Source organism: Neopsephotus bourkii, unplaced genomic scaffold, assembly GCF_033783945.1.
Source record: "Neopsephotus bourkii isolate Nb327-2 ecotype Australia unplaced genomic scaffold, CSIRO-AGI_Nbou_v1 NB_1036, whole genome shotgun sequence".
Classification (NCBI taxonomy): Eukaryota; Metazoa; Chordata; class Aves; order Psittaciformes; family Psittacidae; genus Neopsephotus; species Neopsephotus bourkii.
The window spans coordinates 2207370-2428576 of NW_026901525.1; the positions used below are offsets into that span (position 1 = coordinate 2207370).

The 221207-nt window shown below is 42.9% G+C and overlaps 3 protein-coding genes and 2 long non-coding RNA genes across 6 annotated transcripts; all 5 read left to right on the forward strand.

Annotated features, from left to right (window-relative positions):
• Positions 1 to 379: 379 nt before the first annotated feature.
• On the forward strand, positions 380 to 2381 carry GJA9 (gap junction protein alpha 9). Its single transcript, XM_061360736.1, has one exon. It carries the CDS (start codon positions 442 to 444, stop codon positions 2002 to 2004), a length of 1563 nt encoding a protein of 520 aa, XP_061216720.1. The 5' UTR covers positions 380 to 441; the 3' UTR covers positions 2005 to 2381.
• A 2648-nt stretch (positions 2382 to 5029) lies between these two features.
• On the forward strand, positions 5030 to 10663 carry MYCBP (MYC binding protein). Its single transcript, XM_061360738.1, has 5 exons — positions 5030 to 5148; positions 5361 to 5433; positions 6972 to 7020; positions 8283 to 8412; positions 10570 to 10663. The coding sequence occupies exons 1-5, from the start codon at positions 5134 to 5136 to the stop codon at positions 10612 to 10614; spliced, it is 312 nt and encodes a 103-aa protein (XP_061216722.1). The 5' UTR covers positions 5030 to 5133; the 3' UTR covers positions 10615 to 10663.
• Positions 10664 to 12467: 1804 nt separating this feature from the next.
• RRAGC (Ras related GTP binding C) lies at positions 12468 to 22616 on the forward strand. The gene is made up of 7 exons (XM_061360737.1): positions 12468 to 12747; positions 15160 to 15363; positions 16064 to 16263; positions 17099 to 17213; positions 18069 to 18211; positions 19576 to 19724; positions 20580 to 22616. Exons 1-7 carry the CDS (start codon positions 12481 to 12483, stop codon positions 20729 to 20731), a joined length of 1230 nt encoding a protein of 409 aa, XP_061216721.1. The 5' UTR covers positions 12468 to 12480; the 3' UTR covers positions 20732 to 22616.
• Positions 22617 to 24237: 1621 nt separating this feature from the next.
• LOC133216204 (uncharacterized) lies at positions 24238 to 157554 on the forward strand. The gene is made up of 4 exons (XR_009726575.1): positions 24238 to 24563; positions 140247 to 140390; positions 155505 to 155701; positions 156960 to 157554. It is a non-coding gene; the product is annotated as an uncharacterized LOC133216204 (long non-coding RNA).
• A 41630-nt stretch (positions 157555 to 199184) lies between these two features.
• On the forward strand, positions 199185 to 210954 carry LOC133216205 (uncharacterized). 2 transcript variants are annotated; one of them, XR_009726577.1, is made up of 4 exons: positions 199185 to 199821; positions 207180 to 207256; positions 207807 to 208042; positions 210922 to 210954. It is a non-coding gene; the product is annotated as an uncharacterized LOC133216205 (long non-coding RNA). The 2 variants fall into 2 exon arrangements; XR_009726576.1 differs by lacking the exon at positions 199185 to 199821 and having other exon boundaries at positions 206660 to 207256.
• Positions 210955 to 221207: the final 10253 nt, after the last annotated feature.

Genomic DNA, 221207 nt, shown 5'->3' on the forward strand with positions numbered 1-221207 from the left:
TTGAGTTCTTTTGTATAACCAATTTTTGCTGCAGAGCGTCATTGGACATCACTGTAACTTCAGCTGTGATGTGGGGCTTGGAACATCTGATAAAGAGGACTGGGAGATACCTTCAGAAGTGTCCTAAGTAGAAACATGCTGTTCTGATGCTGCTGTTGGAGCAAACATACTGCATAATGCTCTTAAAATCCAACAACAATTCAGGCATCCTGATGCAGACTGAGGGTGCTTAATACTTCATAGTGCTGAGGTTATCAGGATGTCTTTTACTGATACATCAGACATGTGTGGATGATGCATTTCTCTGTCTTGTAAATGGGAGACAATATCACCCAGATTCTCAGTGAGCAGTGGGTCATGCACTGTTAAGAAAGGAGTCCAGCTTCAATGTTTGATACTTTTTTCTCTCATATGTTTTAGTGTTAAGATGGCAGAATAACCATGGGAGACTGGAATTTCCTTGGTGGCATTTTAGAGGAGGTCCACATTCATTCCACTATTATTGGAAAGATTTGGCTAACAATCCTCTTCATATTTCGAATGCTTGTCCTTGGAGTGGCAACTGAGGATGTTTGGAATGATGAACAATCTGAATTTATATGCAATACTGAGCAACCTGGTTGCAGGAATGTGTGCTATGATGAGGCCTTTCCCATCTCTCTCATAAGGTATTGGGTCTTGCAAGTTATATTTGTGTCTTCCCCTTCCTTGGTATATATGGGACATGCCTTATACAGACTAAGAGCCTTGGAGAAAGAGAGGCAAAAGAAGAAAGCTCAGGTAAGGGTGGAACTCGAAAGCACTGAACTAGAAATGACTGAGAATAGGAAAAGGCTGGAGAGAGAACTCCGGCAGTTGGATCAAAGAAAGCTGAACAAAGCACCCCTGAGAGGCTCTTTGCTCTGCACTTACGTGATACATATTGTCACAAGATCTGCAGTGGAAGTCGGGTTTATGATTGGGCAGTATCTTCTTTATGGCTTTCATCTAGATCCCCTTTATAAATGTCAGAGAGATCCTTGTCCAAACACAGTTGACTGCTTTGTGTCCAGACCAACAGAAAAGACAGTGTTCATCTTATTCATGCAATCGATAGCAACCGTATCATTGCTTCTAAATATCCTAGAAATTATCCATCTGGGATTCCGAAAGATCAAAATGGGACTTTGTGGGCAGAGTAAAACCAAGGATGACCCTGAACATTTCTGCATAAACAAATCTAAGAAGTACTCTGTGATACCACATTCTTCTTTGGGAATATCCACCACCCCTCAAAAAACTCTTCCTTCTGCGCTTAGTGGCTATACCTTCTTAATGGAAAAGCAAGCTGGGACGGCTGTCTACCCACTTCTAAATGCTCCTCCCATGTTTCAGCCTGTGCAAAACAACCGTACAGAAAGCAGCAGCAATTACACTCATTGCAATAAGGGCATCAAGTCACCAAAGAAGAGGCCAGCTACAAATGCTTTAGGCAATCAGACTCAAAATACCAGCACCAATAATAATGAAGGCTTGCTTGGAGAGCTTGGGAAAGAAGCACATGATGTGCAAAAAGAAGCTGAAAAGAAACATTTCCTTGTTGTTACTCAGAATGCAGCTCTAGCTTCAAGCATGTGCTTGGGAAGCTGTGCTGAAACGCCATCTCAAACTTCACTACAACCCCACGCAACTTTTCCTGTTACTGGTTTCAGAAGACAACACGGAACCAGTTCATCTTGGAACTGCTCAGCAGTGGCTGAGAGTGCAGAAGCTTCTACAAACTCTCTTCCAAAGAACGGCAACAGAAGGCAAAGCACTATCAGTGCAGACAAAGCCCAAGCTCCTTGCAATGCTGATGTAAAGAAGTGTAGCCGACCAGACACTCCTGACTCTACAGGGGAGGTGAGCTCAGGGTCTAAACAAAGTAGAACCTGTGACAGCCCTAAGCCTTTCTCTCTGTCTAGACGAGTGTCCATGTCAAGCAGTGCCAGCAGCAGGCGAGCACCCACTGATCTGCAGATATAGCACCAGTTAACCCTCAGTCACACCAGTCAGTGCTGGGTAATTACTGACCATTGAGACACAAGCAGGACCTATATGTAAGAGTAGCTAAATTACTGAGCTTCAAACAGTTGTTTCACATAGCTAGAAAAGCACTTTGGATCTTAGCTAAGTAACTTTTAAACAGGCTCTTTACTTCCTTTGTAATGAAAAGGTGGCTTAGACCTCAGCAAATAAACTTACACACTATCCTTCCAGATCAAAAGGGAAACACACATCATGTAGTCCACATATTAGGAAAAGTCAGACCTAAAATCACAGCTAATACTATTTAAACTGAATAAAACTAGAAGACAAAATTTACAGTCTAATAATGTATTTTACAAAGACCAGTAAATGAAATGAGGCTAAAGACAGCACTGGTGCTCTCAGGAGAAATTCATTATCAGTAAATATAGTTCTGCTTAATCTCTCTGAGAATTCACACAGGCATTTGAGCACTGTCTGAAAGCAGGATGTCAAATGTATTCCTGTTTGAACTCTGGTAAATACAAAAAGAACAAAGCATTTGATACATGTATCACTAATTCACGGCCACCACAGTATACTTTTTTCAGTGTATCACCATTGACTTCCTCGGCAGGAAAAGCAGAGTGAATCTCTGTTAACATTAAATACACTATTACAGTTTCCAAGCACCCTAAATTCCAAGGGAGTTACAAGCTTTAACTGTGAGATTTTGCATACAACTAGTAAGTTGTCTTTTTCTTTAATCAGCAAACAAGTTATTGGAATTTATCAATGAGAAATTTTGGATTTCACCAACCAGAGTTACTATGCGGAACAAATGGTAATACCTTCCTACTTTCAGTTACTATGTCAAAAAACATATAAAAGCTTTATCAAACTGTAGAATTACTTCTTTTTTTTGTCTGTTCCCTAAATTCTGCAAGCTTTTAAATTGAAGAACGCTTGTAATTGTTTAGAAAGAGTTTTTTATGGGGGTAATAGAACAAATAAAGGACATTCATCCACTTGCTGCTCCAGGCAAGTTCCATGGAATGGATGGAAAGACAAACAAAATACTGTGTTACATTTGTATTTGATAGGTCTACGAATGAAATACATTTACTTGAGTGGCTCAGCACTGACAGACTGCAAGTCCTTAGCGAGGTGGCACATCTGGGATGCAGCAGCGTGTACCTGTGTGGCTTTTGACTTACTGTACGTGTACTGGAAAGATAATATGTGAGATGTAGCATCATGATATTATGGCATCATTAAATTCTTAATGTGTGTTATCATTATGTGATATAAATATGTGTTATCATTAAGCTTATGAGCCAGCCATGGTTTAGATTGGCCAAAGGCTGTACAGTATTAGGGCAAAAAAGGAGCCAGGAAACCTGGAATTCTGTTTTGCTTGCAGCAGCATTAATTTGGCTCTGTCTACACAGAAACACACATTAATACTATTAAAGTTATTTGCTGGTTTTTTTTTCTGCAGCTATTCTCACCTCTAGTGTTGCTCTATGTTTAATCATAAATAGACCTATATAATTCTGCTACACTGTAAAATTTAACACTGCACAATACACAGCAATGTATTATACAATGTGTATATATATGTGTAGTGTGATTTAGCTGAGTTAATCCTACTACTGTGGCTTTAATTCTTGCACTCCTCAATGTGTAAGTTTCTTCAGGTGATTTCTGTGGTAATGCATGTTTGGCATTTAATGTCTCTGTAATAAAAAGCCTTGTATTTAATGCACTCTGCTCCTGCTGTCTAATAATAAAGAAGTAGCATTCAGATGCTCACCTATGGGATGTGACATTTGCATTTCTGATGGTTGAAGACAAGATACAAAATAATTTGTTTTTCAAATCAGAGGATTTTTATGCACTGTTTTTGTGGACATGGGTCAGTCAATCTATTTCATCACAGCACCTTCCCAACAGAAAAATTAATGATGACTTAATTACAGCAAAGACTGCAGACACTGCAGGAACAGTGTGCAGAAAAAGTCTGAAAGGACCCTAACATTACAAGATTATTCCATTGGTTCTTTTTCTTTCTATTTTTATAGCAAACTGATTTGACTGGTCAGTAAATACCACAGTGTTTCACAAAAATAAACCGGTATAACTGCTTCCATTTTTATAACAGGCAGAGGTTAAAGACTTTCTTTTTGATGCAAAGTGTTGCCACATAAAACTTTCAGGAGCCCCTTGGGAAGGCAACTCTGCAGCTGCAGCAACTTTCTACTCTGCACATTGTTCAGTGAGGTCCAGTTACTACCCAGGCCCCGAGTTATCTGACCTGAAAGCCGAAAGCTGAGATCCCGGGCGGCACTTCACTGCTCAGGGACATGGTGAATGCTCAGACATCCCATCTCCCCGTGGTCTGGATGACTGCTGTTGTGGTGATGTACACCACAAACGGGCTTTGCCGTGGTGATAACGGTGTCTGGCTTGATGAACGCCATCACCTGGAGAAACAAGACTTTGTATAAGCAATACAGCACTTACTGACTTGCTTTGAGCTTGGAAGAAGAGCTAAATGACTGATCTGCAGTAGAAGGTGCTGAAGACAAAACAAGGACTAGAAAAGCAGGAAGTCAAGAAGCCATAGTGGTGATTGGGTTAAAGGGCATGGTGCCTGGGGGAGATGGCAACCACTGACTCAACCCAGGACCATGCACCTCCCCATGCTAATTTACATGGCAAGCAAGTACAATTTACCCATTGGAAGACAGAATTAATGATATATGTGGTAACTTCTGACCAGTGAAAGGCAATTCTTTATCCTCTGAAACATATATAACCTGATGCATGCAGGGCTCAGACGCGCTAGCTTTGGGGGGCTGCCGCTTGGCAGACGATGAACCACCTCAGCCCTGTGCCTACCGGCGGGTAACGATCCCGCTGCGGGGACAACACCGGCGCTGCCCGGCTGAGGCGACACCCGGAACCGGGCCCAGGAACGCGGGGCCGGCGGGGGAAAAGGGCCCGGTGCGGTCTCGGCCTGGCCGGAGGTGTTGCCGCGGGCGTTGCGGCCGTTCGGTCGCTATGGTAACCGCGGGGACGCGCCTGGCGCCGTAAAACCACAGGGCGCAGGCGCGGGGCCGCGCAGGCGCGTTGAGGGGGTCGATGGCGCATTACAAGGTAGGAGCGGAGCGAGCCTTTGGGGATGGCGTGGCCCAGTCCCGCCGCCAGCGCGGGGGAAGGGGCTCGGCCGCGGGATGGCAGCGGCCCGGCCCTCCGCGACCCCTCCGCGGCGGTGAAGGGGGAGCCGGGCGGGCCCAAGGAGCCGCCTTCGTTAGCTGAGGTGCGGGGGGAAGCGCCGCCGCGCTGACCGTGTGGGCGTCCTCCCTCAGGCCGAGGACTCCAAGCGGGAGCAGTTCCGCCGGTACCTGGAGAAGGCGGGGGTGCTGGACGCGCTCACCAAGGGTAAGTCCGCGGCCTGCGCCCGCCGGTTCCCTTCCCCGCGGCGGTGGGGGGGCGGCCCTCGGGCTCTTCCCCTCCTCCGGGCGCGCTTTCCCCCTCGCTGGGTCCGGCCTGGGGAGCCGAGGCCCCTGCTGGGGTACATAGGTTCATGGTGTGCGGGTCGGTCGGTTGCTAAGAAGCGCATGTAGAACGGGAAGGCGCCTCCTTCCCTCTTACGGGGTGTGTTGGAGACCTCTTGTCCGGCCCAGGTGCTTTTCTGTACTCGCTTTCGGGCACAGCTGCATTGTTTAGAGGCTGTTATTCAGCCATAGAGCTCCAGACAAAGGAAATCCTTGAGGTGAAATAACAGCAAAGATGCTCTTAAAAACACTTTGCTTAGAAAGAGCCATTCTTGACTGGAGTTTAGTGCTTCTCCTGAAGCTACTGAACCTGTGAGAGTGACCCCATAGCACAGTGGGGAAATGATGGTGCCAAACTTGATGCCTGTTTTGGCTTTCTGTATGGCGTAGTGTCTTAAATCCTTCTGAAGCCTTTTTGAGAGCCTTGCAATAGTACGTGGAGGAAAGTAATAATATTCTTTGCTTGGAAAGAGCACTATTTAAAGAGAAAGCAGTAGATTTAGGATCTTAAGTGAATAGGTGCCACAATAAGACTCTCTGTCTGGTGTGTGGGTGCTATTTGATTTATCACAATACTGCACAGCCTGTGGGATGGCAAAATGAGGTCTTCCAAGCAGTGGGGTATCTTAATCTTGTTTTTCACTGAAGTGCTTGGCGTAAAACCAACTTGGCTGTGCAGTTCGGACATCTGAAACTGGGAGGAGGCATCTAAGTATTGATGAAAGCAGATGTTTTCTATAGCCACGTGTGCCCCTGTGGGGAGGAGGAAGTGGTTATGTATGGGACTTTGACTATTCAGGAATACTCAGAAGATTCAAAAGCCCATAAAAGTTCAGAACTTGGACTGAGTTTTCCAGATACGGAGTTGGTGGGTGGCTGGCTGTGCTGGTTTTAGTCAAACTGTTAGGGTACTGCTGCTTGTGTCTGACCTCCGTCCATAAACATTCAGTGTCACAAGCATCAACAGCAGCCATTTAGTTTTGTAGCTGTAGGTGGTCAATGGAGGTTTGCTTTTACGCTGAAAGCTGTGGAAGTGCTGATGATGTCCTGTGTTTCAAAGCTTCAGTGGAAGTAATGGTTTATGATAAGGAGAGTCCCAAGACTTAAAACTGCTGATGAAAGCCAATCCTATGGTTGTGTGTGGACTATATAAAAATTGCCCAGGCTGTTTTATGCTAGAATAGCCAAAAACTGTGGTCAGGAGATCAATACAACTTGTGTCCTGCTGTCACTGGGTGAGATGCTCTGTTCCCTCCTGTACAGCAGATGTGTTTACATCAAAGTATATAGGTGAAAATCTTGTTACTTAGGACAATGTGAATGTGGCATTGCAGCTTGTGTGCCTTTTGACTGTTGGTACATAGTTTGAAAACTTAGAGTTGCATGGAATTGTTGCAATTGTTGAATATTTTCTATTTGCAGTGTTGGTAGCCTTATATGAAGAGCCAGAGAAACCAAATAGTGCACTGGAGTATCCTTTTTCTCTTCCACTGACTGTTCATAGAGGCTTCAGACCCAACAGCGGTACTGCTTCTGACCCATAGGTGAGCTGGAGAGGCTCCTTTAGAAACTTACATGGGGAATGTGGCTTTTCTGGCTGCATTTTAGCTGGTAACTGCATTCTTCCAAGCTAACAGGAAGTCTGACAGGATGCAAGAGAAGTGTGTCTATCAGTGTGTCAGCAACTATAAAGCTAAGTTAGAGACCTGTTGTGCTTTAAGCCCAGCTGGTAACTCAGAACCATGCAGCTGCTTGCTCACTCCCCTCCTTCTTCCTCCCCCTGTTCCTGGAGGGATGGGGAGAATGGAAAGAATGTAACTCCCACGGGTTGAGATAAGAACAGTCCGGTAACTAAGGTATAACACAAACAACTACTGCTGCCACCAATAATAATGATAGGGGAAATAACAAGGGGAGAGAATACAATTGCTCAGCACCTGCCCATTGATACCCAGCCCAACCTGAGCAGTGATCTGGGCCTTTTGGGTAACTCCCTGCAGTTTCTATGCTGGGCATGATGTGCTGTGGTATGGAATATCCCTTTGGCCAGTTTGGATCAGGTGTCCTGTCTCTGCTTCCCCTCCTCCCTGGCAGAGCATGAGACTGAAAAGTCCTTGATTGGGGTAAACATTAGTAAGCAACATCTAAAAACATTGGTGGTATCAGCGTTCTTCCCAGACTAAATAAAAAACACAGCACTGCACCAGCTACTAAGGAGGAAAATGACTGCTACAGTGGAACCCAATACAAGACGGTTACAGACTTAGACCTGCAGCATTAGATTTGAGTAATCGCAGTATCTGTGGCTTATGAAGTTGGCTGCTGCTTTGTTTTTTAATTAATGCAAGAGGGGGGAAAATGTAATATTTTTGGTTTCTTGCTGGTTTTAAGCAGCTGCCCTTTTTTTGGCTGCTGCTTCTGGTTTTTGGTATTCCTTTTAACTCTTCAGAACTTCTCCATTTTAGAGAGGAAGAGAAGAGGCTGGTGCAGTAAAACATGAGAATTTCCCCTGTGTATGCTGATGTCTTGTTTTCTTTTTCTTTAAGGAATAATACTAATGAACTTGACAAACTCCCTTATTTTTGCACCTTCATTCTGTAGGATGAAAACCACTGTAGTAACTTTCAGTGTTTTAATGCAATTTTGGTCATGTGTATTGCAGCATTAACTTCATAAGTATTAAAATATGGTTATGTTATCTAACTGAATAAACACTTAACATCTAAATATCAGCTTTCTGAAGCATCATCTGGGAGCTTTAGCTCCTGAGAATCCAGAAATAGAGACACTTCGCTTGGAAGTGGCAGAGATGAAAGAGAAATATGAAGCTGTGTTGGAAGAAAATAAAAACCTGAAAGCCAAGGTACAAGTCTACTTGGTGTCCCTCAGTAGTTCATCACACCACAAGAAGAGTACTTTGATACTTCTACTCACTTCCTTCTATTAGAGTAGCTGATGAGTGTTGCATTGTGGAGGCTGAGGAAGGCTGATACATGTTGTAGTACAGATTATCTTTTATGGGATGATGCTTATATTCTCTAACATAGAACAGTATTGCAAAACTAGGGATTTTATTACTTGGTGGAAGTCTGTATTAAGGCTAATCCCATGTCTTTGTTCAGTCCTGTGTGGATGTGTTTAAGTTGTGGCAGCATGAGCTACATAATATCAGACAAGTGTCTTGAAAAAGAAGCTAATGTATCTATCATAAAGGCTTTCAAAAGACAAACTGAAGGAGGAATATTCCATGTTAGCTTGTATGGCGTTGCACAGACTTGCCTGTGTCAGGATGTCACCAGTGGAGGCACTTGTATCCATGTGGAACACTCATTTCCACTCTTCAGCTAAACCAACCTGGTGGTCCTCTGGCTGCAACTACACTGGCTCTCAAGTGTTAACTGAGGCAGAGCCCTTCTATAATGGGTCCCCAGTCTGGCTGAAAGGGCTCTGAACAACTTCCCCTTAGGAGAGGGCACTGACTGTAAACCTAACAACACTGAAGAAGGAGACCTTTGAGAACCTTAAACTAGTAGCTTATGTGCTGCTGCAGGTTTCCATGTGTTCTGGTGTTTAGGGACCTTAACTGTGGGAGAAGGGAATATTGGGCATTACCGCTCTGCATTTCTCATCTGGAGTGCCCTCTTGCTGTCTCCTTGTAATTCTCCTCCCTCTGATACCCATTTTGAGTCCTTAAAGCTCCATTTGTTATTTATTACTAAAAAATATGGCAAAGAGCAGGATTTTAGGGGGAGTAGCAATAGATCAGTAATTCACTTGGTGTAACTGACTTTAAAGCAACCCATAGTAAGTAGTCACATGAAACCAGAGTAACCTGGATTGTTGTTTAAAGGAATCGTTTAACAAAGTCAAAACTTGTTGCAGGAAAGCCTCTTTGTGTAATCATGGGTTTACTTGTGCTTTCACCTTCTTCAGCCTTCAAATGATAACTCTTACTGTACGTGTTCCAGTATTTGTGTTTGGCTTTCCCTTTCTTTCCCTTACCATCTTCTGCCTGTTTTTGGGACATACTGTAGAACTTTCCAGGGACAGAATGTGGGGAGAACGTTACAGTTTAGCAGTCCTCTAGCACAAAATATATGCCTTTAACTGTGCATTTAGTGGTAATTTTAATTGTGTCCAAATAGGTGGTGGTGGTCTGTGCAGATCTGTGCTTTTCCTTACATTTACTAGTCAGAATGTCAGGTATTTAGGTGGGGTAGGGGCAGGAAGGCAATAGTTAGGCCCTTTGTGGATAGGAAAACTCAGTTTGGATTGTGTACTGGCCATCTTCTGTGGTTAAATCTATGAGAATGCTATTTTATTGGTTATTGTTGGGGACAGAGGGATTGCTGTGAGTTGCCATGAGGAACATGGGGGTATTGGAATTTATGTACTTTGTTTAATTTTACCTACTCCACAATTTGCAGAAGAGGGGAAGAATCTTCATTGAGGAAACTGGACTGAGATTCAGTCCTAATGCTTGAACTGGTTTTGAAGCTTTATCTTTAGCATAACTGAGTTCAAGTAAACACCTTCATATATTATTATTTGGGAATAACTTTGCAAGTAAAGGTCATACTTTAGTGCATTATTCCCTGGCCATAGTCTCCAGAAAGCACAGTGAAAGCTGGAATGATGATAGGAAATGTTGGTTTGGGTTCTGCTGCTATGAGTGATTGTTTCAGTGAAATCAAAGCTTAGAGGGCACTGATCATCATCAGCTGCTATTTGAGATGACAAGTATTTAATGAGACCTAGAACAAGGAAGAGGGAACAAGACCTATATGTTTGAAAGGCTATTTAAACCCCCTTGTTATAACTTCATGACTATACAATGTGACAGGCTGATGTTCTGAGGGATGGGATACTTTGTTGCCTGACTTGTGTAAATATCAGGGGTGGATTAAAACGCCCAAAGTAAATGGAACGCTTCCAGAGCAGATGTATTCCTACGTGTCTGAATGCAGAAAGTGTCTCTGAAATGTTGCAGCTAACTGAACTCCTCTCTTTAAATCCACAGCTGGCTCAGTATGAACCACCTGAAGAAGAGATGCCTGGTGAATAGCAGTAGTTCCTCCTTTAATATCTTGACTTAATAAAGGGCTTCCTGAGAACTGCAGTCTTTTTTTTGTGTGTGTATGTGTGTGAACTCTGATGTCTAGCTTGTTACCTTATCATCTTAAAGAAAAGATGCAGTATTGTGAGTGTGCAGCTGCAGCAACACGACTTTAAGCAAACTGGCCAACTTTCTTGCTTTCTGTGCTTCAGGGAAGGTGGTAGTTGTGATGAATGCGTAGATAACTGAGCCTGCCAGCTTTGTGTAAACTATGCTTCGTGGTCAACAGTCCTCTTAAACTGCTGATCTCTCTCTTTGGTTTTCTTTTAACTGGAGGGGATGACATGACACAGATGGACCAGCTGTGAACTAAAGCAGGACCTCCAAGGTATGTTCCAAGTTGATGCTCAGCACTGAGGGTGGGCTTCTGCTGAAACTGATAGAATAACTAACTACTCATAGGAGCATGAAAGGAGTGAGTGGAGTTGTGCTACATGGTGGATATAGCACAATGCTGGAGGTGCAGTACCTACTGAGCTTGCACTTTAATTTGCATGAGGTGTATGTGTTTCCATGCAGTTCATGTCTCTAACCCTGGGGATTTGATCCAGATATACCTGGACAGTTCTGAACAGAATAAAATGTTGTTACTCATAATGGATGTCCTGTGTAATTAGTGGCACATGTTAAATACAATGGGGAGTTCTCTTTTCAGATTCATCTCATGTGGAAAAGAAAATAAAAATGTACCTTTTGAAGAGCTGCATTAATCTCCTAGGTACATTAAAAGCAACTGATGGCAGGAAAAATCAAAGGGAGGGGAAGGTGTGGTAGCTGTCTTATGTGTCAGATCTAGTGGCTGCTAGTTTTAACTTCTGTTTCTAGAATGGGTTTTGCAGGTTGTCTTAGAGGTGTGTGGGATGGATCAGAACTCATTCTGAAGGCAGTGTAGGAACTGAAATCAAGGGCTAACAAATGTAATGGGTGTTTACCTTACTAGTGGGCTATTATTGATTTAGAGACCAGAAGAGAGTTAAAGGAGGGGAAAATACTGTGTGAAACCTGTAAGGCAACACCCAAAAGCCCTGCCCTGAACAAACAGGAAAAAACACTCCACCTTCTGCAGCAAAGGAGAGAAGAAAGCTCACTGTAAGTTAGGACATACAATGAGTTGTAGCATGTGGAAAGAGGGAGAGGATGATGCTGTCAAATGCTTTGTGCAGCTGCATGTGTGGTGTAGGTAACACAACTGGAGAAGGACAAACACTGCACAGGGCAAGTCCTGCCAAAGCAGCAGCAGGCAGGTAAGGTGTTGGGGGGAGGCTGTCATGGGGTGGCAAAGACTCTTTTGAGGGCTGTAGTACACATTTACACTGTTCATAACTGCATTCCCTTCTCTCTGGAAACAGCTGAGTCGTGTGAACCTTCACTTATGACTGGAATGACTTAACAAATACTTGTTGCAGCCTCAGACCAGCTGCCTGCTCGTACAGATGGTGACTGTAGAGAGCTAATGACTGTTTAATGAGCATGAAGCCCCTTGTTTCACAGAGGGGGGTGTCCCTGCAGCAGCCCCTCTGCCCGCGCTAAATGTGTGTCTACCCCGGAGGCGGGGCTGGCCGCGCCATGGGAGGAGCCCTCCCGCCCCGCAGGGGGCGCCAAGGACCGCCCTCCCCGCCCGGGCCCCGCCTCGCCCGCTCACGTGCGGACGCGCCGTCAGGTGACTCGGGTCGTCTGACCGGAGCCATCCTACCTTGCTGCTTCGCTGAGCCAATCAGCGCCGCGGAGCTCGGTGCCAGCCAATCCGCGGTGAGCTGTGTGGTGTCGGGGTGGGTTGACGGCGCAGAGGCGGTGCCGGGCCGGGCGCTGGCGGACATGGCGCTGCAGTTCGGCGGGGCGGGTGCGGCGGGAGCGGCGGAGGAGCCGCCGTTGGTGGGGGGGAGCTTCGGGGCCGCGGACTCCTTCCCCAAGGACTTCGGCTACGGGGAGGAGGAGGAGGAGGCGGAGCTGGAGGGAGGCCCAGGGCCCGGTGGGCCCGGCGGCGGCGCGGGAGGGCCCGGCGGCGGCGCGGGCGGGGCGGACTCCAAGCCGCGGATCCTGCTGATGGGGCTGCGGCGCAGCGGGAAGTCCTCCATCCAGAAGGTGAGGGGCACCGGCGGCTCCCCGCCCCGCCTGCCGCGCTGCCTCTCCGGCGCCGAGCTCTTTCTCCTTTCTGCGTTGCTGTTGAGGCGATTTCTGCTTTTTAACGTGGGCGAATGTGGCCAAGTTGGAGCCAGGAGAGGCTCTGGCTTAAAGACGCGTTTTTCCCCAGGACGGACACCGATCGGCAGCTCTAGAGAAAAGGGTTGTGTAGCGTAGGTCGTAGCCTTTGTAAGTTCTTCACTTTTAACACTTCAGAAATAAAAGTGATGTGTGCGGTTCAGGTGCGTGTTTAGCGCTTCAAGAGACTTGAGCTGTTGTTTTGCCTTTTGGTCCTTTGAAAGAGACTTCTGCTTTCGCATCAGCAGAGGCAGCTTATGGTTTCCTTCAGTACGGTAGACTGAGCAGAGAGTCACTGAGAGAGGAGGAAATAAAACAGTTTCAGTGCCTTAGATTTGTTGGTAGCTGTGTGAAGTTGTGTTTCTTAATAAAAAGAAGACAAAACTGACTGTTTTCATTTGTGATGTAGCTCAAGGCAAATGTAGTGCTGAGAATGATCCTTGCTCCTCAATGCACGCTTTGGATTTGCAGTCCCTATTATGAAGGTTTAAGGTGACTGTTTTTTAGGGAAGGGGTTACTAGTGCACTGAGGTGGTTCTCAAGCTCCAGGCTTAGGGACCTCAAGCTTTTTTCAAATGCAAGTGTGGAACCTTCAGATTTCTACACAGGTTTTATGCAGAGGAGCCTTTTTTGGACGTTGCAGTGTAGCAGGTCTGCTACACTACTGCTTTTAGCAGTCTCATGCAGCCGACTTGGCACTCCATAGACTGTACCAGACTGATGGGTTCTAAACTGATCTGCAGACCTGCATCTTCTGCTGTGGGCTTTTCTGTCTTCAGACAAAGTTTACAAGAAGTACTGCATCTCTTAGTATTTTTCTCAGCAGACTGGGCTGTTGTTGCTTTTCAGTCTTTCCAGTTATTCCCTGTAATTTAGGCCTAATGCCTGCACTGTATGTTCAAATGCAGTGGCTGCACTGATACTATTTTTCTAAGTCTTTAGTTACGTGAACAGCACCAATTGTAGACCAGCAGCAAAAGCAGAGATCTTCCTGTATTATTCACAGTTGAGAAATGTGAACCCTAAAAGAGAGAGAGAGGGGAAGATTGAGGTGAGACATTAGGCACAAGTTCTTCCCTGTGAGGGTGCTGAGGCGCTGGCACAGGGTGCCCAGAGAAGCTGTGGCTACCCCATCCCTGCCAGTGTTCAAGGCCAGGTTGGACACAGGGGCTTGGAGCAAGCTGCTCCAGTGGAAGGGGTCCCTGCTTGTGGCAGGCGTTGGAGCTGGATGAACTTTAAGCTCTTTCCCTAACCCAAACCAGTCTGGGATTCTATGAAACATTAGCCTTGAGGAACTGAATATTTTTCCCTTACCTTAAAAATGTAGGCTGACGTCCTGCTTTGAATCTCACCAAGCAATCCATTAGCTGTGCTGGGGGTGGAGTGGTTTGTCTTGAAGTTTTTTGACAGTAATTGTTGCACTAGAGCTCTTTAACGGGTGACTTCTGTAACAGTGGAAAACATTAAAATAAGTAAGTTACCAAGCACGATATGGGGAACGTCTTTCTTTTTGCAGCCCTGGTGTTTGAACACCTTACACTTGTAGTAACTATTATAATATAAAGTTGAGTTGCTTGAGCACAAGGATTGCTGTTGACCCCACAGCAGGCTGGGGGGATATATACTAGTTGTGTTTGTTCAGGGAAGGGCTAAAATCACAGTGGGGCTTTTTGAGTAGTAGCAGCGAGTGTGTTTTTCACCAGTGCAGCTGTAGTGTTTATCAACTGGAGTGCAAGCTTTCATCCTTTCTTTAGGGTGCTTGAAAGGAGAGGGTCAGCAAACATAACTCAGTTGTTAACAGACCCAGCTATTTGGGTCTCTAAAACTGAGATGTTAGTTTTGTACACTTCTATTGTAGTTTAGGATCAGGCTGATTATATTGTGTTGTAATGCTTGACACCAGACTAAAAGCAAAGGTTCCTTTAGGAATTACCTTTCCTCTCCAGTCTTAAAGCTCACAGTTGCTGCATTAACATGGTGGTTTTGCATTACATCTGAATTTGGCTGATACAGATTAATTGGAAAGTCCTGTGTTAGACCTGCAAGGATGAAACAGTAACTGGGGGGTGTGTCTGAGCAGCACTGTTATTTAGCCTTGTGAAAAGGTTTAACTCTGGTTGCTTGGTTCTGGTCCAGGGGAAGTTATTGCCTCAGCTGATACAGAAAGTTCTTTACCAAAAAGCAAATGTACACTTTAGAATGAATCAACCTCTTTATAAGATTCAAGTCACAGGACTTCCACGGGTCTCTTCTAACATTCTAAAGTCAAGACTATTATTTGTGTTCTTTTACCAGGTGGTGTTTCACAAAATGTCTCCAAATGAAACTCTGTTCTTGGAAAGTACCAACAAGATCTACAAAGATGATATTTCTAACAGTTCATTTGTGAATTTCCAAATATGGGATTTTCCTGGACAGATGGACTTTTTTGATCCCACATTTGATTATGAGATGATCTTCAGAGGAACTGGTGCTCTAATATATGTTATTGATGCCCAGGTAAATGCAAATCACTGAGAATCACAAGGGAATTTCCTTTTGCTTTGTGTGAGAGAGGAATGGAGAAGCCAGTAATTTGTATTTTTATCTAAGTTTAAGACATCTGTTATGTATGAAAGGATGCATTGGGAATCTGACTTTGGGTGTGTGGTTTTATCTCTGTGAAGTGACTGGAACATACACGCTGGTGGAGAGAGTGGGAAGGGGCGAGTGCCTTGGGCTTCTCCTTCTACAGTAATAAAGAGAACCTGCTGTGCTAGATGGTCTGACTTAGCCCTTCCCTCTGCTGTTGACTGCTGTGGAGTTCATTTAATAGCAGCACACTTCTGGCCTCAATTTCAAGTCCTGGTACTGTTTGGTATCTGGTAGCTTCTAATGAACTTAGGTAATTGTACCATGGGAGATTACCTGGTTGGTAGGACCATCCTGGGGATCGCCTTTTGCTGGAGTTGAAGTGTAACCTGCCCTTTTGCTCTGAAGCCTATTTGTGTAGCTGAGCTTTGTGTAGCTAATGCCACTTAATGTACATAACAGAACCTAAGCTACTTGGATTTCTGACACTCCAGAATATTCTACTCTCCCACACTTCTGTTTAGTTACAGAAGGGAACTTCTTGCACTGAATATTTTGTCCGGGTGCAGAATGGAATAGTTATTGGAGATAAGCCTTGTCATTCATTCCTGCCAAAACTGATTTACAGGATGACTACATGGAAGCTTTAACAAGACTCCACATTACAGTTTCAAAAGCGTACAAGGTCAACCCAGAAATGAACTTTGAAGTTTTTATTCATAAAGTTGATGGTTTATCAGATGACCATAAAATAGAAACTCAGAGGGATATTCATCAGAGGGCAAATGATGACCTTACGGATGCTGGGCTTGAAAAGCTTCACCTTAGGTGAGTTAAAGGTTCTGGCATGTGTGATTCTACTGCTGCTGATGTACATACAGATGAAGGTCTTTTTGATGAGCTACTGGATAGGCTGGAGCAAGGCCTGTTAGTTTCTTAATACTGCACAAACTCTTGTTATAAAATACACTGCTGAATTTATTGGCCAAGCCTCAGCTGTTGGGCTGACTGAAATAATGCAGGCTACTGGATCGCATTCCAATCAGTGGATTTATTCATCAACTCGCCAGTAATTCAAGGGCCTTTTGCATACTTTTAATTCAGCGTAACAGGCTGAATTTGTACATGTGGCCTGGAGGGGGCAGGGAAGGGAGAGGGGAAGCTGCCTGCCCTCTGATCTGGCTGGCACTGACTTTTGTTTGGGTTTAAAAGTTTAGTCCCTTACTTGATGTTTGGCTCACTTTCAAGGTGTCTTCTACCAGCACCTTTTAAAAGGAGCTATCTGTTCTCTGGTTTTACTGCTATTTTGATTCTCTTGGGGCTTTTATCGGTGAACAAAGTAGAAGACCAGAACAGGACGTGAAGAAATCTAGTCAATCATTTGCCTTGTGATAAGCATTCTGTAGGTTAAGCCTATTGTGAAGCATATTCAAATCTTTCTGTCTGTACTCCAATCTCCCAGGGACAGGGGAAATCTGTTTGATGTTTACAGTAGTTGCTCAGCAATGAGGTTCTTGGTGCAGTGGCCACATATATCTGTGATAAAGGCATCTCAGCTAAATCATCAGGCCTGAATGTTAGAAAACATAGCTTTAACGTTTCTGTCACAGTTCTGAAATACTCTTGGATCTTTGTTCTTTTTTAATCCTTTTCCCTCCCTCAGCTTTTATTTGACCAGTATCTATGATCATTCAATATTTGAAGCCTTCAGTAAAGTGGTACAGAAGCTTATTCCACAACTGCCAACGCTGGAAAATCTACTAAATATCTTTATATCAGTAAGTGTTAATCTAACAGAACTTGGGGTAAATATAGGGAACGGTAAAGTGAGCCCCTCTGTGCTCTGCTATCCCAGTTTCCTGTATCAGAAGCTCCTTCCCACAGTTAAATTGTACTGGTCTGTGCTTTGCATGGGTTTCTCTAAATACTGCCAAAGAACAGGCTGGCTGTTTAGAACTGTTGCCTGGAAGTTTTCTGCCAGCACGGTATACTCATTAGTCTGCTAAGGCACTTAGTAGTCTAACTCAGATGTACTTGACAAGACTCGTCATAATACAGACTTGGCCTTGAACTAAATTATTTCATGTGGCCCATGAGACTTTTGCCCCTTTTCTGTTAACGTTTGCGTTTCATATAGAATTTGTGACATAGAAACTTGCTGCTGTATACTTCAAATAAAACATCACTCTAGAGACAAGGCTGCAGTAGCCTGTCTCGTTTAAGTTATGTCTGTGAGGCTGTTGCAGGCATGTGGACAACATGATAAAACCCAGTTGTGATAAAGGGGAGCTGTGTGGGTGAGATGTGCTGCTCCACACTACTGCATAATGCTTTTTTTTTCCTGTATTGGTAAAGGACTGTCTGTAATAACCTAATAATAAACTAAAAAGAATTCTATCAGAGTCCCCAGTTTTATTTTTGTCAACTAGAAGGTGATGTTGATATGTGCTATAGCAACAAGTATACTGTATGTATTAACTATATGCTCTAACTATAGATTCTGTCTTAAGCCTCTTAGTTATGTTTAAACCATTTTCTGCTCTTAAGAATGTGAAAGTGTTTAAATTCTACTTGAGATGTTAATAATGTAGTTATTTTAAAAAAATTAATTCAAATTCTTTCTCTTTCTGAAGAATTCAGGCATTGAAAAGGCTTTTCTCTTCGATGTAGTCAGCAAAATCTACATCGCAACAGACAGTTCCCCTGTGGACATGCAGTCATATGAGTTGTGCTGTGACATGATTGATGTAGTGATAGATGTTTCCTGTATATATGGGTAAGTGATGAACACCCCTTGGAAAAAAAAGTCCTTAGAAGTTGTAGAATAGGCTGCACACTGCACAAGTGGTGCTGGCTTTGTCCTCCAGCAGGGTGCTATTGAGTGTTCTCTACAGCACACTGGTTCTGTAACTAACTAGAATAAAGCCAAATAATTTGGCAGCTGGATCCAGCATTTGTACTCCGTTTCCCTCTACTCCTGGTTTTAGACAGCCATCTGACACTTGCAAGACAAGTGTTTAATATAAAGTGTGCATACTGCTGTGTGTCATTTGGCATGGTGGATGTAAGGCTGTTAATACCTGCACGTAACTGGGGCCAGTAGCATGCTGTACCTCCAAAGTGTAACTTACACTCAGTGTGGCTTTGAGATGAGGTGCTGTTTTGTGAGGTCAACTCATTTCTTGCTGCCTGTCTCTTGAGGGGTGCATAGTGCTTGTTTCTCACTATTTACCATTGAATTCTACTTCACAGTGGATTTCTGAAGTGGCTCTGGAGAAGCAGTAGCTTATTTTAGGATTGTGGTTGTAGCCTGGAAAATACAATGCTGCCAAGAAATACCACAACACTTAATAGGCTGTCTGCTGATGGTCAGTCCAGGGTTGTGTAACTGTTTGGTTTGGGTTGTTTTGCTTTTTTTCAGGAGTGAGTGCTTAGAAGTAGCTTATCATACATCGTTTTGCTTTACAGTATTTAATTAGTAACTTGCAGATAGAAAGCAGCATCCTAATCTTTTCTTGTAAATGCAGGTTGCTTTAGCTTAAGACCAAACAATGTCCTGCTCCTTGTTACCCTCCTGCCTCAGCCTCACGAAGGAAACCTTTGTAGTAATTTGCCAGAAGTAATTTTGCTGAGATGTCTCTCTATTGACATTTCTACATAGAAGTCCTGCATTAGAGTCTTCAGACTAATTGCTTGATACCTTTACTGTGGCACTGTAAAGTTGGTGAGATAGTGAGTGAGTAGCAGTGACTCTGGTTTGACGGTAAACTACGCCATAGTTTTTGTTGTATATAATGTACTATATACTACCTCTGTTAAGAATGCTCAGTTATAAGCTCAGTATCCCCTAAACATCCATAGCTCTTTAGTTTGATAACAAAATAGTAAATGCTGATAGCTTGCTCTTAACTGCTCAGCTAGTACAGTGTCTGGTGAAGGCCTCTACTCTGTTTAGGTCTAGCTTTCCAGAGAAACTTAAGGTGTGATAATGGTCTTACTTAAGATCTGCACTGCAAGTTCTTCACTTGCTCACTATTCAGTATGAGCAATATTCTTTTAACTCCATTTAACAGGTACTAACATACTAGATATTATATTAACATACCAGATTATGTATTTTGTTAACTTATTCTTTCTTAGGTTAAAGGAAGATGGCACTGGAAGTGCTTATGATAAAGAATCAATGGCAATTATCAAGCTCAATAACACAACAGTCCTGTACTTAAAGGAAGTAACAAAGTTTTTGGCATTAGTTTGCATTCTTAGAGAAGAGAGTTTTGAGCGCAAAGGTAAGGACTTCCCCCCATTCCATGGCTTTTATCTAATGTTTTTAGCAACTATAAAATACATTAATATGACTTTGTAAGTCACCTTCATTTTTGTGTAACTAAATATGTTTAATTTCTTCTGGGAGGTATTTTCTCTTTTCCTAGAGATAGGTAGAGAGAGATATTATTTTTATTCTCATGAGTCACTGTTCTTCTGTTGAAGTGACTTGTGTAGCTAATGTGGCCTGTATCACTACCATCTGCTATGGTACCTAACTGTATAGTTAGTTGGACCTGTAGGAGATGATGGTGCAAGTGGTCTTGCGTATGTTACAGGGTAGAAATGACAGTGTAATTTCAAAGTATGATTTGAATCATGTCAGTCCTTCCCTTGGTATTTTAAAAAGAGAAAAAGAGGATCTGTTCTTTTAATAACTGTACTGTATTTGATCTCAATGTTTTCCTCATTGTAGTTAAGATGTGTATCGATGTCATAAAGTGCAAGATAACATTTAAGTGATGGTTGTGCTGTCCTGGTTGTTTTTAGGGGGTAGTCTTCTGTTGTCCCCTCACCTGCTTTTTTTTTATTTATTTAATTTATTTATTTAATTATGATGATATAATTATTATTTTATTTATTTAATTATGAATATACTCCTTGCATCCCAAATGAGTACCTTTTGATAAAACTGAGACAGTCTAAATAAATACTGGCATCAGTCAAACTTTGTTAATGTGCTGAATCCAAGTTCATATTAAAATAAGTAGCAAAATAGCTGGTGGTTAAATGAAACATGCTCCTTTTGAAAGTGTTGAGTACGTAAATGTGCCAAGCTCAGCACAGCTTTTCCTCTCCCCTCTTTTCCTTCTTGACAGGTCTGATAGACTACAATTTTCATTGCTTCCGCAAAGCCATTCATGAAGTCTTTGAGGTAGGTGTTGCCTCCCACAGAATCTGCAACCATCAGTCAAGCGCCTCAAATATGAAAGCAGTGACTCACAATGGCACACCCAGGAACGCCGTCTAGAGGAAAGGCCCTGGATAGACTTGTCAGCTCTTCACTCCAAATTTTTGTGGAACAAGAGAAGAGTAGTCTGAAAGCCTGAAGTAATGTTTCACAGGAGAAGAGTGGTGCGAACTGTGGAGCAGCAGCTTGTAACTCATGTTGGACAACTGCAACTACTGTAAAAATACTTTGAGGCCAGTGGAGTGAGAAATGCCGGTTTGAAACCAGCTTTATTGCAAGAGCAGTGGGTTTTCAGTTTGGAGTCCTGTTTTATAACAGTCTGACTGGTTGCCAGGTCAAATCAAAACTTACAAAGGAATGAATTTTGGGTGAAACACTGAATGGTCACTTGCTCAACTGTTTTTTTTCCTTTTTTTTTAGATTAATCTATAAAACATCCACTTTTGCTTAAGTTTACCCTTTTGTCATGAACAACAAAAGTGGTGGCATTATTTAGGCTTGTGAAACTCAAGCTTTTTGTTTGGTGGGGCTGGTCTCACAAATCATTCCATAAAATAATTCTTGTTCTTACTGATGTGCTCAGAGTATCCTCATGGATTCTGTACTCGTTCAGTGGATGCAAGGTAGAGCTCTGTTCTAGTGATTCTGTGGTGGTTTGGAGAGCTGACCTGGAGCTTCATTTTAAGAGATCGTGATACTTTGCTTTCAGACCACGCTTCTTGGTATGTCCCCTTTGAAGGAAGGGAAGTATTAAAAGCAGAAATAAACGACCTGCTCTCTTCTGCAAAAACATAGATGTTATAAATCTGTGTGATTAATCCTATTCACAAAACAACTGCATGGCTAACTAAACTGGAATGTCTGCCATCCGTTGGAGTAAAGCAACCACTTTCAGCTATTCCCAAGTGGAAAAATTATAAAGTTAATGGCTTGTGATGGTGGATCTGTCTCTACCCTCACTGATAACCAAGACAATTCCTAGGAAAATGTCTGAGGGCATTATCCTTGCATGGCAATTAAATTTCAGTGTACCACAACCTACTAATAATACTGGACCTTGAAAGTGTGTTGATTCCATACTGTGGCAAACACCTTGTTTGTCGCCATGCAATCCAAATAGAATAGTGGTTTGGGTTTTTTTTCCTGATTTTGTGAATGCTGGCTTTCATACTATGGGAAGTATATCTGAATTCTTTTAATCTAATTTATTGGTATCGGTATTATTACTGCAGATGTCATACTGTACATGAGCCTTGCTACGCAGTAAGCTCAGCTACTGGCCCGTAAAGATCTCGCCTCTTTTTACCTGTCCCTGTGTGTGTATCGGTGTTGCAAAGCCACTGGACCAACTGACTATATCAAGTGCCACTATAAAAGTTTCTGCAAGAAGATCTGTACCTGTAAGCAGTCTCTGCAACTGATGTATTTATGTGGTCACAAATAACCACGGGATTGCTTCTGTGCTTAGAGAATGGATTTTCATCAAAATATGTAAAAAAAGAATATACATGCATTAACATTAGGTTGTATGCACATGCTGTGTAAATGTTTTTCCTTTGTTTTAAAGATGTTGTACGATACTAAATACATAAAGGATCTGCTCCCAGAGTTACTAGGAGACTTGGGAATTCAAGTGCTCTCCTTCAAGTCTCTTAGTAGCAGTTGTGGTTCTGAACTGAGGCTGAGCCCCTTTTTGGTAACGGAACAGCAGGGTTTTTTTTAAGGAAGTGCTGTGGGCTTGTAAGATCAGGTTTTGTGGCTTGCAAGCCCCATCCCAGTGTTCTGGTACTCAAGGTGAGAGGAAGTAACTGGCAAGATCCCAGGAAGGAAGAAATCATTCCCATTTGTGCAGTGAGTTTTCCATGTTCGAAGTACACGTGTATGTTCCTTTCTTTGTCTTCACTCTCTACCTGATTTTGTGCTAATAAAATGAAAAAAGGTGAAACTGTTGCACTTGTTTCTATCCAAGGGGGAGACACTTCAGCAGCAGGCTACAGGGCCTTGTATGCTTAAGCAAACTTTATAAAGCTGTGTAATGTTCACGGTATTTTTAAAGTTAAATACTGCCTTGCTGTATGAGGCTTCAGTCAACCTAAGCTTTCTGCTCAGTGAGAGCTGGCCTCAAACTCAATACTCAGTTTTTAGAGACTGACTTTAAAGGCACATATTATTTTCATTATTGCCAGCACAATACTAGCTTTAAAAGTTCAGTTTGTTTCTACTAAACAGCCCGGTATCTGTTGAGTTTCCTAGAACCAGTTGTAAGGTCCTTCCTAACACTAATGCATTTAAGTCATGCTGCTATTTAAGCAGTGTCACTTAACCTGTTGCTGCTTTAGTGACAAAGCAGTTTTTGGCTTCTGCTGAAATCTGCTGCTGGGAAGGGAGGGGAACGGTGGGAATTGTGCTTTATTTCACCTGTTTTCCCTTCCTGTGCTGGGACAAGGTAAGGCAACATCACAATCTTGCTAATAAAAGGACTTAAATTATAAAAGGAAACCATCAACTATTGCTTCACTTTCCTGCCTGTTTTTCCTTCTGAACCAGCGGTGGTACAGATGCTCTGCTGTCTTCTGCAAACAAATCAGAACTGATGCTGCTAAGGAGGAAAAGGTGCAGAAAGGGGGAAAGGGAATAAAACCCTTTGAGGAACTTAAATCCTTTAAATGATAAATAAGATTGTCAAGGAATAAATTAGATCTTGAAGGGATAAATGAGCTCTTCAGTGGATAAATAAGATCTAGAATGGATAAATAAGATATTTAAGGACTAAATAAGATCTCTGACTGCGGTACTCCCTTCTGTGGTACCTCTCAAAGCACCAGCTGGTTGCTGATCTTTGGGCTGGGTTTCCAGTTCCATGTTGTAGGAGTGAGGAGAAAAGGAGGGAAAAGCCAAGCCTGGGCTGAGGGGCAGAGCAATACAAGATGGTGTCTGCCTGCTGCCCTGCATCACCGAGTCAACTAGGCTGGAAAAGACCTTGAAGTTCTTTAAGCCTAACTTTAAACCAAGGCCACCACAAACCATGGCACTGAGGCCTCGTCTCCAAGGTGTGTGAACACTTGCAGGGACGGTGATTTCAGCACTTCCCTGAGCACCCTTTCGGTGCCGGTTTTAACCCGCCCGTCCCCTCAGCTCTCCCTCCCCTCAGCCCTCCCCAGCGGTCGCGCATTACCGGATCACCCACAGCTCCCCTGACGGGCTGTCGCGGCGGGGTCTCACCTTCATGCAGCAGAAGGGGTGCCCGAGGGCAGGGTTCTTCCTCCTTTTCGCCCTCCGCAGAACCTCGTCCACTCGCTGAGGAGCCGCTGGCCGAGCCCGCCTGACGCGCCCAGGCAGCAGGGGGCGCCTCATGGCGCTGACGGCACCTGCCGCCGGGCTTCCGGCCGGGTTTCCCGTCCGCTGCCGTTGTTCTCCACCGGCGGCGATGGCGGCCGCGCTTTACCTCAGCTCACCTCACACCTCACCTCAACGCACCTGAGGGGAAACGCGCTCCCGTGTCACCGTCCGCGGGCCTGGCGCGGTCCTCCGGTCAGGGTAGGTACCTCCTGGCACCCCTGTGAGCCCTTTCTCATGGAGATCTCTCAGAGGTGTTGCGTTCCCTCAAGCGCGGAGCTGATGCTTTTCAGCTCCCGGCCCCTGCTCGCGGTAGATGGCACTCTGGTAACACGCCTGCGATAATTATTTTTTTTACTTTTGTTTCCCGAAGTCGTTTTACTCACTGTCTGTCTTAGGGCTTACCTGGGACAAGAGCACATCCACTCGGTGCTGGGACGAGTCCAGAGGGGTTTGCAGCTTGTCCTTGAAGACTGAGAAAACTTTTAGCACAGAGCAGTTGAGGAAAAGCTTCTTTAAATTTCCTGCCTTGTTGAGTGCTGTGGCTGTATCCCAGGTAAAGCGTTTTCTGTTTTCTTTCTTTACGTTTCCACTCACTCCTGCTACTGTGCATGTCACAGAAATGGTGACACAGAATGTTTTCGGTTTGAAGGGACCTTAAAGATCTTCTAGTTCCAGCAGCCTGCCATGGGCCACGAGGCCATCTTCTGCCTTCCTTTCCTATCCCCACTATCTTCTGCCTTTCTAGCACAGGTTCCTACCCTGACCGTTGGAAATGGGTAGCAGGAGAGAAGTAGCCTTTAAAAAGGACTCTTAGAGGTGTTTTTTCTGAATGCTGGAGTTCTTTTTGAGTAAATTTGGTAAAATTATATTGTCTGGGTAAATAGCATTTTGCTTCCAGTTGGTTTGTTCAAGTGCAAAGTAAATATGCAGAGTAAAAGTGCAAGGTTTTCCTTCAAGATCCATCATGTTAGGATTTTTTTCCTTTGTGTTATGATCAGTATTTTTCCATGTCTAGAACTGTTAACTCTATTTCCTTATTTCCAGTATGACCGTTCATCTTGGTTTTGCAACTGTATTGATACCTTTTTAATGTCAAAGAAGGGGTACAGAGATGATGGAGAAAGCTGTTCCTGATAGTGGCTGATGGTATCATGAGAGAGTGACATCGTGGGCGCTCCAGAGTACGTGCTAAGGAAGAAAAGTCTTCTCTGAGAAGGTGACGCAGTACATGGAACAGGTTACCCAGAGAATTATGGGTCTCCATCCTCATAGTTTTGAGCTTCAGGTAGGAAAAGCTGGGGCTGATCTCATCTAGCTTTGACAGAGGGCTTGGATTTGATGATATTCAGGTGCTTCTTACGTCAAACAGGTCTGTGAATGCTGAAGATATTTGTAGCTCTGCAAGCTGTAGAGTATAAGCAACCAATAAAAATATTCTGTTTTGCTCTGATGTTTGTTTTGAAAGCTTTGACTTCTCTGGGCATAAGCAGCCACTTTTTGTTGATGTTATTCACCTAGATGATTGTGTTTAGGGTGAAATATTAGTTAAAGAATTATTAACAATGTTATATTTTCAGCATGAAAAGAAATGTCACTGGAACAGCAAGTAAGACGTGCTTTTTAAAAAGTCAAGTTTCATTATTTCACGAAGGTGTATGAAACTGATGTGGCCTATTGTGTACAAGGGGGTTGTCAAAATGTACAGGGGGGTTGTCAAAATGTACAGGGGGGTTGTCAAAATGTACAGGGGGGTACTGCTTAAGTCATAGCTGGTTTAACGAGCTCAGCAGATGTCTTATCAGACAAATACCAGAACAAAACCTCCTAGTGAGGAGAATGGGGGTTGTACAAGGAGTACTGCTTAAATCATGGCTGGCTTGACAAACCCAGCAGTTGCCTTATCAGACAGCACTAAGATAAGGCTTCCTAGCGAAGGGAATAGCTCATTAAACCAGCTAGACATGGACCAGACCCATCCAGCTCCTAAAGAGCATGCGTGAGGACCAGAGGTAAAAAGTTCAAGCCTGAGGAAGACTCGTTTACTTCATCTTGAAGACCCCTACCCACAAGAGGAAGACTACTTACTTCATCTGAAGACCCCTGCCCAAGACCAGCAGGAGGCACTGCGCATGCGTGGAGCGCCTTTTAGCTCATTATAATACGAAGCGGGGATAGAATATGAATATGTATAGGCGTATTGTGCGACCTAATACCTATGTATGACTTTACAGGATAAATGTAAAAGGAAAACGGCACTGAGGTACGCATGCCTTTTGGAGGACCAATCCCCCGTGCGTCTTCAGCTGAATAAAGCATACCTACTTTACAACTTTAACCAAGTTGTGGAGTCTATTCCGCTATCAGTGTAGATCAATATGCCATCCTTTAACAGTTGAGTTTAAAATCTGCTGTGAAGTGAAGCAATAGATCTTATATTGGATATAAGCTACTTTTATGTTAATTCCCTGGTTTTGTGTCACTGAGGGGCAAATAAGCCTTCCAGCTCCAGTCACAACTCATTATGTCAGGCACTTACTGTACCTCCTCAGCTATGCAATTCATATGCAACAAAAAACATGACAGCATTTTTAGCTACTTTATTATACTACTAATTTCTTGGCTTCTTGAACAAAATATGTTTTATATCTTCAAGCAGAGTGGCGTAGTTTGAGTCTGTAACATTGATTGTGCCTGCCTGGGAATGGTTTTAATGGTATTTTGGGAATGTAAATAAAGGTACTACTGTTTTATTTTTCATTGCTGCTGTGACAGCATTGATCCCAGAAAGAAAAAGTTAGCTGTATCAGATAAGAAAAACCCCAAACAAGCTCCCAAATAAACCCCTAAATATTTAGTGATAATATAAATTGCTCGGCTTGTCTTTCACTTTAATGAACAAAAAATACAACACCTTAGTCCTTTGTGTGGTATGAATATTGTTTACTGGGCTGAGAATTTCAGTGCATCATTTAGAAAACATTTCTCTTGGTGTATTCTTGAACTCTACCATTATGAAGGGTTCATAGGTGTGTTAGGGGGAGACTTCCAGGTTACTTTCTTAGAGTTATTAATTGTACATTATTTCTACATTACATCTAAGGGGTATCCTGAAAACATGTTCATATGGACTTAGGATCCTAGACAAATCCGATTTGAGTAAATCGGAAGCAGACTTTAAAACAAACCTTTGTTCTGTGTTATAGGTGAAAATACAACAAAATGCATGCAACAAACCCCACCAAAATACAATAAAATACAAACTGCAGTATTGCATACAAAGCATGCACAGTAATAAGTCAGTAAAAGTCCTTACTTTCTTGTCCATTCACCTGGGCTTAAATTTGTCCCAGGCACAACAGGTGCAGCTTGTTAACCACCTCTTGAGGGAAATGACTGACACCACTTTCTGAGTGAGCCGTTTGTCTTTCTATTAATGCAAGTGAGGCAGGTTTTCATTTCCTCCTGCTGTTTTAAGAGATGAGTGTCTTCAAAAGTTCTAGCTTGGATTATAAGAGAACCTACTATATGGGAATATATTTTCTGTCTTTATTTCTTGTTTCAATTTCATTACCTAAGAGACTTTTTGCAGCATAACCACAGAATTCTGTAGAAGTACATTCACAGCTAGTGTTTGTAAATCAATCCAATCTAAGTCAGACCAAATCTCTCAAGTTTTCTGTAGTTTGTTGTAGGGAAAATGGGTTCAGGGCTGATGAAACCTGAAGATTGGTTTGCTGCTTTCTGTCTTTTACTGATGGTGAAAATATGATGGTGGGTCATATTCTTCAGATCACTGAGGCTCCAGTCAGTGGGTGCTGCTGGGTATTTAGGTTTTCCAACCTAAGACTTGCTAATTAGGTTTGTGAGCAACTGATTTGTCTTTGGTAGCAGGGAATATGACCATATTTACTAACTCCATGGGCATAATGGAAGACAAAAGTATCTTCTGACTGCCCTCATCCTTTCTGTCCTTTATTTGTGTGTTACATTAGAAGATGCCATTTACCTTCCTGCTTTTTACCTTAAGATGTCGCTTTTTTCAGCCATCAGCTGGGTAATTCAGAACTAATTATCCTGATTTACCTCTCTGACACCTGGTGAGGCAAGTGAGAGGAGCAGCTGGGGACCACTCTGAAGGAAAAGGACCAATTAAAATAAATCTGTATTTAAACAGGAGGTTAGAAAAACGCTGGAGGCTATGGCTGAGGCATTTGAAGAGGGGAGTGTTTGCTAGATCCAGACTGAAGAATCTGAATTGTGACTTTCCCAGAAGCTGTTTTTCTTTTCAGGGCAAAATAGCAGATATTTCAAATGCAGGAGGAGGGCTCAGACTCAGGAGAGAAACTTTTTTTTTTTCTTTTTTTTTTCTTTTTTTTTTTTTTCTTTTTTTCTCCATCTAGACCTAGAGTTTATTCAGCCTTTTCTATGGGTTTGCATGGTTACTTCTAGTAACTATAAATACCTAAATTTACACATTTCACTTTCATAATGGAATCTTCTCTGAAGTCCGTTGCTTCCTAAGGTAGGACTTGCTTTGACTAAAAAGTGGTAAATGTGTAAGTTAGGTGGCTGTTAATTATTTAATGTTGTGTTTTTCTTTCCTACTTTGAGAGAAGCTGTGCCACTCTGGCTGCATCTCACTTTTCACTTGGAGTTTTCACAACTGTTTTTGTTGTTAATACTGTGTCCATCCCCTTCTCTCCCCCCCCCACCCCCCCCAATATCTTTCAACTGCTTACTCTTTAGCAGGAATCTGTAAGAGAAAAGCAAAGAGGAAATATTTGTGCTGATAAGCTTATGTAATTGTAGTGTGAGAGACTGATAATTTTGATTACCGTTGAAAGCAGGAAAAACATCTCACTTCCACTCTTCAAAAATTCTGTGAGCCTGTATGCACCACACTTCCAGTGTCCTGAGGCTGTTAGCTAGAGCTCACTGGGTTAAAAACATGCTCCATGTGATAGTGATTGTTCAGAGCTGTCTTCTGAGCTGTTGCAGTCACTTCCCAGGTTTGAAATCTCATTTGAAGATCAACCAGGTGCTGAGCCAGACAGCTTTTGACCTGGAAGGTGATCTGATATGCAGTTTTCCCTCCACCCTTTCCCTGTTTGTTTTTTGGGGGTTTGGTTGTGGTGGTTTTCTTAAATACTATTTTTTAATAACCTAGATGGTCTTCATAACAAATCCTGGTGTTAATGTCTTTTGGAAAATGACACTCTGTAGAGCAGGGAATGTGTTACCATTTTAAACTACCATGTGATGAACAGGAATGTTACCTTTGCGGGATGATCTAAATGTTAGACAATTATCGTAAGACAGTGTCTTGGGCTGAGCTTGTAATTTTGGTTGATGGTACAGGATTTTTTTTAAATACTCTTCAAAGATTGCTGAAAGATTAAGAAAAAACCCTGAATCCCAAACCATTAAAAGTCAAACAGAAAAAGCCCTAAAATCATTGTGTTTAAAATGGAAAAAATTATTAAAAAAAAATTAAGAACAGGAAACATCCGTCTTGTCATCCAGGTACAAGGATGTACCCTTTACCAGACTGGCTGCTGAGGGCATGACTCTGCAGCAACCTTCCATTAGCTGATAGATCAAAAAACTCCCTCTTATGGCTCCTGAGAGAGTTTAACTTCTTCCCATTAAAAATGAATAATAAAATTGAAGCTTTCATCCTAATGGGGTTAGAAAAAGGTGTTTTAGTTTTTATAGCTATACCAGTGATTACAAAGCCAGTTGAAACCATTGCAAAACTAAGGAAGAGGTCATCATTGGAAGAACAGTGTAAAAAGTCTTTAAAGAACTTATTTGGATTTAATTCAAAGATTACTACTAGCTGGTGCCAGTAAGTGGCCTGCCCGCATGTCATGTTGGATATGAATCAAAAGGAATGTGTGAAATGACTCGGGCTCAGCCAGGAATCTTGGGCATGAGGTGCTTCAGTGTGAAGTCTTCTGTAGACTTCCTAAATTGGTATACAGTAGAATTAAATGTTCCTCCACATCCCATGTACACCCCCAATTCCTGACCTTCCCCAACTCAAGAGCTTTACTCCATGGTGTGGGAATGGCAAGAGATATGAGAGAATTTTATATGCATTTGTCCCTGTACAGTGAATGACCTGTCAAGTACCCCAGTAGCTTGAGAGCTGGCCTGAAGTGGTCACAGTGGAATTACCAAGTTAGGATTAACGAGATCTCTGATAGTGCAGAAACTGAGACCTAAAAAAAGGCAATTGGTCTAGACAGAGAAAAGCATTGCTGATCATTTGTTTCACACTTCAATCTTCTCTCTGTCCAGTCTGGATCAAAACTATAGAAAGATTTTTCTTGTACCTCCTTCAAATGATAATTTGGTGGTTCTTCACATTTTGTCTTCTTTTCTCCATGTGTAACATTTGTTTCAAAACAGCTATGCTAATAGAAGTACATTAGGCTTTCCCAGTGCTAGGAACTGATCTGAATAAGCAGTAAGAATTATCCAGAATCCTTTCCCACTGGGCTATAATCCCCCAGTTTATCAAATTCTCTGATGAACCAAGAAGTAACTGCTTATACTGATGCTCCACTCAGACTTCTGTTGACTTACTGTGAAGGTTTACAGCCTACTAGTTATGAACTGCTATAGGCATTGGTAACCATAAATGCTGTATTTATGATACTATAGTAAGGGAGCTTATTGCTAGTTAGTTGCCTTTTTGTGCTGATTAGTTCTGCATCAGACCCAGTTGGTACAGGAGAAGCAAATGAGTAATACAATAATATATTTAAGAAGCTGGACAGAACTGACATTTTTATCTGTTGTTATGGATCACTGCTTTTAATTTTTTAGACTTCTGTGCCATGTAGTGGAAATCATTGCGCTTTCATAAAAATATGTACTTTATAAGTTATCATCTTAAAAGGAGGGAACTATCACTTTTGGGGTTCAGGGTTATCGATTAAGTGAGTTATGTTGAAATACAAAATGAAAATAACCCCCCTACTGGGTACAGTAATGTGGATTCTTTTCACTTAGACTCACATCTCTTTGGACTGTGTCTTTTCTGGCTTACAGCGAGTGAATTGGCCATTCAGTGTTCCCTAGTGATGTAAATAGAGTTTATTTTTCTTCCCCTCTAGATGGCTGTCTTGCTCTCTTGTAAAGAAACTGTTACACAAAGAGAGTCCAGTAAAGCTGTAAGGGAGAAAGTTTCTTTAAATAGTCACAGTTTTTACATGTTTGCATATTTGTAATGCACTTTGCATTCAAAGTGTTCATGAGCAAAAATGTTGATATGTGACTGTATCATTGAAAACCTGCTGTGAACAACTGGGAGCTGATGTTTTCTGCTACTGGGCAGGAGGAGAATAAGTACTAACTTGTTTCAAGGAATTGAAAATATTTCCTAATATGTTTTTCATTATTTCAAAACCCTGCTAATTTATCGTGGGAAGAAAAATTCTCTCATGGTTCTAACAGGTATTTTTCCATGTACTTAATTCTGAGGAATTTTGCTTAATTCATTTATCTTAAAAACTTCTTTAAGTCTTTTGACTGTGTAAATCATACAGTAATTGTCAAACAACAGCTTCATAAAATCCAGTCTTCAGGAACTCTGAAGATAACTCCATCAGTGGTGTGGAGTAAAAACTTCCTGAGGTTTTCAGCTCTTCATCGGTAATAAAACTAAAGTTTTTGTTTCTTGAAGTTCTTCATTTATTAGGTAGAGCTGTTCAGTACAGGGAGGAGCAGGTCCAATGTTTGCTATTCAGTTGGCATTTATCTCTCTTTGTAAGTGAACCAACCTAGTATCTGACCTTAATATTTGCTGTGTTTTAAGTACAGAGAGGCAGAAGGATCCTTTTTAGTTTTCTGAATTGTGATGAAAGCATTTAATTTTTACAGAATTTCCTTTGTTTTTCTACATGTCTTTACATACATACATTTTTTCGGTAAGTGGCACCCTGAACAAGTGGTGCTGTCCTTTTGTCTGCAGCAGTGATCCTGGGGTGTTTAGAAACAACTGTCTACTTAATTGCTTTTAAAGCTATTTGTTAAGGGATGATAACTTCTATGCTTTAGCATTGATTAAAATAATTGCTTTCTGGAAAAGACTCATCTAATAAGCTAATGCTTCTGAAGGGCTGATGTTAAGATTATTAAACATCCTTGTACTGTCATGAAGAAAGATGGCAGCTTCCTTAAGTGACAATTAGCGCAGCCTGATAGAAATTTTGGTTAGGAGGTGACTAGCTTAATCTGCCTCTCTTGCATACAGCAGGTCATAATGTGATAGATATGCAGTTATGCTTACTCCATGATTAAGGATGGATCACATTTGAAAATCATGATGTAAAGCATTCAGTGATCTTATCAGTCATTCCTAACAACTCCTGTGTCATGCAGACTTTTTATGAAAAAGAGCAAAGTAATTGGTATCCGTCACATGCACTTGTGTTAAGAATCACGATGTCCGTGACAGTACTGCGCTTTAATAGAGTCTGTCAACTTGGCTTAGCCTGGAATGGCTCAGAGCACATCACTCTTAAAGAATACATGAATCTATTAGTGGAGAAGTTAAGTGTAATTGTACATGAAATTGTACCACAGACCTTTCTTAGGGACAAAAAGTTAAATACAGAGGAAATCCAGTGCAATTAGGTCACGCTATTGCTCAAGTAATAGGGTGAAGATAAATGGTCAGTTCACTTGAAGAAAATGAGAAGCAAAATAAGAGTCTTTTGAGATTACAAAAAAACCCATCATGAGGTTTACATTTGACTTTATTGTTTGTTTTTGTAGACTTTTCAAGGCTCCTTAATTTAAGTATATTTCCAACCAAGTGAATGCTTTGGTAACAATCTTAATAAGCTTCAAAACTTGCATTTGTTTTGAGTTTTAGAAGTGCACAGTCACCTGAAATATTCGTTACTGAAACAAATGAGAAAACTCAAGGAGCAGGAGAAAGGTTTAGTCATTGTGCAGCAGTGTTTGTATGGGAATGATGCATCAGCGGTAGTGACAGTGACAGCGGTCATGTTTGACGATAGAGGAGGATCCTGCTTACTTCCTTTAGCCCACACCATGTGCTGCTAGTGTGAAAGTATGCTTGCTATCTAAGTGAAGAAAAAATGGAAATGTCATGGGTGCAGGAGTACCTATAGTTTAATGGCTTTTTTGGTGGCCTGCACCCCCAGCAGCAGATTGAAGGAGGGGATTCTCCCCTTCTGCTCTGCTTGTATGAGACCCCTTCTGCAGTCATGTGTCCAGCTTTAGGGCCCCAAACACAAGAGGGATGGGGAGCTGTTGGAGCAAGTCCAGAGGAGGCCACAGAGATGCTCTGAGGGCTGGAGCAGCTCTGCTCTGGAAACAGGCTGAGAGAGCTGGGCTTGTTCAGCCTGGAGAAGAGAAGCTTCTGGGGAGACCTTAGAGCAGCTCCAGTGCCTAAAGGGGCTACAAGAAACCTGGAGAGGCGCTTTGGACAAGGGTCTGTAAGGACAGAACAAGGGGGAATGGCTTTATCCTGCCAGAGGGGAGATTGAGATGAGCTCTTAGGCAGGAGTTCTTCCCTGTGAGGGTGGTCAGGTGGTGGCACAGGATGCCCAGAGAAGCTGTGGCTGCCCCATCCCTGCAGTGTTCAAGGCCAGGTTGGATGGGGCTTGGAGCAAGCTGCTCTAGTGGAAGGTGTCCCTGCCTGTGGCAGGGGGTTGGAATAGGATGAGCTGTTGATCCCAACAGATGATCCCAACTCAAGATTCTGTAACTGCAGTTTATGTAGCTATACCTGAATTTTCTATAAACCAGTTCACTTGGGCGCTGCTGACATTGTGACAGTGGAGTGGGGCTGCAGTTAGAAAAGTTTAGAAAATACAAATGTATTGGGAAAATGCTAATATCCATCTCAACTATGCAGTTGGAAGTCAGCTTAAGTAAGCTTGATTGATTTGAAGGTAGCTATATCCCAAGGAAAGATGCATGATTAAAACACCTGAGGTTTCCAATCATGTAAAATTAGGGAAGATGTGAGGTTGTGCTGTCATATTGAGTGTTTCTGTAGTGCTGCTGTTCTCTGATGACATAGGAATACTTCTTGAGGTCATTGCTAGCTTTTTTTTATTAATCCGAGATGCTAAATTGGAGCTAAACAAGTGAGTCACCACTTTTCTTTTTAATTTCACATAATACCATTTATGAATGGGAAGCGTGTAAAATATTTTACCTTTCTTGCTTGGAAGGAGGATGTCTATTTATGAGGATGTAATAGGAGACTGTATCTAATCTTATTCTTCTGCATAATACTCTTCCTTATCTTAAGTTTTATGACTACCTCACACCAGAAGGTTATACACATGAGCATATGGCTTCTGTCCTGGTGGTAGCACTAAGTACTCTCACTGAAATGCACCAAGCATTTAGAGAAAGGAAAAGGAATACAAAAGAACAAATAAAAAAAGCAAAAAAAGCTGTAAAATGATAATGAGGCAGCACGCAGCCCCTCTCAGCAAGCGGCTCACCAGAGCAGAAGTGTGGCCTCAGTCACGGCACTGTGACTCATTATTAGAATCCTTTGCCTAAAGGCTTGGAGCAGTGATGCAGGAGAACTTCACGCTGCGAAGCTGATAGCTCCTTGGAGTGACTGGGAGACTAATCAGGCAGCCGCGGCTGCTGAGGGCTCGCGCTTGTTTCCTGACAGACGTATTCAGAATCAAACGTTAAGACTCTGGGTTTCGTGCATTTCTGTGAGGGCACAAAACATCCCCAGCTTATTCGGTGTGAAATGTTGTTGTTGTTAACGATAAAAAAACTTATTATCATTATTACCAGCATCAGTTCTCTGGGGAGTAAGAAAATGTCCTTCTGGAACTGCTGCAACTCTGACATTCAGTTCTGTAAAATATTTCTCTGACTTGGACAGGGCAGGACGTTAATTTTCAACATCAGAATAATATTTGCCTATTACCCTAGGAAGAGCATTACTAGAATGAATATTCTTCTGGTGCTGCTCTCCATTATTATAGTGACAGCACTGGAATTACATTATTAGCCTAATCCTAAACATTTTCTACCTTGTGCTCATTTTCTGGTCCTTACTGGTTCAGCACCTTTGTGTAAAATGTCTGCCACACAGCTCTTCTGTAGTGATCCAGGTGTTCATCCTTGGTCACCTCATAACATTTCAGATTCTTTATTGTAGTATTTAAAAGCCTGTTGCAGTTTGAATAGCATTCAGATTTCTTTGTGTTCTTAACTGTGTTGTGGGTTCGTAGCTGTATATCTGTATCTGTAACTGCTCATAGAGATAGCAAAATTTGAAGTTAAATGGAAGCATAGGAGGCCTACAGGAAGGGCAGATCAAAGCCTGAGAAAGCCAAAAAGGCAGGTTGCACAGTTCCCATCTCTTGCGTCTTATGGCAGAACAGAATATGCTGTCAGTTTTCCAGTGTTGAGAAGGTTCTTTATTTTGACACGGAGAGTTCAGTCTTAAGCATCTCATTTTCACTGTACCATAGAAAGGAAATACCCAGTGCCCAAATCTGGGATCCACAACAGTGTGCTTATGGAATTGCTTTAACCAGAAAATAGAAAATGCCAAAGAAAGCAATGGGCTCATGACTGCACTGTAAGGACACAGATGCCTTACTTCATTAAAGAGCCAAGGCAAGTTAGTCTTCTTTTCATACAGAATACAGCAAGGAGAAGTTTCATTTCTATCTGGTATCGATAGGCAGGAATTCAAGTGCCTTAAGAATTTGCTCAGTGGAAACAGATACACAGGGAATTCAGGTACCTGTCAGACCTGACTGGCTCTGAATAGCCAGAGTATAGAGCATTCAGGAATTAGGCTGTGAGATCCCACTTGTAAATCTGTTGCTGAATGGTTCTTCTTGAGTTTTACAATTCCTTTTTTTTGTGTGTGAAGGTCTGAGAGGAGAACATGTGATTCTTTATGCCGATGTATATGACCAAACTAATAAAACTTACTTGTGCTCACAGTGATGGTAAGAACAGCAATTGTGGTTCTGGGGATTTTTATTGTCTTGCTTAGAAACGTGAACTGTCGAGATTCAGAAGATGGTTTTCTAAACCAAGTGGTCACAACATATGCTTTTGTCATTTCATTTCCTCCATTGATTATATTTGAAATGTATTGAATCTAGGAATGGTTTGAAGAAAAGCACTGTAGGTTGAGATGTGATTAAACTGGAGATGGTATAAAGGGGGGAGTGTTTGATGCTTTAGTTTGCCTCCTCTAGCTGAAATGAATTTGAATGTAGGATAAACTTACACCCTCATTCGTTCCTGTGACAACCTACTTGACATAAACAGGAGTTACACAGAACTATAAATGTGATCTCCTTGTAGCTGGGTTTAGATAGAGTTTAAAATCTGCACAAAATGAAGACCTACATTTGGATGCATTTTTCTGAATTTCTGCCATTGCATTATAACTCTCTGGAAGCAAATGGACTGCACATGCCCATTCAGATACATACAAGTGTGAACCTTAAGTATTTAAAATAGTATTGGATAATAATTTTAATGGTATGGAGGTTGGAAGATACTGTTTTGTCTGTGTGTACTTTGTTTTGTTTGATAATTTTATCATGCTTTGACTTATCAGGTCATTATAGCTGGCTAAAAAGTATTTGTGGGTCTGGGCTTATTGACTGATAAATAGTAAATTCCAAGCTGGATGCCAAGGATTTGCAGCTCACAACACATATGCTGGAGAAATTGATGGAAAATTTTAAATTGCAGGATTTTGACTTAAAATGCTTTAAGGAATTGCCTCTGCTTCAGATGTAGTGAAGCCCCTGGTTGGTATGGTGCAAATGTCATGTTGGCAGCACCAGGTAAAAGCACTTATTGGAACATTTTGTTCAGCATGGAATAGTTGCAAATTGTGCCATAAATACAGTTTAAAACCTGGATTAATACAAATATAGAGAAACTGTAATTCTGTGTAAGTTGGGAATACAAACTTGCCAAGTGCAGTGTTTTCTAGGTAAATACTGTGAGGCTGCTGTCAGACCTTGTGTTGTGGTGCTGATCACTGGGGCAAATTCTTGTATCTTACTAATATTTTGGTTACTTGATAGAGTCTGATCACTGCTGACTACAGCAGGTAGATGAGAAATTGTTCTTTATCTGCATGTTATTATCAGGCACACCTACATTGATTTTGTTGGTTTGGTTTGGATTTTCTAATCACTAAGTGAACAGTATAGGCAACATAATTATGATCTGTGCTGTTCTCCTTTTCAATGTTGTTTGTTTCCTGAAGGATTGCAGTGCATGTTGTTCATTGTTACTGAGTTCTTATAGTAGGAGGTATGGCAAATGCACCGTTTCCTGCAGTCTCTTCACTGTATTCCCTCACTGAATTTTCTATTCAGCCTTTCTAAAGAATTCCTTGTTTCATCTCTTAAAAATAAACTTTATAAAAGATGGTTTAAATGTCTTTACAGTGCATCTCTTAAGGTTCTAAATGGCCAAAGCATTATTTAGGTCTGACTCCTCTCCTATTTATTGCTTCGGGCAAATAATTTGAGTGAAAATAGGAATGCCTTAGTGAAGTGCAATACTCTGAAAGAACATTAGCTCTTAATTTTAAATATATTCTGAATACAGGTAGAATGTGAGCCTTGTTTAACATAATATTCCAGTTTAGTTGTTGTATAACAGAATAAGAAATCCCAGAGGAATTTTGTTAGCAAGGTAAAATAGAATCACATACACTCCTTATTATTGCAAAAGTTTCCTTAATCACATTGTTTAAACTTTTCAATACACTGTAATGCTTATTAGTGGATTTTCATTTTCAGCTCTCAGATAATTCCTTTTCCTAACTGTGGATAAATAGTACTCTCAATACTTTGGGTTTAGTTATAGATGATTTATATATGACCAGACAGCTGATATAATAAAGAAGTATTGTGTTTTCCACTGTGCTGAACTTAGAGGTTCAAATGTGTTAATGCAATTGATTTGATTTGTAATATTTTATAGAAGCTTCTTCAACTAAAATACTGTTAGAGATTCTTGTTGTCAAAGGTTATGAAAGGAAATTAAATGTACTTTAAGCTGTAATGACAGCAGATGGTCAGGGTCTAAACCAGAGGAAATAGAAAAGGTCTCTTTTTGTTCCTATTTCCCAGTGAAAACTTTACATTAACAGAAGTCCTTATATTAGAGACACTGAAATGTATTTTCTTTTAAATGGGCATGTGTGAGGGAATAAATGAAGATTTTCCAACATCTGCAATATCAGTTTGCTCTGCAGGTTCTAATGATGATTCTCCTTTTTGGCTCTTTTCCTTGCATTTGTTTAGCAAGGAAATGACAAACACTTGGATCTGTGTTTGAGCTGGAAGTACTCCTAAGTAGTCTGTCCTTTTCTTTCCATGAGGGCCCTTATACATGACGATGAAATTAGTTCTCAGAGTCTTTTAATAATCAGAAACACTGAGTTCTGCAAGTCTGTTGTAGTGGTGAGGTTCTTTTCTGTCTTTGTTATCCCTTTTAAATGGGAACACCAGAGAACTCACGATACACTTGCTTTGATTAATTGATGCAAATGGCAATAATAGCATAATTTGCCTTTGTATTCCCTACTCTTACATGCACCCAGTTAGTGCTTTTATTTGTTTTTCCCCCCAGTATTGCAATGGAAGTTTAAATTGTGTCTGGAGCCTCCTGGGTTTACAGGATTTTAGGTACTTAAGTCATTGCGATTTCTTTTATATCATAAAGTCTGTATAATAAATGTTCTTTATCAACCTTGGGATACTGCACTGGGTTTGGCCAAGTAGAATTTCTAGATGAATATCAAGTGTATTCCTTGAAAATATATACATATGGAGAATATGTTTTTCTTGCAGAAGATATTCTTCAATTCTTGATTCTTTTCCTTTAGTGAGTGTGGCCAATGTTGTTGCATGGAATTTTAATAGAAGTACCATAATTTCAAGATAGAAAATACAGGGAAACCTAGGATCAGTCTGAAATTACTGAGGATAATTTCTAGTCTTTTTTTTCTGGACAATGGAAGAGAAAGGGGTGATCCTTCCTGTCTGGTCTGCATCCTTTTACCTTACTGGTATAAATTGCCATTAAAAGAAGTTGCCTTCTTTCAGAGTATTTTGAGGTAATGATGTTTTAGTAAATGACAAGGGGCAACTTATCATGTGGAAATTGGAGTTACTTGGCTTTTATTTAGGTTCTTTTTATTCCCCTTGCTTAAAACTTGGATGACTGGTGTTTCCATGCTCCTCCAGCTTCAAAATGCTTAGAGCAAATGAGTGACCGCTGCATTTGAAGGCAGAGTGTGTCCTTCCTGCCAGCTTCAAACTGTGCCATCAGTGGCTAAAATAGAATTCTGCTGGAATACTGAGTCACGAGGGCTGACCCAGCAGAGTGCTCTGCCTGTGACACATAATGAAAGGTTGAACTGGCTGTCTCTGAGGTGGCGTAGCAGATCAAATCACAGAGGATCAGGCGGAGATATGTTGCCTTGCTCTGAGTGACAGAAGTTAATAATTAGTGACAATGATTGACAGATACACTCCATCTGCCGCTCTGACGCCTGGGAGCAGTTATTCCACAACTGTCTGCAGGCACAATGAACTCCTCTGGGAGAGAAAGATGGGCTGTGATTGACAGCTGCCTCCGAGAGAGACAGACCACTGACAGCAAAGTCACTGTCAGCAAAAGTGTTGAAGTCTCCCCCTGTTCCCTGGAAGTTTCACGAGCTGTATACATTTATTCTCTTTCATTTAGCATGTCAGGTGGGGGTTTAAATCCATTACTAGCCAGCGTTTGCTTAACTGCCTGGTTTTCTCCAGTGGTGGTGTAGAGCTTCCACATGCAGTGAGACGACTTCACCTATCTTTGGCTGAAAGCAATAGTGTGCCTCAGCATACTGACATAACTGCGTCTAATTAATCTGGCTGTTGCGAAAGAAGAAATCTTGTTTACTTTCTCTGCATGTTGATATTTTGAATGTTCATCTAACAAAATGCTACATTTTTCATACTTCAAAATGCAGAAAAAATATTTGGAAAGACTTTGTAATTTAACTTCAGTCATGTTGTGTTATCCCATCAGATTGGCAATATTACAGCAGAAATCTGGCTGGGTTTGGACAGAGATTGTAATCTGTAGTTTCTAGATTTTAATAACAGGCATAGCAAACTCGTAACTGATTCATAATGTAAAACCAATAAAGTCAGCCCAAATTTAGCCTGAATTCTGTAGGGTAGAAACATGTAAGAAGATGTAGCATTCTAAACATATGTATTTCATCACTTTAATTATAGATTATTTGTTCTATGAAAGTAATTGCAAACTGCATTAAGCTTTCTTTGGTCTCATTTCTTAGCATGATGCTAGCAGCCTTCAATAGTTGGGAAGATTTAAGAGTATAATACTTCTAGATTGTTTTTCTTTTTTTTTTTTTTAATGTGTTGGTTATGTCTGAGCAGTCGAATACCTTCATTTTAAAGGAATGCAGTAATATGAAGTCCTCAGAATGTTAAGCAGGCACATCTTCAACAGATGAAGAGTGTACAAGTTGTTTATTATTGATCATTTCTTCTTTCCTTAGTGTAAATGCTTGGCTTAAATTTTCATTTCAAGATTATATAATCTGGTTTTTTTTACCTAGGACTAAATATTGTCGTTGCTGGACTTTCTTAGCAGGTGTTGACATCTGAGATACATGTAGGTGTGATGATACTGCATTGTAAGGGAAGATTCTAGCTGATATTTAGTGACACAAAACAAAACATAAAGTATCACGAAACTATCAAATAAGGTTTATATGTAAATGAAAATGTCACAATTTCCAGTTTCCCAAATAACAACAATCTCTTGGTGTCAGTTCTACATCAGGCTCAAGTAAGAGAAGGTAATCCTCAACTGTTAAGATTTTTGTTAGTAGCACCAGAACGCAGGAACACTCTGAAGTGCCACAGCAGTCTGGAAAAGGTACCTGATGATACAAACTTTCCTCTGTTTGAAACTACAGCTTGGTTGTCAGTTTTGGAGGACTGTAAAACCTTGAAAACCTTGATGATGAGAAAGGGTATCATTGCCTTCCTGTCTTGTTTCTGGAGCTTTTGATATTCTCTGGCTTTCTGCAAGAGAAAGAGGTTTATCACAGAAGTATGGTTAGAAGGTAGACTGAGCTGGAGAATGGCAAAGACTTTTAACACCCAGCTGCATATTGGTATGACTAGAGGTAGCATGAGATACTAATAGGTGAAATCCTGTCACATCAGACATTTAAAACAAATTACATGAAGAATTCAGGAATTTGGCAGTTGTGAGACAATACAGTTGTCAATAGGCAGAACAAGATTTATAGTGTCTTCTAAGGCGAACCCAATGTATTTTTTACAGGGAGTAAATAGTAATTTGTAATTATTAGTTTTTAGTAATAGAGCAATCACAAATCTATAGAGTAGAAGTAGTGAAGAGTGGTATCAACCCCTCTCAAGAGCACAGATAGAGCTGTGAACTCTTGATACAGGCTGTAAAAGGGGATGTCTTGTTCTCTGGCACAAACCACCCTTTGTGTAATTTTTTTGGTGTTGCCATCAGGTGGTAATTATACAATTTGTGTTGTTAAAAGCTAAAAAATTCTGACTTAGATTTCTTTTATGTTAAATTCTCTTCATGGGAAACTCATAACCACAGTGTCAAAGAATAAATGAACACTAAGTGGGACTGTAAAATGACTTCATTGTCAGTGTTGAATTTAAGCATAATGGCAGCGTTCCAGCAAGCCAAGTGTTCTGGATGCAAATGGAAAAGAAACTCAGTTTTATTCCGTTTTGCTTCATTTGTATTAGTTTCTTAATATCTCAGTCAGTAAACACACCACATTTCCTACTGATATGCTCAAGAAAAGCAGCCACTCAGTTTGCCAGGAAATGCTACCCTTCCAGTTCTGGAGAATAGTCCTTGACAGTCTGCTTCCCTTCCCATTCATTACTTAGGGAGAATTTCCTAGTTAATTTATGCTACTACAAAAAAAACCAAGTTCAACACCTGAAGTTATTGCAGTTATTCCAAAGTCTTATATGAAAAAGTTCTTATGCAATGCAATGGTGTAATATTGGGAAACTAAAGCAAATCTGTTGTCTGTATTTTAAGGGAGAATCACGTTACTCTTCCATTAAACAAAAACTATGTTGATTTTCCAGAATGTTACATTTTTGACTGTCAGTGGTCAGGTTGTGTGTCTTTTTGCATTTCAAGTCTTCCCTTGATTCACAGTTAGAATTAAAGATCTGGAAAGAACAAGGCCAGCTGAGAGGTGTCTCAATCAAGCTGAGAGACAGAGACTACAACTTGGAGTCTGAAGCTTTGGGCTTTTTGGACACATTCTTTCAGTCTGAGGCTTCATTTGCAAAGTTCAGTGTCCGTGCCTGTTAGCAGGAAAGTCAAGTCTTGTTGAGTGTTTGCTAGCACAGCAGGAGGGACATCATCTGTCTTTGTGTGGGGCTGCTGTCGTTTCAGCTGACATGTACAAGAAGCAGCATGCCTTGCAGAAATAAGTGTGTGATAACTATACAGTGAACAAAATATTCTGAAGGCATTAGGAAACCGAACATATCTCACTGTGTTATGCTTCATCTTCACGATTCAAAATGACACGTTTTTAGAAGTTCAACAGTCATAACAGAATACATGTGTCTGGCCCTGTGAACGTGACCCTTTAAAAACCTTTCAGTTTTATGAACTGCTTTGCAAAACAGACCTCTGGAGAGATGGTTTTTAGGGAGGGGGGGGAATCTAATCTGCTGAAGTGTGATTAGAAAGAAGCTTCCCCCATGCTGTAGTTAACTGACAAGTTAATGAATGAAGATGTATCAGCTGAGATAATCTTTTTTTCTATCTTCATGATTTCCTTTCTTTGTTCACACCATCCCTTCTAGTGTGTGCTACCTCCGCATTACTGTTTCTGGGTTGATGTCCTCACCAACAAGATGTGCCTAGCTGTAATGGTTGTCTCAGCAGCAGCAGCCTGCTGTGAAGCTGTTCTTCAGTTGCTGGCCATTGACTCAGTAATGTTCATTACCTCAGTGCTACTCTCCCCTCAGAGTGTTATGACTTCCCATTATAGAATAATTAACCCTTTTGACCAGTATACTGAGATCACCTCAAGTGCTACACAGAAGCCCTGCAGGGATGTGGGAAAACAGATGCTACCAGTACTTTATTGTTTAATTATGATTACCCATGTTTTTGCACTCAGGAGACTTGTCCATCTTGGCAGTACATCTCCCGCCCGTTCAGTCAACAGAACATGAAATAACATCTCTGTGTTCCTTTTGCAATGCAGTACTGGGTTACCTTCCAATAGGAGAAAGAGATAACTTAGTGACACATTACTTTTGCAGAAATCTCTCTGGCTTAAATCATGACACGCTTATATGGGCACTACATTAGATCTTTATGCTTCGAAGAGAAAGTCTCAGCTACTGAGCTTTCAGTTGTGGTTGTGCAATTTATCTGGAAGTGAAACAGATAATTCACAATATGTCATTAAGTTTTGGTTAAGAGATGTTAAAAGTAAATTCAGGAATTCAGCAGTATCCCAGCAGTTAGTGCTTTTGCTTATCTTGATAGCTGGAGAATGAATGGTGGTTAAATAGTTCTAGGGACAGATGCTGCAGTGTACAAGTATCCTCAATTTATTATTTGTTGTATGCTTATTGTTATAAATAATTTCTGAGGATTTTTGGCAACTCTCAACAATAAAATTGTTTCTGACCCAGGGTAGATTTTCTTCAAATGCTTTTGTCTGAGAAAAGTATGTGTTTGTATAATAAAATCAATTGTGAAATCTGTAGCCTCTATCTCAGGAAGGGAAATAAAGAGCACTTTCAAACTAATGTTTTTTATTTGATCAGGATGAGAGTAAAAGCAGAAGCATTTATTTATCCAGACAGTTGAATAAGGAATGCCTATTAAAATCCCTTACATGTTCAGGTAGGACATGTGAGATTTTTCTTAGAGATGAAAGGCGTGGAGCCTGCACCAAAGCTGCTCCAATTGAAAATGAAGCTTCACATGAATCACATCAAAGACCCCTCTTCTGTTGTCAGCTGCTCTGTGCAGGGGAAGTTCGGCTCATTAGAGGCAAGAGAAGCTCTTTACATAAGCCCAGTCTGATTTATAGCCTACACTGGCTGCCATGTTTATACCACCTTGAGCTTTCCTGCCACAGGAGAGCACTTTGGCTACCATGTGATAGCTCCTTTGAGGTGTGTTTCTTGCTAAAGGTTGCCTGGGATTGTCCTTGTTCACTTCGCAGTCACTTTTCTTCTCTAATTAGGTGTTTACAGATAGAGCAGCATTTAGTAAGTTGAGATGTAAACCAACATAATTCTGTCTGCAAAATTAGCTTCACAGTCAGGTTGATTAAGCTGTACGGTGTGGGAAGCATTGTACTGCACTAGGAAATCCTTGCTCTTGGGGGACTTTCAGGCTTCTGATCATTAGGCCAATGTTTGTCTAACTGCCGGCGATGTTTTTATAGGAACTGTATGAAAGTTATTGTGGTGTAATTATTATAGAACCTATTGTTAGTGTGAGAAATTCTGAGGGCAGAATGTTTATACATGAAAAATATTCCTGGTCTCGGAAATACAAATCTACATTGCAGCTTATGGTGTTGGTTTTGGTCATTGTTGTGTTTCTGGTTGGTTTTGTCCCTTGAACTCTCCAGGGTCCAGCTGTCAAAGGGAAGTGCATGGCTCCATTGTTCTTCATTAGTGTAGCAATGCAGGCTAGAAATCTGGAGCCAGCCGAAATTGTTCTGCATGGTCTTCACAATAAGTTGTCAGATCTGAAAGCTCAAGTACTATGGCAGCATATAAATAAGAGCTTAATTCTGTGTGAGTACATAAAATACAAATCTCAGTGTCTAGAAAACATCATGCACATGAGAAATAATTGTGTTTGGGTCGATTGTTTCCCAGACCTTTGAGTCTGCTGTTGTTGCTCACGTGTGGTCATTTTGATGGGCTTTAGGAAGAACTGAAATCTGATTGATTTGGAATGAATTTCTTTTCTATGTTGTTGATTTGTACCATCAACAGTAATGTTCCCAAGAGAATTGCTTAGTTATGTGAACTAGCCACTTGTTAACAAGCTCACAAGCCTCTTGAAGATACAAGCATCCCCGTTCTGTTGTTCATAACAGACAAGCCTTGTGTTGTGTAGCAGGCCCATTTCCTGATATGTTGGTTGAACCTCTATAATATCTGGGTGTTAGGCTTCTATTTTAAGAACTAGTTTTAGCTGTGGATTTGATGATGTTCCTGCCTGCTGAAGCTGCTGACCTTGCACAAGCAGGATCCCTTTCTGTCTGGTAACTGGAGCTTGTATCTGGCATTTTAATGAGAAACACTGTGCCCACGGTGATGGCTGGAGCCTGCTGACAGCAGCCTTTTGGCAGCCTTTTCTCTCACCATTCTGTTCGAAGCCTGTTGGAAGAGCAGCTTCCTAATTTATTTTCTTCACAATTTTCTTTGAATTCTTTCCTGGTTTGCAGAATCTGCAGTGACCTTTGCAATTAAAATGATAGATGCAGTAAAAATGCAAACCCTAACTTTGCTATAAACTGCATACTTTGGTTATCAGTTGTCAATCCCACTTAACTTGATCAGAATTTCAAATAGGGAGGCCATGGGCCTATTAAATAGATTGAGCTGATTTTGGGGTGGGGGGGGGTGGGGTTGAAGGGACTCTTTGGCTGGACCAAATAATTGATGCTCATTAGCTTCATTGAAACTCTTTCTCTTCAAGACCACTCTACTGCAATATGACCTGCAGGTTTCAAGTTGACTGTAGTTTGTTCGTAATTCTAAAGCTATCTTATAGTATAACACTTGCCTTTTCATAGTTGAAACTTCCTAAGAAAGAATTGAAATATTTGAAATATTCTGTGCTTCCAGATTTCTGCTTTTGCTGTGCAGATATTGTAGTTCTGGTTTACTGGCTTGAAACCCAGAATAGGAGGCTTTATTAATGCAAAAAAGAACTCTTTTCATCAGCCCTTTTAAGAAAGAAGAGCCACGAGGTGCCTCCGTATGGTTCCTGTTTCATTTGCAGGGTGTTGGCCCTGCTTCGTTCAGTGTAAACTCTAATGCAAAGGTTGTGGAGATTAAATAAGACATTTAAAAATGATAATGGTGCAGATAAGATAGCAGGGCCATGTCACATTGTTACAATCTAAAATTTGTTACTAATGAATGAATCAAGAACTGTGTTGGTTAGAAGATAGAGGTCTGTGACCTGCCTTTGACTTGATTAACTGAGAGCGAGGTGGTAATTTCCAAATTGATGGGACTGGTGTTTAATTTCTTCCAATGCTTTGTTTATAATGAACTTGTAACTCTTAGAATAGCCATTTTAATCAGCCCGATCTGAAAATCTCCTACTGTACTTTTCCAACCAGCATTTCAAATGTTGGTACTTGTGCTGTAAGAAAATATCTATTTGAATTTGGCACTTGTGGACCTACTCGTAATGCTGTTGAATTAATGGAAACTTTGCCTGATACCAGAACGAAGCAGCAAGGCCAGGAAAAAACATTCTAAGCTTAAATTCAGAGGGCTTAGTACTGGCAGGCAGGAGATTTAAAAGTGATGTTCACAAAAGCATTGCCTGCAGTGTTGGCTGCTTTCTGATGACCACCAAACTTTCTGAATATGACAGAAGCAATTCATTAGAAATACGTAAGCAGTGATAACATGCAAGATATATATATAGAACTCTTTATTTTCCAACTATGTAGGTGTGAACAGTTGGATTCAGTTACCTGAATGCCAAGCCCTGGTGGAGTTTTAGGTACTGCCACCAGCAGCCAACTCTCCAGAAGGATATGGCTCTCCTCTGTCCTGTATTATGTTTGCAAATCATGTGTGGTTACCCAAGGAGTTTGTTGCATTTCTAAGTACATTATAAGATACACTTCCCTATTTATGTGCTTGGGGTAGTTGTGGAGAAGCAATGTGGCAGTTCTGAGTTGGGTGCCTCTGTGCTTCTTATTTCAGATTGGTTACATCATCTTGCCTGGTGCTTTTCTGTATTGAGAGCCTCCATCAGTGGGAAGTTGAGAGGTGCCGCTGGACCAGTTGCACGCTGTGATTCAGTAAAGGGGCTTCATATGCATTATGTGAGCTTGTGGCATTCAGGCCCTCCTCACCTCCCTCATAAGAATGCATTGACTGAAGCATGTTTGCCCTTATGGCTCTCCTGGAGGAGCCATCGCCTCACCTCTGCTCTCTCTTCAGTCACCCCTCTTTGGCTGTGAGGAAAGTTGTTAAAAAGAATGTTTCTCCCTCTGCTGTTACAACCCACTTAGTGACAGGAGAAATGTCACTCATGATGATTAACATTTTAAAGCAGTAAATCTTGAAGGTCAGTCTGAAACAGAGGACAGGGAATGCTCATGGCTTTCCTTTCCTGCCTGCCTCCCATGAGGAAATGGATTGCATGAAAGTCGTGTTGGCAGGGTAATAACAACCCCATGTTTTTCCATTGTTTTATGTCAATACAAAGAGTAGAAATTATTTTAGACACACTTCATGTGAATAGAAAATAAATAACTGTATGTCTTACAGAAATTGTGATACTTTGACTTATTCCTGTGTTCTCAGGAAACAGCTGCTGCTTAAACCTGTGCACCTTCCTCTAACAGTGTCAGATTACTCTGTAGAACTCCTTAGTTAGACTGTTGAAATGATTCAATAAACAAAGAAAACTCAGTAACACAGGAACAGGGTTTTTTTTAGTAGCAAAAGATGCCCCTTCTACAAACCCACTGTAACACAGGACTCCTCCCTCACTCTCCACCCCTCCTGGTTTCTTTCTAAGTGCATTCTGATGCCAAGTTGAAACATAAAATAGGTAGAATCAAGCAGCCACCAACGGCTATTTATATGCTAATATATATCCCCCAAGCTGAAGTAGGCACCTAAAGCCTATTGCTGCTACTAATGATGGCTATGCTTTAACCTCTGTGGAAAAAAGGAAAGTATTTTTCTGTAAGAAAACAACTCAGTTTCTTTAAGATGAAATGTAATTATCTATTATCAGATGTCCTTTAAAATTGGAAGGCCTATTTAAGCTGCTAAAAATATTGAAGCCCTAATTCCACCATAATAGCTTTTTAATTTCAGCAAATCACAGCTCTATTGTTACAGGACACTTTGCTGGAGGAATGAGGTAAGAGGTCCAGCTTAGCTTTTTCAAGAAACATTTCCCTTTCTTTTAGACATTCAATTAAATCTTTGCAATCATCTAACCTTCTGTGACACAAATTTTCACTTACTAAGAAAACAATGGCCATTAGCATCTAAAAGAATTTGTTTTAAAAAGTAGTTAAACTTTAATTGCTTCACGTATTCTCATCAGAATATTTCGTGGCTGTTGGCTTCCTCATTTACTGTTGAAAGCTGGAATTAGATTCATTTCTGTCTTCCATTATGAATACTGACTTGAATTGCTGGAAAAGTTGATGTAAACTCTTGCTGTAACTGGGCTTGAATTGATGCTGATGATCATGTCAGTGGCAGATGAAGGGTGGCAGTTTTGTGTTATAAAGTAAATTCACTTTTCTCTTTAAAATTGCTTATTTATCAATACTTTACAGTTCCAGTGCATATATGTGGGTGATAGAGTTTTATCATCCTCATTTCTGTTGGTGATTCTCTACTGTCATGAGAGTAGGTGGCTTATACAAAACTATGCTGTTGATGGGTACCTCAGAAGGCTTTTATAAAACAGTTGAGCTTTGTTTCACCTTTCCTGCTGTATGCTGCTCTTGCTTATCTTCAGAACCCCTGTTCTACAGGATCAGATGGAAAACTTTTGTGTTCTAGCTTCATTATGATGTCCAGTGTGATTAGAGAGATTTTTTTCCCCCAGTGTTCCATGATATAGGGGTTTCTGATACTGTGGAACAGTTTTATAAGCCTTGGAGCTGAGCCTTAATGGCACTTGCATTTGAATGCCAGAACAGACATCCTTCTCTCACATCAGAGAACACAATGATATATAAAGCTATTTCCCCACCTGTTTGTCTCAGCTGAATTTTGTATGGGAGTAAGATCTTTTACCTTCAGAGAGTCTGCGCTGCTTCAGCATGGAATTCTTTTTTTAATAGGTTATTTGCTCTGAGTTTTCACTTTGTGGCTTTTCACTTTTAATCAAAAGAAACTGGAAAATATTGTTTGGTTACTAATAATGCATAACGAGATTCTAAACCTCCTGCATCATGCTTAAGAACGTATTATTGTGCTTATGCAGTCAAACAAAACTCAGCTGTGTGAGATTTGTTTTCCGTACTGAGAAGTGCATTAATGAAAGCTCTTTCATTGTCAGGACTATATAGGTCATATGTAGTGCAAACACTTCTGTGTAGTTCCTGACTAATGATATTAATACCAGGAAAGGAGCAACAACAACAGCATTAGAATTGTTACATTTGAGGCAAGCTTTGCTGCCTGTGGTGGAAAACCAGCTTTGAGAATTATCTGGATGTTAAAGCTGGGGCCCTTGATGAGGTGTTCTAGCTTTATTTTCATTTAAAGAATTTTAGAAGCATAGTGGTGGAAGCTGAGCAGTGCTAACTGCATGAGTTCTTTGTTCAATAGGAGAGGGTTTGCTATTTATTTTTTGTGCATTTCTGTATTCTTGCCTTGCATTCACTTTTCACTGAGCCTTTGTAGTTTCATTTGCTCCATAGATAATCTTCTCCAAGTTAAACTTATGTTTGTTAAACACTGAACTGCATGGATTATATTCAGACTGTTGAAAGACTTCAGTATCTGTCATATTAACTGAAGTAAAATGTGCTTATACAAGCTCTTAATTTGTGTGGGTTTTATGGCAGTAGGAAAGATGAAGCCAAAGGCCCTGAGAGGAGTTAAATATGTTCCTATCAGAACTCTTTCATTATCTGGACAGTATTGTGCGTCTGTTGGGTACCAAATTAAAGGTATCTCGAAATACCTAGGTGTCTTTTGACGTATCTGGGTGAAAGAAGCCTACTTTTTATAGCCTACTGTTGCAACTTTGCAGGCTGTCTTCTGCAAAATTGCCTCTAGAGAATAATAGTGCTTTTTTTTTATTCAACAATCTGTGTTAAACTTGCAGCTGAAATCCACATCCAGTCTCTAAACAGAATACAAGGGTTCCAGCTACACAGCATGTGAAATTAGTACTGTCTTTGCAAGATAGAATAAACAGGAGACAGTGTAATACATACACAGAACAGTTATAATTCAATTAAACTCCAGTTACTGCAGCCCTGAACAGGAGAGCAGTGGCAGGCCTGGGTGGCTGTGGCTTATAGTTCTATGAGACAACCTATTTAAGGTAAATCAACTCCTACTTAAATGACTGTAATAAGCATTCACCAAGCAGCTCTACCCTGGGGGGCTCATTTATCACAGTGTAATAGAAAATTGTAATGAATAATAACATCTAGCTCTTCTGCAGGAGCTTGCGTGTATTAGGGGAAATGCAGATAATGCATCCAAGTGAAAAGATGAGCACTGTAGTATTTTGGGGTTGGTATCTTTTGTTTTTTTCCTTCCTTTACCTCTTCCCACCCCTTTAAAATCTACCTGTCTGTAATGTGTGCAGAGTGCATTCTCCTTACCTGGAGAGGTAAAAATTACTTCTCCATCATTCTGTATGTCTCTTTTCTCTGCAGTGTGCTTAGGTACTATTTACTGAATAGGAAACTGAAGTAGAGGAAACTGTTACTCTGTGAGGAATGTGGGCTTTGGTCTGAAACTCTAACAAATCTGCTAGAGCTCTAACCAAGATTTTGCAGTTGCTATTCCCCTTAGTGCTGATGGCTCATTTTCAGTGTTCTTTCTTGTGTCAGGTACCTAAACCCCCCTTTCTCTGCACTTCTCTGTAATAGAGATGACCCTGGAAATGATCTTGGTATCGTTACTAATACATGACACTAAACACTGGGAGGGTTTAAAAGGTATGTTGGAGGATCTCGGAAGCTGCCGTTAACTTGCTTGTCCAGGGATCTCCGTGGGGAGATTGAAGATTCTGGGAAGCTAAGTGCTTATCTCCAGGGCTGGGTTTTTGAAGGGCTTTTGGTTTCACATTCACAGTATAACATCCCATAGTAAGTTTGGTGCTTCTGCTTTGTCATGAGTGTAATGGACATCCCATCACCCAAGATGTGCTAATAGCATTCACATAGTTATTAGTCCATTAATAAGACCATTACAACTACTGAATAGCAGGTTATGTTTGTGAAGGAGCAGCTATCACTTGCAAGTGGCTGTTAAAGCTGAATAAGCTATTTCTGAAGTTCATAAAACACTTGTACTGGTAATACTTCAATTCTTGATGATGAATGAAAAGCATAAGCCATTAACAAGCCCTATAAAAGCTACTGACTACAGTAATACTTTCTATAAATGGAAATAGCACTTTTTAATCAAGTATTTAAGGTTATATACTCCCTAGTAAGTGCAGTTTTGTGCATTAATATTGAATCTAAATCTGTGCCGTAACAAAAGGTAAAAGTAAGAAGATAATTTCAAATGGCCAATGAAGCTATTTTCTAGGCCAAGTTATTGAAGCTAAATCAATGTAAAACTGCCTTTTAAAATTATATTTTATGTATTTTTTCCACTTTAACATAAACGGGGCCCACTGCTAACTTTTTTAGGGGGAATTTAAAGAACAAAAGTGAAATGTTAAGGAATTATTTTTATATCTTGCTCAGAGGACCAGTACTTTGAGAGAAGTTTGGAGGGTTGGAAAATCCCACATCACTGTTGGGATGTGTATTTTAGTAAAAGCAACCCTCCCTGGTGCTGCAGAGTTCCTCAGTTTTAGGAGTGAGTTACTATGAAATGATCTTTGTAATAAAATAGGCTTGGGATTATGTATGCAGAATAATACGATCAAATTATGTGGGTTTGAAAGAGTTTTAGGGTTGGGAGGTGGAATTCACTGCAGCAAACAATAGCTCCTATCACCTCTAAACCTGAGGTTTGATAGGCTGGTGCCAGTGCAGTGTGTGTGTGATGCTGGTTTGGTTGCGTTGGTTTATTTTTAAGTTGCACCTTGGTGTGTGTTTCCTAGATAATTATGTCACATGCAGATCTCTTTGAACCGTGTCTCTATTTCAACCTGCAAATCAAAAAGCCTTTGTCTCCTTAGGGGACCCTGATTTGAGTCCTGTTCTTTGTGCACATTTAACTCAGATGTGAGGGAGTTTTTACTCCCCTGATAGTGTATCATAGAAGAGTTCTGTTCTTTTATCTTCATATGTTAATGGTATCAACAGCAAATAATGGCAGGAAGTTCAGATTAGAGGTTGCTGTTTTAAATGTTACTGCTGAAGATGTGTGTCACCTACTTTAACCCCTTCTGGCACATTTGACATGTAGTTCTCTTTCTGGCTCCCCTTTTAGTATCCAAGCTTAGATCTTGTACAAGAAGAAGTGTTTTCCAGTTCCCTCTAATCTTTTCTTTTTTTATCTGGGACACCCACTAAGCGTCTGGTGCTTATTGGAATGCTTTGATTTTATATTACAGAAAGCAGGGTACTTGTTAATCAGTCTTTGACTCTATGAATGAATGTTTTGTGATTCTAAAATAACTTATTCTATAGGGAAAAGCTTTTTATTTCTGTTGACAGTGTTCCCTGAAATCTACTATGTTTTTATTCTGCCTTTGGATCTGCATTTCCTGTGTTTGAGTTGCAGGATACAAAATCCATATTGAGGCAAGCTGCAAGAATTGGGAGGTATTATTTTCTCCTGTTTACTGCAAGATTGTTAGGCAAAATTTACCAGTGCACAGAAGATGAGTTTAAGAGCTCTTTAACAAATAAGAGATCAAAATAATTGGAATGAGATTTTATTGGCAGTGCGCACACATGGATCAGCTCCAGTGATGCAGTGTGGATTTGCAGGAGGTTCAGCGCAGCTGCTAAAACTGCGCCTCTTGCAAATGATGCAGCGTAATATATTAAGAAATATAAGCAAAATCTCAGAAGCCTGAGTGCAAATGGTCTCTGTGGGCCTAGTTTGTAATGGGGAGACAATCATGGGTGCTCTAGAGTTTGGATTGCTCCACTCAAAAGGGCATCTAATGAGAGGGTGGGAGTTTAACGTGTCTTCTCAGCCCAACTCTTCCCAGAGATACAGTGGAAGGACAAGTGGTGAGGGTTGCAAGAATGAAAAACTCTGATTTTTCCATAAGGAGTATAATTGAAATAATAGTGGGACAGGTTGCCCAGAGTGCCTGTGACATCTGCATGAGTGGCTGTTAGCAAAACCCCTCTGGAAGACTGGGTGATACGATTTAACTTGGAACTTAGCTCTGCACAAAGCAGAGTTTTGAATAGGTGACCTCCTGCAGTTCCTTCCAGCCTAAGGTGTTTGAGGTTTGTTTTTTTTTTTTTGTTGGTTGGGTGTTTTTTGGTTCTTTTTTTTTTTTGGTGATTCTGTGAGCAGTAGTTTGCATTAGTTGAATTGGAGTGTATGTGTGTAAACTTTGGGAAGCTTCCTCATATCCCTGATGCTCATCTTCAATAATTTCCTAAATTCCCTTTCTAAAAAGGTGGGAATGTTGTTTCAATTTGTCTCAACTGCACCCCTAAAAGAAGGGGAGATTTTGAAAACTTAGAATAAATATAATAATAATTTAAAAACCCCAAAGAACCCTACTGTATGTGGTGATGTGGAAGCAGACAGGAGAAATGGAGGCAGGCAAAGTAAATGTTTAGATGTAAATGAGTTAAATATATTTTACAGCAAGGGATTGGAACAGACACAACTCGGAGTTAGAAGTGCCAGAATGATGTTGTTATCACAGCGTGGTGATAATGACAATTTAAAATCGGATTATCTTTGTGATGAGGGTCATTTGTTCCTAGAAGTTCCAAAAAGAAATGGCCCAGTTTAATGCTGTTGCTACTAATAAATAAGGGATTATACTGAGATTCCTTCGCCTATAAGACATTGATTTAAAGCTGCAGCTCACAGTAGTTCTCACCTTTAGTAGGGATGTGGAAGTTCAGTACTGAGATGCTTAAAAAAAAGGGGGGGGGGAACCTTTTTTGCACAGCAGCAGTGTGCATTTTAAAGGAATTTCTTACACCCCTCTCAAAATAGGTCTGATGCTGCTACTTTCTAATACAGGGATGTTTTCCCTCTTTTACAGAAGGTGATAGACTAGATTTTTCTCCCATGTTTCCCCTTTCTGTAGGGATTAGTGTGAAATGTGGCCAAGCAACAGCGAACATACAAGAAACTGCAGCAGAAACTCTTGTAATCCTGAAATAGTCCCACTAGTTGGTCATTATTTATTGAGCAGAAATAGATGAATGGAAGATGGAACTTGTTCTGCCAGCATAGGATTTGTGTTAGTGGGCCTTCTAAGATTTTTTTTTTTTAATCGAAATAAGTCTAAACAAACAGTCTCATATCATTACTTTGAAACAATAAAATACAGTTTTGATAAATTATTGTCTGTACTCAAGTGCCCCTCCAAACTTAAACCTTTTCCTTTCCCTCTCCCTACCGGATGCACGAGCTCTTGGGTCCATATATTATTCATTACAATCAAATAAGACACAGTGGTGGCTCAGTAAACTTTCTTTTCATATAAGAATTGATTTTATTGAGTAACACACACTGCAGACCCTAGCTTCCAGCAGCCAGGGCTGAAATGAGCAATTCTCTCATTGTAATAATGTGCCTCTGTCATCTCCTTATTATCAGCATGATAAAAGATGAAATATTCACAGCCGCTGCCCTCCTAACCTGATCACAGCTTGATATTTGAGCTTTGGAAATGAGTTTTATAAGCTTTAATATACTCCTTGGCGGAGTGACCCCTGAAATTAAACATTATTACAGAGCGGATATTTAAAAAGCTGGGGCCACAAATTACATCAGAATGAAAATATTAAGGAGTATTACGACTGTAGCAAGTGGGGCCTCGCTGCTGTTGGAGCTGGGAATGCCACAAAGCTCAGCATTGGTGTCAAAAACATCAGAAAAATAATAACAGCGCAGGCACCTGACTTCAGTTATTTCATACGTGGGGCTAAACTAAGTTACTGGAATGGGTTTTTTTTTCCTATAGGCTGCCTTTCCAGGAGGAAAAGGCACATTATTCTCAACTTTGTAGCGCTCTTCACAATGCCTTTAAAATGCACATTGCTGCTTTTCTGTGCAAACACCAATAAAAAAGAGTTGAGTGTAATGAAACCAAAGATTACACTTAAAAAAGAATAATAAAATAACCCAGCGTAAGTAGATGAAACATTTTGATTCCATTTCCATCGTAGCAGTGTTCTGATGGGCAGCTTTCGCCCAAAACCTGGGATGGGAGGAGCTAAAGAAGTTTCCTAAATGTGAAAAGAGAGGAATGTACAATGTCTGTTGCAGATTACAACCTACATGTTACATTGGGTGTTAATAAAGACCCAATTTTAAGTGCCTGTAAGGGTGATTCTAGCAGAAAGAAGCACATGTAAGATAGTAATTTCCTTCACTTCTTTCATGCTCCTACCTCCAGTTTACCAAAGAAATGTGTTCTGCTATTTGATTTTAAAGACAAGATAAAGTGTTTAGAAATGTAGACTTTTACAAGAGATCAGACTTGAGATTTCCATATATTCAGGTGAGATAGAAATAAATTTCCATTTTTTTTTTTAATATATATATGTTGAAATTTCTTTACATTATTGGATTATGGGATGTTGCAAAATTATTTTTTTCAGGAAAAAAAAGTCATGTGTTTAAAGAGAACCCTCACATTTGAATGCATGCAGCGTTAACTTTCCCCATGAGCATATTTATGCACTAGCTGTTGTGCAGGTTTAGAACTATGCCTGTACTATGTCACTGTATGTGAAAATTCTTGTGACTGCTAAATGAAATGTGGTGTTTCCTGCTTCAAATCCTTGCTTGATATATAGGATGGAAAAAAAAAAAAGATAAATTATAAGGAAGGGGATGAAAAATTTCGGTATGTTTTGTTAGGTTTGCTTAGATATTCATAAAGTAATGAGAAGCAATCTCACAGGAGAGATACATTCTGTATTTATAGCCATTGACTTTCTCCTGACTCCAGTGATTGTTACTCAGTCCTCTTAAGGAAACATGAGACTGAAACACAAATCCTGTGCAAGTCATGCAGTGAGATGGTGCTCGGTGTGTTCAGAAGGTGGGGTGGAGAAGGGAAAATGTTTCTTTCTATGATAGAAATGAGAGGTCAGGGTTTTTTTTTATTGCTGTTTTGTGGATTATTTTTGCTTGTTTTAAACGGAGGCCTTTTTGAGGCCTTCTGAGGCTCTTGTATTCAGTATAACTTAAATGCATGAACTGAATCCTTTTATTCTTGACTCATAATTAATGATGCCTTCAAGGCCATTATTTAATCTGTATTTACATCTTAGCTCTTTAAATCCAGCTGTCTACTGAAATATGTAGAGCTTTCAGCCTATTTATAGTTTTGAGTTAGGTACCTGTGGTAGTTTGGCCATCACCAAGTCAATGTGATTGTAATATTCTCTGCACTGATCTAGCCAAAGCTCTTGCTAAATTGAGCTCAGCAGGAGCAAGTCCACTGACCTCATAAATAGTGGAAATGATTGCAAATCGGAATTCATGTATGTTCCTGGCTCAGTGGGTAACCGTAGCCCCCACAAAGGAAGCAATCATCTCTTTCAAATTTCTGTTTGCCCTTTCCCTCAGCTATGTTTGAAGATAATATGGAGAGGGAGATCTTGCAGTGTCTGCCAGAGCTCTTCCTGGGAAGCTAAAATAAACGGCCTGTAACAGTCTTACTTAGAGGTGTGTATCTCAGGCATCACCCCTACTGCAAAGAACTTGGGGCATGGTATGTTACAGGTCCCTAACTGGGTTGGGCACTTTTTTGCATTTGTGCTTGTTTCCCTAAATGACCTTCTTATTAGAAACAAGCTTTCCTTTGCTTTTCCTCCCTATTCTGTGATCTGGATTCTTGTTAGTATTCGTAGTTTGCTACTGAAACCACAGAGATCCATCTGCAGTTCTCTTTCAGTAATATCCTACACAGTTCTCATCGTTCCAGTGGATGGTTTCTTTGTCAGTCTGCTGGAAACTGAACGTAATGACACTTTTAGTATTAATAATACAAATAGTAGGAATTCTTGCCTCAACTTCTGTACATTACTTCATGAAGCTTGTAAAACAGGAATTCAGTTCCAAGGATTCTCTTTTCCTTTGTCTCCCCGAGAATTCATATTTGTGAATTTCTGTTTGTGCCTTTATATTTGCGAATTGACTTGAGAATGGTGCCTTTAATTGGCATTTATTTCATGTTACCTTTAAGTTGATTTAATTGCATCATACTCGGACTGGGAGGATTTTACAAATGTGTAATGGAAAGAGTAAGAAAGCTTTAGTTAAACTGGAAATTTTCACATTTCTACTCATAAGGTAGCTGATTAATAGTTTATTTCCAAGGTGTCCTCATCTTAAGTCTGTCATTTCTTCTTCCTGTTTTGCTCATCTAACTCTTCTTCCCCTGCTCCCCTCCTCCCAAATGATTTAGCATGTGGATGAAACCATTTTGTATTTCAGTGTGATCGATGCTGGAGACCCCATTATGTCCAGAATCAAATGGTGTTACTGGCATATTTTATGGTTCTCTGCAAAAGTGCTGGGATATTTTAATTGCAGTCTGTCTATTAATGAGAAAGATCTATAATTTGTTGGGATGAGTGATAGATTTGACACTTTCAACCCAAGTAGTACAGTTCTTTATCTGTACTGTTAGCGAGGGGTAGAATGTACTGCATAACTAGGAAACACTACATGAAACAGTCCTGTAGGATTCCTTGTAATGATGTAAGGAAAATATTTAACCATAGAAATGTATTAATGGAAAGTTGTCTGAAATGTAATTTTAGCAGCTGGGAAAAGGAGGCTTTGAAAACATCCCTGGATCAGCATCAAACACAGTGAGAATTCCAGGTTTTAATTTCCAAATCTATTTTTATTACTGATTCTGAAATCATGGAGTGTGTTTTGTATTATGGACTGTAGCAAAATAACCCCATTTCATTATACCCCTTGTGTTTGTTAGAATATATGGTTCCATACCACCATGATTAGTGTTAGTCCTCAGCTAAATTCCAGCTGTACCTGAAGTGGATTAAACTCAGTTAAGATATCTCCAGGCATTATGGCCTTTTAGTGAGATTCCATTTCTTATGTGTGAAGGGCCAGGCACTGCTAGCAGCAGCAGAACTGGAGCGATGCCTTTGCCAAGGATACTATTTACCTGTATTTCCTGGAGATGCTGGTCCTGTCTCACCACCAAGCTCGTGGATGACGCAGTGCTGTGTTCTGGGTAGTTGTGAACAGGAATAAAGATGAAGTTTGATGTTCACTCATTTTCACACATCTGCCTCTGCATATCATTTCTGTTGGATTATGTTTGTGCCCTGGTCCTTGGATGCTTTTGCAGATGTGCCTGTGATATTTAGCTGGAGCATCCTTTGTCTTGTAAGGGAGCATAGCCTGTCTTATTACTGTGTGTCAGCAATTTGTGTGACAAGTGTCATAAAGCCAAAGCTATCTGCATGTATTATCAAATATAAACAGGGACGTTGAGTGGAGGATTTTTAAGCCTTTACAAAATGTGCTGCCACTATCCAAGTGTTTCTCAGCTACCTCAGCAGCAAAGGCTAGCAAGCATTTCCTTTCCCTGTCGTTGTAAAAGGCTCCTGGAGGTGGTGCTGCTTAGCAAACACAGTTCAAGGATGCTTATGTGCCAGTGCACTCGAGCTTAAGCAGTAGCAACACTGCTGAGATTCAGAGCAAATTCTATCAGCTTCATTATATACTGGCAGATGTTGGGGAGGGGGAGGAGGGGGGTTTTCCTTTAAAATACAGTTGGAACTGGTTAATAAAGTAAAAACTTGAACCTTTGATCCTGAGAGCAGCTTCCAGTAGCCTTCAGGCTGGTGTGTGAAGATTGCTCATTGTGGAGCTGCAGAAGGACTAACTGCTGCTTGTGGAATACGAGTAAGAAAGGCACAATTGTGTGTGTGGGGTTTGTCATGGTTTAACCCCAGTCAGGGACTAAGTACCATGCAGCTGCTCATTCCCTCCTCTCCCTTCCTGGTGGGATGGGAAGAGAATTGGAAGAAAGAAAAACCTGCAAGTTTTAGGAGCAAAAAAGCTCTTGAGAATACAAATTGTGGCATTTAAGAGGGTCTGGTTTTCAGCCTGTTAACTGTAGGCAGCTGTTGTGGTTAGGTGTAGGTGTATTCCTATAAAAATAACATGCACTTCCTAGGTGGAAATAAGCTCTAGAAATCAAATCCCTACTGACAAGTTGAAATTGTTTAATTGAACCTAATCTGTATTTATGACATTAAGCACTATAGCAGATCACGGCTGGTTTAGTCAGTGTGAGATTATTAACTGCTGAAATATCAGTCAAGAGGGCTGGTATCTGGGAATGCCTCTAATGTAAGGAAACCAATGGAAACATGGTGTTAAAATGACAGTATTAGATTAGTTGCAATTTGCACTAGAGGGAGCCAGTCTTCAGGACATGGTGCTTTAATGAAATAGAGTTCCCAGGGGGGCACATTGGAGTAGAAACTGAAACATGTAGGTGCAGAAATGTGAACGTTTAGGTGCACATTTTTTTCTGGTTCACTGCTCTTCTGTTAGAAGAGGCAGGTGAACAGTTGTTTGAGCAGTGCATGATGCCCTAATGGGAGCAGGAGTCCCGCTGTGACGGTTAGAATCCATCAGCATAGAGAACCAGCTTGATGTCATTACATCCATCTGAAATTCTCTTCCTATCTTTGTGTGGATGGCAAGGAGCTGTTAAAGTCATGCAAAGGGTATTCCCACAACTGTGAGCTGGTTGGACTGTTGCCCATCTTCACAGGTAAAGCTTGACATTATTCAGGATGCTTCCAAAAGACATTAGCATAGGCACTGGAGATGGTAGAGCATAATATTGCATTTGAGCACAACTGAAGTAGTTTTAACTGTGCTACCCTTTTATACTGTCAGTGCTGAGTTTTCTTTAATCAGATTGTCACTGTGGTGAAACTTCAGGTACTTTTAAATCATTCATCCCATACAGTGCCCCCCTAAAGAGGGCCTGCAAGAAATATGGGGAGGGGCTTTGTACAAAGGCCTGTAGGGACAGGCCAAGGGAAATGGCTTTAACCTGACAGAGGGGAGATTGAGCTGAGCTCTTAGGCAGAAGCTCTTCCCTGTGAGGGTGCTCAGGCGCTGGCACAGGGTGCCCAGAGAAGCTGTGGCTGCCCCATCCCTGGCAGTGCTCAAGGCCAGGTTGGACACAGGGGCTTGGAGCAAGCTATTCTAATGGAAGGGATCCCTGCCCGTGGCAGGGGTTGGAGCTGGATGAGCTTTAACCTCCCTTCCACCCCAAACCAGTCTGGGATTCTATGATTGTGGTGTTACCCTTAAAAGTGATTATAGGTCTGGTTGAAACGTGTTGAGCAAGAGAAGTGTCAGGAACAGTAAAACCTGTCAAACTAAATATGTAGATCTCTGGCACTCAGATCTCTATGCCACTTGTTTTTAAGAATGAGTTACAATATCACTTTAAAACCGTCTTTTAGTGTTGTGGGAATTTGTGATGCTGAGCTCGTGTTGGCAGTATGATAGCAGTGCTGATCTCTGGGGAACCCTGACTGTGTCCAAGAATTTACAGTGTACGAGAGACACGAAGCAGGATAGAAGGAAAGATCTGAAATTGAATACTTCTGTGCTCCACCAAAACCAGAACAAGAAAAGGTACCACTGAAGAATTCCCCAGTTATGACTTAAGCAACTCAAAAGTCAACTTCATATTAAATTTAGCTGTGGATTCTTGGGTGAAAGGCTAATGTGTTTGCTTCTCTAAAGGATGTCCGTTCTTTTTCTTCCATTGCTGCAAGCTGGTTCAGCTTAACTCAGGATTGTAATTGGCATATTTGGTCCTTTGGCTGGTGGAGACTTATTGCAGAAGTGACAGTAACAGCTTTCAGGGAGGATGGAGCCAGACGATGGACACAGCTGTCAGAGCCTGGTGGAGCAGAAGATGCTTTCACTCTGCAGGCATCACTTGGCCATCTTTGCAGCCAACAGGGAAGTAACCAAGGGCAAGACTGAGCCTTTAGTGATGAAAGGCAATAGTAGTACAAATTCAGGCCTTCTAGTAATGCAGAATCATTGAAAGGAGAAGATTGAAAAATGCTTGTGAAATAAAGTAACACACATGGAAATATAAGGAATTTTTTTTATTCGCAGCCTGAATTAATTCTGCGGAAAATGAAGATTGATTCTGTACCCCCCATTGTCTCACGCAGCCTGGATGTGATTGTATATCAAATTAACATGAAGGGGTTCACTTCCAAGCCCTTGCACCTCTGAAGTCTGGGATCTAGCAGTCACCTGGGTTCAGATGTTGGGTTATGGTGGGAAAACCCTCCGAAGAAAGTGACCTGGTTGTCTGTATTGCTGATAAGATTAATGGGCACTAATCAGGCAGAGGGGCCCAAGACTGCTGGTTGGTATTCAAGGATCACCTGCTCCAATGTCAGGATTGTTACGTCCTTACTAGAAGGAAGTGCAGCAGGAGGGCCAGGAGGCCTCCATGAATGGATAAGGAACTGCTGAGAAAATTTAAGAGGAAAAAAGAAGCTTCTAAAAGGTGGAAGTGACCTGGCAGACTGGGGAGAATACAGGGATATTGTCCAGGAAGCTAGAGACCAGGTGAGGAAAGTTAAGGTCCAGTTAGAATTGGGTCTGGCAAGGGATGTGAAAGATAATGGGAAAGGTTTCTATAGATATTTCACAGACAAAGGGCAGACTAGGGATAATGCGAGCTCTCTGGAAGCTAATGGGAGAACTCGCTGCCCTGGATTTGGAGAAGGCTCAGGTTCTCAATGACTTCTTTGCCTCAGTCTCCACTGGCAAGTGTTCTGGCCGCATCACTCAGGTGTTGGAAGACAAGCAGGGACTGTGAGAGTGAAGACCTCACTGTAGAAGAGGGTCTGGTTCAAGATCATCTGAAGACTGTGAATATGCACAAGTCCATGGGACCTGATAAAATCTATCCACGAGTCCTGAAGGAGCTGGTGGGTGAAGTTGCAAAGCCACTGTCCATCATATCTGAAAAATCATGGCAGTCAGGTGAAGTTCCTGATGACTGGAAAAAGGGAAGTGAAAATGAAGGGGAAAATGAAAGACCTGGGTAACTACAAGACCAGTCAGCACCTCTGTGCCTAGCAGGACCAGGGAGCAGATCCTCCAGCTAATAAATCTTCTGTCTGATGTCCTGGTGTTTGGAACACGTACTCTAAAATGGGCAGAATTGAGTTCAGGATTAGCCCGTGAGGATTCAGACTCCTGATTTGTTTCCTGAAGTGCCTGGAGGCAATAAGCAATTCAGAGTTAAGGCATATTCTGACTCCTGTTGAAGCAGCAAAGAATGCCAAAACTGTGTTGTAGGAGTGTCTGGGGAACTGGCCCAAAATAGAGGAGACCTGGATTCTGATGGTTGGTCCCTGGACTATGTATTTTCCATGAGGCGGTACCTGGTATTAGAACAAGGATGTCAGCAGGAGTGTTAACAGGAAAGCAGAGCAATGATAGACTCAGAGTTTGCATACTGATGGTGGTTTAAAAAGTCATCTCTGACTGAGACAATTTTGGTTCAAATAGAGTTGTTAGAACTGAAATTTTTCAAGGAAAATTACTGATACTCATCAAAATGTTCTGGTATTCAATGAAAGCCAGAAAGTTGCTATTTTTATTTTTATTTTATTTTTTTTATATCCACCTTTCATAGAACCAGCCTGGCTTGGGTTGGAAGGGACCTTAAAGCTCATCCAGTCCCAACCCGTACCACGGGCAGGGACACCTTCCACTGGAGCAGCTTGCTCCAAGCCCCTGTGTCCAACCTGGCCTTGAGCACTGCCAGGGATGGGGCAGCCACAGCTTCTCTGGGCACCCTGTGCCAGCGCCTCAGCACCCTCACAGGGAAGAGCTTCTGCCTAAGAGCTCAGCTCAGTCTCCCCTTTGGCAGGTTAAAGCCGTTCCCCTTGGACTGTTCCTACAGGACCCTGTCCAAAGCCCCTCTCCAGCTTTCTTGCAGGCCCTCTTTTGGTACGGGAAGACTGCTCTAAGGTCTCCCTGCAGCCTGTCAGTGTTGCCTTTTTCCCTTTTCAAAGGAAAGATGGAAAAGGAAAATCCCTTCATGCGTCTTGAATTAAAAAAAAAAATCTGCATGAAAATTTAAATGAAGCAAGGAATTCTTTTCAAAACCTGGTGAAACTTTGGGTGCTAATTAAAAGGAAGCTCCTGGTGACTTGAGACCCTCTTAAGTTTACTGTGGTGCTGCGCTAAGTTCGGGTTGAACTCAGTAGGAAAAGGGTTTTTTCAAGAGGCTTCTGCTCTACTTTGCAAGTGGAAACTTCCTTGGGCAGGGAACACAGGGTTAACAGTCAGTTGGGTGCTGTTTCCTTACAGATCTGCTGTGTCCTTGTGGAGTTTGCCTGGAGCAGTGTAGCCCTGCCAGCAATCACTCGCATCCAGTGTCAGGCTCATGATTTATAGGCCTGGTTAAGTGAAGGCCATGCTTGCTTCCAGCACAGCCATTTGTTTCAAATCTCTTTCCTTATTTCTTTTAACCACTTCAGAAGGGTATAGTTTTGGGCAGGCAAATACCTAAAACTTGCTATCTCTGGCAGGTATTTGGGATTTTTCTTTGTAAATGAGGACAAGTTTTTCACTGATCAGACCTCGAGAACAATTCAAGTGATACAAAAACAGCAGTGCAGATTCAAACAATGATCACATTTTTCTCTCTCTAATAATCTTCTCTTATGTTTAGATAGGATATTTTAACAGCAGCTCTCACTGTAACTCCATTCTGTAAATGGGGAGCTGGTTATTTTAAGGTCCTGTTGAAGCTGACCTTAGACTAATACAATCAGGAGAACTTTGTCCCTCTTTTTAGTAGCAGAGTGGTACAGGGCCCTTTTACCATCTTCTCCATAAAACCTTCATTTCCCTTGTCTTAATTTGATAATTTGCAATTAAAAAAATCATAACCAACTATATGATCGTAATACTGAATTTTCATTGCAACTATCCGTTTCACTTGGGTGACAGATGTCCCTCTGTTTTTTCTAGTGAATGATGCAGTTATTGGTTTTACCTCTAATGGACAGGAATTCTTGCCAGTTGTGGCCACCTGTAATTTGGGGTGCTCAGAGCACTAAGAATTAAAAAAACAAAGATTTCCCAACTTCCTCAGGCCATCTGATACAATGATTTGAGCCATTTGCCTTTTACCTTGTTCACATTCCGCCTGTGTTCATGGGGGAAGAGCTGATTTCCTCTTTATCTACTGGCCTTTTACAGATGTTTTTGCCCCTCCATCTTCTCTGGATTTCATGGTCCGGTTATTTCAGTTTTTCCTTGCAGATTTTGTGTTCTGTGTACATTGTTCTTGTTCCTTTCCTGTGTCTGTATTTACTTTATATGTGTGTGTGTTCACCACAAAATTAACTCAATGAACAGGCTTTATTTCTGATGTTTCAGCTAAGGCCTTACTGAAGAAAATAAGGCTTTATAAATCGACATATCCTCCTTGGGGAGGCCCAATGTTAATCTAAGTATCATTCAGTTTTTAGCTGATGTGACGTAAAGGCAAGCATGCAGCTTTATAACTTGCCATGACAGTGTGTGTACTCGTACTTGCCAGCTATGATAATGTAACAGGGAGCCTCAAACTGAATGTGCTCTCCTTGTATGTGCAACAATGAGAGAGAACTTGTTTTTGCTTGAACAGACAGCTTCCATTTCACATCCTTGTGAGTATGGTTGGAAGTACAGCTGTGGTACATGCCCTTTTGCTTGGCTAAAACATTAAAAGCCCTTCATTTTGATGAGGAGCTGGCAGTTAGCTCATTGCTTAAGTTCTAAAGCAAAAAGGGAGAGTTAATCATGGTTGTATGGGTTACTGTGTACATGTGCTTGTAGTTGCTATGCTGGCATCCTCATCTGACTTTGCCTTTTAGCTATAGTGCAAGTTTCTGTGTGGGCTCTGTCAGATCTAATATTGCCTACAAGGAGAGCTGAATTTATTATGCTACTTGTACCTCTCTTCTCATTCCTACCTGTGGTGACCTCTGTTCTCTAGGTCAGATGGCTGAATTCTTTAAAGTCTTTTATTCTTGTTTTGGACTTAAAGATATTTGAAAGTTTCTGCAGATCTTTGCTATGGAAAGCTAAAATATACTTACCTGGCTGTGGAAAGCTCTGGAAAGTTTCATGAAGAAACTCCTCTTGTGTTCCAGTAATGGAAGCATTCTTTTACCAACTTCCAGCTAGTAGAGCAGGTACTTGACTGGCTCCTATCAACTTCACTCTCCTCTGTCATCTTCAAAATCCGTGGTTTCATGGTGTACACTTTGTCCTTGGTTTGATTGTGTGACAAAGGCATCATATCCAGAGGTGTAGGATACATATTAATCTAGAGAACTCTCCTGAAGGTTGTTACATGATTTACATCTTTGATTTGAAGTCTGTGGTCAGGATCCTACTGTGCTGAATGTGTTATACATTAAGTCCTTTTGTTTAAGGAGGCAGTTCCTGGCTTAGAGAGCTTATTATCTAAAAGGAAGATGAAGGAGAGCAGTTCAGTAAAACACAGTGTTAGGGAGGTAGAGGGGATGAGCTGCTTAGAATGGCAAGTTGTTCCTTCTGACTAAACCTAAGACCACTTCCTGGATTTCTTTTCATCCCATAGCACCTTCAGGTAAGCAACACTCCTTGTGATCAAAGATTGGTTTCCCCTGCCAGCATCCTGCCTAAATGGCTTCTAGAATGATTTAAAGAGAAAATTCCAGTCGCTGAAGCTTAAAATTAGAAAGTTACCAAATTTGAAGAACACTTTGACAGGACTTGCCTCGAGAGAGAAATTACCACAAGTTACAGCAAAAATGTCCACTTGTCGCCGCTTCGAGCATAGCAAGTCTCTGACAAGTCTCAGTGTGTTGACTGGTTTTACCTCTGAAGCTCTATATGGATGAGTATATGTAACAGCAAGCAAATCATCTAGTTTTGAGCTTTAAACAGGATCACCGGGACTGTAACCACATCATCTGTGTTACCAAACCTTCCTTTCAATCTAGGATTTTACGGCCACAGCTTTAAATTTATCTTTGGTACCCTCTCTGAGTAAGAGGGAGTCTGACACACAGCCATTTGCAAAGCTGTCCCTGTTCTATGTGTTCTTTACCTGTCTGCTGTTTCCTGCTGACCTTGTTGTGAATTCAGTTTAGAATTTCCACATTTATCTGCACTGTATTTCCTCACCTTTTGCCCTGGCTTTTTCTGCTGTGAAGAATTATAAGCCATCTTGAAGTCCAAGTACATTATGTCTGTTAGTCTGTCCCATCAGTTCTTATTGTGACTTTTTCCCAGACATTAATCAGATTTGTTCAGCATGACCTACTATCTCCTGATTTCCCGTTGTACCTCTCCCTTTGCATGTGTCCCTTTATCATTTATGTCACTTACATCCCTGTTGTAATGACTGCTTCCAACATACAAACCCATTTGCCGTCAGTGTTAGTCACCTTTGCTTCCCTTCTGTTTTCTGTACTGCTGCTAATGCTTTTTCCTCTGCTATGCTAATTTTTGTATTTGCTACTACTCCATCTGTGTTACTTATTCCATCTCAAGCCCAGCATAGATTAAGTGAATAGGATGTGAGTTCATTCTGAATATATTTGTCTTTTTTTGAAGTAGGAGGAGTTCAGTCTCTCTGTATAACATATGTGGTCCATCAAGATACTTTAAATGTCCTGACAGGCAATGACAATAAGGAAACCCACGACCTGCTAGTTAAACATAGGCATTCCCTAAGACAGCATGAATACTTAAGAGATATTTTGGTTCAGAGTTAGAAAGTTGTTTTTTAATCCAGGGGTTCTTTTAGTTTATGGGAGAGGTAAAGGGAGGAGAGTTGCACAGGAAGCCTATTTCTCTGCAATTGTCCTGGTCAGACACTGCCTGTTTATCTTACACTGATGTCATTTTCTGTCTCCTCATTTACTAGCATTCCATGAATAAGAGATGATGTGAAAGAAGTCACCATAATAGTGACCATTCTGAAGGAAATCCTCATCAGTTCTTCCATTGCCTGCACCAGTATTTGCTAGACAAAATAACAGAGAGTTGAAAAGTTGCTTTTTTTGGCTACTGAGTGCTAAATGCAGATCCGGTTTGACAGCAATTGCCTACTCATTTGTACCATCAGTGGTGATGCTTTGTTGCTCATTTATATAGGGTTGCTTTGTAAGAAGATGCATTTAACAGAAAATCAGTAGTCATCTACTCAGAGCTTATTTGTAGTGTATTTGTCAACTGTTCTCGGGTGGATGAGTACAGAGAGATGCGGAATCTGGGGAACTTCCCCCTCTGAGGCATTGGCTCATCAATTTCAAAACTTCCCTTGAACGTACAGGAAACCATCCGTGGTAACGCAGGGTCTTCAGGACCTGTCAAATGGTGTCCTGAATATAAGTAGGACATGGAGCTGTTGGCGCAAGTCCAGAGGAGGCCAGGAGGATGATCAGGGGGCTGGAGCACCTCCTATATGAACACAGGCTGAGAACATGGGGGCTGTTGAGCCTGCAGAAGAGAAGCTGTGTGGAGACCTCAGAGCAGCTTCCAGTGTCTGAAGGGGGCTACAAGGATGCTGGAGAGGGACTCTTCATTAGGGACTGTAGTGATAGGACAAGGGGTGATGGGTTCAAACTGAAACAGGGGAAGTTTAGACTGGATATAAGGAAGAAGTTCTTTACTGTGAGGGTGCTGAGGCATAGATTGCTTCTCTGGCACAGGTTGCCCAAAGAAGTGGTGAATGTTCCATCCCTGGCACTGTTCAAGGCCAGGCTGGACAGAGCCTTGGGCAACATGATCTGGGGTGAGGCATCCCTGCCCATGGCAGGGGGTTGGAACTGGGTTATTTTAAGGTCCCTTCCAGCCCTAACTATTCTATGATTCTATCATAGAATCAGAGCATTTCCTAGAAAGCTCATCTGGGAACTTCATAGAAGCCAGAGCAGGTTGTGGACCAGTTGCTGTGTATGAAGCCCCTCTCTCTTTTTAAACAAAGGAAAAAAAGTAAAGGAAAAAGTAAAAAGGGCAAAGTGAGTGATGGAAGCCCAAGGTAGGATTGTTAACCTGGCTGACAGCAACATGGATTGCCTTGGAGAAAACAAGGCTTTGATTTCCCTCTCCGCTTTGAGGGACAGAATATTTGCCACAGATGTTATGCAAAAGTAAATTAGAAAATAGGGTTGTAATAAGAATCCAATATTAAGGTTCCAATTCCCATTATAAATCAAATTAAAATCTGAGAATATTTCCTCAGTTAAAGAACGTGGCACAAATGTTATAATGATGCTGTCTCCTTCAGTCAAGAGTCATTTCTCTTTGGGGAATGGCAGATAAACAGTGATGGTGGAGGAGATAATGCTACCTGAACTGGGGACTGACAGCATCTGGCTCAAAATCTACCATAGAATTATAGAATGGTTTGTGTTGGAAAGCACCTTAAGATCATCCAGTTCCAACCTTGTGCCACGGGCAGAGACGCCTCACACTAGACCATGTTGCCCACAGACAGCTCTGTACAACCTGGCCTTAAACACTGCCAGGGATGGAGCATTTACCACTTCTTTGGGCAACCTGTTCCAGTGCTTCAGCACCCTCAGAGTAAAGAACTTCTTCCCTGTATCTAACCTGAACTTCCCCTGTTTCAGTTTGAACCTGTTACCCCTCGTCCTATCACCACAGTCCCTGTTGAAGAGCCCCTCTCCAGCATCCTTGTAGCCCCCTTCAGACACTGGAAGCTGCTCTGCGGTCTCCATGCAGCTTCTCTTCTCCAGGCTCAACAGCCCCCATGTTCTCAGCCTGTGTTCATATAGGAGGTTCTCCAGCCCCCTGATCATCCTCCTGGCCTCCTCTGGACTCCAACACATTTTGGTCCTTTCTCCTGGAACAGGTTTGATTTACCATTTGCTCCAGGTTGTTGGTGAGTCCATAAGCTGCAGACAAGTAAGGACAGTTTGCTGCCAGAGTTGGAGCTGCCTTTTGAGTGTTTCTCTTTTTGATCTACTGTATTTACAGTTAGTGCTATTTTCAAAGTTCTCTCTAGCAAGCCCTTTGCATAGGGGTTCTATGGTCTCGTGGATTTTGGTGGTGTTCTTTTCTCACTGCTTTATGTCAAACTAGCAAGATGTTTCTCCAGCGTCTTGGTTAATCTGAGCTGGAATACATTTTTCTCCCTAAAAATGCCACTGGAGGAAAGACAATTGATTGTTGGATAATTCCTGTCAGGAGAATTCAGTCTGTTTCACTTCTTCCTATTGCAAGGTAATTTAAAAGTCAAACCAACAGGTAAAAATAAATCATAGCTCCAGTGATTCTGCGTATTTAAACTCAGTATTTTTGTCTGCTTGATCAGTAAGAATGCTGATAGAAGGGTTTGGATTTGGGGTTTTTCTGCCTTGCTTGAGTATTTTATTAGAGGGGTTAAAAAAAGAGTGAAAAGAGTGCGTCTCTGTAATTTTTCTCTACCACAGGTACTAGGAAAGAAGAGCTAAATGACGGAAATAGTGAAGTCCAGAAGTCTTGGATGTGCAGCAGTGAATACTGTGTGTGAAACAGTTCAGACTTTTAAGCAAGCAAAATAAACACGCATTTTCAGATTGCAGTTATAAATCTAGAAGGCAAAGTTGAGTTGTTTGTTTGTTATCCTCTCAGTACAGGACAAGTAGTGCTGCAAGAAAAGCCCAATTGAAGTTGACAGATCGGAGGAGGTGATGGGAAATGGTTTAGAGGAGGTTCCTTTGGCCACAGTTTCTATAGGAATATGTGCAGAACCGGGGAGTTAACTGCAAAAGATTTTGCCTCAAAACCATGTCTAATTTCATTTTTAAAACCCTTCCAGTGGAGGTGAAACTGTCTTGTATCTGTGTAGTGTTTAACCCCAGGAGGGTTTCATAACAGACATCAAAATAGATGAGTTGTGACAGACACTTCCTGAAGTCTGCAGTAGCCATTCACACTCGGGGACCCAGTGACCATCACCACTGCAGGGAGCTTCACGTATCTCTCTCCAGGTGTAGGATACGTTTGGTGCCAGTGATAAGAATGGACTGTTATGCAAACTTCTTGCACCTTCTCATGCAGGTTGATGCTCCTTGTATTTGTTGATTTACTGTAGGGGTTGGTCCTTTCCATGTTGCCTTTTTCATCACATCTTATTAAAAAAGTGGATTTTTTTGCCAGAATGTTGCCTAATTCTGTACTTTGGCTTCTTACCTCAGCTGGTAGGAGTGGGTGTTTGCCTTCCTTTTTGCAATATTTCCATTCTCTTACATGTATTTTCTTTCTTCATTGTCCTTCAGTGGTCAGTTCAATAAGCAGCAGTAACTTTGTCTTTTCCCCATTGTTGTCACTTCTGTTTCCAAGGAATTTCAGTCCCTGTTCATGAGGTGATTAATGAACAATCCAACAACTCTTTTACAATTCCAGAAGCGTTCCTTGGTTGCTGTAGTGTGTTGCTGCTGTGTAAGATCTCATGCTTTTTAAACTCATGTCAGGTGCCTGTGAATTTTATTATTCCAGACACTGCCTGGCAATCACCATGACATTCCCATGCTAAGATCCATGTCCCACTGCAGTTATGAATAATGAAGTTGCTGTGATTCTTTTCCATTGGTTGTTAAAATAGCTGTTGTTAGTATTATGATGCCAGATCATGTTTCTGCGTAACTGTGGATTACAGACAGGACAGTGCTTTCATAAGGTTGTTAAAGACAGTCTTTCTTTCACTGTTTTATTGGAGCTCTCCTGTGACAGGTACTAGTGCATATTCTTTCTTCTAGGTGTTTTTCTCATGCTCTTTTTTTATGTCTTTCACCACCAGATTTTCTGCTTTCCTTTCTCCACCTCTCCTTCAGTGCTGTCTTTCATTCTATTGAGTATCAGGTCTTTTCTGAGAAGCTGGTGGATCCTGTACCTGAGGAAGACAGTGCAACTTGTATTTAAAGGCTGAAGGATGAAATGCATTGCTGATCTGAACTGGGCTGCGAGGGCTGGAGCAGCTCTGCTCTGGATGCAGGCTGAGAGAGTGGGGCTGGTTCAGCCTGGAGAAGAGAAGGCTCCTTAAGGGGAGACCTTAGAGCAGCTCCGGTGCCTAAAGGGGCTGCAGGAAAGCTGGAGAGGGGCTTGGGACAAGGGCCTGTAGGGACAGGGCAAGGGGAATGGCTTGAACCTGCCAGAGGGGAGACTGAGCTGAGCTCTTAGGCAGAAGCTCTTCCCTGTGAGGGTGCTGAGGCGCTGGCACAGGGTGCCCAGAGAAGCTGTGGCTGCCCCATCCCTGGCAGTGCTCAAGGCCAGGTTGGACACAGGGGCTTGGAGCAAGCTGCTCCAGTGGAAGGGGTCCCTGCCCGTGGCAGGGGATGGAGCTGGAGGAGCTTTAAGGTCCCTTCAACCCAATCCAGTCTGGGGTTCTGTGAAAGAATTCTGGAAGACTTTACGTGCTGCACTTTGATGGACTGTTAATGTCAGAGTTGTCAAAGCAGTTACCGAGGTGCCCAAGCTGTCAGCAAATGGTGCTTGACCTGTGCAGCAAACTGTGTGAAGTTAAGTCACCCTTTTCTCCACAACCTGGACAGGATTTGGTATGTGAGCCTGAAATCACCTTCTCAGAGATGTTCAGTTCTGCAGTTGGCACCTTCCTGTTCAGTGACAACTTCTTTTTCCTCTCTCTTCAGAGCTAACGCAGTATTATTAGTTTCGTGTGATGGGGCCCACTTAATATGCAGTGGAGAAACAGAACTACAAAGAATAGAAGATAAAGTGAGAATGTTGAATATTTATTTTTCATGGTTGGAGGGTATTTTTCCTGTGATTCATTTATTCATATTAGCTTTATATTGTAACTCCTTTTTAGACAACGAAGGAACATAACAAATTACACCAGTTCTGTGACCTTTCCACAGGAAAAACAACTTTCTAAGGCTCTGTGAGATCTAGTATTTGGTGAAGGTACTTAGGAACGCTTATTTGGAGATTGTGGTTCTTTTTCCACTAACAGAGAATCATATATTGTAGAGGTTGGTAGGTTTGATTAAGGTTCAGTAGGTTTTGGAGTGAATGGCATTCTTGTGTGCATGAGTTTGTTTTGCACTGAGACCAGCCAGGAAGCCCAGCTTCCTTCAGCAGTCCCTACATGATCAGTTAGTTTTAGGATAGTTCTTTGAGGACCGGTAATATTTTCTGGTTGCACTACCTTAAGAGATGTCTCTTGCTTTGACATAGGTAAACCGTTTCCCTCCCTGAGGTTATTTCACTCTAAGGTCAATTGAAGTGCTACAGTAATGGTCTTTAAGGAAAATCTTCCTGTATTAATTTTCTGGATGCCTTCTCTGTCTGGAAGAAGTCTGCATCAGAGTGCACCTATCTGTCTTTCCAGTTTGTCAGCCGCTGCAGATCTGACCACCATATAGAAAGGGTTTTTCCTGTGTATTTTCAAACCTATTTATGCTTTCCTTTCATAGATTACTTGCTGTCTTCTCTGTTTCCAGTGAGCAGTTTGCTGTGACAGAGCCCTTTTCTCCAGTTCAGCATGAGATTGATTACTCTGGGTGTTCTGGGGACTGCTTGTGTCTGCAGGCATAAATTCTGCTCTGCATTTTCTCATGCTGCTGCTGCTGGCACTGTGCTGCAGTGGTAAGTAATAGCGTAGGGCAGGGCTTGGCATGTCATGCATGCACCGTATGTCACAACAAATGGCTTTCCAAACGCCACTGATACAAGCCACAAGGCAGAATCTTTGCTTGGTGAAATTTCTTCCTAGTAAAGGAAACCTGGCCATAGTGCCTGGGCTGAAATACAAATCATCAGGCTACCAATTGCTGTTGTATCCCTAAAGAAGTCAGAATAAAATCAGTGGGTGCCCCATTTGGATAGACACATTTCTACTGGAGTTCCCAGGTTTAGTGTAGAATAGGCAAGCTGGGTGTTTGGATGTCCAAAAGGGATAAGGGAGCACCCACATCACCCAGATGTGAAAATCAATCACTGTTGTACAAAGTTCTTGGTCTTTTGCCAACAGTGTGTTTTGTTAACCAACCTTTGTATTTTTTACCTCATTTCTAGCTGGATGGCAATAGAGTGGCAAGTAAGGAATATCCTTTCTGTTTTGCCTTGTATGGGAACAGACTAGCAACTGATAAATCCTATGAACCTCTTAGGTAGCTACTGTGGGTGACGGTAACAGAACATTTCATGTTGGACAGTTGCATCTGGACACACAGATTCTCCTTGCAGGGCTTACAACAATACCCTTGAAAATAGTCTGTGTTTGGCTGTCACTGTGCATTAGAGAGAGAGAACAGACATTTTCAGCTCTATTTTTGTTATTTTTATAACTCACAGTGGTTTCATTGCCATCTTGCAAGCTGAGCTGGTGCTGTTTGGTTCTGTTCACTGACTGGTGACAGAGCTGCAGCTGCTTGTTTTCTACATGTAACTCTTTCCTTGCTGCTAGGACAGAAGTTATTCCAGCCCACGATGGGAGAGCAGCTCCGAATATCTTTTAGTCCAGTAAAGCACTGTCTTTGCAAAGATCTTTGCTGTGAATTTTGAGTAGTAAATTAAATGAAATGAGAGGTTTGAGTCTGATCATAGAGTCAGTCAGTCTAAGCTCAGAAAAAAAGGAGTGTGGCAAGAAGCAGGAACTCTCTTTCATGAAACCGCCTTTAATCTGAAGACCAGCTGGCTTCTCATAATGTTGTTTGAAGTAGAGGCTCCATCTAAAGCTTTCCCCTCTTCCTCTGTCCACATTGTCTCATTTCAGGGTGTAGAAAGGAGCTGATGAACTCGGCATCATGAGAATGTTTTTGGGAAACCAAAAGCTTACACCAGTTTCTAGAACAGCTTCTTAGCTGCGTCTGTCAGTGGTAGATGGTTTTTTGTAAGGAGAGGACACTGAAGATCATGCAGGTCTTGCTGTCATGTGCTGCTGGTCATAGGAACTGGTGGACCTGATTTTGAGTCCAGCACATGATACAGGACAGATCTCTCAAGTTTTTTTTTGCTGGACACCCATTCCTAATGTGGTTAATTCTATTGTAAATAGCGCAGTTGTTGCTGTTCCATGACTTTGCTACTAAACATAGATAGCCTATTTCTTATGTCCTGAAAGGAAACACCACTGTTGCTCTGGGAGGAGCTTCTGTTGCTTTCTGATCACTTTACCATTTTTATTCAGTTGGTGGTGTTCATGTGGCACCCTCGATCACATTTACTTTGTTCTGTTTCCCCTAGTCTTCGCAGTGCCTTGCCTCTCCTCATACTCCTCAGTTTCCTTGTGCAAGGGGAAAGCAGCAGGGTACACCCAGGAGTAAAAAGCTTACATTTGCTTCTGGAAAACCCTCACAATCATATAGATTTCTTTCTCATCAAAGAGATTTTGTCTTTGCCTCCTGCTTAGGTTTAAAGTTTTCAGCCTTTCTGTGAAGATTGCTTGGGAAGAGACAGAACATTATAAATTGTAGCTAAAAATACAGATTTTTTTGTAACTGTCATAATAACATTTGGGCTAATTGATTCTCAGTAGAATAATGACATCCAGTATGTAGTGAGAAATATTCATGAAGGAATCTGTGAAAACCTAGATGTGCCTTACTCCCCTAAATCAGATAATTCATTAGAGTCTTCTACTGAAGTAGAATTAAAAATAAGCCATCATTAGAGATTCTTTCCAGTCTGATTTGAGGACAGTTGGAATTCCTTTGTCAGTGAATTCAGATTTGGCAGAACTCCCATTCCACCAGTTTGGGGTTTTTTTCTGCATATGTCCTGGGAGAAGGCCAGAGGAATTCAGAGAATACAGAGGAAAGGCAGAATGGCAGCACAAGGGAAGAGTAACAAAAAGAAAGCTGAGGTATTTGAGCTGAGCTCTTAGGCAGAAGCTCTTCCCTGTGAGGGTGCTGAGGCGCTGGCACAGGGTGCCCAGAGAAGCTGTGGCTGCCCCATCCCTGGCAGTGCTCAAGGCCAGGTTGGACACAGGGGCTTGGAGCAAGCTGCTCCAGTGGAAGGGGTCCCTGCCTGTGGCAGGGGTTGGGACTGGATGAGCTTTAAGGTCCCTTCAGCCCAAACCAGGCTGTGATTCTGTGATCTCTTACAGTGTGACCCTGAGAACCAGCAAAGTGATTTGTAAAGGGGGTGATTGGGACTACCCAAATCTCCTCAGCCACCATATAGGGGCACTTTCTTCCCTGAAGTCGGGGCTGTGCTTGCTGATAGACAAAGCTAAAAGTGTAACAGGGGAGGTCCAGGGAGAAGTGGAAACTTTAAAGGGAGGTTGAAGGTAATGAAGTTAATTTTGTCTGATGGACTGTTTCTTTGCTCTGACAATCCCAAAGATTGCAAGAGCTTGTTTGCTTGCTTCTTGGAGAGAGAGCTACAATTCTGACTCCCCAGAAAGCCTGCTGTCCTGTGAACTCAGAGGCTCTGCATTAATTCACTTCATAATGCAACTGGGGGTAAATGCTGCGTGGTTTTTTTTCCTGAGGAACTGAAGTATTTCATGTTCTTGCTGCAGTCAGTGGTAGCAGTGCCCCTTAATGATGAGAACTTAAGCATTGCTGCCCATAGCAAAAATGTCAAACATGTCTTCATAGGATCCTGCTGGTTTTAGTGAGTGTGTGTAACGTAGCACTGAGCAGGGTTGCAGCCACTGCTGTCTGTCTGACACTCTTGCGTTGTTGTTGCTAAGGCTGTGGTGGTGTCTCCTTGCGCTGACTGTGTGCCAGACATCTGCTGACTGCGGCTCGGGTATTTCACCCACTGAGCTGAAGAGGGTTGGGATCACTGGGGCATGATCAGGAGCACTTGACAACCACAAGGTCTCAGCGGGGGGACTGTGGAATGTAGGCCAAGGCAGCCGTAAAGCCCGTCATGTTGTTATAGTTTCATTTGCTTAAGCCTGCACCCAGGCAGTTGCCTGAACTCCGGGCTTTCTTTATTTTTACTGTTCTTCAGAGAAACTTTAGTTTGTGAGAATGGTAACTGGCAGCAGGCACAGTGTGTGCAGAGGAGGAGGCAGAGGGCATTCATGTGGAAACAGCCCATCTCAGCTCTTTGTCATATCCATCAGGTGAGAGAACAAGAGGGAGGTCTCTTCATACTGTGCTTTTTAGCTGAGCTCTGTAACTAAATCTCTATGAAACCTTCATCAGCCTTTTGGATTTCTAAGTTGCTGGTACATCAGATGCTTTGGCGGTTGTTCTGGAGGAATCAAAAAAGGATTTGTATACTCAGAAGTGGCTTATACTATTCTTCATATGTGAAAACTGCTATTCATAATGATGGGAAATTCTCAGTGTTGCTTTGAAAGTACAGATTTAATAGTTTACTTTTTAATACTTACGACAGGGAGAAGCAGGTGCATAAAGATACGTCTTGGAACTAAACCTAATTACTGGTGGATTAGTGTGTTCAGTATGTAATGCAGACTTTTACAGTGTGGCCTCAGGTAAACTCAGGTGAGTTCCTATGGCATGCTACGTCTGCTGCTAAAATGACAGCTAACTCCTTTCCCCATGTGCTATGCATTTGGCTTTAGCAGGCGTTATAAGTTGCTAAAAATCATTGAAGAATAAAATAAACCTACGTTGCAAATGAAGCAACAGCCTGATGTTTAATGGGGAGTCTAGACAGGTTTGCAGTAGCATATTTTCCATTTTAAGCATGCAGTGATCTGGGCACTGAGAAGCTGCCACTGTGAGTCAAGGCTGAAACAGAATTTATGTCATTTATTAAAATTCTTGATCTTGCAGAAGGGAACTTTACTGCAACTCCAGTGCATGTGTCTGCAGGGATTTATGGTTTTATTTAATACCTAAAGAGAAAAGAGGGAGGGGGAATTCATAATGGGCTGCCTACAGAGTAGGAATCCTTGTAGTCTAGGCAAAAGGATGGGCTGCTCCTTCGTTTTACTTTCATCTCAGAATCTCAGATGGGTAGCTGTTACAACTGCGATTAAAGAATTAAACTTGATGCACATTCTGAGCTGGGGAAAGCCTTGTACTTAAAGAGGCCAGAAAATCATCAGGGCTCCTAAACAGAAATGTTGCTGCTTCCCTCCCTGAATGAAGTGCTGGCAGGTAGCGCCTAACCCGAGTTCCTTCTCTCTCAGCTCTTGAATGTTTTGGCATCAAAGCTTTTGCCTGCCAGCATGGCTGTGCTGCTGAGGTACCTGCACTTATCCATGTCTGTAGGTGCTTTGCCTCCCTACTGTGGGTAGCTGTTGGTACCAGGCCACATTGGAGCAGAGCTTCCCAGCTGCTTCCACTGCTGTGTCACTGAGCATGGGCTTGAGCTGTTGTTTGGCCAGTGCATCAATGAATGCTGTGTTGATCACACTTCTGGAACATCAGTAAAGCAGCATCCTTCTCACTATGTGAGTAGAAACCCTTTGAGAGCTTGGCATTTCTGGCATGCAGGAGGGCAGCCAGCCTGTGTGATTCAGCTCAGCTGTTCTTTTACAAGGGTTCACAGGCTTGGAAATGGTCCTCGCTAATGTATGTCAACACTGATGAGCTGGCAGTGATTTTGATTATGCTGCGTTGAGGTGCTTATTATGAGTAAATAACAGACATCTCCAGTAACTATAATTAGCTTTTGCACCATAATAAGTAAAGAAAAGCCTTTAATTTCCAAAGCATGCAATAATCCGATTTGATTCATGCAAATCATGCTTTCTGGAGCCAAATAATTTTGCTTGATTCATCTTGTGACTACTTCCTTCATCCACCATGGGCACATTTACATGCCACTTATTGCACCCCATCCCTGTGGAGGGCAGGGCTTTAGGATTTAGTTAATGTTTCATTCCATTACATTTCTGAGGTCACTGCGAGTGTGTCTGCAGTCTCTGCCTGGGTATGTTGACTCAGTGCCAAACTCTGCAGCTCTTGGCTCAGTGGTGCTGCTTTGTCAAACTGCCCATTTTTGAGCAAATGACCCATCTTCCACATGCCTTTATGCTTTATGAGCAGAGACAAGTTCTTTCCATTATTGGTCTTTGTCCAATTCTTCCCTGTCATCCCTGTCTGAATTGGAGCTCTTGTCTGCTCTTCTACTCTGGGACTGCTCTGTACCACCAGCTGCTGAGAAGCTCCCCTGGCATTTTGCTTCAGGGCTGAAAGCTGCATCTGCACCCTCAAGAGAAACAGTTACTGTCAGTGGGAGGTTTCCTTTTCTCTGAGACACCAGGGATGCTTTGCTCATAATGTAGGATACACATGCTAGTAACTTCTGTTTAAGTGTCATGCACCTAATCACTGAAAGTATGTCTTGCTCCTAACCTAGCACACTGCTTTGTAGTATCTGGAAGAGTAGTGTGTATGTATAGGTGAGCAGTGCAAATGGTGCTGACCTATCTAACTCTTGAAGTACTCCCTGCCAGGTAAAGAAGGTTTGAAAATCTTTTTCATCTTTCATTTATTGCAAAACCCCACGGTTTTGGAATACTATCTTGGAATCATAGAATGCATCTCAGTCCCCTCTTCTAAATTAAAGATATTTACATAGAGGAGCAAGGATTTTCAGACTCTAACTGCATGCACTGGTTAAACGTGTGAGCTGTGGTCAGGATGTGGAGCATGAACTTGAACCAGCATCTCAATACTCTTCTCTAATTTCACTCCTAATGGGTGGGATTCAAACTAAGCAAGAAATGAGCTGGTGACAGTCCAGCTCTGTGTCAGCATGCAGTAAAATCAAATGTTTAACAGTCTGATGATTATTCCAGAGATGCAAAGTTTAAATGAGATGATAAAGCTCAGGGAAGGTGCTCTCGTAGAACACAAAAGCTTGTTTTAGCTGTTTGTGTGGCTGTAATAGCCAAGCATGTGTGGTAAGGAAGTGCTATGAGAACATAGAGTAGACTTACATGATCAGAGAGTATTAACTTCTCTTGACCTACTAAGAAATGAGCTCTGCAGTTGCGTTACTTCTTGCTGGGCTGTTGTAGCTCAGTCAGCTGAAGGGATAATGCTGAGGAACGGGTTTGCTGTTGAGCTCCCAACACTGCAGAATTCCATGTGGAGACTGCAGCAGAGTGCTCGCTTTCCGGGGGCATCACACTGAGGAAACGTGGAACTGATACACAAACTAATTTGCCTTTAAACAGGGGAGTAATGATGGTTTTCCGGATGCGCACAGGAGGTTAGTGTGTAACTCGTCACTGGGTGTCACTGTTACACCACAGGAATCTGGGTGAAAGTGGATTTCTCTGCCCTCGAATTACAAAGCTCTAAAGGCAGATGTTGTGAAGTGCAAGTGGCAGAGGAGGAGGGTTGGCAGGACTGTGGAACCCATTGCTCGTAAGGAATACACTAAAAGGGGGTTTGCATCGTCTGCCAGCAGTGCTTCTAAAGAACCTGATGTTTCTTGATGTGCCCATATTTGAACTCTGATACTAAACAGAAGTGATACTCTGTGTGCTTTTCACAGGGTAGGGGGTGGTGGAGAGCTGCTTCCTGTTCTTTGTATGTATCTGGATTCAAAAGAATCTAAACAACATTCAAATTGTACAAGGTACAACTGAAAGGGGTTGCTGGAGGACATCTTACCCATTCCCTTGCCTCTAGTAGGTCATTTCTGTATTAAACTACCCCTGACTAATGTGTTTTGAAACCCAGCACTGATGGGCAGTGTTCTTGGTGATCTCTTCCAGTTCTTAACTCCTCTCACAGAGTTTTCTTAACAGCAAACCTTGATATCGTTTCCTGGAATTTAGTTGTTTTATTCCACCTCCTAGGAACTGAGAATTAAAGCTTCCTTTCAGCTTTGCTTCAGCCTCTGAAGGGGTTGTTTTAGGGGGGTTGAGGTATGTTTTAAGCTTTCATTCAAGCTACCCATCAAATGTCCATCAGGAATTTCACGGGAGTTTACAAGACTGACCATGGCACCTTCACAAGCAAACCAATATTCCACAGTTCTTACAAAGTAAGAACCATGCCCACTATTAAAGTGGTGATTTTTGTATTTTATTAAAGACAGTGGGAATCAAAGCCATTCAAAAATATTTATTTAATATTTAAAAAATGTGGCTGGTGCTTCCAGTTTGACTGGATTCTTTCATCGCTTTCATTCAGACAAGACAAAACTCCCTGTGGTTCTAAATATTTGACTATGGTTTTCCTCTTTTGTTTCAGATTGAGGCATTTTTCCATGTCCTGTAATGTAGTGTGTACTGGGAGAGGGAGGGAGGAAGAGTTCTTCAACAACTGCGTAGAGCATCTTGTAATGCAGAATATCAGCATTTCATTGTAGGAGTCAGCATATCAGTTCACACAATCCCAGGTTGGAAGGCACCTCAAGGATCAGCTGCTCCAATCTTCCAAAGCAAAACATGAGCCAGGCTAGATGTGTCAGCACACTGTCCTCCTCTTAAGTGTTCAGTGTTGAGGAGTCCACTATTTCCCTGGGGAGATGATTCCAATGGCTGATTTTGAGGTGGCTGAAGGGATTTTAACCACTTGCAAACTGTAAACATTTAAACATTCAACAGTTTCCAGGGATTGATTTTTGTGCCAAGAGGTCAAACCTGCTTAGTTGAGCTGCTGATGTCATCATACATTTAGCTACATTTACCTTTTCCTTAAGGTCAGTGGAACAAGGTATTTGAGGGTCACCTGCTGGAAGGGTGCTGGTTGGACAGGATTGATGAGGCTGGTGCTGTGATGGTCAAGTAATTGCCCATAACACTTGTTGAAAACCTTCTAGTTAATTAAATGCAACGTTGATTGTCAGTCTAAATGGCCATGAGGTCTTAGTTCTTCCTCCTTAATCATCCCACATTTATCAGCACTGGGTGACTCAGGCTCCAAAGATTTCCTACTTTATTGAGGAAAACTGGAATTATTTTCTCAGGAAAGGGGCTCAACACCAGCATTCCTGTCATTCCATTGACAGCTGATGCTTTCTTCACCAGCGTCTTAACTTGACCTCATTAGTTTTTGCATCCAACTCCCTTAAACACAGAAGGTTTTATTTCAGTAGAAGCCAATCATGGTAATTACCTCTGATCACTTTTGCATATTCATAAGCCATTGCCTGGTTTATGGGCAGCAAAAATAAACACCACATCTTTTTAATAATTTTAAGTGGGTCACTTTCAGGACTGTATCTGCTTTAAATAAATTATTGTATGGTTAAGGGCCATGGGCAAAAGCTTTGTATTAGTCATGTGATAGTCTGGGTTTTGGGTTGTTATTTAGGGACAGCAATATTTGTTTATGAAATCACTGCCAACCCACTGTGTTAAAGAAATCTATATCCCAACCCACTGTGTTAAAGGTAGGATAGTCTATGTTATCTGGTTTGTGGGAATCCTGCATCCTGTGGGTAGGGAAGAAGCCATTTTTACATGGAAATGCCATAATTAGCAGTTTGAGATTCCCAAACTGCACAGAAAGCAAATCACACTGTGGGATATAATCATATGGTGTTTTAGACTGTTGTCACAGCACTACCTAAGTTGTGTCGGTCTCTGCTAGTGTTTCCTAATATACTTTAATGGTGTTTCTTGCCTGTAACGTTTAAAGTATCCATGGTGTGTGCATTGCAGTGGAAAGGCTGGTGTAAAGACAAGGTTTCTACCTGGAGGAGTTTACTCTGACTGGCATTTCAGCCATGTTGCCACTGAGGGGATGACACAAGGCTTTGTGGCACTTGGAAGTGCCAAGCCTAGCTCCTTGGCCTTGGGTATGTACCCAAACCAGTGCACCCCAGCCTCTGAGCCTACAGGGATCTTCAGACAGCTCAGGTAGGGTTTATCCCAACTGAAGAGGAGAGCGCAAGCTTTTCCTCTTGTGGTGCAATTGTCCCTTGGTTGGTATGTCCTAACATACCTGAATGTTTCCAAGCTCAGTTACCTCTGGAAAATACAGAGCAATCCTTGTGTGTGTACTTGGTCTGTTCCACTAGACTAGATACAGAGCTGGACTGATGGACAAATTAATGCTTTCAGCTTCTGCTCAATGTATGTGAATTAGAAGTACAAAAGGCATGTTAGAAACTAATAATTTTAACTCTATTCCATTGCTAAAAGCTACTACTAATAAATCAAAATAGTAATGTGGCCTAACACATGCAAGAATAAAACAACAGGCAGATGAGGGACTGTACAGCAAAATAGTTGCTTTAATTAAGAATTGAGGAAGACCAAGAGCATTACTCCAGTTTTGATGGATTCAGTTCTGCAGGGGAGTCACATAAAGCATATTTATATCCATTTCCACTTAACCTCGTACACTATTGATACAGTATTGAACATCTAAAAATCAGTATTATGGAAACTGAAATATTCATTTGCAAAGGGTGAAGCATCCAGCTCATTTCAGGGTCTAATGCAAACATGCTTTTTAGTTACTGTAAGGTATTATTTTGCAAGCCTCCAGTCACAGACATTCCAAATCCCTATGGAAGGAGCTGTTGTAATCAATTAGTAGTGTGATTAACAGTCTCTTCATTGATCAGAATGTAGTAAATACCTCACCTACATACTGCCCTGGGACCTGGGCAAACCTCACTTAAAAGGGGGGACTTTGTAGGCTTCAGGCAGCTTTGGATAATCCTGGTTTTCCTGTGTTGAAGTGTAGGAGCAGTATGTGAGCAATTGACTCTTGTGTTGGTTTGCAAATACCTGTCTCTGCTCGGTTCTCATTAGCTGAAAAATCTTACTGTATCTGTGGATTCTTTTGCTGACAAAAATGAAGTAGAATTAGCAATTTGACTGTGGTACCACATGGTCTTGACAAAAATTATTTCTCTTGTTTTTCTGTAGAAATGATTGAGGTTTTCTTAAGGATAAAATACATCTCATATGATGCTGATGTCAGTCATGGGGCAGTCTGACGTTTCTCTTTGACTCCTGGCTTACCGTCTTCATTAACTCCATATTTTAGTGTTATAATTTCATATTGACTCCAGGGAGTCTCAAAAACCAAGGCAGTATTGTTTGTATTTATTGTATTTCACATAAAGTCATAAACATTTTCCTTTATGTAAATCAATATTCACTTACGGTGGGGAATTATATAGAAGGAGCTGAATGCAGCTGTCAGGCAGAATTAGGTAATTTTACTCTGAACATTATTTACCATATAATAGAAAAATTATTCAGTGATGATTTGTTAGTATAGAACAGATTGTTGTTATTCATACAGAAAGGAATCTTGCAGAGGAAAGCCAACATTTGCAGTTAGTGATACTCTCCACGTGCTTTTCTCTCAAATGCTGTTGTAATCCATTATTAATACTGACAATTGGCTTTATTTTGTGTAGTATTTAAAGCCCCCAAAGTCTTCCAATTAAAAAAGGAACAATCATGTAAATTTGAAAGTCAAGACAAAGGCCAAAATTTGTGAGATTAGGCCCAAAGCAACTCTTCTAAAGTCCTGTGTTCAGTTCTTACTCCATTTCCTGACTCCATCTTCAGAAAGCAGCTTGTGCCATCTGGAATGTAGGGGAATTCAGTAGGATGGCTGTGTCTGCTGCTTCTCAAATACACGCTTTGGGGGAGGGTGTTGAGGTTTTGTTTGTTGATTTGTTTTTCCTCACAATGATGATGGTTCAATGTTTTGCCATAGCTTTGCAGAGGATCCCAGTGCTGCTTTGGTAGGTGTATGCAGAAAGGGGTGTGTGAATATAATGAAAGAAAAGAGTGAGACTTGACAGTTCCAACAGAGAGGTTTTGAAATCACATTGGGAGTGTTTACATAACTGCTGAAAAGGGGCTTTTTCCCTGTACCTGTTTACACTCTTTACTTTGGAAATTCTTGAAGCAATCAGCCCTTGGAGAGCCCTTACCAAGCCCTTGGTTGCTGAGGAGCAAAGCCCTGGTAGTGAATCATGGGGAAAACATTCCATAACAAACTGGGCTCTTAATGAGGGTCACTCCTGCCTTTGCAGTGGCTACAAGGAAGGGGACAGGGGGGAGAGATGCTGTTATATTGTACAACTGTTGGAGAGACACAATAGTGGAGGGAAGAGGCAGACACCGGCCCTTTGTGTGCAAATTTCCCACCAGAGCTGAGCAACTTCTTTTTATTATGATTTTTTTTTTCCTCCAATTTAATGAAGTGGGGTTGGAGTCCAGCTCTGGCCTAACAGGCACTTCTTCATGAATGAAAGATTTGTCTCTGGCAGCGAGGCAAAGCTCGGAACAATGTCAACAGCAATTACCACAGCTCCGGCTGCTTTAACAGCTCCCAGGAGCGGGAGGCTGCGGGGAGGGAGAGCAGTGCAGTGTGTCAGGCTGGCAGAGGGGTTTGGGGGATTGTCTTTGCCTGTCTTCCAGCAAACTTGTCATCCCTGCACCCGAGAGTTTAACCAAGGCTCGGCCTCTCGTGGCAAGGATTTGTCTAAAGATGCTAAAGCAGTCAGGGAGCTTTCTGGCAAATGGAACAACAGTTGATTTGAGCTGTAGGGATCTGTGGTATAAGAAGTAGTGATGTTTGTTTGGTTGGGGTATGGGGGTGCAATCGGTTATCCCAGAAGTGAAAGTAAATTTACTCAAATTGACTGGGATGCATCACTGAAAGTTACAGTGATCCTGTTTATGAATCCACTGGTCTTTCTTCATTTGTATTAATTTGAATGTAATTAAACGGGGACCTAATCAGTGTTTTCTCTATATTTTGCTTTGTTTTTATGAGGTACCCATTGCTTTTCTTTGTCTTTCTCTTTGGAAGACTGAACTTCCTAGCACTGAGAAAGTTTTCATTTGATAAATAGTTGAAAACAAGCATTTAACCCATGATTTCCTGTGATAGAGGAAACCCAGCAGCATTAATCCTACAGTTTCCACGTGCTCTGCTGCCTGTATCCTGAGAAAACGTTGTTGTTCAGTTGGTACTCTATAGGATACTCATGTATTTTACTGCATATTCAGCATGAAGTGGTGAAGTCCATCGGAATTTGTGACAGCATGGTCAGTGCTCAGCAGCCAGTGTGCTCCACTTACACTTCACAGTTTATACTTGTGGACACACTGGGGGGGCTGATTGAATTTAGTGTAGACATGTTTATGTAATGGCAAAAGATTAAACTTGTGACCACTTTGAACAAGGAATTAAAAGGAACGGGAGCACAGTTTACTAAAGTAACCATTGCTGAAGTAATTAGTTATGATTTATGATGTTATTTGAGCTCACATCTATAACTATCTCCTAATCCTTTCCAGAGTCCTTCAGAATATTGTGGTCTTCTGATGAAGGATTTGTTGAGAAACTCAGAAACCATCAGTGTAAGTTCCTGGTTTCCCTGCCTGCCAGTGGCCATAATTACAGCTGAGTGAATAATTCAGAGCAAATAATTTGTCTGACAAATTTCTTTGCATCTCATGAAAAACCCATGAGTAGTTCACAGGCTCTTCACATTAGTTTGCTGTTCCTATTTATTTATTTGCACTGGCACAGCTTTTATTGGCTGTGTGGGTCACATGGTGGGGTTTGCCCTTTCTTCTTGTTCTGTAACGTTTTTGCTTGGTTATGCATTCATATTAAATACTGAGCGGCTGAGGTCTGTGTGTGGAGCAGCTCTTTAGAGCTTCAGCACTTACACATCCTATTTCTTAGATGCTCTTTTCAAATACACACATTTGTCTCCTCAGGTCTTTGTTGCCTTTTCTGGTCTCCTCATGGTCCACAGTGTATTGCTGAACTTCCTGTTGTTTCCATCTGGATGTGCTGTGTATCTGTGTGTGTTAGTTAATGAGGTTCTGCTCTGGTTCTGAGGAGCTCAACCCCAGGACTGCTCTGAATGTCCTAGAGGAACTCCACATTCTTTTTGACAGCTCCTTAAGAAGACAGATCTAGTCTAGTATGTAATTAATGCTGGTGATTCCACCCTGATGTCTTTACTCCTATAATGTGCATCTCTGACTGAGAAGGAGATAATGGACAATCATGTAAGAAAATCCTTGATTGTGGCTTGATTGAGCTTGTGAGAGCTGTAGACAGCTGGTGTTGTCATGGTTTCCAAGCCATTTAACTTAGGACATTTTTGTGTAGATGTTAGCTAGGCATCCAGAAACTTGTGATTTGGATTATGGCTATCCCCTCTTTGAATGTCAGATCAGGTTTATCTTCATAGTAAAAAATCACAACCAGTTTTCATATTAGAAGCCATAAAGCCCATATTGTCCTCCATCAAATTTGCAAACCAGGGGACTTCTGGGTGAAGAAAAAAATTGAGCCATTCACCATAAGCAGCAGATCTGCAGCTTTTAGCAATATATATGGGTAAACAATTCCCAGGTTTATCAGCTTTTAGTCACCAGATCAATAATTAATTGCAATTAAAAATAAGAATCCCATTCATTACTCTGGGATCAGTAACAGTGTGCTGAAAATTCCCAACCTCAGTACCTCAACCCTGGCTGAATCAGTCACAGACTGGGTTGGGTTGTAAGGGGCCTTTAAAGCTTTTCCACAGGCCATGCAATTAAGGTTTAAAGGAACACCACATCAGACAGATACTTGTACTCCCTTAACACCTTCTGGAGTGTTTAGCCATACAACCCCATCTATACAGAGATCACAAGTGCCAGAGGTGTGTCTCTCCTGCTTGCTGGGCTGTTTTAATACTGCTTCCTCTGTGGAGCAAGCTTTCTGCTCCTGTACAGGAGAGTGCTGTTTTCCCAACTGTTTTCAGGGTTTTGCTGGGCATCAGGTAGCGCCTTGCTCTCGGGATTGCTGTTTTCAGTCCTTGGAAAAACCCAGAAATCTCTTTCTGAATCTTGATAAACTTCATCCAAGATACAGGGGTGCTTTCAAGGTCCAGCTTTAGTCTATTGGTGAGCACAGACATCAGCACAGTTCTGCAAATGATTTTTTTCCAGCAGTGATTTGTCTCTTTAGGACCAGCAGAGGGAGCACAATAATAAAAGTAATTGAATTTATGGATCTTTTCTACTAGTCTATAGCTTAAGAATCTAAAAGTCTTCTTCAGCTACGTCCATTTTACTGGTAAGTGAAATGTGGGGCGAGGTGGGGGAGCATATGTCCAGGAAGCAGAAAAGCTAAAGCTAAAGTTCAAAACAAGGAATAGCCTTCCTTGTGTTCTGTAGTTGCCATTGAAAATACACAAATAAAGAAGAATATTTTGTGCTGGAATACTGGATCACCTAATGCAGCTGCTCAAGTAATTTAGTAGCTTGTAGGATCCTTGTTAAATCATGACAGCAATGCAATTCTTACTGACTTAAACACATACCTTACTCAGTTAATCATTTTATGTGGCTCCCAGTAGGTTCAAGGAAAATCAGGTAACATGCACATCCTTTGTTGGGAGGAGGCCTTTCAGTTATACATACATATAGACCACAGTGAAGATTGAGTCTGACTGTTGCTTAATGTTTATGGACAGCTGTTGTAGCCATATCCTACTGGATCTGTTCTCTGGTATCAAATTTTCTCTCAAACCAGTGGTCATTGCCCAGCTTTGTTTTGCTTTTGAGTGATGTATGAACTGGGCCCTACTGCAGTGCACTGGGGTCACAGTAATGAGAATTCATAAAGCAGGAGAGTTGGTCCTCATGTGTTTCAGTTTTGCTCTAAATCTGGTTTAGTCCCTTATACTATAAGCTTTTTCTTATATGTCCTTGTGCAGTCCCCAACAATGGGGCTATTGACATGCTTGGTAGAGCTGCTAATAGTTGTTGCAATGTTAATGTGCCATCGGCGATGGAGCGCACTTAGTCCTGCAGAGGTTTAGGATGGTTTGCAAGTGGTTATACCTTCTCCTGCTCCTCTGATATTGTTAAATTTGATATACCCATTTGAGGCTGCCCACAAACATCACTGTCAGCTGAGCAATGAAAGTTTCTAATGTCCCTGGGAGAACATCTATACATGAGGACGACCCTGGTCATGAGGATGTTGCTTGGAGTGGGTTTGATTACTCAAGTTTTCCCAGCGAAGTTGCTGTTGTGAAACTCAAAAGGCCATTACAAACTCAGATCCATTACTTAGATTTTTCTTTTTTCATCTAAATCCAAAATGTACTTAAGTGAAGATCCACAGCTCTAACTACTTAACACTAACAAAATCACATCAGTGGGTTGGCTCAACAGTTTGAAATGCAGCATTGCTGCTGCTACCTCCTGGAACAGGCCCACTTCCATTCTCCAAGTGCACTGTAAAGCCTTCAATTGTGATTAATGGTCAATGTGTTGATTGCTTTAATCCAGCGTGTCACTTATGTGTGTCTGTAACACCTTCTTTCTACTGTCAAGCTTGTTGGGATCTGTGTGCCTGGGATGGAGCCTGAGGCATTTGGATTTGTAGCTGTGAAGACAGGATTTGCAAATTAAAAGGCAGAATGCTAATCACTTAATGTCCTTGTTTGTTCCTTTTGAAACTTTGTGGACTAGACAGTTAATCAATTATTTGAAATGATGATTCTTGCAGTGCTCACATATGACCAGCAGCACCCTAAGAGAAGTCAGTGGCCCATCTTGTAATACGTTTGTGAGTAATGTAATAATTTCATTTCTTGCACAGACTTGGCAACTCTCATATACTGGCAGTCTCTGTGCTGCTGCTTATTTTAATTGAATCAGGATTCGTAAGTAATATATTTGTGGTTTTGTCTAACTGTAGCATGCATAGTTTATTCTGGGGCATGTATTAATAAGAAGTTAAACTAAAAGAAACAACCCATAGAACCTCTGGGGGAGAGCAGCTGTGATTTATGATCTTTGCTTTCTCTGGTTTTCCGAGAGGGATTCCTTTGCCTTCCCTTCCTAAGCTCTTTTTTCCACTTATGTTTCTGTTTCAGGTCCTGCTTAAGGTTTTCCTGTGGGTTGGGAGGGTGTGAGCTATGCACAACCACAACCCACCTTTCTGTTTTTCTTTTTCAAACGTGTATGTCTGTTGTTATAAAGTGTAGGGACTGATTTGTTAAGGCTGTGTGCTTTATAACTGCTTTCATTTCTCTGTGGTGCAAATAGAGAATTCCTGTGCTGCCAAACTGTTCATGTTGGAAGTCTTCTGCCATTGGTCATATGCATTAGAACCATAGAAACATGGAATTGTTTAGGTTGGAAAAGTCCTTCAAGATCATTGACTCCAAACATTACCCAGCACTGCCAAGTCCATCACTAAAGCATGTCCCTAAGGGCAACATCCACAGGCTTTTAGGTGCCTCCAGGGATGGTGACTCCACCACTTTCCTTGGCAGCCTCTTCCAGTGCTTGACGCAACTTTTTTGGTGAAGACATTTCAGTACTTGGTCCTGAGTCCTGGGGAGCACCACTTGTGACCAGCCACTAACTGGATTTATCTCCATTCACCACAACTCTTGGGGCCTGGCCAGACAATTTTTTACTCAGCATCCTTTATGGAAGCAGTTTTGATGCAGGGCATAGGCTGACTTACCCTCAGTGACATCTCCATGCTGGATGAACCATTGTCCTTACCACTCAGTTCAGAGTGATCTAAAGAAATGAGGCAAGTATATGAACTTCTGAGCATCCTCCACTTAACCCTGCTTAAAGCAGTGCTGGTGGCAGGATTTTCCAGTCACTATGTACACAAGCAGACAGTGAGGCAACTGTTACAGACCAGAGAGATCCAGTGGTTGGGAAAAACGACCAGCTCAGAAGAATGCACTGAAGCTTTTCATTCCCAGACTTCTCAGTGAGGGAGTTACATGACTTTTTCTCCCTTCTAAATGAGGTGCAGTTTGCAGCTTTCATGTTCCCCTGCAAGGTTATTATGAGACCACCTCTTTCCATCTTCAGTGTGAGTATGATACTAGACCGAGAATTGTTACAGGAGGGCGTTACAGACAGTGTAAAAGGACTGTGATACTGTATCCTCCTTGTACATCCAGTCCAGGGTTCACTGCTTTTGTACCACACTCTTGGACAAAGAGACCACATTTGTATTATTGGCCCTTTGCTGAAAGAATTACCAAGAGAGAAGGCAACACCATGTGTCTTGTAGCTAAATGCATATTCCCTTATCAAGTATCCTCTTAAGAAAACCAGCAGTGATTATCCACAAGCTGGGTGCGACAGGGATTGAGGGGGACAGAGTGGCAGATGTGGGCTGCTCTGAGTCCTGTCAGGGAGGAATGATTAATGAACACCAGCTCCAGCTGAGGCTAACCTTTGGAGAGCTGAGCAGGACATCTGCAGAACTGTCACAGCTCTGACAAGGACAGAGCTGAACAACCAATTATTCCACCATCACTAAGGTGGGCTGTCAGTTTAATCCCAGCCATTCACTTAGGCAAGGACAGGGAAATTTCTCCTTTACATAGCAGCACTCTGGTGTGACCTTAACTATTTCAGTACCACTGAGGGGAACCGTGGGGCAACACCATAAACACAGGAGCTCCTGCAGACTGAAGAAGGGGATGGTAGGCTGACACTCTGTCTTAAAGAGTCATTGTGCAAAGGGTTGTAGCTCCCTACTGAGCGTTAAGGAGATGTGGGAATTGTGATTATAGAAAATGGTGAATACTAAATTGAATATCCTGCAGGCACCCCAGTGTTGGTCACTGTTGTTGAGGGTTTGTAATGACAAGAAGATCTGGTAATTGCTAACATGTTCTGACTCAACCACACTCAGCTATGTGTGTCCCCCACAAGAATGTGTAGAATTTCTAAATGTGGCCTTTTCCTGGTGGCTTCTTGGGGTTTAGATTTCTTGTATCACAAAACCTTTAGGCTGAGTTCATGGAAATTAATTCCCAATGAAGGCTATAAGCTCAAAAGTGAAGTATCCTGGAGGTGTTTAAAAGACATCTAGGTACAGCACTTGGGGACTGGGTTTGGTGGTGGACTTGGCAGTTCTGTGTTAACAGTTGAACTCAATGATCTTGAAGGTCTTTTCCAGCCTAAATGGTTCTGTAAGATGTAAAGATGAAGCAATCCCTCTCATCAAAGAAGAGCCAAACACTTGTGATGCTCCGTGATGCCAAACAGAACCATGAGCTCTATAGGGCTGAGAGTGGAGGTTAAGTCACTTCCTTGGATCTTTTATTTCTTTGGTTTTGTGGGTGATACAGCACATTTGCTTTGGAATGCCCTCCACTTTTCATCTGCTTGAAGGCCTTAAATGCCTTTTCAGCTGAAGATACAGAAAGAGCCCCCATCCTGAGATAGCTGACAGCATGAGAACAGCTTTGGCTGTGCTCTGCTCATACCTGCCTCCCACAGATGCCAGGTTGGGGTTTTGGTTTGTGTTTCTTTTGGTTTAGTTTGGTTAACTCGGTGGTTTGTGTTTTACTCCAAAAGAATCTGCCCCAATTTGTCACTCGGTTCAGGAGCGTGTCACAGGCACCTTCGTTCTACCTGGAAAACCAGAGATGTATGTGAAACCTGGGGACACCTCTGGAGCAAAGCACAGCATAGCCTTGTCTTGTGGCTTTTATACTAAGCTCTTTCTGTGCTCAATGTACACAGAAGACGTAAAAGCCATTGTGCTTCTCTCTCCACATTTTCCCTGGAAACCTCGAATTTTGCCTTCCTTCATCAGGACGTGCAGCTTGTAACCACCCTTGTCTGCAGTAATGTCACCAAATTAGGACATAAAAAGAGCTGGATATTTGGAAGTAGGATTTTGCAGTAAAATGGAGTAAAACTCAATCCCTTATGGTTTATTTTCTGTGTATGATTGAGAAGTTTTCATTGAAAATAGGAGAGATGATAAATCCTGTCTAAATATATTTTCAGGTATGTTGCTGTTACGCAGAAATTTTGCTAATGAACTCCCAGTTGAGGTTCAGCATTACAGCACTGTTCTAGTTCTAGATAGCAAAGAGCTTATCTGAATGGAGATAAAATCATTTCTCCTGGAATGATATTTGCAGACTGCTTCCAGTGCCTGCCAGCTGGAAAAAGAAGGAACACCTACCACTGGACCAGAAAGCAGCATTGAACAGCAAAAACTATTTGGATTTCTGATCAGGGCAGCTCTGCTGCACAAAAGGTTGAGAAAATCCCCTCAACCCCCTGAAATACAAGGACCATAATCATGCAAGTGGTTTTTTACATAGTAAATATCTTCATTGCCTGAATTGCCGTGTGTGTATACAGGCAGTAATCATCCCAGTTAAAAGAACCAGATGTGGAGGTCTGCGTCTATCAGCAACTTGCAAAAATTCCTCACACATCATCTGTATGGCACAAAAATGTTCTTTAAGACATGGGGATACACAAAATCTGTTCCCAGTTTCAAGTGGTGTCGGTGCTGTTGTAGAAGGTGCAGTTGGGTCTGGTGTGTCAGGAGCCTGCAAGGGGAACAGGCTTGGATATTGATTTTTTTGATGCTGAATTGCAACCCAGAAATGTTGAAACAGCATGTATGCAAAGCAGTGCTTCCAGCTGAGGGTAAGGCCAAAGTGATTGCTCTTCCTGCTCAGAAATGGATTAAATCTGAAATTCCAACATTAACTTCCTTTGCCCTGTGAGTCTCAACTTTTGTGATTAATCTGTTGGTTATGTTCTGTTTTGGTTGGGTTGGTTTGGGTCTTTACTGCAATAGAACAACAGAAAACCAGCCAGAAATAACAGGTGAAATGTTTGGTTTCATTTAATTTTCTAAGATTACTCATAAGTTGGTAACAGTTGTGGAATATTGTTGTTGGAGGACATGAGGGAGTTGGTAGCCTCATGGTACTTTGGTCAAGGCTCCAGGGCTCTCCCTTTCTGATTTTTTGCATTAAAAAGCATCATGTAGAACTCAAAAGGACAGAACAGAAACATTTTTAATGATTAGAAATACCTTGTCCACATTAATAATTCAGTTTGGAAGCACTGGTAGTAGTACTATATAGATTGCAAAATCTGTGGCCTTTCTGGATAAATCACTTTGAAATTATTTGGACTTCCAAGCTAGAGAGTATATATAGAGATTGTACTCTAGTTTGTATGTGGAATTTGGAACCAAATAATAAGGAAAGCCTAATTTTAAGAAGGTAATAAATAGACAAATCTACACCCAATTAAAGGAGCACATCCTTACTTTTACTGTCAGTGAGCTCAGTCACCTTACTGGGAAAAGATGCTGCAGAAGGATTCAGTGTGGTAGCAGGTTTGTGCTTTACTAAACAAGGGTGTTGTGCATTCAGAGAGGAGAAAAGAGTAGTTAGAATTCAGCACATCCCATCATCTGGCATGTTATTAATATTGTCAAGTAGAAGCCATGCCAGCACAGCGGGCTGAGAGCTTCATCCTCCTGTTGGGAAATAGCAACCTCCTCATTTCCCTTGAAACCTTGCTTGGGGCTGGTGTGTATAGATGGGGTCTGACCATTTGCAAAGAAAGTGATCAAGGGGTGATGGGTTTGAACTAAGTCAGGGGAAGTTCATGTTAGACATAAGGATGAAGTTCTTTACTGTGAGGGGGGTGAGGACCTGGCACAGGCTGCCCAAAGAAGTGACAAATGCTCCATCCCTGGCAGTGTTCGAGGCCAGGTTAGACAGAGCCTTGGGTGACATGGTCTAGTGTGAGATGTCCCTGCCTATGGCAGCGGGGTTGGAACTGGATGATCTTAAGGTGCTTTCCAACCCAAACCATTCTATGATTCACTTAATATTTTTCCTCTGCCCCTTCTCTTCTGTTCCACGATGTCCTGGATGACCAAGGCAGAGTGGCATGCTCACCACAATGCCATCTAGCTTGGTGGAAAGAAGGATGTTCCACCCAGTTGTGCAGTTCCCTGTGTTTTACTTACCTTGACAGGGCTTAAAACTGGGGATGTTAAGAGTGGATTTGAAAAGGGTTCTTTCAGCCTAATGAAGTGTGGCTGAAGTGAAATTCTGCATGTCCATGGAGCATGCAGAGACTGCCTTGTCCTGGGGAGAGGTTGCCTTGAGGTTGCATTTCTCCTGCCTCCTGATGGTCATCTCTATATATTACATGGTTGCCACATGGTCTTGTGCATTTGCTGTTCATTAAGTTGCATTATTGCTTAACAATATAGATGAAGTATCCACCAAATGAAGCAAAATAATTAATTACTGAACACAATGACACCATTTAGCCCTAAATTTTCACAACTTGAAGGATTAACTAAGTATGTAATGCATCACTGAGTGGTTTAACAGAGCATCATAACTCTTTTTTCACCATAAATTGTAACCTGGAATTGTTTTTGTAATGGTAATTGCCTTATCTTCATAAATTCTGCAGTCTTACATAATTTAACCAGTATTGTAGCAGGATTTCCCAAGAATAAAAAAAGCAGGTGCTGTCAATGGTAATTTAAATAAGAAAAGACACGTTAAGTGGTTCTTCTTTCACTAGTAATAGAAATTAATTAGCTTTGAGCTGCTTTGGAGGCTTTACATTTTTTTGCTGTGGCCTGTTATGTTTTATAATTGTATGGAAAGTAGTTTTGATTTGATCACATTATCTGGAGTGAAGGTTGTGCAGAAAGGCAGAGGTACAGAAAGCAAATGTCAGCTGCTCTGGGTCTGGAGACAGCAGAGGATCGAAGGTGTACATTGAGATCTTCCAAGTAAGTCTTTGAAGTGTTGGCAAAGGTTATGTCACAGTCTGAAATACATTGCTGAGCATTCCTTCCCTTAACACTAAGAGCTAACTGAATGGTTTAAACTAAAATACAACTGCTTTAGGCTGACTCTACCCTGATGTAAACTGTTGGAAAATAGAACTTACTTAGGTTAGCTCGGTGCAAAATCAGAGAGAGCAGGCCTACTTATGAACTATAACTACTGTGTCTATGAAAACATTAGCAGTACCACACAAGTGCATACCCAAATATGTGTTGAGGGATATGTCTGCATGAGAAGCTAGCAGAGGCCAGTAGGTGCAGATTTATACATAGTTAGTGCTGGACTTGGTCTGCTTGGCCCTGGAGTCCAGTTCAGATGTGTTTTTCAGAGGGTTTTGGGTTTACTTGCTCTATGGTGATGGCTCTGTGTCCATAACTGGTTGGCATGCATCTTCTGATTTAGTTTCAGGTGAGGCTTGCTGTCAGTGTGGAGTTTAGGCACCTGTATCAAGCAGAAGCTACAGATGAACTCAGTTGTTGTGTGTTCATTTGTGGCTCTTAGTCCACATAAATTGTTGAAACTGTGTATTTCTTAGATTTGGAGGGAATAAAATAATGACTTAATACATATATGTTGTTAGGGAAACTATAAGGGACATTCTAATTGCAATGTAAGTATGTTGAAAAATCAGCTATAGTCTGTAAATGGCATCTTAATATGAATGTATGGTTATTGTTAAAATGATTTTGATAGAACTTTTACATCATTTTTGTTTTGACCCTGTTCTTGAATGCTCTCTACTGACTAATTGTGTTGGGTTTGTCTTTGTGAGTGTTCATTTGAAACTTGAGGTTAAATTTGGGTTGTATTTTTCTCTCCCTGGTGTGAGGCAGGAGGAGTATATACCCCTGAGCAAAGAGAATTGAGTTAAAATAATAAACCTTCGAAGTTACTTTCTATATCCTCCCTCCTCCATTTCTGGTCTTATTATGTTGTGATCCACTAGGCAGTTCTCTGGGAGTGCTGTAGATGTGTTCATGTGTAATTACAGACACATGGAGAATGGACCAGCTATTGTTCCCGAGTAATTCACTGGCCAGGACCCGTTGGACTTCAGGTATTGTACACTGGACATGGAACAAAAGCGCACGGAACACATCAATTGTCCTGCCTCCTCCTAATTGAGCAAGTCACGCAAGTCTGCTCCCATGAACAGAATGATTCTTCTTGAATACGTCCTTTTTTCTCTTACAAGGAGCTCCTGCTGCTGTCACTGCAGCTCCCGAGGTTGCCTCAGAGGGCATCAGCTTTTCTGGCAGTGAAACTCTTTGGTCTTTGATTCTCAGAAGTTGCTGCTGAGAAAACAGAGGCTCTGTCCCCCTTTCCCACTTCTGAATGGGGCAGCACCAACTGCTTTGTTTTCCTGCCCTCTAAAACATAACATTCAGTCCATGATCTGCTTTGCTTCATCTTTGTTCCTCTTTGCTCTTCCTGTTAGAAGAGCAGTGTAAGATAAGGGCACGTCAGCTTTTGCTTGCAGATGAGGGAACTGGGAGAGAATCAAGAAAAAAGAGCACATCTTTGGAGCAGTTTTAATATGTTGGCTACTGTTCCCTGTTTCCAAAGCAGAGGTTTTTCCCCATGCAGGGACTATTAGCAGAGTAATCTTTGCCTTCTGTCTTATTGGACTAAACAGAAGTCTTTTACCCTTTGTTTTGTCCAGTGATGAGCAGAGAATTGAAGCGCTGGTGTTCAACAGATTGCCTTTGAAGCTCAGGAGCATCAGTGGTGTTGAGCATCCAAGCTGACAATTGCTAGGGTTTGGCAGTTAAATAGGCTTTTTTCTTTCTTTTTTCCAGATTCTCATTAAGAATTTATAATATTTAAAATTAGAGTCTGAAGTCTTAACTGTTTGTGACTGCGATGCTGCAGCTTCCTTTAGTACAAACACAAGAGATGGGTCATACCTGTTAAAAGGAGCTGGTCAACTCAAGGTTAAAACTCTGAGGACGTCTTTCTGCTAGAGACAGCCAGTACAAAGGCAAGCCAATGAAACAGATTTTTAGCAGGTTTTAGGTGCTCTCTATACAGGCATTTTTCTGGCATTCAGGAGAGCCTCAGAAATTACTCAAGTCAGAAAGATGGATAGAAACCACTGCAAGCCTGGGTAGCTATCTAAGAGGCATGCAAATAAAGCTTGGAGCAGCAGTGCCCATACTTCCCTCCATGGGCCATCACTGAGAGCAGAGAGGCTGATCTGGGATATGTCTTCTGTATTCAGTGCTGTCCATGGATTTACTGTGGACCATAACAGTGTTGTTGTGCTGGCAGAAGGAAGGTGCCAGAAGCAAGGGGGCTGCCTCCTTCCATTGCAGCACAGACCTGATTTTCTCAGAGCCTTCGTTTCACGCTGCTTAATTTTTCTGCCAGCAGAAATTTCATTTCACTTGACTTAGGTCACAACTACAGACAAATTCTGAATAGAGTGATGCGAGAGGAACGTGGTGTTCCAAGCACAGGCAGCCTGTGTGAAGATCTTGCAGTGAGTCCAACACAGTTCATAAGAGGCCTTTTCAACCTGCGTGAATGAAAAAATCAAATCTGGCACGAAATATCATGGTCCCTTGGTCTTTTTCTTGTAATATATTAACATACAATAGAATTTACTCCTGCAACTGGAATAAATGCACTGGGGGACCAAAATGGCTTTTGGACTGTAGCTTGCTAAGCACAGAACCTGGATTTAATAAAGGGGACACAGAGCTTGCTTGCTTTCTTCAGGTTAAGCCTAAGACAAAGGGAAATATTTGTTGGTTGACCTCTGGCCCCAGTACGAAATACAGAGAGGAGAGTGATGAATCTCTGCAGCCAGCTGGCATAGTAAAGTGCTTGGTATTCCATGAAAACCCCATCATGTATTCCCTAAATAGTTCATTTTGTTTTCTAAAGTTGGGGAAAACTCGCTGTATTGAAATGCGTGTTGTTGCATCGATTTTTCTAAAATACACCCTGTTATCTTTTCTTTGGTAATTGGTGACTGGTAATGACTTGGGCAATTTAACATGTTCTTGCAGACACTTTCCCCATTCCCCCAGATAACTGAAGTCAAGAGAGAGGGCCTGTCTGTCAATCGCTGATGCCTGTCAACCTGCTTGATTGACGGCTTTTGGTCCCACAATAGAGACCGTTTCTGCAGCCCTCATTCTGTTATTTTCTTCTTCCTTAATACTTGTGGGGGATGGTGTTTGCTTTATAATCTGTGTTTAAAATCCAACTTGGAATGAGGCCAGTTCCTCAGAAATTATCACAAAGTCTTCGTAGCTTTGCGTCAAGAAAAGTCTCTGGAGAGTTCCTCGTAAGCTGTGATTCCACCTTCTGAAATTACCTTTGCTCCTAACCTAAGCTTCATTGTTCCTCCAGAATCCCCTTCAAAACCCAACAAAGAGGCTGTGAGGCTGTGCCTAATGTGTTTTGCTCTAAGAAAAATAATTTGTTCACACTTTACTTTATTTGGGAAGTTGTTGCTCATGGGATAACCGGCATAGAGGTTTTTGTGTGTAAGGAATGTAGGGAAAATATGTGAGGCTGCGAGCAAGGAACGGGAGGGGGAATTTGTATTATGAGGGAAAACTCTCAACCAGAAACCAAGGAAAACTTCTATATGTTTATACAGATATATATGTAGAGAGAGATATATGTATAGATATATATATGGAAAATATATATATGGGAAATTAAATATGTTTACTAGGTAAAAAGGCCAGTAATGAATCTGTCATTGTTCATCCCCAAAATTCCATGTTCTTATAAGCACTTTAATCAACTTGGCATTAATTCATTTCACCGTGAATTAGGATTGTGCCCTGGGATTGTTCCTGATAGGAGCTGGGCTTAAAATTTAAGATGTTTTTTCCTCAAAAGCTAATTGTTTTAACTTTAAAAATAAGAAGCAGTTCAAGTGAGTGTAAAATCAGCTGCTGCTACCATGGAAGTAAATGTAACCCCTGTGTCAGTTAACTGTAAAATCAACATGGATGTCCTTTCACTCAGGATAGCTTGGACAGGCTAAGAAAGTAAACAAGGGATGAAGAATTGTCGTGTTGGAGTCTGAAACACCTGAAAGGAAATACACTTACCAAATACACTTATAAAGATAGAACCCCAGAATGCCAAGGTTATTCTGATTCATCACAATATAAGATGTAATCAGGGTCTGATCAGTGTGCTGAGCAAATGCCAGTGGATGTTTTGGTGTTGCCCATTGATTTCACATTCACTGTGTAGAGGCTGAGGATCAGATCCAGGAGAGTGATGCTTTTTGCTGGGAGAGGACTGTTAAGGTTTGTTGCATGGTTCTTTCCACACCCCCCCCCCCCAGGTGCTTACTGAAATGTAGGCCAAAAAACACTACCACACTACAAAGGATGTATTTAATACAATGAAGATCCTTCTCCTTTGGTAGCTTTGTGTTTGTAATGTCTGAGTTTGAACATAAGCAACATCTAAACTTTGAGTTACTGTTTCCTATAATAACAAATAAACTCATCAGTTCCCAGCTAGAGGCCAGTGAGCTGGCAGGGAAATTGAGATAGGCTGAACAATGCACTGTGTGGATGTGTATATGAATACATCCTGTACATCTTGGGTCTGTGCAGTTGACTGTTTGGATGTTGCTGATGTCTATTTCCAAAGAGTTACAAGGCTAGTTCAGGATGAAAAATGAGCTCATTCCCCACAGTGCTTTCTGCATGAAGTGGCCACCAGCCTCTTCTATACAGGGGACTACAAGGAACATGTAGGAGTGATGATTTTATGGGAATAAGAGAAACCACATCTCCACTGTCTTTCCCTTTCCAGGGGGTTCTTTCCCTTCTGAACCATTCAGAATGTGGAGTTGAGGGGAAGCTGTAATTTTCTAAGGTCTGGAATAGGGGGCAGTAGGGTCACAGCGTTCCTTGATCGCTGTTTGTTCTGTTACTGCTGGAGCACATAGTGTTAAAAGGATTTAGAAGGACAGCATCTTTGCTTTTGAATCTGGACTTACCTCCCATGCTATGGTGAGCTGACTGTTGCTAGATGTTATGCATTTGAAATTGATCCCACTGTGCAAAGAATGGCAAAAATCCAAGTGGTGCTTGCCCATTTGAACACAGAGGAGAAACACTCATCCTGTGGCTTCCTTGCAGTCATGGCAGCCTGAAGGAAAAGTCTTCTTTATGCTAGCAGTGACTGCAGACTTGGTACCAGCCTGATGCACCAGGCCCACGGAGATCAGTCTTTACCCTTCTAGAGAAGGCTACAGCATATGCTTTCTGCACCTGTGGAATTGCAGTGCCCTTTCCTACACTGAACAGGTAGAGTAGTTTATCTATCTCAGATTTCTAGAACAATCGCTTGGCCTGGTGTGGCGGTGATCTCTGGCTTGTTTTGAAGTCATCACAATATCACTGGTTCCACCAGCCCTTCATTTGGACATGTTTTTCTTTATCAATTGCAATATCTCTTGTGTTATGCCCTGCTGAATTTTGTGTGCTGTTTCCATCATTCTCAACCTTCCTTTTTATTTTAGAGATTGCATTAAAGGTACCAGTTGCTTTTCAGATTTATTTACCACATTTTTGTATTCCCAGATGCAGTAAGTAGCAGCTCTTGTTTTACTCCTTATGCAGTTTGTTATTTTGTATAACTGCATGAAGTCTTCTTCCTTCTGAACTAAGCAGACCTATTTCTAATTCTGCCTTGTAGTTAAATTCCTGCTGGCCTGGCACCAGTTTAGTGACCTGTTGTTGAATTCTTTCTCTTCCCGCTGTGTTGTTTCTGAGATAAAGCAAACAAAACTGAAACCTCTATTCTGGGCAAGGCCACACTGTTGATGTAAACAGTGGCATTAATATTAGCACTGTTGGTTTCTATCTCATTCTGGATGGATCCCAACAATTGTTTTGCTTTTCTGATTGTGGTGCTCTTCAGCAGGAGACCTTGTAGAGTTTCCCCACAACGATGTGCAAAGCTGTTGCTCTCAATTGATAACTCTGCAAGGTAGCCAGGGAAAGGTGAAAGTGTAATGTTAAGACTTTACAGAAATGGGTAGTAAGGAGCAGATACCCAAGAAAAGTATCTAATTACAGGCTTTTAAAGAGTTACAAGTCTAGAGAGTTACAAGAGTCATGAGAGTTATGATGCTAGCATAGGTCCAAAGAATCTGGGAGAAAGAAAAATAGCTGGTAAGTAAAGATATGTATATGAGAAAGTGCATGTCTGTACTCTGCATGTAGTGGTTAGAGCTTCAGTATCTCACCTTGGAACGTATACTGACATCTTGAGCAGTGTGTAGCAATCATGACCAGTGCACTGTGATAGGGCTTACCATGCCTGCATGTGTGTATCCAGCTGTTAATCTGCTGAGGTTTTACATAGGTAACCAGAAGCCTGCAGGGAATTGCCCAAACTGACAGCCCTCTGAAATAACTTTGTAAATTATAGCAGTTTAAGTTAAATCAATATGTTTTATAAAATTTAGCCTGTGTTAGTTCATCACAACCTGAACTTCAGATGAACCTACCCTGTGTATAGATGAAATGCCTGATCTCTCTGTTAGTTTCTCACATATCATCTTCCTCCACTCAGACTAGATGGATCTTATGTTCATTTCTTGCAGAAGGTGTATTTAACCTTCTGATTGTCACTGTGTGGAATGTGATGATGGAAGCCCTGATTTTACACACAATGAATATGTTGATAGATTTATCTCATTTACTGTCCTTGTCTGTCATGTCTAAGGACACTAATGAGTTGTTTTCAGGGCCTAATGAGAACTGTAATGGCTAATGGATGTTTACGGCATTGCTGTGTTTTATCATGTGATAATGTGAACACCAACTTGGTTCCTTCAAGTCTTTAATTGGCACCATCAGAGTCTTTAATTACATTTCATCAGACAATAAAAATCTCAGGGAAATCAATGAGGAAGCAATGAAGCTGGTGATCTTGCTGGAGCGACCACAGCTCTGATGGGCACTTCCTTTGAATGCTACACACCGAAGTAATATATTCCTGTAAAAGTCCTTGGAGAACTAATTTTAAGATAGACCCAGCTTAAAGCCAGATTTTTATTATTTACTCTTTGTTTCCCATTAATTCAGCTGTGAAAAGAAAAGGTGACGCTGCTAAGCTTTTAATTCTTTTAGATATCTTAAAACTGTGTTTGTTTAGAAAATAGAAAATACTAACTGGAAAAAATAGTATTTTCCTTGGTCATAATAGTAGAAAAGTGGAGTCATAGAACTGTAGAATCTCAGAATGGTTTGGGTTGGAAGGGACCTTAAAGCTCCTCCAGCTCCATCCCCTACCACGGGCAGGGACCCCTTCCACTGGAGCAGCTTGCTCCAAGCCCCTGTGTCCAACCTGGCCTTGAGCACTGCCAGGGATGGGGCAGCCACAGCTTCTCTGGGCACCCTGTGCCAGCGCCTCAGTACCCTCACAGGGAAGAGCTTCTTCCTAATACCAGTATACTTTGAATACTGGTGTTGGTGGACTGTTTGATTATTTCAGCCGTTCTTCATTCTGTGCTATCTGTAAGTTATTCCTTCATTTCTTGAGGAAAGGCCTCTTCTCTTGCTTGTGTAACAGGGAACAGTTCTTCTGGGTAGTTACCCATCAGTGAGTAAAATGAGGTAACAACGCGTTGTACTCTGCTTGATGAACTCTTTCCATATTCTGGGAGATGTAATGGTAGTGTTTCACGGACTTTAGTCATTAGTAATCTGATTTTCACGCCCCTACCACCATCTTCAACACTGATCTGGAGCCAGAGTTCTGATTTCTGTTGGATAATGAATGCAGCCAGTGAACAGCAACAGCTTTTTGCTTTGGATAGAAAGAGTTTACAATTCCAATCCCTCACACAGTGCTCTTCTCCTTCCTCCCGCCTTCCTCCAACGGTTTTGAGTGTGCAGATGGTTCCTAGTTGGTTATTATTGAAGTGAGCAGCTTCTTGCTAACATGTTAATTAAAACTCGCTGTCCGGAATCTCTTGGTACAATTTGCAGTGTAATCTGTAGCCTCTAGTGCATCATTGTATCTCTATTAAAAGGAATTCTGTGTAATGATGCTGGGATTTAATTAGTTTCTTTGCCGGTGTTGTAAAACATAGTGATAAATGAGCTAACAGGTCCATGGATCATTATTCTACTAGAGATGAGCTTATTAGCTGATTATGAATCATTAACAAAGTCTACATGGGATTTGCTTATCTAATTCAACACAATTTTGAACATTCAATACTCTACTTTCATTTCTTTCAACTAACAACATTGTATTTAGATTGTAATCTTTACATCCTTTATTGGGGGAATTTTCTTCTTTAGTGTGAATGGTAATTGCATTGCAAGTGCTGTGAGAAGACCTTGTGTCCATCTGTGGTGAATGCATGGCTGTGTTGTAAGGTTTTACACAACCGCGTGGGTTTTGGTTGGTTTTGAGTATGTCTGATTATTAATCATCTGGCTTTGCAGGAAAAGCAAGAAACTCAGCCTGTGCTCAACTTACATATCTTACATAATACATAAGGAGAGAAAAGTGAAACAGACTGTATCTGCTAGAACTGAATCTCACATTTTTCCACTTTTCATTGCGTACCTGCAGGTGTTTAAAGGACATTCCTGCCTTCAACTCCCTGATGCTCACCTTTTTAGCCTGATAGACTTCAGGCTAATTGTTTTCTCTGCTGTAAGGTTAACTTGAATCATCAAATCCCAGACTGGATGCTTAGGTGCGCCAGGTATAGCCAACAGATATATGTCTGGCTCTCAATTCCATCCGTCTGTGTAAAGCTGTGCTTTAGGTGGTGTTCTCCTGCCTTTGACCCACAACTGGGGAGAAATGAATATTGAGCAACAGGTATTTAGTCTCTCTGCCCAAGGTTTGAGTGCTACATATGTGTGCTCTCAGAAATGTGGCTGTCATTGGAAATGGCCTTAGTTGCTTCTGCATGGGAGACTATTCCTTCAGAAGAAATCCTGGCAATACTGTATGAAGATGATGATGGTGATGGTGGAGGTGCTGCCATCATCCACTGCTCCATAAATACGGAGTTAAAAAATCAGGATGTTCCTCAAAACTTGGCAGCTGAAATTGGATACAATTTCCTTGCAATTCCAGCAGGATTCCAGTCTTATGAATATACTATTTACAGAGCCATTAGTTCTAATCCTTGCTGATCTTTTGTTTATCATGTCAGAGGTAAATATGACTTGGTTTGTCCCTATGGGAGCAAAGAGCATACTATTTTTGTTTCTATGTTATTTTCTTTCACTGAGACAACCTGTTATTTCTCCCTTTGAAAAAGGTTTGTGAAATGACAGATGTATTTCCAGCAACAGGAATATTTCTTAATAGTTAAGGGAACAGGTTTGTATTGCAAAATGCAGCCGTGAAGAAAAATAGACTTAGAAAGGCATGGTTTAAATTATAATAGGATATAACATCAAGCAAAATGCTAGACATTTCCAGTATCCTTCATGGTGCAACTGGAAAGGGTGTGTAAATATAGGCTCTTTACATCAGCTTCTGTTCCCATGTTCAGTCACATGTTATCAGTCATCATGAATTAATATTAATAAGTGTTAATAAGTATTATTAAAGTTATTGTAAGTATTACTAATTACTGATACTATTACTAGTAATAAGTATTATTAGCTGTACTCAAATCTTTGTATAATTGCATTTGATATTGTACAATAATTTATTCATTTTAAACCACTTAGTTTCCAAACAGAGATAATTTTATAACAGCATCTGTTTGATTTTATTTTTTAATAACAATAGATTGGACGCCACATCAGTATAAACCTGTAAGAATTGTATTCTTTATATTTAGGATAAAATACGTGCTCTCAAAATTAATGTTTTTACCAAAGCAATCTTAATATTGAGCAAAACACGTGAATCCCAAGAATCCTCCCGATCAGCGTTTGTCATAGCTCTGTGTGCAGCTCTGGAAGCAGAGTGACTGTGTATTTTGTAGAACACATTCTACTTTCCTAAGCAATAGGATATGGACATTTAAATGTATTGAAACAAAGCAGGTTATTTATTCAGGGACCTCAGACTAAAATAAGTCACAAATAATGCCTCATGTGCTCTCATTGTAACCTGAACATCCCTCAATCACTGTGAGTATTGCCCCTTGCTCTTAGCCCTGTGTTTTCTGTCTGATTAGAGGCTTGTTTTCCTTTTTAGTATCTATTTTGCTATTTTCAAACCCAGGCTCCCTTTTTAGATACACATTAGTACCTCGATAGGGATAAATCTGTGTTTCTGCTAACAGTGATTTCTGGTTTGTAAAGATTGCGTGAAACGCGATTAGGCAACATCATGCTTTGAAGATCATTATTACTGCCTCTGTAAATGCCTATAAGAGCCAATAGCAGAGAATATTAACTTTTAGAGCAACATTTACAAAGCTTTATCTTCTCAAGGTGATGCCCTTTACTAGAGGACAGTGCGTGGTTCTTAGTTCAGCAGTTCTGTCAAGTCTGAGGCAGTCATTTGATTTCACTTTTATACATCTGCTTAGGTGTTCAGAAAATTACTGTATGTAGAAGAGAAGTCCTGAATACTATAAGGCAGGGTCAACAACAGGGAGGTGGATTTCCACATTCTTATTGTTGATGTTTTCAGTGATCTGACTTTATTCTGACTTTGACTTACTTCAAAAGCAACATGCATGGCTTGGATTTCGATTTTAAAGGTTCTCATGCTTGCTAGGAGTTGTTCGTGTGCTGTAAATGAAGCAGTAATGCTATATAATTGCATTTTTGTCTCTTGCAAGAGGGAAAGGGCAGTTTGTTTTCACCCACTCTCCCAGTGGGCTGAGGAGAAGCAAACCCCAAATATAATTTATTCTCCCTAATGACTCGGAGCAGGAAAAGGAGCCAGGCCCACAGCAGCTCAGAACTGATGAGCACTGGGTTTCCTTGGGCAATACTGGATGTGCTGCTCTCTGTGAATATGGGGAGAAAATAGGTCCCAGATTGCTTATGTTAAGTGCTCTGGGATTTACCATCCTTTTCTTACAGTGTTTATCTGTTCTGTGACCATGCATGTAACTTTCCATGAAGAGAGGCTTTCAGAGCCAGAGCTGCCTCCAGCTTTTCCACTGCAATTGTTTCATCCTTACGTTTCTGAACTCCAGAATTCCTCAGAAACGCTTAGGCCAGGTTCACATTTCACAGATACTGGGCCAAATCCCTGAAACTACTTAGACATTACTCATGCAAAATGCTCCATTAGTGAACTTGGGAAATATTTGCTTGATTGAAGGAAGGAGAACTTTGCTCAGTGTTTTTAAGGCTCAACTGATGTCAGTCACAGCATGAGTTAAAGGAATTGGCAACTTAAAGCTTTCCATGCTTTTTCATTTTTGCTTTCCATGTCCTGTTTTTACCATAAACATAAAGTGTTAGGGTCGGAAGCATCCTTCTATCCTTACCTTAAACAAGAGCAACTCAGTGCAATAGAAATAAGCAACTCACTTCCAGGCTTCTTATTTTTGAATTGCAATGTGCTTTCCGCAGGAATGGTGGAATCCTACATATGGGTTTTAATTAACTTCAGCAGGTATTTAATGGAGATTTAATAAGACAGTTACTGTATGTTAATTAAATGTCAACTGATTGCTAAGAGCTTTTTGCAATTATTGAAGTTTACTAATTATCTGATAGATAAATCAATTTTCCATGTGAACAACTCACATCTATGTAAGCAATAAATATGCTGGTAGATAATGTTTATTGTCATATTGAAACGAGAGATGAGTTGTGTTGAATAAGCTTCTTCCATCTGTCCATTATAGGCAGGAAGAAACCAGCTTGCTCCTCTAATCCTTGACAGTGATCTGCTGGTGATTGCAGCCAGGTGTTAGTGCAGAAGATCCAGGTCCCAGGACCTGTGAGTGGGTATTAAGGTGCCACAAGTTTTCCCTGAAGCATCTGTAATGAAACCAGACAGGGACCATGGAAGTAGCTCACATCTCTCCCCCTAAGGTTTAAAATGAAGATGTGTCCTGTAGGAATTAAGGTATTTCTTCTTTCCAAAGACTGCGTTGGGGTGTAGATGAGCTGTCCTTTGTATTGCAAATGAGCACTTTGGAACAGGAGTTTTGTTTTCAGAAGCATTTTTGGCACCAAGCATGTGTTCAGACCCATAGAAATGCGTCAGGACATTCTATGTACTACCAAGTATTAATCAGTACTCAATGTATTAATGAGGAAAGTAACTGCAATCAGCTCTAATTCATGCCACTTAAATACAACCCTCAGACTCTTGGTCAGTAGCCAGGACACTTGCAGGTGCTGAAAGCATGGATGATGCTATTTGTTTGGGAAACATGTTCTTACTGCTAATAAAATAATGTATAGATCTTTGATGAGCTTCCCCCCTGACAGTCCTGCTTAAGTTCTAATTCATTAAACAGAATACGCATGATAGGCAGCTTTTCCAGGTGTATAATGAATCAGACCACCTGAGAGGTGTCAGCAATTGCCTTAGTACATAAAGGTTTAGATTTCAAAGTGGAACATTTGCTGTTACTGTGTACTGAACTGTGTGAGGGACTGTAGCACAGAAACGGGACTGAGAAGTGCCAGCCAACACACAGGGGAGTTACTTAGGAATTACATCAAAGCTAGCAGTATTTGAAGACGTGTAGCAACAGCTAAAGCAGGTTCTTGTTGCATTTCAATCCCCTAACATACCTTTAGGTACTTCAGGTAAACTGGGCGCTTTGTCCATTCTTAAAAATGGATTTGTTTGCCATAATTTACTGTTAAAAACGCAGGGTAGCAAAATCACTTCTAAGTGCAACAAAAAGATGGAAGCAGGCTCTTGGAGTATCCAATTGCTTCACCTCGTAAATCTTGCATCCCTCAAAATCAGGGAGAAATTGAAAGTATATCCTCCTCAGTCAGTGCTATGAAAAGAGCAGACTCATCCTGCAGTAGAAAAGAATGGTCATGATGAAAAGAACTGCTGCTCCCAGCCAATGCCAGATGAAATAACACCCATGACCTCGGATGTCAAAGGGAAGGGCGCTGCTTTATTTGTACAGGAATCTTTCTGGAGCTCAGCTTGGGTGGCAGGCATGCTCTATCCCGCTCTGTTCAGGATTAGTGGATTAGCTCTGCTTCTCTCAGTGTAGGAATTGAGCCCAGCTGCCCTGGGCCCTTTGTCATGGAGACTTTTTATGTCTTTGGTATTCTCCAGTCCTGCCTCTCCCCAAAAGCCATTGTGCTGTTCGCTCATAGGAGACAATAGCTTTGAGGTGCACATGGACCCAGAGTCCTGATCAATAATACAGTGCACATGGGTGACACAGTGCTGTCGATGGCTAATCAATAAATTCTTCCTGATGACTTCTGTGCAGCTGGCATGTTCACTAAATAAATCCAATCCTTCTGAAGATAATTTGGCCCCAGAGCTACATCAATTACCTTTGGTTTATGGCTTGACCAGAGAGAGATTTAAAACAGAGTTTCAGCTGATTTCATCCTTCTGTTATGCACAGTAGCTACAGGAATTGATAAAACATCCTTAAGACATTTAGTGGGGTAGGCTACAAGATCCTTTCCTCCCATAGTATCCTACCTTGTGCATGGCAAGAAGTGATTACAGTGCAAGGTGGACGTACCTGATACAACTTTAGGCTGTCTAGCTCAGGTACCTACCATGATTTAGTTGCTGTAGTATAAAGCCCAGTCTGGATTGATTTTTCCTGATGGGATTTCAGTGGAGGTTAAATGGCTTAATTCAATGAATACCTTAATGTGTATCACATAGTAAAGAAAGGATATTGGGGAAGGGGTGGAAGAAGTCCTTGTAATGTGAGCTACTGAAAAACTAAATATCACTTAAATATCTGAGCTCCAGTGAGACTGAAGTGAGCTTTTAAATCAATGTTTCACCATAAGGGGACAGTTCTGCAGTGTCTTATCTTAATAAATTCAGTGCTTTTCAACAGGAGCTGTTTACTGTATTCAATTTCCTTACATTACATTCCTCCTTAGTTGGGGATGTTTCTTAGTGTAATGCAGTAGCAATTCCCCCTTGTCCAGAGAGAGTACTGCCTGTAGGCTGATAGTTAAGGACACGTTGTTATGGTGTTCTCCCATATTTGAGACATTAGTAGAATTCTCTTCATCATTCGAGCTCTTCAGTGCTGTGCTGCTGGGTTTCAAAGGTATTTCTGACTGTTTAGTTGGAGGATGAAAGTGTTTGTAGCCTTGTGTAAAAGTAAATCTTTCAGTATGGACTAATACCTGTGAATATTGAGAACACAGTTCAAAGTCAGGTTGGATGGGGCTTGGAGCAAGCTGCTCTAGTGGAAGGTGTCCCTGCCCGTGGTAGGGGGTTGGAACTGGATGTACTTTAAGGTCCCTTCCAACCAAACCAGTGTAGGATTTCATGATGTACTGGAGGATTTACACACACACACACGGAGGTCCATGCACACACATAGACATGTTCATTCAGAAACTCCTGCTTCTGTCCTTGCAGCCTCTGTGTGGAGAAGTTGTATCCCATTACAGTCACAATTATAAGGAGCAGTGCAGGATAAATAACTGCATTAGGTTAAGATGCCTGTAAATGTAGCAGTGTTTCTGCTAGCAGTTACCACACAGCACTGGGCACACAATCCGTCAGCGCCGTCTTCTCATCTTTTACTGTTTGCTCCAGTGTCATCTTTATTGTTCACCAGTCAGGCTTTCTGTATGCTGAGCACAAAATAGCTAAATCAGGAACTTGAGGCTAAAGTGAGGGGATGAATTCTAACCTGTCTGTCCAAGCCAGCCCCCAGTGATTGGTGAACCGACTCTTTGATTCTGCTATATCATAGCTTTCTTTTCCTTTGACTAGGCCATTGTCATATTGCTGTTGACCTCTAACCCCACATACACAAACCTGAACTCTGGATTAGGCTTCCCAGGGAATAAACTATGGGCAAAGTTGAACTACGAGCTAGAATGAGGGGAAATGGTTCATGCTGCCATAGTAACGTGACCTCGTACTGTCTGCCTGGAACAAAGATGGTTTTCTTGTCCTTTTTTCTGCCCCTGTGAGTGTTTAAGCCCTCCTGCTGTTCCTCCACTTGGGAGGGGGTGAATGCAGTGTAAAAAGAGGTTCCTCTCCCCTGCTTAAAGGAAGGCAGTCATGGAGGAAGCTGGGAATTGGGTGACTGGAAACAAAACAAAGCAAAACAAACCCCAACCAACCAACCAAAACCAAGCACAAAAAATGCCCACAGCATCCCCAAACCCACTTCCTGTTTGGAGGTTGAATTTCACACAATCATTCCAAATCCCAGGTATCACAGTTTTTAACTTGATCATATTTCTTTCTCATCCAGGACTCCTTATGTTGTGTGACATTAATTTAGCTTACCCTGGGAAGTTTTAATGCACATTAGTCTTACGGAGAGATGGAGACTTAAGTAAGAAAACTGGGATGAGGGTTTATTCTGGAATGGGAGGAGAGAACCAAGATCCCTTTAATTTAAACTGGCCTGCTCACATTCACTTCCCTGTTTTCCTTCTCTTTTGGAACACCTGGTACATTTTTCATCATGATAGTTAATATTCTTACACCCCTCTCTTTCACCCTGCAGAGATTATAATCTTCCCAACATAACGGTATAACATGTTAGAAAGAGGTAGTGCTAAGAAGGGAGAGGAACAGCTTCAAAACCTAATTTGAAGAGGTTTCTAGTTCTTTTTTTCCCAAAAGAGTAGCTGGACTCCTTCCCTGCTTTGAGCATGGCCCTCACTTGTCACTTCCCATCTCCTATCTCATGTTCTTCTGCAATGTTTTGTGTGAAGCAAGGCCTATACTGATGCCATGCTCCCTTCAGTGGTCAGCTGGGTGAAGGGAGGAGCTGGAAAGAGATATGTCTAATTTCACCAAGACTTACTTTGGGGAGCCAAAGAGGATTCCTTTTAGGGACACTCTTGATGACCTGGTCCATTTTCTGTCTTTGTCTCAGTTTTTGTTCTATCACATTGTCACTTCCCATTCCTCTTTAAAGTGTGTGATAAGATGGAGCATTGAATCCTTCACCATCCTGCAGCTATGGAAAGTCTCCTCTGGGGTACTCCGAAGAGCAGCTTCAAATTATCCTCTCATTAGTGATGATACATCCCTTTTGAACACTGTGCCATTCCACTGTACTGTTTCAGCCTTGAACATTAGGAGATAACTGCCTGCACAACATATGTCATTACTCATTAAGGGACCCTTCCTGGATTATGGCTGAGGTTTAATGTCTTGTTAAAGATGTTTAACACTTAGAGTTTTGTTTTTAATTTAGGAAGCAGCATGATCAAAGTGTGCCCTGAGAATTTCACTCTGATTTTGTGAAATTTGCAGGTTGGCCTGTTCAGAGGAGGTGATCCTTAAATTGAATTGCAGCCCTCCAAGGCGTGTTTGGATGTCAAGCACTGCCATGATCTGACATGTTAATGGCTTTGAGAAAACAATGTGTTTCAGAGGTAATTGCTGAAGCACTGAGTTCCCAGCAATATTTTACTTAAAAGAAATGTGTTGCTTCTCCACTGCGAAGACTGGATGAAGACTGGAACAATGCCACTGAGCAGCCAAGTGATACAAATCTCTGCTTGCCTTTTAGTGGTCATTAAATTCTTCTAATAGACTGGAGCAGGACCTTTATCCCATCCATTGTTTGGAGCTGAGGATAGCATTAGAATCAGACATGAGGGTGATGTTGTAACTGGACTTCAGCGTTTATTTTATTAAAGCAAGAAATAGTTTAAACTCAGAGCATAAACCTGAAAAGAACTCCCTAAATGAAAACCTCTCCATTTGAGTCTTCCACTGAGGGGCAAATTCACTTTTACCAAGGTGAACTCAAGCAGGAACCAACAATGGAAGCAGTGTTTTCAGGAAGGCTGCAATGTGTTGAAATTGCTATGAAGCCCAGGGAATTCATTAGCAAATAGATTCTTCTGTACAAAATCACTTTTCATGACTTGCTAACACCTTGTATTACATGTATTGAAATGATGATTTGGTTTTATCCCCACATTCCCCCCCACCAAAGTTTCAGCAATTGGGTAGAAATTCAGTTACCTACTATTGCTTCTTAGGAACTAGTCTGTCTCTTCTGGTTGTTTTGAAGTCTGTGCATTCCAAGATGTGATCAATCTGCACTCTAGATGCAAGTGAGGATGGCAGAGCCAGTGCTTCATTTAACAAGACTTCCTTTTGATCATGTACGTGTGTTGGTACATGAGTATGTGTTAGAAGGAGAATGTAGCTCCCTCTACCTTGATTTAATGCCATTAAACATGTCATTTGACTTCAATGGTTTCTTACTAGAGGGACAACTGCCAAAACCACGTCGCCAAGTGTCAGAATTACAGTATTTGTGAGTGTGGTTGGGACTGTTCTGCATGGAACCTGGTACTTGAACTAAGGTGACAGAAACAAACTCCCATAGTGCCCCTGAGGAGTAATTTCAAGGTCAGTCATTAAAAAGTGAGATGGATTGCTCTAAAAATAGACTGGAAGCAAGATTATTGCTGGTCTTTAACGATACATGCAGTAAGGTTGGAGTCTAATCTCAATGTTGCTATTAGGAATTCATCTGTCTCTACAGAAAGAATGGTTTGGGAAGCTGTCAGCGAGAGCATGTGTGTGGCATCGGAAAAGAGGTTCACTGGGTTAAGCATAAACCTTAGATCTTGCAGTCTAAGGGAAAGAAAATGGGGATTTGGGAGTCAGTAGGGAAAGTGTGGGATAATAGCAGCAAGGGTGGCCCAGCGTGAGAAAGCGGAGGATGAAAGGAGGAAGGAAGGACTTGTCCCCTCAGTGTGCTCTAAGCCCAGGACTGGGGGTTGATGCCATCATACACATGACCTCTGCAAACCAAGTGAAACACGGTTTATCAGACCCTAAGCAATTTATTCTTCTGCAACATGGAGCTACATTCTGCTTTTTCCTCACTCCTTAAACATGAGTATCACCTCTTGTGCCCTCCAGTGCACATTTGTGTCAAGATTAATCCCCCTGCCACAGGACAGTAAACTGTAAATGCCAACAGTTTTAGTAGGAGCTCACATTAAGCAGTATCTGGTAAATCCTAGAGAATCTGCCTTGCCAACAGTTGGGATTTGGCAACTTACCACTACGTATTTCCTCTGGTCAGCAAAAGTTGTTTTGTTACAATACTCTTCTGATCCTCTTTGTTTCTTAACATGATGGAGCAAGAGACTCAAAATTATGATGATATAAGTAAACCCACAGTAAGAAGTACTGAAGTAGAAGGCAGTGCTTCCCCTGAGTAATTTTGCTGTATTGCTAGCCTTTACTAAGGAAGTAGTTTAGAACTGAGAGAGACAGATCCAGTTCTTGTGCTTTTGTCTGTTTCGGCAGCCATCACTCTCGCTGCACAGTATTGCAAGGGTAATCAGATTTTTTTGGACCAAAATTGGCTTTAACATTATGCATTGGATAGCAAAATGAGAAGATTTTCTGGGAATAGGTGTATTTTAAAAATACAGCAGATTTAGATATACCTTGTTTGCTTTCTGGTTTCTGAACTGCCCCTATTGATTTTCATTGTTTTCATGTGTGCATGTAAGAAACTTTATCTTTTAAGGAATATTATTTTGTGTAATAATCTGGTCCCAGTGTTTATGCTTAAACAAAGCACAGAATATCAGAAATCGTGTGATAAAATCTGGTGCAGCTACTGCTGAAACTCACCTGTATGTGAAGTCAGCATCGATCTCTCACTTTGGTGCAAAGCAAATCTGACATCTCTGCTTTGTTTGATACTTGCATTGGCTCCCACCAATTTCAAATTTGATTTCAAGGCCTGTCTTTGCATTTCCTGACCGGCTGGGATCAGGTTATTTCCTCTCATTAGCTTTGGGCCAGACGTTCTGTGCTCTCAGCAGCTCTCTGCACAGCATATTTTAAAAGACTCTTTTTTTCCTGTTGCTCCCTCTGAATGACACACCTGCAAAGTGCTGCTTCTGGTGCAGTTCGACTGCTTAAGAGGCAAAGCTGCTGCTTGATTCCCATGCTGACCTGTCATCTGACAGCCACAGAATGATTAAGCACAGCAAACTGAGTTCTTGCCTTCTCTCAGTCTAACTTTCTTTGTTATCTCTTTTCTTTGAGCTGCATAAGGAAGGAGGAGTGAAGAGATCTCCGGTAGCTTCAGCTGGGCAGGGTGCTGGGACATCTAGTCTGGGTCATGCTTTGCCTAGAAAGGTTGGAGCAGCTGATCCTTGAGGTCCCTTCCAAGCTGGGATTCTATGATTCTGTGATGTGTCTGCCCTCTTGTCTCTGGGGGAGGAGTGAGCACAAGGTTTCAGGATTTGTTGCTTTGTAGGTGATAAACCCCCCTACATCTCCTGTCTGTGAAGCTGTGGCTGAATTTTATGGAGACTGTTTGTGTCGGTGCTACTTTTCTGGAGGGTGGATAAACTTTGTAAGATTCCCTTTATTCTTTGAGTGCCCCAAGTTCACTTTAGAGACCTGCACCAGTTATTTGGGGTACAGGAAATCACAAGCCCAGTGCGTGCCACGGGAATGCAAAGGAGCTGAAGATTCTCAGTTTTGAGCATGTTTGGGATGAACACGTGCAAAAGGGTTAAACCAGCAGCACTGAAACAATCCATTGCAAGATCTTCAAAGCAAATCAGATTTTTTAATTATATCAAATTAAGGTTATTAAAAGTTAAGTTCTGAACTGCGAGCATTTTCCAATGAAAGGTGCTGCAACATCATTATTTCTCCCCAAAATGCACTTACTGTACATTTCTCAAAGCCATCAGCCTTGATTGAAAGCTAATGAAAAAGCTGTCCTGCGTCAGTTTATTCCTTGTATCCATTAAGAATAATTACGGCTGAACAATTTTTGATGCCTGTAACCTTCGCAAGTGTTGCTAATGGCATTATAAATTGCTCCTTGTCCAATGACTACAGGCTGAAGCTTAATTCAAAAGCGCTCTGTCAACAGGGCTGATTTGTGTGGTTAATGAGTGCGTTTAAAACAACAGCCTCGGCTCATGCATCCTAATGCTGATAAAAGGATGTGGTTCAATAAAGAGGCTTGTCCGTAATAATTAGCAGCAACAAATGCTCTGGATTAGACCGATCGCAGCATTAAGGACTCTCCTCTCAGGCCCTCACAGAAAGAAAAGTTTCCAGCTTGAAGTTTGCTGAGCTTGGGTTTAACTTCTAAGGAATGGTATTCCATCAGCCAGTGCTGCAGGTAACTAAGCAGAAATCTTAATACACGCTGAGGCATTGAGTGGCTCAAGGCCTTGTGGCCAAAGTTAGCTTGTTCTGATAAGTGTTATTCCAAAGTGGGACAGATCTGTTTTCCACTGTGTTTAGACTGTTCTAATGTTCATGGGCATGATAGTATTTGCATGGCGTTCCCACATATTACTGTTCTGCAGTTTGCTTTTGCCTTTAAGATATGTGAAATCAGTGTTGGATTTCAAAATACATGGGGTCAACCAGGTTGGAAAAGCCCTTCATGATAATCAGGTCCAAGCTACCCCCAAACGAGGGACTTTTGACAAGGGCCTGTAGGGGCAGGTCAAGGGGGATGGCTTTAAGCTGCCAGAGGGGAGACTGAGCTGAGCTCTTAGGCAGAAGCTCTTCCCTGTGAGGGTGCTGAGGCGCTGGCACAGGGTGCCCAAAGAAGCTGTGGCTGCCCCATCCCTGGCAGTGCTCAAGGCCAGGTTGGACACAGGGGCTTGGAGCAAGCTGCTCCAGTGGAAGGGGTTAGAACTGGGTGAGCTTTAAGGTCCCTTCCAACACAGACCAGTCTGGGATTCTATAGTCAGGCAAGCTCCCATAGGCCTGAAGGGCTCTTCTTGAGACCTGTGAGCAGTAGCACAGAGGAGAGATGTGGCTGGATTTGGACAAAGACTGATTTAAATATTGTTCATGTCAAGCAGATGGTTTGGTTGGTTGGTTTTGGGATTTGTTTTAGTATTATAAGAAAGAAGGGCCATGTACTTTTAAAGATGTGACTGAAAACACTGCAGGGAATACCTGGAATATTCTGGTACAGGGAAGGGGAAGAAAGTCTGCACTTAGCAGTGATGATGCGAAGTGCTTCACAAGAGTGGTCCTTGCTGCTGCCTGAGGAGAGGTGACAAGGACGGGTCAGGAGGGTGAGCAGAGGCGCTGCTGGAGTGCCCTGGCTGCTCTCTGGGTGAGCTGGCTCACAGCACTGCAGTCAGTGAGCTTTCAAAACACCATTCTTGGCTCTTGCTCATCATTTCGGTTTTTTTGGCCTTTTTGTTTTTCCTTCCCTTGGCAAAACCATCGACTGACTCAAGGGAACTTTGAGAAGAGCAGTTTTATGCCTGTAAAGTCATTTTGGCATGATTAACTGAGCATCGCGGGTAGTAACCCATTCATTTAGCCCTCTCTTCTCCACGTTAACACTTTGGAGTGGCATGCTGTGGCTAATACCGAACAAATTGCTGGAATGGGCAGTTAAACGCTGAGGTCAGAGGTTAAATGAACATGGTTGTTTATGAGGACACAGCCCGAATCCATTTGCATTTTAATATTCTTTCTGTGAGACGAAAACCCATTTTGAGGACAGCTTGTTTGGAAATCCCATTAACAGGTTATTTATGGGACTCATGACTGCATGACCCTTAGCCTTGTTTTGTTAAACATGAACTAGACATGAATCAGATGGGCGGCTGGGCTGCTGCTATTGTTTTCCATAGCATTAAATGTCATTGAATTCAATTATTCTGAATCTGACACTTTCTAAGTTATTACCCTCATAATGCTCAATTTTCCTTTTTCTTTTGTCAACCTTGTTATTTCTATCTGCTTTCAAAAGCTGAGACACTCTAAAAAGGCCATTTCCTCTCTTATCACTGATCTAGGTGAGAATGGAGAGCTTCTCTACACAGCTTTTAAATAAATAATTGGGAAGACACAGTTTGAAGAAATTAGAAGATTCCGGTTACTCTCATGGTGCATTTTGAGGGAGACAGAAAGCAAGAAATTCTCTCAGGGTAGTAGCATTAAATGTGTAAAGGTCAGGGACTAAATGCCTGGAAAAGGAGGGCTTTTAACCCTTTTTGGCAGGAGTGTAAACTGGTGAGTGATAGATTGGACTAAGATGATGATGTAGCTGTCAATCAAAATGTAACACCCCCCCCCCCCCCATCACTGCAAATAACAACTTTTATAAAACAAATTTGGTTTTTATGCCTTTTACCACAAATTTTTAATTGAAAGGTGACAGTGTAGGGGGTGACAGACTGGAGCAGAAATGAATGATAATACATTGACTCTTCTAATACTAGAGTTGGGTGGTTGAGAGCAGCATTGTCTTTGCTAAAGGCTGCGGTAAGTCCTAGTAATCGCTATTTCCTACCTTACATACTCTTGTCTTGGCATTTGATCTCTTGCTGATCCAGTATTTGTGGTACTAATCACATATTCAGAGGACTTCCAGCTTTCTGAAGGCAAAAATCCCCCCTACAGAGCACATCAGCTCACAGCACATAACTTCACTTCAGGTAGCTTTCAACCAAAAAGAACTTCTGTGGTGCATCTAACTCAGAAGCGAAGTAGGGGCTATGCAGAGTCATGAAGGTTAAGACAGGAAGAATTGCTGTGACCATTCAGTGCAGTTCTTAGGTACAAGCCACAGGATTTCCCGTTTAGTGTAGGTTTGAACTATAACAGATCTTCATTCAGCTGGAGGGGAAAAATGCAAAACCAAATCTTCCAAGCCTGTGTCAGGTATTACAGGTGGAATTTTTACTGTATCATGTTTTCTGTTTTTAATTATTATTACTACACAGCAGGATGTTTTGATATAAAAGGCATAAGTAACATTAGATCTCTGGAGACATCTGATCAGTGTGATGTTCCTTGCTGCAGCTTCATAGGCTGGTTTACAGGGCAGGAGCAATCCCTCATGTGAGATCCTGTCCATTCTTAGGACTCCTATACCTTGAAAAATAGAGCAGCTTCTTAAATCATGTATTAGTATATGTGTGTGTATATATATATATATACATGTAAGCATATATATACATTTACAGTGAGGACTGTCTTTTTTTTCTGAAACCTGCCTGTAACAAGAATAGCTGATATGCTCTAAGAATGGTTTGCTGTCGTGTGTGCAGACTGCATGTACAAGTATGGTATTATAATGCATGTAATTATCATATGCACTTATTCTGCACATATTTGCATTCTTCTCTCTCTTTCCTCTCCTCTTTTGCCTTCCTTGCTTTTCCAAGTTTAAAATAGATTTCCAGTATGAATTGGCCATCAATGGAATTCTTTAGTGGTTAATTTATTCTTAATAGAAACTGGTGTTTTTTTTTCTCCTGAAGAAAAAGGAACAATACATCTTTAGAATAAGTTTGTAAGTGTCATGATTTTTCTACTAATTTATACTACATAGTCCCCTTTTTAAATGTTAAATTACCTCATTGTATCTCTGAATATCATATATACTTGGGCCTGAAATTAAGCTTGCTGTATAGTTGTCAAAATGACCACAATTTACTCTATGAAATGTCCTGATTGCATGTGTAATTCAAAGCAATCCTAATCTCTGTATAAACCAGTACAGCCTGCTTAGGGGCAGAGTTTATGTATGCTGATTGGGCCTTCAGTTTAGCTGATAGTGAATACACCTGCATGTTGAAAAAGATGCATTACAGATTTTCAAACTCCTAAATGCTAAAGAGAAAGGAGAAAGAAAGAAGAGACAAAAAGCTGTTCCGTTACAGTAAAGGTTTCAAGAAAGGCTCAGGTTTTCATATATGTGTTTGTTCCCAGCTCTGTTGAAAGCTGCCTCAGTATTACCCATGAAGTGAATATATTCATGTACCAGAAATTGTATTGCAAATACGGTGCCTGGTCCTAATTCCTGGTTTGTCCCATTTCTTACTGAAGTGTGTGATTTCAACAATAAAGATGAATCCTACTAGGAAACCCCCTTCCTTGAAGGGAGCCCCATCCTGAAACTTTAATATTGTTCCTCTTGCGAAGGAATACTTTTTCTCCAGGTATTTTAGAAGCAGTTGGCTGTCGAGGAAGGTTGCTGTGAGTCTTCTGCAATGCTGTGTAAATCTGTGATGCTTTCTGGAGGACTCCATCCTTTCCTAAACGCTTGATGGGGTTAATTCTTTCATGTATGTTCTTTGTTAAGCTGTTATATGGCATAGAGACATTCAGCTATTTAACATTCCTTATGTAATAATTAAGGTAGATGTAGTACAGCACAGGTAGCTGTAAATAAAATACTTCTCAACTGTGAAAGCAGTTTCCTGAAGGCACATAGGAGCAGGCGCCACAATGGAGCAGCTTATGCAAATGCAACCAGATTCCCTAATGGGAGGCCCTGTGTGTTTTGCTACAAAGAATGTGTAAATTAAGGAAAGTTCCTAGATAAACTGCATTTCTTGGTTAGTTATATATTATTTTAATGCTCTGAATTCTGCCATTGTAGGTGAAAATTACTGTTCTCTATTTAGTGTCAATCCTGGTTACTTTGAAAATGGAAAAAACATAGCAGAGTGGATAATTTACTCAGAATTTAGGCTTTCCTTCTGTCTCCATCACACCTGTGAACGGAGTGTGCTTTACTCACACTCATACATAAATAACATTCTTTCTTGAAGATGTTTTTCTCCCATTTTTTATCAGCCTCGAGAATGAACCATCAGGTTTGACCTGTAAAGTTTAGCTGTGACTTAAATTTCTATCTGTCATAAGATTATCGCTGTGTTTTACTGCATAAGCACAAAATAGTTGCAAGCAAGGCTTTCTTGCTCCTGGAAATGTTCTGTTGATTTCCACAGATGCCTCGGTGTGGATGGCAGTTTGGTTTTCATTAAGTGATCCATCTCAGAGTTCCATTTCTTCAATGTTCATGAAAAATGAACATTAGGAAGAAGCAAAGGCACAACATTGCCAGATCACATGAGGAAAAAAGCAGTCCTTGTGGAAACTCTAGGTATCATTCTAGTCGTTGAGGCTTCACCATGCAGTGATGCTTGAAACCAAGGCTGAACTGATCAATCAGTATTACTGCTTCAGAAGCCTGTGCAAGTCCAGAAGCACTTTTCTGCATGGGGACATAGCCTCAGCTAAGTTTGGAATCATTGTGCATGTTCTCTTCACATTTATTGTCACTGAAAAGTATGATCTGTGGTGTTTCCACACCGATTGTCCTGAAAAGTTTCTTCAGTTACAACTTCCAAAGACAAGTTTCAAACAGGGCTGTGCCCCATGAGCAGATTACTATATATGACATCAAAGAAGCTAATAACAAAGTCTGACTGGACACAGCCAGAGGAGCCTGCTCTAGTTATCCCTGCTTTGTCTGTACATGTTCTCAAGGCTCCCAAGACCTGCCTGGGCACCCAGTTGTGGAATCTAATCCCAGGCAGATTTGGGTCGGAAGGGACCTTAAAGTGCACCCAGTTCCAACCTGCTGCTACAGGCAGGGTCACCTTCCACTAGAGCAGCTTGCTCCAAGCCCCATCCAGCCTAGCCTTGAACAGGGATGGGGCAGCCGCAGCTTCAAAACAGTCAAGACAGACTGTATTTTCCTGTTTGTATCACTACGAGGAATCCCTCCTATGTGCTGCTGTCTGATGGATAGGCATTGTCACCCTCTCTGCAAAAGGCAGCCTTTAGAGATTACAGCTGCCAAAAAAAGCACATTATTCAAGGTAGCACCAAAATAATCAATGCAGATTGAGCTCGGGAACCCCTCTGCCCGTGAGCCCTGTGCTGGTTATATCTGAAGAGTCCTATGCAGATCTGCTGCAGTTGTAGTTCTGTTCTAGGGAGAACTTGCTCTTCAGCTGCTATTCAAAGAAGAACCTAAGGAAGCATTTTAAAAGGATATTGGCAGCTTTGCTGCTTATGTTAATGTACTGATTTTCCACCTTGTAGGCACAGAATGAAAAACCAAATATAACTATTGAGAAACAGAGAGTGTTTCCAAGTGAAGCATTTAAGCCCATGAGTTTCTATGCATCCTTTTAGATCCTCTGGACTCTTACTCTCATATGGCTCTCAGGTATTAATATCCTTTTCCTAATGTTTGGACATAAAAAATGATCATAAATACATGTTTTGACTAAACAACAACAATAATAATAATTTTCTCAGCACTGATAACCTTTTTGATATATTGTTATGGAAGAAATGTATTATTTTACTTCATAAAGCCTGCTTAAGATAGGTTGTATTGGTTTTGAGTGCTGTTCATTTGACATAACAAATGAAGGGTTTGGTCAACCATCTGAACAGAAGCTGGAATGCAACCAGTGTTTTCCATGCTTTTTCATCACTTGTTGGAAATTTTACATTTCTTCCTCAAGCTTCTGAAAGTTCACAGAAAATGGTCCCTTTTTCCTCAGCTTCAGTCATATGCTGAGAGCTGCTGGTTAAATATATGTGCTTAATAAGAGTAAATGAATTCTGACGTTTTACTTTTACTCCTGCATAAAAATGTTCATCATGTTGGTGAAAATAAGCAAGCACATTCTATTTAACAGTGAAAAGGAATGGTACGTATCACCCTGCAGGAGCTGAGGAATCTATTTTCATTATAACAAACATTGATTTTGCATTAAAAAGTCTCATTATTTGAGATAATGACTGTTGGCTTTCTTAGTTATTCTTCTGGTTCCTAAATCATTAAAACTATAACAGTTAAAGAGCAGATAGGCAAAAGAGTCCAAACTGTATTAAAAGCTCCTCTCATTTTGGCTTTAATTAAGGGTGCAATCATCTTTAAGGGAGATGCATTCTATCCAAAAATGATCTTGTTTATTTAGAGCTCATTTGAATGGCACCTGTATTTTTGCCTGTAGAAACATCCCTGAACCTGAATGTATTGATTTTTGGATTAACATTAGGAGAATTAATACGTGGACTCCTGGGGGCCTCATTCATCAGGGCACTACTCCAGGTTCTCAGCAGTGTAATTCCGGCGGCACTGAATCAGGGAAGCTCACCCCTGTGAGAAAATGTAAGACAAATCTCTGTAGCACGTGCGTGTGTGAAGGTGTATATTACAGATGCTCCCTCCTTCCAATAACTCTGATTCTGGACCTGCTTTTTGTACATAGAGAGCTACGTGGAATCATTCCGAGGGGGGGGTTTAAGGCTCATCTGTCCCCTCTTGTGCTGTCCCCTTCCCCCACTGCTTTCCTCCGAGCTGGGACTGTGTGGGCATTAATGTATTCTGGAGAACGTTAGGGGCTAGCTGAATGTACCTTCCCACCACCAGCACTATGAATTATTGACGGGAGGGATGCTCCCTAGTGTATACTTTTCCAAGGTTATACTCTCTGATATTAGATATTTATTCGGCATAAGGTAGGGATAAGAACCTCATTGCCACATTATGTCTGACACAATCAAGTTTTGGGGAATTTCAACAACATTAGAAGATTTGTATAATGTATTCTTTTAGAGGCAGAGGCTCAGCTTTAAACAAAGCATAATCCCCACTGCATATCATTTCCAACCTAATGCAAGGAGAGGAAGCGGGACCATAATGCTATCTGCATCATTTCTCTTTTGTGTTCAGTTGCAAGGACTATTCACCTAATGAAAAAAAAAAAAGTAAGAAAATAATGAAATAGATTTCCATGAAAGTGGCATAAAATTGAGTTATTACATCAAGATATAGGATAAAGTATTTGGAAATAATTAAATAGTTGATACCCACTATCTTTTCCGGTGCTCGAATGCTGCAATTTGAGTAGTTTTGATGCTACCCTTATTATTAATTTCTTGGAATATTGTTTATTTTTCTATTTCTGCTATCTGTAACCCAAAGCTCTTGTGAACACTTCATTCATTGTGTCACCCAGTCTCTCCTTGTCAGCCGCTTTGTTAGCCAAAGCCTCTAGGGTTTGTATCCTGGGCATTGGACCTTTTGTACTCCTCACGCTATACTCTGAGACAATAGGGGGCAAAAATAAATCTTCTGTGACAAGTTTACTTAAAGGGACACTATCACATTAAATCAGCACAGAAATATACCCACAGGTAATATTTGTCTTGAAATTTTGGGGGGGAGGGGGAAGAAGGTTTTTATTCTTGGTGCTGTTAGTTAACACCTGCATCTGCTTGGGATGCAGCAATAGGGAAAATCGCATCATTTTCCCACTTCAAGCTGTTCTTTACACAGCACTTTTCCAAAGCCAGGAAAACAAGTCAGTTCTTTTACAGCTGATTTTTAGTGAGCATTCAGGGGCTGAACATTCTGTGCTGCCCCAGTGGGAGACTGGGATGCAAATATCATAAAGGAGCATTTGGACTCAAAACAGACAGATCTATTTCTGGGGAATGGTTTATGGAAAGAGGCCAGAAAAGCCTATTTGCTAATGCTGGGTGTTGTAAGCTAAAGAACATAAACCTAAACATTTTAATGAGATGAACCTAGACTTGTTCTAAGGAGGAATTCTATTAAAATATGAAGTCCTCAGATCTGTCTGGTTCTTCCTTTCCTTTTTATTTTATGCAACTTTGTAAATTCACTCAATGTAATTATCTTTGGTGAATAATTTAGTGGATTTTAGTGTGATAATAGAACTGGAGTGGTTTTGTAGTCATCTTCATGTCTTATTAAATTGCGTTGTTTATCTGTAATTCCAGTTACTTGTTTATGAAATCCTTCGTAAGGAGAGCAAGATCTCATGATAAAGATTGAAGAAAACAGTAGTTATATATTTAGAAACCATGCTGGTAGAGAAAACAGTGCTCAATTTGTTAGCTAACTATTTAAACTCTCTTAGTAAATGAGGTTTTAGTAATGCTTGTATAGCTACACACACACTGGCACATGTTGGCATACATGAGTGCATTAATTGCATGCACCCTTTTCAGTCGGCACTTGAATGCCAGGGAAATCCTCTGGAATCACAGCAGAAGCTTTGCCAGACCTTTGTGGTGCCAAATCAATCTGTGTGGTAGTCATCATCATCACCATCACGTAAAGAAATCTGTTCTGGGCTGCAGTTCCCAGCTTCCAGCAGCTCTTGCCTGTCTCAGTAGCTAACAGGGGATTTCTCTGTGGCTGTTACTGTGCTTTCAGCTTCTCTGTGACTCTGTCTCTATATTAATTAATTACACTGAGGGTTTTGTTTGGAGACAGGCTTCTTTGTTGGGTTGTTTTGTAATCCTGGTTTGTTTGGCTGAAAAGAAACCCTCAGCACTGGGACGAGGGCTCGGGAGCTAATTGGATGTTAGTGAATGGAGGAGGATAAATACCTGACTAGGGCTAAAAAAAATGCTTGCTATTTGAAGTCCTCTTTCTCTGGTGATTCGGGGCTGGTTTTCTGTAGGCTTTGCCTCGGGTGTATTCTAAGGTAGCGTAAAGTAGTTAAATTAAAATACACATTGCCCACATGAAACTTGCTGGGTGTTTTAGCAAGGGGTGTGTGTCTGACTCCCTCAGCTGAGGAACACACAGCTTAGAAGTATCTAGCAAAACAATACCACCAAAACAAAATGGGGAGGTGAGTCCTTCCTATGGTTCTGCAGGAGCTTTAGTAGCATGTCTTTATTATTATTATTGCTCTTTAATCCAGGTGGCATTAATGTTTTTAAACTTTGTTGAGGCATTCTAGAGGCATTCATCGGTTCTGAGGATTTTCTGTGACATATAAAGCCTTTTGATGTGGCGTCCAGCAGAGTTTGAGAAAGGCTTGGAGAAGATGATGAAAGCCTAAGCCACGAACCAGGTAACTATTTAACTCCTAGTCTTCTTGCACTAATAATAAATCTGGTTATTTTAGCAAAGGTCTCTGAGCTCTGCGTGAAGGACTGTGCCACTGCCACACATCTCATCCTCACAGCAGCACTCCTTGCCAAGCAGAACTCATTCAAACTGTAATTGAGTTGTGGTTGGGAGAAGGTACTTGCCTCTTGAATGTGAACATCCATAGTTAGCAGGAGCACACACCTTAACAACCCCTTGCAGAACAGTGGTAACACTATTCACATAGTGGTTGCCTTTCTCATTTCAGTGAGTATTTATAAAGCCTTTCTGAGAGGCTTTTAAGCCTAAATATTGACTCTATGTCTATGTTCCACAGTGTGGTGTTCTAGGGCCTCTTGGCCTGAGCATAGTGCATTGCAACTCCACTAATGTGTACTGATGTGTATGTGTAGTGATGAGAATATTGCATGTGCTTGCAGTTACTCACCAGAAGATCTCTAAACGCTTCCCAGGCCTAGTAAAACTCTCTTTCTTCACATCTAGAGGAAACAGTAGTAAAAAGGACACCTGAGGTTCCATAGTGGGGTAATGGCAGAAACATGATCTATTTCTGACACCATAGTGTCCCTTTTTAGTCAGTGGATTATGGACTTATGTTGCTCTAGTAGCCTTTGCCCACCACATTCTTCATGCCACACCTGCAGAAAGGGTTTTTTTTTCTGCAGCTCTTTGGCCTATTCCAAATCAAGAAGCTGGCCTCAAGCAACCTTTTAACTTAACTTTTCCTCTAGCCCTGTGACTGTTCAGGCTATGTGACGTGTCATTTGCTTTTCACCAGTACTATGCATGCTGATTGTTGAGGTTAGATGTTTGAATCGCCATTTGCAACAAATAAACCTGCCACCAGGCAACTTCCCTACTATTAGACCAGCAGCAGCTTGCAAAGACAAAAGAGAATATGAGAAAATATTAGTTAATAATAATAATATGAGAAAAATATTAGTTAAACTATTGGAATCTTATTCCTTCCTCCCAGGCTGCTCCAACAAAAAGATACATATAAATTATTTGTAAAGGACATGTTAAAAGGAAATATGGGTGGAAGCTGAGTGATGTCCCTCTCAAATGTAATGTCCCTCATTGCCTTTATGGTCGTCTTGTGGGCAGTTCAGTGAAGGGGATGGATATTGTGGGAGAACACAAAAGAATGGAAAGACAACTGTTGAAATCACTGGGAGGGATAAAGTGACTGTCTCAGTTGAGTGGCTGTCACCCTCACTGTTGAAATAGGCTTCAGTTAGCACACCACCAGTCACGAGCTATAGAAGCTATCAACAGGTAGACCCCTGTGCCTGCTTGGCTCCATAATCAAAGTCGCTTTCACATCTAAGTTACTTCAGTGTAACCTATAGAAACGAGACACAACTCCGACAGGCAGAAATATTTGTGTTGCTGAGGGGAAGGGGGCATTTTATTTGTTTCACTTCCAGGAAAATACCAAAGAAAGTAAAAAATTGCCCCAAGAACTACTGAAACAATTCTGAATATTGCAGTAATGGGAACCCGTGTGAAAAGAGAAAGAGAGGCTCCAGGCACCAGGAAACACCTGGGAAAAGTAGCCCAAGGACTGGGGTTGCTGCAGCTGAGTACAGTCATGTTCCCAAGCTGAAGGCAGGAATTAATAAATCACTTCCCAAGCTCGCAGCAGTCAGCAGCTGATGATATTTGTTTCTGGGCCTGGGGAAAAGAAGCTCTTCAGTTGAAGAGAAAACGTGGGACAGGAACAGGGATGGCTTTCCTGAGCTTACAGGAGGCGGGAGTTGTGTCTGTGGAGTGCTGTCCCACACAGGCATCCCTCTGTTCAGGAGTGACTGTGGCAGCTTTCCCTCTTTACCTTATACTGGTGTGAACACTTTGTCTTCCCTTCTCACCTTTCCTTTTGTGTCTGGGACTGTTCCTATCACCCCTGCTATTTGACTCTCAGACTGACCAGTGGGATCCAAGGTTTGAGCAAGACTGCCCAGTTTTTGTAGCGTTTCAGGCCCCACTTAGGAGGGAGAGGAGAATTTCTCTCCATCTCGAGGGTGGGAGGAGGAATGGGGTAGAAACCACCTATTAAAACTCACAGGAAACAGAAGTACAAAGAAATGGGTATAAACTAAGCATAAGCATCTACAGTAAATACATACCTGTGCACTGCAGCCCACTCATGGTACTTTCACATTTTCATACATGTATTTGTGGTTTATATTACAATAAGCATGTTGGTGAGTCACTTATTTTGAAATGCATTGATATGGGGTGAGCTGTATAACATAGGCCAGCAGCAGAAAAGGACTCGCAGCACGTTTCTGTTCTTGTGTCAGTGAAAGGTGCCCCCGCACTGGGCATTAAGAGCAAGTGTGCTCTTAAATGTGTATTTTCTACATCTGTCATTTTCTGTCAGAACACAAAGGTTTCATTTGAGTGTAACTTTGCTGGAGAATATTCAGCAGCAAGCTGTTCTCCATGGAAACCTGCTTTGGAGGGCTAGGATGGAGGTGTCGGGGGGAGCTATATCGAATAATTTGGATTTATGGTGTCTTCTTTTGCAGTTTGTAACTGATGTCTTGGTTCTGGCGTGCGTCATGTTTGTCCTACGTGCGGTTTGAAGGAATTAGGCTGAGCTCTAATTTACACTTGTTTAACTACAGATGCATCCCCACTGCTATTTGTTTATCTCACATTTATTACACTCTTCCAAATTCAAGTTAAGTACTCAGGGGCTTTTTCTAGTAACACTAATGGAGGAGAATAGATGCATTATATGTGAATAATGTATTATGATGATACAATTTGGGTCTCTTAGCTCTAACCGAGACCAGTCCTGCCTTACATTATTTATAATTTACACACACCTTCCTGAACAGTTTTATGTAAATATTTAATACAGAAAGTGAGTTAACTCTTTCGTTTGGGAGGTTTCCAGTCAAAAACCAGGAGAGAATATTAGGAGAGCATGCAAACACCTCACCCAAAGCAGGCATCTGGCCAGTCTTGTTTATTTACACAAATTAAGAGAGCAACATGACAGATTATAGTGGGAAAATGTATGCTGGCATAGCACCAAATCCTTTTTACTTTTCTCCTTTCCAACTCCTCTTATTAAATTGAATGGATGTTGACTGCAGACGGTGTCTTTGTGGACGCTTGGCTGGTAGAATTTGCAGCACGGTGATTTTGTTCTTTACTACTTTCAGACGTAATTTTGTCTTTGGGTGTTTTGCTCATTTTGCACCAGTCCATCCCTTGGAGCAGAGCAGCAGGGGTGCCCCCAGACTAATCAGCACAAGCTCTTTCTTACAGCCTCTGCAATGGCTGAATTTCCCCACAAACCCAATTAGTCCTTTCCTGATGATCTGGATTGCTCCTTTCTTCTTCTCCTCTCTGACCACAAATGCATGCAGAATGACACTAATATTCCACCACCACACTTATAATGTTAAGTCTTCTATCAGCTGGTGGACCCTTCTCTTCATAGAGTCATGGAATAGTTGTGCATTGCTCTGCCTCTTTTTATTAAACAAAAGTATCATCATCCACTGAAAGTCAACAGCAAGGTAAGTCTTTCTCAAACTATTTTTCCCCACTGTCAGAGGGCTCTGTTGAGTTTTAAGAGCTCAGCTTGTCACCTTGAATGCAGTTTGCATCTACTCTCTTATTTTGCTGCTGATGCAGCACCTGAAACCTTTATGAACTTCATATGTTTTAGATCAGTTTTCCTCCTACTCTTTTCAGCTGCTTTGTGATGCACGATTACCCAAAATCGGACTCTCAAATGATGAAGACAAAGCGCCCTGTTGACATCCTCAGGCATAAACACTGGCATTAAGAAACAGGAGAATGGGGAGGAGTGTGGGTTTTGCAATATTATGGATTTTGGTGCACAGGACTGTTGAAATGCTACAGCTGCCTTGAGGATTCAGCTCATTTCACATCCGGAAGAAAAATCATAGCAAGACACAAGTTAGGTGGGATAGACAGAAGTTGATGGATTATTTAACAGCATGACAACTTTGCTACGCTTTGGTGTGGAGCATATGATCTCTTTTAACTTCCTTGCATTGATTCAGCATGTCCAGATGGGGTTTGCTAGGTAAGCTAGGCTAGGTCCTGCTTTGCCTAGGGTGGTTGGAGCAGTGGAAGTGGCCATAGCAAGTTGTACTCTCACCCCTTGGACAAGAGGGAGAACAACATTAACTTCCAGAATGAGCTCAGTGAAAGAAAAGTGCAGAGATTTGAACACCTCAGGTAAAGCTAAGACAAAGCTAGAGTAAGACACAATACACTAAAATGGTTTCTTTCTTCTGTTGGTAATTCGTGCTACCCAAAATAAGGTACTCCAGCCTTACAGAGAGGGATCTTTGGTTGGGGTCATGTGTGGAGGAAGAAGTCAAATAGAAGTATAGTTTTGCAGAAGACCTTCAGCAGCATTGGTTCCCCTCTGTGCAGTCCCAAAGCACCCCACTTCCCTTCCCTTAGCACTAGACAGTTCTATCCTCTGAGCAGGTACGGCCATAGCAGGAATATGAGCAATCCCTGGCACTCCTCAGTGGCCTTCCCTGGGGGAGGGAAGTAAGGAACAACTTCTTTAATAGATTTAAGGCAACTAATTTATTTATGCAACTCTGACCACTTGTGTTTGAGCATAACAAGCACGTTTTCAGGTGGGTGCAAACACACGTGTGACAGGGTATTCTCAGAGTAGCTGATCGGTACTGTCTCTTTTCCTCTGCCTCCTGTGCTTTAGTGCGAGATGTTGGCTCTTTTCTGACTTGCTGCCTTTGTTGTGTAAAAATTAAAAAAGCCATTTTTCTATGATTTTTTTTCTAAGGAAAAATTAGCTCCAGGTCTTTTGAAAAAGATCATCTTATAATTTGAGTCCATGTACCTACAAATTCCCAGCAGGCTCCGAGCCAAGGAAACACACAGATGAAATAAACATATAAAGAGCCGTCTACATTTTGAAATCTAAGAATTGAGTTATATACCCTTTTGACAGCTTCCTGAATCACTGCCCATATCTAAGATGAGTAAATAGGTATCTGGCCCTTTAACTGGCTTCCATTTCACATAATTAAAGACTCCCAGAATTAAATGGCCTATATGGAAAGTGGCTTTCAGTGGACTAAATGCCTGAAGCAATCTCCTTGCCTGAGCACAGAAGTGACACTGGCTTACGGATCAATATCATCTCTGTTATTAATATCAAAAGCGCATTACTTTGTTTTTGCCTGGCTGCGCTCCAAGCCTTGGGCCCAGCTCACATCCAGCCATTTGCCCGGACCATAATTTACTTTGGTGAGTTTTTAAGGTATTGTTTTGTCAGGGCCAATCACCATGGAGTTATAAATGATGCTCGGGACCTGCACTCCCTGCTCGTGGCACATGCGGGGAAATGAATTTTTAAAAGTTCCACGTCAATTACTCCTGTCCTTGAGTTATGCAAAGGGACAAAAGAGCAGAGCCTTAAAGACATGAGTGATATCAAACAGATGAGGTAACGACAAACAGAAACAGCAGCTTGGGACCAAATCAGACATTACACTATCTTTAATTGATGCATTGAATTAAACAATGCTAAAGCTAAATAAATATTGACCACTTAGCAAAAGAACCATTGATTTTTATGATGGACACCATTTACATCACATACTGCTCTGCTCTACAGGTTTCAGGCTGCTAGATTGTCAGCTCTGGCACAGATACTCTGTAGGACAACTTGTGCTAATGCTGGGTCCCTTTCTGGGGTTATTGAGGGGAGTGTTACCAATTTCCTTTGCTCTTGGTTTCCAAGGACTTACAGGTTTAGCTTTGAAGGGTTAAATCCTGCCAGGTCTTCTCCAGTACCAGCTGCATTAGTGAACAGGTAATGTATCTAACACAGGTAGAGTTTGGCAGTGTTATTTGGCTATGGATTGCTGACCTGGCTGAGGGCACTAGCTGTGTCTGTTCATCAGTCATCTGCCTCCTCCTTTCTTACTGAATGAAAGAAGTGCAGATGCTCAATTCCTGTTGAGTGACCAAGATGGTCCCTGCATTGCAGTGGGCACTCCTCAATGGCAACAGCTTCCCTCATACAGTAAATGGCCATAAGCTGGAAGGGACTGATCCTGTTGGGCATCCTCTAAAGGGGTGACCTTTCCAAATACCCCCTGTAGCTGCTTTGCTGAAGCTGCCATGTTAACATTCACTCTATTAGTCTTAATTTAATTACTTAAACGTGCCATATCTTAATTATATGATAGTTATCTACCCTAGAAACAAATTCCAACAAAATAATTTGCTTACAGAGCAGGAGTTTACATCTCTGTGGCTGTTAATGGTAAAACTGCACACCTAAACTGTATTTTCCTTAAAAATAGCTATTTTATCATTCTTTAACATGGAATGTGCTCCTGAATGTGAAATTTAACTAAATGCCACTCATTAACATTTTATATTCTCACAGAAGGGGAAAGTGTGAGGCCTCTTCCTGACAATAGAAGGATTTCATTGAGAAGTACAAGTGTATACGTTCAGTGATGCCAGCTTTGGTTACACACAGCTCCAGTGGCTGCAGGGACCGCCAAGACACCAGTTAATAGGTTATTGTTTCAATTAGTCCATGATTACTGCTGCTAATCTCTAATTCCTCATTGTTGTGGCTCCTTTTGACTTCACTCCAGTTATTAAGAAGCATTTGGATTTTATTACAATTGACAGGAGCTCCAGCCTTCTCCATAGATGAAACAGCGCCTGTTGCAAAAGAAATTCAGGAGTAATGAAAAGAGCCTTTTGAGTTTGTTTTTAGGGATTTTTCAAATTGCATCAGAAACACAATGTAGAATTCAATTAAGCTGGAAAATTATAGTGCTCTAGGGGAAGAGACTGGATTTCTTAGAGATAAATCAAAATGTCTTTAATTACTTTTCAGTTGATAAACACAAGTCTAGCTTGGTAAAATGAAGAAAATTAACTAACACAAGAGAAAGGATAGGCAGGTAGGTGAGGCATCCCTGTGCTCTGTTACACACCTCTTGACTTAGAGATCTGTGCACTGCACTACTTTGGAAATCTCAGTGGTTCAGCTCTGATGAGCACATGGCACAGCTGATGCTTATCAGAATATAAGCTGCAAACTGTATGGAGAGCATCTGGAAGGACATGGATCACCTCTGTCCAATCTCATATCTACAACTGGCTCAATTTGCAAATGGGAGTAAATCTCCTAAAGCAATAGATAGTAAATAAGCATTTTCCAGATGGCCATTTGCACATTTTCCACGTCCAGCATTTACACTGACTCAGTTTCAGTTGTTGCCTTTCTTTAACACACGGTTGGTAGCCTTAATTGCTCCTTAATCAAAACTCTCCAGGTCTCTGTCTAAGTTTATTGGAAGGTCAGGGTGAATTTGCCTCACACTGGGAAAGGAACTGACCTCCATGCAGAATCAAGAGCTTAAATTGGAAGCAATTTGAAGGGCTTCTTAGCTTGGGTACATACATGTTTAAACATCGAATTATGCCACTTTGTTAGCTGGTGTTACATGGGGTTGATGATTCACACCAAGCTGTATATGCAAATGAATAGCACAAGTATTACTTTTTACCTGATGACATGTCTTCTGATTTTTCTGTAGCTTTTAAAGAGATAGCAGTTGTCCTCTTAGGGAGCTTGCACAGAGAACCTGACATCACATTATAGATTTACAATCCAGAGAAGCACTTCACCTGTTACTTCAAAATGATGGGCAAGTGAGTTTAAGCTGATAATGCAAACCTGCCTTTCCTGTGCTGCCTGTAATGTGGATAAGGACACCAATACAGGGCAGAATCAGAGAATGCTGCTATTAGGAGGACAGAGTTAAGCTCTCTACAAGGCTAAAGGACTCTACTTTATGGATGTGCAGGTCACTGGCTTGTGTCTGTCAGACAGATTCCCTTTGCTGGGAATGGGTTGCCTAAAACACTTCCCATTAGTGTTAATGTGGCAGTTCATTGTCCTTGCAGCATGTAGGATCTTCAGTGGTGGACTGGAGGCAGAGGAGTTTACATCTGTGTTTAAGGAGAAGGGGACGCGCTGTCTTCAGAGTAAGTGCTGAAGCTCGCTGCATAGTTCACAGTCTGGTTAGAAGGAACACGACCTGCTTCACATTTAAACAGTAGGGTGTTGTGAAATGAGTGGTTTAAGGTCACTCGAAGAATCATCATTGGAGGTATTAGCAAGAGTAGTTTTAATATGAGTTATAAAGGCACAACTAAACACAATTTGATGGCAAGGTTCACTCTTATTACATGGATGGAGCTTACAAAGGAAAATCGAGGTAAAATCAAGCTAAAAACAATTGATACAGAGACTGAAGACAGGGTAAGGGAGACCCTCCTGTTGAGTTAGGAGGCTCAGAATACACCCCCTTGCCTTCTAAACTGCGGATGGAGTCTAGGTGCAGCTAGTCTTAGACTTGGTTAATGGCTTGTGTCTAATTGAATGTATAAAAGGAAAATCGAAGTGGAACTAAGCTGAAATGATTTATATAGAGACAGAGATCGTAAGTGTAAGGGCCATGAGGTTCAGAGTGGACCCCCTTGCTTTCTAAACTCCTGACAAAGCTTAGGTGCAGCCGAGTCTATTCTTAGTGCCAGACTTGGTGACCAGTGCATATGTAAAGGGTTACAAGTGCACCAGTTCTTCACAGAGGGAATTTCTACACGGGTTCAGTTAGCAGCAGTTTGTGGGTTTAAGGTGGCTCTTAGCTGGGAGGCTGGGGGGGGATACACCACCACACAGAGTAGGGAACAGTGAGGAGAGTCTGTTCCCCTTCCCCCTTTCCCAGTACGGAGACGCCCCCAGTTACAAACATGGCAATTTAAAAACATGTAAAAACCATAAACGGGGCAGGAGCTGTGTACAGCTTCAGCAGAATGCTAAATTGCTGCATCACTGTGGACTCTAAATGACAATAAACCTTCCACCTCTCATAAATTAAGCAGGCTTTCAAAAAAATGATATCTACAACTGCAACTTTTTATGGATGTTGGGTAACTTTAATCATTTTGCAAAATGCGATTCCTGGTCATAAATTCTCTCCCAAGTACAGATTTAGGGAGAGCTAAAGCACTGCAGTGGGTTGATAGGTAAGTTTTAATCTGACAGTGCCAAAAAGTCTATTAGATTTATCCTGAGGCAGTGGCTGCCCGGTAATTACAACAGGGCAGAGTTAACAGAGCTTTTGAATAGCAGGAAGGTGACTTAAGGGTGTGCCAGGGGTTCAGGAGATGAACTTGGAATGCTCCTTACCTGGTTTTAGAAAGTGAGTCTTGAACCCACCTACTTCTTAAGAACTACTGCAGTGAAAGGCAGCCCTGTCAGGGGATAGCTCTTACCTTCCAGTATATGCTCTGGGAACCAACATCTTATAACCATTCAAGAGAAGTAACATAATCCTCCTTTATTCCTTCTGTTTTTAATACAGAGATGACATCCCTGCAGCCATATGGCTGTGATTTTCTACCATGCAGCAGTACGTTCTTTGGTCCTCCAGTATTGGTCATTCAGGATCTCAAAACACTTTACAGATTCAATTTTGTCAGTGGTTAGTTTAATTATTCCTGTTACATGGCTGGACTGAGACACGCAGGGCTTTGCACATCAGTGCAGCAAGCTCAGGAATGAAATCTGGATTTTCTATCTCTTTTTCCTACGCGCAAACCCTCGACTAATGGCTCACTCCTAGTGTGGAATACATCCATGCTTATTACACCTAATGAAAAATGGAATAATGAACTGCCAGAACAGTGCTTTGTGTTCAGTGCAGAAAATCGTGGCACTTGGGGTCATAGCGTGGGAAAGAGGTGGGGGAGAAGCAAACCCAAAGCTTCCTGATATGAGCTGTCTTGAGAGCCTTAGAAGTTCTTTGTATTGAAAACATCCAACAGATAAACTACATCCAGCCATGTTTTACCTCTTCTTGGACACTGAGCAGCCATACTTCCATTAACAGTAGCTATTTAACTTCTTATTAAAGCAAACAAGTTGCAAAGAGGTGAGTGAAGTCCCTCCTGAAGTGCACTAAGAACTGCAAGCTTTTTAATGAGGCTCCAAGTCCTCATGTGCAGGACTAGGACACGAATACACAGTTATCATATGCCAAGAGCTGGAGCAGTGCTGCTCAACTGCACTGGACAACTCATGCCAAATCAATTGGAAATGGCACTCGTGATGATATTCCTTGTTGGAAACCTGATTGCATTTATTACTGCTCAGCCTCTGCAACTGTAGGATGAAGAAATCAGTTTTTCAGGACGCAAAATGATTTCTCTCAGGAACTGGGTTTGGTTTTCTGTTTATTTGGGGTTGGTTTTGCAAGAGCCAAGTGTTCAGTGGTATCACAGGCTGTAGATTAACCATGCCTCCTTACTCTAGCTACTGGGTCTGTCTTGTATACTTGAGTAAATAAATTGAACCCGAACTGGAAGGCAGCAGACCGTTTATTTAAGGAGAAAAGCCTGAGTAGTCAATATTACAGATGAGAAATGCAAATGAGCTAACAAAGCTATTGGAACATTGACTTTTCCCATTTATAAAATCTTACTTTCTGCATTCCAGACCTAAAAAAAACCCAAACCAAACAACTATTAGCTCATTGTGGTTTTTTTTCCAGAGCACTTAGGAACGTTTTCCTATTGCCTTTTCATAGTAGGGGGTTAATAGCACCACTGAATCCAATTCATTGTCAGTATTGCAAACTCACCCAGGGAGAGGAGTCTCTCAGTAAGACTACATGCAGAGGGAGGTTCACAGAGCTTTCTCCAGCATCACTTCTATATTTAGACTCAGAGTTCTTTTGTTTAGTTTATCACTGTGTGGGTACAGATCATGTTAATGCCAAGTTACATGTGCATATGGGTAGGGGAGCATACACTCACCACTGGCTTTGTGTTCAGCTCCAGAGGCAAAAGCACAGATCTGAACGCTTACAGAAAAGGAAATCCTAGTTCTTAAAGTCACCTGGGGGAGACAGTGTTTGTAGTTCTATACAGTATCATTTGGCTCAGGAGCAATTCTACCTTCAAGTGATAATTTGAGGTGACGTTTCCAATGCTGTGGAAGAAAAATCGCTTTCCTGGGTAAAAAAAAGGGGAACGAATGCTTTTAAAAGATATATATAAATGTGTCATATCAGCATTAGTCAAATGAAATGAATGCTTCCAATATTTTTTAAAGCTTGCTCATATGAATCAACCATTTCTGAAATTGTAGTATATCAAGTAAGAGTATTATAGGTATATATTAGCAAACTGTCCGATGGCCGTTCTGATGTCTTATTACTCTATGCACTAGGGCAGCATCTTTAGGATAAAGTTAACCTTGGTGAAATGTATCAGGGTTCACTACTGTATCTTCAACTGGCTGATAGAAGGCCTTGCCCCCCTCAACATATGAATATTTAAATGACTGTTAATTATTAATAGTGTACTTTTATTAACACTGACTTACAGCATGGTCAAGCTGCAGAGAAAGCTCATTGCGCTTCGAGGTTGAGTGTGCGTCTCGAGCAACGTGAGTGCTGGTGCATGGAAGATAAGGTCCAGGGTTTTATCCTGTGGTGATTGCAGTGAGTCACTGGAATGAGGTCCTTGTTGACTGAGCTGTTTTGGAGAGAGTTTTTAATGCTTGGTGCAAGTTAAACTAAAGGTTAACTGTTTCTGATGGAAACATCTCGTGAAGTGCAGCGTCTCAGCGCATGGTTGGGGACAGTTAAAGAAAGAATAGCATGTGTATCGTGCCATTGAAGTCCCGAGTGGTGGCTCTTACCTGGGATGCTCTTCCACAACCTCAGGTTTTTCATGGAATTTAACCTGGGTTCTCCTGGTTTCATTTCATCTCTTTGTGCATGGTGTGCAAATGCGTTTCTCCGTCCTTGCTGATCAGATATAGTCTGTATTTGCCACTTTTCTTGCAAGCTCTTTAACCCCTTCCTGACCAAGCTGAGAGTGCTGGTCAGCATTTCCCATCGGTTATTTCAGCTGCTTCTTGGTTTTCTGTGGATCCTCTCTGAATTCCCTTTAGGTTGTTGTCAGTTCTGTGCTGAATATTGGCGATACAGACAATATAAATACCTGGATAGACGGGTGTATTGCTAAGGCAACATATTACACACAACCTAATGCAGTATTCCATATGAGCTAACAAGAAATCCCTATAAGGCTGGATTTAAATCTCTCTGGTCTGTAACACAAGGTGATGCTTCTGCATATGTTGACAAGATTTCATTAGCCTTTCCTGTAGCCCTATCTTCTTGCAAACCCATATCTAATCTTCAGTTTGCTGTCTCTGCGAGATCTCTTTCAGCACTGCAGCTTCTTTGGATCTCCTCTGTCTCTCACTGAGTGTCTGCATTGTGGATTATTTTCCCTGGAGGTATTAGTGTATATTTTTCCATACATGAAGATAATAAATGGAAGAAGCAGAGATGAAAAGAAAAACCATTACTTGAGAGCAGAAATAGAAAGAGATGCAAAGAAAAGACTGAAAGGGAGATAAGGGAAGAAAAATCAAGGAAGAAGAATATGGAAAAATGAAAAAGGAGTTAAATAATCAGAATACATTAATTAATCAAAGTGCAGATCATGTGGACTAGAATAGCAAAGCAGCAATGCAGAGAGCTAAAAGGAGACAGGGATAAGGATAATGAAGGATAAGTTGAAATGTAGTATGTGTTTTCAAAATAATGCATTTGAAAGTGCTATTTGACTTGTTAGACCTGACTTTTAGCAAGGCTGTCACATGCTGGGCACTGGAAAGCTCGTGACAAGGGGTTATGAGAAACACCAAATTTTTCCCTTAACAAAAGCAGTGATTTTTATGATGATCATGGTTTTGTTTGCAGTTCAGACCTCCCTCATTTCTACAGCAGTGACTCGGGGGGTTTATCCCTGTATCACAGCTGTGAAAATGAGATTTAGAAAGGGTAAGTGAACTGGCAAAGATTATAGGAGAAGTCATCGCAAAGAAACATGCGTTTCTAAGTGCCGGGGTCAATCCACTGTGCACAGGTTTCTGCAGTGCTCTGATTAGGTCAGTTCTCACACTTTCTTGCCATGTTATGGATGCTCTTTTCTCATAGGGGTTAACTATGATTTATTGACCTCTTCTTTCACCATCTTGTTTCAGGTACTTGGTCATACTGTGCCCACATCATCCCAAGTCATTGCCTAAATTAAAGGTAGTTGCTAGAAAAATGTTTGATTTGCTTTTCTTCTCCTGGTGTGCCATTGTAACCTCTTGGCATGTAAATTGGCCTCCTTCCAGAGATGGGGGTCACAAACCACTACTGGGAAAGCAGTGGGCTCAGTGCTGTTGTTAGGGGGAAAAGCAGCCTGGAGCAAGCCCTACCCAGTTCCTAGAAAAGACTGTAAGTTAGGGAGGGGAATTACACTATCAGCAAATGAGGGTGGCTGTCGGGGGGGAAAGTGCAGGGAAGGACTTAGTTCAGTAACCAAGTTGCCTGCATTCAAAGAGCTAATGTACCAGATATTACTGCTCAAGGCATTCTCACTATTGCCAGGGGCTTAATATGATTTGCATAGCGCGTATGGGTATTCCTAGGGGAGAATGTCAGAGATCATTAAATGAAAACAAATAATAAATAAGCTCCTTACAGCCCCCACAGGTACATAAATATGACTGTACGTGGGGCACACAGGCAAAGACAAATGGCTCAGTGTATATAGGGTGAGGAATCCATAAAGCAGAGAGGCTGCGTTTTCCCCTCTCTGGCCACAGACAATGCATTTGCTTACTGCTGAAAAGGGTCAAGTGACTGTCACAGACTTTGCACTGAAGAGATGTAACCTGTGTCACAGCTGCCAGCCATGCTGGCTTGAAAAGGTCAGCTCCCCAGACACAGGTGGGGATGTCACAAGTTAAAGACATGGGGATCTCTGTAGTGCATTGGGAACAGCAGCTGAGCAGCATCTAACCCCACCGCACCATCCACTTAGCATGGGGCTGGTGGGAATGGGGTGTGAGAACAAGCAGGCTTGTGGCTGTGGTGGAGCTGCATGGGTTTTCTTCATGAGGTTTTTAGGATCCCAGTCAGCAATGCTGTGTTGCATGGGAGGATCAAGGATACTTGGAGATTCCGTGGCTGTGGGTGTTGTGACTGTTTTCTTACTCCACATTTTTGGGCTTCTGTCCTTTGAACCAGACTAAAGCTTAGGAAATTCTTTAACTGTGACCCTTCCTGTGACTCAGATCACAAAGATTTTCTGTCACGTTGGTCAGGGCTAGATTTGAAATTATGTCTTAGAAGTGAAAGACACAGTGAATGAATCAAACAGATTAAGCTGAATTATTGGCTCTGATCGTGTAGTACGCTGTTTCCTACCAGAGATCACAAATAGATGTGAAAGCTGATTTGTCGTATCCCATCAAGCAGTTAAGTATTCCTTTAGTTATAAGCATTATAAACCAGCACCCAGTTTCAGGCTGTTATATTACACAGCAGGTCGTTCTGTAGCTCTCAGGAATTCAAGCCAACACCAAATCAGCTCTGTATCAGAATGATATACGTTCGCTGCTGTCTTTATTGTTTAGTTACATAAACATCTAAAAAACAGTGTTCAAAGAGAACATTTTTGTTGCTTTCCAAAGAGAAAGGATAAAGTTTATTCTTACTGACTTTCAGGAACTGAATTGGGTGGGAAATGGGGAGAAATCTGCAATGTCAGATAAAGTCTGAAAGATATTGAGCTTACTGATACAAAATGTAGTTGTGACACCCAGTGCGAACAGAGATCAGAAAGCATCTTTTCAGTGCACAGCATTATGATATGGCACCTCTTGGGGGTCTGTTTTATTGCGGTCTGTCTGTTCCAAATAAATGTGAATGAGTCATTCATACAAGAGTTTTAAAAGTAGTTTCACACTGACTTCTGCAGCCTTTAATAGTATTAATTTCTGGTTTTGATATAGCTGAACCTGCGACAGATTGCAATGCAGTGAGGAAAAGAGGCTCCTCAGAACCACGGAGTTCGAGTAAGTGGTGTTCAGCTGGCTCAGCATAGACCCTCGTGCATCTGTAATGGCAAGGATGCCTTACAGGTAGTTTTGTGTTGGGGAGGGGATGTTTTTGGTTCTAAAGTGCTGCAAATCTGACATCTAAAAAAAATGGACATTTAAGAAAGAACAAAAATGATCAGAGGGCTGGAGCAGCTCTGCTCTGGAGCCAGGCTGAGAGAGCTGGGCTGGGGCAGCCTGGAGAAGAGAAGGCTCCTGAAGGGGAGACCTGAGAGCAGTTCCAGTGCCTAAAGGGGCTACAAGAAACCTGGAGAGGGGCTTTTGACAGGGGCAGGTAGTGACAGGACAAGGGGGAATGGATTTAAACTAAAAGAGGGTAGATTCAGACTGGAAGCAAGGATAATATTTTTAGAAGTATCACATACTTTCTAAAAGGGCTTGAAATAAAACTGGAATCTGCTAAAAGACAGATGGAAGGCACAATATTGACCAAGTTGGGGCTTGTTCCTCTGTGATGACATTGAAGAACTCTCTGACATGTTTTGATTTCTTTCATATTTCTGATTCCTTACGGAGGCTTGAAAGGTTGAGGCCATTCAAAATGTTGAGGAAAGCTGTGAATGAAAGTTCATCGGAGCAGAGGCCGCCCTGCAGATGTGAACCAAGCATTAAGTGCAGTTGTCTGCAGAGCTTAATTGCCCCTGCAACTTTTTTTGCCTGTCTTCTCATTTTCCCTAGGTTGGCATTTTTGTGGCTGAATACCACTGGGAGTTAAGGACTTGCTGTGACTCTCACTCTTACTCTGAGGAGTTTTGCCTGCAGCAGTCACATAGTTGAAAAATACAGATCCATGTGACTGCTAAGAGACCACTGAGAAGCCAAGTAAGTAGGACTCATGGCCATTTTGCAATTCCACCTCATTAGACATGTTTTGGGGCTTATGATTGTGCTGTGAGGATAAATAAGTATAAATATTATATTTGCCTCCAGGTTATCTTTAAAAATGTATTTCTCTGTCTCCCTCCCCCTCTTTCTTTCCTTATTTCCCCCCCCCTTTTTTTTCCCTTCCCTCCCCTCCAATTTCCAGTGTAGTCTGTCAGCTCCTGGTAGGTGAGTTATCAACTCTGTGGTCTCACAGTATGGTGGCCCAGCATAAGGTATTACATTATAAAGGGTTGCCTTACGCTGCCAATTACCCAAGGTTCTGGAAAGCAAAATGTGCAGCAGTGTGATTAACTCCATGTGCAAGTTGCAGCTCACATCACCCCAAAACTGCTGTGAGGAAAAGCATTGCAAAAAGTATTGGACTTGTAGCTGATGCTGCCTTTTCTAGTGAGAAGAAAGTGGCAATGGCTGTCTTTGATCATTTGAACAACTCTTGTGAATTACCTTTGAGATAGAGGGGAACCAGACACCGTGGAAAACTTGGGTAAATACATACCTAAACTCATACTGTTGCCCAGATGTTGGTCGTAAACACACCAAGGGCAAGTTCTCTTTGTTGAGCGCACTGATGCAGTTCACTCCCTGCTGCAGACCTGGGTATCTCCCAACAGAGTCCATGGAATTGTGCCAGTTCACACCAAATGATTTTCTCTTTTACCTCAATTCGTAATCTGTGTGTTCTCAAAAATGAGTGGACCAATTCCTGCAGGAAAGGGATTGCACCAGGTTGAGCAGCATCTAGGGGAAGCAGTGTTTCTGTGGTTACTGCAGTCTTTCTTGTGTGTATGTTATTAGTCTCTGTTACTCAAATTCACTGTAGTTAACACAGGTTTGGTGCAGTGTAAATGTTATCACAGTCAGCTCCAGTGGTCCCTGTTTCTTTTTCTACCCATCTGGGAGTTTGGAAGTCATTTGACTTCTTTGCTTCAATTTAGCTTCATCTAAAATGGCATTTTAAATGATGATCTACCTTTCAGTATCCAGCCCTCTTAATGACTCCATCATGAATGGTGCTGTAGGAATTCATAGACCCTCAGTGTAACAGATGTTGTCTGTGTATGGGAAAGCCTGATACTAGTGAGTTGGTCTTTTGAGGCAGCCACTATATGATGCAACAAGAACAGTTCCTTTAAAGGAGAAATCAACACCAGGGTTTGTATAACTTACATGCTTATTTTGGCTCCCTGATGTTTCTAGGAGGTGATGCCAGGAAATGCTGTTGCCTTTCCATATTCAAAAGAATAGTGTTTGGGGCTTGTGCAGTTCTAGAATTTGGGGCTGAATTACCACGAGGTGGCAGTGTGCAAGGCCCAAAGTACATCTTGGTTATACCGCTTCCCTTTGACTTCCTTCTCAGAGCAGGTAACAGTTAGAGTAGAGGATCATTGTAGGCTCTTTCCAACTGGAACTATTCTGCGTTTTCCAGTAACTATTGATGTTAAAAGTTCATGCATAGATCTTGAAGGATTTCTGGTTTTACAAAGGATACGTTATACTGTTGTGCACTGGTAGTCAGTACATGCCCAAGTCAATACATGAAGCAAGTCTGCATGCTGCTTGTGAGAAGACTGTGATCCTTTACTTAAGGAACAGAAAAGGGCTTTAGAAACAGTGACCGTACTGTTCTCCATTTCTTCTTATACTATCCCTTCACAAAGTAAAACACAGTGCAAAGAGTTTCTGCTGTCTTAAATGGAGTAGGTTATTCCCCTGTCCATGTGTGTGAACACACAATTGAACAAAGAGACACAAGGCATCCAGCTGTAAGAAACTGTGCTTGTGTTTGTTTCTAAACCATTTTCACTGGGACCATCAAAAAAGCATTTAGTAATATTTAGGAAAGCCATATGCATCTCTGGGAGGGACAGTTAGTGGGTACCAGGAGCCAGGACCGCCAACTGATGACCAGCTTTGCTAGTAAGAGTTGCTTTTTGTTTTCCTCTCTCCATAAGTGTTTATTCCTTTGAATAGCTGTACAATGTCAGTAGGAAAAATGGCATCAAAAGCAGTGGCTTAATCTCCATGTAACTCTCATGGACAGTGTGAATTCATAAATGCTCTCCAAGGTTAATCAAAACACAGTATGCTGGGAAGACATTACTGTGGCTGCAAAACTTGTGTGAAATAATTCTTTATGGCAAGAATTCGGTGTCTGCATGCTCAGTCAGTAAAGCTCTAACTGTGAACAGAGATGAATCCTGCAGTTCCTCATGAGCAGATACTATCCAGAAGGCTTCACATGTCTCTTTTTTCAGTAGTGTACAAAAAATCTCTATACATAATGTCCATAGAAAAGACACTGGATATAACCCCTGGCAAGGAATAAGTTACTTTCAGTAGCAGTGCTCTTTAGCTAGAAGCCATATACAGATGAGGTTGATGCTTGGTCCTGTGGGAGTATAATCATATTCTGTCCCTGGTCAAACTAGGCCTTGGTCTTCTAATCACAAAAAGCTTCCTCACAGTTGTGGCAATGCTTTTGACTCGGTGAGGGACCCTCAAGGTGAATAAAACTGAGATGCAGCTTGTAGCATGTCCGCAGTGAGCTTTCACAAGTGGTCTGGGCTTTAACTGTAGGATCCTTTGGTTGGTTGGGTTGGGGTTTTTTCCTGTTTGTTTGTGTTCAAGGTCTAGTTTCAGGTTTTAAAGCCTCTAAAAACATTAGCGTCTTTTTAGGTCCTCATAGTGAAATAGGTGATGTCAGGCTGTTTGGATAATGCAAGTGACAGTGTTTTGGGGAGCTCTGTGGCATTGCACTCTAATACATTTGCATTTATCGTTTCCTGTTACTTCAAATAATTGTCTCTAGGAAGTCAGAGAACCTGCCCTCGGAGCTTATTTGACTGAATCTAAGTCTTGCAAAAGAAGCTCTTTGGCTGTTTGTGGATGGTGGCTCTTCAAGTAGTGCTGTTGAAGAGACAAAACCTCATGTAAGCATCTGAGTGTTGCCTTATTTGTAAAAAGCTTTTCATGGTAGAAACAAGCAGTGGAGGATACTAAAAGATTCAGTGAAACGTATTAAGCTATCAATAGCTGATTCTGAGCCCTTTCCATTCCTGACAAACAAATGACATGCTCCAAACTTCACATCTTCTCCCTGCTGCAGATAAAGGCACAAACTGGTTTCTTTCCCTTTCCTGCACAAGCACAGAAGAATTCTGCAAACAATTAAAATTGCAGATTGTTTGCTCAAGATCACATTTATTCAAAGGGTGCCTGCTCTTTGGGGACGGGAAGAAGTTGGGTTTGAGATGCAGTTTGAACAAGGTAAGCATTTTTTCCGATGATTCCCAGCATAATTTACCAAAGGGAATACAGTGCATTTGTTAGTTCCTTTAAAAAAAAAAATAATCAATGACCTGAAACATTCCCTCCAGACCTATAATATTTATTTCAATGTTCTGTCAATAAATATAACAAGGTTAGTTTTCTATCAGATTACTTGGAAGAATCATTTGAGGGAAGTTCTATTTGGTAAGCTCAATTGCAAGAAGCAATCAATAGGAAAAAATCCTCTTGTTGGTACTGGAAGAAACCTAGAGCTCTGAGGAGCTGGGGCAGATCAGGTATTTATGTCTCTGCCCTAGCATCCGAAGGCCAGTTTGCTTCCAAATGCCAAAGGAGGGGAAGTCTGAGACAATGTTTGAAGGACTAGTGTAGCATGCTGAATACTGCTGTGCTAAGAGGAAATCCCTGTTGACTGCTTTTGTGCATCAACCAGACCATCATTCCCCTGTGTTTCAGAGCATGTGTAAAATCTTGACATAGCAGTTCTCAGTTTCTGTGGTCCTCTCTAGAACGTTTTTATCGAGTAGTGCAAAACTCATCCTGTACTTTCACCATCTATTTGTAACATTGGAGAAGAGAGCCAGGCTTTCTGCCCTGCTCAATAATCTTTCCTTGACATTACCAACTCCTGTTGAATGTGCCAGAGGCAACATCCTCACCGAGTGCTGTGCTGCAAGCTTGCTTCTACTGATACAAGGAGGAGACAGTGTGGAGGTACGACAGCACAATACACATGTGAAAGGGCTCTTGTGACTTCATTTGGCCCAGAAATGGGGAGATTTCTCAGCTGGCATGCAGACTGGAGACAGTAAAGCCAGAATGGAAAGAAACACAAAATGGTTTAAAGTGAAAATGAGAAACAAAGCTGTGAGGATTCTACGTCCAATCATCCTACTGTAATGTACTCGAATTCTAAATCCCATGTTTCTATTAAATGTATTTTCAGCTCAAATAGTTTGGGGGACAAAGAAAGATCCATGTAACATAATTTCCCATATGAAAATGACCTCTCCATTACTATCACTGATATCTGTGTATTCTACAGTATCTGTGATAAGTTTTTGTTACAGGCATAACTACAAGCTGCATGCTTCCAACCTGTCTCTGTTATGTTTTACAGTCCAGCTTTTGCTGGGAGCCTGCCTTCTGTACAGTTTGTTTTTACAGCACTCTGAGGAATACAGGGAAGGTACCTGGCTTCTTGCAAATGGAAGTAGTGGGGTTAAAGCCCCATAGATGTGTGGGAAAAATCCACTAAACCCCCTTTGAATTATGAACTATTTTGTCAACCAGGTTAAGACAAATGTCCCACATGGAATGGTGGTGGCTAAAAACCAGTCATTCCTGCAATGCAATACTGATGCCATGTGAAAGAAGAAAAAAGGGGAAAAAATGACTACTGCTGAGCTAAACGTTTTAATTACCTGGTGTCACAGTTCTGGAGTCTCTTGACATGAGTGTGTTTCTGCTTATTTCAGCCTTTGTTCCAGTCATCCCAGATGCTTGTTTTAAGCTAATTTCTTGATTTCTACTGCAAAAATCACAGTGCATGCATGCATTAAACATGTGCTGCTGCAGTATTAAGGTGTTTCTAAAGGAGCTTTGCTTGTACTGAAGTGGTCACCAACCTGTTCACCTGTGTGCAACAAAGCAAACTAAATTCAGTTGGTATCTTCTTTATGCATGGAAGGAGCATGGAGGAGCTGAATTGACTTGAAGGTTTGCACACTCCTTGTGTTCATTGTAAGTACGTACAGCTCCTGGTGCAAAATTCTTTATAACTTTTCAAGGCAAAAATAAAGAACAACCCAAAGAAAACAGAAGTTGTGTTCCCCTCATCAAAGTGAAGCACTTGAAAGCAATTTCTTTGAAGTGGTGTGCATCAGACATGAGGGAAACACAAATAGAGTCCCCTTCCTTTGTCCAGCTACATCAACGCAAGGCACTGACATAGCCCACTCTTGTGGGAGCAGTTGGCCAAAATTGCTTTTATAATATATTCTGGAGCAGTGAGTAGGGAGGTACTAGAAGCAGCCCAAAGGGGCCAGGGGCTGGTATAAAGGCTGAATGTAAAATACATTTCTGTGATTATATATGGTCACTGAAATGGAGCTGAAAAAAAAAGGAGGGTCGAGCTAGTAAAGAAAAAGCTAATAAAGATAAAACCAGGGCTCATAATGCCAGTTTTCCCTTCAGAATATAGACAGAGGTTTTGGAGTGAATCCTCTTAGTGTAGCTGCATTAACATTAATGGAGAGTCTAGTCTTGCTAGAGAGCTGTTGGACTCATAACATTATTGCCTAAAATGCCAGAAAACTTGAGAACTGCACAAATTATGATTAACTTACTGATGGGAGTTTCTTTCCCAGATTACTACTGGCATTTAGAAGAAAGAGAGAGAAGGAAGAAGGACTTGGATCCAAAAACACATGGGTTTGGTCATTGCAGAACATTGGTCTAAATGTTTCTCCTGATCTCTTCTTCATAGTCATGAGGCATCACAGTTGCCTGTGGGGTTTTTGAATGCAGGGTGTTTACCCTTCCAGGGCAGCACTGTGATAGGACAGAGAGCAGAGGACACCATCTGACTTTAGTGTATGGAGGCTGTGAATTTACCTATGTTTCTTACATTTTGTAGCCTTTAGAACCTAGTTTGGAAGTTTATTGAGCCCAGCATCAGCTTGGACATCACCTGCTGAAGCCTCACATAGAATCATAGAATAGTTAGGTTTGGAATAGTACTCTTCAAAGCCATGATGGTGGGAGATGGCAGATGGCTCCCCAGCAGTAACTTTCCAAATTGTCCAGTAACAACAAAGCCATCAGGAAAATTGAAGCATGTGACACAATTACACAGGAGAGGACCTGCATCACGTCACTAATGGGTGAGTTTCATCCCACAGCACAGCCATGCTTGTCGCACGCCAACATTAAGCCTTTCTTTTTAGTTTACCATTTAGAGCAGAAAAAGCTCTTTATAATATATGCATGCAAGTTAACGATAGACAAGATGCCCTTGCTATTCTGATCTGATAGTTGAGTTGGTTTTTACACAGATGGTGATAACTCTCTGGAAACTTTCTTCTCCACTAAGCTAAGAATGCGATCCACAGTGGCAGAAAAAGGAGAAACAGTTTTCATAAGGTCATGATCTTGTGGCCTGCAGAGAACTAAGAGGTCAGAGCTCACACAAGCTGTCTTGACTGCACGATTCAGGGAGTCAGTGAAGAGAAACCACAGGGGGAAGAATCTCCCTCAGCCCTCCATTTTAGGTTAACTTTGTGTTTGGCAGGGACCACCAGTAAAAATTGTGTAATGGTGAATATTTGACATTGTTCACCATTATTCTTCTGTAGGCAAAGATTTTGAAATGAAATAATTAAGCCTTTTTTTTATCAGTGCTGAGTTATATTTTCTGTGTGTGCACAGTTACACATCCAGGAAGGGAGTGAAAATAGAACTTAAAAACAGCAGAAAGAAAACTCTTGAAAGCACAGGTCGGCCTTTCATGTGTTAGCATCTTCCAGCACGTTAGAGATTGCAGTGATGATATTTCTGCTCGTGAGTCAAGTCAGAGGATCCTCCTTTATGCCTCCAAGTGTAGTGTGAGTGATGAGGTGACATCAGCTTTGAATATTCTCCTAGTATGTTAATTAAATTGTAACTTTGGTTTAACCGAATACTTAAACTTGTAATTTTCTTAGAAGCTGGTATTCCAACAACTGCAGATATATGTAGCAGAAATGTGTTAACTCTGTATTTGCCAATACCATTAAAGATAATAAGAAACAAATCTATGCAGATGTCCTGTGCTACAGTGGATGAGTGATTTTCCGCTGTAACAAAAGGTAAAAGCCTATCCATTGAAGTGCAGCTAGAAATTATTTCTAATTGGTATGACAGAATCCTTAAATCTGGATACTGCTTTTAACAGTTTGGGCTTAAATTACAGTTAATAGTTCCCATAAAAGAGGCTAAAGGAGAAATACTAACATTTGGAATCCTTGAACACTAAATGCTCTCCAGATTTCTAGTCATAGCATCATCTCTAACGGTTTTACTGTCAAAAATAAGCAGAAAGTTGTCACAGTAAAGAATTTCTTCCTAATATCTAATCTAAACCTACCTTTACCAGTCTAACATTACACTGCAGCAGCTACCCTCCACCCATCCCCACGGCTCTGCACCACTCTTGCTGGTAGTGGAACTTATGCCTTAACAGGTCAGAGTATCACCAGTAATAGGTCTCAAAGAGGTTCCCCGTTCCTGGAGCATCAGGAGGGTCCCAAATGCACCTGCAGAGTGTGTTTCATTGCTTTATTTTCAGGTTGTAGAGCTAACAGAGCCATTATGCATGAAACAAACTGGCAACAAAACAGGCACATGCCTAGGGCAACAAGCAGTTCTTGGGGTTTTTAATATCATTCCTCTCTGGAGTGTCTCAGTGATGCATAACGTGACAAAAAACTCATCCTTAGATACCAATGTCTTCCCAGAATAAATTAGCAAGAGCAGAAAATTCCCCTTCCTTAAGCTTACACAAAATGTGGCCACTGTGGCTCATTGGTGACAGTTTACAGCATAATGCTTGGCTTGGCCTAGGTCAGAGATGCTGCTGTCTATGTGGGATATCGGAAGTGAGTGTGTATGGAGAGAGGTCGGACCCAATATTGTTATTCCATGTTTGCCTCTTCCTCTCCTATTTTTGCACTGAATATTAATAAGCAGCATTACCTGGGCTTATCAGCACTTTAATTACAGGTGAGACACTCAGGGTTACTGTTGCTGCTCCCCTGAGGTTTTAGTTGTACTGTCAGGTTGCTCTCCAGATCATTAAATCCTCATTTTCATGAATGCTTTATTTCAGCACAGCCTACTCCTTCTAACTTAGAGATCTATCTGGTTACTCTAATTCAAAGGATGAATGGCTTGGAGAGGGTAGTAAAATATAGAATCTGTTCTACTTTAGCAAATCCATGGGTTGTTGTAATTATCAAATCCTAGAGTTCACAGCTCCAACTCATCACTAAGTGCCAGCAGTGCTGTTCTGAGGGACTGATGTCTGAAGGGTGCCTTTTGCATCCCCAGTTAGACAGTCAAGTGTGTCCCCTGGAAGCTTACTCTTCCTACAAAGATAACTGCAGCCTCAGACACTAGTATGACCATAGAATCGTACTATGGGTTGGAAGGGACCTTAAAGCTCCAACTCTGAAAGTCCCTTTAAAGTATTGATGGCTGAAAGTTAAGAGGGGATTCCATGGGGAGGACTGTGCTGAATGCCTTGTCTTTGACTGCACCAGGTCTCTGTGGAGCAGCCATCCAAGCCGTGCTGCTGTGTTTTCTCCAGTGGCTTTGCCCTGCTGGGGCAGAAGCAGCTCAACCTCTGAGTCTGGGTTAAACCAGCTTCCTCCTGTTGGGCTGCTGGAGAGAAGGTAAAAGCTGCCAGTGTGTCTCTGGCAGAAGACCAGTAGGTCTAGTTTGTTCTAAGGAGTTACAGAAAGCTGGTATTTGTAATGTTTCATCAGCCCAGCAAAATTCCCTGTGGACAATTGTCCATTTGGTTTGGGTTTTTTTTTCCACAATTCCATGCTAAAAAGTAACCAGTATTGTACATCATTCTCTTGCTGTAAAGCAAACAATCCATGGTGTTGCTCAGCAAGCCTCTAAGAAACCAATGGTGATCCATTTGCTGTGAGAATACCTTTTTTTTAGCCTGAAGACTCTTTATATTAGTATTTTAAGTAATTCTAAGCGGAATCCTTTGTATTTAAGAATTCTCTGATTCTCAGGTTCTTTTGCTCATAAGCATAAGCTAATGTATACATGCAGTGTGAGCTTGCTCTGCTGTTTGTACCCATAGAGCTGCTTCTCAGGAAATGCAGCTTTTATTCACATAAGTCAATAATAAAGGGTGGCCACTGCATGAAAGCTAATCTCAGAACTCCAGTAAGAAGACAACTTCCCATAATTCCCAAATTGTATTTTTGTGGGCTTAAAAGAATGTTGTTGAATCTGCACTTGGAATAGGGTAGCTGCATCTTATTTATAGCTCTGTTCTGTCTGGTTCATTTCCTCTTACATCCCTACAGAATGATATGAATGAAAATGACACCACTGACTAGGAGGGTGACAATAAAAGAGCTTATAGAAATAAGATTTTTATAGTTTCAAGACTAAGAGAATCAAAAGCCTTGGAGTTATGATCTAAGAGAGTAAGAAAAGGACCAGGCTGTGCTGGTTGAAGAGGTCCCACTGGTGGATCTTCTGGGTTTGGGGGGGGCGGGTTTGGTTTTAAGCAGAAACTCCAAATTCACATAAATGATGTGAATGTTGAGAAAGACTTATGTGGGCATGGAAACCCTGTGTATTACAGAAAGCACTAGAACTTGCAATCTAAATCAGTCATATTTTTATCTCTTTTCATTCCCTCAGAAGCCAGATTATGCTAAATTTTGACTATAAATGAAGAAAACGTGGTGCCTTCCTCAAGAAGCTCAGAGGTCTTCAGGTTAGAACCCTGAATACAGTGTCTCAGCTTTAAAAGCATTTACAGTTTCAAGGGGGATTCTCTTTGTACAGATGGATGTTTCCTGCCCTAGACACTACTGACAAATGATGACAGATAGAAAAACTTATATTAGAAATAAGCAAACACTATGACATCTTCAGGGTAATTTGAAATGAAAATATTCAGACCATTTGTAATAACTTACAGGTAAAATCATACACAAGAATATTATGAGCAAGGCTGCATTCAGTATTAATCACACAGAATAAGTACATATAGCTATCTTGTTGCTCCTGCCCTGGCATTCGATGGCATTTTGATGTACATAATGTATGAACAACAAATATGTAAAAGAACATCAATATATAGAAGAGGGATTATCAGAGTGATGTGCATGTGGCAAATAAAGAAAGGAACTTGAATTCTGAGAGAATGTAGGTAAAATATTGTCAAATAACGTGAAAATTACAGCTTGATTGCTTATAATAAAGGAAAGTTTTACAGATGCTGAGGAGTTGTATCAGACAGGCTGAGTTTGTGACGGTGCCTGTGAGGCAAGGGTAGAGGGATATGAAAGCTGTAAGGTGTGAGAGCACTTTTCTTACTGCTTGTCAGTGCAACACCTTGGCCTTACAGCTTTAAGTCATCCACTCCATATTTACTGAAATGTGATATAAATGGCCTAATTTTAGCTGAATGCTTCACTACTGTATAGTGATATGAGGCTAATAAACTAAAAATGGAGCTAGAAATGGGAATCGATAGCCCAGGCTGACATGCAAGGCCTCAGTGTGGGATGCCAAGCATAGGTTTGAAACTCTTAGAGCTAAACAAGGCCAGTCCTGGGATGGCAGCGTTCACACTCCTGAAGCCCTGAGTTCATGGATCTTGATTACACCCAGCAGGGTATCATTCTTAGTGATGAGAGGGAAAAAAAACCTGAGGTCTGTCTCTTCAATAGGCTGTTCTGCTGTGAAGGTGGAGGGAGAGCTGCGTTTGTGCATATTTCTCTTCTCTGTGCAAGGGAACTTCACCTGCTGACATCCTTCTATTTGTGCATTCCTATTCAGCAGCTTACAATGATGATTTGCATTCTTTAAGGTGCCTTACAGATTGTTGCTTTACTGTTAGCTAATAATTGGGTTTACTTTAAAGTTCATGGCTGGTGTGTGGTTGGTCCCTACTGAGAAATAGCCACTTTGCTAAACACAAACCAATTAATTGAGCAATGAGTTATCAGACAATAGATGTTCTGATCTTCAGCTCTGTATGTGTAAAACATGTAGTGCAGCAAAATTAGATGGCATGTGGCTAAAAGAAATTATTCTCTGTAAGGGACTGTACAGCCAGATAAACTTGGTGTTGCCTTTGTTTCAGTGTGAAGACATCTCCTTTTTTATTTGCACTTTGCTTTTTTAAGACACAAAAATGAAATTACATTTACATTGCTGTGTCGTTAATGTGGATTCCGAGGTCTAAGACTTCCCTGCAGGTAACATGTTAAGGAAAGAGGCTCTAAGGGCTGGGAAATCTGGGGTTTTACAATTCAGCAACATGTAATTCACTGCTTCACTGAGAAAGAGGTCGAATTTAGTTTTTCTTCACCTGTGATTCATAGGAGCCTGTTGGTGAGAGTCTGTGCAAGCAAACTTACATGCTCTGTGTGTATGTGCCATATTGCTGGTGCTCACGTTGCCTTTTTCCCTGCTTTATTTCTACATCTGGGAGAGAACCGTGAAGCTGGGAGAGTGATGGAGCAGTTTGATTTCAGCATCAGTGCCTGTGACCTTACTTATGTGATGCGTTTCCCACAGATCCCCTCCAAGTACAAACTGTTCCCCATCACACCTCACCCCAGTCCCATCTGGACTCCATCCACTCCCCCCATTTTCTTTATAAACCCAAAAAGCTCAGCTGCATTCTCTTGTTGTTCTGCCTGTGCTCAGGCAGTCCGTGTACTAGCACCCTTTCTCTCAGACCTTCGCAACCTGGCTGCAGTTGCTGTAATGAATGTGTAAGTGACAAAAAGCAAAGCAGAGTGTAAAAGATGCTAATCAGCCTTTGTTCTTTTCAGACATGACATGCAGGACCTGAAGTATAGATTTTGTATGGCGAGAGATAGATTTTAATTAAGCATCTTAATAGAGAAATCCTTCTTGTTTTTTTCAGAATAAATTAAGGAAGTAACTTTGATGCAATATCATTTTCATCTAATCAGTAACATTCTGAAATTACCATGTTGTTTTCCATTAGAAATACCATCATCCAACAAATCAGATAAAATTATTTAACATAGCTATATTGCAGCCTCAGCTAACATCAGCCTGGGCATGTGTATACACCAAACAGCAGCTGGTGAGTGAACTGACAAATGTTTATAGGGAGAAAAGGGCAAAGTATCCACAGTTCTGTGTGCTCCTTTGAGTAAGATGCCCATATCCGATCTAGATTCACCAATAATCCAGCAAAGGCTTACCAGGGTTTTGCCATCTGCATACAGACAATACTGATTACTAGCACCAGTAAAAGACAAATGTCATTAGCTTTTACTTGTATTCACAGGTTATTAATATCTCCATTAAAACATTTGACTTTATATTTGGCATGAATTCACAGGGGTTTGTTTGACATAAACTGACACGTTGACGGAGTTCTCATACCATAGTGTTTGCCAGTTTTATAACATACAAAACAAAGTGCATGACCAGGAACCACCTTGCAGGGCTGGGACAGTAGTTATGATCTTAAGGTCCTTTGCAGCCCTCACCATTCTATGATTCAGTGAGTCTGGAAAATCGACGGAGTCGCTGGTGCCTGATGGTGCCTTTGATAAATGTGTGTGGTGGTTTTGAGTTTTACACAACTGTAGTTTCAAAGTTCATATTCATGACAGCCAGAGGCAGGCCACAGTTTGCCCTGCACGTCCAAGCACCCTTAATTGTAATTAATATTTATTTTCTCTTATGATAATGCCTTGAGGTGAAGTCAAGTGGGTGCCGTGGCTGCCCAGAGTGAGAGCTTCACTGAGAAGGAATGGGAAACTGAGGCACCTGGAGATCAAGTGGCTTACTCGATCAAGTGACTTACTCAACAGCGTACAGAGAATTGTCGTGTCAGCTGGAAACTAAACACAGCTCATCTGAGCAGGCTCTTTGTAATGGAAGGAGTTTTCCCAAGAATAAGGCATTCCAGATTGAGGTGTAGGGAGCGTTACCTCTTGATCCTATCATTCAGTTCTGTCAAAGAGTCGCATGAGCATCTGATTTAATAAAAAAGGAAGCCTGAACTACTCACATGGCCCATTTTTTCTCCTACTGTAGAAACTGAGCTAAGGGCTTAGGATGTATGAACAGGCATTACAAAAGCATGGAACCTGCCCTCTCAGAACAGACTTTCAGGATCACTACAGTTGGATGAGCTTCCCTTAAAGCTCCTCCAGCTCAACCCCTGCCATGGGCAGGGACCCCTTCCACTGGAGCAGCTTGCTCCAAGCCCCTGTGTCCAACCTGGCCTTGAACACTGCCAGGGATGGGGCAGCCACAGCTTCTCTGGGCACCCTGTGCCAGCGCCTCAGCACCCTCACAGGGAAGAACTTCCTTATATCTAACCTGAACTTCCCTTGTGTTTCTGTTGTTTGATTTTCCTTCTTGGATTCTGAGCACAAATAAGAGCTTAACCTAATGAGAAGTCAGCTAAAAAAAATCCTAAAAGATGGTACAAGTCAAGAATAGTTGAGGCTTGCAGGACCTGGGTATTTCTGACACCCAGCAGCATGGGTTGCACTTGCTGCTGCCTCTCTTACTGTCACAGACCAAATTACAGATGTTGTGCCTCAACAGGAGATGCCCCATTGCCAGCAGAAACTTTTAATGATCCTCAGGCTCACATGCTGCTCTGGGAGCATCCTCTGAAGGGTACTGAAGATTTTGGGACATATTCCTATACATAAAAATGTGTATCTCACCAGGAATTCATATTCAGTACTCTTCCACATTTTAGCACGGTGGTTTTCCCTTCTGGATATGCATTATCTCTTGTTCGGGTCCTTTTAGCTTTTCCAGATACCTCTTGGTCTTGTGAGCTCTGGTAAGCAGATTGAGCAAATGTCCTTTGGATATGAATTGGTAACTAGCTTGGTTCATGAGGAAGCTGCCCCTTGAGCAAGGAGCATCCTAGCATCACAGATTGCTCCAGCCCTTCTGGAGTATCTCTGTTCAGCCAGCTTGGAATCATGGAAATACAGGTTTATTCCACTTCTAAGGGACTTAGAGATGCATTGGGTTTGACTCCCTCTCAAAGCTGGACCAACTGTGAAGTTTGACCAGGTTCCTTAAGGTTATACTGCAAGATGCCAGGGGAGCATAAGTGACAGGTGATTTTGATGCAAAGACCATCCTTAGAGTTGTGAGATGAGCTTAGATGAAGTTCTGTAGCTCGAGATGGAGAGTGCTCAGCATGGATAACAAGCTCCCAGTCTTTCTCATGGTCTGTCAGTGGGATTAGCCATCTTCTCTGTCAAGTTTTGTGTAAAAGGAAGACTTCTGGCTAAGATAAGATCATCTACAGAGCAACTCACTTGACAGTCTTAGTTCATTTCCTGCTTTGGCTGATATCACAGAGGTCATCTCCACAGAACTGCCCTCCTAAGAGGCCTTGCTGCATTTCTAAGCTCATACACCTTCCTAAGGCTCTGTTTTCCTCACCTGCAAATTTAGGCCATTTTTATTCCCTCTAAGTTGGCTCCAGCACCCCCAACAGCCATTTGGGCTATTTTATGCTTCCCTTTTATGAACACTGTGCTCAAGCAGTATATGGCTAGCAAGCACACAGCTTTTGCAGATCATCATGTTCTTTATTTTCTCCAGGTGGTTCGTTTAGAGGCACTTTAAGGAAACATTTTCCTGCAGGTTGCTTGTGAAAGGAGATTGCTTTGGGTTGGTTCTTTATATCCAGCTTATCCTGACTTTGACATGAAGTGCAAACATACATTGATAATACATCAGAATGGTCAAAAGGAGCAACTAAAACTGCTTGCATATGCTTTTGGAAATGTGTTTCTGCTCTGAAAAGTAATTACCTGAATTTGGCTTGGCTTTACTTAGCTCATCTTCTCCTTGAGTGCCAGGGCTGCTGACATTACTGGAGTGGTCATTGGTGTCAGAATGATCTTCCTGGCTGTTCTCTGGGAGACTGAATTATACTGGAGATTTTATGCATCATCAGGAGATTATTTCCCCTGTAAATTCTAATTGCAGGAATACCTCAAGCACTTCTATGCCTCCTGGATATGGTTGACAGCATTGCACAAGTGTGACTGAGATCCCGAGGAGCAAGTGAAATGACTTGGATGCAGAAGTTTACCAACACCAGGACTGGGAGAATTTTGCTGGGGCAACAAATGGAACAAAACTTTGGTGAATTTGGATGGAGAATGCTTTGGCATCTATTACAGGTAAGAATGCCATGTAATATCCTATGGCTGGATGCACAGTGCACATCCATGCACCTCTGACCCCATGAAGAATCCCAGGAACATGCATTTGGCCACATTTTTTTCTTTATTTAGAAATTTGGGCATGATTTTGAATGGGCAAATTCAGGCTCTCAAAGATGAGGTTTGTCTTTTCAAAAATCAGAGGCTGTTAGAGGAGCTTCCTTTTCCCCTTGCAAACTGCCATCAGCTACCCCAGAATGGTGCTTGGCTTGGAAATATATGACTTGAATTGTAATTAGTGGTTAGGTTTGTATGTGGAAAGATAATATTCTCATATTCTCTGCCTTTCTGAAGGAAGAGAGGCTGATGGCCTCCTTAGAACCAGTCCATCTTTAATCTACTCCCTATTTCCACCATTGATGCTCCTACCTTTACAAAAGAAAGATGCAGACTCAAATGATTGTCAGAAGACTGCGGGTATTGTGATTTGTGTAGGTTTCTCCTTCATCTCAGGCTCCTTCTCTTGTCTAAAGTAACTAAAATATATGAATTTAGAAGCACTATGACACCAGCATTCCCTCCCTATATTTAATATATACTCCTCTTTTCACGGAATCAGGAATCTATGATCAAAACCCCAGATTTTATTTAAGACTAACATGCAGCTAAGGGAATTTTATTACATAAGAAATAGTAACATTAAATATGGTCAGTGCTTACAGTGGTGCTTTCTGCCTGAAGTAAGTGATGAAACTTACTGAATGGATAGTATTAGAGTGAGGTATACATCAGGCAGTATGCTGCGGGATTTAGTGATGCTAATATCTGTTAAGAAAATCCTTCTTTTGTTAGTCCTTCTCTACATACAGCTTCAAACCCTTCCATTAGAATCTTGCTGTGGAAGTAAACCTGCTTAAAAGAATTTCCTTCTGAGGCGCAACATGCCTTAAAATATAAGCAAAAGTCAACATGATAAAACAAAATTGATCAGTTCAGTGAACACATTCCTTTGCCTGAAACTGAAATGTGCAGTCTGAAAGAGCAGGGCTTGGGAACTGGAGATCCAGGAAAGGAGCAGACCTGCTAAAAAGAATAACGTTTTGGTGCAACGGGCTCATTTGCCCAACAGCTTTCTACCACAATTAACATACAGGGGAAACGTGTGTACTGAGTGTGACAGGCTGCTCAAGTCACCCTCTCCTGAGAGTGGGATTATATAATCTGGAAGTGGCAGAGTTACACTGAGATTAAAGTACTGAATGTCTTGTTTCTCCAGGCTGCCAGCAGCGCTGCCTCCTCCTTGGCTCCGTACTTCACACTGACTTGTAAATGATCTGCTTGGGCTCTGGTGGCCCTGAACTAAGCAAGTGTCTGGGAGCACCGTTCAGCTGCTGCTTGGAACAAAAGAGAGAGAACCTGGAGGGAATCCTGCTTGCACTGTGAAGCACCCTGAGTGCAGCCTGCCCCTTCAGGAACACACTGCACAAATGATGAGGGACAAGGTAAGGAACCAGATCCTTTCCCTTCTTAGCTGGCAAAGAAAACCTTTTTCTTTGGTCAGCACTGGCAGAAGCCCCGTTTTAAACACCTTCCAAGAGTGATTGTGAAACCTCTAGAGACCACAGTATCTGTCACTGGGTTGTTTTTCTTATGAGTCTGGGAAACTCCTTGAGACATCTCCATGCCTGGAAAACTTCAAAGTATTCCTCAGAGAGCATAATGAGGCTTTAACTGTGAGGCATTGCACTTTCACATGGGGAGGAGGCTGTTTCCATTCTTGCCAGAGGATTTGGTAGTCCCTGCATCTCGTTGGGACTGTCACCCATTTCACTTTGAGAATGAAAAGCCTTCTTTCAGCATGGTCTCTGTAATACGGGTGCAGGTGGATATATGGACAACATGGAAAAAGCTTGCTTTGCAGCTAGAGCACAAAGAGAGCAAGCAAAGGGTTCATTTTTCAGTCCCGTTCTCCCCACGTTGTAGAATGCCTGAGTTGCTAACTGGTGTTGCCTGCTGCCCAGAGAGCACCAGGTCACCTCTAAGGGAGTCACGTTGTCTCTTCTACATGCTAAGCTTGCAGACTCTTCAGGCTACAGCACCCAGATTTCCCTCAGGTGTGCTGAACATTTCAGGTGATGATTGACCGCTCTCCCTCATATTTGTATGATTATTAGTCTCTTCTCTGTGTGCTATTCAGCGGACAGCAGTGCTCATAAAAAGCAGATAGGAGCAAGTTGGGCTGCTGCCCCTGGTGAGTAGGAGAGAGGATGGGCTGATTGATGACCCTTGGCTGTTTTCTGATGTTGCAGTTGTTTTTTATGATGTCATTAGGAGGCTATAGTCACATTAAGGAATCCCTCATGACATCATAAAGGACTTGATATTTCGCTAATGTTATTTCAGCAGAGTGGAGCTCTGGCATTTTATAGTCTTTGCTTTCCCCATAGAATTAGGAGTTGTCTAACTACAACCGGCAAGAAATGCAAAAATAGTCAAATGCTGACTTCAAAAGTTATGGTTGAGGAATGCTAATGTATTTGGCTCTTTCAGAGCACACAGCACCTTTAGGTGGAATACATGATGTGTGTATAAAAGATGCCATCAGTGAATACAGATCCTCATGCAAAGGAAGAATCAGGCATGCCTTCCACAAACACACTAAAAATACTTTTCCTGGACACTTTTTGGAATAGTGTGAGTGATCAGTGGGCCACAGGACAGCACCACATCACCACATGGCCTTTGGCTTGAGAAGCCAAAGTTGTGGTGTAATGGTGAGATGGGAAAAACACTGCTAATGGAGCCAGGAGCTACCTTTACCTAATGTAGAGGGGAATGTTAAATCCTGTGTTGAGCAGGGCTGCTATTATGAAGAGCTTGAGATAGATGGAAAAAGCCCTGTGAGTGTTATTGCCAATTGTACTGTAAGAGGGGTATGCGAGAACCAAGGAGCTCAGCATCTTCACTGCAGCAACACAAACATCTCCCCAGCTAAAACTGCTGTTAGTTCAGGGTAGGAGACTGGGAAAGTAAGAAGGAGGAGGTTTGCATACCAAGGGAGAAATTGAGTTACAGTCTGTGTTACTGCAGTATTAAGGGAGCCCTTTACATGGCTTTGTGCTGGTTTCTCCTGCTTTCCTTTGCTAATGCACTCAACAGTATATAAATGTGTGGTACTTAATCTGTGTCTGGCACAGAGGCAGAGCAGGACCCAGTAGTGCTCTGCCTGTCCAGCCTTCCTTTCCCTTCAGAGTTTGCAGAAGGTGCAATATTTGTCTTTAAACAACATAATCTGTTACCAGGTGAATCTGGAATTTTGAAACAAAGCCCCATTTGGAGACTGGAAACACCTTTCAGTAGAACAGTATCTCTGATGATGCATCATTTATCCTTTCCGTTTCAATGCCCTGGCCTCAGCATCCAGTATTGCAGCAGGTATTCTCCTGCTTGGAGAGAAAAATATTCTTCTATTTCTGAAGGAGTTACTCTCACTGACATTAATAGAGCTGTTATTAAATTATATACACCATATATAAGATTTGTCCTTTTTAACGTGCTTGACATAAGAATCTCAGTGAGAGACCCTGCTGTAGCAGCTGCATTTCAAGAGGACTTCAGAAAGGAACTGTAAGGAGACCTTAATCTGCCCTAGATGAGAGGGAAGAGGAATGGGAATTCTTGTTTATGTTGACTGAGGAGTAAGTATGTCAGCAGGCTCTGAAACGTGTTGTGACATGTTCAGAGGATGATGTTTGACCAGTTCCTGTCAATGAGCTGGTCCTTTCAGTAAAGTTATAGGATGTTATAGAACTTTTAATTTTGTGTTGGATTTGTGCAGCCAAGCAAAAAGCTGCATAAAAAGGCCCTCTAGATACCAGAGGACAAAAAAAAACCCTATTGTTTCTACTAGTTTTCAAACCCTTCAGTATGTTCCTGCATAAGAGGCTTTTTGGGCTGTTTGCAAAGTCTTTGTGCAAGTGAATTCAGATCAGGTACCTCATCATAAGCGTTCCTTGTGGTAGGAGATGTTATGCCACCTTTTCTGCAGGCACTCATGCCTGTGCTTTTGAGTGCTGTCCTTGGGTCTGAGGAGGGCAGGAGAGGCAGGTGAAGTATATGCATCCCAGAAGCTTATCAGTATCTGAAGCTACCTGAAATCTTGCTAAGGAGACTTCTTCCTTGGTCCTTGTGATCCTGAAGCCATCTCCCTCTGGCAATGCCAGGCTCATACTAATGCTGAGCCTGTGGCCTCTGGACAGTCATAACCCCCAAGGCAGCAGATTTTAATCCTTTTCAAGGGACAGAAACATCTGAGAGCCTCTCACTTGCCATTACTCTGACTGCAGCTTGCATGGGGTTGTGCATGGTTTGATCCCAACTGGAGCTGCCGGGAAATGCCGCAGTCACCCGCTAACAACCTGCATTCCAGAGCCTGTCCCTGTTCTTCACTGTATGGACATGAAACTCAGGCTTTGTATCAGAGGTGAAAGGGAATGGTGGACACTCCTCACATGATGCAGTATCCTTCTCCTGTGGTCCATGGCTAGCTGTGCCTGCACGTAGGCTCTGTGTGTCTCAGGCATTGCTCACCAGCCCTGCTGCTGGATTCTCAGTTGAAGCCAGACCCCTCCATGTGATATCACAGTCAGCTGCTGGGCACCTGCAGGTAGATCAGGTGAGGAGCAGGGGGGACACAGCCCCCTGAGGAACACATGCTTCTACTGTTGTGGATTAACAGTGTCACGTACCGTGGAGATGAGTACAAAGGGAAGTCCTCAGAGGATGTTCTGGCACCCAGCAATTCCCAGGGTCATTGGTGGCTTTGTGATTTCTTTTTTACTGTATAAATCGCTGATTAAATATCTGTTTGCCAGGCTGCACCACCCTGGACATGCCTGGAGATGTCCCAGAGGAGGAGGTGGGAAAGGGGGAGAGTTGCCTGCAGCCTGGGATAGTTATCTGTTTGCTTTGAACAGAGCAACTGATCTACCTCTGGAGTTTTGCTTTCACACAAGTTCATCCAGTTCACCTACTTAGACTGCTCGTTATTAATAGAATCGTTAGCAGGTTCACTCCACAGCTTGTAGGGAAGGTGTGCACATGGGTGGCACCTGAAGACAGAAAGTATCTGATTATATCTAATACTTATTTGGCTCATGTTCCCAGGTGTGCTGTTCTGCAGATAATAAACCAGGCAGCCTCACAGAGGGAGGTACAGGCACACCCTAGCTGTGGGCTCCGGCTGTATTCCAGCATCAGCTAACGAGTGGGGTACCTTTGCTGGTGAGGAGTTAGGGCAGTGCTTGCATATACAAGGCAACATGGACCTGCAGAAATGTCACAGCTAAACTGATTTGTCACTGGCAGTAGGTCTTCAGAGGCACCAGTGCTCCCAGGCAAGCGCTGACATGGAGCTGCTTTGCTGTCTGTGAACTCATCCCTCCCGTTGTGCATCCCTCATTGTCCATTTACCCATAAACTCATCATGGCATGACTTGCTTTCTGGAGGTGCAGTGCAGGGAGATGTGGTTGCAGCATGGATGTATTTGAATTTGCTTGACTCAGGTCAAGATGTGACCTGTGTGTTGGAGCACAGTGTCACTTAACAAAACCCAGGTCTGATGTGTGCATTTGGGGAATGGATCATGCACACCCTTCGTGATGACAGGCTGCTCTGAGTCTTAGCACATACAAAGAGGAGGAGGAGATCTGCCATGGACCAAAGGGCTGTAGGGTGAACTCTCTGCTCTGTGATATGTTCTGTGGCATCTGTGGTCTTACTCTGGCAATGGGGCTGAGCACCAAGAGGTCAGGACCAAGGTTTCAGCTGGATGCAGCTGAAGAAGAACTGAAAGGAAACGGAGAAAAGAAGGTCCCCTAAACCAGACTTCCTCACCTCTCTTGGCTGTGCTACAGTGGGGACATGGACATCTTCAACTGGGTGCCACTTACAACCTGCTACACTGCATCTAGAAATGAGTGTGTAAGGGTGAGCAGTGCATTATTACTGAACGCTCCATTCTGCCCTCACATGCAGATAGGGATCTCGATTTAGTTGTTCAGCCATGGATGCCTTTGAACTCAGACCTAGCAGAGAGGGCTGAATCTTTTCCATCTGATTCATATCCAGAGCTTCTGCTATTTACTCAAGCCTCTCGGGTGGAGACATTGGGCTGGAGAGCTTGTGGGAACAACTCCCTTCAAGTTCTAGCTGCAATCTGAAAGCTGTGGTGTAGGAAGAAAAACAGGGTAACCAGCCTGGCTTCAAAGTGAGCTTTTCTTCTCCCCTAAGCAAGTGTAGTTCTGACCCCATTTAACACCAGCTCTCTCACACACAATAAAAGCTTGGTACATGCAGTGTTTCAGGCTCATAGAAGAGCTCCTCTGCCTGAGTGGAGCAGGTACTTGTGTTTAATAAGCACTTTCTTCAGTGCAATTACAAGGGTGGCAAGGGATTTTTTCTTGCATCTGGACTGTCAGATTTTCATGGCAGTCTTGCCATTTCCTGCAGCGCTCTCTATAGCAGCATGTGCTCCATGCACTGCGTGTCCCTTCAGCAAGTTAATGCTTCCAGACCTACCTCAGAGTGAGCTGGAGACCTCTGGCCAGAGTAGCACTGGGTTTAGCTCGACGAGATGGCTTCATTAGAATTTTCATTGCAAATTGAGTGCATGAAATAAGCTTGGCTTCCAGCCTGGTGACTTGTCTCAGTCACCTCTTGCTTTTAGCCTGTGCTCAGGATGAGCAAGAATGTCTTACTCAGTGGTAATCATGTGATCTTGGATTTTTAAACCTCACCTTTATTCCTGGCAAACCAACACCTAATTACTTTGATAGTATTAAATGCACTGGATATTTATGTGTTATCAGTTGTTAATGTATGTTGCTGATACGTGGTTCTGGTTGACTTCCACAAAACACCTTTTACACTCTACATGAAACAGGCATTACTTTGCCTAACTACTGGGCAGATGATAGCCTGATAGTCATCCCTCTGCCCCTAGAAAGCATAGCACCTGTGGACCAGTGTATTGGGCAATGCCTTTTTGTGCCTTGTAGTCAGGGACCTCATAGCAGCCTTCCAGTATCTGAAGGGGGCATATAGGGATGCTGGGGATGGACTCTTCATTAGGGACTGTAGTGATAGGACAAGGGGTAATGGGTTAAAACTGAAACAGGGAAAGTTTAGATGGGATATAAGGAGGAAATTCTTTCCTGTTAGGGTAGTGAGGCACTGGAATGGGTTGCCCAGGGAGGTTGTGAATGCTCCATCCCTGGCAGTGTTCAAGGCCAGGTTGGATGAGGCCTTGGGTAATATGGTTTAGTGTGAGGTGTCCCTGCCCATGGCAGGGGGGTTGGAACTTGATGATCTTAAGGTCCTTTCCAACCCAAACTATTCTATGACTCTATGACTGCCAGCTCTTGGGGTATTGCCCTCACACATCTTTGGCCATGAGTTTAGAAGGTATCGTGGGAGCTTCTCAGACTGAGTGTATTGTATGGATTTGAGGATTGTGGTCATTATATCCATGAATAGGGAAATGAAAAGGTGGCAACACGCACAGATTGATGCACTCAGTGAGACTGCTCAGACTAGGATTGAGCACAGCAGCTATTGCTAAATGGTCAGAGGCATTCAGCTCAGTGGAGCTGTGCTGCAGGGATGCAGAGTCCCCCATAAGCAGTGGTTCAGGAGTTCTTTGGGATGTGAAGCAAATCCCATTTCCAATGGAATTTTTTAATGCACCCAAATGTATAATAGTAATAGGAGCATTCTGTAAAAGGCAGGAGCTCGACCAGATAAACTTTACAATAAAACAAATATCAAAGCTTATTTATAGTGCCGTGCTCTCCTTCCTATTTATGAAACCTTGACATATTTATCTTTTATTTAGAAATTATTAGTCCCAAACTGGGCTCAGATGCTTCATCTCCTGTTTGAATTATGAGCAAGAAAAAATAGGAGAGCAGTGATACCCCTGGAGTGATGGCTTTACATCTTTAATCTAATTAATTTATGAGCATTTCCAGGGACTCCCTATACAGCACCTGAACGCCTGGAAATCCTGCATTTTAAGATCATTTGTTTCCTTCTGCTAGTGTGGGTCTTGTGTCTCCAACCCTGTAGTGTTCAGTACACAGAAAAGCAGTGTTAATAAGTCTGAGTGCTTTTTATATCAAATCAAATTAATTCATCTCTCCTGAGCTGTTGGCTGGTTATGTTTGTCATGTTCTGATGAGATGCCCACTGATAGCAGGGTAAGAGGTCCCTATTTGTGGCTTCTGCTGTTGGGTTTGAGGCCTCCCCTTTGCTTAGCGGCAGTAACCAACCCACTGATGTGTTTCCCTTAACCCTTGTACTACAGGGGCTGAGTTTCTCTGGAGCTACCCTTAGTTTTCAGCGGCTTGCAGGAAGCAGTGGTAGATGCGGCACTGCGTGATGCATCCCAGGTATCCAACCCCAGCCTCTTTCAAACCTGAACCGTGCTCCTCTTTCCCTCTTTGGCAGGTGTGAAAGAGATGCAAAACTCCTGAATTAGCATTTGCAGTCTGTCAGAGCTGCGCTCCCTGACAGCATCACCCTCGCATTGGCTCCTTCTCACCCTCCCTCTTAATTAATTTTGCCTGTGCTGAGCAAGCGGGCTCCAGCAGGCTCACTGCCGTGGACTGATTTCCCTGTCTCCCTTTGATGTGTCTCCTGAGAGGGGCAGGGCACACTGGAGAAACTCATCAGAGAGCCCTGCTATTGCTTATTTTCATGCTGCCTTGGGCAGAGCTCTTCTCTGTCCTTTACTCTTACATTATTTCTCTTTCAACAGCAACTACATAGTCATAATATGGCAGACATTTCTGAGTCCTGTGAGCTGCGGGGAGCCTGGGGTCCATTTGCCTCCATCCCTATAGGGGGCCTATAAGGATGCTGGAGAGGGACTCTTCGCTACGTACTATAGAGATAGGACAAGGGGTAATGGGTTAAAACTGAAACAGGGGAAGTTTAGATTGGATATAAGGAGGAAATTCTTTCCTGTTAGGGCAGTGATGCACTGGAATGGGTTGCCCAGGGAGGTTGTGAATGCTCCATCCCTGGCAGTGTTCAAGGCCAGGCTGGACAAAGCCTTGGGTGAGATGGTTTAGTGTGAGGTGTCTCTGCTCATGGCAGGGGGTTGGAACTGGATGATCTTAAGGTCCTTTCCAACCCAAACTATTCTATGATTCTATGATCATTGTGGCAGGAGTTGGTGCAGGGAAAGCACCAGTTGCCCAGGATGGTGTCCAAAAGCTGGAAGGCTGGGCCTGGCTTCCAGAGGTGCTCAGCGCCCTTGCCCCTGAAGAGTTTTCAATGCCAAGTCCATGGTGAAGGGCTGGTGCCAGACTGCTTGATGCTGTGCTTAGGCCAGTGAGGCTCTGCTTGTGTTACAGGAGATGGCAGGGGTTGGAGGGAGGGGGTCGAGGAGATGAGGCCCTTTGGCCATAGAGAGCCTGTGGAGGAGGAGGAGGAGGAGGAGGAGCAGGGGGGCTGCTGGGCATCTGTGAGCTTCGGAGCTGACGTTTTCCAGGGTGCTATCAGGGAATCTGCTGAGAGCTGGCTGCTGACACGGGGGAACTAAAGAGCTTTGAGGAACGTTGATGCCTGCCTCTACGTGTACGGCTGCGTGTGCATGGAGCAGGCTCCAGTCTGCAGTCATGTGTGTAAGGCTCGAGTCAGAGCCGTGGGGCACTTGTTTCTACTGCACTAAAACAAGTAATCACAGCTCTGCACTTTTTGCTCTATTTTTTCACTCTTTTCTTCTTTTTTTACTGAATATTGCCAAGTAGATATTTGTGGTGGGTCGTCCCTGGCTGGACACCAGGTGCCCCCCAAAGCTGCTCCGTCACTCCTCACCCAGTCAGCACTTTCAGCAGCGCAGGATGGGGCACACTCACTTGTGAGCATTCTCAGCAGTATTGGCATGCTGAAGCCACAGGGACTTCTCTGCCCTTTGTGTTAGGATTTAGAGGTGAACTAGTTCACTATGCAAAATGGAATCTTGTATTTCATCAAGATGATTCAGTCCTGTATCCATAGAAATCCTGTTTCGGAGAGCTCATGTTTAAAAACATAAGCAAATGGATCATTAGGTGGTTTAATTATGTCAGTCTGCTGTGGCAGTTACTCAGACTTCTTGCAAGGCAATAATAGAGCCATAAAACTGGTTATCAAAGATCACTTTTAATAGAAAGCAAAGGCTGTTGGTTACTTTTAGAGTGGTTGGTGTTTTGCTCAAGCCCCAGCTAGCCCAGAGCTCAGGGGAAGAGACAGGTTAGCCTGCATCATTCCACAGACAGGGAACAGCCTGAAACTTCCTGGATGCAGCAAGCCATACAGAGAAGACAGAAAAGATGGCCAGGCTATGGATGGCAGCTAAAGACGTTCTTGTTCCCAGTCCCCAAGAGGACTCATCTGAAGGGCATCCAGGTACTTGCAGCAGGTGAAAACATCCTCCCTGCATTGATGTGATCCAGATGTGCACTTACAGATGCCTCAGTGCCACATATGGATCCTGAGAGCCAGCCTCTGTCAGTGTTGGCAGCAGGTAAGCTTTTCTGACTTCAGAATCTATAAATCCACCCCACTCCAGAGGAAGATCTGACCTCCCCTATTACTGTTTCCACTTTCTGACATCCACTTGATTCTTCAGTACTTTGGCCACAAGCATGCGATGCTTGAGTTCATTAGAGGGACCTCCCAGCTTAAGCACAAACATTGTCCAGTTTTCATTTCTAAATAAGAGTATTATTTGCACATCAAATATACCATTCTGCCCAGCTGCTACTTGAGCAGCAGGGAAGGGAGAGAAAGGGCCACAAAGTCTGCCTGGTGCAGATTGCTTGAGTCATGAATATTCATCAGCAAAATGCAAAGACCTGGAGTTTTCACGGCAGCTCCACCCACCAGACTGAAATAACTGTTACAGCCTTTGCCAGTACAATGCCAAATGAAATGGAATGTGAAGCAATTAGATTGTGTTTTCCATGCTGAATTCAGTGGACAGAAACAAAAGTTTTGTAGCAGCAAAAAGCTCTAGGTCTTGTGATGAAATATGTTTTAGCAAACACTGAATGCAGAGAGTGTGCATGGTCTGGACTTTCACTGCCACTGCCTGCACATGTCCAGTGTGCTCCTGAGCACCGTGTGGGCACTCCCAACACGGCTTTTCCTGGGGCTGAGTTGCTTCCTATGGCTGTAGTAATCCCCTCCTGGGAGCTCTGCTTGCTTTCCATGTCAGTTCTGTTGTATCAAAACACCTACAAGTCCTTCACTGCTGGTTTTAATTACAAGTGTGTTAGCTGCTTCTCTCCATGTAATTACTAAAATGAATGGGGAGAGCAGAGATGGGAGAGTGTAAATGCTCTTCACACAGAAATGCAATTACATCTGCGGGCATCTTTCCAACTACTCCGTATGTTATGTAAAGCCCTGTGTATGTATGTATGAGTTAATGAGGATATTTATGTTTTCCCTTCTTACCTTAACAATGGATTAATTTCAGACATATTTTATAAGGTATTTGGGATTGTTATGGAGACAGATCAGTATCTCCTTTGGGTACAGTCATATCTGCCTCAAAAACCAAAGAAAAGAGATAACATGATTATTTCAGCGTATGTGCACTATAGGCTAATATCTGATCTTGGGTGCTCAGTGTGCTGCTAATCTTGTAGTCACTCTTCAGTGCAAAGAGCTTTTGAATAGCCTCCTGAAAGGTGTGATATTAGGGGAACACCTGCATCTGTGCATCATTTCTTTAAGGACTTGCCTTTACTGGGAAATTAAGTCAAGTTGTCTGCACCTGAGTTTCTTCTCCCCATTTGGCCTCACTGGAATAAAAGCAACTGCATTTAACAACTTTAATTCTTTGGCCTGAGACTTGCTAAGCTGCTCTGTGAGCTGTTGTTAACTGGTAGTCCTTTTGGGATGCACACTAGGACTTGGAAGCAAAGCCTGGAATACAGTGGTACATGAGCAGACCTTGCCTTCATGCACGTGGTGGAGTGATTATAGCAGTCTCTGTCTACTTAGCCAAGCTTTATCCCATGTCTCCTGCTAAGGTAAATCAGATGAACTGTGTGTCATTGCATCCAAGCTAAAGAGGTTCTGTGAAACCTGAACGTCTTTGATGCATAGTAACTTAGAACTGGGATCAGGAATGATGGCATGTGGCTTGTGTGATTCAAATGGCAACTTCACTTGTGAACCAGAGAGCAAGGGTAATCCACACATGGTGTCATAACATCATTAGAAATACTAAAGAGTTTGGAGGTAGGTGTGTCTGCCTAAATCCTACAAACAGAGGTGAAGGAATAGATGCATTATTGTTAGGAGGCATTTTAATAGGTTTTTCAAGAAATCACTGCTGTCCTTCCACTGAGTCGATTCAAATACCCTTACGCAGGCAATGCTGAAATAAATGCAAGGCATAGGAAAACTTTGGAGACTGTAAAATCACAAATCATTTTTATCACTCAAGAGAGAAAGCGAAAGCCAGCTCCAGTGAAGTCAGTAGCAAATGTCTTTTTTGCTATGGTACTCTTTGAGGAGGCTCTTACATAGAAAAGGCATTTGGTTATGCACACAGGGAATGTTTTAGTGGTATTGTTCTTACTAAAACATTCCAGAACTTAATATCCAGCAACATTCCTTTTGAAGAGTGGAATATTTGAGGAATATTCCATTTGAGTGGAAATCAAATGAAAACAGACTTCATTTTAAAAAACCCCACACTCTAAGATGCATGATAATGGATCACAAATGGGGAAAATATACCTAATAAAATACAGGAGGTTGCTACCAGAATGCAAGCAAGATTTTTCAGTCGAATGTGCTGTTTGTGCTGCCTCTGTGTTCCAGGCTAGAAATGCTTGTTTCTCATTTTCGACCTAATTTTTGGTTGATGGCCTGACTCCTCAGGAATATCAAGAGGAAGTTTTTATGCAAGACGGTGGTTTCTGAGATTTGTGTGACAAGCCTGGGTAAAATTCAAATGACTCTGTGATTTAATCCATTTGGAGCTGTTGCACTAAATCACTGTTGCCGTTGCTGACATCCCAGCCCACAGAAACCTGGAAGCCGATGATATAAGTTTATCTGCATATCTACAGGTGAAAACTCAGGCAGCCTTGAATTGCAGTGAGAGGTGTTTGCCTCTGCTCTGAATACATTTGGGGATGAGCAGGGTCTGCTTCTCTGAGCACTCGGGAAGGAGTCTGACTGCGCTTTTCCCCTTGAAATAAATTGTCCTCAAGGTCATGCTAGCTTTCAGAATATACAGCAGGAACTTGCCCTTTTATTCCCAGTGATACAACACACAATGTGATTTATTCACAAAACACAGATCAGGGAGACAAAAATATTCCTAAATTACCTATTGCTCAAGTAAGGATCCACTTAAATCTGCAGCTGGCCTCAGTCTCCTGCAGTGGGGGTTCAAGTTGGGAACTTGTTTCTTCTGCAGTCATCCCTTCTGTGTTCCCTCCTGTTTGCAGGAAACACTGACTGTGAGCTCAGCTTACAGGTAGAAGGAAATAGAGATGAGGGAGGCTTTAGTGATCTGTTATAAACCCTTTTGGCATGGCTTTGGGAGAGGGAGCAGGAGCCTTAACCTTCCACATATCCGATTCCAGTTCCACATCTGCTGTTTATAAATAAACGTTGAGGTCTCCACCATACCCCTTTAAGCTGACTGAATGTGTTGCAGGGCAAGTGCAAGCTCACCAGTGTCTGGGATTGCAAGAAAGGGGATGAATTTGGAGGAACAGTTCATAGAAGTGAAGATTGAGGATGTTACGATACAACAGGAGGTAAGATCAAACAAGATATGTCACTTTCTGAAAGAATACAGAGAAATCAGAGTTTTCCATTCTTGGTTTTCCTGTCAAGACAGCAATTTATAACATCCTAAAAGGAGTGGGCACAGGAATTAGGACCCTTGGCTTGTAAGACAATATGAAATGGAAATGAAAACACTGAGGGGCAGAGCAACACATGCAGGAAATCATCCAGACACCTATTTCTGCCCAGAGAATCTCTCACGTGCTCGATCCAGGTGTGTTTTGTTTCCAGTTAAGCTGCTGTTTCAGAGGCTATCAAACCAGCACTGCTCAAGCTGCTCCTTTGCTGACATCATCACTCACAGCCATGGCTGGCTCTGGTAGGAGCCTCCCAGGGTTGAGGGCCAGGGAGTCTGTGCTCCTTCCAGTCCCCTGGGACAGGAGGACATGGTCACCCCGTGTCTGTGCTGCCTGTGGGGTTTAGATCCAGCGTTGTCAGGTTGGCACCTGCTGCACCTTTCAGCATCCATGACAGTGACTTGGAAATCTCAGAAAGGATTCAAGAGGAAAAGCTGTGTTTCATCCAAGTGCTATTTTATCCCTGTAGGGTTTAGCTCCCACTTTGCTTTGGGTTATCCTCTGGGGTTAGGAACATGGTGTATGGATGTTGTGAATAGGAAACGGAAGTTTCTGTGGGGTCTCTGTAAGTCACCAGATACGGATTCAGGAATGTGACTTGCAGCATTTACCTGCCACACAGGATTATGCACAGGAAGCTTTTGGCTGGAAGAAATCTGGTGTAATGTTAAGGTTCTGTTCTGCTCTTGAGTATATTCTTTCTGGCAGCTGTGCTGAAGTGCAGCTATTGAGCTTCTCACCTTGTGCCACAAGCTCAACCGTTCCTTCCAGCGCAGAGGACTGCAGAGACACTGCCACTCATTCAGGATATTGTTGTCTTTAAATCCATTTTAGTAGTTTTATTTTTGGATGGACCAAGAAATAAAGGGTTCTGTTATAAATGCAGTACTTGCAGCAGCCGTAACACACAAATGAAAGTTGGATCAGGAGGTTTGAAATGTTTCCATATTTCATAATGAAGCTTAAGTCAGTTCTGTCATCACTGCGTTGAGGCAGATAACGTCTGGGAAGAAATGCAGGAGAGCTTCCTTGTCCTGTTTTGGGATAGAGGAGAGGGGGGTGCCAAGTTTGAGCAGGTGAAGGGAAGTTACTGCTGTTCAAACATTCCTGAGCCTGAGTGCATGTGAGGAGAGCGCAGCCCAGGCGTGGTGCTCCTCAGAGGCTCTGGACACAATTGCAGTGCATATGCAATGGCCATTACATCATGTGGAGGGCAGCTGGGGAATGAAACTGGGGTTTGGACTGGGAGTGTTTCCAAAACAATACCAAGTTCTTTCCCTTTGTCCTCTCAGTTCTACCACCTGTGTGCCTGGGAAAGGCAAAGCGCGTGGAAAGACTCCAGTAAATTGTAGGTGTGGAGTGAAATGCCTGGAGAGCACAGAGAGAAGAGGCAGTGCCAGCCCTAGCCACTGCCTTATTAAAGTGAAGATGAAAGGCCTCAACCCGCTTCCAGCCTCTCCTCAGACAGCCCCAGATTGAAATTTTTGGAATCCTGCAGCTCCTCTGCTTTGCACAGGGGTTAAGAACCTTTTCCAGTACCTGCCTTATGGCAAAGGGACCCCTGACAGAAGAAGGTGGCTGGAGATGGGTGCCAGGTCAGGAGGGAGCCGATAGCAGGATGGAATAATGTCTTCCAAGTGTGAGGTGTCTTTCAGGATCTCTCTTGAATGCCCTGCAGAACTGGCAAGTAAAGGGAAAAGCCAACCTCTGGCTTTATTCTTTGTGTCAGTGGATATCCTGCTCAAACGTGCACGGATTTCTGTTCCTTCCCTGCATTAGGTTCATCAGCTGCTATTCAACAGCCACATTTCCCTCTCAAGAGCCTCACTTCCCTAGAAATCCCCGTATTACAACACCACTGTTGTAATATGCTGTAATTCCCAGGTCAGATGAGCTCTGCTGAACCAGGACCTCAGGCAGAACTGAAAGAAAGGCCATTTCTTAGTGGCTGGGAGAAGTAAGAAGGTGAATTTTGTTTTGTTTTACTCCCAGCCCCTTCACATTGGCCTCTTGTACCAGAAAGGAGAGCACGAGGCAGAGCTCAGGTGTATCTCATCCTTTAAAAGCTCTACCCCATCATCTCTCCCTGCTCTGATCAGCATCAAAGTGAATGCTGCTTTGCAGTTCCAGGGGAGTCAATGCTGAGGTCTTTGCTCAGTAGGTAAGAGCTGATGAGGGGCAGGCAGGTTTCCTGATGAGCACACTGATAGGTCTGCCTCATAGAAACACTTGTTAAGCTAATTGTAGAGCTCTGAGGTAATGGTTAATTTCTGCCAGTTAAAATAATATCCTCTCTAGCATGGATTTGACGTGATCCACCTCAGTTGTATCCTACATTAAGGGATATTTTAATGTAGGATAAAGGAGATGGGAGATGTACGTATTTCTTCCTGAGACTTGTTCTAAGGGACCTGAGCAGTGCTGGTGTCCTCAGCAATATGGAAACAAGCTCATCAGAGCTGCTCATCCCAGGCTCAGGGCAGACACTGCCCTCTGAATGTTACCTCTCCTGCAACAACACTCAGAGGGGAAGAGGGCATCTGGTGATGCTTTCGCAGGGAGCATTGGAGGATCTCCCATGTGTCAGTTGTGTGAGCTGATGAAGAAGTCTAAGTTCTCCTATTTTTTCTAGGAAAACTGAAATGTCTGAGCTCTTAGTGAAAGGGAAGACCCCGTCACTCCATGTGCTCAGTTCTCCTCCTTTGGCTCTGTACATGCAAGGGAAGCTCTGCTGAGAAAACCTCTGCTGTTCTTTTTGCATGGAGATTTGGTGTTAGAAACTAATTTCAATTAAATGGAATAAGCCAGAGAGGAGCAATCCACTGCCTCCCCTGCCTGCTGTGCCTCCCAAACCTGACATCATTCTCATCTCAGTGCCTGGTTGGCTATTTTTGCTCCCCATGGTGCAAAATGCATTTTCTCTTCTGCTCGGTCTGACAATGTATTTGCATCTCGTGCTAAACAAGTGAAACAAAGCCCTCTTTGAAGTGTATAAAGCCATTTATTTCAAAGGGGAAGCACGGAGTGTGGCATGTTGGCAGTGCACTTGGCTTGAATTTATCTTGAAACGCTGAGATGTCTTTTGTGTGTTTTTATAATTACATCATTAGCACCTTGAAAGTCCATTTCACTATCTTCAAAATGTTCTGGGTAGAAACTCAGAGCCAGGGAGGTGCTTCCATCTGAGTGCATGGAAGAAAATCAAGTGCACTTCACAGGCCACTTTCCTTGACCCATTAGACCAGTGGTGGCACCCAGCTCTTTGGAAGATAGAGCTGTCTGCTTCACCCATGAGCACCATGTGCTTTTCCTGCAGGCTATTTCTTATACATACATAAGGGAAACTCCCTTAAAACAGTCACTTCCTTAACCTTCTTTAAGGCCCTCTGAAGACTCATCTTTGATGCCTGCAGATCCATGCCAGCTGGCAGTGCCTGGCTGTTGCTGAGCAGAGAGTTCTGCTTAATGTGCATAATGCTGCTTGCTTTTCCACTTCCTCCTCCTCCCTCCCTGCAAGTTTGTCTCCTCCACCTGCTGCATCTTGTTCTAATCTGGTTTGCGAGCACTTTGGGGCAGGGACTGTCTGATTTATAGCGTGTCTGCATGGCCCCTAGCACAAGGTAAAAACTATTAATTCACATCGCCCCATACTTAAAGAAAGCTTTATGGGATCAATACAGCTGTGCTATAAATAAATAACACAGCTACAGTGTGGTAACTTCATACTGTACATCACCTGCAAATAGCTCTGTAACCTATTACAGAATGAGACTCATTTCCTCAAAGCTCTGGCTGTAACCAGGCCTGGGGTTTAGCTCTCCATTGAGGTATTTGTTGTGCACAGAATCCTAGTCAGAAAGACAGACCAGTGGTGGCAAAATGGAGTTGATGTTTAAGGATTCCACAAACGCTAGAAGCACTAGGGATGCTTCCTCCTCAAACCACAGTCAGACTGGCCCACAGTTTCTTGAAGAGCTTTTCTCATTTTCTGCTTTGGAGTTGTGGCTCATGTTTAATGCTTTCGTGGTGTCTTTTGTATTAAAAATGTTTACCAGTGATAGCGTAGGAACCGTTTGCTTATTAACAGTCATACTTTAGAACATAACATGGCTTTCAACTGAAGGAGGGCAGACTTAGATTAGACATTAGGCAGAAGCTCTTCCCTGTGAGGGTGCTGAGGCACTGGCACAGGGTACCCAGAGAAGCTGTGGCTGCCCCATCCCTGGCAGTGCTCAAGGCCAGGTTGGACACAGGGGCTCTGAGCAAGCTGCTCCAGTGGAAGGGGTCCCTGCCCGTGGAAGGGGTCCCTGCCCGTGGCAGGGGTTGGAGCTGGAGGAGCTTTACGGTCCCTTAAACCCAACCCATTCTGGGATAAGATTGCATGAAGCTGGCAATGCCACATTCTTCCTTGGTGTATAGTAAGATGCATGTGCCCTATGAACGCTGAGGCTACAGCAGAACTCTTGGCAAGTGGTCACACTGGTGGTCAGAGCAGAGGGGCAGCCCAGGAGCACGAGCTGGGAGGTTTTTGCTGTCACTTGGTCACAAGCAGCAGCAGCAGTGAGTTGGGGAAGGTACTTGTTTGGCCACTAAAAGCATTGCCATAGCAGATCTATGGTTTCGGGCTACTTGTCATATTGACTGGTACTGTGCAGCTGTGACATGATATCATTTCATCTCAGGTTATTTCTTGCAGACTGCCAAAGGCTGTCTTGGTGTGACATTATATCTATGTTATTAAACATATGTACCCCGAGACAGTAGCACAAAATGACATCCACTGAGCAGTGAATTCTAAGACAGCCCAGACAAGTATGTGAAAGCACGATGTTGTAGAGGTTTTTACAGTGATGCTAGAGCCCAGCCCTTGGGCAATGTGCCCCCAGACTGTCACACTTAAACCCAGGAAGTGACAGCACATGCAATTACACAGATGCATTGCTATGAAGCCAGTAGGTGCTAGTGAGCTATCTAAGAAGCTTGTTTGAAACACTCTAAAGAGAAGGCATTTGTCCTTAGCTTTCACTCCCTGGAGAAGTAAGTCCCCTAAAGCTTTAGCAACATATGTCTGAGCTTTTAAGCTCTGCCGGAGGCCCTGTGGGAGTTTGTGATTGCTAGACTGATACCTGTTCTCCTGCAATGCACTGCACCCTGAAGGTGGGGGCTGGAGAGCCAGTGCCTCTTTGTGCTCTGACTTCCTGCCAGGTGATTTTCATGTGGAAAGCTCTCCTCCCGTTCCATCTCACTTAACTCCAAGCTCATCACAATGAGGAAGTAGAAGCACATGCTTGGTTTGATGTTCTACAAGTACAGTCTGATTAAGTGCCTTGGAGAAACCAGCTAGGACCTATTTTCCTGCTGTGACTTCTTTCTTCCAGGGCTTCACAAGCTTCTGGCCCAGCTTTGCCATCCAACCTGAAGAGTCAGGGAGTGCTGCTGAGAGTAACAAAACCAAGTGCAGAGCTCTCAAGCTTGCCCTTGCTCCTGATGCTGTGCAGCCAAATTTAAAGAGGAAAAAGGCTGGGGGGGAGTCCCTTTGTGTTGTGATTCCAGGGATCAGGAGAATGCTTTTGCCTCTACATTGTTTCCTGGAAAGCTGGGAGCATTTTGGCAATTGATAATTGATTTTGAGGTGGTGTATGAATGATTGACCATTTAAAGATCAAGGGGACATGCATCCTTCAAAGCCAGGTTGGACTTGAGCAGCCTGCTCCAGTGGAAGGTGTCCATGCCCATGGCAGGGGGTTGGAACTGGATGAGCTTTAAGGTCACTTCCAACCCAAACCAGGCTGGGATTCTTTGACCAGTGCTGCTACTCCTTCCACAAGCATCATCCAAGACAAGTCATTCATGTGTTAAGCGTTCTGCGTGCTGCACAGGACGTGTTGCACATCAGCTGTGACTGAGGATTGTATGGAGCACATGTACATGTAATTCACACCTGCACATGTAATGTACATGTACATGTAATTCACCACCTGAACATGTAATTCATCTTTAATAGTATCTTTTTGATTCAGACTGGGTGTTTCTGTCATCTTCCCTTCCCAGGCTATTTTTCCATGGCTCAAATGGCAGAGCTTTCATTATTTCCACCAGATGACCACGTTTTCTGTTCCCATGTAGATGCTTGAGGAGGGCAGTGGTTGCTGTCTACTGAAAGCGCCTCATTAAGAATTGTAGTTCTCAAATTAGTATTTGGAGCAGTTTCCCTGAAGACTGTCATGGGAAGAAAATGATTTTAGTAACTTCTCCAGCAGGTGATAAAGCTGTGACAGAATTCCAGCTTTTCTGATCATTTCCTATAGGTGAAAGCTATTGACAGATAAGCCTTGATTTGTGCTTTATGAAAATGACTGTGTACGTAAAGATTAGTGTGATGCAAATGAAGTTTGCTGCACTAGGATCTACTTTCCTTTTGGCTTGCATATCCCAAGTGCAACTGGCTTGTGAATGAATTCATTTCTGTTAAAGGTGAGCACACTCTATCCCAGCTGAAGAACACACATTCCATGTCAGCGTTAGAAAAATGCATTGTGAACAGCATTGTGTGCTGGCAACTTAATGTATTGGTAAAATCACTCAGAACAAGACTACTGTGATTAACAGCATCCTTAACAATGGAATAAACAGGTCATAGTTTACTTGCATTCTCAATATGCTGCTGGCTGCTTTTCCTTTCACACTTTGTGATAACAATTAACTACATATGGGGCTGGAATACCATTCACCAGATGTAACTGTTATTAGGCCATTGTGCATCTTAAGCTGCTGTTTCCAAACTGTTTCTGTAGTACGGTTTTTGTTAGGCAGCTTCTGCAGCAGTAGAGCTCAGATATCCATGTCATATTGAAAGCTGCTGTGAGCTACTCTGAACCGTAGAATCCCAGCCTGGTTTGGGTCGGAATGGACCTCAAAGCTCGTCCAGTTCCAACCCCTTGCACATGCAGGGACCCCTTCCACTGGAGCAGCTTGCTCCAAACCCCTGTGTCCAACCTGGCCTTGAACACTGCCAGGGATGGGGCAGCCACAGCTTCTCTGGGCACCCTGTGCCAGCGCCTCAGCACCCTCACAGGGAAGAGCTTCTGCCTAAGAGCTCAGCTCAGTCTCCCCTTTGTCAGTTTAAAGCAATTCCCCCTTGGCCTGTCAATACATGCCTACAGTGTCTTCTGAAATATGAATTTAGACCCAGAATTACACAGAAACTCCTGACATTTTTATGTGAAGTTTCCATTTCATTCCATACTCTATTTGTTATCACGCAAACCCCTTTCTTTCTGATCTTTACTTTTCAGGCGTTCTGAATGACAGCCCTCTCTTGAAAGCAGATCAGCTCCTCTGTTGCACGCAGGGAGAGTTACACAGAGAACTTTCCTGGATGAGCAGGATTCCCTCTCTGCTGTGCCCTTCTTGGTTTTGAAAGCTAAACCGTGTTTCTTCAAACAGAATGGTAACCCTTATGCTTCCAGTTCTGCTTACCCCCTGGCCCGGGCTTTGTAAACATAAGCACAGATTATGAATGCATGTGCAGTGTCTGATAGTTCTAGGAAGAATACTTTATAACTGAAATCTCTCTTCTCCTGGGGATGAAAGCAAAACGAATTTAAGGATTAAATCACACAGAGGTATAATCCCCAAGGGAAACTTACTTTAGTTATTATGATTATATTACGATGTACGCCTCAGTACAGCAGAAGCTGTGTGAATACCATTTCAGTGGGGAATAATTTCTAGTCTTACAGCCTATAGTACATTATAATGCATTTCTGGGAGCCTGATGAATCATAACTGCAATCCACAGACTTCTTTGCTTTCTTCAGTGATTTTGATACTCCTCACTTTCTCCTCTAAGAGAGAATGGAGAAGAATGTTAGATTCTTAAGGTAAAACCTTAGAATAATTTAGTTAGAGACCTTTTAATCATTCATTAATTGCACGTGTCCATATAAACTTCATGGTACACAATGATAGTTTATGGGAAAGTTCCAGGTTGAACCATTTCCAAGAGTCTAGTGCTGCTTTTCTACTGGTGTAAGACCTGAGTGATCAAACAAGGTAGAATTCTCTGCTAGTTCTGTGGGAGTCAACAGTGTATCGTGTAAGATGTGGGTAAGGAGGGCCTTCTGCCTATGGTAGTTGCACACTCTTGCATGGTACTGCTCACATGGTACATTGAGGCAGCAGATTAACCCCCAGAGCCCACTGTGGACCTGATATCGGGGTACAGCAATGTACTGATAGCTGTATTAAGATGTAGTGTTTTGCATCACATTGGTACCCTGTGAAAAAGCCCTTAGAACTCAGTAGTAGATTTCTGGGATTTCAAATTCAAGGATTTCCAATGAGCTTTTGTTGGAAGGTGCCACTGGATCCTGTCCTGGTATTGGAAGGAATATGTAGAAGATAAGACCAGCTAAAAGTAAAATGTAAGGATGTGGTCACAGTATAGCAAGTGCTGAAAGTCACTGGTACAGTAACTGGCAAACCATACAGCCAGTACACACTTGTCTGGTGGTCTTTAACAGCAGTGTACCAAGGAGCAGCTAGACATGCTTCCATGTTAATAGTGACTGACCTCCACTAGAGGACTGCTGTTTGGTTTAGTATGTAGTTTCCTTTCTACATAGCCAGATCCTTATCCTGCCCCACATACCATCCTATTTGACTGTTTGTGTACACCAAACACCACAGTGTGTATAGATCCTAAAGAACAGACTAAGTGACTTGACCAAGGTCACACAAAGTCTGTCCCAGCAGGAACATGAGCCTGGATCTCCAAACTCCTTAAGCTGGTGTCCTCACCATTAGATCATCCTTCCCGGGAAGACTGAAAATCCATATCGGTGGCATCATTGCACTGTATGCAGCTTCAGAAGAGCTGCCTCTGGAATACCATGCTCCTTACAGAGCACTTCATTACCAGGAAGGTATTGATTGACACATTGGAGGGAGTTCAGAGAAGAGCAACAAAAATAATTAGGGAGCGGAAAGATTGACTGGAGAGATTGATTTATGAGGGAAGATTAAGTGAGATAAATACGTATGGCTTGGCTCACCTGCAGCTCAGGAGGGTGCACAAGTCTGCAAATATTTAAAGGGTGCAAACAGGAGGAAGAATTCCCAATACTGGGCCATCTGTTTGGTGGTGCCACAGGCTGTTGTTGTGCAGAGCTTTCTCACAGCATGGCTGGACCACAGAGCATCCTTCAGGGAGCTGTGGATCGGTGTGATGGTACAAGGATGCTCTGCTGGGGCTATGGCAGGGACTTGGGAATGTGCAGTGGTTTGCTTAAGTGTCATGGACTCTACCTGGCTTGAGTTTGGAGGAGGAATTCCTGACATGGAACAGCAGGATCTAAAGTCAGACTCATACCAAATGTAGGATGCACGGTAGAGGAAACGGAAGAATTGTGGTTAATATCACATGCATCAGTTAATGTCAGTTGTTATGGTAACAGTGAGACTTGATTATTATGGAATAGCAGAGCAAGAAGGCAGGTAAAGCTTGGGGAAATTCTTGGTAAATCTGGATTGGATAATCCCAGGTTTTCTCAACCATAGAAGGAGTTGGGAAGAAGCGAGCTCAAATCCCACAATAACAGCTGGAATCCCATTTTTCAAGGAGAAAGTGGATTTCATAATAATAAACCCCTGTGATCTTGTAGCTTTAAGAGTTTCAGGTGGCATTCACTGACTGCCATTGAACAGTCATGGTCCAGAGCTAGCTGGATGTCACTGCTTATCCAAGACAATTTCCATGTGTCACTCCATGAATATAACAGGCAGCTCTCTTAAGTTGTTGTAGTGAAACAGGGCTGAGTGTTCCTGTGTCCTGGGGCAGCCACTGCTTTCTGTGACTACATTTCATCAGGAGCACAAGTCTGGGGTGTTTTGGCTTACCTGACATGCACCCTGAAACATCACAGCTCTTAGTGGCTTCTTATCCATTTATGTCCACTCCCTTTTGTAAAAGAGAAAAGAAAAATACCTCAAAAGCATGAATTCCCCTTTGTTTTCCAAGTAGGTGGCCTGCTGCAACCAGGGAGGGACACCTGAGTCTTAAGGATGCTGCTATCAGAGGGCTTTTGTCAAGTTAATTATGTGATAGAAAGGCAAAAGGGACAGATGTGTAGGAGTAAATCAGAAAGGAAAGGCAAGCATCAACAAAATGAGGATGGGCAAAGGCCATCAGATTGTATCTGCAAAAGCCCCCTAAGTATCACAGTATCACAGTATGTTAGAGATTGGAAGGGACCTCAAAAGATCATCTAGTCCAATCCCCCTGCCGGAGCAGGAACACCTAGATAAGGTTACACAGGAACGTGTCCAGGTGGGTTTTGAATGTCTCCAGAGAAGGAAACTCCACAACCTCCCTGGGCAGCCTGGTCCAGTGTTCTGTCCCCCTCACTGAGAAGAAGTTCCCAAGCAGCCAATCTGTGAGTCTGTGACTGGGAAGTGAGGGTACCTCCAGCAGAACTGCATTGCTGCATGCAGCTGTGAGAAAGCCACCACACAGCTGCCTGTGCAGAACTCGGGTGAGCTTTCCTGGCACTTCCCTGCCCTACCTCCTCCTTTGGTGCATGGGAAAGCAAAGCCCACAGTTTGTACTCCCATTCCTACTATTGACTTGTGCATTCCCATTTTCTTTCCTTTTCATTGCAAGCTCTGTTTGTAGTTATACAGTCAGGTCTCCACAGAGTAATTTACTGGCAGAATCTCTCCCAGAATCCAGCTTGAAACCAAGCTGTAAAAACAGCTGAGAGTGTAAATAATTCATGCAGACAATATGACTTTTTTATGTAAATTCGGTGCATTAACCCTCTATTATAATGATGGACGACAGATATGGGCGACGTTGCCTTGGTAAGAGCTAATGGATGGCCGCCATAAATTCAGTGCACATTTTATTGTGTTGCTGGAAATTGTGCCTTCAGGCAATGCTGTTTACTTTTATGTAAAACTCAGGGTTCCCTAAATATTACAAATATTTTACATCCGACTCCTCAGCATTGGGGCCCAGCACACAAATCAAGCCGGCTTCATCCCACTTGTAATTAAAGGTTTGGGGTTGGGGTTGGGGTTTTTTTTTGTCAGGGACAATTATCTAAAACTATAAAGAGAAAGATTTTTTTCCCCTTTAGATGTTCAGTCGTTGATGCATTAGCAAAAGCTTTGAAGAAAGAGATTAAATAACTGCAACGTATAACTTTGCATTAGGCTGTATGTTGTGCGCATACAGAACAGATTTGGAAATAGCATCTTGTTACTGGGGTTTGTGTTTTTTACCATTTCTCGTGCTCAGTTACACATAAAATACTTCCTCCCCCCCCCCCAGACGTGCTTCCCTCTGTAACTCATACCTGTTTTATCAGGGTAATTCTCTGAACCATGTCCTTGAGGAATTCTGCCTCTCGGTAAGCACAGAAACTTCACTTCATTCCAGGGAATGCTCCATAAAGAATGCTTTGTTGCTTTTTGGTTGCTGTTTTGAACAGACCTGGAGTAAACTGGGGATGACACAGGTGATTTTTTTTTTGCCATGCAAAATGGTTTCAGTGAGTCAAGTAGAGGGGAAAACATATTTCAGGATGGTTTTTAATATGTAAGTATACAGTATAATACAATTAATAAGTATACAATTAATTCACCTTAATCAAACCTTCCATTTAGTCTCATAGTACACTGTAGCTTTGGAAAAAGAGAACAGTCATGTGTGAAAAGGACAGTCCTGCTTCTGACATTGTGAATTGAATCCCATTTGCAACAAAGGTACTCGCCACTGGGAGCAAGAGTATGTTCATCCCAATGTGTGGTTGCCAAACGCCAGTTGGCCAGAGGACCCTAATGACTAGAGCAGTGTCTTGGGAAGCACCTACAAGGGAGTTTGTTGAAAGCTCCATTGGAATTTGTGAGCTCTTGCAGAGCAGTTCTGATACAGGCATGTTCTGTCTCCTGCTCTCAGTGGAATGTGCCGTTTCTTGGCAGTTTTGATATCTCTATGAAGAAACGCTGCACAAAGTTGAAAATGAGTGATTTCAACTGAGCTAGAATGCATTAGGCTTTCCAGAGGACCCTAATTTCCTGAGGACTAAGTGCAAGGCACACTGTAACAGAGGCAAAACACACTGAATAGAAGAGGAATGCAACAACAACAATAAAGGCTAATGAAATCAGTCCTGTGAATCACATGTAGTATTAGGCAAAAGCTAACAGTTTAATTGCACATAAGCCTATTTAGTAATTGGCTTTATTTTATGTCCTGACTATTCATGCTCCTTTCAACCGGATTAGGAATGTCAGAAGATAGAAGTGCATAAGCTCTAACCAAGGGCATTGACTTATTTTTCTTGGTCTTTAATATTGACCAAGATGCCTAAACTTGGGACTCTCAGATTTTGAACCTTATTCTTCTGACATGCTTTACTGCCCTGGAGCCACTTCGCAACATTCATAGCGGCTTTCACATGCTCTGATGCTTCCTGGGACCAATTCAGTCCTGAACAATAGATGTGTGTGCAGTAGAGCCAGGAAATGTTACACAGGAGATCAGGGGCTTATTCCCCAATAACATTTTGATTTGTAAAGTATTCCACTACACAAAACACACACAGGAGACAGCATTGAAAAACATTAGAGACTGTAGCCAGCAAGACAGAAAGGTGGCTTAAAATACAGATTGGCAGCATGGCCTGGGATATAGGCAGGACACACTAAATAAGCAGAGGAAATGTTGTAGAAAGTGTTTCCAATATTTTACGTTATTCAGCCATTTAAAAAATCTCTCCTGGGACAGCATTTTGCCTTAAAAAAAAAAAAAGTAAATATCACTAGTATCCAGACAAATGTGGTTTCCTGTTGTTCAAAATAAATGTGTTTTCTGTAACTCGTACATCCAGGGAAGGCCAGTTTTCCAGTCTTCCTCCTTGTCCAGTGTGTTCCCATGCAGAGCAGACACAGACGTGGAGCACTAGGGCATAGGTAGGTATAGGTTTGTTTTTTCTCCCCCATCACTTTGAAAGATATAATGTCTATAATCCAGGACATATCAATGTTCAACAGGATCCCGTTCATCTATTCCTTACGTAGAGCAGAGTATTCCTGGATCCGTGGGTCAGTACCATGCTCTGGTTGATGAGATGCAGCGCATAAGGCATTATTTTGTCCAGGTATGCCATTTAAAGGTCAAATGTTCTGAACTTTTGAATATTAATATATGACTGTCACCCTGTCTTGGACAATTTGCTTTTGTGTGGTTCTTTGCAAGCATTAGAAGACCTTGGCAGCACTGGGAATAACAGCACTTTCCTCCCAGTGCTGCTGTACCAGCTGTGTGATAGTGTGTGTCTCAGAGGTGATAAAAGGAAGATGTCTTTTGAGGTAGAAAAAGAGCTTGAAAGGAGATGGGCTGCCTTGTAGCCTTGTAGGATTGTGAAGGGAACACTTCACTAGGGGTGAACCCATCCCTGTGTCAGTCCAAATACAACCCACAATAGATTACTACAGATCAAGGAAGTCCAGATAGGACTTCTCTGTGGAAATAAAAGAGTATTTCTTAATAATTTGCTCCAGAAAAGTAATATCCTTATGTTCTTCATGGGATGTTTGTAGAATCATAGAATGGTTTGGGTTGGAAGGGACCTTTTAAAGATCATCTAGTCAAACTCCACTGCTATGGGCAGGAACATCTTTCACTAGACCAGGTTGCTGAGAACCCCATCCAACCTGGCCTTGAACACTTCCAGTGATGGGGCATTCACAGTTTCTCTGGGCAACTCATTCTAGTGTCTCTCCACCCTCATTGTACAAAATTTCCTCCTCAATCCATTCACCTCCATCTGTATTGATTGGTTGAGATTGCCCCAACTCAGGTACAGGACCCTGCACTTGGCCTCTAAGAGGCTGTTTCGTATCAGCTGTTAATGTCATCAGCTACAGGATCAGAGTTCAGAGGAGTTCAGGGCAGAATGTTTAACCCTGAAAGCAACTGCAAACTCTGCCTAAGCTCTGTCTCTGCCTCCTTTACATGTATGTGACAGAAATCAGGACCTCTTGGAAAGATGCTGGGAGAACAGGATGTCCCTGCATAAACTGTGGGAGAGGCTCCACTTTGGTTAATTTAGGGGTCATTGAAAGAATGACACCCAGGCTGGCCCATCCATCTCTCATCTCTAAAGGCAGCACTATCGATAGAAACGTTTTTGCTAGCCCTCTGTTCTGTTTAATACATTTAAGTACTGCACTCTGCATATGAAGAATAGGGATGTTATCAGAAAGCATTCAAAAACATATGTTTTAATGAAATGTGTTGACAACTGCTGAAGTAAAGTTTTTGTTAAGTCTCAAGAGTTTAGCCATGACAAGCAGTATTAATGAATTGAATTAATTAAAAAGCATTTCAAGATGAAACAGGGCCTGTTCTATGTAAAATGCTCTATACATTAGACAAGCATTATGGAAATCACTGCTTTGTACTACACTGTAATGCAGCCATTTATAAAAGCTTCTCAAGATCCATGGATAGCAGTAATTTGGGTTCAGCATGTCTTTGAAATTCATTGAATGCAGCATGTGCTATTTAAAAGCATGAAATCCAGATGGTTCCACTGCCATCAAAGTTTGTATGGCTTGGGGAGGGAAGCAGGAGCTCAGTGTTACTGGGATGAGCAAGTGGGCATGGGAACAGGGTGAGCCGAAGGAGCAGAGGCTGGTGCTGGTGGCTTTATGGAGCAGGCTCTCAATAACCTGGGGACCTGAACTAGTCTGAATTGTGGGTTGTTTTACTAAGAGACTCATATCTCTGGTCTTTTGTGTTCCTCTGCTTGTCTGCCATGAAGTCCCCTCCTTTGTGGACAAGGCTTGTTCTTCAGTACGTCTCCTTTTTAGGTTGTTTTTGTGCCCTCTCTAAGAGTAATACCATCAAACCTGGCATTACAGAAAAGATCTGTACTCTACATCAGATATCCCTACAACGGGCAGAACAGTCATGCAAGTGTGTGCCCTTGTAGGACCTTTCTCTCGGTGTGTGATGCTGTTAGCATTAGCATCTGGCCATGGGCCTAAGAAACCAAACATGGGAAGGGATGGTGCAGTCCTACAGCACCATTACACAACACTTACAAGAATCTCTTTAAAATACTAAATATCTTCATAATAAATACTACGATCTTCATAATAAAATGTCCTTTATAATAAAAGTATGAAGGGTGAAAGATGAGAAACTGAACACCAGTAAGATTTCATACCTGCATAGTGAACGTTCTTTCGTTCTATGTGTTTTAGGATTTGGCTTGTAGCAGACTGTTTCAAATGAATGCACCTTTATCTGTTTTGGACTATGTGTGAGTCTCAATAAAGGAACTTACGTTATAAATTGAAGGAGAATTAGCCTCAAAAGTGTTGTTAGATTTCAAATGTTGGAATATATTAATACTGACCACTCAGTCAAGGCTGTGACCACTCGAGAAAAGGAAAAATCCTAAATACAAATGGTAGATCCCTCAAGCAATGTAGACAGACACTTAAAGGATGGTAAAGTTTGCTAAATACTCAGCTACTGCACATGCTTCTAGACATGAATTTGGAGTATCAGGACATCTGTCGGGTAGCCTAGTTAGTTAGCACAAGGGATAATTCATTTTGCCTCAGTGTATGTTAGCAAAGAGCTGCTAACACTGCATCCTAAAACGCTTAGGGAGATTCATCCCATGAGCAGGTATGATTCTGCTCTGTAGAAAAAATGAGAGAGCTTGTTCTGCTACTTCACTAAAACATGAGCAATATGTTTGCACTTGTCACAGTTAGCATTTGCATTTAGTATCTGCATGGTGAGAACTTCTAAGCTTGCTTATACCGGCTAAACAGGCACAGGTAGCGTTTGTGTCTGACCAAAAGAAGTCTCTCCCCCCTGGCTAGATGCTGTACTCCATGTAGAGCAGTATCTGCCAAAACCAGGTCTAGCATTTTCTGTGTCCTTTCAGGCTCTTCCTGCTAACTAGACTCTAGAAAGCATCAAAAAGCCTTTCCCATGCAATCAGATTATTGCAGGGCTGAAGGAGCCTGACCTTGATTAACTGATTAATTACTGCTAAGTCATGCTGGCAGGTGGTACCCGTGAGAGGAAACCAGCTGATAACCTCAGAGCAGCCTTCCAATGCCTAAAGGGATCTAAAAGAAAGCTGGAGAGGGGCTTTGGACAAGGGCCTGTAGGGACAGAACAAGGGGAATGGCTTGAACCTGCCCAAGGGGAGACTGAGCTGAGCTCTTAGGCAGAAGCTCTTCCCTGTGAGGGTGCTGAGGCGCTGGCACAGGGTGCCCAGAGAAGATGGAGATGTTTTAACCAACTACTTACATAGCCAAATGGTCATCACTAATGTTGCGTAACCAGCTGATCCTAAAATTATTTGAAGACACAAAGCTGAAGACTTCAAGCTAACTAATTCAATTACCCATAATATCAGCTAGTTTTTAACTGATCCCTCTACATACAGGTGTATGTTTCTCCATTGCTGCTTTTCTACTTAGCAGACAATCTGTTTTGACTGTGATTCAGCTGTTTCCTAATCAAATTGTAACAGTATTTTAAAATCCAAACTGTAACTTACCCTGCACTAATGGGAAAGTGAATAAAAAGGGAGGTAGATACCTGTGGGAGAAACAGCAGTATGACAGGCAGAACGACGTGGTGATAATGGAATAAGAAATACCACTTGTACCATTTCATTATGGAGAGCAGTCAGCATCTTTAACCCAGCCAAGATCAGCTGTAATCAGAAAGAAGGGGAGAAAATTGGTGTTCAACTCCCTTCTTACTGCCAGAACCCTGAGATGGAATTGCAGCAGCCCTGAGACAGCTGGTCAGGCACCATGCTCTGTGTTGTCATTTGCTTTTAAAAGCAGCAAAAGAAGTCTTGTCAGTGGAGACCTGTTTGCTGTGACTCTTGGGAAGGATGGGTAGCTTGAAAACAGGTTTAAAGCACAAATTGGGGAACAGTTTTGTAATGCACTTGCTTTTCTTTTCCACTCAGTCACAGCTGAGAATAGCATCTGTAGTGGCTAAAGGAAAATGAGCATTAATCACTTCAAATGATGTAACATACCCAAACTATGTAACAGCTGCTATTTGAATTCTGTTTTGCAAGGAGTGATACAGTTGCAGTTCATCCTGAAATCCTGAATGGAATCTGTATCTAATTCCAACCAAAGTAATTTTGTATTCTTAGTTCAAGCATACCATAGAACAGTAATCAGAATTGGGATAGCATCACTGAACTGCTTACAAGACCCTGGAATTCAATGAGCATTAAAAAAGCTCCCTTGTAGTCTTCTCCAAGGAGACATTGCTGTGTATAAGAAGGTAACACTTCAAAATCTAGGGCACCAGCCAGCCTTGTGTGTTTGAGAGAGGACAAGTGGGCTCTCTAGACAGACACCGTCTGTCTCATACGCATGCAATGTAGTGAGAAGAGGGAAGTAATGGCAGGGAGGGTCATCTCGAGTGCCTTTCTGATCTTTAACCTCACAAAGTTGCTGTATGTTTCTTCAAAAGAGCAAATAAGCAGCTTTGCCATACAGATTGAAGGTAAAGCACAGGAGTTACCAGTCCTAAACAGTCCACACAATAATACAACAAAAGTCTAGTCAACAGGCCCCAAAACAGGGGTGAAGATATTCATCAAATCTGATGAGGCTCCTATTAATTAGGGTTGTTAAGTGGCTGTTACACTTTTGTTAGTATTACCATTTGGAGATTTAGCTTACAAACCTAATGGGGCTACTCCTGCAAGATGTTAATTAGATATGGCAATTCCACTTACCCATGCAGCCTCGGCACACAACCATCGCACATCAATATTTAATTTAATTACTGATGTTGTGGTGCAAGTCACATCTGATTTAAGAGATAAATATGCTTAATTAATAATGAGATAAAACACAGAGTATGTCACCTTTTGTCATTTGAGATTTATTAGGTATAGTAAGAAAAGACAAATGTGGAAGTTGGAGAGGCCGTGGCGTGGTACTCTGCATGATCCTTGTCCTTCAAGTTACCTGAGCTGTATTATAAGTAAGACAAACAGAGGTGCAAGTGTGCAGGCCACTACTCTACATAAAGATACACTTGTTTCTTGAGTCATTCATCATTTATTTCCTTTTTCTGCATAATTAAAAAAGTGAACATGCATCTTAGATTTATGTGGCATCTCTAGAAATTCATTTTATCAGGCTTGATCATAGGATTCTAATTTGTGTTGATGTGGCCTGGTACAGAGGCCAGTTGTGCAAGAAACCCTCTGCAGCAGCATCCTTTGGAAACCTTCTTTCCACTGGCGTTGGACATTCCCAGTTCAGAGCTTCCTGCAAGAGGCTCTTGAGAACAGTGTTTATGATTGTCATGCCACAAGGCAGAGTTCTGCAAAGGTGCATGTAGAAAGGTTGCTTACTGCTTTGTAAAGAATGGGGGGATAAAAGGACAGACAGCTGAGCCTTGAGGCTAGTTGTGATGATGAACCGTATTAAAGCAGCTTCCAGACAGGACTGGATCCCTATTTCAGAAGGGGCTTTATAACCTGGACTGCCAGTCTTAGCCCCAAAGACTTTCATTTAAATACAAACCAAATGAATGAACAGGTCCCATACAAGCAGTGCCCCAGATCTGCTGAAGCTGAGGGAACTTCTCGTGTTCACTTTCTTTATGGAGGATCAAAGCCCTGCAAGGTCCCCCTCTATACACAGTGTCCTTTGTAAGCCTGTGCTTCCAGGGGTTCACAAGCTAGCACTAGAAGTTTGTGTGGGTTGAAACTTGCTGTGCAAGATCTTTTGCCTGGGGGCCGTTTGGTTTGATGTGTTTGACAAAATGTGAAGAGCTCCTGAGTTAACTGCGCCAAACAAAGTTTCCTGGAGGCTGAGATGGGGTTTGGAACTTCCTTGAGGGAAAATTCCCAATTGGCAGAAAATCTATGAAAGCAAAAGCAACTCACGCCATTGTAACCTATTGAAGCATATATTGCTCTCAGCTCCAGCTGTAATCATTGCTTCTCTGTTGTAGATAATTCTAGTATTAATATTGAGAGTAGTATAATGGGAGCCCATTGGGCAATCAGGAGTGGTTAGTGAAGGAGACCATTTCATACAGGCTGAGAGCTCCTTTTGGAAACAGAGCCAGCCAACAAATCAGACTGGGAAAGCCTTCAGCTGTCCACGCCTGTTTTAATACCCACTCATCCAAAAGGAAACATATGGGAGCATAAGCGGGGAAACACTAATGCACAAGTGGAGCAGTAGACAGGGAATAATGAAAGTGCCAGTGCTTGCAACAAGGGAGACTCTGCTTCAAGGATGCTAAACCTGAACTGCTCTTTTCCAGCTCCATGACCCAGTACTGTAGGTGGTCACCACGGCGGGCACCGTGACCCATTGGTATGATGGATGCACTGCAGAGTTTCCAAAGGGTGTGACTGAGGTGTGGAATTCAGCTGAGCTCACACCTTCTGTCAGCTGCCAGAAGTGGGAGAGGCATCCTGGGAGCTGTTCCCTCTAATTACACTCCCTGGTCTTGACAAGTAAATGCATCCAGAATCAGAGAATGGGGGATGGAGGAATCCGTGGAACCCATAGCTCCACCAGCCAAACCTAACACCAAGGAGTGGTGCATGAGGAACGCTTTCCCCGTGAGACCAGCAGCCTCGATGACTAGCCAAGAAATGTGTGGGAGACAAGAACTAATCCTCTTTGAGAAGAACCTGTAATTTTCCCCCAGGAGAGAAATAGTGCTACAGCTGGAAGGACAGGGTAAGAGCAGCACTGCCTCCAGCGCTGTCTGAGCATGCGACAGATCTACTGCTTGCATGGGAACACTGAGGCTGAACATCACCATCGTGCAGTAGTGTGTGTTCGTCTGAAGAGAGAGTGGAGGAGGTAATAAAATAGCTTACAGTGATTTGGCTTTCAGAGAACATGCAGCACAAGTTATACCAATACCATGGGTATGCCCTGGGCAGAGACAGACTGAGGTAGCTGGACCAGGAGCAGTAGCTAAAATGAGGCATAGCATAAAATTAAGCTGTTGTAATGAAGTTGCACAGGTTGATGGAGGCTTTATCCTATTATATGGTGAGCTGTTGTTATTGATATGTGAGGCACAAGAGAGTCCCATTCCATCTTCCTTACAGTGCTTTAGTAGACATTAGTTTCTTCCATTTCATTTCCGAGGTGCAGTCTAATCCTGAGGTAGTCACAGATGCTCCAGTTTTATATTATGGGGAGATTTTATAAGTTCTGTGGCAGAACGTGGGCTCTGTGTGGCACAGAGTATACCCATGACCTGATGGAGAGTACTAGGAAATTGGCTGATCCTTCATGGAGCCAAAGGCGTGCAGGAAAGTGTTAATATTCTTTGTCTCTTCTTTCCTTTTCTTCCTTCCAAATTCCTACCTGTCCTCACTAGGGAAACGCTGAGCAGTCTGGCTGGGACTGATGATTCCAGCAGGCACATGTAATGCCACTAGCACCTACATGTGTGAAATCCCCCCTCTCTCTGCAGAACACTCTTCAGAACAGGGCCTGGGGCTGTCCCTTATGCTTCAGGCAGCAGCAGCCATTTAGCACCAGCAGTTGTAGCACTTCTCACCTGCCCAGCCTGCCTGACTTTTCCAGGCTTGCTAGTGCCTGTGGGAGATGAACTTGATCCTCCAGCTCTCCTTGCTATCCACATGCTTCCTAGAGACCTGCTTTTGAACTAAAGTGCCTGAATCTGGTCTCGGGAGCATGCCACTGATGATTACTGATAGCAATTACTGCACGTTAGGATGTACACTCAGATGACATCCAGCAATATGGGCTGAAGCAGATTAAAGATTCAAACAGTCACTTGACAAGGCAATAGGAGTCATCCTTTCTGTAGAGAACTGTTTCAGTTCAGAGTACTTGCCTGATACCCATCCTCACTCTTCCGTTGATTTATACTTGGACATGTATCTGAGAAGCTGTAACTTATTTACACCCCTTTCCTGCAAACGAGGAGCTTAAAATTGTTTCCCCTAGTGTTCATCATTTTGCGCTTGTCTATACTAGTAGCTAATGGAGTCGAGTTGTAGAAGTCTCACAGCTGGAAGTGACAGTCAGAGCCAGATGTTCACACCCTAGGCCAGACACAGCTGTTTCCCTCTAGCTGCCAAGGGACGAAGAACAAGTAAATGCAGAGACAGCAAACCTGAAAAAAATCTAAGGTAATCAGGCTGAATATGCCTGGAGACTTGGGCCATCTGGAAGCTTGCCAGAGGGCTATTTATTTTGATGTCTACACCTGCTGAATGGGAATGCTTTGTGTGAACTCAAAGCTCGAAGAGGTACGATCTCTCTCCCTTTTTCAGCACTCCACTCCCTCCAGGCGGTGTTGGTTGCTTGATAAATTGTGCTCTACAAGCTAGCTTGGGGGGGGAGGTTATAAAAAAACCCTAAAACTTATCGTCTTTCCTGGCTGGTGATGAGGGTGGGAGCAAAGTGCTGCAGCACTGGAGAAAAGAAAGGGGGCACAGTGTCATAAACTGCCCTTTGGAGGGTTAAAGTCTGTAAGCAGAGTAATCTGGGTGTGTTGTGGAACCAGGGGTTTTGCCCCATTGATAGGGAATTGGGAGAAAAACTCCCATAAGCTTTTTACCTGCTGTTCTGTGCACATTACACCTTCATGGGCTTAGTGTAACAGACTTTTCCCACCTGGCTCAGCCCTTTGGCATACAGTCCCCTCTTTACAGTGTGTGCCTGCCTTGCTATCATCTCGAAAGCTCCTGGGGTTTCTGCTTTACAAGAAGTTTTGGTGGTGATGAGCGTGCTCCTCCAGTGATGAGCGTAATTCCTCAGGACCAAGGCAGGATTTTGGGGCAAACAAGACAAGAGGATCAGAGATCGAATGATCACTGTTCTAAGGATGCTTACAGGGTAGGGGTCTCTCGGAAGATGCTTGTTTCTCTGAGTCCTTCTGCTACTGTAAGGAAACAAGACCATCTCAGAGATAAGACAGCAGTTACCTTATGACATTGCTCCTTCATAGAAGTAATAGAAGAGTAATCTCTTTTAATACTTAATAGAAGTAGAATCATAGAAGTTAATAGATTACTATTACTGCTGCAATAGTAATCTTTTCTAAACACACAAAAAATCTGTCTTCTCTTGTATTTTATTTTCCCCACTGTTTTTCTGGTCATTGTTCTGATGCATTCAGTATAATTCTTTGAGCAATTTTCTACTCTCACAATCCCTGCAGCCATTCGCCACATAGATTTTGCCATCTCCCAGCATGTGCTGAGCAGTAACTCTGTTGTAGCTGACATGCAGCATATGCAGCTGCACTGATGGTAATTGTGCCCACTGCTGTCAGTACCATTCCTGGTTCTCAGATGTGCAGCAAACAAGGGATATGTCATACCATATGACATCGTGCTCTGCAATAAAAGCTGTGGGGAAGGAGGAAGTCGGGGAATATTCAGAGTGATGGTGTTTGTCTTCCCAAGTAACTGTTATGTGTGATGGAGCCTTGCTTTCCTGGAAATGGATAAATGTCTTCCTGCCGATGGGAAGTAATGAATGAATTCCTCATTTTGCTTTACTTGCCCATGCAAGCTCTGCTTTACCTTTTAAACTGTCTTTATCTCAACCCATGTGTTTGCACTCTTTTTTCTCTTCTGATTCCCTTCATCCCACAGGGGAGTGAGTGAGCAGCTGCGTGGTGCTGAGCTGCCTGCTGAGGTTAAACCACAACATATCCCAAAGGCAATAGTCAATTCAGTGGGTTATCTGAAAATGCAGCATAGTTTTCCCTCAATTTCCCCACCTTTGCTGAAGGATACAGTGGATTTTCTAACCTTAATCTTACGGAGTATCTATTTCTTAACCTGACCAGGATAGTGGAAAAACCGCAATATTATGCTATGATGCTTTGCCTGAGGAAGAAGATACAGGCTTTCTTTGGTTATTTGTTTGGTTTCCATTGGCAGATAGGTGAACTACAGAGAGTACTTGAGCTGACACCTTCGAAGGACAGGAGAGTTTAAAACAAATAAGAGGAGATCCACTGTGTGTTATAAGCAATAATCAATAATTAAAAGCCTTGTTAAAGCATTGCTGAAGAGTACTTCAGAAGAAAAGTAGTTATACTGCATTTCATGGTTAATTCAATGTCAATTAGCTGATTGTTAACTTCCCTCCAGCTAAATCTTGTTCAGCACAGAGAAGAGAAATCAAAAGCATTCTAGCTTTAACAAGCCTAGTGTTTCAATCATTCATCTCTGCCCGCAGGCTCAAAATCAATGTCAACAGACGTTTCATTGCAATTTTATCAGCCATTTCTGCATGTCACCGTTCCTTGGCTGCCCTGATTGTCCCTGAGAACTGTCTGTGGGAATCGGAATTCATCCTGAGGAGAGAGCTGAGCAGCCTGCACTGACTCTTGTCTAACTCGGTGGTGGGTTTCCTGGCCTCTGGGTAATCACGAGTGCTGGTGCCCACCTGCACTTCCTAAAGGGCTCAGGGACCTCCTGTCCTATGGCAGGGCCCGCAAGATGATGTCGAATCCTCCCGCCACTCAAGCGCTGCCCGGGGTCCGGTGCGGCCCTTCAGCACCGCGGTCAGCGCCCGCGGGCGGCCCTTCAGTACCGCGCACAGCGCCCGTCCTGCGGCCTCAGCCTCCTCTTCCTCGGGCAGCAGCCGAGCAGCCGCTGTCATCAGGGGCAGAAAGAGCTTTAAGGGTGTGAACGGCCTCAAAGCAGAGAGAAATGGAGGGGTGCTCGGGCATAAAAGGTTTTCTACCTGAATGTGCTTGAATCTGAGGCCTCCAGCATCAGTAGGATGTGGAGCTGCTGGAGTGAGGCCAGCGGAGGCTACGAAGATGATCAGGGGGCTGGAGCACCTCTGTTCTAAGATCTCCTCAAAAAGGCTAGGTCATACTAGCATGCTGCTCATTAATACAGTGAACTAATATGGATTTATAAAAAGGAGACACTTCTCTTTTCCCAGCTGAGATGGTTTTCCTCTCCATCATTCTGTGATTCATTCTGTTCCCATGCCCCTGTGTGCAGTTTGAAACTGCTGTCATCAAACATCTACTAAACAACCTAGCAAAAGCAGACCAAGGATAGGATTTACCTACTCATGGCTCAGAAATACCTTGGCCGTAAAAATCAGTAGGTAAGATAGAGATGAATTGCCCCTATCAGGTAGAATGCAGGTGCTTTTAGCATGTATAACACTAATACTTTTGAAAGAACTGATTTGACTTTGGGGTCTATGGCTTTCTGCTTACTCAGTTAAGGATCGGAGTGTACCCAGCCCCTGGTGAGAAGAATGGAGTCACTGTTGTTACCCTTAACACAGGAATTGGTTCTTTAGCTGCTACCCTCATTCACCTTGGACAGAATGACTTAGTGAAATGATGTGATCTAAATCTCCTTGCCAAGATTGAAAGAAACTTGGCATCTGTCCAGGCAGCGTTTGGTCACCGTTGCTACTGAAGTAAATAAGAGCCAAGTGAACAAAATTGAGGTTATTTCTGTGGCCCAGACGTGTTTTCTAGCACTGACATGGCCATGGAGCAGATAGAAGTTTTAGAAGTTCATTCATTTTGATAACAGGCAGGTGGCCCATGCTGTTGCTCTAGTTTATGTCACGTTGTTGGGGAGGCTATAGGGAGGCAACCTAAAGTACAGGTCAGAACAAGCCCACACTTTACAGCATTTGTATCTGAAGGGCTGAATTCTACAGCTGATCTTCTAACAGTTTCAAACATGTTTGCCTTAATGGATAGCACTGAATTTCTGATTCTTTTCTCCCAGTTCTGCTGCAGGTCTGATGGTCCCTGTTGTGATGCTTCTGCTTCAGCGGAGCCACTGGTGATACTGATGAGGAAGAAAAGTCTAATTCAGGTACCTGCTCCTCACAAAGTCCTTTGTCACAGAACTGGTTTTCTCTACTTCTTCCTTTCCTTGTTTTGTTGTGTTTTTCTTAAGAGAATAGAGGCCTTCACTCCTGTGACAATAAGGTAGAGTATTGCTGCCATAATAAATCTTTGCTTTTCTGCTGCTCTTCCATGCAGTTCCTTTGCTTTGGAACATTTTACTTGACCCCTCTCACCTGTCCTTGTCCTTTCTTCCCATGTTAGAGGCAGAGATAAGATTGCACCATGAGAATTCCAGAGCAAAGAGGCTTTATGGCTTCCTAATGTATAGTATGTAAATTGACATACCAGTGTCTGACCCTAGAGTGGAATAGTTCAGAATGGAAAATAGGAGAGAGAGGCTTCTGATTGCATTGCTTTGTGAAAAATCCTTTGTAATAGCTGTATGTACTTTACAAGGATTCTAACATTAAAGGTTTAAGCTAAACTGTGCTCCATGGTATTAGGGATGAGAGCTAGACCAGAGCTTCTGGCTCTTCCCAAGGACATATTCCATTGATAGCAGCTTTCTTTGAGGCTACAAAAAGTCAGGTTCATGTATTGCACTGGGTCTGCAGTCACACAATACATATGAACTCAGCTACTGGTATTCAGCCCTGCAGTTTGCCTCTACAACAGGGGGTGGGAGGGTGGTCAGGGAGGACAACACAGACTGGAGGTGAATCAGAGGTTGCTATTTCCTCCTTAGATTGAAACAAGATGTGTGACATGGCCTCTCCCTCTCTGAAGACATGAATGCACATTATCAAGGTTGTAGCAGCAATGATAGTGGGACAGGATTGACAGTGAGGGAGGAGACATGACCCATGAGGCAAAGGCAGGGGTGGGGAAAGAATATGACTTGACCAAATGCAGTTCTTGGTTTTTCTCTTCATGAAACCCTGATATCCACAAGGTTATTTTACAGACATCCCTTCCCTGGGACAGTCCTGCGCCTGAGCTTGATCCTGTGAGCATGTGGATCAATAGAAAAACCATTCCTTTGGATTTTCTCATAGTTGCTTTCCAGTGCAGCATCTCAATTAAAGTGTGTCTGCATGTTGTTTGTCAGGAGATGCTTCTGGTGTTTATAGAGCTGTGCAGAACCTAGCAGGGTGGGAACCAGGCCTACAAGCATCACCAGAATACCAGTGAGCTTACCCAAGCTTCATTGTCAGAGTTCCATTTCTCCTTGATTCTCTCAGAAACAGCTCAAATCAAGGCTTTTTTTCAAGAGCTTATGCAAAGAAAAAGCTCAGAATCCAACAGTGCAAAAAAATGAAACCTAAATGTAAAAATGCTTTTCCTCAGGGAGATACCAATCTTGCTGCCATCAGTGGGACCAGCAGTTTGCCCTGAACTTCATACTGCACCGACCCCTCTGGGGGCACAGAACCTTATCTGCCTGCAGATACAGCGAAAGGAGTATTTGGTTTTCCTGGTACAGGCTTCTAAAAAGAAAGAACCAGTCCCTTGTGGAAATATGTTCATGTTTGCTGACAAGAGCCATCCTCTCTTTCCAGGTTTGAAGAAGTGGTGTTTGCAGTGCAGGAAGGTGATTCTTGCCTCCTGGGATCTCTTTCTCTTGGGGCTGCAGGAACTACAGCCAACTTCTTTTTAGCCTCAATTGGCTGAGGATAAAGAAAATAAACTCAAGGAAAAAAATCAGGGAGGAAACAGAAAAGGGAGAATCAAAAAATCTTCATCTGAAAGAAAAGCTGAAACTTTTTAGAATAAAATAATATTCCCCTATTTAAGATTTTCCGATTTCTGGGACTTTTGAGCTTTTAAAAAGTGCCTTTTCCTATTGAGAAAATTGCTTTCACTTTGCTGCAAGGACCAGAGTTGCGTTTCTAATGATGGCAGAAGCTGAGTGTCGCTGCCGAGTAGCTGGAGTGGGGCTCCGGCTCTCAACGCGTCCCGAGCTCGATGTGATTTGAGATGCAGTTTGCTTTCCTCTCGCTCAGATCTCGGGCCTCCACCACAAACTGTACATGACACAACGAAATTAATATTTAAAAATAATTACTTGCTGCCTGAAGGTAAACAGAAAAAGGGTAAATAATTGATAGCACTGGGACTGCCACGCTGGAAGTCTGCTGAGCGTTTATGATGTGCTGGGAAGGTTCAAAGGGATTGCTCGTCTGCTGCCTCTGAAGGAGGGGTTTTGCTAATCAGTCCAGGGCTTGTTTTGTCAGCCAGCAATGGTTGCAGAGTTTGAAGCGCTGGAATAGAATGCCAGCTTAATTTAGGCGAATCTCGAACTTAATTTGCTAACTTTCCTGCCAAGATTTGCATTGTAAATGATAAGGTGATTTTCATATATATAATATTTTTTTCTTTATCCCGTCAACATCTGAAGGGAAATTTCATGTGGTCTGCTGCCAAGAATGCAGAGGAACTTGCATTTAAGGAGTGCTTACATAACGTGCCACCCTATGACAGTACCTGTCTGCAGAGCTTGCTGATGCCTTGACACTTGGCAGCTATTCACGTTTCAGGCGTAAATATCCCTCCTATAGCCCAACGTCAGAATAACCAGCGTTCAAAGTGGCAGATGACCATAAAGAAAGGTCAGTGATTTCAGACTGATTCATTCCCCCACCACCACCCCAGTCAGAAAACTTTGTGCACTGATTCCTGCATTGAGGCAGAGGAGGGTCAGAATTCCTGGCTCCACACAGGATTTGACAGTTTTCTGGTGTTAAAGCAAAGGATAAGAAAATCCTCTGGCAACAGATGTGGAGAGTCTATAGCAGCAGATCTACAGGGTATTTAAATAAGGTGCCATCCACACCCATGGGGCAGAGACTGTTAGATAAAACTTCTTAAAGGAGAAGAAAACCCAAGCAGATTGTAGGATCTATCAGCAATGCCAGCTGATGAGTGATTCCCAAAGTGTGATTTGCAATGCCTATTTTACTTAGGATTAGAACACGGATTCTTGTCTTTGTGCCCAGTCAGACCTTCATAATGGGAGGTACTTTAAACCCTAGCTCTGCATCTCACTTGCCTTTCATTGCTTGAAAAAGCAATCTAAGCTCTCATTTGGATTTTACAAGGATGTGATCAAATACCACACTAAGGTGTACAAGCAGGAGTGTTGTCTGAAGACACAGTAGTTCTTACACTCTATTGAAGGCTTTTAGTAGAATCCTGGAGACTATTTCTCCAGCTGATGTGCATGTGGAAGTGAACAGGAAGAATGACTAACTAGAAAACATGACGTGCAAAGAGGGACAGACTGAAGTATGTTCTGTTCAGTCCGGAGAAGACAAATGGGAAATGGTAGAGCAGGCATTACATATGTAAAATGTTGCAGCAAAGAGGAGGGAATACTTGGTTCTCCCATATGTTTCTTATAATGGCTTAAACTGGGCTCTAGAGGGGGAAGAAAGGGAAATGCTTCTGATGGCAGAGATAGGTCACAGTCAGAGCAGATTGCTGGCGGGGGCTGTGGGGTCTCTGTCACTGGGGATTAACAACATGTCAAACAAATACTGTCTGTAAGGGATGATTTTCAGAGTACCTCAGCCCTGTCTCTTCCAGACCTGGCAGTCCAGGGCTAAATAATAGAGACACAAAGAAGCTGAGCCCTGAGTCTCGAGCAGGATGTGTGCGCCTGTGTATATTGGCTCCAAGCTCAATGTTTGTGTGAAACATAAACACATTTGAGGGTGCTGAGGCGCTGGCACAGGGTGCCCAGAGGAGCTGTGGCTGCACCATCCCTGGCAGTGCTGAAGGCCAGGCTGAAGGGGCTTGGAGCAAGCTGCTTTAGTGAAAGGTGCCCCTGGAATGCTGTGATATCAAGGGAAAGGAGGTTGCCACTTTTATAACTACTATTGCAGCATTTAGATGTTCCTGTCTGTCCTAGCTCCACAGATCCTTACTTACCAAAGAATCCCTGTTCTCACTGATAGAAATAGAATAGATAGAATTTCTTATCCTCCTGATTTCAGAGGAAGGCCTAAAAGTGTGGCTGGCTCAGAAAGCAGAAGGCAGCGCATCTCTTTCATTGTATCATTGCTGGGGCAGGGAACTCCTGCTTTTTTCATGCTTGGGGTTCCCAATGCAAGAAAAGGCAAAACAGAAAAAGAGGCAAAAGAGAGAAGTGTACTCTGAACTCTGTTCCAGCATTCAGGTCACCACCCTTCTCCTTTCTTCCCCACGCCCAGGACCACACACTTGCACTCGCACCTCCAGGCATGCCTGTCTGCCTGCCAGCACCGCGGAGGTTACCGATCTCATCGCACCTCTGCTTATCTCTCAAAGGGAAATGTCCTAAAAGAAACCCCAAGAGCTCGGTGCTGCAGCCCAGGCCCTGCCACGGAGCACGGCCACACTGAGCTGTGCCCAGGCTGGGGAAAGAAGCATCTGAGGCGGCAAGAAACAAGTTCTTGTTGGGAAAGTGGCTGGTGGGTTTTATAGGAAGGAGCAGTAAAAGGCGAGTCAAAGTGTTTGCTGCTTTAAGGCGATGGGAAGCATTGAAGCAGGCTGGGGCATCTCTGGCCAGTACAAGAATCATAGGGGGAAATGAATTTGATCTTTCTCTGACAAGACTGGTTTATATTGTTTGCAGGAGGGTTTTATGGGACCCAGGCCTTTCTGTGTTACCAGCCTGAGGAGCAGGGAAACAGGGATTCTTCCTTGAGCGCTGATGTGAACAAGCACAGGACAGACCCAGCATCAGATTTCAGTATCTGCTGCCAGCCAGATGTCCGTGCAGGTGCTCTGGCCCTTCCGTTCTCTCTGAGAGCTTGCTGCTCTGAGTGGGATGTCAGGTTTTAGCTTATTCATCTTTTCTGTTTGATCTCTCTAGAAGAAAGTAGCCACCACGGTGCTGAGAGCTGCTGCTGAGTCAAACCAGAGAGGTTCAGTCTGAGTTTCAAACACCCATAACACATCTGACAGGCAAGGTTTGGCAGGTACTGAACAAGCCAAAGCTTCCCCAGGTGCCAGGATACAGTTTACATTTATTTCATAACACATTTTACCTCCCACATGGGCAGTACCCCCCCATTAAGAGCTGTAGCCCGCTGTAGCTCTACCTTGTGGAATACTCTTAAGTGCAAATAGAACCACTTGGAATGGGACAAGAGGTTGCTGCCTCAAAGGGGATGTTTTCTCCTTCTGTTTTGCAGCAGTGAGGAATAATTCTCTGAGCTGGGCACTTAGTACTGGACATGACTGACCCTTTATCAGCAAGTTCCCATCTGATCAATCTGCCACATGGTGGAGGAAGAGCCTGGAAGGATCCCTTTATTATAAAGTAGGTCTGGGATACAGGGACACTTTCCAACAGTTTGATCAACTGCTGAAATCCTTTCAGTCTGAAGTAGTAAGGGGATGTTCTTGTTCTCCAGCTCATAAATACAGGTATTTAAAGTGCAGTCTTTTCTAGAAACTCACTCTCAAAACTGTATTGAAGAAGGCCTCTTATAAAGGATGTGCTCACTCATGGTAAAGTATTACAGACACAGAGAAATTATGCTTTTTATTTCAAAAGAAAAAGGAAAATGCTGGGAATAGCTGCTGGGCTACACTGGTTTGTCTCTAACAGGGAATAAATTGGCATTTCTACAAACAGGGAATGGTATTGCTAATGGGAATAGGAGATTTCTGCTGGAGCTGTAATTTGGTGTATTATGAGATTAGTCCTGTAGAAAGGACAGGAGTGGAAATAGCTGCTGAGCATTGATTGAATCAAAAACTCAAAGGTATCACCTTGAAGAGAACTTGCCTTGAAAACACCGAGGCTTTTGGAGGTGGATGCCAGAAGCTGTGAAGCCAGCCATCCCAGCTCAGCTTCCCAGTAATACATGCAGTAAAGAGCTTCTGGTAGTGAAATACCCACTTGTGAACTGTTCATGGGTGTAAGAAAAACGGATCTGAGGTCTTGCCACCTGAGTTCCCTTCCTCTCCCTCAGTAGGTTATCAGCATGAAAACAGGAAATGAATTGGACACCATTAATAAAACATGAAGCCTTCGTGTTCAGGCTCTGTGCTCTGTTGTTCAAGTGTAGAAGACACTGTGTGAAGGAAACGGGGGAGTCAAATCCACAAGTTCATTTTACTCTCTTTAACTGCAGAGCAAACTTTGGCTCAGACTTGGAACTAACCCTCTCTTTTCTACCCCCGAATGCATTGAAAAGCTTTTAAACCCTGGTACAGAAATCCTGAAGGGTCGTTACTGAACTGTGAGTGGCCTTTGAGAACATGAAAGATTTCCCTAACAGATTTCCCCAGTAAGATTGCCAATACCAGCTTTCCCTCATGTGTGGCTTTCACTGGGGTGCAGAGTTTTAGACCTTGGTTTTGTGCAGTTGCTTTTGGAGCTCTTTACGTGGCACAGTTGCTTTTCACTGTGATAGGTGCCCCTTTTTGCCAGTTGGTTGTGTTTGTGACTTTAGGAATGTCCCAAAATACGTACCTTGAGCTCCTCTGGGGGCTCATTTTGCTACAGGGGAATGTATATTCCTCTGTCTCATAATGATGGTTCCACTAAAGAACAAAGGATTAACCTCAAAGCCTAGAGGTCTATATGAAGTAGACTGAAAGACCCCCCCAGCACCATCCCCTTTTCTGTCTGTATGTTAAAATCATCTCATGAAAGCCTATGGTCACAGCAGTATGCAGCCCAAGGATGAGAACTCACAAACCTGTTATGAAAAAGTCATGGGAACAAAAGCAGAAGACCCGGTTCAGCCAGACAAAGAGGCCTTCTGCAGCTATAATAAAGGCTTGTTTTGCTCTATGGGGGAGTTTAATTGCAAAATACTTAGCATAGGTGAATCATGAGGAGCCTAACCATAGGAAGAGGTTAACCACAGTTATAGGAAAGATTCATCTGAGGCTACAAGAAACAAGTTCTTGGTGGGAAGAAACCAGAAGACTCTCCCCAGCTGTGGACAGGCCTACTGAAAGTGGCTGAGTTGAGAGTCCAAAGCAGGAATTCTCCTCCTGACCTTGCTCTAGTGGAAGGTGTCCCTGCCCGTGGCAGGGGTTGGAACTGGATGAGCTTTATGGTCCCTTCAACCCAAACCAGGCTAAGATAATTCCTTAGGGAATAGCCAGGTACAAGGTCAGGTGGAAAGATAAGGTGTTTATTGGGAACTTTTATCAGGTTTAGTGGGAATTTTTATCAGGTTGTTGTGGCTGGAACCACCAGTTCCTCTCCCATAGGAGACAGCGCTTCACTGTAAGGTCTGCCACAAGTGCAACCTGGGGATTATGAGGACTTCCTGATTTTGTACCAGATTGGTACATTCTTGGTGAGAAAGAAATGTGGAATCACTGCTTCCTGGGTCCCGTAGGAGCTCCGGTCTGGTAGAGACTTTAGGCCTCTGATTGTTTCTGTTAGTCTCGTTTGAAAGAGCCTGTTTGTGAGATGTGCCTCTTGCTTAACTCCCAAGGTGCAGAAGTAAAACCTCAGAGTGGGTGGGAAGCCTGGACAGGGAGAGAATCCCCATTCCCCAGGTTACAGATTCAGTGTTAGAGTTCAACTCAATTAAACCCCGTTTTCTTGGCTGCCACGGACAAGTTTAATGATAGCAAATTGGATTTGACTCATGACAATACAAAGGGGCCTTTTGGTAAATGTACATTTCCAGCCAAAATCATTAGTTCAACTAATAGAGAAGGATTTTGTTTTCATTGACTTTTATGGTACCATTTGGTTTACTTCTTCCTGCTGTCTGGCTCCATCCATAGCAAGCACAGCCAAGCTCTAATTCTCAGCTGTTTGAAGTTACTCAGTCTCATGAGAGAGATGCCAGGCAATTCATTGGATGATATTCAAAGTATTAGTGAGGTTAATTCTAATTGCACAGAAGGATCTATATTAACATTTCTGGTTTAACACATTTTATGTTACCTGGGGTTTAGGTCATATGAGTTGCTTTTCTACATGATTTCATTTCTGTTGATGGAATATCTTAATGTGAAATACTAAAACTACTTTACAACCAGGTCAAATGCTAAAGAACTTAGAATCCTTTGGTTGTGTTAGAGTATTTTGGGAAGTATTCTGAGCCCTCAGAATGGCAACCTGATACTGAAACCCCAAAACATTGAAGCTGTTCTTTGCATAGGTTTGTGTTGAAAGGGACCTTAAAGTGCATCCAGTTCCAACCCTCTGCCATGGGCAGAGGCACCTTCCACTATCACAGCGCAGAAGTTGTGCCTAAGATCTCATCTAAATCTACCCTCTTCCAGTTTTCCCTCAGAAGGATTTGTCTGAAAATACCCGTTTCCAGCGTTCCCATCCAGCTGTAGCCAGTACTCAGACATGGGCCATGGCAGCACCTGAAACCACCCAAGATGCTCAGGATAGTCCCTGGGGGTGCTGCACACAGCGTGGGTGCTGGAAGCCGCAGAGCAGCCCCACTCCAGTGCTGGGAGCACGTGCAGGGGCTGCACAGCCCAAAGGCTTGGGGTTGGGGAGGGGATCCATGGCAAGGGAGGAAAGGCAGTGAAGGGGCCCATTCTCTCTGTTGGTCTTTGGTGTGCTTCTTAGCACCGACTTGTGTGGCTTCCATCTGAGCAGTCTTGTACTCTGGGGAGATACAGCACCTTGTAAATGAAAGAAACAGATGAAAATGCTGAGAAACACTGCTCTGAAAAGCCTCCTTTGGATAAATCCTTCCTATTCAGGAGCCACCTTCCCTTTGTATTCTGAGGATGTTGGGAATATAAACAGGAAAATTCTGTGAAGAAGAATGCAGTTGAAGCCTTGCTGTTTGGGCTCAGCGGAGTGGACATCTGAGTGACCATGGTCAATTGAGTGAACCATAGAATCATAGGATACCAGGCTGGAAATCTAACTGAATGTGTTCATGGGCGTGGGTGCCTTAATGGGATTGAGGGGATGTGGGACTGAGCATTGTTCAGTAAGAACAGGAATCACTTAGATTAAAATAGCATCTGGAGCTGCCTGCAAAGACACTTATCCTGGAAAAGGAGATAGTTGGGAATAGCCTTCCTTACCCCGTCAGAGTGTTTCTAAATAGCACATATCTGTTCTTTTTGAAATACCAGTATGTTAAATGTCCAAACTGTTCTGTTACATTACCTGTGCCCACTTATTTTCCAGGTGGAAACCAGTAGTGGATCACTAACCAGCATCTGGGAAAGACCACTCGCTCCTGCCAAAGCTCTCCTGCTAACACTGCACCTGATTTCCTTGGACCTGTGAGTAGGTTTGCAGCCTCTCCCAGCAGGAGCCTGGTTTGTGCCAGTTGGTTTTTATAGGGTTCCTTTTCTTTTTGCATCCAGCCTAAACTTTCCCTTCCCTAGCTCCAGGTCAGTGCTTCTCCTGCTGGTGTCTCCTGCCCCTCCCTCTCCTCATCCTGCTGCTCATCCCCATTAACTGCAAGGTAATTACAGACTGAGCCTGTCCCCTGAGCCTTTGTTTCTCCAGACTATGGCTTAAACCCTACCCTCCTGCAGCAAACCCTTCTGAGATCCTCAGGTTTGGTCCTTTTGGGGCTGCTCTTGCTGTTGTATCTGGTTCTCAGCACAAGGTTCTTTGATGTTATAATGTTGTAATGGCAGGAGACCCTGGTTAAGCAAAAACAGAACCGGCCTCCTTCCCTCCCTCCCTCTGGGGGTTGCAGGTTATTAACTGAGCTTTGCTCAGCTGAGCAGCATGGAACCGTCAGGTCTCTGCCCGCATTCCTGTCTCGCAGCTTCAAAGTTCTCTTACTATTTAAGAAAGCAGGAACAAGGCAGCTTACATGGTCCCAGCAGATCCTCGTCCTGGCATGGCTGCTGAGCTTTTGAAGTTAGAGGCTCCCAAAATCCTGCTGTCTGTGTCTGTTCCCCCAAGAGGAACAGGTCTGGAAACTAGATCCTCTGTGGGGTCGGTCTGCACCTCGCTGCTGGCTTGACAAAGCCAACTCCAAGGGGCAAGCAGCCCCTGACAGCCATGGACCATCAGGGAATCCTTGCTGTGAGCCCCAATCCCTGCCTGCTTGCCAGCCTTCACCCCTGTTTTGCCCTATGAGACTTCTTTGTTTAGTGTTACCTGCTTTAAGTTCATTATGCAGCATTATATCAACTGGTTTATTGTGATAGAAATTCATTCTATCACCTACAAAATCAGTGTCTGGAGTGAAAGAAGTCTTTTGCACTTGCTTGGCACAACCTACTTTTAATAAGCCCCTGTTACACAGCAGTTATTGGACCTTAATCCCAGGTGTTTCATACTCTTCACTGTGTTGTGTGGAGCTGATACCAGGTCAAATGCTTCACAGTTTCTTGCTTCTCCCTTTCCTGGTCATCCTGAAAAGCAGCAAAGTTGCTTCATGTGCTCACTGCTGGGAATCCTGCCAGAGCGTCATCCCCATCCCATGCTCTCCCTTTTGGTATGTGGACTACCCTTGAAGCTACACTGACGACAGGCACCAGATCTGTGGCACCTTTCAGCCCTGTAGCAGGGACAGGCAGCAGTATCAGAGCCAGGCAAAGAGTTTGATGCTTTAGAAGCAGGTTGGTTGGTTTGGGATCTTTCCATTTGAAGGCCTCTGGCACATTAAGAGCCCTCCCCTGAGTTTTTCATCCTCTTTCAAGCTGCTGTAATAAACCTCTTTTTCAGTTGGCTCAGCTCGCAGTCTGTGGTAGGTCTCTTGCACTGTGCACATGCGTGCCCTGAGACACTGAGCATCACCAGACTCAGCTCACACACACACTGCACAGGAGCTGCTGGCCTGCAGCATGCTGTGGAGTTGAGTGGGTCTCCCAGCAGCATCTGAATGACCAAAAGCTTTGTGTCACATACGCAACCTGCCCTGCACCCTGCTCTGCTCTGCGCAGCACCTACCATTTGTCTCCAGCAAAGCAGACTGCAGTAAGGCTTGGGAGTGCATTTTATGTTGTGCACAGCACGGACTGGGTGCAGTCCAAGTCTTCTACAGCTGTAGCATAACCAAGGGAGGAAACACGAGAGGCTACATCTCCCTGAACAACAGCACCACTTACAGCCTGGTCTCAGATGCCAGCCTGGGGCCGGAGCCACAGAGCAGCAGCCTGCCAGCACCAGGGAGGAGGCTGGTATCTGCTTTTCTGTGTGCCTTAGGATTAGTCCACTGCAGCTGAGCATGTCCAGTGGCATCTGTGGCCCGCACCAGTCTGTGCTGATGATGGTCTCTGCTGAATGGCTCTTCTTGCCTGGGGGTGCCTGGGACATTCAGCTCAGGGGGGTGCCTGTGCCCTGGGTAGAGGCTGCAGAGTGGAGCAATAATTTGAGATACAGCTTAAAAACATCTTGGGAAGCTTCTGTCTGCTGCAACAAAGAAGGTGCCTAACAAAGAGCAGAGAACCATTGCTGGTGCCTTGGTTTGCCATAGTCTAGGACAGTGACCTGCCAGGCAGTTACCTGGGCACCGTTTGAGGGTCAGAATTCAGCCTCTGCCAGACTATCCCAGCAGCAGAAAGTATCTGAAGAATCCCACAGACTCACACCCAACTTTCAAGGCCAGCATTTCTCCCGGCATACACAACCCTGCCCAGGAGGCTGCAGGGCTGCATTATCTGGAGTTGGAATCTGGACATGAGGAGGCAGGTGCTGGAGAAAACAGGCAGGCACATGAGTAGTCAAAGGCAAGAGCGTTTCAGGTCTGCACACTCAGCATATTGCATCCCATCCAAGCAGAGCTGGGATGTTGAAGAGGGAAGACAGGGAACAACCGGGGATGCGTTGCAGGAATCTGCCAGGCTGAGCATCAGGAGGAAGGCAGTATCAGTGCTCTGTCAGGCAGGGGAACTGCTTAAGGTGAGACTGGAGGATCAAGAGGAAAATTACAGTGGAAAAAACAGTCTATTGGGCTGCCATTGCTTGGGGCTCTGATGAGGGACCCTCTGGCCCCTCTGTGTTTGCACCATTGCTGGAGGCACACAAGTCTCAACAAGGGAGGCTGATCGCAGGGCATTCAGGGCAGTCCCTCTCCAGGGCAGATGATCCTCATGGGTTCCTATGTCCTCAGTGGGCTCAGAGTGGCCACCACAGCAGCCCCACTGCTATGCCACCCTGCCCAGGAGAGGACAAACCAAACCCAAGTGCTATGGAATGTACCAGGCAGCAAGGGATGCAGCCAGCACAGGCAGGGGTGTCCCTGTGGGGTGCCTGGAGAGCTGGGCTTAGCACCTTGTTAGGCCTTTCCTTTATATGAGTGTGAATCCTTCAGATGGAGTTCTGGCACAGAGAAAGTTGATGCCATTTAAATGGAGTGTTTAAGGGCTGCCCTGCTCCAGGAATGGGCTCAGGCTATGGTTAAGTCAGCATCAGGTTAGCAGCAGCAGAGATGGTGCCTGTGCTGGGAAGCACTGCCAACACAAAGCTCTTAATAGTCTTTCAGTGTCTGCAAGGCCTTAAAATCAATCAAAGGATTAATGAAACAAAGCTGGTTTTATGATGCATGATCCAGCTTTGTGCAATTGGATCTAACTTTGCTTAGGCCCTTCTTTGTGGCTGGGTTTGCTGGTGTGCTGCCTGCAGCGCGGCAGCCTGGGGAGGAGCAGGGCTCCCACCGCTGCCACGGGAGGGATGCCAAGGAGCACAGCTCAGCACTGCTTATGCAAGCCAGTCACTTCCCTCCCACTGGTGTCTTAATTCAGCATTTCTCCTTGCAGAAGCTCTCTGCAGTCAGGCGCTGACCCCTTCTCACCAGCTCTGTGTGGCTTCTGTGACATCTTCTTCCAAGGAACAGGTATTTGTTGTGGTTTCCCTTGTCTCTTAGACCAGTGGCTCCTGCATGTGGGTGCTCAGGTCTGAGCTGGAGCCTGGGAGCAGATACACCCTTCTGCTATACGCACTAGTGAGCCTCGTCCTCAGAGGACCACCTTTGGGATGTCACCAGTGACGGAGATGACAAGTCTTCCTCAAACACACACTCTGTCTCCTGGCATTTTCATTCCCAATTCATTTAACAGTGATGACAACAGGAGCAATCCACCTATGTGACACCAGGCAACATCCCTGTTCCAAACCAAGCCTTTGCCCAAGCAGTTTGCTTTCTCTCAGGCTGAAAGTTACTCCTAGTGACAGTGTGTGCATGAGAGCTCTGTCAGGTCCCTGGTCCTGTCTCAATTACCCTAAACACACTGTGGCTGCACAGTGCGGGCAGACCTGGATGTTTCCACTGTACCTGCTAAGCAGTCACAGTGCCAACGTGATGTGAGGAATAATGAATTCTCCCCTCCAGAACCAAGAAGTTTCAGTTTTCTGGCAAAATTCTCCTCTGCCCCACTTTTTTGCAGGCTCACTTCACACTCTGTGGCCAGGTTGGTTCAGTCCAGCAACGCAGAGGTCGTGATGCGACATAACACGAAGTGATACCTGGCTGCTGGATTATCCCACTCTCTGGTATCTGCGTTGACTCAAGAGCCTCACAGCTTTAGGCCTGTCAGCCACCAGGAGTGCAGCTATGCAAATCTGCTGCAAGAAAATGAGGTCTATAAATAAGAAACACCTTGGGCCTCCACATCATTGCAAGGTAATCCATTGTCTTGTCTGAAATGTATCTGGTTCTGTTTCATGCTTCTGCATGGAAGTTACATGGAAAGAAAAGTACCCAGGACAAAATCCAACCTTTACTCACCTGACCTAAAACATGGAGTGGAGGGGAAATGTTTCTTGGCTGAAGCTGGAACTGGCCCAGCCCTTGGATTCCACTCTGTGCTGAGTGAGTGGTGCTGTAAGAAACACTTCTGCTTCTTCTGCCTTCTGTGCAGTGGTTGTCTCCTTCCCTTCTTTAAAACTTATCCATCCTGTTTGCCCAGCAAGGGGCTACTTTAGGTGTCAATGCTAACAAACAAACAAAAAGGTTTGTTAAAACCCAGGCTGTCCCTAAATTGTACTGCCTTTAAATCTTTCTAAACTGAATGCATTGGCTCTTGGGGGGCACCTCTCTCCTGATCCCTGCTTTGGGTGGCCCAGTATTCTTGGGAGCAGAGATCACAGAAATCAGGTGAAATTACTTGATTCTCTTTCTGTGCTGGTTGTTGAAGCATTTCCACACCTGGAAAATATTCAAAACTGTGCAAAAAGACTGATGAAGGGTATAGAACAGTATCCATAGGAGGCACAGCTCCATAGGCTGTGGTTCCTCAGCATGGAAAGAGGTGACTGCAGGACAAAATGACAGCAGTCTCTGCAGTCGTGAGTAGCATGAAGAAATCACCCAGAGCTGATTTGCTTACTGGCTCTGGTTCTTCAAACAGAGGAAGGTGGCTCTTTGCACAGTGTGTCATTAATCTGCAGGAACCTTCGCTGCAGAATGTGGGATGCTGAAGGTTTCCATAAATTGAACACAAATAAATAATAAACTGGACAAAGTCATGGAAGGGAAGAAAGAAACCTACCAGCTATTGGGTAGCACACCTCACTTGTGTCATGGGAAATCTCTGCACATTATCTGCTCTGGGACAGTGTTCTGGAGAGGCATTGCTGCAAGCTTTGTGCTGTTCTGACAGTCACCTCTGTTGCCGGACAGGGTATCATTGCTTTGACCTCCTATAGGCATTTGATGTTACCTTCCTCTGCCTCTCTTCTCCCATGATTTCCATCCCCATCACCTTTTTCTAAACCTCACAGATTCAGTGTCACAATTAAGTTCTGCACTGAATATATTTTTGCTTTGAGAAGCGTCCAAACAATTCTTTGTGAAAGTGCCTTCTGGCTGCCTGTACAGCATTCTGAACAGGACAAGCCTTTAGAGAGGCTGGCAAGTCATATAAATAGCAAATAGATGGTTCTGAGAGCTGAAGTTTCCCTGGGAAGCCTGAATCTCTAGTTCTGTAACAGCTTGGTTATCAAACAGATGATTTACATCTTATTAGGTATTTCCATCTGTTGATAGAAAAACGCTCTATTGCATAATCTCTCTTGCTCCTGATTCAGTTCTCACCATTGCCACAAGTGCCTTTGGGCCCCTGGACCAGCCTGTTTAGATAATGAGCTCGGAGCCAGTGGCACCTTGGGGTGCTCAGCCTGGGCCTTGGCAGAGCCGCCTGCCCCTGGGCCACTGCCAGCAGGCACCCGGCTGCACGCCCCAGGGACAGCTCCTGCCTGCTGGTGCAGCTCCGGAGCACCCACCTCGGGGCTCGGTGCCCGCTGGGCTCAGTGCCAGCCACTTCTGAGGATGTGTTTTTACAGCTTGGATGCAAATCTCGGTCGCTCCTGTTCCAGCATCAGTTGGTTCAGTTTTGGTCAAGCTTGTCCCAAGGACAGGATCTGTCTTTACTGCACTTGCAGAACTTTGCAGTCCAGTTGCCTGCAGATGTGCAGCCACCAGGAAGCGAGAGTGCCTGCAAACCTGAAGCTCACGTCGTGTTTCTCTCCTCCTGCATCCATTCCACTTTGCCAGCCTGTACATGGACTGCTCTGCTTCTGGAGGATGAACTGAAAACCAAGCAGTGCCCATAGTAATGCATCTGTTTGTTGATACAAATCCACATCTCCAAAGCAGCCTGAGAACTTTAATTACTCCAAAGCATCCCAGAATGCATTGCTTGGTATCAGTCACTGGGAATTTATTATCCTTACATGGGAAACAAAGAACCTGGAAACTGTATTCAACAGGCAAGCAAAACAGGGAATATTTTAATCAGCAAAACCAGGGGAGAGTGCTGAGATGAGTGAAAAGAGCAGGGGAATACTGGGCTCAATGCCTGATTCCTAATCCCTAAACTGTCTTACTATAGTATTGTGAAAGCCAGGAGGAATAAACCTAATGCCACAGCTTCTTGCCATCAAGAAACTGCGTATTAATACAGTACTGCTAAGGTAATTAACCAAATCAGACTTAGTCCACTGCTGAAAAGGATTTCTCCCCACAGGGATAAGCAGATGTCTCAATCTAATTATACAAGTTATTTAATCAGAACCAGAGGTTGGGTATCTAATGAAAATACTACCTAATGTGGGGAGAGACGTTGTAGCTCTGAAGCAGTGCAAGCAGAGGGGGATACAGGCTTCCAAACTGGTGCAGTTTCTGATGCTCTTCTGCTTTTTTTCTGTACCTGACTCTAAGATCTCAGGATAGGAATGTGGGAAAAAAATCCTTTGTCACATTCTCCTCTGAAAGTCATCAGTGCTTCACACACCCACACTGCTGACACAGGAACAAGCAGCTGTGTTTTATTGGAGGCACTTGATAGCTCCAAGTGTTACTGTTTGTCAGCCTTGCTTCACCTGGGTAAAATCTGTACCAGATGCTTGAAGCCTGCCAGTTGTTCTCTGTGTGTAGCTGACGGTGGGTGTGCAGCTGTTAACATCTGGAAAGCACTCACACTGCAGGCTTGCAGGAGGGGTGCTCACCGTGGTCTCAGGGATGGGCAGAGCCCCTGAACCTGTGATTCTTGTGATATACAGGTGTCTGAAATGCAAGTGGAGGATCACTCCCACAGGAGTCACTGCAATGAAGGCTCCCAGGATGGGACACATGGATGCTTCAGCTCCAAGAGGGCAGAGGAGCTGAATTCATTTCATTTCACTATAATGGAAACCCAGGTACTCCTAACAGTTGGCAATAACGTAGTTGCATGCAAGGACCTTTCCCATGTGCTTGAAGGTAGCTGCTCCCATGCAGTCTCCCAGGAGAGCACAAGGCTTCAGGCAGGACCATCCCTCTCTGTGCTGGGCAGTGCTCACTCCAGCTTCCTGCCCATTTCTCTGTTTAGCATGGTCCATAGATGAGGGTCTTCTCCCTTGATTTCCTCCTGACATCCTTGTCTGCATCTCCACCTCTGCAGCTCTGTTCCTGATGCTGGCCAAGGCGTGCTGCTCCTCTTGCCAGCCCCCTCCGTTACGGGGCCAGCCTGGCCAGCAGTGCTGGGTTGCCTAGTGATGCACTTCTGGCTGTCCCATCTCATTAAGCTGTTCAAGCTGCATGCATCCATGAAGAAGTCAGGAGGGAACGCTGGCCCTGGCTGCTCTAATTGGCTTCTTGCATGTGTGTGCACATGCATTGCAGATAGTGTTGAGTCTTCTCGAGCAAACACTGATGGGCAAGGAGTTAAAATGTACAGCTCCGTGGCCAGCTAGTACCTGCTTTGGAAGCTTTGTTATTTACATGTGTTTTTCTTGATTAGTTTCAATGGATCTTAACTTTATATGTTGTCCAGTTTAAAGAAGTTCATGTGTTTCCTCTGTATATGTATGGACAGTCACATGTAGAAAGACCAGGCAACCTTCATGCTCATTCTTCATTCTGAAGCACAGAGCACGTTTGTAACAGCTGAACTGAAGAAATATGGCATTTCTGAACGTGTACTTGTAGGCAAATGGGTTGTGATATGCTGTGAGTCTGAATGAAAGAGGGGAGGAAATGGAGTACACAGGCCACTTGAATCGATGCAGGTATCAGTTCCCTTCTTTAAGACTCAGCTCTGCAGAGACATGTTTGCACAGTGTAGCTTCTTTTTCTTCATGTAGAAATCTGCACACAAAAACTCATGGGCAAAAATGCTGTGTTCTTGGACCCAGAGCTGGCAGAACCACAAACTGAACCCAGATCAGGGCTGGTACATGTTAACTTTCTTCTCTGTGAGCTTGTAGCTGTCCAGAAACAACTGAAGCTGAGGTGAGGCACAGCAGCCATTGGAAAGCTGACCCTGGCTATTAGAGAATCCCACTGCGAGGTAGTGTTCATGCAGGGGGTTTAAACAGTCCTGAATTGCCCTGAAAGGGAATTTACCAGACAATAGAAAAGGGATTGACAGAAAAGAAATAACGATGAAATGTGATGTCTGTTTAACCTGGTTTTCTTCACTTTCACACTTTGTTTGGTGTTGTGACTTCCCGTTGAGTTCTTACTGAGTGTTCTTCTCTCTTTTTAGATCCACCTTGACTGACTGATACAATCTGCCAGAGGCTTGCAGGCTCTTGCCCTCCTCAATCCGCTGCCCTTTCCCTGGGAAGGACAGATGTGCACATCAGCAGATGAACCTGCATCTGAGCGCTTCCATGACGTGACCACCACCAGAGCGTTACCACCTCTGCAGACTACAGCAAGAGCAAAGCACCTCTCCTGCGTTGCTGCTAAGTTCTGTTGATGAGTTCCTAGGAAATGGTGACCCAAATAAATGGGACTGGGAAGAAGAGTGTTCAGAGCAGTAAGAGTGAAGAGGGGACCCATGACTGTGCCATGACTTGAGAAAAACACTGCATCTCGAGGGCCTGTTGGCTGCAGTGGGAGTTTGTTGGCCCACGGTGCAGCTAAACACAATACACAAAATACAAGCTGTGGCACAGATCAGAGCTCAGACGAGGCAGTCCTGTAACCAGTCTGAGAAGTGCTGGGCCCTCACCAACCGGCTACTTGCAACACAAGAGGAACAAAGGGAGATTTGACTTTGAACTGTGCTGTCCTATGTCCAGAAGACCAGTGGCATTATTTTACTCTGTGTAAATAATACACTTCTTTTATCACCTGTACCTATTCCACACCATGTGAACAAAAAACTAGCTGCTTATGTACTGTAGAGAACGTGGCTTTGTGGCATCAGACCCCATGCAAAGACGTCTGTAGTGTTGCACCAGATGATGGCATTTATCTTGTTCTTGTAACAAAGCAGGATCAATTCCTGCCCTGTCAACTGTGCGGTCCAGTGTGACACAGGCAACCTGCATTCAGTCCTCTGACTTCTTTGAACACAAATAGTTTATAAAAGGGAGATTGTGGAACGGTTCTAAGATGTGCCCACTTAAAACCAGCCTTGTGGAGCTGTGACTTAATCCCTGCTTATGAAGATTTCTCATCTAGAAGCAAAACTGTAAGTGTTGGGAATGATCTGGAGTCTGTCATTTCAGATGGTGATGATCACCCTTTGAAAATCCAATTAATTAAAGTCTGTTCAGCTTGGAAAGTGAAAGGCTCAGGGTTGTTTGTTTAGAGGGAGCAGCAGGATGAATGTTTAAGGTAAGATACAGGAGCAAGGTTTTGGTGGTAACTACAGTGTATGGCCACTGGGAGGATGGCCACTCGGTCTGTTGTCCAGAACCAGCAGAAGTCATTCTCTGCAGACAATGCATCTCCTTAAGGCAGGTGCTGATGGGGAAGAGGGACTGTGTTCAGAGGCACAGGCCCCCTGGCAGTGGCACCCAGTGTGGCCATGCTCCAGGCTGAAAGCAGACGTGGAATTAATACCTCCTCCCATCCAAGTCTGTGGAGAGCTTTTTACTGGCGTCAGTGGCAACAGGATCAGAGTAGAGTCTTAAGGCTCTACCCCTGGAGCTTCGAGGAGTTTAATGGAATAACATCTAAGTTGTAATTAATTGGCTTCTGCTTCTCCTGCAGGAAAGAGTTAATGAAGGCAAAGCTTGTCTGGCCAAGGGGCTGGTACAGCTCCAGTAGAGCTATGACTCACAGATTGAAACTCCTGCCAAAGCACGGAGCAGGTTCCTCATCCTCAGCTCCTCCTATCCCAACAGGAATAGTGTGAATGGGTCCAGCATCACAGGAGGAAAGGTTTGTCCCTTACAGCCCTTGCTCTTCCCACTCAGTTCAGTACTATTTGCGTGCACAAGCAATCATTATCTGCCATATAAGACTTCACACAGTTAGCTATGTTATGCTGTGTCTATGATTTGGACACACACCCCCCCCCCCCAGTAGTCTCATGAGGGCTCTCTACAGGACTGAAGGAAGTAGAGGTTAATAGAATAATTTAAATGGGTAAGGAGATGGCCAAAGGGAGGGCAGAAACTAATAGACTGCTGGGAAGCAGCACACAAGGAGAAGTTCCTGGGTGAGCTGGTCAAGATGAGTCGTGGAACTGACCAGGTCTGGTATTGCCATGGAGCTTGACTCAAGAAGAGGAGTGGAGAAAGGAAATTTGTTGGTGGCATCATCCATATAAAACTGCCCACACTTCATGACGTGCTGTCCTGGGCGTGCTCCTCCACGCCAGCTGCTCACCACTTCCCTCTCTCTGGAGAGAATGAGACCAGTGAAGAGCCACCAGCAGCATCACCTCTTCCTGCTGCTGAGTTTCAGCCTACACTGCCAAGCCCCCATTCCTGGTGTGAGAAGAGCGCAGGCAAGGAGTGGCAGAGATGGGTAGGCTGGAGGCTGATGCCTGCTTGCTGCTCTCCAGAAGCACATGATCACCTCAGAGGTGGATGTCATTAACAATGGATGTTTTCCTTCCCTCTGAACTCCTGTGCTCTGCCTCGGTTATGACAACAGGGCCAGTGATGAGTCACAGGAAGTGCAAAGATTAGGACAGCATGACAGAGCAGGCAGAAGGCAGGGAGGGCTTTTGGTCTTGACGATGAGCTGAATGATACCACCTTCAATCCAGACTAGCAAAGCATCAATCTATGGATTAGCACCAGTATAACAGATCAAAGCCTGAGGTGGGGAGTTTAAACAAGGCATAATTTGTAGTAACAGCACAATTACAGGGATTTGTCCCTTCCTTTCCCAGCCCTTGCACCTCAGCCTTGCCACAAGGAACAGTTCTGCCTCCCCGTTCTGCATCTGTATTGCTCAAAACAGCCCTTTTGGGGAGCCAGCGTGGGAAGTGTGGCCTGTTGCTATTGAAATAGCAGCCCTGGGACTGTGCATCATTGATCACTGTGGAATAGGGAGAATAAAGGGACACACGTCCAGCTCCAGATCTGTTTGGGAAATGAAAGTATGAGCCATTGTCCATGCAATTCCCTTTTCCCAGCAATCAGACTGTGCAGATTGCCACACTGACTGTAATCACCACTGATTTTGAGGGACAAGCACATGATTGCCCCTGAGTTTGACCAGCTCCAGGTGTGGTGATTCCTGACATCCCGTTACTGCACTCCAGAGGAATAACGGCTGCTTCTCCTCCATGTTCGAGTTGGTGTTAGATTGACAAGATCAAGCGACAGCGCAACCATAGACACCTTTATCTGCTGTATGCATAATCTTTCTTGCTGAACCCCCGCCAAACTCATCCCCAGGTCTTATCTTTTCTGAACTGAGTATTTATTCATGTGGGGTTTTTATGTAAACTGCAAAGAGCCTCATTAAATGGAAACCTTAACTCAAAAGCTTCATTATTAAGGTGGAACAGAGCTCGGAATGCGCAGAGTGGAATTACCAAGCTTTTGGGTTATTTTGGGAAGAAATGCTTAGTGACTCAGGGACGTGATGCAGCCCAGTGCTCAGCCCTTCCGTTACCACCAGCCTCACTCAGGGGACAAGCCTGGCTCTAAGGTGAACAGCTCTACAGGCTGTTATGCAGGACAATGCTCCCTGGGGCTGAGCAGAAAGAAGCTGAGGGGACATTAGACCCTGCCCTATGCTAGCAAATCAGCAAAGTCCTGTTTGGCTTCCGGAGAAGGACTGGTCCAGGTGGGAAGACAGCTTGAGTGTACAGCTGTGCACTGGCTATTGCTCCCATTGGTGCCTGCAGCATCTTTGGAGCTGGCTGACAACCCAGCAGCTTCAGAGAGGGCGAGCTTTTTGCAGGCAAAGCTCCACATCACTTGAATGCTGGCATTTGCTGAAGGCAAATACCAACATTTCTGTGCTTCCATCTTCTCATTTCTATTAGAAATGCTAACGAAAGAGTTTGAAAGGAAAGAGTTTGAAAGGCACACACTCATGGTAAAGAATGTGCAGGCAGTGAAGGTGTCTCTGCAGCTGGAAATGGCATTTTCACGTTCTTAGTTTGACTGAATCTAATACATGCTTTACCCAGCCATCGGAATTGTGAAACTGGTGCTTCATCAGACAACTCAGAGCATTTCCTTCCTAATCAAAACCAAGGTAACGTTAAAGAAGGTAACAAATCAGTGTCCAAGCCCCACATGTCTGCTGGAGAATCAGCTTTTCAGGGGCAGCTTGTTTTCCATGGTAAAGAACAGCATTTCCTAATTCAAACCCTTCAGCAACATTAACATGCTTGGTGCAGATCTATACCCTGTCATACTTCTTATCTCAAGGACAGCGCCTCCGACAGCAAAATGCCACATCCATCACATGGGAATATTAATAAGTCTCTGTTCATGTTGAGTAGGAATAAAACGTGCGACCCACCAGCTTCATGCCAAGTCAGCTGCTTCCTGAAGCTGCTACAGACATCCCAAAACACACGGTTCATTATGGCAGTGAGCAGATACCATGAACCTATATGGTATCTGTGTAAAAAGGTGAGAAAAGCCAAGAGGGGCTTGAAGCACAGGGACACTGTGGTACCATGCAGGGGCTCCAGATCACACTGAGCCTCTCATAGACTTGTACCTGTGCCTGTGTTCATGGCGCAAACAGTGCTGGAGGTGGAGGGGGGTGAGGAAGGCTGCTGTGTCATCGCTACCTCCTTCTGCCCCTGTTAATCTCACAGCTCGTGGTGGATGTGTGCATGTGTACGTTTCCTTTCCCTTTGTTTTGCTTGGTACTTTTAATCCCCTGGGGCATATCTCCGAGCTGAAGAACTTTAGAGCTGATACAGCTTTTTAAAGTGGGGATTATGTAAATGCATATTACAGAGCTTTCATAAATAGGGATTATTTGCCGAATACATTTGAGTGCTTCCTCTGGAGCCATTAAGGGCTGTTGTGTAAATAGGAATTTAGTGACTGCCTAAGCTAAATTTCCTTGATTCAATAAAAGATCACAAGAGCATCTTTTTTGCATTCATTTGGGCCTTGTGAGAACGTATTGCTGGACATCTTTTGAACAATCTCAAGACCACGTACAACTGAGGGCTGTCCTAGAGAGCACACCTCACACTGCAGTGCTAACTGTTCTCCACGGTTCATTCTATTGCTCTTCCTCTCTAGTTGGTGGTTAAAATCACTGCTGTCCCAGCCACAGACTTGTTCATTGGCACTCGTTAAATCAGGGATTTTGCAAGCGTAAATGAGCAAAGCAAAAAGAACATTTTGCCACAAGCCAGAGCCATCCCAGCCGTTGTCAACCGTCTGTGCCAGAGGAGGGGCGTTGAGACAAAGTGCCAAGGATCTGGGGAGATGCTGCCTCTCCTCAGGGGATTTTCACACTTCTACTCTGAGAAGGCTTGACTTTCGGACTCATCTTCCAGGGCATGCAGCTGCAGGGTGAGAACCTCTCAGTACCTCTGGTGTCTGGCACTTGCCGTATCTCCTGGACCCACAGCTCGCAGAAGCCAGCTCATCCTCTTCTCAAGTTGATTTGTGTCTTGGGGAGGAGTCTTGCTGACCTGGGGGTAGATGCAGCAGTGTCTTTGTTGGTTTGCCTTGAAGACAAAGCACTCCTAACCCCAGGGTGGGTTAAAGCCCCTGCAGCCCATGTGATTTTCCTGGGTCAGCTGGGATTTGTCCAGCAAGGAGATGACATTGCACACTCCCTTCACAAGGTGTTAGTAGACCTGTCATTGTGCAGGGTAACTCCAGAATAGCTTTCCAGTCTGCACCAGTGTGAAGAGCCTGCTGGTGCTGTTCAACCCCAGGAAAACTGCTCTGCTGCATGGATTCTCCTGCTGGCTCTGCAGGGTCAAGCATGGCCTCCTATGTATCACACACAGGAGCTGAACCTAGACCAGGAGGGGAGTGGTGGGGGAACTGGAATTCACATTTCCAGTGGAAAACTGGTGGGGAAGATTCCTCCCTCCCCTTTGAGACAGGCTTCCAGCCATGATGCCCTGACACAACACAGCCCCTTGTCACAGAGCAATCCCATGCAACGGCAACCCCGAGCATCCCCATTCCCTGGACACGCTCAGGGGAGCACAGTGCGTGCTGCATCCCTGCAGGGATTCAGGCTCCGCTTCCCGACGTGCCGAGCTTGCCTCGTTACTTCAGTCCTCCCACCAGCCTCGGATCCAGCTGCATTAGGCAGGTTTTGATGCTGTCACAATCACACAGGGAATGAATCACATCGAACATTGCCCATGGGGTTGTTTATTCCTTGAAGAGGGAATGGACTGCATGCCAATATTCCTGGGAAGGCATAATGAAGGAGCTAGCTTTCGCTAGGAAACCTGGATGCCCTCCTGCAGGGATCTGCTGCATGGCACAGCTCTGGGAAAATAATACTACATAGAATACAAATACTTTTTAATGGAATGTCATCCGGAAATAGTGACAGAGACGCCAGGAACACAAACGAGCTTGGCCAGCTCTTGGAGTTAGCGCCTATATGGACATACCTTAAACCTTTCCTTAAGGCTTACCAAGGGGCAAGCGCTGCTTTTCCATCCTGCACGTTGTTAAAGCAGAGCTAATTTTGCCACCTGGCTCTCACTCGTGGAGCTGGAGTTGCTGAGGAAGGTGTTAAATGGGAATTTCTCATCTCCCTCTGTTTTCTGCCGTTTCCAGTCTTTAAATGCAACTTCTGTTAAGCAAAACAAGCCCAGAGCACAGACTGTGCACAACGCATTGGTTGGAAAAGATCATTTGATCGAGCATAAACCAATACTACTGTGTAAACAGGCTGTGACAGGGACCTAAACTAACACACACAATGTGTTTTCTCCTTTGGTGACTCCTAAATACATACACAGATAAAGTTGAAATCCCATCCTCAGCCTTTGGGAATGATTCATTCCTGTTAATGATTTACTGATTTACACACAGCTCATTTTGCATAAAGTTAGAGCTGGGCACATTTATTCATTGTGATTCCCTTAAAAAGGGATATAAATATCAACAGCAGTTGGCTACCAAGAATTTGAATATTGTGGCACTGCATCATGGGGAGCTGACATGAATATGAGTCTGGGTCAGACAAAAATACACAGAAGATGCTTCACCACGTGTGATATTTTACAGCATGTCACGGCGTCATCCGAAAGGGTTCTATTCATTACAGACACATGCAGGGCTTGCGAAGGATTCCTCAGGAACAGAAAGGGTCATTATTCTCCTACCGAAATGCACTCCATGATCTATGAAACCCACCTCTCCTGCTAAGCCCAGCCTCTTCCTAAGGCTGTGTACCTGTAAAGAGATGCTGGGTTCAGTGACACATCATCCCACAGCCCAAACTGCGGGTGTTCAATCCTGACTTTGTCAGTTTTGGCAGGGATGGTGCAAAACTGAGCCTGCCAGCAGCAAGGTAACTCACTGGTAGCTGCTCATTGCGTGAGTCAGCAGCTCCCCAGTGCCCTCAGGTGATGCCTGAGCCCTCGCAATGGGCAGAGGCTGATCTTGCTGCTGACAGCTCAGCCCTCGGCTGCAGCAGGGCAGGAGCAGTTCCTGCTGCGTGGTGTGCATTGAAGTGGTGAAGTGCCTTCAGTGTAGAGGGAAGGGATGTGGGAAACCCCTCAGGAGGCAGCAATGAACGTCCCTTAGAGCAGAGAGCCACCCTGCCCAGGCATCTCCTCTCTATGGGACGGAGCAGGGCACTGCGTGCAGCCATTGACATGTTACACTCGTACACGTATTGATCCGATGGTTCATTGTTCACCCGAGCCCTTGGCAAAGGTCACTGCCTCTGCTCCCAGTTTACAAAGAGGAGCACAGAGGCGAAGATTAATTTTCAGAAGTGATTCATGTTCCCGGTGCCCATCCTGGTTCACTTTGGGCCTCGAGCCCCAAATGAAGTCTGGAGCTGGGTTAATGAATGTGTCCCTTGCCCCTCTCCCAGCACTGCCAGACACGTCCTTTGCTTGTTGTCATTGTCTGTTCCCACAAACTCCTCCACCCTTTATCCTGTGCCAACCCTCAAACCGGCTCAGACACTTGCCTGTGAGGCTGCTTCCAAGACCCACATTTCCCATGACGCCCAAACGATCTCAGATCCTCATTTCTTGGCCCTTGGTCTTTATCCTATGGGGATAAAGGGCTCCCACCTTCCCAGGGTGCAGGGGCCGAGTTTTCTGGGAAGGTAAATCAGGGATTTTAATGTTTGAGACCTCTTGACTACCACAGGCTTCACTGGCCATGGGCATGCAGCTACCCCTGTGCAGCACTTGCAGGAGGTTGCATTCTCCACCTGCTTTGACACAACCCAAAACCATGGGTGGAGGGGACAGGGTGCAGCCTGGAGCCCTTCAGGCTGGTGTGGCAGAGCTGGGCAGGCTCTGCACCGTGCTGTGCCATGCTGCACCGTGCCGTGCTGTGCTGTCCTGTCCCATTCCACGTCGTGCTGTACTGTGCTGTCCCATCCCATCCCATTCCATGCTGTGCTGTACTGTGCTGTCCCATTCCATCCCATTCCATGCTGTACTGTACTGTACTGCACTGTCCTGTCCCATCCCATTCCATGCTGTACTGTACTGCACTGTCCCATCCCATCCCATTCCATGCTGTGCTGTACTGCACTGTCCTGTCCCATCCCATTCCATGCTGTACTGTACTGTCCCATCCCATTCCATGCTGTGCTGTACTGTCCCATCCCATTCCATGCCGTGCTGTGCTGCGCTGTCCCGTCCCATCCCATTCCACGCTGTGCTGTACTGTACTGTGCGGTCCCATCCCATTCCATGCTGTACTGTACTGCGCCGTCCTGTCCCATCCCATCCTATTCCATGCTGTACTGTACTGTCCTGCACTGTCCCATCCCATTCCACGCTGTGCTGTACTGTCCCGTCCCATCCCATTCCATGCTGTGCTGCCCTGCTCTGTCCCGTCCCGTTCCATGCCGTGCTGGGCCGTGCCACCGGTGCCGTCGGGGCCACTCCCGCGCCACGCACGTGCCCCCGAGCGCCCCGGCCCCGCGCCCATGCGGCCGATCGCAGCTCGGCATGAATGAA

Bases quoted from the DNA above. Each gene is read 5' to 3' on its own strand.
- GJA9 (XM_061360736.1), top strand. From the start codon at position 442: ATGGGAGACTGGAATTTCCTTGGTGGCATTTTAGAGGAGGTCCACATT.
- MYCBP (XM_061360738.1), top strand. The intron at 7,021-8,282 runs GTATCCTTTTTC...TCTAAATATCAG, and splicing joins AAACCAAATAGTGCACTGGA to CTTTCTGAAGCATCATCTGG. The intron at 8,413-10,569 runs GTACAAGTCTAC...TTAAATCCACAG, and splicing joins ATAAAAACCTGAAAGCCAAG to CTGGCTCAGTATGAACCACC.
- RRAGC (XM_061360737.1), top strand. From the start codon at position 12,481: ATGGCGCTGCAGTTCGGCGGGGCGGGTGCGGCGGGAGCGGCGGAGGAG. The intron at 17,214-18,068 runs GTAAGTGTTAAT...CTCTTTCTGAAG, and splicing joins TACTAAATATCTTTATATCA to AATTCAGGCATTGAAAAGGC. The intron at 18,212-19,575 runs GTAAGTGATGAA...ATTCTTTCTTAG, and splicing joins GATGTTTCCTGTATATATGG to GTTAAAGGAAGATGGCACTG.